Raw genomic sequence first — 288,358 nt, 5'->3', positions numbered from 1 at the left:
CCAGCCCCCAACTTTAAGATATCAGAAAACGCCCAACGCCATTCGAAGGAGAATCGTTTGTACCCGTTTGTACCTCCGTTTAAATCGTTTGTTTCTAAAGGGTTAAGGAATTAGAGGGGGTAAAAAAACGCCAGCCCCCAACTTTAAGATATCAGAAAACGCCCAACGCCATTCGAAGGAGAATCGTTTGTACCCGTTTGTACCTCCGTTTAAATCGTTTGTTCCTAAAGGGTTAAGGAATTAGAGGGGGTAAAAAAACGCCAGCCCCCAACTTTAAGATATCAGAAAACGCCCAACGCCATTCGAAGGAGAATCGTTTGTACCCGTTTGTACCTCCGTTTAAATCGTTTGTATCTCAAAGGAACCGGAAATTACAACCTCTTCAAAAAACGTCCAAGAGGTAAATTCGTTAATTTTTGAGATATCAGAAAACGCCCAACGCCATTCGAAGGAGAATCGTATGTACCCGTTTGTACCTCCGTTTAAATCGTTTGTTTCTAAAGGGTTAAGGAGTTAGAGGGGGAGAAAAAAACGACAGCCCCCAACTTTAAGATATCAGAAAACGCCCAACGCCATTCGAAGGAGAATCGTTTGTACCCGTTTGTACCTCCGTTTAAATCGTTTGTTCCTAAAGGGTTAAGGAATTAGAGGGGGTAAAAAAACGCCAGCCCCCAACTTTAAGATATCAGAAACGCCCAACGCCATTCGAAGGAGAATCGTTTGTACCCGTTTGTACCTCCGTTTAAATCGTTTGTTCCTAAAGGGTTAAGGAATTAGAGGGGTAAAAAACGCCAGCCCCCAACTTTAAGATATCAGAAAACGCCCAACGCCATTCGAAGGAGAATCGTTTGTACCCGTTTGTACCTCCGTTAAATCGTTTGTTTCCTAAAGGGTTAAGGAATTAGAGGGGGTAAAAAAACGCCAGCCCCCAACTTTAAGATATCAGAAAACGCCCAACGCCATTCGAAGGAGAATCGTTGTAACCCGTTTGTACCTCCGTTTAAATCGTTTGTTCCTAAAGGTTAAGGAATTAGAGGGGTAAAAAAACGCCAGCCCCCAACTTTAGATATCAGAAAACGCCCAACGCCATTCGAAGGAGATCGTTTGTACCCGTTTGTACCTCCGTTTAAATCGTTTGTTCTAAAGGTTAAGGAATTAGAGGGGGTAAAAAACGCCAGCCCCCAACTTTAATATATCAGAAAACGCCCAACGCCATTCGAAGGAGAATCGTTGTACCCGTTTGTACCTCCGTTTAAATCGTTTGTTTCTAAAGGTTAAGGAATTAGAGGGGGTAAAAAAACGCCAGCCCCCAACTTTAAGATATCAGAAAACGCCCAACGCCATTCGAAGGAGAATCGTTTGTACCCGTTTGTACCTCCGTTTAAATCGTTTGTTCCTAAAGGGTTAAGGAATTAGAGGGGGTAAAAAAACGCCAGCCCCCAACTTTAAGATATCAGAAAACGCCCAACGCCATTCGAAGGAGAATCGTTTGTACCCGTTTGTACCTCCGTTTAAATCGTTTGTTCCTAAAGGGTTAAGGAATTAGAGGGGATAAAAAACGCAGCCCCCAACTTTAAGATATCAGAAAACGCCCAACGCCATTCGAAGGAGAATCGTTTGTACCCGTTTGTACCTCCGTTTAAATCGTTTGTTTCCTAAAGGGTTAAGGAATTAGAGGGGGTAAAAAAACGCCAGCCCCCAACTTTAAGATATCAGAAAACGCCCAACGCCATTCGAAGGAGAATCGTTGTACCCGTTTGTACCTCCGTTTAAATCGTTTGTTCCTAAAGGGTTAAGGAATTAGAGGGGGTAAAAAAACGCCAGCCCCCAACTTTAAGATATCAGAAAACGCCCAACGCCATTCGAAGGAGAATCGTTTGTACCCGTTTGTACCTCCGTTTAAATCGTTTGTTCCTAAAGGGTTAAGGAATTAGAGGGGGTAAAAAAACGCCAGCCCCCAACTTTAAGATATCAGAAACGCCCAACGCCATTCGAAGGAGAATCGTTTGTACCCGTTTGTACCTCCGTTTAAATCGTTTGTTCCTAAAGGGTTAAGGAATTAGAGGGGGTAAAAAACGCCAGCCCCCAACTTTAAGATATCAGAAAACGCCCAACGCCATTCGAAGGAGAATCGTTTGTACCCGTTTGTACCTCCGTTTAAATCGTTTGTTCCTAAAGGTTTAAGGAATTAGAGGGGGTAAAAAAACGCCAGCCCCCAACTTTAAGATATCAGAAAACGGCCAACGCCATTCGAAGGAGAATCGTTTGTACCCGTTTGTACCTCCGTTTAAATCGTTTGTTCCTAAAGGTTTAAGGAATTAGAGGGGGTAAAAAAACGCCAGCCCCCAACTTTAAGATATCAGAAAACGCCCAACGCCATTCGAAGGAGAATCGTTTGTACCCGTTTGTACCTCCGTTTAAATCGTTTGTTTCTAAAGGGTTAAGGAATTAGAGGGGGTAAAAAACGCCAGCCCCCAACTTTAAGATATCAGAAACGCCCAACGCCATTCGAAGGAGAATCGTTTGTACCCGTTTGTACCTCCGTTTAAATCGTTTGTTTCCTAAAGGGTTAAGGAATTAGAGGGGGTAAAAAAACGCCTAGCCCCCAACTTTAAGATATCAGAAAACGCCCAACGCCATTCGAAGGAGAATCGTTTGTACCCGTTTGTACCTCCGTTTAAATCGTTTGTTCCTAAAGGGTTAAGGAATTAGAGGGGGTAAAAAAACGCCAGCCCCCAACTTTAAGATATCGGAAAACGCCCAACGGCCATTCGAAGGAGAATCGTTTGTACCCGTTTGTACCTCCGTTTAAATCGTTTGTATCTCAAAGGTAACCGGAAATTACAACCTCTTTCAAAAAACGTCCAAGAGGTAAATTCGTTAATTTTGAGATATCAGAAAACGCCCAACGCCATTCGAAGGAGAATCGTATGTACCCGTTTGTACCTCCGTTTAAATCGTTTAGTTCTAAAGGGTTAAGGAATTAGAGGGGGTAAAAAAACGCCAGCCCCCAACTTTAAGATATCAGAAAACGCCCAACGCCATTCGAAGGAGAATCGTTTGTACCCGTTTGTACCTCCGTTTAAATCGTTTGTTCCTAAAGGGTTAAGGAATTAGAGGGGGTAAAAAAACGCCAGCCCCCAACTTTAAGATATCAGAAAACGCCCAACGCCATTCGAAGGAGAATCGTTTGTACCCGTTTGTACCTCCGTTTAATCGTTTGTTTCTAAAGGGTTAAGGAATTAGAGGGGGTAAAAAAACGGCCAGCCCCCAACTTTAAGATATCAGAAAACGCCCAACGCCATTCGAAGGAGAATCGTTTGTACCCGTTTGTACCTCCGTTTAAATCGTTTGTTCCTAAAGGGTTAAGGAATTAGAGGGGTAAAAAAACGCCAGCCCCAACTTTAAGATATCAGAAACGCCCAACGCCATTCGAAGGAGAATCGTTTGTACCCGTTTGTACCTCCGTTTAAATCGTTTGTTTCTAAAGGGTTAAGGAATTAGAGGGGTTAAAAAACGCAGCCCCAACTTAAGATATCAGAAAACGCCCAACGCCATTCGAAGGAGAATCGTTTGTACCGTTTGTACCTCGTTTAAATCGTTTGTTCTAAAGGGTTAAGGAATTAGAGGGGTGAAAAAAACGCCAGCGCCCGACTTTATATATCAGAAAACGCCCCAACGCCATTCGAAGGAGAATCGTATGTACCCGTTTGTACCTCCGTTTAAATCGTTTGTTCTAAAGGGTTAAGGAATTAGAGGGGGTAAAAAAACGCCAGCCCCCAACTTTAAGATATCAGAAAACGCCCAACGCCATTCGAAGGAGAATCGTTTGTACCCGTTTGTACCTCCGTTTAAATCGTTTGTTCCTAAAGGGTTAAGGAATTAGAGGGGGTAAAAAACGCCAGCCCCCAACTTTAAGATATCAGAAAACGCCCAACGCCATTCGAAGGAGAATCGTTTGTACCCGTTTGTACCTCCGTTTAAATCGTTTGTTCCTAAAGGGTTAAGGAATTAGAGGGGGTAAAAAAACGCCAGCCCCCAACTTTAAGATATCAGAAAACGCCCAACGCCATTCGAAGGAGAATCGTTTGTACCCGTTTGTACCTCCGTTTAAATCGTTTGTTCTAAAGGGTTAAGGAATTAGAGGGGGTGAAAAAAACGCCAGCCCCCAACTTTAAGATATCAGAAAACGCCCAACGCCATTCGAAGGAGAATCGTTTGTACCCGTTTGTACCTCCGTTTAAATCGTTTGTTCCTAAAGGGTTAAGGAATTAGAGGGGGTAAAAAAACGCCAGCCCCCAACTTTAAGATATCAGAAAACGCCCAACGCCATTCGAAGGAGAATCGTTTGTACCCGTTTGTACCTCCGTTTAAATCGTTTGTTCCTAAAGGGTTAAGGAATTAGAGGGGGTAAAAAAACGCCAGCCCCCAACTTTAAGATATCGGAAAACGCCCAACGGCATTCGAAGGAGAATCGTTTGTACCCGTTTGTACCTCCGTTTAAATCGTTTGTATCTCAAAGGAACCGGAAATTACAACCTCTTCAAAAAACGTCCAAGAGGTAAATTCGTTAATTTTTGAGATATCAGAAAACGCCCAACGCCATTCGAAGGAGAATCGTATGTACCCGTTTGTACCTCCGTTTAAATCGTTTGTTTCTAAAGGGTTAAGGAGTTAGAGGGGAGTAAAAAAACGACAGCCCCCAACTTTAAGATATCAGAAAACGCCCAACGCCATTCGAAGGAGAATCGTTTGTACCCGTTTGTACCTCCGTTTAAATCGTTTGTTCCTAAAGGGTTAAGGAATTAGAGGGGGTAAAAAAACGCCAGCCCCCAACTTTAAGATATCAGAAAACGCCCAACGCCATTCGAAGGAGAATCGTTTGTACCCGTTTGTACCTCCGTTTAAATCGTTTGTTTCTAAAGGGTTAAGGAATTAGAGGGGGTAAAAAAACGCCAGCCCCCAACTTTAAGATATCAGAAAACGCCCAACGCCATTCGAAGGAGAATCGTTTGTACCCGTTTGTACCTCCGTTTAAATCGTTTGTTCCTAAAGGGTTAAGGAATTAGAGGGGGTAAAAAAACGCCAGCCCCCCAACTTTAAGATATCAGAAAACGCCCAACGCCATTCGAAGGAGAATCGTTTGTACCCGTTTGTACCTCCGTTTAAATCGTTTGTTTCTAAAGGGTTAAGGAGTTAGAGGGGGTAAAAAAAACGCCAGCCCCCAACTTTAAGATATCAGAAAACGCCCAACGGCCATTCGAAGGAGAATCGTTTGTACCCGTTTGTACCTCCGTTTAAATCGTTTGTATCTCAAAGGTAACCGGAAATTACAACCTCTTCAAAAAACGTCCAAGAGGTAAATTCGTTAATTTGAGATATCAGAAAACGCCCAACGCCATTCGAAGGAGAATCGTATGTACCCGTTTTGTACCTCCGTTTAAATCGTTTATTTCTAAAGGGTTAAGGAATTAGAGGGGGTAAAAAACGCCAGCCCCCAACTTTAAGATATCAGAAAACGCCCAACGCCATTCGAAGGAGAATCGTTTGTACCCGTTTGTACCTCCGTTTAAATCGTTTGTTCCTAAAGGGTTAAGGAATTAGAGGGGGTAAAAAAACGCCAGCCCCCAACTTTAAGATATCAGAAAACGCCCAACGCCATTCGAAGGAGAATCGTTTGTACCCGTTTGTACCTCCGTTTAAATCGTTTGTTCCTAAAGGGTTAAGGAATTAGAGGGGGTGAAAAAAACGCCAGCCCCCAACTTTAAGATATCAGAAAACGCCCAACGCCATTCGAAGGAGAATCGTTTGTACCCGTTTGTACCTCCGTTTAAATCGTTTGTTCCTAAAGGGTTAAGGAATTAGAGGGGGTAAAAAAACGCCAGCCCCCAACTTTAAGATATCAGAAAACGCCCAACGCCATTCGAAGGAGAATCGTTTGTACCCGTTTGTACCTCCGTTTAAATCGTTTGTTCCTAAAGGGTTAAGGAATTAGAGGGGGTGAAAAAAACGCCAGCCCCCAACTTTAAGATATCAGAAAACGCCCAACGCCATTCGAAGGAGAATCGTTTGTACCCGTTTGTACCTCCGTTTAAATCGTTTGTTCCTAAAGGGTTAAGGAATTAGAGGGGGTAAAAAAACGCCAGCCCCCAACTTTAAGATATCAGAAAACGCCCAACGCCATTCGAAGGAGAATCGTTTGTACCCGTTTGTACCTCCGTTTAAATCGTTTGTTCCTAAAGGGTTAAGGAATTAGAGGGGGTGAAAAAAACGCCAGCCCCCAACTTTAAGATATCAGAAAACGCCCAACGCCATTCGAAGGAGAATCGTTTGTACCCGTTTGTACCTCCGTTTAAATCGTTTGTTTCTAAAGGGTTAAGGAATTAGAGGGGGTAAAAAAACGCCAGCCCCCAACTTTAAGATATCAGAAAACGCCCAACGCCATTCGAAGGAGAATCGTTTGTACCCGTTTGTACCTCCGTTTAAATCGTTTGTTTCTAAAGGGTTAAGGAATTAGAGGGGGTAAAAAAACGCCAGCCCCAACTTTAAGATATCAGAAAACGCCCAACGCCATTCGAAGGAGAATCGTTTGTACCCGTTTGTACCTCCGTTTAAATCGTTTGTTCCTAAAGGGTTAAGGAATTAGAGGGGGTAAAAAAAACGCCAGCCCCCAACTTTAAGATATCAGAAAACGCCCAACGCCATTCGAAGGAGAATCGTTTGTACCCGTTTGTACCTCCGTTTAAATCGTTTGTTTCTAAAGGGTTAAGGAATTAGAGGGGGTAAAAAAACGCCAGCCCCAACTTTAAGATATCAGAAAAACGCCCAACGCCATTCGAAGGAGAATCGTTTGTACCCGTTTGTACCTCCGTTTAAATCGTTTGTTTCTAAAGGGTTAAGGAATTAGAGGGGTAAAAAAACGCCAGCCCCAACTTTAAGATATCAGAAAACGCCCAACGCATTCGAAGGAGAATCGTTTGTACCCGTTTGTACCTCCGTTTAAATCGTTTGTTCTAAAGGGTTAAGGAATTAGAGGGGGTAAAAAAACGCCAGCCCCCAACTTTAAGATATCAGAAAACGCCCAACGCCATTCGAAGGAGAATCGTATGTACCCGTTTGTACCTCCGTTTAAATCGTTTGTTCTAAAGGGTTAAGGAATTAGAGGGGGTAAAAAACGCCAGCCCCCAACTTTAAGATATCAGAAAACGCCCAACGCCATTCGAAGGAGAATCGTTGTACCCGTTTGTACCTCCGTTTAAATCGTTGTTTCTAAAGGGTTAAGGAATTAGAGGGGGTAAAAAAACGCCAGCCCCCAACTTTAAGATATCGGAAAACGCCCAACGGCCATTCGAAGGAGAATCGTTTGTACCCGTTTGTACCTCCGTTTAAATCGTTTGTTCTAAAGGGTTAAGGAATTAGAGGGGGTAAAAAACGCCAGCCCCCAACTTTAAGATATCAGAAAACGCCCAACGCCATTCGAAGGAGAATCGTTTGTACCCGTTTGTACCTCCGTTTAAATCGTTTTGTTTCTAAAGGGTTAAGGAGTTAGAGGGGGTTAAAAAAACGCCAGCCCCCAACTTTAAGATATCAGAAAACGCCCAACGCCATTCGAAGGAGAATCGTTTGTACCCGTTTGTACCTCCGTTTAAATCGTTTGTTCCTAAAGGGTTAAGGAATTAGAGGGGAAAAAAACGCCAGCCCCCAACTTTAAGATATCAGAAAACGCCCAACGCCATTCGAAGGAGAATCGTTTGTACCCGTTTGTACCTCCGTTTAAATCGTTTGTTCCTAAAGGGTTAAGGAATTAGAGGGGGTAAAAAAACGCCAGCCCCCAACTTTAATATATCAGAAAACGCCCAACGCCATTCGAAGGAGAATCGTTTGTACCCGTTTGTACCTCCGTTTAAATCGTTTGTTCCTAAAGGGTTAAGGAATTAGAGGGGGTAAAAAAACGCCAGCCCCCAACTTTAAGATATCGGAAAACGCCCAACGGCATTCGAAGGAGAATCGTTTGTACCCGTTTGTACCTCCGTTTAAATCGTTTGTATCTCAAAGGAACCGGAAATTACAACCTCTTCAAAAAACGTCCAAGAGGTAAATTCGTTAATTTTTGAGATATCAGAAAACGCCCAACGCCATTCGAAGGAGAATCGTATGTACCCGTTTGTACCTCCGTTTAAATCGTTTGTTTCTAAAGGGTTAAGGAGTTAGAGGGGGTGAAAAAAACGCCAGCCCCCAACTTTAAGATATCAGAAAACGCCCAACGCCATTCGAAGGAGAATCGTTTGTACCCGTTTGTACCTCCGTTTAAATCGTTTGTTTCTAAAGGGTTAAGGAATTAGAGGGGGTAAAAAAACGCCAGCCCCCAACTTTAAGATATCAGAAAACGCCCAACGCCATTCGAAGGAGAATCGTTTGTACCCGTTTGTACCTCCGTTTAAATCGTTTGTTCCTAAAGGGTTAAGGAATTAGAGGGGGTAAAAAAACGCCAGCCCCCAACTTTAAGATATCAGAAAACGCCCAACGCCATTCGAAGGAGAATCGTTTGTACCCGTTTGTACCTCCGTTTAAATCGTTTGTTTCTAAAGGGTTAAGGAATTAGAGGGGGTAAAAAAACGCCAGCCCCCAACTTTAAGATATCAGAAAACGCCCAACGCCATTCGAAGGAGAATCGTTTGTACCCGTTTGTACCTCCGTTTAAATCGTTTGTATCTAAAGGGTAACCGGAATTAGAGGGGTCAAAAAACGCCAGGCCCCCAACTTTAATTGATATCAGAAAACGCCCACGCCATTCGAAGGAGAATCGTATGTACCCGTTTGTACCTCCGTTTAAATCGTTTGTTCTAAAGGGTTAAGGAATTAGAGGGGGTAAAAAAAACGCCAGCCCCCAACTTTAAGATATCAGAAAACGCCCAACGCCATTCGAAGGAGAATCGTTTGTACCCGTTTGTACCTCCGTTTAAATCGTTTGTTCCTAAAGGGTTAAGGAATTAGAGGGGTAAAAAAACGCCAGCCCCCAACTTTAAGATATCAGAAAACGCCCAACGCCATTCGAAGGAGAATCGTTTGTACCCGTTTGTACCTCCGTTTAAATCGTTTGTTTCCTAAAGGGTTAAGGAATTAGAGGGGGTAAAAAAACGCCAGCCCCCAACTTTAAGATATCAGGAAAACGCCCAACGCCATTCGAAGGAGAATCGTTTGTACCCGTTTGTACCTCCGTTTAAATCGTTTGTTTCTAAAGGGTTAAGGAGTTAGAGGGGGTGAAAAAAACGCCAGCCCCCAACTTTAAGATATCAGAAAACGCCCAACGCCATTCGAAGGAGAATCGTTTGTACCCGTTTGTACCTCCGTTTAAATCGTTTGTTCCTAAAGGGTTAAGGAATTAGAGGGGGTAAAAAAACGCCAGCCCCCAACTTTAAGATATCAGAAAACGCCCAACGCCATTCGAAGGAGAATCGTTTGTACCCGTTTGTACCTCCGTTTAAATCGTTTGTTCCTAAAGGGTTAAGGAATTAGAGGGGGTAAAAAACGCCAGCCCCCAACTTTAAGATATCAGGAAAACGCCCAACGCCATTCGAAGGAGAATCGTTTGTACCCGTTTGTACCTCCGTTTAAATCGTTTGTTTCTAAAGGGTTAAGGAATTAGAGGGGGTAAAAAACGCCAGCCCCCAACTTTAAGATATCAGAAAACGCCCAACGCCATTCGAAGGAGAATCGTTTGTACCCGTTTGTACCTCCGTTTAAATCGTTTGTTTCCTAAAGGGTTAAGGAATTAGAGGGGGTAAAAAAACGCCAGCCCCCAACTTTAAGATATCAGAAAACGCCCAACGCCATTCGAAGGAGAATCGTTTGTACCCGTTTGTACCTCCGTTTAAATCGTTTGTTCTAAAGGGTTAAGGAATTAGAGGGGGTAAAAAACGCCAGCCCCCAACTTTAAGATATCAGGAAAACGCCCAACGCCATTCGAAGGAGAATCGTTTGTACCCGTTTGTACCTCCGTTTAAATCGTTTGTTTCCTAAAGGGTTAAGGAATTAGAGGGGGTAAAAAAACGCCAGCCCCCAACTTTAAGATATCAGAAAACGCCCAACGCCATTCGAAGGAGAATCGTTTGTACCCGTTTGTACCTCCGTTTAAATCGTTTGTTTCTAAAGGGTTAAGGAATTAGAGGGGGTAAAAAAACGCCAGCCCCCAACTTTAAGATATCAGAAAACGCCCAACGCCATTCGAAGGAGAATCGTTTGTACCCGTTGTACCTCCGTTTAAATCGTTTGTTCCTAAAGGGTTAAGGAATTAGAGGGGGTAAAAAAACGCCAGCCCCCAACTTTAAGATATCAGAAAACGCCCAACGCCATTCGAAGGAGAATCGTTTGTACCCGTTTGTACCTCCGTTTAAATCGTTTGTTCTAAAGGGTTAAGGATTAGAGGGGTAAAAAAACGCCAGCCCCCAACTTTAAGATATCAGAAAACGCCCAACGCCATTCGAAGGAGAATCGTTTGTACCCGTTTGTACCTCCGTTTAAATCGTTTGTTCTAAAGGGTTAAGGAATTAGAGGGGGTAAAAAAACGCCAGCCCCCAACTTTAAGATATCAGAAACGCCCAACGCCATTCGAAGGAGAATCGTTTGTACCCGTTTGTACCTCCGTTTAAATCGTTTGTATCTCAAAGGGTAACGGAAATTAGAGGGGGTAAAAAAACGCCAAGAGGTAAATTCCCCAACTTTAAGATATCAGAAAACGCCCAACGCCATTCGAAGGAGAATCGTTTGTACCCGTTTGTACCTCCGTTTAAATCGTTTGTTCCTAAAGGGTTAAGGAATTAGAGGGGGTAAAAAAACGCCAGCCCCCAACTTTAAGATATCAGAAAACGCCCAACGCCATTCGAAGGAGAATCGTTTGTACCCGTTTGTACCTCCGTTTAAATCGTTTGTTCCTAAAGGGTTAAGGAATTAGAGGGGGTAAAAAAAACGCCAGCCCCCAACCTTAAGATATCGGAAAACGCCCAACGGCATTCGAAGGAGAATCGTTTGTACCCGTTTGTACCTCCGTTTAAATCGTTTGTATCTCAAAGGAACCGGAAATTACAACTTCTTCAAAAAACGTCCAAGAGGTAAATTCGTTAATTTTTGAGATATCAGAAAACGCCCAACGCCATTCGAAGGAAAATCGTATGTACCCGTTTGTACCTCCGTTTAAATCGTTTGTTTCTAAAGGGTTAAGGAGTTAGAGGGGGAGAAAAAAACGACAGCCCCCAACTTTAAGATATCAGAAAACGCCCAACGCCATTCGAAGGAGAATCGTTTGTACCCGTTTGTACCTCCGTTTAAATCGTTTGTTCCTAAAGGGTTAAGGAATTAGAGGGGAAAAAAACGCCTGCCCCCAACTTTAAGATATTAGAAAACGCCCAACGCCATTCGAAGGAGAATCGTTTGTACCCGTTTGTACCTCCGTTTAAATCGTTTGTTTCTAAAGGGTTAAGGAATTAGAGGGGGTAAAAAAACGCCAGCCCCCAACTTTAAGATATCAGAAAACGCACAACGCCATTCGAAGGAGAATCGTTTGTACCCGTTTGTACCTCCGTTTAAATCGTTTGTTCCTAAAGGGTTAAGGAATTAGAGGGGGTAAAAAAACGCCAGCCCCCAACTTTAATATATCAGAAAACGCCCAACGCCATTCGAAGGAGAATCGTTTGTACCCGTTTGTACCTCCGTTTAAATCGTTTGTTCCTAAAGGGTTAAGGAATTAGAGGGGGTAAAAAAACGCCAGCCCCAACTTTAAGATATCGGAAAACGCCCACGGCAATTCGAAGGAGAATCGTTTGTACCCGTTTGTACCTCCGTTTAAATCGTTTGTATCTCAAGAAACCGGGTAAGAATTACAACCTCTGGTCAAAAAAACGTCCAAGAGGTAAATTCGTTAATTTTTGAGATATCAGAAAACGCCCAACGCCATTCGAAGGAGAATCGTATGTACCCGTTTGTACCTCCGTTTAAATCGTTTGTTTCTAAAGGGTTAAGGAGTTAGAGGGGGAGAAAAAAACGACAGCCCCCAACTTTAAGATATCAGAAAACGCCCAACGCCATTCGAAGGAGAATCGTTTGTACCCGTTTGTACCTCCGTTTAAATCGTTTGTTCCTAAAAGGTTAAGGAATTAGAGGGGGTAAAAAAACGCCAGCCCCAACTTTAAGATATCAGAAAACGCCCAACGCCATTCGAAGGAGAATCGTTTGTACCCGTTTGTACCTCCGTTTAAATCGTTTGTTTCTAAAGGGTTAAGGAATTAGAGGGGGTAAAAAAACGCCAGCCCCCAACTTTAAGATATCAGAAAACGCCCAACGCCATTCGAAGGAGAATCGTTTGTACCCGTTTGTACCTCCGTTTAAATCGTTTGTTCCTAAAGGGTTAAGGAATTAGAGGGGAAAAAAACGCCTGCCCCCAACTTTAAGATATCAGAAAACGCCCAACGCCATTCGAAGGAGAATCGTTTGTACCCGTTTGTACCTCCGTTTAAATCGTTTGTTTCTAAAAAGTTAAGGAATTAGAGGGGGTAAAAAAACGCCAGCCCCCAACTTTAAGATATCAGAAAACGCACAACGCCATTCGAAGGAGAATCGTTTGTACCCGTTTGTACCTCCGTTTAAATCGTTTGTTCCTAAAGGGTTAAGGAATTAGAGGGGGTGAAAAAAACGCCAGCCCCCAACTTTAAGATATCAGAAAACGCCCAACGCCATTCGAAGGAGAATCGTTTGTACCCGTTTGTACCTCCGTTTAAATCGTTTGTTCCTAAAGGGTTAAGGATTTAGAGGGGGTAAAAAAACGCCAGCCCCCAACCTTAAGATATCGGAAAACGCCCAACGGCATTCGAAGGAGAATCGTTTGTACCCGTTTGTACCTCCGTTTAAATCGTTTGTATCTCAAAGGAACCGGAAATTACAACTTCTTCAAAAAACGTCCAAGAGGTAAATTCGTTAATTTTTGAGATATCAGAAAACGCCCAACGCCATTCGAAGGAGAATCGTATGTACCCGTTTGTACCTCCGTTTAAATCGTTTGTTTCTAAAGGGTTAAGGAATTAGAGGGGGTAAAAAACGCCAGCCCCCAACTTTAAGATATCAGAAAACGCCCAACGCCATTCGAAGGAGAATCGTTTGTACCCGTTTGTACCTCCGTTTAAATCGTTTGTTCCTAAAAGGTTAAGGAATTAGAGGGGGTAAAAAACGCCAGCCCCCAACTTTAAGATATCAGAAAACGCCCAACGCCATTCGAAGGAGAATCGTTTGTACCCGTTTGTACCTCCGCTTAAATCGTTTGTTTCTAAAGGGTTAAGGAGTTAGAGGGGGTGAAAAAACGACAGCCCCCAACTTTAAGATATCAGAAAACGCCCAACGCCATTCGAAGGAGAATCGTTTGTACCCGTTTGTACCTCCGTTTAAATCGTTTGTTTCTAAAGGGTTAAGGAATTAGAGGGGGTAAAAAACGCCAGCCCCCAACTTTAAGATATCAGAAAACGCCCAACGCCATTCGAAGGAGAATCGTTTGTACCCGTTTGTACCTCCGTTTAAATCGTTTGTTCCTAAAGGGTTAAGGAATTAGAGGGGGTAAAAAAACGCCAGCCCCCAACTTTAAGATATCGGAAAACGCCCAACGGCATTCGAAGGAGAATCGTTTGTACCCGTTTGTACCTCCGTTTAAATCGTTTGTTTCTAAAGGGTTAAGGAGTTAGAGGGGGAGAAAAAAACGACAGCCCCCAACTTTAAGATATCAGAAAACGCCCAACGCCATTCGAAGGAGAATCGTTTGTACCCGTTTGTACCTCCGTTTAAATCGTTTGTTCCTAAAGGGTTAAGGAATTAGAGGGGGTAAAAAAACGTAAGCCCCCAACTTTAAGATATCAGAAAACGCCCAACGCCATTCGAAGGAGAATCGTATGTACCCGTTTGAACCTCCGTTTAAATCGTTTGTTTCTAAAGGGTTAAGGAATTAGAGGGGGTAAAAAAACGCCAGCCCCCAACTTTAATATATCAGAAAACGCCCAACGCCATTCGAAGGAGAATCGTTTGTACCCGTTTGTACCTCCGTTTAAATCGTTTGTATCTCAAAGGAACCGGAAATTACAACCTCTTCAAAAAACGTCCAAGAGGTAAATTCGTTAATTTTTGAGATATCAGAAAACGCCCAACGCCATTCGAAGGAGAATCGTATGTACCCGTTTGTACCTCCGTTTAAATCGTTTGTTTCTAAAGGGTTAAGGAGTTAGAGGGGGAGAAAAAAACGACAGCCCCCAACTTTAAGATATCAGAAAACGCCCAACGCCATTCGAAGGAGAATCGTTTGTACCCGTTTGTACCTCCGTTTAAATCGTTTGTTCCTAAAGGGTTAAGGAATTAGAGGGGGTAAAAAAACGCCAGCCCCCAACTTTAAGATATCAGAAAACGCCCAACGCCATTCGAAGGAGAATCGTTTGTACCCGTTTGTACCTCCCTTTAAATCGTTTGTTCCTAAAGGGTTAAGGAATTAGAGGGGGTAAAAAAACGCCAGCCCCCAACTTTAAGATATCAGAAAACGCCCAACGCCATTCGAAGGAGAATCGTTTGTACCCGTTTGTACCTCCGTTTAAATCGTTTGTTTCTAAAGGGTTAAGGAATTAGAGGGGGTAAAAAAACGCCAGCCCCCAACTTTAAGATATCAGAAAACGCCCAACGCCATTCGAAGGAGAATCGTTTGTACCCGTTTGTACCTCCGTTTAAATCGTTTGTTCCTAAAGGGTTAAGGAATTAGAGGGGGTAAAAAAACGCCAGCCCCCAACTTTAAGATATCGGAAAACGCCCAACGGCATTCGAAGGAGAATCGTTTGTACCCGTTTGTACCTCCGTTTAAATCGTTTGTTTCTAAAGGGTTAAGGAGTTAGAGGGGGAGAAAAAACGACAGCCCCCAACTTTAAGATATCAGAAAACGCCCAACGCCATTCGAAGGAGAATCGTTTGTACCCGTTTGTACCTCCGTTTAAATCGTTTGTTCCTAAAAGGTTAAGGAATTAGAGGGGGTAAAAAACGCCATCCCCCAACTTTAAGATATCAGAAAACGCCCAACGCCATTCGAAGGAGAATCGTTTGTACCCGTTTGTACCTCCGTTTAAATCGTTTGTTTCTAAAGGGTTAAGGAATTAGAGGGGGTAAAAAAACGCCAGCCCCCAACTTTAATATATCAGAAAACGCCCAACGCCATTCGAAGGAGAATCGTTTGTACCCGTTTGTACCTCCGTTTAAATCGTTTGTATCTCAAAGGAACCGGAAATTACAACCTCTTCAAAAAACGTCCAAGAGGTAAATTCGTTAATTTTTGAGATATCAGAAAACGCCCAACGCCATTCGAAGGAGAATCGTATGTACCCGTTTGTACCTCCGTTTAAATCGTTTGTTTCTAAAGGGTTAAGGAGTTAGAGGGGGAGAAAAAAACGACAGCCCCCAACTTTAAGATATCAGAAAACGCCCAACGCCATTCGAAGGAGAATCGTTTGTACCCGTTTGTACCTCCGTTTAAATCGTTTGTTCCTAAAGGGTTAAGGAATTAGAGGGGGTAAAAAAACGCCAGCCCCCAACTTTAAGATATCAGAAAACGCCCAACGCCATTCGAAGGAGAATCGTTTGTACCCGTTTGTACCTCCATTTAAATCGTTTGTTCCTAAAGGGTTAAGGAATTAGAGGGGGTAAAAAAACGCCAGCCCCCAACTTTAAGATATCAGAAAACGCCCAACGCCATTCGAAGGAGAATCGTTTGTACCCGTTTGTACCTCCGTTTAAATCGTTTGTTTCTAAAGGGTTAAGGAATTAGAGGGGGTAAAAAAACGCCAGCCCCCAACTTTAAGATATCAGAAAACGCCCAACGCCATTCGAAGGAGAATCGTTTGTACCCGTTTGTACCTCCGTTTAAATCGTTTGTTCCTAAAGAGTTAAGGAATTAGAGGGGGTAAAAAACGCCAGCCCCCAACTTTAAGATATCAGAAAACGCCCAACGCCATTCGAAGGAGAATCGTTTGTACCCGTTTGTACCTCCGTTTAAATCGTTTGTTTCTAAAGGTTTAAGGAATTAGAGGGGGTAAAAAAACGCCAGCCCCCAACTTTAAGATATCAGAAAACGCCCAACGCCATTCGAAGGAGAATCGTTTGTACCCGTTTGTACCTCCGTTTAAATCGTTTGTTCCTAAAGGGTTAAGGAATTAGAGGGGGTAAAAAAACGCCAGCCCCCAACTTTAAGATATCAGAAAACGCCCAACGCCATTCGAAGGAGAATCGTTTGTACCCGTTTGTACCTCCGTTTAAATCGTTTGTTCCTAAAGGGTTAAGGAATTAGAGGGGGTAAAAAAACGCCAGCCCCCAACTTTAAGATATCAGAAAACGCCCAACGCCATTCGAAGGAGAATCGTTTGTACCCGTTTGTACCTCCGTTTAAATCGTTTGTTCCTAAAGGGTTAAGGAATTAGAGGGGGTAAAAAAACGCCAGCCCCCAACTTTAAGATATCAGAAAACGCCCAACGCCATTCGAAGGAGAATCGTTTGTACCCGTTTGTACCTCCGTTTGAATCGTTTGTTTCTAAAGGGTTAAGGAATTAGAGGGGGTAAAAAAACGCCAGCCCCCAACTTTAAGATATCAGAAAACGCCCAACGCCATTCGAAGGAGAATCGTTTGTACCCGTTTGTACCTCCGTTTAAATCGTTTGTTTCTAAAGGGTTAAGGAATTAGAGGGGGTAAAAAAACGCCAGCCCCCAACTTTAAGATATCAGAAAACGCCCAACGCCATTCGAAGGAGAATCGTTTGTACCCGTTTGTACCTCCGTTTAAATCGTTCCCGAGCAGCACATATTGGTTGACCAACGGTTGGCTTTTAATCGGAAACATCGGCGTTGGGGAAACAATGTCGGACCGACATTGTTAAAATGCTACAATCCGATGAATCGTTAGACACTTTCTTTTTTATTTTTTTGATACGAATTAAAAGGCATTGTTGTGTTTTTTTTGTAAATTTTAACTGTTTTGAAATAGCCTACAGTATTTTTAACTATTTTTAGTGTATATTATTAATCGATTGACAACGCAATACCAACCGTTTGTTGAACGATATTTAGCCGACATTGGACCATCGTTTGATAATCGATGTGTAACGAAGACAGAATGATATGCTTACAGCGGCGCTGTGAGCGGACCGCAGGGCGGGCGCGCCGGGCGCGCAGTCAAGAAACGAAGATCGCGTGTTTTATGTTTTATTGGTGCTCGTGCTCGATCGTGTCAGTGCGTTGTATTGCGTTTTAGATAAACGTGCCGTATTGCACTGTGTCAAGAGGTATATAAGAGCCAACTGAAGAAGAAGAAGAAGCGTTTTAGATCATTTAGATCATTGGACACAGACGTTTAATAATTAAAATAAGAAAAAGAAGAGTCGTGTTCTTGCTTAATTGGATTGCAGGTGAGTAACTTTTTTATTTGTTTATATAAAGATATTTATGATATTTACTGACAGTTAACAACGGAAATAAGTCATTCTTAACCTAAAATAATCGTATTTGCTTGGCAGAATAAATTATATTAAAAAGTTAAACGTAGCGTCAAAAGCATAGCCAGTATAAAATCGTTCAATAATTTCTTTGACTTTTCTGAAGTACTTTATACGGCAAAATTATGATAATCCTTAATTGTAAGGTAAGACATGATATATTTGCACAGTTCACGCGATAAATATATATTGCCTATATCATTGCATGGTTAATGTAATCAAATTCTGGTAATTAAATTATAAAAAAGGATAAAATTGGAAACACTTTCATATAGTACCTCTTTTCTCCAGACTGATATACATTGGCTTCACATTTTTTATTAATATTATTTCTATGTTCTTTTCTATGTTCTAATCTTTTTTTTGGCAATTTCTGATATATGTGTCATTGTCTTATGTATTATCCTATGTATCATCATGTGAATATTTATTAATATTATTTCTATGTTCTTTTCTATGTTCTAATCTTTTCTTTGACAATTTCTAATATATGTGTCATTGTTATAGTCCTATGTATTATATCCTATGTATCATTATGTGAATATGATGCATATTCATAATTAATATCACGTAATTTTTAAATAATTACGTATTTTTATTGTAGATAAAAATGGCACAGAGAGCCCGGAAGTATAGAGAAGTTAGGAAAAGGGTAAAAGCCCATATGAAAGAATTTTTGAAGGAATTGACTGATAATAATAATGAAAATATAAATGACAATAATTGTCATTTATATGAAGATAGTTTGAATGATTCAAAAAGTAGTGATTGTGATGATATTAATGACTATTGTGAAGATTGTAATAGTAATTTTAATAATGAGTCTGTATCATCTTCAGATGACAATATGTCACAAAGTAATAGTAATTTTGATAATGAGTCTGTATCATCTTCAGATGACAATATGTCACAAAGTAGCAGTGATACACCTGTAAATAGTAAAATACAAAAATGGTGTATAGAAGAAAATATTAAGCATTCATCGATAAATAAGTTATTAAAAATTCTGAAAGGGTACACAAATATTGAAAACCTTCCCAGAGATGCACGTACTCTATTAAAAACAAGTAGACAAGCACTTGTAAAAAAATTAGGTAGTAGTGGTCTTTTGCATTATATCGGCATCACTCCCAATTTACAAATGAAGCATAAATATTATGGCGACACTATTCAATTGACTTTCAATGTTGATGGAATACCTATATATAAAAGTTCCTCAAAGCAATTTTGGCCAATACTTTGCTATGTTATTGATAAACGATATCAGTATGAGCCATTTTTAGTTTCTTTGTTTCTTGGTGAAAGTAAACCAGAACCAATTACTGGTTATTTTGAAGATTTTGTACCAGAACTCAAAGAACTATGCGAAAATGGATTTTTCCATGACAGAAGTCAAATGCAATTTAAAGTTGTAATCAGAGCTTTTATCTGTGACACTCCAGCACGTTGTATGATCAAATGTTGCAAGTTATTTAATGCATATTCAGGATGTGACCGATGTGAACAAGAAGGTGTATATATAAATCATAGAATGACATTTCCATTACAAGATGCACCATTACGTACTGATGAAAGTTTTGCTTCAATGTCAGATCCAGATCACCATAAGTCAATATCTCCTCTGTCAGAATTAAATATGGGGTTAATTTCCCAAATTCCTTTGGATTACATGCATTTGCTACCACTTGGATGCATGCGTAAGATTCTAATGATGTTATTAAAAGGAGATCTACGTGTTAGATTATCAGCTTATTCTATTGAGTGCATTTCCAATGAATTAATTGCTCAGAGAAAACATTTTCCAATTGAGTTTCAAAGGAAACCACGTAGCTTAAAGGAAATTGCACATTGGAAAGCTTCAGAATTTCGGCAGTTCCTCTTGTATTCCGGGATAGTTGTTTTAAATAACAATGTTCCTTCCGCAATTTATAAACATTTCTTGTTACTACATGTAGCTTCTACTATTTTATGTAGTACAAGTCTAATTGTAAATTATCTTGATTTTGCTTCTGATTTAATAAGATCCTTTGTTAATCACTGGTCTAAATTATATGGTGCTGACACAGTTGTTTATAATATTCATTGTTTAACTCATTTAACAGCTGATGCAAAGAAATATGGCATTCTTGACACATTTAGTGCTTTCCCTTTTGAGTCTTTTCTTTTTAAGTTAAAAAGACTTTTGAGAACTTCTACTCAACCATTACAGCAAATAGTGAAAAGGCTGTCAGAAAGTTCACATGTATTAGCTACAGAAAACAAAAAACTATTAAATGATTATACAACAGATAAAAAATTTCGCTATCATGTTGTATTAAATTCAAGTCATTCCGATGGACCTCTAATTAATTTTCCTTGTCATGTACAACAATTCAAGAAGGTAAAAAGCACTGCCTTCATTTTATCAACGTTTTCCGGGAATAACTGTGTCACCATGAAAGACAATAACATTGTAGTAATTTACAATTTTGTGACATTGAATAAGGATATATATATTATTGGATTAAAATATCTGCAAATAGAAGATATGTACAGTTATCCGTGTCCTTCGTCACTTTTGAAAATATTTAAAGTTTCATCTCTATCCAAAAACTATGAAGCTTGGAATATCAGTTCTGTTTTCTGTAAAAATGTTCTTTTGAAACAGTCTCTTTTTTCGGTATGTCTTCCTCTTCTGCATACACCGTGATAGAAGAAAGGTATATACTAAGATTAGAGATTGTTTTTATTATAATATCTACAATTATGTAATATTTTATGTTTTCTTTTTATTTATAGATAAGAATGTTTTCTGTAGTGGATTTTCCTGAAGAAGAAACTTGTGAAGTGATACCAACTTCCTGGTTGACTGATGGAAATCATAAAACTTTTTATCCTCAATATAAAGGAACTCGATTTTGGAAAGCAGTTACAACTTTCGAAACACCAAAATCATATTGGAAGACACATTCAAGGCGAGTTTTGTATCAAACAGGTAAATATATTTTTGAATAGATTTATAATATTAACTGTTAACATAATTTTCAAAATTAAAATTTGATTTTTATTTTATTATCTCTTTTCTCACAAAAACTGAAAATTCTGTTTGATACGAAATTAATTAGTATAATTTGCAGATCTGTTAACAAAAGCTAAATCAAAAAGAGATGGATATCAGTATTTAGATACTGATGAAATTCAAACAGGCACGGATCAGGTGCCTGATGAGGTAATCGCCGAGAACCAATTAAAGAAAAGAAAACGCTTTCCAAATCAGCGTTATGCTGATGTATCTGCATCTGAAAGGTCATCTAATGAAGCATCTTCAGCATCTTCATCTAGTGAAACTGATATGACTATTTCAAAGAACAAAAAGAAAGGCAAACTTTTACCAGAACCGGAACCTATTCGGTTACCGGCTAATAAAAATATCCAAAGTAAGTTAAAATATTTTTATGTTTTTAGTAAATTATAGAATTTTTTGATAGCTTTTTTTGACTTATGTTTATAGATAAAGAAATGAGTTCGCATTATTCTTCTGTACTTACTAATTGTAAGACCCCGGCAAGAGTACAATCGCGAGCAAGTACAAGTTCATCTGAAGGTAAAATAAGCTTTTATACTATCATGAAAAAATCAATACTGACTATTACAAACATTAAATTGCTGATAATTAAACATGCTTTTAGGTCAATTCAAGAACTTAGTTACTACATTTGAAGATATTAAATTTGACATAAGCAGCATAAAAAAGGACATCAAATGTATAAAAAATAAACTGTTCAGTGACAACATTGCAGAGGAAAAGTTACCTGAGGAAACAGAGACTCTTATACCTGCCTTGTCATTGAGGAATCTGTCAATTTTCAATGAATTTTTGAAACAAAAATCTATTTTTGAACTTTACGTAAGCAATTATACATATATGTTGATTTATGTTTTCTTTTAAAATTGTAAAAACTTTGTTTTGTTTTTCCAAAACTGTTCGTATTTTGTTATAAAGAAATTCTTGTTATTCATGGAATATGTCTTCAAAAAAATTATCCAAAAAATTAAGGTTATTTTATTTTTGTTCTCAGGTTAATCATTTTCGCCGCCTTGGAGGAACTTCGCAAGCGGATCACACGCGGAGGATTCTCAGACGGATTATCCATAATGAATTAGCACAAAAATTAAACTGGGCAGGAAGAGGAGCCAAAACAAGTCTTCAATCTTTTGATGCCATATGCAAACTCATCCTTAGTAAGTCTACAATTGCAAGTGATTCTTGAAAATAAATTGTAATGCAATTTTCATATTGTAAAATTGAGTTTTCTTATACTTTATAGGATCAGCAAGCACTAATCAAGAAACATCTTATAAGATATCCGAAGAAACAATTAAATCTTGGTTACGTTATGCAATGGATCGAGATGGTGGTCGAAACAGAAGGAATAAGGAAACTATAAATAATAACCAGACTGATGAAGCACAAAATTATTCGAGTTAAGAATTAAATATTTTAATGTTTTATTCTCTTTCTATAAAAAAATTACTTTTTTTTATTTGTTTTTCAATACAAATTATATTATTTTGTTCATATTTATTTTAAATTGTGTACTATTCAGTCTTAGAATTAAAATATTTAATTGTGTAACTGTTTATTTTATTGCGTGTACTATATATTATATAATAAAGATAATTCTATATCCGAATTTTAGACATGTTAATTTTATTATAGAAATTTATTTACTTTTATACATTCGCTGCTTATAATCTTTACATTTTTGAGGTTTAATTAATATCGACAATTTTTAATTAATAAATATACGATGTTTAACTAATATTATTTTTAATAATATTAGTAAATCTAAAAAATAAAATGAACGTCAATACATATATATTTTATACTTATATCTGTTGTATTTACTAATTACATGTTATTTATACATTATAATTTTATTAAATTATAAATTATATAATTAATTATATATATATATATAATTACATAAATTTTAACTCATTCCTACAAGAATACCTAGAACTGTATAAATAACATGTAATTAGTAAATACAACAGATATAAGTATAAAATGTATTGACGTCCATTTTATTTTTTAGATTTACTAATATTATTAAAAATAATATTAGTTAAACACCGTATACTTATTTTAATGCACCGGATGCACCCAATGTTGGTCCATTATCATTTAGGAACGTTGGGCCAATATCTAGAATTTAAATAGTCGACATATGTTCAATATTGGGCCAATGTTTTTGTGCGATTGAATCATTTTTAAATCGTTGGTACAATGTTGGCTAAATGTAACATCCAATATTTCACCAATCATTGGCCGTCGGTAAACCAGCGTGACGCCACCAACATCGGTCCATTGATAATTTGGAACGTCGGGCCGACATAATATAAGTTGGGCAATCAACATAGATCCAATATCAGACCAATGTTTATGTGCTGCTCGGGTTTGTTCCTAAAGGGTTAAGGAATTAGAGGGGGTAAAAAAACGCCAACCCCCAACTTTAAGATATCAGAAAACGCCCAACGCCATTCGAAGGAGAATCGTTTGTACCCGTTTGTACCTCCGTTTAAATCGTTTGTTCCTAAAGGGTTAAGGAATTAGAGGGGGTAAAAAAAAGCCAGCCCCCAACTTTAAGATATCAGAAAACGCCCAACGCCATTCGAAGGAGAATCGTTTGTACCCGTTTGTACCTCCGTTTAAATCGTTTGTTTCTAAAGGGTTAAGGAATTAGAGGGGGTAAAAAAACGCCAGCCCCCAACTTTAAGATATCAGAAAACGCCCAACGCCATTCGAAGGAGAATCGTTTGTACCCGTTTGTACCTCCGTTTAAATCGTTTGTTTCTAAAGGGTTAAGGAATTAGAGGGGGTAAAAAAACGCCAGCCCCCAACTTTAAGATATCGGAAAACGCCCAACGCCATTCGAAGCAGAATCGTTTGTACCCGTTTGTACCTCCGTTTAAATCGTTTGTTCCTAAAGGGTTAAGGAATTAGAGGGGGTAAAAAAACGCCAGCCCCCAACTTTAAGATATCAGAAAACGCCCAACGCCATTCGAAGGAGAATCGTTTGTACCCGTTTGTACCTCCGTTTAAATCGTTTGTTCCTAAAGGGTTAAGGAATTAGAGGGGGTAAAAAAACGCCAGCCCCCAACTTTAAGATATCAGAAAACGCCCAACGCCATTCGAAGGAGAATCGTTTGTACCCGTTTGTACCTCCGTTTAAATCGTTTGTTTCTAAAGGGTTAAGGAGTTAGAGGGGGTGAAAAAAACGCCAGCGCCCAACTTTAAGATATCAGAAAACGCCCAACGCCATTCGAAGGAGAATCGTTTGTACCCGTTTGTACCTCCGTTTAAATCGTTTGTATCTCAAAGGAACCGGAAATTACAACCTCTTCAAAAAACGTCCAAGAGGTAAATTCGTTAATTTTTGAGATATCAGAAAACGCCCAACGTCATTCGAAGGAGAATCGTATGTACCCGTTTGTACCTCCGTTTAAATCGTTTGTTTCTAAAGGGTTAAGGAGTTAGAGGGGGAGAAAAAACGACAGCCCCCAACTTTAAGATATCAGAAAACGCACAACGCCATTCGAAGGAGAATCGTTTGTACCCGTTTGTACCTCCGTTTAAATCGTTTGTTCCTAAAGGGTTAAGGAATTAGAGGGGGTAAAAAAACGCCAGCCCCCAACTTTAAGATATCAGAAAACGCCCAACGCCATTCGAAGGAGAATCGTTTGTACCCGTTTGTACCTCCCTTTAAATCGTTTGTTCCTAAAGGGTTAAGGAATTAGAGGGGGTAAAAAAACGCCAGCCCCCAACTTTAAGATATCAGAAAACGCCCAACGCCATTCGAAGGAGAATCGTTTGTACCCGTTTGTACCTCCGTTTAAATCGTTTGTTTCTAAAGGGTTAAGGAATTAGAGGGGGTAAAAAAACGCCAGCCCCCAACTTTAAGATATCAGAAAACGCCCAACGCCATTCGAAGGAGAATCGTTTGTACCCGTTTGTACCTCCGTTTAAATCGTTTGTTCCTAAAGAGTTAAGGAATTAGAGGGAGTAAAAAAACGCCAGCCCCCAACTTTAAGATATCAGAAAACGCCCAACGCCATTCGAAGGAGAATCGTTTGTACCCGTTTGTACCTCCGTTTAAATCGTTTGTTTCTAAAGGGTTAAGGAATTAGAAGGGGTAAAAAAACGCCAGCCCCCAACTTTAAGATATCAGAAAACGCCCAACGCCATTCGAAGGAGAATCGTATGTACCCGTTTGTACCTCCGTTTAAATCGTTTGTTTCTAAAGGGTTAAGGAATTAGAGGGGGTAAAAAAACGCCGGTCCCCAACTTTAAGATATTGGAAAACGCCCAACGCCATTCGAAGGAGAATCGTTTGTACCCGTTTGTACCTCCGTTTAAATCGTTTGTTTCTAAAGGGTTAAGGAATTAGAGGGGGTAAAAAACGCCAGCCCCCAACTTTAAGATATCAGAAAACGCCCAACGCCATTCGAAGGAGAATCGTTTGTACCCGTTTGTACCTCCGTTTAAATCGTTTGTTTCTAAAGGGTTAAGGAATTAGAGGGGGTAAAAAAACGCCAGCCCCCAACTTTAAGATATCGGAAAATGCCCAACGGCATTCGAAGGAGAATCGTTTGTACCCGTTTGTACCTCCGTTTAAATCGTTTGTATCTCAAAGGAACCGGAAATTACAACCTCTTCAAAAAACGTCCAAGAGGTAAATTCGTTAATTTTTGAGATATCAGAAAACGCCCAACGCCATTCGAAGGAGAATCGTATGTACCCGTTTGTACCTCCGTTTAAATCGTTTGTTTCTAAAGGGTTAAGGAATTAGAGGGGGTAAAAAAACGCCAGCCCCCAACTTTAAGATATCGGAAAACGCCCAACGGCATTCGAAGGAGAATCGTTTGTACCCGTTTGTACCTCCGTTTAAATCGTTTGTATCTAAAGGGTTAAGGAGTTAGAGGGGGAGAAAAAAACGACAGCCCCCAACTTTAAGATATCAGAAAACGCCCAACGCCATTCGAAGGAGAATCGTATGTACCCGTTTGTACCTCCGTTTAAATCGTTTGTTTCTAAAGGGTTAAGGAATTAGAGGGGGTAAAAAAACGTCAGCCCCCAACTTTAAGATATCAGAAAACGCCCAACGCCATTCGAAGGAGAATCGTTTGTACCCGTTTGTACCTCCGTTTAAATCGTTTGTTTCTAAAGGGTTAAGGAATTAGAGGGGGTAAAAAAACGCCAGCCCCCAACTTTAAGATATCGGAAAACGCCCAACGCCATTCGAAGGAGAATCGTTTGTACCCGTTTGTACCTCCGTTTAAATCGTTTGTTTCTAAAGGGTTAAGGAATTAGAGGGGGTAAAAAAACGCCAGCCCCCAACTTTAAGATATCGGAAAACGCCCAACGGCATTCGAAGGAGAATCGTTTGTACCCGTTTGTACCTCCGTTTAAATCGTTTGTTTCTAAAGGGTTAAGGAATTAGAGGGGGTAAAAAAACGCCAGCCCCCAACTTTAAGATATCGGAAAACGCCCAACGGCATTCGAAGGAGAATCGTTTGTACCCGTTTGTACCTCCGTTTAAATCGTTTGTTTCTAAAGGGTTAAGGAATTAGAGGGGGTAAAAAAACGCCAGCCCCCAACTTTAAGATATCGGAAAACGCCCAACGGCATTCGAAGGAGAATCGTTTGTACCCGTTTGTACCACCGTTTAAATCGTTTGTTCCTAAAGGGTTAAGGAATTAGAGGGGGTAAAAAAACGCCAGCCCCCAACCACAGTATATACAGTAGCGCAACTCTCTGTCGGCACTTTTGATGTTAGCGTGGATGAAAATGAACTGCACATGCGCGTGCGAGGTATGTAACCAATCAGAGCACCGATAATCTGTCTCACTTCCTCTCACTGTTATAAGTCTCTCTCTCTTTTTAATTTATCGTTGCGTGTCAGACGCGCGCGTTTTGATTGGGATAATGTATGGAGACGCATGTTTGACGTGCGTTATAACGCGCAGAAACCCATGCATAAACAACGAGGGTTACATTTGAGATAGAAATAAAACATGATGTACAACCAGTCGCGCGCTATATATTTATTTATTGGCACTATATATTTTTTAATTATATATATATATAGGTATATACAAAATACAGATAAATTTTAATAATTTGTATAGCAATTGTACAAATGTGCCATATTACTTCTTCGTGTTATACACGAGTTGTATAACACAAATCAATAAATTATTTATGCTATCAATATTTAAACGGTCACAAAAGGAAATATCAAGGAAATATTAAGAAAATTATATAATACAACTTGTAACTTAATTTTATCTAATTATTTTTATTCACAATGACAATTATGTATATATAATATATCTAGGTATATGTATATGTGACAAATGTATAAACTGTCAAGTTACATGATTTCTGCAATGATAATTGCAATGACAAAGTAAACGAAATGAAAGAACTAATAAAAGTTAAATCTGTTACATGCCTTTTTAAAAAGCGGATAAAAAGTATGTAAATAAGTTGATGACTCGTGTTGGCAATATTCTGTAAAAAGAAGAAAAAAAATATAAAAATTATGAAATAATAAAAAAATAAACAAACATACAAAAACTTAATTATATAAATAATACAATAATATATATGTAAATATCATGCAAATTAAAGAATAGTAAAACAAAATAAAAAATAATAAGAAGTGCACAAGATGTAAAAAGAATGTTAAATATAGTTTAAGTAAAAGATAGTGTGTATAGAAATGCAAATAGTATATTGAGGTCATGTTTCTTTGAAAAAATTTTATTCTAGTGTACAATTTCACAAAATATATAAAACAAGTACAATATGCAAATAGTGAAAAAAAGTAGCTAAAAGAGAATCATAGATAGCTTACACCAACCAAATACATAGTAAATCTTCTTCTTCCTTTATAATGGCACCTAGCCTCATCGGGGCTAATGCGGCCAGATAGAAAACACATATTAATATATTAATGTAAGTTAACAAAGTTAGTTCCAAGCATACATATATAAAATAGAAATTTTATTGACAAATATTAATACATGAAAATAAAAGAACGTCATACTAAAGTTATACTAAAGTTAAAAGTATACAATAATAAAAATATGCAATTTGTGTAAAACATAACAAAATGTCTTGACTCCTAATATTCCTATACCTAAAATATATTTATTAATTTCTTGTGTCCAACTCAATCATTAGTCCGTACTTCAGTTACTCGATCCACCTCAGTACGAACCAAAGAAAGAGTGGTAAAGAAAGTAACTTAATATTTACAGTTAAAACTTTAATATTTAATACTTATAACACTGTATGTAACTATGAAATCTATTTATTATAAACATAGCATGCAAACAGAAAATAAAGATTAAGAAAATTATAAGTTGTTATTACCATGACCATAAACTGTTATAACATAAACACGTGAAAGTATATGCTCGCAAATACAATGTCACAATCAGTCATACACTTAAGAAATATAAATTAGTAATGGTATATAAAAACAAAACTGTCTATATATATATATATATATATATATACAGGGTGTCCCATTTTAACTTGGACAGCAAAATATCTCAAAAACTAAGCTCCACATACAAAAATGTTTCAGACAAAAGTTGTATGGTTTCAAGGGGGACATAAGATGGTACCATTGGTTTGACCTTGGATGGTCGTTTAAAGCTCACATAAACGACACCTTTAATTTCTTAAATGGAAACCCCTATTTTTCAATGCATATTCTTGTAGCTAATCTCGAGAGCTTTTCAAAACACTATAATAAAGTATTTTTTCGTTAAGAACTTTTGGAATTATGAGGCTTGAAAGTTCTAGTATTTTGACATAAATTACAAAATATCTTGTAAAACATTAAGTTTTCGGTAATGTTACCTTAATACTTTTATGCACAGAATAATGAGACGAATCAATTGGTATAAAAAAAGGCACAGTTCCTTTAAGAAAAAATATGTAATTTGCAACACGCATCTGCATACTTTTTCTTAAAAGCAACTATGTCTTTTTTTCATACCAATTGATTCGTCTCATTATTCTGTGCATAAAAGTATTAAGGTAACATTACCGAAAACTTAATGTTTTACAAGATATTTTGTAATTTATGTCAAAATACTAGAACTTTCAAGCCTCATAATTCCAAAAGTTCTTAACGAAAAAATACTTTATTATAGTGTTTTGAAAAGCTCTCGAGATTAGCTACAAGAATATGCATTGAAAAATAGGGGTTTCCATTTAAGAAATTAAAGGTGTCGTTTATGTGAGCTTTAAACGACCATCCAAGGTCAAACCAATGGTACCATCTTATGTCCCCCTTGAAACCATACAACTTTTGTCTGAAACATTTTTGTATGTGGAGCTTAGTTTTTGAGATATTTTGCTGTCCAAGTTAAAATGGGACACCCTGTATATGTGTGTGTGTGTGTGTGTGTGAAGTGAAATAAAGAAATCAATATATATTATATATGAAAGAAAAGACTTATAAATGTAAAATATTCAACATTTTTCTGTTTCTTTTACCAATACGTTTACATGCCTTATTATGTTGTTTTAAAGTATAATAAATGCGCATACGGAAAAATAATTTTATTAAATAAATTGTTGGGAAATGTGGACACGGCGCTTCAAAAGTTACATTCTGTGCAAGTTGAAATAAATAGATACCAATGTTTTTTTTAAAGCAATTACTTTCAAACGTTTTCACAAATATTTCCTCTAATTGATGTATATAGCACAAAAATTATTACTTGGTAAATTTAATTTTCCAAAAGGATTTTCCTCTGTATTGTAAGCTCGGAAAGAACAATACAAAGCAGTATCATCTAAGACAGTCATATTTTCATTTACATAATCTGTACACGCTTCACACGTATGCATTTCTGTACATTTTTTTATTAAATATCCGCAAACATATTTAAAGGCATTTTCTTCTGGTAGTTCCATGTTATGATAATCGTGATTGGGAATATCTAAAATTACACGTGCCGTAGATGGAATAAATTCTGAGGAAGTAGACGGATTCGAACATGACACACCAACTAAACTTAACATGCGATCAGTATCTGCAGCACAATTTTGCGCATCTGAATGTTGTAACATCTTCATACTAAATAATTTTTTAAAGGCACGACTAAATTGTATCGGTGTCGGATTTACAGAATTACCGCCTTGTTGTCTAACACAGCCAAAGAAATTTTCTAAACAATCTTGATTGATTCTTCGTGTCCGAATATGTGGAAAATTATGACATTTTAATTTTTCCCAAAGTTGCATCATGCTATTAATAGTTATTTGCCAACATTCGAAGCAATTAACTTTTACACGAGATCCTTTCTCATTAATTACATTAATAGTTTTTAACAAACATAACATTTCTTCTAAAAATTTAATTTGTTTTTCGCTTCCTGTAAATACTTGCCCATATTCCTTTGGACTATTTAAACTGGAAGAATTTAAAATATCGAATAATTTATCAAAATGGTCGATATAATCTATTGTTCCAACTGCTGCGCTTGGAAGAAGGCCCAAGGGCAAGTAAGTGCACATGCCTGCACACATACGATTACTGAGAACTTGAACAGCGTATGATACTCTCATTTTATCTAAATTATTTGGCTCGATATGCTTTTTAGTTAACTTTGGGACCAATTTTATCCACTGTTTACTGTCTCTGTTATAAAATTCAATAATATAATCCCATGAAGCAACTTTGTTATTTCCAAATTGTATATTATGTTTCAACAAATTATCACGAGTTCTTTTCATTAAATGCGGAGTATCGAATATATATAGTACCTCATGTTCGTCAACTAAAAAGATTGAATTTTGTACAGAAATACCTAATTCTCGGGATAGTTGTGTAAAGTTAGATCCCATGTCCGAAATTAAAGCATGCACAGTAGCACCGCAATGTTGTAATTTACGTATAACATCAAATAGAATAGGTTTCAATACATTAGATTTACATGCATTCTCGACAAAACAAAAGCAAAGGGGAAGTTTCCAATTACCTGCAATGCTACGTGCCATAATAACTAAAACACTTTTTGCAGGTAACGGTTCTTTCTGATCATTACCGGTATCTTGAAAACCAATTATTTCATCTTGTGAAACATTGTAAAATAAATGAGCTTGTAGACTCATTTCATCTATGCACAAAATGCAATGACGTTCTAATAGTGGCAATGAATTTAACTTTACAGCTAACACATCAAAAATTTTATCATTTATACCGGGTTTAATTTGCCACGTTTGTGTAAACTTGTGTAGACTGCGTATGGCAGGTAATGCTAATTCTTTTTGAAGTTCTTTATAACATCGCGGACTTAGAAAGTATATACTTAAAGCGAATTGTTTAAATTCGGAACTATACCGTCTTCCACGTTTGCTTTTAATTTGCGCATCAATTTGGGCAGATAACAATCGTGCGAAAGTTGGAGAAAAAAACTTACAGCCTAATTGACGTAAAATCTCATGGTCCTTAAGCTTCTCTTTTTCTGATTTCTTCTTCCTTATAGTTAAAATCTTCACTTTCTTCTGAAGCCGTCTGTTTCTTTCGTCCAGTGTTTTTACTCTCCCTTGTAATCGTACAATGCGTTGTTGCAATTTTTTCTTCCGCGGACTTTCTTCTCTTCTTATTGAGCGTGTGCTGCTGGACGTGCTCCTATACATAATATATACATATATTATAGCAAAAAAAACAGATAGTAAAACTCTAGAAAGAAAGTTGAAGTATTAATTACAATTTTAGAAATGTCAATAACGAAAAAATATAAAAATAAAATAAACCAAATATTTATTATAAAATCTTGAAAAACTTATATTTGAATATTATAATTAAATAGAGATGGTATTGATAACCTTATTTATTTAAAATTATCTTATATATGCATATATTTCTTATATGTATATGCAGACATGTTAAAATAAGACAAATGTTTATAAAAACAATTACTCTCACGTAATATTATTTATATCTTGTTATATTAAATGCAGAACGCAATTTTTAAAAGAAAAGAAACATAAAATGGAATGTAATAAGTTGTAAGTTTAAATCAAAATCTACAGACTGATTATAAAAAACTGTATAAAAGAAATAATATTATAAAAATACATATGTATGTATATAATGTAAATACAAATACGTACGGCTTAGCAATATGGACATCTTTATCACATTTTGGCATCTGCTCTGTAGGCGGGAATGATTTCGACTGTAAGTCACTGAAACATATCATTTTAGTGTAATATTACTTTTCATTGTAAAATAAAAAGTGTCTAAAAAAGTTAATTATAAGAACAAAATGTATAAAAAAGTTAATTATAAGAAGAAAATACTATCTATAATAGAAAGATAAATACATTTTCAGATATTTAAGTACCTATTTGTTTCCTCTTGTTGTAAAATATAAATATTTTCTTCTTCAGGTAGCTCTTCATCCATCTTTTCATTTGCTGATGTTGTAATACATGCATTGCTATAAATTATATGCAATATCATTAATTAATGTGTATATTATAAAAATATTGTTTGATATTGTTTAATATACAATATACTATTGAATATAAAAAGAAAAGATTATACATTATAAGATGTGTATATGGGCTTACTTTCTTCCAAAAAATATTGTTGGTACAGCATCTGGTTGAAGATGAGCTCTACTCTTACTTATCTTGTACCACTTTTCTTCAAAATGTAAGTGGCACAATCGGTAATTGCGATGGCCATATTCTGCACCCATTGCTTCCAAATCTAATCTTTCACAAGCACGTATCCATTGCAACCATCTGTAAATATTATTCAAATTTGTAAATGTAAAGAATATTGCAATAATATATACATATGCATGCACATAATAATATACATACATTTAGAAATATCAAAATAGTATTTTATAATATGTAAATTTATACTTGTTTTAAAAAATAATAATTAATAAATAAAATCATTATACCTTTCATGTTCCTTTGGAAACCGAAAAAAATGTCGTTTTTCTACAATATTTTTATTGCATTCCCGAACAACACACCACGCGCTTGATTGATGGGCCATCTTTTTCTTCCAGATTATCCCTCAAGATTTCTTCACAAATACCTGCAACAAAGCTAAGACCAAAGTGCTTTTCCTTTATAAGAGAATCGAGAATCTGTACAATTTTTGTACAGATTAACTATTCTCCGTAAAGAAAATAATTTGTTCTCGGTTTTCTTGCACCGTTTACTAAACACCTGTACACTATTCACTGAGGACTTATCACTTCACCACTTTATCACTTTATTATTTCTCGCATCAGATCACATCAATGTCCGTTGCCGCCACTTTCTACTGAACGGCCATTTAAGGCTGCGGTCCACTTGACGCTACAAATGCTTCGAAGCATTCCTTTTCTCCTTTCTTTCAATGAAGAAAGAAGGAGAAGAAGAACGCTTCGAAACATTTGTAGCATCAAATGGACCGCAGCCTAAATGTCCTGCATGGAGCATCTCAACGGTGCTGACAGAGAGCGAAAATACAGAGAAGAAGTGAGCAGAAGTGAGACAGAATATCAGTGCTCTGATTGGTTACATACCTCACACGCGCATGTGCAGTTCATTTTCATCCACGCTGAAATCGGGAGAGTTGCGCTACTGTATGGCTGCGTTCGGAAACGTCACCCGGGTACACACGGGTATACTCCCTTCTCCTTCTAACTCGCTGAGATAGAAAGAGAAGGAAGTATACTCGTGTGCACTCGGGTGACGTTTCCGAACGCAGCCTATATACTGTGCCAATGCCCAATTCTTCAGTTTACAATTTCAGCTGGAGCGTGTTGATTTGTGTTACGTGATTCTGACAATTACTTAATTGCGATTGATTGCGATTCACGTTCGTTTTTCCCTTCTTATGCCCGCGTAGCCAAGATGTTCCCGTATAGCTCGCAAAAGAAATACTGGATGTTTAGCGATGAGAGCGATTTGACCGCTTTGAGGGAGAAAACAAATGCTGATTTTATTGCAAAGCATGGCGCTAATATGACTGTGAGTCTACTTTTTCGTAACTATTTATTTAGAACTGTTGCTTTTTTAAATAACGTTTCTGTACGTCTATTTCTGTGTGTACTTATGACTTCCGGGATCAAGTACCGTCGATGAAAATCTAGGTTATGTGTACATTAAATATATATATATATATGTATAATTAAATATACTTGTGTGTACAAAATACTACTAATTATCAATACTGCTATTATATTGTGAATTTGTTACATTTTTTCTGTATTTATCTCGAATAGCAAATGTAATTAACCAATACATTGTAGTATAATTACAAATGTTTGATTATAATGCAGATGGAGGAAAGGGAGGAACATTTTCTCTCGCACACAGATGAGCGCACATTGCTTCGTTTCTATGAATTACAATTAAGGGATTTCTGTCGTCGATTCAATCCACCGATGCCTCGAGCTACTGTAGCCACTGCCTTACATTACTTCAAAAGGTTTTATCTCAGAAACAGTGTGATGGATTATCATCCGAAAGAGATTTTGGTCACCTGCGTTTATCTAGCGTGTAAAGTAATTATTTTCCTTGATATATAATTTTTTTTATAGTCATTTGTAATTTCAATCTTTTCACACAAAAACTCTTCTATTTTAGGTTGAAGAATTTAATGTCTCTATATCTCAATTTGTAGCAAATATTAAGGGGGATAGAGAAAAAGCATCTGACATAATTCTTAATAATGAATTACTTCTCATGCAACAGTTGAATTACAATCTTACTGTTCATAATCCATTTAGACCTGTGGAAGGGTTGATGATTGATATAAAGGTACATAGTCTTCTGTTGACGTTGTCTTATCTGTGACAGAAGTAAATATCTTGTGCATGCTTTTATAGACAAGGTACACGTCTTTGGAAAATCCTGAAAAATTAAGACAACATATAGATGAGTTCTTAGAAAGGGTTTTCCTGACAGACAGCGTTCTTCTTTATGCTCCAAGCCAAGTTGCGTTGGCTGCAACTTTGCATGCGGCATCCAGAGCTTCCGCAAATTTAGACAATTATGTCACTGACATACTATTCTCGAGGGAGCAATTGGGTGGAATTATAGAAGCTGTGCGAAGTAATGACGTTTTACGTACTGCACGATATTTGCATATATTCTCATTGCATAAGTTATTCATATTTACAAATTAATTTTTATAGAAATACGTTCAATGGCTAAATGTGTAGAACCACCTTCACGAGAAGTAGTAAAAGCTTTAGAGAAGAAATTAGATAAATGCAGAAATCAGGAAAATAATCCTGATAGTGAAATGTAAGTATATTTATATGTAAGTTCAACATTTTTTTTTACGAAGACCACTCGTACAAGTTTGGAGAATTTCTAGATACAAACAGAGAATGCAGGAAATGCTGGATGAAGAGGATTTACAAGATAATGAAAAATATGCAAAGATTATTCAGGATCAAGCGGCCCACGACGATAAGATTTTGGGAGTTAATAAAATTTTATCTCCCTCTGCTTTGTGATAATAAATGTAAGTTTTGTATGATAATAAAATTTCTCATATAATCTCTATAATCTCATATAAATTAAATTATTAAATTATAAAAATCCTGTACACATTCCTACAAAAATTCATTTTTAACTTTATTTTTTTCACTCTTATGATATACATCGAATTTTACAGCGACATTTTCACATTTATCACTAATTTAAATATGTAAATACTTTTATTTTGTTCATTTTCTTTGAAAGTAGTTGCGTCACAAATATTGTATTAAATTTACATATACATATGGTAATATTAAGAAATTATTTTGTATATGTACTATGTACTCTTATAAATGCATGTATAAAAAGATAGTCATACAAATCTAGTAACATTTACCTTTTACCTTATCTTATCCTCTAAACAAATTTCGTACATTGTTGAATTTCACGGCAAATAGGTATATTTGCTTTATCAGAAAATCTTGCGCTAAAAGCAGTTCATTTATATGAGCGTATTTATATTATGTTTCTTATCCGAGTACTTATTACATTTTTAAATTAAATTATTCTCTAATGTTTTTGATTTAATTTATTTCAATATTGCACTATGAAATAATTTAATCCTCTGGGGATGATGAATCCACATATGCGTTCGGCGATAGTTATCTCTTCGTGGAATTTATTATACATATATTTAACGAAAACAATCGGCGTGGCCAATGGAATCATGTATGACTTTGGTAAACATTTTTATTTTACGCTCTCGACACAAGCACCAAATTATCAGTATTGCAATGTATACAAACACGTGTTCCGAGAGTTATTGTGGTAACCAATTAATAAACTTGACTTTATTTGTTTCGGTAATGTATCTCGATTACTCAGAACGCGTCATCTTTTTCATCTATTTTTCAATACGAACATTCACTGATTTCAAAATCTATTTTAAAGTTAAGTCAAATAAAATATTCATAAATAAATAATATATGTTTTATAAAAATAGAGATATTTTATGTAATTTAACTTGAATAACAAATTAAAATAGTGACAGTTATACATTTCGTAATCGATCGGTATCTCGATGTAGTACGCGGTACTAAAAAAAGCTATATAGTTATAAATAACGATTGTTATCGCTGGCAAATAAGTCCGATTTCATAGCCTCATATTGCTCTGTAAGCAAAAAATGATTAATTATTTTTATATGACTGATTACAGATTTAATTTAATGGATCATGAAAATTATGGATCATGATGCCTGAAGTCCAATCTCTGAGTTAGATGATGCGCGATATGACTGGTCGGTATGTTTTGAAAGATGGATGTTTGTTGCCTCATCGATATATTACTAGGCAGTGGTTGAGCAATAGGTAATGCAGGGGGTAACGGTAACGGTGTTAAATGCTGCGGGAGCAATGTTCCTGGTTGCGGTTGTCCTGGGTAATTGAAGAACCTACAAAGAGACATACGTTAATGTACCACAAAATTCTAATCTATATTTGACTGATTAAGGACAGTGCAATATCATAAGACAAAATGCTCTATCTTTGTTTCTTTTTTACATTATGGGATTAACGTGTTTAAATCACCTTTTTTATTCTTTTTCATATATGATTGATTTCGATCAATGCTTTTTCTAAATAAGTGCTTTCTGAATTTTAATTGTGGTTTGGAATAAGTCAGATCTTTTTCTGCAACTTTAATTTCTCGTAACTTTTGATAAAAATTATAATTTTTCAAAATTAATCGATCAAATCATATATCCATTTCTGAAAAGATTAAAAAGATTATAAAAGTTCGTCAGTATTTTCCACGAAAAAGGTACATAAAGATAAAAAACATGATTTTATAAAAGATCACTTCAAAGATTTTGTCATCGCAATCTGACATTCTTTACAATGATTTGCAATTCTCTTTTTCATGGTTTATTTCAAATCAAAGCTAGTAGAGGATTTGGCATTATTATATCGATATGGAAGATTGTAGAGAGAGAGAGAGAGAGAGAGAAAATTATTTTGAAAAATAAAATAAACAAAGTATTGTTTTTGTTCGTGTTTTGTTGATTTTTATTGAAATTTCATTTGTATGGACTTTCTATTGTTTTTACTTTATCATTTTTATTAACATTTTATATATTTATATAGTTGCAGATATATTGTTTATTATGATCCACGCAAGAACTATATATTTAATTTTTTTTTAAATACAATTAAGCATATCTAAAAATTATTTTTAATTGCTCAAAATTGCATCTTATTCTTTAATTAAGAGATACGGTAGCGTTTATATAAATATCTAATTAGCAATAAAATCTTGTGAGACAAACAGTATATTTTTTACAGGGAGAGAAAAGCTTTCGTTGGAAATGATTGTATTTTTTATTAGATCTATACCATAAACGATCACCGACAAAAATGGGTCGTGGTGCTGGAATTCCTAAGCTCGAATAGTATTGCTGCGCCAATAGTTCGACGTCATTAGTGTACTTTCTTTTCCATTTAGTCCGTCTATTTTGGAACCATATCTTTATCTGTAAAAGATAAAATTAATAAAGATTTACGTGTGATGCACAAAACATAGAAGTCAGTTAATTAGAGTATTTAGACTAACTGAGATTAAGTATTAATTGCGGATTTGTTTTTAAAAGTTGCAGCTTCCAAACCTTCGAAAGTTTTTGACAATTCAATACATATGTGCCACAATTAAATATAAATAAGGAAAGAAATAGCAATTTAAAATAACATATTGTTTGTAAATGAGTACGAGGTTTATAAACGATACGGATAAATACATTTTAAATCTTTATTTTATGTATTAAATTTTATATGTTAAATCTCATAAAATTGTTAAAACATATTGTCTTTTTTGTAACGTCCAATTTTAATAAATAGTAGCATATTGTAGACCGTAGAAAAATCATGTCATCTCTTATACAGATCAAAATTTCTCAAAGAGTCTCTAGCAGCCAGTTCGCGAACATAAGGGGCCGACGACGTATTCTAATTAAAAAATCGACGCCTCTCCGGTTCGTCGCCTCGACGGCGCGCAGCAGCCGTCGCTCGGTACATTTCGTTCCGCGGCGGATGCAAGCCTCGCGACGACGGAACGTACGAGATGGGCTTGCGAGAAGGGGAAAATAGGGGTTCTCCCGAACTGGCTCGTTAACTCCGAGAAATATTGTGACAGTTATGTCTGCGGCACGACGCGTCTCTTTCTTGCCTCTGATCCGTCGTCCGATCGTTCTTCCTTTCGACCGCGATTGCGAGAGATAATTATCCGGCTCGTTCGCGATATTTCGACCGGCGCTGGCAATTATTGCCGGCAAGCAACTGGTCGGCGATGACGGCGTGGCGCAATCTCGGCGATGGCGAATATTCTGGGGGTGCGGGTCGTAAATTAATTAGTTTAAAGCGCGGGCGAGTATCACGCTACAAAGTACATTGCCGAGACTTAGGCAACCATTGCACTCTGCGAGCAATCGTCATGTCGGGAAATTATAGAGTGCTCTTTCGGGACCGGTTAATATTAGAAGATAATATCGCCACGGAAAGCCCGTGGCGTGATTACATATTTCCTGCCGATGCAGGAATTGGAGCGAGATTTCAACGCAGAAGGAAAATTATCAAATCATGCGTTTTAGACTAACGTTATAAAACTATTAAATTATCACATTTATATGAATATGATTATGCGATCATTTTTAATATGCTGCTTCTTCCATTCCGTGAAATACTTTTGCCTAAATCTTTCTTTACATTATATTTTAAACACTATATAGCATATCGAGTTCCGGTTATGTAGAATAAAAAAACTTTCGGAAAGGTTAAATACGTAATAAAAAGTTTCCTTCCATAACAGTTCGCGGGAAAGAAGGGTAGAAGTGCTAATTGGTTTTAAAGGACGATCCTCCCCCATGGCGCCGTGACCTGGCGCCTGCACATATGGTGCTTCATAGGCTCATAATTTAGAGTCAGTTGATTTTAAAGAACTCCAAGTACAAGAGACTTAAACTCTTTCAGGTGCTGAGGAAAGTCTACGGAAGTCAAAGGCATTATCGCAATTTATTGAGTACAATATCCTGTTTTGGGACAACCGCATCGATCTTCCGTGTTCTGATCCAATTAAACGCAACATAAAAATATACTGGAATAGTTGGCAGCAGAATTAGAATTAACAGCTATTATTATTATTTATTATTATTAGAATTAATAGAGTGTTTGTAAGAGCATTAGGATAAAAGGGATTTATGGGACTTATTGTTAGTTTTAAATTAAAATTGTGAATAAATAGCTTCTTCTAAAAAGCAGTTAAGAAGGATGTATTGAACATAAGTATTAATATAAGATAAGTAATAAATATTTACTTGTGTTTCCGTGAGCTTTAAATTTTTGCTCAGCTGCAGCCGTTTTGCCACACTCAAGTACTTGTTCCTTTCGAATTCCGCCTCCAAGGATTTAATTTGCGTGGCGGTGAACGCCGTGCGTGGCCTCTTCTTCCTTTCATCGTCGCTAATAGCGGCGGTCTTCTCCTGCGTGTCCCTGTCCGCGCTCGTGGTTGAGTTCGCACCACTGCTGCTGGTGCATGCTTCTGTAAAAATATTCCGCCCCTTTTTAAATCGAGATAAGAGTAACGTGAACAAAACAGCTCCGCTGAGATACGAGCTTTTTACTCTTAAAGCTATTTTGCAAGCAATTAACAACGGCATGTATCAACGATGACACTTATGACAGGCGAAAGGCGCAATCGGGCCTTAATACTTGAGTCGTGTAAACGCCTCTTTGATGATCAGATGCATATATCGGTATCGAAAGTAAGCCATCTCAAATACGGACCGATTAAGTAACTGCAAATTACAACGCGTAAGTTCTTCAATATGGAAACGAGAAAGTATCGCAGCGGAATGCGAGTAATTGATGCGAGCATCGAAATCGCGTCATCATTCACTTGAAACCCGTTGTATACACGTCGCGGACACTATATCTTTATTCTTTTAATCGCTTTTGAATGAAGTAAATAACACGCGCGAACCCATGCCGTTGAATGTGAGCGGACTGCAATTACCCTCGTGGAATTTTCTTTCTCATCAATCTCGGGACTTTTTGTACGTCGAAGTTGTTTATATTTATATTTATCCCGGCTTACAAGACTTGCCGTACACGATGTCGCGCCGCGTGTCGCGAAGAATGTCTTCGGGCTCGCTTTTAGACAGTTGGTAACAAGACCGCGCTCTTTTAAGCGTCGGAGAATCATCTTCTAATTATCTGCCCATTCGTCATCCGACGAAAAAGTGTGGCATCGCAACGGCCGACTAAGCTTGCGATAAACACTGAGAATATTATGCTACTAATTCTACTGATTATCACTGAAATAATCTCGATACTTCGACAATAGTTTTTTAAGTTTTTTTTTTCTAAACAGCAATACTAATTAATTTCATAAAATATTAAATCTAAAAAATATTAAAATCTATAATGCGCTGTGAAGATTAAAAATAAGCAGTCAATAATTAAATACGCTGGAAAAGTTGTACTAATTTAAGATTAAAACTAGAATAAAATTAAGAATAAAAACTGGCAATTATGAAAAATTTTGAAATAGAAAGACAACGTCTGCCCCATAATCATTTAAACCTATTGGCATAAGTTATTTCGATAGAGTCGAAAACTATTAAACTTCTACTCAGAAGAACGGGAAGGAGCCGTTCAACTTACGGTTCAGGTGGTTTCTCGTGTGCCACACGACAATAAATATTCCGAAAAAGCTATTCGCGGCGACATTATGCCAAGAAGCGCCGTTTACTAGCTACTAATTGTCAGATGGCGACGTAATTGTCGCGTTTCTCGCGCCTTTTTCGTGGCTTTCTCGCCTATAGCCGTACCGCAGAATTGTCGGCTAAAACTGTACCGCCTCTAATTCACTTCGCGCGAAACGCACTACCGACGTGCACACTCGATGCAGTTATCCATGTCTTAAAAGAGAATCATGTCCGCCGTTGCAGCAGTGGTAATATTTCGTTTCTGGATTACCGTATAGCGCTTTTAAGTACGCTTGCAAATTATGGTATTGAAACTCCATTTATTACGAAAACGTGCAAATTTTTTTGTTCTAATAAATATTAGCATTACTTTTTACACATCAGTGCACAGTAATGAACAATAAAAAAACAAGTTGATCAAAATTATTTAACCTGTGTAAAGTTAGCCCCTCCAACATTAAAAAAAAAATAATTTTCTTATAGCTCATTCGATTGCTGATCGTTTGCACAGCTATACATATTTCGAATTTAAATATTAAATAACATTCTGGAAGATTATTATGATATACCATTAAGATGTGATGCATATAAAATTATCACAATCTGCTCTCGCAACCGGAAGGATGCGGAAAAAAGAGGAAGAAAAGAGTCTGCAAGGGGCGAGTCTCGCACGGCTCATTTGTCGTCGAGTTTCTGACTCGGTTGCATTGACGAACGAGCTCTGGAAAGGCGGTAGGAAAGGATTGGTGCGGAGGAAGCGGCCGCAAAAAGGAGTCGACGACACGGAGGGCAAAGAGGAGCGAAGCTCGAGGGACAGGAACACGTTGGACGTCGCGGAAATAGAATACCACGCCTTCTAGTTTACCTAATTGCCGCGAGCCACAGCGAACTTGTCCCCTAATTATTCGGTGATGAATGGCACGAGGACACGCAGAAGTGCGCGATAAAGCGCGGCCAAATCTCATTCGTCTGACGTTGCTAGCCATTTTATACTCGCAATCGACCCCGGAGTATAATTAATTCGCACGCGAGCCGCGACGATTGGCAAATCTGCCTCGAAAATGACTTTACGACTGGGTTTTTTGTTACCACTCAAGATCTTAATATCCAAACAGTAAAATCACTTAAATCAACGAACTTATTAATAATTTAGGCAAGAAAATATATTCGAAAATTCAATCTGACATTTAAAGATGTCAGATTAATACTTAAATTTCTACGACACACCCTTCTATTTTAACATCATTCATTAATATTTTGATAGATATAATATTCGAGAATAAAAAATTAAAATTATACTGATATAGGTGTTATGTACATATATGAATGCAAAATTATCGCTCGATATCATAATGGGCTCATTTAAGAAGCGCTTCTCTGGTATCACCCCTTGCCTTTATGCTGTTCTTTCACGAAGATTTACGTGCTGCGTTGACGGCTTTGTAGTTGAACGCGACATCCCACATATCTCAGTCCCAACACACGGCGCAAACGGAGAATTGTCCTTTCCTTAGATCTCGAATTTATCGCGTCGGCCATTACGGCGTGTAAATCACGATGCAGTTACGTGCCCTCGGATGGAAATTAGTCGTTAAGGTCCTCGAGGGCGTGTGAGATGTCGCGGAATTGAGTCGCTCGATTCTCATATTAATTATCCGTAAAACGTAAGCCGGTTTTCCATTATGCCGCGTCGAATAACGATTGAAATATATTAAAAGCAATACTGTCTCTAGCCTTCTAGCAATCGTATGTTGGTATAGTAATTATTCTCGGAAATAATTTTATCTGAAAAATTTGCTGAGCAAATTATAGTAGTGTATAAAATGAACTGCATGTAATAATAATAAATTAATCGTTACGTTTTAAGAGAAGCTTTCCCGAACTTTCAAGTTTACAGAGTTGCGATTGAAATTTCAAACAATTCCAGTGATTTAGCACATTTTAAAAGTAACATCTCGAAAGAATTTCGAAGAAATCTTATTAGCACCGTTCTTTTACTGTAAGTAAGAGAGTTGCCGCATTTCCATGGTAGAATTAGCAGGGGAGACAGATAAATAGTGGACGAAGAGCAGAAACATTGAGTAGGCGTGGAGCCTGCAGGAAGTAATGGATCAAACTCACAGGCGACGGTCCTCTTCGTGCGATCGTACAGATTCGTTACCGCAAGAGGAGTCTCGTGTGGATTTTATAACAATTAGTTCCTCTAGGATCCGTAATAATGTTTCCAGCTAACCGATCCAGGAACCGAAAATCGGTTCCGGCGGATGGCGATATAATTCTTGGCGAGCTCAAAAAGCTTGAAGAATCTTTGAAGATTTTACATGCATGTGCAAGCATATACTTATCATTTTTTCTATTAACATCATCAAGAATCTACGCGGATAATATATTGCGAATAAAAATTCGAAAACTCTTTTCACCGAAAACATATAGGCAACTGTTAACGTCAAATATCAATATAAAAGTTTGCTTTTTGAAGACAATCTATTCACTACCTGTTAAATGTGTAATATCATTTCCTTTGAAGTCGTAACTTCAGAGAAACATCGCTCAACAGTATCTCTTCTACAATCAACGTGAAAAGATTATAATGTTTAGAGATTTGATTATCTTTAGTAGAATTGTTAAAATATCAGAATCTTTTTGAGTTAAATTTGCGTAACTACGATACTACGCAGATATCATTAACATTTGATTAAATGACTTTGACATATCACACATGGGAGTAATATTTGACGGTTAAAAAACACAGTATAGCGAATATCAATGAACATGACTTTATCTGATTTGAGAGAATAAATACATGAATTAAATTTTTCTCAACGAAATGTACCTATATGTGGCGTTATTGGCTGTAATAATTTCAATGACTATTATCGACAAATTCAAATATTAGGCCAAATTTTTATGTCTGCTTTCGCTCGAATCTTCTTTTGGGAATTTAACAAAATAAATACAAGTGTTTTACACCTGTGTAAATTTTGGCATTGGCGTTCACATAAATGAAATTATTTTCGCACATATCTAATAAAATGCTGTTGAACATTTAAGACATTGTTTATTTAATATAGTTGTATTTAAAAAATAAAATGTATCCGTTATTTCTTTGGATACTTCTTTAAATATTAAATCTATCTTATTATAATAAATGAGCCGAGAAAGTAGTTCTAAATAAATGTTGATCTTAATCTGCTTAATCAATTTTGAGATATTAAATATAGTAATTTAAACATCTAAAAAATGCGATTAAAAGTGAGATACAGTTATATTAATGTCAATTTTTGATGTCTTCTTTCATAATATTTGCTTCTTGCAGGGAAAATATTCTTTATCGTTGCTTTAATTCAAATTAAAGCAATAAGAAAAAGAGAATGTTCTTTCAAGTAAGACATTATAGATATTTATGCGATTGTCTGAAAATGTAGTAGAGCGTAATGATACTAATGAAACTCACCATAATACATCTCTGGCTCAGGAGATGTCGAGCATACCATGTCAGTATCGTCGAGCTCAATTTCCTCCGCCATTGACATGGATGAATCGGGTGCAACAACCATTCTCGTCTCCAATTCATTATCTGGCAAATGTAATTAATTTATTTAATCCTCGCCATGGATTGTGTTACATCGAGATTGCTTACAAAATCTATTACAGTCAAAAAAGAATGCACGTTTTTAGAAAAATTATCTTTTGTTATGTAAGAATGAAATATATCATTGCATTAATCAAAAATTTATTTTAAAAATGGTATCATGTGCTTTATATCACATTATGTAGTACAATACTTATTAGAGATTATTGTTAATCATATCATACGAAGAGACGAAAGTAACAATTTTTAACAATAATAGAATAATTCAAGAATTTGTTGAATAAAAGGAAAGCGGAAACAAACTACTCATTAGTTTCTCTAAAGACGATTAACAACCGACTGTAATAGGAATTAGAAAATTTTTTATCACTCACCTTCTTGGCAAAGCAAAGACAAGTCGGTGTGTTGTGAGAACTTATTTTGTTCTTCATCTATCTTGCTCGGTGCCAGTAGTCTCTCGATGCTGAAAGAGCACAATTTCGGATTTTCCGCAGAGTCGTTCGTTCCCTTTGACGAATCTGATTTTTTCATCTCTTCATCAGACATCTTAAACATATTTTGTCAAGACAATACTCAGAATATTCTGCTATATATAATAGCATCTATAAAATTTTCTCCGATATATTCTCGGGTGAATACCCCGCGTTCGAAATTAATTCTTCAACTGATATTAGTTCTTCAAGGATCAGATTTTTAAGTTCTTTTTATTAATCTTGAATAGCACTCACTTTTTTTCTTTAAAAAAACGCGGCTTATGTTATTCAATCGGCGTCCCAAGAATCAGTCAATTTACGATAGAACTTCACCAAAGCTTGATTGCACGATTTTGATATTTCACTATAGCATCCCCTTTTACTAATTAATATGTTACTTTTACATTTTAATTAAATGAAACATGAGAAAACGATGATACCGGCAACAATAACCGAAAGAATCGACAACAAAGCTCTCTGGTTACATTGGTACCCCCTTGATCTGTTCGGAAGATTAGAGCCGAAACCAGTCGGTGACTGTTTTGTCGGGGTTACTCACGGTGTCCAACAATATTTTTTTGGCACTCAAGTCAAATTCTTCGTTCCTTGAGGCGGTATCCTAAAGCCACGTGCTCACAACGTCATCGCGAGGTCAACCAATCGCACAAACCTCTGGGCGGGTCTTGGCAAGCACGTGCGTTTCTGGAAGGAGCTTTTAATGATCTCGTATCGCGAGACGGTAGCGACCACTAAACGGTGGTAATGAGGGTACTATAAATTTCTGTCACTGCCACGGAACGCCGTTTAATAATCATGATAGGCAACAGATGTGATGCGAAATTGATTCAGTTATAAAGCCTGACATAATTTAATAGAAAGAAGAGAGAAAAAGAAAGCTGTCATAGATTTCGGCTGAATCTATCCGGTTGAAAGGCATAAAAATACTTACATAAATAGTATGTTTAAATAATAATGACTGAATCAGACAAATTTAAAAAAATACTTTTATACATTATTACTATATCATGTTAAAAATGAGTTTAATTAGTTATTTAGTTGATTTAAAGCGCAACAGAAGTAATGTTCACAAAAATATATGATTATATCATATGGAAAATGTGTAACATTTAATTTAATAACTATACGTTATTGTCTACAATTAATTCGATAATATGACACTGCTTAATGCATTCGACAAATGCATTCATGCTATTAAACCGCTATTTCGGTGACTATTTGACGCTGGTAGTTATTGCGAAGAAGATCATCTTTCTTATGTGCGGTGCACATATTTACGGATTATCGTATATAATAATGAGATCGTTTTGAGTGCGTTGCCCAAAACAAAAACTAGGTCTTCGGTATATTATTAGACACCGCTAAGAAGCGGCGTCCCGCGAATATCCGCGAATTTACATCATACTGCCATTTCGGTGCGTACTTGCTCCTTCGTTTGATATAAACTATGATTTTAATGAGATTATATTCCTGATCATGTACATCTTAATGCACACGATATATATGAAGATAACGAAATAAATTACACAAATTTCTCTCTTAAACTTTAAACTTATAATCTACTCGTAATTCCATCGCGCAAATCGGTTTTTTAAATAATTTTTGAGCTAATAAAATATATATGATTTAAAATCTTTAATTATAATAATAAATAATTTTTTTATATAGAATTGCTCCTTAAAATGTTTGCCTCGATCAGAGATCAAGTGCCATTTTATTTGATTTATACGAAGGATTTTGTGAAGCGCAGACAGAGTTCCCTAGAAACTGTCAGTGGGTGTGACTGCGTGATCATGTTACCGATGTATAGTACCGCTCTGATAGACTTTTGCCGCCTCACATTCAGAAAATTGAAACCTTTGCGGTGGCTGGTAAGCCAAAATGTTTGTTAATTTCACGCTTAATTGGCGAGTGGCAAGTGCAACAGTTAAGATATATCATCATTCCTCTTAAACATGTCCGCCGCAACATGGAACGACAGGTTCCTGGCGTTTGTTTTCTCTCGCCTTGAACATATTTTTGGAGTCGTGTTTCAACACATGAAAAATCTTCTGTAAACGCACTATCGTACATATATTGAGCTGATATTGTATCATGTTTGATATACAAAATTTTGAGAAGCTATTAAATTAAGGTATAATTTAATATCAATAACAGTCATTAATGCTTTACGATAAACATAATATATAATATGCATATTTCATGTTAAGCATGTACGGAAAAGGATTTAATTCAATCAAAACGAGATCATGAACCTTTGTATTTATTTCTTTAGGACAGGCCTACATCTCATTCGTATCCTGTGCTCATTTGCTATCTTCAGAAAATAACCACCCCTAATTATATTATTTCGCATAAAGACATTTACATGTATGGATTCCGATATCTAGTTATTTCGACTATGTAATTGTATTAACTCATAATTACATTCTTATTATACTACAAAATATAATGAAAAACAATGAATATTAGTAACATTATCAACAAAAAGTATATTCATCGAATCTTAATATAATTAATTGTCGCAATCTTTAACCGCACTCAGATAACATCCCATTGCTTTCCGAAATTAAAAGGAAAAATTTAATCAGATAAAAGAAGAAAAAAAACTTACATTCATCGAACTTGCTCTCAATAAATCTATATAAATATTAAAATTTCAACAATCTAAAATCAAGACATTCGCGAAACTTTTGTAGAGCACACGATGTTTTTTTAACGAGCCTTTTCGCATTTGGTCCATGTATCACTTGTAGCTCAATATATTTCCACGATCTTTTTCTCAAAATGTATTTTACCATTTATTATAATGCATTAATGTTACACACTTCAGCATTATAACAAATGTTATATTATGATAACAATCCAGATACAATGTTCACATTATTGCTAATTGTGATATCAATTGTAATATCAATTGTAATATCAATTAACAAATACTCGTTCTTGTAATGCTACATTACGAACATTTAAACATTTATGACAGAACTCGCTTGTTAAAACTTAATGCTTGTGCATTAATAAAATATGTTGCAGATAAGTTTTGTACAATAGAGAGTGAAAAGTCGAATATATTAATTAATAATTAGAACATAACGATTTATATAACGGGAATAGTAATTGCATGATTGAATAGCGATTGCTTCCAATGTGACTGGAGCGAGATTTACATTACTTTACATTTGCTGTGTGGAGTTACCGTTCCAAGTGTTATTCTCATCACTATCATCCCCACCTGAATGTAATCTGTGTATATTCCCTTGCGCTCTGATTGTAGTTCCTCCTTGATTACCCAAGTATCTTCTAAACAAACTGCATCATGAATAGAAATGTTTATTTAATATATTAAAAATTATATATTTCGTACAATTTTGTTAAATATATTTAAACACCATGTAAATACATGTACATATAGCTCTATAATCACGCCTGTGTATGTAAGAGAGAGATTGTTTAATATATTTATTGGGAAACCTACCCCGATTGAACTACATTTTGCTGATTCGGTGAAATAGCTCTATCAGGATTATTCGTCGTTTCTACAGAATCATTGCTGGAATCGCCACGTTGTTGATTCGCGTCTCCATTAGTGCCAGAAAAGTAACCTACTATATAATTGTAAATACGAATAACGGGTGTGAAAAAGGACCATATGAAGCGAGAGAAGAACCCAACGTCTTGTGTTGAACGGTGAAGAACCACCTTTGTGACATTAGACTGGAAGCATATAAAAAGATATAAAGTGAATATAATTAAAAGTGTAATATTTTACAAAAAATCTCATTTTACTTACATTTTTCAAAGGAAGAATTAGAATAACGGCGGTTGGAACTAATTCAAGTTCCAGAAGGGTTTTGTCATTTTCCTCATTAGTCAATTCTCTTCTGGGAAATGATGTCGACATGGCGAAATGTCGGAAAGGTAAATCGATGTTTTCGGCAACGTAGGTGCGTAAGGTGCGCAAAGTGTTGGATGGTTCAAATTGTCCTGTATGGGAATTGCCGGACGGTAGTCTAAATTGAATTCTGGTCACAGTCACGTTACTAGGTGTCGGATTATATTTGGGTTGCTCTTGACATTGCGGCTGTTGCATTTGTTGCTGTTAAAGAAAATGAAAGGAATACTTTTAAGTTATTCTAATATAATATAAAATAAAAATCATTAATGATTAAAACAATGCCAACCTGCAGCGCAAGCTCTTTTTGTTTTCGTTCTAGTTTATCTTGAGCGATTTGTTGCCTAACTTTCTCGCGAGCTGCAGTCTCTGCAGCCTTTTCTCGCATCCTTTCCTCTTGAGCTTGTTTTATCTCTAAGTTTTGCTGCGTTTGCCGGATTTTTTGCACGTCGCGCCCCATCTTGCGTCGTTCAATCTCGCGTTCTCGTTCTTTTTTCTGCTCCTCGTCTAGTCGTTGTTTTCGTTGGAGCTCAATTAACTGTCGTGCCCTTTCGAGCTTTTCCTAAAAATGTGACAAATATTACTTGTTGTTCAAAAATTATACTGATATCGTTAATGATCTACATACCTCAGTTGTCAATTCCTCATTTTGATTAGCTTGGTTAGCTTCAGCATTTATCTGTGCTGATGCCTCATTATTGTCTCGATCCCCTGTGTTTAATGAAGTTACAGCCTTTGCTGCATCTTCTGTGACATTGTTTTCATTTGAGATATCTGATGTAACCGATTCTGTTATGTCAGAAGTTAAATCTGTATTTGGATTGGAATTGTTATCATTTATGTTAGTAGTCTCAACGGCATTATTATTACTGCTGCTACTGGCAGCTTTTTGTTCCGCATCAATTAAGTTTAATGAAGATTGTTTATTACTCTTCCCTGCCTTTGCCAGCACATCATCAATTTTGGATTCTAATTCAGCTGCAGTTGCACTGCCAGCAACAATTTCCAGTGGCGTGCCATTTTCCCCAATGAAAAATAAGGATGGTACTGGTACCAATTGATCTGATGGTTTAATTTAAGGAAAATTCTTAAAAATATGGATTAATTAAACTAAATAATATTAACCCTCCATGTACACACGTGAGTCTACAGTGTCCGAGCCAAAGTGACATCCGCTTGTAACTATATAGATGGCAAGCAAAACAAAACCAATGTTTAAACGTTTATAAAAATAACTATGAAATCATCAACTACAATGTAGATAGATGTTGCATGAATTTTCAGATTTTTTAAAATACTTTAAAGTAGGAAAAGTAATGTCAAACATGACAGACCACGCGTTCATATGGAAAGATACTAGAAAAACATATGCACTCAGCAGTAAGATAAATATTATATAAAAGGATACAGATCTGCGCAAAGAATCTGTAGGCCTCGGACCCACTTTCTAATCTTATAGCTACAAAATGCTCTCCCTCCAGACGGGAAGAGACTTCTGTAGCATCAATTGCCTGGGCAAGTTGCACCGATGTGTCATCTTTGCCTAAAAGAACATTATACCAATATCTGTGTGACTGTTTAAATTTATATGGCTGATCTGATAAAGAATACATTTTGTGTACTTCACATATTGTATCTGTCACGTATCTGTACGTCGTATCAGGTTTAGAAAGATGATTTGAGTCCGACTAAACTGGACTCAATTCTAACCTAGAAATCTGATTACACACACCTTCGATAAACACGACGAAAACTGCCTTCCTCGACTTCGACGTCGCAACCGCCTCGTTAATACTTCCCGCAAACCACTTCATTATATGACAATATACGTATATTTCGTTTCCTTATGTTCTTTAACAATATTGATGACGTAATGAAGAAAACTGCAGAGTGAAATACTAGAAATTTTGCGATGGACCTGGCCACGACAGCTACGACACTTCAAATTCTGAGTAACGTTCAGATAGGTGTATGATGAGTCGTCACTCTCTACTGTTTTCTGATGACGACTCACGACAATGATTTTACCCCCACCTATCTCTAAGCTGAGACTTGAAATCTTCGTTTGTTGTATATGTGTAGAATATTTACTTGCCAACTGCCACTTTAATATCTGCAGTAATTACATATATAAATATATAATTAATTGATATATATATGTATATCAGTATTCAAAACGGAGTGCTCTACTTTTGGATGATCGAATTTATAATGCTATTGGTGGCATATCTGGACTATTTTTTTAATAGAATCTTTGTTATAAGCCAAACCTAATATAGAGATATATAAACATCTTTGTTTCAATTAAATCATTCTGAAATTCTGATTTATTCGACTTTTCTCATATCATTATTGAAAATTGCGATTTATTTGCTGTTGCTACATGCGTTCCTTTTGTCGCTTTCAGCGCTGAAAGCATCGCTCCATCTCTGTTTAATATTCAATGTTCTGTGTGCAACGAAGACAGAACGATGTTTAAGCGGGGAGCACACATTCTGCACAACGCATAATACGTAAGCATAAGAAAACTGATTGGTCTATTTCCTTATGCACATGTGTATGGACCAATCAATTTTCTTATGCTTACGCATTATGCGTTGTGCAGAAGTGTGTGCTCCCCGCTTTCAAGCGGGGAACACACACTTCTGCACAACGCATAAGGGCTCAGTCACAATGAGAAAAATAAGGAATAAGATAAAGGAATATAAGGAATAAGGGAATGTCGCATCTCACTTCAGTACATGTACATACATTAAAGTGAGATGCAACATGCCTTATTCCTTATTCCTTTATCTTATTCCTTATTTTTCTCATTGTGACTGAGTCTTAATGCGTAACCATAAGAAAATTGATTGGTCTATTTCCTTATGCACATGTGTATGAACCAATCAATTTTCTTATGCTTACGCATTATGCGTTGTGCAGAAGTGTGTGCTCCCCGCTTAAAGCGCTGAAAGCGTTAAAAGGAACATATAGCCAAAGATGCATGTCCAATGTATTAAATGGACAAAATCGGAGTAATCGCTCATTGTGAACGCGTCTATACCGTCTATAGTTGGTTATATCCGGAACAAGAAACGGCGGACTGGAACCATTTCTGCGTAGTCTGTGCTATGTAAATGATGTTGCGGTAACTTGCGGGGAAACGAGTTTCTCATTGTTTTTATTAATATTACGACTGAGTGAACGTATTCCTCGAGAATGGCGCAGTGTCTGAAAAAAGGTACGTATAACCTATATCGATCTTCAACGAGCACGATCACGTGTCACTCGAGAATCGAGGAACCGTTCGGCACGTTTCTGAGGTTTCCGTGGGTGGGTGATGGTCTGGTGGTGGTGGTAGTGGTGATGGTGGTCCGTGTGCGCCGCCATCTCATCCGATTCCGTCGTTTCGGGCGTGCGAGCACGACACGGGGGAACGGCGGAATGAAATGTTGTAATGGCGAGTGCGTCTGTTCCGCATATTTGATGTCGCGATAAAGTTGGGGCGTAACGCCGTCCGCCGTTATCGGTTGTCCCGACGTGATTCCAACGCTCGCGGGAGTACTCAGCGGGCCGTCGTGTCGCCGGCTCGGCCCACGGATCCGTATTCGTTCCGTCGCTCAAAGAGGTGCCGAGACGCGACGCGTACGTACATACGTGAATCATACTCCGAGATATGGAGAGGTGCGACTCGAATAACACGCGATAATCGCATTACTCACGTCGATTACCCGCGACACGCTACATTCCGCGACACGTGCGACCGACGTATCCGCGAGCTCCCGCGACGGGCGGACGGACAAAAACTCTCTCGCGCGATCTCGCCATTGTCTCGCGTAAATCTTTGGTACACATCTGCGTGCTTATCTCTTCATATAATATGAAATCGGAGCGAGCATGAAGGTAACCGTGTGCTTCGACAACGTCAGGGTGGTGGTCCCATGCGGAGATGGCACTCTGCTGGTCAAGGATCTGATGCACGAGGCGATCCTGAGATACAAAAAGGCCACTGGCAAGAATGATAACACCTTGACGATCAACAGCCTGTCCTCCTTGACCGGGGGCGGCTTATTGGATCCGGACGACAGATTGTGCGACGTAGCCGACGACAGGGAGCAGATAGTGGCTCATTTCACTAGCTCCGACATCAGTCACGTTGGTGGAGATGGCGCGAGCTCGGTTGGCACCAACAGCCCTGACTTTTTCCACCGAGACGTCAAGGAGCAAGCATATCCAATCGATATCCATTCCTCTATGTCTAATAGTATTAAGAGAGAAAGTGCCAAGCGCTTGTCGATGCACGCATTGTCAACGAGGGAGCCTTCTCTCACAACGTATTCTGCTCAATCCCTACCTAGAGAGTCTCGACGTAGGGAACCTTTAGGTCAAGATTCTAAAGCTTCGTACGAGTTTGGTAACAACGTTGAGTCTGGGAATCAAGAGGTGCGAGAGATAGTTATAAAAAATGAAGCAGGGCCACTGGGGCTCCACGTGGTGCCATGTTACGACTTATTAGGCAACGATCAGGGACTCAGAGTCGAAGGTATCGAACCAAATGGCCGCATCGCCAGGGACGGACAAATTGATTTGCATGATAATATTATAAAGATAAATGGTCATAACTTGTTGCGCATACCGTTTTCAAAAGTACAAGAGATTTTTAGAACATGCATGAATGATCCTTGTTTACAAATTTCAGTTGTTAAACATAAGAAGAAGATGAGGAACGAAAAATCTTTGCATAAGAATCACGGGAACACCAGTGGAGGATCGGAGAAGACCGAAGGTGATGAGAACGTCAAGAGACTTCAATGCAGCAACTATAATCTTCTGCAGACTGCGAACACTAGGAAAATTGGACGGATGATAGAAATAGAATTAGTTAAAGGAAGTAACGGTTTAGGATTTAGCGTTACCACACGTGATAATCCTGCTGGAGGACATTGTCCCATATACATTAAGAATATTTTACCAAAAGGCGCTGCGGTAGAAGATGGCAGATTGAGACCTGGTGATAGGTTGCTAGAAGTAAATAATAAGGAGATGACTGGCAAAAGCCAAGCGGAAGTCGTGTCGCTGCTCAGAAGTATTCCTCCTGGTGGTAAAGTAAGGATGGTAGTATCACGTCAAGAGGAGATTTCTTCAAACATTCCAGATTCTCAGGGTGTTGCGACGTCTGCTGCTGCCCCGACTACCGAAATAATGGATAATTCAAAGTATTGGAATGCATTAAATAGATCACCAGCGAAAAAGAATGATGTACACGATAAAGTAAGCGCTCAAATTTACGAGAAGTGCACTTATAAACCAGTTCCGAGTAAGTCTTCCGAGGATATCGTCTTATCTCCACGGAAGAATCGCGTGATAATGAATTTAGATATACCAGTACACGATTCTGAGAAGGCTGGTTTAGGTGTTAGTGTTAAAGGCAAAACCAACAGTTCTGACGATAACACCAATATGGACTTAGGTATTTTTATAAAAAGTGTTATCCACGGAGGTGCAGCGTCGAGGGACGGCCGCCTGCGGACCAATGATCAATTGCTCAGAGTTAACGGCGTATCTTTGCTGGGATTATCTAATTCTGAAGCGATGGAGACTTTAAGAAGAGCAATGCTTAACACAGACAGCTCAGTAACCGGTGTGATTAATCTTATAATAGCTAGAAGGGTATCATCGTATGACACAAGTGAGAAGAATACTGTAGATAATTTACAACCTCACCGTAAGCCGGAATCTGTTAGCAGTATATACATATCGGATTCTACTAAGATGAATGATGGCATAGTCAAGGAGAAAAACACTTTAAATTCACAAACCGATGTATTGGATAATGGAGGACTATTGTCTTGCGTAACAGCTTCGCCATGGAACCCTGTCATTGATAGACTAACGGAGCAGTATAGCAAGAACAGCCTAAGAAACGAAAGTTACTGTCTTGCTACTAATAAGACATGGATCGAGCCTATTAATAATGTAAAGAAAATTATAGGGCCACGCGACGATCGAGTTGAAGCGGTATTGCTCGAAGAATCTAACAACGACAGCTCTCAAGGAAGTGACGCCAAACGAAATACCGAGGATAAAGACAGCCAGTATTCCGGAGATCCTACGTATGACAGTCAGTTATCGTTGGAAGAATTAAACTCTTCTTCAAATAAGTTTTCTCGTGATGCTCTTGGTAGACAGAGCATGTCTGAGAAACGACACGCCGCGCTTGACGCCAAAAACACAGATACTTACAAGAGGAACAAAAAGTTGCGTGAAGAGAAGAATAAAAATGCGGAACAAATCAATCAGAAGTCGACCAGCCAAACAAGTAATCACTCAAGCGACTTAGGAGATTATTCGAAGAGGAGCGGCAAGTCAAACAATTTCGAGAAACATACGAGTAAAGGGGCCTTAGCTGGAAATACAAGTGCCGACAATAATGTGAAACACTACGAAAAGTCTGTTGATGTTGCTCAATCGGAATACATGTACACTATACCCGGATGTAATAATAAGTTTCTCTCGCCGAAGAAACATTGGCTTGTGGACGATGGACATGGTGAAGTTACGAGTAGCAATAATATCAAAGATGAGAGAGAAGGTTTTTCGAACAGTCGCGGAGATGTAAAACAGGCTTCTCTTAATTCAGCATTAGATGACCGATATAAGCGGAAGAAGAACGGCCTTCGGTCAATACTCCGATTGAATAGGAATAGGAAATCACTTAATTTTGGAGATAGCATAGAAGCGAGGCACGAAACTAGTAATTACTGCAGCGGACGAATCAGTTATATCGCATAAATGCAAAGACAGTATGCAAAATCAATGCAGAAATTCTGCATAAGTAAATAATATATGTATACACATTATCGCGCATCTGCAAATATACACACTTTGCATAAATATAAATATATATTTTATCTATATATATATACGATCTGTTCCAAAGTGCCTTATATCATTAAAAGAAAGTAATTAATTCTGTATATATGATTTTGTACTTGTCTTTAATTGATACGGATCATGTACTTATACGATATAAACATTACATATGTAGTTTATACAACACCGAAATTAAATAATTAATAGTTCCAAAGGAGGAATTATATTCCGCTGCAAAGTTGATTCAAACTTTTATCGTTCTCATCGATTTAACATGTACCTATAGAATCTTGAATTTATAATAAAAATGTCAATTGACATCGAGGATAAACATTGTAAAAAGGTCACAACAGTCACGGTGGAAGGTATAAATTTTTAACTGACCGACTTTTTTTCTAATTAACTTTTTAGTATATTAATGATGTTACTTTATTATGTGTTTCAGCTTTTCAGATTACTCCAAGCACAATTCTTTATCAACAGAAGCGTTTTCGTGGCAAAATTAATATACAAAAACCCAGAAAGCCACATTACCTGAGAGCATTGGTAAACGAATTTCTGAAGCCTTTTTACCCACTCCCAAATCAAGGCAAGAAATTAGAGGAATTATGCAACAACACAAGAAAACCTATGGCAAGGAAGGAAGAAGAGGAATATAATCCTTACCAAAGAATAATAGCACGTGAGGTCCGCAATTGGTTTGACACTTCCAAAATGGTTGCCATTTGTCATCAGAATTCTATGACATCAGAGGACCAGTTTGAATTCGAAGTTCCATTGAGGAGGGCAAATATGTACTACAAACGTTATGGCGCTAAGATTATGAAATTAGCACTGACAGATTCACCTTACGCGGCAACAATGCCGTTGTATTCGTCACACTATTCCATTGTATTTGGTTCTGACGCGAACGTCGCTGCCTTCGAAAAAATTGTTAAAAAGTTTCCACAAGTTATTTTAATGGGTAAGTAACTTCAAAATGTACTAAAATAGTGAAATAGGGTAAGAGAGAAATGATAATAAATCTATCTGTTTTTTTTTTACAGCGGGTATACTAGAGGGACGTGTGTTCAATAAGGACGATTTTTTGAGATACGGCAAAATGGATCTTACATCATCCCGGGTTCATCTTGTTCAGGTGTTACAGAACGCAGGCGGTAACAACTTAAATCAGCAGCTCACGCATCATCAGTCCACATTAGTTACTCGATTAAAACAGATCGGTAAAAATGAAACAACTTCCGGCGAGAACGAAGAATCGGTGCCTGTATAATTGCAAAAATTGCTTGTATCGATAATTTATTATACATCTTAGATTTATCGAAAGCTTTAAGTAAAGTATGATTTATTTCCTTACACTTTGTATTTGCGGTAAAAATAAGAAGAAGCATTGGTACAAAGTTAAGTGTGTTCCTCTTTTTATTAGAATCTCACTTTCGATCCTGTCAAGGACAGTGCCGCGATAAGATTATAATCATTGAGCAAACAGCGTATAATTCCTATTGCATACTGATTTATCGGGGTTCGAGCTTACACTAAACGCACGTATAAAAGATCGTCGTACGTCGCATCGAGTTTGTAAATTATTATATGTGTCAATATGAATAATAATATAAAAGCATTTCTAGGACACCTTATTATCATCGTAAACTTCGCGTTTGCTCGATTGCCGTGGTAGTTGTAATTCTTTAGTGGCAGTAATTGCAACGGGGATGACACTTGACTCCGTTCTCACCACATCTACAGCCGCCGGATGTGTCCCCTTTACCCTGCGACAAGCAACAACCACGATCAATAAGGTCGTAGAATCATAACGATGACGTTAATTGTTAACAAGTATACGCTCGTTAAAACCCATGTAAGTAGACATCGGATTTTTTATATGCAAATTGGTGGGAAGAAGCAATTAATAACTAAGATTATGTTATTTATAATATCCAAAATCTTTATGCTGCAACATATGTTAGGTATAAATATGTTGGACATTATAAATAACAATCTTAGTTATTAATTGATCTTTTTCCACTAATCTGCATATAAAAAATCCGATGTCTACGTATAAGCTTTCAGAAATCCTAATACATTAAAATAAATTAATATTTACTCCTGGGCCCCAGCGCGGTCCTCTGGTCACCCAACATATTTCCGTTTTGCACATGGAGCAAACCAGCCAGTCGCAACCCCATTTCTTCATAAGGACGACGGCACACGTGGGACACGCAAGTGCTTCTCCTCTATCGACCATCTCTTTGAGCATTGCTGCTGTCCTTCTAGATTCTTGGTCGGTCTCTTTAGAAAGTTGCAATTCTTGCTGATATTGTTTGCAGTTCTTTCCGGTATGAACGACCTTTGAAACCAAAGTTTATACACTCTTCATCACTTTGCAGTTCTTTGGTTATATTATAAGTTAATCTCATTTGATGCTTAACCGTATGCACTGCTAAATAAATAATTCGTGCTGCAATATACTACGAGAGAGAAAAAGAGAAATAGAATTTTTAAACATTTCCATTCTCAATTAAATATGAAATTGAATAAAAGTGTTGGCAATATTTTATTTATGCAACGAAAACCAGTAAATGTATCTATGGAAATAAAACAACGAAGAAAGAATTCTCGCCGCAAATTGAGCGCAAACATATATATAGTTTGATTTATATAAAATAGCTTTTAATTTTCAAATATATTTTTATTGTTGGAAATAAAGCGTGGAATTTTATTATGCATTGTTTTGTTAATACCGCATGTTGATTTCACGCACATAAACTAATAGTGATATTTTTATTTCTTTATTACATTTCATATTTTAGTCTTTCTAAATTCATTTTCTCATTTTTCGATAGACATATGCCTCGATAGAGCAACGCTCACCTGACAGGTGAGACAATTATTGGCTCCGCATACAGGACACAAGAAATTGTTCACGTCGTCGTCGTAAATGCACCAACCAGGACAGTCCGGTGTCTTGCAATGGAAGGCCTTGTTTCCGGCGTTGTTCTCCGCTTGCGCGATCGATTTCGCGAGGTGCTGCTGATAAACTTCCGGCTCGACGAGCTAAGCGTAAACAATAATAGGATCATCGCAAACTTTATTAAAACTTGGGTCGGGTAATCTTAAACAGAAGCTCACCGCCTTGATCTCACGTTCTTGAAGGGTCGATTCACACGTATAATCGGGGTCTCTGTATGGGCATTTCACCTCCGCTTCTTCGCAATACGCGATCGTATTGACGATGCATGGTCTGTGGAACCAGTGTATACGAGAAAAATTCATTATACGCGGAAATTAAATGCGCACATTTGTCTTGGTTAGTAGGTAGACAAGTAAAAAATGTAATTGGGCCATTGCGCAATTCTTTTTTCCTTTTTGCGGAATTCACTGCACGAGAAAAACAGAAACTGGAATGGAATATTCGTGCGCACGATTGTGGCGTGTTTCGCAGTAGCGCTAGCGTAATTGTCGCATTAGCAATGTACATGAATCAGCGTATTATAGAGCAGATAAATATATCTGTGATGCATCGTGGCTTAATGTGTAACGCATACATATCTAGACGCTCGAGCCAGCTAAATGCATCTCGCTAGGATAAATTAGAATCGACATGGGCGATTGTAGGGAACAGCTATAATGAGCGAAAGCGATCTATTGTAGATTATCTCTGTACAGGGAAAACACCTATGTTGAAGCACGATACGGCCACTGAAATTGGACCGTGTACTTAACGGATTAAACAGTAATTAAAGCTGGGGATGTGAGGCAGATTAAAGGGTTCTACCTGCAGAACATGTGTAAACAATCCCTCAGAATTACACCTTCGCGCGGACCATATGTAACGAAGCATATTGGGCACTCGATTGATTCGGAATTCGGAATGACGTCCCAGTTCTCCAACGATATCAATTCCTCGTATCGTCCTATCTTGGCGTCTTCCGACATGTCTGTCTCCGCTGTTTCTTGCTATTGTTGCGCAAACATATCAAAACGTGTATTACATATCTCCCATTTTGATTAACATGCAGCTAGTCAATAAACAAATGAAAATTAACAAAAAACCGCAAAAATAACGCTTATTTAATAAATAAAAGTCTCATTTCGTTGAGACAGTCTGAAGAACACGTACGTAGTACACGATAGATTTTCACTTACTGGCAGCGAACATCGGAATGCAGCCAGTATATCGATGCGTATTTGTTACCTGATGCTCATTTGTTGTCAATATTATTTCATCTGTCTCCTTAGTTTCTTGCTTTTCTTCGATTGTTTGCAAGGCTTCCACTAGTTCCACTGTGTGTGGTGGATCTTGTGGCAATTCCTCGGGGATTTCCTCTGCTGGCTGTGGCTTGTTCGCTTGTGCTGCATTGTCGACATGTAATTCTATAAAATTCCATAGTATATTAAAATTGATAATTAAGAAAAAACCATAAAAAAAGTATTTCGTATAATTAATTCTAAATATATGATATAATATATTTAAAATAAATTTCCAATGATCTTCAGAATAAAGGATAAACTTTGAAATAAAGAAATGTGGGAATAGGTTTTTGTTTAATCTGAGTAGGAATCACATTCAATAGAATGAATCAGATTACCGGGTGCTACGAGATAGAGAAACACCGGCGAACCATCCACTGCGTGTAACTCGTCGAGAGTGGCCCCGTCGCGATCGGCCAAGTTTTTCCCAATGATCCATCGCTGCACGTTCGTGGGTATCTCAAACTCCGTATGTATCTTTGTCTTCAGCTCAGCCACCGTCATTCTCGTCGGCAGCTGTTATCACAGCCCGGTCCATGAAACGTTTTGTTTGCATATCGAGCAACCGTCAGTATCGGTTACTTACCTGAAGTGGTATGGGCCCTTGGTGAGCGAGTTTGTCTTCGATATACATATTGACTTTAATCGACTGATCCTTCAAACATGCCGCCGAACGCTGTCGTATCACGGAACAATGGATCTTGAGTCTTGCCAATTCCTTCGCTAATCCCGCCGCTTGCTGATGATGGCCTGACGCTATGGCCCCTTCCAGATTTCTTAATAATCGATTTATAGCCAGAGTATTCATGTTCCTCGCTGTTGAATTATCATCTGTAACAATAATCGTATCGCCAAGTTATTTTTATAATTAAAAATAAATTTAAAAAAATCTAAATCAAGACAAATTAATTGAAAGATTAATTTTTTTTTTATTTTTTAAAGATTATTTGCTTATTTATTAATTTTATTTATTTTTTCTTTATTTAAAACGAATAATTGAAACAGAAACTTTATTCCAATTTTGTCAAATCATCATTTTAGTGAATGCAATTTGCGATATTACCTTCATTTGTAAGCTGATCATTGTTCAACATGATTTTACTCTCGTTTGTAATATTGGACCGCTCTTCAGGCTGATTACTTTGCAAAATATCCTTAGATGTCGTCGGATCCGATCGTTGTTTCGGCGATTTGGGAGGGACGTGAGTATTGGCGTACAGCGACGGTTCTATCACATTGGCATAAGTGTTTTCCTTGGATATCTCCTTCGTGGTCTTCGAAGCTTCTATCTCGGCGAAATCGCGCGGTCGTATCAGTTGGAAAGTATTTTTCACAAGGACCGAACCTTTGCCAGAAGTTCTGTAGAGCACGTTCTCGTGTTTCCATCCCGACGTGGACGGCCGCGCGGCGGAAGTCGAAGGCTGATTTAATCTACGAATGTTTCCGCTGGTTTGCGCTGACGAGGATACCTTTTGCTTATCTGTCTCGTAATCGTTCGACGACGTCGTCGCCGCCGTCGTCTTCGTTGCCGTGACCGAGGCGATGTAGGAGGTCTTGTTTGCAGGTACAGGTGAGTGCTTCTCAACTTTTTCGAGAACATCGCCGTCGTTTGACACAGTCTTCTTCGACTTGGGCCGTTTCGGTAACGAGTGCTTCATCTCCTTCAGCATCTCCTTCAAATCCACGGTAATTGGGTCCTCGACGGTATTGAGAGCGGTTAATTTTGTCTTGCTGGACTTCGCTTTCCGGTCTGAATCAATCAAACGCGACGTTCCCTTGTCTCGCATCGATCTTTCCGGCTGTATCACCGTTCTCGTTTTACCATCCTTCTCGGCTTCCACCAGGATATCAAGCACTTTAGCCACTTTGTTCGATACGGCTTCATCCTCCGGAACTTTGCCTCCGACACCGTCAGATTCGGCTGCCGGTCTCCGTTCGATGAGTTTGAACTCTCTAGAGCGCAACTGTCGGTCGATCTCGTCGAAAATGTCCGAAAATTCCTCCTGCACCCCTTCCGCCTTTTCTCTGAAGGGATCTAACGCGCTTTCCGCGCCCTCAGCTAAGTTACGAGCACGGGAAAGTAGAAATCTTCTTCTTGTTTCATTGTTCAATCTCGGCGATTCTTTGCCCTTCATTTCTTTGGTGATTTCTTGACGCGATCTAATCTTTTCTTCTGGAAACGCGATATCCTTTTGAGCAGTTACAGACTCATTCGTGCGATTTGCAGCGAGCTGACTTTGTAAATACGATATTCTACTAGACGCGTCCTTCATCAGCTGATCATTCTGCTCTTTGCCAGAGGTAATTTTGACGTCAACCGACTTTACGTCCGTATGAATCGGTTCGGTTCTATTCCTCGATGATCTCTGCTGCGGCAAAAAGTACCTGGAGATATCTTTATCAACGCGGACGCTTTGGCCGAGATCTTGCTGGACCGAGAATCTCTGATTCCTCCAATCTCCGATCTCTTCGAATTTGCTGTTTCTCGTTGCATCGCGATCAAGCTTATAACCCGGCTGATCCTTTTTAGCGTTGAAGAAATTAGCGTTGACCGTGACCTTAGTGATGTTACTGATGGCATTGAATTTTGATATCAACGCGCGCGTGCCCCGTCTAGGCGACGAGCTCTCAATCGCCGAGGTGACCATGTCCTGAACAAGTTCTTCGTTGACGTCGTTCCTCCTTTCGAACTCGTCGGCAAATTTTGAGGTCCTCAACAACATCGACGCCCGCGTTCGCGCCTGCTCTTCCTGCACGATCGCCGCCGCTTCTTTATCCAGCTCGCTGATGTTCGTCAGGATGGACAAGCCGGACTTTCGTTTGGCCTCCTGTCGTTTTCTGTCATCGCTCTGCCGCTCACCGCGATGGAAGAAACTTAGTCTCGATAGAGAAGCATCAATGGAATAGCTCGGAGAAGAATTTACATTCGTCCCGATACACTCCTCCTTCATTTCGGCAGACGTCATTGGGCTGCGAAAGACGGCGCCTCTCTTGGACGATCCGGAGTGCTCGCGAGAGTGCTCGAAAACGCTGCGCTTGTACCAAGGTCGAGGCATGTTCAGGGTACCAACGGGGCTCTGCGCTTTTTCCTGAAGGACCGTCACGCTGGACGCTCCCGCGTCGCTCTCGTTGTTCTTCGCGGCCTTTGGACTGCCGCAAACTTCCTTCTTTGACAGCAACATCCCACCCTGAAGGATCAACGTGTCGTTGCTGATCGACTGTCCTTCGTCGGCATCTTGCCGCTCCTCTATCTCCATGCCGCCGCCATCGGTGACGGGCTTTGACCGTTCCACCGACGCTGTTTCAGGAGGTCGTGGCGCCCGTCGTTTGCGTCTATTGCTGCTTCTCGCCGGCGTTTCGCGTGCATCGACCTCCACGACCTTCACCGCGCCGGGGGGGTTGGGCGCTCTCCGTTTTCCCTTCACGTGGACCCGTCGCCGTGCGGATCCATCGAGTCTCGCGCTCCCATCGAGTCCTCTCGACGAGTCCTTTTCGGTCGGCAGAAAGTTTCCGCACGAGCTGAAGGTCGTAGGTTGCAACGAGTACCTGGCGGTGATGTCTCGTCGCCGAGAGTGTACATTAATCGGTAACGTGCAGGCGTTGTTCTCTTTGTTACCCGGGTACACCTTCGAGGCTCCCGCGGCGAACGGGCCGACCTCGGCCGCCTGCTTGAGTATATCCAAGGACAGCACGTTGCAACGGCCGAGAGTTCCCGTGTGAAACGCGAAACTACGGACCGTGGTGGTGCTGTAAAAGGTGTCTACGCTCTCCACGCTGGAGTAGATGCTGCTACGTCGTCGGACGACGCCATCGTCGTCCGGCCTCGCGCTCGTTCTCCGTCGTTTCTCCACGGTTGAATCGCGATTTCGCTTGAACCACCTGAACAGGGAAAACCTGCCGCTACCACTCCCGCCGCCGCCGCCGCCGCCACCGCGTGTTAGGGAGGCTGTTTCACCGTCAGCACCACGCGCTACCACCGCGTCCGTCGCGACAACGATACCGGACGTTCCTCCTCTGCGGTCGCCGTTCGGTACGCCATTGAGGGATGCGCTCGTCTCGTTGCTACATGCGGTTGCTTGCTGTACCATTCTTACTCACTCTCTCAAACATATCCCGAGGCACCGCGCCCCGCCTCAGCCGTCTCGTTGCATAGTTCTTTATTTAGATTCACTCGAAACGCGCGGTTTTAAGTTCCCTCCAGTTTCTGCTGTGCGCGAACGCCAAAAATCTCGTCGTGCGTCGGAGCAATCGGAGAGTTTCTCTCGCGACGACGGTTACGTCCGCCGAATAGACATCTCTTCGTGGGATCCTCTTTTCCCCTCGCTCGTCTTCTCTTTCGGGTCTTCGTTCTCCCGTGCTTAACTGGCAGCTCCTAATTCATCCGCGTCGGGAGACTTCATCCGCGGACGGAGGTGTCAGTTGCATCGCGGCGACGACGTCTTCGGGCGACGACACGCGTGCACGCACGCGGACTGTATCGGCGGATTTTGCGGCCGAATCGCGCGTATAGTCGATGCTGAACCGGCGACAAAGATACTTACGTCGGTAAACTATTAATAGATTTGGGTGGTCTCCTCTCGTGGCGGGGTTATTTTCAAGTCCACTTTGCACACCGCGCGCCACCGGTCGAAATCAAAACAGAGAAATACGGGGCTAACGTGCGCGCTTTTTTAATGCACGGTGAAAAAAATACCATTGCTTGCCTCCGGGCTCTAGTCGACGTTGAAATGTTTTCGATTGAAAGTGATATGCGATTCCGCACGCAGCACGTAGTTTCCGTTCCTGTATTTTAACAACGCCTGCATCTGAAATATTTGAACTAATGGAAATATGGGAACGATGAATATTTTGCAGAGAACGTATACGCCCTGGTTTGTCTTGGAACCATAGTAATATGTTCACAGTACCATATTGATCATTAGTAATCAATAAAAGCTATTGATGAAAGCTATGTTTCACTTATTTGTTATTTCATTCATTGTTCATCGATTTAATGAACGACCTACGAATTCGTGGCGTTACGAAATTATTTTTATATCATTCAGAAGTCTCACAGCTTGTTATAGATTGCCACATATTTATTTTTTTTTATTTTCACAATGGAACGTATTAATAGTTGGTCGATACACGAGATCTTCAAGGCGTTGACTAAACATCGTCCCCTGAAAGATCGCTATATTTGTACACGGTATTCTCCAATTGTATTTATTTCCGTAATAATTCTAGGCGTTATCTGCGTTCGGTAGCAACTCATGGGTTACAGACACTGGATCTTAAATTCGGAGGATCTTAAAATGTTTGATTTACGTCGCCGTGGCGATTTGCATCGCGATGCATGCGCGGTATTATTTTTGGATTTGACTAATCCCGTGAGAGGGCATGGACTAGCGAAGCAATGACCAGGCGCTGCCTCTGTGATGGCGCGTGACTCTTCGTCGTCGAGTGAATCAGCGCGCGAGTTTTGACAAAATTCCGAAAACGCGGCACGATACAATGGCCCCAGAAAGTTTTCTCTATGGCCTTGAAAAACCCACGCAACACAGACACGCGCTTTTTTTAAGCTGATCGGATGTTGCCTCGCACCATGTAGGATTTTGCACCGAAAATAAACTCGCGGTTTGCACATCATGCTCGCGCATTTCGGACTGCGTCCTCTAAAAATACGCGGAACTTCTTGTAGAAGTAGCGGGCACAGTAATACTGTCGTCAAGCATAAAGAAATCTGTGGCAATTTCACGCATATTAAATTTATTAACTTAATAAAGTGTAAATTTTAATTATTTGAAAATGTGCCATGTGTACGATAAATAATATTTAGCAAAGTCATGTATTTCTTTAAAATTTAGCCTGTATATAAACAAAATAAAAATTAGTGAGTACGATATTTAAAACACATGTAGTAATGTAATAACGATCATAAATTATAATCTTTTTTGTATCTGTGAATGTAGAACAAAAAATTAGACCTGTATGTTATACTTGTATGAAATATTTTAAAATTATTAATCGTTATTTATAGTAGTAAAATTTTGGATATCATATTTTAAAAGCTTATAATTTCGTGTATTTTTTAGTTTTTTTGTCGATTTTTTTTTGGTAAAATATTTGGTAAAATAATGGCAGAATTTTGTGCGTAAACGTCTAACAGTCGTTGTTGGTCGTTATCGTTGACGATCAATCTATTCTTTAATTTACGACTATCGAATAAGTTCTTAGTGAAATATGGTATTCTCCATCGTAAAGTTCTCAGCATAATTATTCTAACGAGGCAGTAACCGTAGCAATAAAATGTAAATAATTTTGCTGTGCAGAATTTTACATTTGAACGGTACTAATTTTTAATGGTTTTAGCTCTTCTATTATTGCACATATTATAACAATACGTCGTATTTCTTAAACGCATCGGCTATCGATTATTGTATTTTTCTTGTTTCCTTGATTTGGATTTATATGCTCAATTTCACCGTTCACATTTAACATGTTGACGTATTGACTAAAAAAAATATCTCTCTCTCTTTCTCTCTCTCACTCTCTGTCATTAAATTTCTTCTATTTGCGAATATATAAAATATATTAATACAATTTTACAAGCAATCATTAATTTATTTTATAAACTAAAGTATATTTTTAATTGTTTTTGGATTTCGAAGAATGTTCTAATAAAATAAAAGATTGCTTTCAACAAAAGATTATTATATATTATATATTTAAAACATATACTTGATTCTCGTAAAAACTAAAGCGATTTTGTAAATACAAGCACACAAACAGGCATACACATTTTCGTGCAAAACGCAAATGCAGAGATGCAGACGACTATCTCGCAATAACTCGGGAACATGATCTATTGAGAGAGCATGCATAAGCAATTAGGACGACAAAAGGAAGAAGCGTGTTAAGTATTCGAGCAATTTGCAGTTGCGCAACCGACGATCGTGTGCCATTAAAATTAATTAAATTCTGTTATTGGACGAATGATTTGCTCGGATTACATCGGTTCATCCACGTTTTGCCAAATAGCAAGAAGATACTATCTAGCGGTTTGTTCTGCTTGGTAGAACACAGTGTTATAGAAATAATCATTTCCCAATCTTCCTTGATTATACGAAGCGACGGAACAGATCGACTTCCTCGAGGCTCATCGGAAATTCAGGGGGATTCGGGGGTATAGAACAGAGACACAAGCTAAATCTGCTTGGCGAGTAAACGAGAAATTTATTCTACCTAAATCACAATAATAATTTGTGGAAGATTTCACACACAATTAACTCAAAATGTTTTCGCGGAATCGAATAGCGCGGCTATTATTTTTTCGTGGCGAGCATAATGAATGGCCCCCCTTGATGTTTATTAACGAATGTACGTTGAAGTATAGATTATATCATAGGGTTGTTACGAGGGTACTTAGCGCGATGATTGGCGTGATGATTTCGTAATGAGGCAATAACGAGACTAGCTCTTTGCATATAGAGATTCGATGTATCGACTATACGCCGTGAGGAGTATAATTTCCTTTTATATGTAACAACCTATTTATGGATAGTAATGGCGAGACTCGTCGAACGATGCTTTCGCATTTGCAATGCTGGGATTCGTAACGACGGTAACGCTATTACTGCTTGATTATTTTGATCTGGCATTGGTCAGATCGTGTGCGTTTGGCCGAAAACACTTGGCGGAGAACACTCCACCATCTGATTCCATTGACTCTCGGTGGAATCAGTTTCCAGGTATCGAATTGCGAGAACAGTGCTTGGACCAGTTCGATGCACTGGCTCACGATGCATGGTCTTAACTCTCTTTTATTATCGGAAGTCGAACTGGAGCGCGGGGTTGCGCGCCTCCCCTTTCCCCTCGCGTCGCCACCCTACGAGGGAGTTTATTTCGCGATTCCACCGGTCTGCCCCCTGCCCCTGGGTTCTTGGCTTTCGCCGTGTCCCGCGTTCTGAATACAAATCGCGACGTTCTCTTTCCCGTGGACCGTCAGGGCGCTGCGCGATCATTACCATTAATGAAGAAACCGGTAGGGATGCTTCATCGGTTATACCCCCGCCCATTCCCCCGGCTATATCCTAGACGCATAACTCACGATGACCGAGACGGAAGTTCCGAGGCCGAATGCGGATAGTAATGCGGGATTATTCCCGCCGGATACACAAGTCCGTCCATATTCAGCGATTTACAATTTTTATATTCGTACGTCCTCGGGGAACGTCGATGTCATTGAACCCTGGTTGGAAAAGGTCGACGGCGAGAAGAACGCCGGAGTTTCGGCGAAGGATATTTTATTTAGACAATCTCAGTCCTCTCTCTCCCGTGGCGTTTGACTATGCGAAATCGGATGTAAATTAGTTATCGAGCAAAGAATTCTTATGCGGCGAGAACGAAGAAACGGCGAGAGAGAGAGAGAGAGGAGGTTCAAATGAGGAGACGAATGATTTTGGATCCGAACGCCGGAGGATGACGAGCTGAATTATGAATCGTTCGTTCCTCAAGATTTTTTAGTTATGAATGGGACATGTAAATACGCGCGAATGCATAATAAAACAGCCGCGCGAGGGTCCGCCGCAAGTACGACGGTCGTGTTATTTATTTTATAGAAACGTTTGCGTCGCGTAATCAAACCGCGAGATTAAAACGTCGTGCTTCAAGTCAAGTCGAAGCACCGCCTTTAATTACGTTCAAATTAAAATTGAAATAGTTCAACGACAAGATTGCGAAATGTATTTCATATAAATTATTTTTATCATTTCTCTGATTTCTCTTGCATATGATATCTGACGAGTTTATTCTCATAAAAGCTTTTCCTGTAGCACGTAACTTTATTAACCTGTAAAGGACGGGAAACCTATTTTTAGGCTCCATGGGGATCGCTTATTTTTCGTATAACACTTTAACTCATATATGTAAGTTATAAATGAAAATCATAAAAAGTCATGAAAAAACTTGCCCGTCCTCTAAAAGTTGACGGAATTAAATAATGTAGATATGTCAATAACTCAGTTGCGATATGAGTTTTATCTGCAGACGATAGACGAATGGTAAAGCGAAGTTCAATTCAGTCTTTCTCTCGGAAGGTTGAACAAATAACAAACATTTTGTATCAATAAGTCGATATCTAGGTTACCTTCTGCTCGTTTTAACTTATAATAAAGTCGAACTTTATTATTACGAGATGAGAGACATTTTGGAATTGCATGCGTCGCTAGTAAATATATGTTACTTAGAAATGTATAGCATTACTGCTACGCGCACCTTTTGCACCAAGAGAAATGCAAACGAACGCGGTCGACGATAATCCTGGATTCTCAGCAGTCTGATAAGGAATTGCGATGCCTTCAGTATGCAAATTTTACGATGTTCGACACCTATCGGACCTGCTCTTCGACGGACACCGAAGAAGAAATAGCCATTCCATTCGACAAGAGAAACAGCTAGAGATACATCCATACACTTGCAAATACACTTGCGTTATCCTACATATAATATTTAATTTGTCCTAACATATACATTTATATTTGCAACATTATCTTATTATTGTTTAGATTATAAGGTTCACAGAATGCTGCAAAAATGTCAAGAGATTATTCTTTATATGAATTGATATTTTTATCGGTGCAACATTTGAAATATTTGTTGACACATAATTAGGCACATCTAAGAAGTTCGTTAAGAAATTGGCGTTAATTTATATCACACGAATGCATGTATTAAATAGTGTCTTTAACTTGTCAACGTTGATATTAGTACGCGAGTACAAATATGGATTATACAAATACTTCGCCGCGACGCAGGGAGACAGATATGTATCCCGGCTATACAGTGAGGAAAGTATTTCTCAAGCAGACTTCAGTACATGTTGGAAACGCTAACTACGTACTTCAGTTACACCGCCGTACGTGCGCGAGATAGTTAGATTGCCTTCCCCAAGTTATCCTTCTACATGATGTTAAACTTCTCTCTAGTTTCCATTGACCATACGTATGTTACCGTACTTCCACAATATCCGCGGTGTTCGCTGATGAATATGAGACCGTGGACAGAGATTAGATTACGTGAATTTGTGAACCTGTCAACAGTACTGACAGCAAGTAGTCTTTAGCGAATTAAAAGCATGTAAATCTCTTTGTAAATAGAGGTTTAAGAGATATTTCGATATAATTATAATGAAAACTCGATAGTCGCGAAAAGAGACGCTATTGTCAACAGCATTATCATACAATGTATAACGACTATTATAAAGCTAATGATCTCATTTTTATTTTTCAATGGCATCGATAGACGAAAGACGACTTTTCGATATAATTGGATACATTAAACGAATTAGATACACTATACTCATTTACAAAAGAATATCTTGACACGATAGATAATATCGTCTACCCATCGGGTGATGTTACACGAAATTCTCTCGAGATGCGAAATAAATTATGAGATACGCGCTTGCTTCCTTCGCATCGCCTTCCCCACGTAAATTCGATTTCCTACGCGTTGTCATCGTGAGTTTCCAACGTGGAGCGTACTCGTTTAATAATCGTATTACGTGAGGCTTAGCAATATCCGCGGCGTCAATCAGTACGGACCCATCGACGTAATCTGAAATATCAAATCCGATCTGGCGTTCCATTAAACTGAAAGCTGAAGAACTTAATCTGTACCCGCCAATCAACCCTCCGCGATTTGCGAGGTGCTGATCCTTTTTCCTGCAAGAATCTTCCGTATATAGTATTTTACGTCAGTGTGCGGTACTTTTTTATATATATTATATCCGTTTTTTTTTTCAGGCATTAAATAAAGTAACGGGAAATAGACATAACTGTTCGTTAGAAAGAAAGAAAAGTCAGATCGATTACGATAACGGTAAGTAATTCTCCATCCGCGTAAAAGCGAATTCACAAGTTTCTACATTTCATAATAACTAAAAGAATGCTCTTAATCCTGTGAAAAGGGAGAAAATTCATTCTTCTAAATATTTTTGTTGAATACCTCTCTTCTTCGCGAGATATTTTACGTTGAATATACCTCTATTGTATGTAATACTCTCTCTTCTCTCTCTCTCTCTCTCTCTCTCTCTCTCTCTCTCTCTCTCTCTCTCTCTCTCTCTCTCTCTCTCTTTCAATTATTGTATGGCGTACTAACTTTGATGAATTTAATTAAGTGTGCAATAATATCTACAACTTTTGTACTATAATTTTATTGATTCTAAATCATAATTTACGTTTATGTTCGTTTTAATTTAGTTTTCTTGGTTCCAGCTCGAAAGAGAGAAGTTCGCGAAAATTGAAAATTCAAAAATGCATATCGCTGTTTCGCCTGGCATATTTTATCGTCGTCCGGGAAATTCGTTACCATCAGGCGACGCGTCATTTGAACACCACGCGGCGCCGCGACGCCTAACGACCTAGATTTTTCTCGAGACTATTTTACCACGACCAATCCTCTTCTCCTTGCGTAAGCTTCAACCGCAATTTATCGTCTGTATGTGCAAGATGACGTCGACGTTATTTCGGCGATTCATGAGTGAAAATACGAAATATGTTACACGTTGATAACTCTGCAATTTTTTCTTTAAATAAACGCGCGCATCGTGGCAGCTTTGTTGATATATAGTAATTTATATATATTTTTTGTTGCAATTTTTCCTGTCAGATAACATCGGCGATACTTTCTAAATTTATTACGAATGAAAATATCGTTCGCGATTACAATATATTTTTTGCATATATATGAAGTGCCAATTCTTGCAATCGATGAGAATGCAAATTCTTGAAGAAGATTAATCATCTGTGTAGTTGAAGCTAGAATTGAACAGTTGCATTTCTTTTACTTTGCGACCGGTCAGCGTAAAGCTCATTGCGATGAGCTAATTTCTGTTTCCTATCAATGTTTCAATCCTGCTCGTATCTGTTATAAATATTCCGTTCATTAAGCACAGATGCAGTATGAAAGCTCGTTTGAATATATAATCACCTCCTATGCATTAAATTCAACAAAACTTGTACAAACATTTCTTATTCGATACAAATTCCTCGTAGAATAAACAGCAAGATATTGATGCCGCAGCTGTATTTGAAAGAAAATCAACAGCAAAAGGTACAGACGGTCATATAGCGCAACAATATACCATCGCACGGCGCAGCACGGTATTGTTTGCGCCGTTATTTCGTTTTATTCGACTTCCTGAATATGATAAATTAAATACTATACGTAGCAAAAATAAAAGTTACGTTCTTCTTATTGTGCCTTTTCCACGTACTGTCTACGTACACCTATCGTAAAAGTTAAAGTGGCTAATAAATGACAAAATCAGACGTCCGGAAATTTATTAGAGGATGGGAAGTGTAAAAAGAAAAATCATTAAAACGCACCTGCGTGCGTGCTCGTGTGTATAAAGTTATTTCGTTATTCAACTTTCTAGCCGTGAGATAATGCGTGTATTTATGCGTGCCTGCGTTCACACGCAGTGCGTGCATACACGCGTGCATATTCATCCCGCGTTAAACGCCATTCGGTGCCTCGCGGGGCGGGAAAATCGCGCGGCGGACTGTACGCGAATTTTTATACGACGCGGATTTTACGTCTCGCGGAGCGCTTGTTTGCCCCTACGTTTCTCTCCCCCCGTCAACCCCCGCGCGGCATTTTATGGTCTGCATATCCGCAATCCCCGGTATTATGCAGGTATACTATTCGCTTAGGCGTCGGAATCCGGCCGCCACTGTCGGCTGACGCTTTCCTAGGTCTGGGGGTTCACTGGCGCATATGGTGCTCGCAATACGATATGCCCAACCCGCGCTTCTTACGCTCGTGAACGTTTTACGACATCGTCGAGAACGTATCTGCTTTTTGGCCCCACGTGGCCCCGCGATATTGATTGCGAGACTCGTAATTTCGCCGTAATTAAAACATATATCCCCTGATATCTCTAATCTCCGTGAAAAACGACAAGAATTTATCTTTTGTCGATGTTTCCTGATAAATCAAATCAACCCAAAAAAAAACATACTTAATCAATATTTCTTTTAATCTTACTTTTGCAATTCTTATTATTTTAATAAATTTCTGCAGTTATTTGTTAATTAATTTTAGGTGACAAATAGAATATTGCTAGCAATAAACATTTGATAAAGGTAAGACGTTGAGAATCTCTTCGACGTTGATGATGGAAAGGCTGAAAAATGATTAGAGAAAGTTGTCTCGAAAGAGATTGAGAACGGAATCGAGGAGGGCTCGATAACGACTTAAGGGTTTAAATTGTTGCTCCTACGGCGAGAGATTCACGTATCTAGAGGGGGATAAGAGGAAGGACAAGCAGACGATAAGAAGTATCATCCTGTCTCTCTGCGAGATGCCCGGCTGTCGGCTCCAATAATGCAATCGCGTGGGATCGATTTTCAATCCAATTGTCAGAGAATGCAACGTGTAAACCGCAATGGAAAGTGCAATATATTTTCATGAGTGCACCCACCATCGAGCGGGCGGGAAAAGGTACCGGATAGTGCAGTACGGTTATGCTCGCCCAGGAGGGATGGTTTAAAATCGAATACTCGAACCCGAACAAACTCTTGTACCGGCTCAGGAAATCCGGTATAAACTCGTAATATCGCATTTTCCTTCGCCCTTTTCCTTTTTTGTACCCTCTTGATACCGACCGGATTTTTCCTCTTTCTCCTTATTCTCCCTCTCTCTTCCCTGCACTCGCGGTTGGCATTACGAAAAATCCCGACTTAACTCTCGCACTTATGGAATTATTTGAATCTTTGAACGGTTGCACTACTGCATGCTATACATTCATCTGTCTAATTTGATCTAAATTTTTGGCACGCTTGTGTAGAGCCGAGAACTTAGTTTTGATAACGTGGTCTACACTTTCGAATGCTGAACTGCTGCACTACCTTTTAGATGCATGCGTATCTTCTATACCTTGCAGCGCGCGGCCTTTTTTACTCCTATTCATGTTCAGCGATTTAAAAGCAACCGCTTTTTTCGTTGCGCTCGCTTTGCCCGTGTCCGTCTTCAATATCACCGTGGTTCGGTGTATGCCGAAGCTTCTCAATGACCTCTGTTGGATTTGAGAGCATATTTTTCCTTTTGCTTTTTTGGTATCCTATACGTATCTCCATTTCATGCCTTTCTCGTATCGAACCTATATAGTTGCAGTTCCTTTGATTTACATTTAATCTGTATTACAAAAATTTACCTCTATTAACTTATGAATGCTCCAAGTAAGTTAACGAATTTATCCTGACTCAACACATCTTCTTTAATATTGCACATCAAACATCAGATATATACCTCGCCCATGAACGTCGCAATCATATTTTTCGAAACGTACATGTGCAACGCGCGATGCAATCCTTTTCTTTTGCATTCGTTCGCAACGGCTGGCATGCGTACAGCTTCATAGATCCTCCATCGGATTCACTCTTTTTCAGCTCAATGCAGGATATACACAAAAAGAGCGATGGAACGATCGATACTCATCCCGCCCTTTTCGCATGCAGTCTAACGACGCTAGAAAATTGAATGTTCATTGTGATCCGCGAGTTTGACTTTACAACCAGTTTAGAGAAACAGCTAAAAGAGAACATCAACTTCGAATCCCATCGTTGTAGTTGAACTTTCGATTTGCGCGGGCGATGACGCGTAGGCGAGAGAAGCCGCGAAGAAATCTAAACTTTAAAGTGCGTTTCTTTCTTCCGCCTGCTCCGCAAAATATATAAGACGCGAACGTGACATCTTCGTCGGAAAAGTCCAGCGAGATTGCTCGAAGATTGGGAATCACTTTCACAATCTGAAACGGAAACGAGAAACGAAAGAGTAAGGGGAAAATTAATACTTATAGACGCCAAACATGAGAAACCAGTGATAAGATTTGTGATGTTTGAAATATTCTGGAAAATGAAAATAAATATTGTAACGACAGTTACCACTTGCATTTCATATCGTGATATTTTTCTCGCGACGGAAATAAGAAAGTATTTGAGAAGATTTTAATATTTATTTCATCAAGATTCGAAGAGCTTCGGTCATTTTAGCTTCGTGGAAAAATGGAAATAAACGTAAATAAAGATTTATTTTGCAATTTCCAATGTCCTTCGCTTTAACAAGAATTTAATTGACAACTTGATTGCCAAGATAAAGTCGCGATAAGCTTTCACTCGGAAACAAATTGACTACAAATTTGTCAAAGAATCTGCGGATGATAAATGTCACGGTGACTCTAGGACATCCCATTACGTTACGATCAATACGATCGTTTGTACATGAAAGAAGGTGAATGAAAGAGGGAAACGATTTACCGTCTGCTGGCTACAATTGCGATAAAACATTCACTTCCCGAAAGTGTGCTGTGCCATGAAAATTTCATCCACCATTATGCCGCGCAATCTACGGCTGGATATCGGTTATTGCTACCGTCAGTTATAGTGGTGCCGGCAGATTTACGTATATACAGATACTTATAATACGGATGCCGCGATGTACCATTTAAGCAGTCAGACCCATGCCAACTCGAGGATAATGTATCTGGGACGCTTTTGCCTTGCGTCTCTCCAAACTAATTTCTGGGCGCTTGAATTTGTTGTATTTCTTCACTCTCTATTTCTCCACGCTATACGCGAGCAGTTAATCCGACTTAATTTAAATGTTTAAGCCGCAGAAAACTGTTTTAGTTTATGTTTCGTTTGCAAACGAAAGCGCGCTATGAAGATTACTGAAGATTATTGCCTGAATTACGAGTGGTCAGCCGTGAGCCTTCTCGCAAAAATCTCAAATTCCTTTTTCCGCTCATCTCTCACGTCGTATGTGTACGTTATTTAGAGACCGTGATTTATTTTCAAGGGAAATAAAAAAACTGCGAGAGGTCTCACCGGCGATTATGCGCCAGGGCATAGCGAGGTGACGGTGGAAAAGTATAAGGGTTGCGAGGCATACGCGTTTCACACCGAAACCACGGAGTGTCTGTGATATGTCGTCGTTGCACAACGACGACGACGACGACAACGACGACGACGACAACGTCGGTCAGCCGTAGTACGTTTTTCCGTGGCGTCGGGCGCGCGTCGGGGTTATGATTTTCCGCGAGGTCGACCGGAAAAATGAAAATTCCAGCAGATGCCTCGGTCCATTATGTCGCGGCTACGCGGAAGCGCGATACGAGCCATAGCTGAAGAGAGCGTTAAAGTCCCGCACGCTCGAGGTACCCGGCATATTCTCGCAGCGGCGCTTTTATGAACTTTTTATGGGGTCATTCTTCCCGACGGCGAAGTATGCCGCAGAATCCTGATCCTTGCGACAAGGCGAGATACGACACGCGTGTGCGAACGTCATCGCGACAAATCTCTTCTGCCTTGAGAGAGAGGGAGCGAAGTACGAATTGCCGCGTGTGATCAATATCCGATGATACATGCCATGCGATAATCGATATGTTATGTTACATATATAGCCGTCTATTAAAGCGTGTGTATACATAATTGATGTTTATTATTACCCCTAGTTTCTTTATTTATGGAATTTATGAATCTAAAATTGTTTCGCAATTTAATAATGCAATATATGTTGTAAAATTTATATAAACAATAATTATAAATTAATTTAACTTGTTTTCGAACTTAGTAGTTGACTATTAATCATCTCTTCAGCATTGCCATAATCTTTATAAATCTTTTAAATACTTTATTGTCTCTTAGAGATGCAAATGGGAACGTAGAGTTCCACCAAGCCTCTCTAGAGCTTCAATTATCATCCCTACTTACGGAGAACTTTGTATTTCGAAAGTGACATTTGACTTCTTCATGGACTTCCTGGGGAAAGATTCGCCTGCGCGCCGTTATAACATCGCGGAAAACAATATTTTCCATCCGGCGCTCGAGCATATGGCTAATACGTTTACTCGCTCAGGCGTAAAAGACGCCATCGGGGAGAATGGAATTAAGGGGGTGTCGGGCTCGACGGAGCGGAATGATGTAGGTGATAGTTGCCAGCAAGTTGTATTTTGCCCTCAGGTCGGTATATTTTCGTGTCACTTTGCATGAAGTGGAAGTGCCTCGCGTTTATTCTACCTTCGCGGTTAATCTCATTTTGCGAATCCGACGTTGGAGCTTTGTAAAATTTTGATCCCGTAAAAGCATGGCAGTAGCTAAACAGATTTGGAAACCCACTCATATAATAGCGTGCGAAACTTATATCTTATGATATAGCTATTTTAGTATTGTAAGCCACTCCGTTTTCTATTTTTCGCGTGCTTATCCGAGGTTTATGAAATTTTTAAGTATTTGATTTTATTTTAAAGCTTTTTTGCCGGTGTAAATTCAACAGTCTAAAATTGCACTCAAACCTTGCCAGAGGAAAGTTTCATTTGGATTTATTTTGGGGACGTATATATAAATCCGCACTTCCACTAACAATAAGCAAATCGATATCTGGAATCTGGATATAGCAGCGATTTTTATAAGCTGCTCGCTATGTGTAACGGAAAAACGGTTGTCGCGCGCTGTTATTTATAGGCAGCGTGCATAATGGAGTAAATGAGAAGATCCTGTTTCTGCCGCATTGCTCGTGAACGAAAAAGATATCGGGTCTTGGCCAGAAGCGGCGCGCGTAGTGCGTTTTTGCCGGTGGAAAATCCCGCGCGCGGTGGAGAACGCCGCGAGACGAAATTTGGCCGAACAGTAAATCAGAAAGATATGATTTTTTTTCCCCTCCCACCGGAAGACGAGTATCCGACCGGAAAAGGCGGCAAAGTCGACGCTTACTCAGCGTCGTTCCGCGTCTCTGGTCCGTGTGCCTCCCTAAAAACGTGCCAGGACTGCGCTTTAAAAATTGGGACGAAGAACCTGTTTAATCGCAAGGAAGGAAGATTCGCGCTCTCGTGGCCAGGCCTAAAACATTATCTCGGCCTTGCACACGATTAATCACCTTCTCTAGAATTTATTATTCAGTTAAGTGTCATTTATAAGAGGAAGATAACTCCTTTTTTTTACGTGTTACAATGTAATCATGAGGTATGGCTATCGTTTATCACTGTCGTTTACCCAGGTTGCGACAAGCCTGGCATTCAAATTTTATATAATAGCATTAAATTTTGATCGTTATAGCCTACAAAATTTAGATATATTGAAATAACATTGAGTTGCATTGGACATATTTATTATTGATTAAAGACAAAAAAACAACGGATACCTGTTTGTGTCAAGTTTTAGTATTGAAAGTTATTGTATGAAATATTGTTACATATGTATTTATTGCGCGAAACTTTCCATGGAACGCGTATGACGAAATGGAAATAAATAAAACGATATGGAATTACATTAAAAGTTATTCAAAATTGATAAGTTATTTTATACAACACATTTTATACGACGTACTATATTGAATTGTTCTGATTTAAGATAATAACGAGCATTAAGTCATTATCATTAAACGGTCCTATATATAATTATTAAAATACATATAATTTTAATAAATTCGGGGTAATTTTCATAAATGGTTTCTAGATATTTATTTGACACTTTCCGGCGCCGTAACAAATATTATGCGGTGATATTATATTACATTCGCGGCAAGGGATTAACGGCATTCATATGACGGAATTATATTATTATTTAATGCGATTATTTATATAACATGCACTATGCGTACACCTCTCTTCATTAATTGATAATTTTCGTTAATCAGTGATCCTTTAATCTGCTAAATAAATAATTTCGTTCAAACATTATTCTTACCGTGAAAAATTCTCGTTTTCGTTCAATGTTAAAAATTGAAAGATTAAATCTATATCCCTGTTGCTCCAAATTTGATGCAAATTCACCTGCTCTTTGACTTTCGTAATGTCGGTTTGCAAATATCCGAAATTGATCGACGCAAAATACTAACTAATTAATGTTTCGCGCTGTTGAAAGCGCATATGCAATCAAACGGACCATCCGCATTTCTGCGATGCACCCTTTCACGTATGTACGCTGTTTTCGTCAAAGTGTTGGCTTCAAAAACGGCGACGCATTACCGCAAATCCGGGGTATAGGCAATCCAAGCGCGCGAGAAGGGCAGTTTTATTGCGAACGCGTGAGCAGTTTAACGTCGCGCGCCGACGTGATTCATCCAGGGCCGTTCCTAGTCCGCGTACGCTATTCGAATTAATCCGAAAAGAAATAAATTTCTTTTTAAAACATAAAACTTTCATTACATGAAAAATCCAAGCTGTCAATTTAAACCGCGTCATTTTTAAAACAAAAAGATCGCATTTCGATGCCTCGTTCTTGTACCGCGATTATTACGGTACGATAAATTGGACAATGCGTTTTCATGGCTTTGTGTCGGTTTTAGAATTTATGCGCGTTTGCGTTTGGAATTTATAGAAGTTGGCACAAAAATTTTGTTATAAAACAAACTATTCGTTTTAACCCCTAGCTTATGCCGCGCGCGATGCAAATTTTTTGCCGGGCCTGTCGAATGTGTGGCTCGCAAGGACAAGGACGTCGGAAAGTGCAGGATCGACCCTGATTTTCCCCCCTTCACAGAACGAGTGTTTCACACATGTGTTAAACACGCGCGCGCAAGCATCGACATCGCCGCCGCGCGCCGCCCGCGCCGCTGGAATGAATGACGTTAAATTTAACGCTGCCAATTTATCGAGGCGCACACCCTCGCTCCCGTCGCATATGCGCGCGGACGCATGCTCAAGCTTAATTCACATTTGCGCTTATACGATGACGGTTTTATGGTCGCCGTTTTATGATATCACGGCGTGACACGGTGAAATTTTGATTAAAGGAAAGCTCGGTGTCACGACAGCACGGAGAACGTAATCATGAGTTTGTACAACACGATATGTCATTGCTATTATTTTTTTTCCATTTTGTAATTTATCATATATTAAAACATATTACAGGTATAATAAAAAATATTATGTAACATAATATGAATATTGTATAAAATATTATATGAATCGATCTTCTGTGTTCAAGAAAATTATTCGAAGAATATTCCTCTTCTGTGAAATATCGCTGGTACGGATGAAGCTTCAAATGGTACCAACATTCGCACGAGTAGCACGAAGCCTGATTGCAAATGTATAGGTATTATTTGACAGGACATTCGACGTGCTGCATAATATATGGAGTGTGGCGTGACGCCGTCGTAATTGATTGTAGCGCTATGCGGTTTGGCACCCGCTGGCCGGAAGTGTTCGCAATTACTACAATGGAATCGCGCAAAGTTAATGACAAAATATTCATTTCCGGAATGGTAATTCGCGGCCGGCCGCGCGGCGGGAATTCATTTTCGGTAAGGCACCCGACGGGCGGAAACCACCTAAAAAGTCTGACCGGAAGTGGCCGGACGTGTGCTCCAATTGAGAATTTTGATCGTGCTCAGTTGCGGCACGGTAATCGTTTTTATTACGTCGTAATTTTAGTATAACGGCGATAAATCCGTAACGCGAACGCGGAACCATTTACTAAAATATACATACGCACGTCATGTATACCAATAGGTTCTAATAAATCGTGTATAATATATAACAAGGTTATTTTACATACTTGCGTATATATGGTAGAAATAATAAATACACGAGTATAATATACATATTTTTATCCTGCATTTATCAAACAATTGTGAAGTATTCTACACGTTATCGTGCCATAAAAGACGTTGACGCGTTTCTCCTCGTCTTAGTTGGCTTCATTTACACAATTTTCTTTACACTAGCAAGCGACGTCTCTTTTTCTGACAGCGAGAAATAGTATTCTCTATAATTTCTCTCGAGCGTGAGTCCCGCTTCGCAAACTTTTCTGTCGCTCGACACACTCTAAATAAATTTCTTGAAAATAATTCGTCAACGGTCGACGGGTGAAAATTGTTCCCATAGAGAAAAAAGATTTCCGCGCAACAGATTTAACCGGACAGATTTAACGGACCTACTTTTAATTGTTAATTACTCGTTTACTTTTGGTCCGTCGAAACTTTCCCATCAGCGAACTCGCTTTCGAACCGGGCCGGGATGTGCCACAGCGTTTGACACAGAATTTCAGGTGTAATCGACGTCAGCGGAGCCTCGCGCGATACCGCAAACGAAAATCGGGGACTGGTTGTAATAAATCGCGCTGGGGATTCGCCGCACGAGCAAACACTAAAGAGGACGTGTTTGGTCAGATGTATATTGCCGGAAGCGAAAAAACATTTTTTTTACCGCGTTGCTCTCTCGACTTTAAAGCCGCGCGCGCGGCCGCGCGTGACGAAACCGAAACGCGGATCCAGTTTAAAATTTAAGCCCGGCTTGGATTCCGAGCCGACCAATTAGCGGCGCCGAATTGGCGCTAATACCGGGATTAATGCACTGATCAATTTTCGCGCGACAGTTGTGAAAGCGGAACGAGCACTCTGAAACAACGTATTCCTGTAACCATGCGCACGTAATGTTGATTTTCGATATTGCAAACGAGCCTCTTTCAATGTTATCGATAGGAATGAAAAGGCGTGTGCGTGTGGAGCGTATTCCGCATTTCTCCGGCGCTCATAATAGTATCAGAATAAACAAAAGTCCAGCAAATTAGCGCATCGGCAGCGAGGATAAGCTGTGAAGAGCTATATGAATAAGCTCTTTAGGAAAACGATTTTAATGAATCGAACTACGTTATGGCAAAAATATTATTATCTGTTGCAGCATTATGCGACAAAATTATGCAGCGTTCTTTCTCTCCACAATGATTACAATGAAGATTATTCCGTGCTGTCTGGGATGATTCTCATCTAATAAAACTGTAACACTTTAATGTGAGTTGAAAGCTCACATTTCATATTAAACCCAACGCTAAATAAAAGCTGTTGCAAATATATATCTTCTACTTAGAGGAAAGAATATTTTCTTCTCATTATTAAATAACTTCTCCTCGATGCATGCCTCGTTAAAAATTTTTGCGCTCCGCGCGTTTCTCTCCCTAATGGATGGAGTGTTGCGAGTTTCGCTTGTTGATGCAAGCAGGATTTCATCAATTGAAAAGTCGTTAGGACGAGGGAAGCAAAGACGTATAATACAATTTCTCCGGGGCTCCGCGGTATCTCTCTCGGCGGGGTGAGGGGAAGGAGACGCAACTATTTCGATTCACATTAATCAAGATTCGGAAGGCCCGTTCTCGCGTGCAACCTCGCAGACGCACCACCGTTCGCGCACGTGAGCATAACGCCGACTGGAAACTTCGGTGCCAACTATTCATTCGGCTACGGATTAAAGAGAGAGAGAGAGAGAGAGGGGGGGGGGCGGGAGGGGTTCGCAGAGGCGTTTAAACTTACGTCGGAATCCTTCGCGTTACCTCGTCGGCGCTCATAAATCAGGCAACTTTACAGAACGCCCTTAGCCGACGACATCGTCGCTTTCGTCGGGTACACAGGCTCTCACGGAGGACTAGAGTGTTACGAGCCGACTTTGCAGTTTTCAAGTTTCGCTAATAAGACGAGGGTGGGAGGGGGAGCCTCTTTTGCGCTCGACGCTATCGGCTCTTTACGCCTACGTTTCCCCACCAAATTTATCATCTCGTCTAAGTAGCTCAATACGACGAAAATGTGTACCCGGTAAATTAAGTCAATTAACAATTCCTTCTGTATTTAAAAAAGTAACTTTTTTACCATCATTGTTACATTCATATGCTGACTCTATTATACAAGCATTTCATACGCGACGTCCACGTAACTATAAGAGCGCGTATGATTTCTGTTCTTTTAAAATATTACGTTTTTACGAGCAGGAGATTTCATTCCGGAACGATATTCTGGAATATACAACAGAAACGATCGATAATCGTATTGAAATGTGATTCTAGCTCATTACAACGAACGTTTGCACGTTCAAAGAGATTCAATCATCCAGTACGGTGAGGGGAATCGGAAGGTATTCGAGGGTGCAAATGAAGTTGATACGAGAGAGAGCCGGTAAAAGAAAGCTCGATATATAGGGCGCAGCCATTACATTTATATACCATAATTGCGGATGAAATGGCGAACGTTGTACGATCTCGACGTTACGACTGGCAGTGAGCTATGGGTTTAATGAATACAAGAGTTATTTCAAGCTAGCCAGCAGCTTCCGATCACGTGGCGTTAGCTAAATAAAAGTTTCACGTTTGTATTGCTGGCTAAAAGCTCGGCCTGTCGCAGTTTTGTGTCTCATTTACAATTCTGTTTACCTTTCTTCCCTTGATTTCGCCCGGCCTGTCAAGCGATAACTGAACAGTACGTGCAACGTTCCTCGTACAGGAGATACAATGGAAAATCCATCAAACTGAAATTTGGTATCAGAAACGTTTGGTCGATTGGCATTTCCAATGCATATAATATTCAACTATATAGCATAACTGTATAGCATGACCAGGACAAAAAGAAGAATCGTTATTCAAAGAACTCGCGATATCCCCACGATGTCGTGCGGAAATACGATATTATTCATTTCATAAATTTTATCTTTAATTACTGTAATTCTTTCAGGGTCTACCTCGATATCGAGTGTAATCGCATGCAATCATGAAATAATGTCGTTTATTTTGTATCTTCATTCCCAATGCAAGAGAATAAAGCAAATAATTCAATAATGGTTTCATTGTTCATATTTTAAATATCGATACTCTTTGTAACTACAAAATAGGAAATTTTTAGCGTGCAATATTGTGGAACGTTGAATAAAATGTTTCCACCAGACCATATTTATATATTATTTGAATTCCATATTAGATTCCATAGATATTGACAATAATAATAATATAAAGTATAATCGAGCAATTGGTGTCGTAAATACATTAGATCCATGCCAGGCATCGTTAATAGGGCAGACATCCGGGAATTCAGGTAATTTGGGGATGGGATATGGGAGAAACAGGAGGACTATAGCGTCCCAGCTGCGAATGGATCATCCCCGAAGCAGGTATAATTCAAGCACTCTCGTCCAAGAGAGTAACGGGTGTGTGTGCTCAAGGTATTAGCTTCCGAGCCGGGTATTGACTTGATATCGCTGCACGTTCGCCAATACGCGGCAGTGGAATCAATTTTCTGTTACGGACCAATAGACTGTATGGCGCGCGGTGCATTGTTATTACGGTTGAATTATTGATGCTTAAGTAACACGGGTATCATTAGCTCGCCACCATATATGTCGCAATAGTGGACGGCGTTTGTCATATCCCGACTACTCTTTCGAAGTCGTACTGGAAGCGGCATTCCGATATTTCGCGCCAGTTATTTCTAATATCTTCTGTATTCCGCGCGATACAAGCGCGGAAGTTGAAGCGCGCTGGCTGTCGAAGTGGAAAACAGACGAGTATAGGAACGGCCGAATGTGTCATAGATATTCCATTTCGCGGGAATTCGAGCCGCGCCATATGGCAACGGGTACGGGCGCCCCGCCGGAAGGCATATATCTAATATCCATGAGAGATAATGTCATTTAGCATCGTAAGAGCGAGTCTCGATGAATTAATCGATCGCGGTTTATCGAAGGTGGTGAAACGTCGCGCTTAAAAACCTCTCCCCAAAAAATCGATCGACATTCCCGTTTCAATTCGCGATCGCGCAGAAAAATGTGCCCCATGGCAGCGCGCCGATGAATAGCCGGTCGCAAATAAAGGAAAATAACGGAGGTAAATAAAAAAAAGAGCGCCAGCGACAATTCGTCCGCGACAGAGAGGGGAATGGATCGCGGAACAGCGCGCGCGGCCAATATTGTTTCGCCGTCGAGGAATTTTAACGCACCGCGGAACCCGCATTAACGTTGACATGGATTTCGCCGGACGGGTTGCTCTCTTTGTAACGCAGTGTAACGGGGAACGTGCGCGCTTGTTTTCCCCCTTCCCTACCGTGCCCATTCTCCCGGTTCGGTTTCCCCGGCGTCATCGTTCCGAAGCTGCCCGCTCTTTGTGCCGGGATATTCAACGCCATGCGCGACAGGCGCTAGGCGCTATCGCCCATCGTTCTCTCTGTTTCTCCCTCTCTCACCTTCCGAAATGATGCTCGGCAACGCGATGCCGAAACGTCGAGTCGGGGCGAAAAGCACTATCTGCGTATTTCGTAAAAAAATGTATCATTTTTTAACCGTTTGTATTGCCGCTTCAACATTTCAACATGATTTACAATGCTTTTGAACTGTTAGCAGGGCTAAAAAAATCACGCGCGTCTTGGGACGGAAATTTGTAGAATCTGCCGCTGTGAAAAATTGGCCGCGTGAAAAAGCGGAAATATCAAACTCGCCATTGATGTGAATGGACGACGTGCCAGTGTAAAGAAAGAGTTGTGACAAAGAGGCTCGGCAGGCCTGAGATAAGAGGAAAAGGATGACCGAGTTTGTCACTAAGAGTAATTTGCGGCGAAGCATCTAGGGATAAATCGTATGCGAAGACAGGTGTGAACGCAAGAGCTTCGTGGCACTCGATCATTCGACTGTTCTCTCTTTTCAGATTTGAGAATAGTGAGATCTGTAAGCGCGTCCATGGACGCTGCAAACTGTGGTTGCAAGTGAATACACATTGTTACATTGCCAGACGACGAATATACGATGGCTGTGACGATTGAATAAAAAATCCGTTTTGCACGAAATCGCGCTTATTTGGTTCACAATGATGACTCGATAAAAACCGAGTTTGCATCGAAGTAGAATAAAGGAAGCAAAATAAAATTATAGTAACAATTAAATTATAGAATGGTACATGATTTTGTGTCAGTTGGAGAAAACGAAGTTAGAAATCACATTTCGTAAATAAGATATTTCAGTAAGATATTACAGTTGGAATATTGATGCATTTTTTTATTGCATCAGCGAAACTTTTCGTGACCGATAATCGAGAAAACATGCAAAATTGCAGAGAGTTCGCAAAAACGTATCTTAATTTAATACGATATCGATATGTTAATTTTAAACAGCGTAATGTTCAGCGGAGAGCAAATAGGTCATCCCGACTGATAATACGCTAAACAACCGATAACCGAGGAAATTGACGTGTACAATTTAGCCAACTTTAGTTTCGAATTTGAGGTAACTCGTATATTTGAGATAATTCGTATGTAACGTATATAACGTATACATGTAACACTAACTACTCCTGTAATTCCATCATTTGCTATTTTGTAACTTTATCCTGCACAGAGTTTACGCGACAGAGACAATAAAATACTCTTACGTAGCCCAAAAACAACGTTACGTACGCGAGGGAGAAAACTTAATCGAATATACCGTGCACGCCGAACGGCCAAATTTCGCTCGCATACACGCGCAACACACGCGCGTGCACCCATACCGACGCGCGGAGTTTAGCACCTGATGGCCTACCTGAGCGGCATCCAATGTCGCCTCCGCGCGGGATGAAAGGCGCGCAAGAAGAATAAAATAGGGGGGGGGGGGGTAACATAACTGGGGTAACTCGCGCGGTGTGATGCCGGCATACTCGCTATAAAACTGCCGTTACTCCCCCGTATAAGCCGCGTGCGCGATGAGTTTCCCCGGCGCGGATCGATGAATAGAAATCACCCCCGGGGTCTCCGCGCGCACATGCTGCAAGGACGATAGCGGCCGACACGCGTGCGGAATATGGGGGCTCATAAAGTGTCGCTGCGCACCGGAGTAAGACCTCCGTGCGATATGTGTTCTCGCGTGATAAGTGTGTCGGGCCCGGATATGATTTACCGGGTGTCGTTGTTCGTGAAAAAGGAGCGGCGAACGATAAATGCGCCGTTCTCTCGACGCCCGTCGTTTCAGCAGGACACGCGCGCGGCCTCGAAGTGGATGCGAAGCGCGTGAAACGCGGGTTAGATCGGCCGGTCTCGCGGCACTCATGATCAAGCGGCCATTTGTTACAATGGGGTTTCGTGTCACGGGAAAGCAAGTCTAATAAATCGTTACTGTATACCCTATACATCGTTATGAGCCATCGTTATAAACGGCGCGCTAGCTTTGAAGTTAACGCAAACGCTGGTGCGCCTGCGAATTTTTCAAACTGATGCATAACAAATACTTCTTTTGTACTTTTATTTCAAACTTATATATATTAGGTGTGGCGAATAAAAAATTATACATGTAGAGCTTGAAGATATTAAAGCAATTAGAACTATCATTTTGTCGGGAATTGTACGTTAGATCATTCACAGTAATGTACAGCGTAAAGGAGCGCGGTAACAATAGGTCGACGAATCAGCGAGCAGCTATAGTAAAATGGATAAAGTATCTGCTTTATTATTCCTCTTTGAGGCATAAAGCTGTCCACTTAGGAGCAATAAGCAAGAAATCCCGACGCGGATGAAGAAGAGGAAATGTTCGACTTATAACCAACAGCGTTGAGAATCCTCCTTTCTCTCCGTCCGCTTTTTTGCTCGAGCGCCTTCAGTTTCCTCGTTTCCCCGCGCTTGTTTCGATTCTTCCGTCGTTTCTTCGTTCCTTCAGTGGCAGCTCGTTAACTATCACCAGTTGGTTGCTATTTTCCGGCCATCATCGACGATACTATCTCTTCCTCTTTTACGTAGTCTCGGCAAGAAACTCCGCTATACTTCACTGGAGTACGAAAGAAACATCGTAAACGAAGTGTCGTAAACGCAATCGGAAGAAGCCGTAGTAGATATTTTATGTGCTCGCTGAATGACTTTCCTATGTCTCATAATATAACCGAAGAAAAGCGAGATTAGAAATCATATTAATTAAGAAAGAGAAGATAAACGATTTTACGCGATGAAATTAATTTAGAAACCATTTGACAGCAAATTTGCAGCTGTGAAAGCTGCTGAAAACTAAACAAATATAATACCCAATTTGAGTAATAACCTATATGTAAATTGCATTCCTAAATTAATTTGCTCACATAATATTTGCCCTACATTTGTCCGAAAATTCCGCATATATCGAAAGGGGTTAATATGATTGCCACGACCATTCTATGTAATGTTCTCTACGCGCCCTTTGACATGGGGTACAATCGAGGCTTCATTGGTCATGCCGGAAATGATCGCGCCGGATGAATTTGAGAGAAAATGGTAAACCGCGTAACTACACGCCGCGGAGCTACGACGAATTGCTATTTCAATACCGGCTCGATTACTCTTCTGGATCGAGAGAGCCGCTGGAATTCGATTCTTCGGCGTGTGGTGGTGTACCGCGGCTGTGTGTACCGCCCGTAACATTATTGGGTATGCGGCCGTGGTCGTATGTCTTTTTGCGGCGTACCTCCGTACGCCGACAATAAAAAGCAACCGGAAGACGTGGATGGAGTGCAGAAAGGACGAACGACAATGCATCTAGCCGCGGCGACGGCGACGGCGCGGGTGGCGGTGGCGGTGGCGGTGGCGGCCGGCGCTTCATCTCGTCCTTCTCCGACACTCGGGCGAAGTCATAGAAACTTTTTTCTTGCCACAAGCAACATGGAGGTGATCGAAGCAACAGCGGTCGAAACTTACTTATTTCCTGCAGGCTGCAAGAGCTCCGTAAATAGTTCGTCCTAGCGCCGAGGGAGCAGACTTCTTTTCCTTCGTGAGCGATAAACAAAGTGTCGGTACGAGATAAGTATCTGATATATTGGGTCTCTGTGCGAGTAAATAAATAAAGCGAAGGATAACTTCTTAAGAGTGTTGTATTGTAGATGGATGGGTGACTTTGCGTCGCAATGAATAAAGATTGCGATATTATTTTTAATATCCAAACAAATAATGTCCAACTTCTGAATTCGATTTTGTTATCAATGTTTCCGGTAATTGTATTGATATGCATATTTTATTTTCTTTGCTATCATTGTGTATAATCAACTCAATTTTATGATAATATAAAAATAATTAAATTATATGAATTAATTTTTTACTTGTTAAATCATGTCGTCATCAATTTTGTTGATGTATAATAGCAGGAAAACTGAAACAAATGCGAACAATAGTATAGCCATAAAGCGTGATATAACGTCATAAATTTGTTCCACTTTTCAATGTGATATTTATCGTGTCATATTTTATTCGTTTCTTTGTTCCAAAATTGTGACTGATACGATAAAATATTTATTCCAGTTTATTGACGTAATACCGATATATAGAATCGGCGTGTAATCACACATCGGTGAATGCAAGTACTTTCTCGATAATTTATACGCTCGTTCATGTTCAATGCATCACGTGTTTCATTAGCGCGCGAAGCTGTTATCGGCCGATGAAGTGTCCCGCGATCCGAAACCGGATGACCTTATCGCGGTATCTCAAGGCAGGCAGGCAGGGGGGGTTTTGTTCGATGCGCGAACGGAAGTTACGCACGATATCGACGTGGAACCGCCGCGCCCATCCAACTCGTGTCGTCGCGTTCGGGGGTTTTATCTTGGCGCGAGGGAATGCTGGACGCTCCGGCGATAAATACCCATTTGATATAATGGATGGTGTGTTCGCAACGCAACGCGTGGAACAAATCCTATTCGTTTCGCGAACGATTCCGCGAGTCGGTGCACATGCGTAACATCGATTGCAAATCCGTATCGTCGAAATTGATATTAGCGATAAATTTATACTCTTATTTATGGCGACGTATCGGTGTCGTCTACATGCATACGTAACGCACACCATATTTGCATGCGCATTACGACTTATTAATTTTCCTATTCATAAATACTTGTAATTTTAGTATAATAATTTATTTAACTCGGATGACGGATCAGCCAGATGATTATTATAACTATTACTGTAACTATCATTATAATTATTATTATACATTATTCATTATTATTATATTTATTATTTGCGTTTATGAAACAAATTGATATTTGCCTAATAGGTACGCATTAATGTGTGTGTTCGCCAAATTTATACCTCTCTAATAAAGATTTATTAGTTGGTAGAATTTACTTGCAGCTCTCTCGTTGCAGTTTATTCTTTTTAACTTTATAGGTATTCTATTACCGTGATCGCGGGTACGTCTTTCATTAATGGCGTTCCGGAGCGCGTTGGTATACCGAGCTAAACTCGCAACTTCAATCGTCCGCGATTCCTCCACCAGCCAGCCTCTCTCGGCGGAGTCCTTGCGAAATCGCGCAATAAGTGATCCCCTGATCCAGCCGTCGCGCACCAGACCCATAACTTTCCTGACACGATTTGGCCGGCTTCCATCCGTGGAAATACACCGCTGCCGCGCCGTGGTATAGCGGGGCACGGAGGATTGCGTGGTACCATCGCGGGGGGGTGATGTGGGGTGCGTCACGGGGCACGGCAATGTTATGCCTTGACTAGACGGCGCGCTTATGATTCCTTTCCGCCCCCTCGGTGCGACGTTACGCGTGATATAGCAGCCAGCTTTGCGCTATAAATAGCAATGTAATCGCGATGCGACCTCCGCGATCGTTTAAAGCTGAATCAAAGTCTATTACGGATGTTATCGGTGATTTGATTACCGCGCACAAATGATATTCAGACATTAATTGAAATTAGCTAATTACCCGACTTGGAGGTAGCAAACAACCAATTGACGCTAATCAATTTCGAGTTTTAAAATAGACTGTTACAAACAGCATTTCTATTTTAATTACTGTTTTATTATTAATATTATTACGCGTAATACATTATTTATTTGGTACTGCTTTATCACTAGTATCTTACAATTATATTAAAAAAACAATTTTTATATTACGACCTTTTGTTATTTTTTGCAAATTTGTCTGTTCTTGCTAAGTTAATAAGTTTTATACATATAATATTTTATATCGATCCCGTATTTAAATAAAACAACGGGGCTTCGAGCATAAATACGAACGATGAAACCATAAGTCACAGGGTAGGGTGGGAATTACGGAACTCCGTGCAAAAGGGGTGTGATGCAAGTCTGGGTAACACCTAGCCGTGTTATATCTCGACTAGACATGGCGGCTTATGATTTTGGCCAGCGGCATCGTGCGTCATGCGGTAACCACCCTCGTCCTACTGCAGATTGCATCACGACCACGATATTTCCATTCATCTGATTGCATGACGTCGGTGGAAAATATCGCGGACTAATAACGCTATGCACGGCCGGCATATATTTGCGATGTGAAATACGTGCCGTGCCGTAACATACACATCCACAATCGGTGAGCAAACAAATGCGCTTTACACTGCAAGGTAAATACTTAATGTAAATGGCGGAATTACAACGCTTACTGGCCGGATGTGGCGACGATAATTACATCGATAAAGCGTGTTCTACGAATCGTGAATACGTTTGGCCTTTTCGCACTGACGGCTACTTATTGCCCTCGATAGATTCGATCAATATCACATTGACAATTTATCTTTTCACGACAATCTTTTCGTACTTATTCTGCGAAGCGCGACGACAAGAGTATAAATAAATGATTCGAGTTTCCCTCTGTATAATCTCCGTGTCACTTATCACCTTTACATTTACTTCATTTCAGCCTTGGGTTGCTCTAAAATGGAAATGTATAAACGGCGAAGTGTGGAAATGACTGAGTTATAGACATTCTATTACAACTCGAACATTTGTAGTTATAGACAAGCATGACACGACCGATGGAGGAGGGTGGCGAGCGTCACGTAACCCTGTTTAGCAGCGCAAAGACCGTGTATATTCCAAAGAAAGAGAGAAGTATAGCGTAGCAATTGTGCGCGTCAACAACTCGATACGATTGTTATGTCTGAACTAGACGAGGTAGCTTATGATTCCGATTAGTTACAGCCTGCGAGACGTAACAGCCACATTTGCTCGGCGCGCCATTAAATCCATTGCCGCATCACGCGAATTGCGAATTACAGTATTACGACTTTTCAATCGCGCCGCTATCCATATCGATATGAATTATCTCGCATTTGTAATTCGTGACGTTGCCCAGTGCTAGCTGAATTAATTGTACGCGTCCGAAGGCAATACGCTTAATCCCATTCTCATTATTAAACAAAATCTATCGAGATCTGTTTACTGGGACATGAGAATATGATAATGATATTTGGATCAAGGATTAAAATAAGTACATATCATTATCCAGAATTGTCTTCTTTTTTAGGAAATACATTTATTTATTCAGCCTTTCCAAATTAAATGCAAATCGAGAAAACGATTCAAGTCGACATCTGCTAACGAATTTATTGATTTTGATTTTAATTGCATCTCTAGAAATGAGACACTAATGAATTAATTAAACTTCAGGTCGACAACCTACGCTTCGATTGTACGTAGCTAACAATAAGTGAATTGTAAGTATCACATGCAATATCGTAAAATTAATTTCTGCGGTGTACGGAACTAACTTTATTCGTTTACCAGAGTCTAGAATAATTTTTAAATATTTAATAATATTTGTTGCATATCTCATATTCGCGTTATGAAATTTAATATCGGTAATTCTGGTCTTATTGTAAGGCGCAATATATTTCAAACAATTTCTATCATGTCCTCGTTGTTTTGTTCTAAAAATCGGAAACGCCATTTTTCACGAAGGATAACGTAAAAAGATTTTAAATCTCGCTCGTGTTCAATTCCGATGGCGATAGTAATAATAAATATTTTATTCCCGTTAAGACGTTATTCCTGTACGAGATATTGATTTCGTCGGTATTTCTTTCCGGTTTATGTCAGATCGTAAAATATTACGTTTCAATTTGTGGGACTAAAATCGAAAATCATGGATTACGAATTACGTCACGATAGTAGATAATAAAAAGTTAATTCAAATTTCTATTCGATAGAAATTTAATGGCGATACAAATTATGTGATAATCTAATTATTTGCATGCATTTTTAACTTCTTTATCCGTCATTTTACTGTTTAATTTCACAATTTAATACAATTCAAAATAATTACAGAGAGAGAGAGAGAGAGAGAAGATAGAATGGTAGAGAAAATAAAATGTACATGGATTCATTCATTGGAAATTGCAAAATTGATTTATTATCTTGATACATCCATTACAAAACTATCACATATATGTACACACACGCACGCACACGCACATAGAGTCTCTCTCTTCCTCTCTCTCTCTCTCTCTCTCTCTCTCTCTCTCTCTCTCTCTCTCTCTCTCTCTCTCTCGACAAAAATCATTATTTAAAAATTAATTTTTTCTAAAATATTCATTTAAATTTTATAAAACAAACATATGTCATTTATACGTGATAAAATTCGCTTTAATTAATTTTCAACGCATCCAATTTCTATCAAATATGTATCAAATGCATAATAACGTATTCGTTACGCGGAGATATTCAGGAAAGCCGGTCGGCCACATTGGAATTCGCGGCGATACATTATTAATAATAATTCCGTCCCGTCGCGGTACGAACGCGAATTTCAGGCAGGTGGCGGGCGTCAGGACGACGATCGGGCCGCATTACAATTTGCTCTTTGATGCCGCCGGCGCGGCGGCGGCGGGGAGATCCGGAAAGCGTGTCGGGCGAAATTTTCGAGGTGATGAGAGTGCGACGTAACGTGCGAATAATACGGATGTCGCCCGCGTGTCATGATCGAGCGAGATCGGCGTGTGTCGCGCTTTGATGATGTAAAATCGATACCGCGGACATCATTATCGGGGCTTAACGACGTCGGGCGTCGCGCGTCGCTGTGCAGCGCAGATCAGTTTTATCGGGAGTCGCGTCGTCAGCCAATTAACGTAACGACGGCGCGACGATTAACGCTTGCCGCGTGCAATTTGTATGCACGTGTGTATATGTATCTGTTTACGTGCATACGCCCGTGCATTCGCTTCGAATCCGCGTTATTTCGATCGACACCGATGTTGAAACGATATATATATATTTTACGATGGTACTCGGCTCGCCCTGCTGCCATCTTGCCCGCTCACCCGTCTCTCCGGTTATGCTTTATGGCTATCGTCTTTATGGATCCACCATCTGGACCACCGCGATATTTCGCTGAGTATTAAATCAATGTCTCATATGAGAAATCCTTGCGAGACGCCAATCAAGCGCTCACTCGCGAATATTTCTCCATTTTGTTTCGTACAAGAAAAGCGATGTAATAAAGAGCAATGTTTTGTCATTTCTCATTCATGATTTTTACCATACTTATCTTTTTATTACGACGTAAAATAAAATTAATTTCTTGCGCATAGCCTGATGTAAAATAGGACGGTAATATTAGCCGGCACAGAAAATATTTATAACGCAATATGTTAGGCTTGCAAAGTTAACGTTCGATCGAATTAGTGTGTCAGACCAAGAAATACTTTTACTAATCTATCGCTGAATAACCTCCACAGATTTCGTCGTTTGCATAATAAAAAATACAAAAATTCCGGAAACGTTACCAAGCGCTAAACGTATACATATATTCATATACAGTCATATCTCGCTTAATGTTAGATGTGCGTTCCGCGAAGTCATTACTTTAAGTGTAAGTAAATCAATGTTAAACAGAGTATATTTTAACAAAGATGAAAAGAGATTTCAAAGGCTCTTGAATTAAAAATTAAAAATCTGTAAATTCCATTTTCACACACATACATATTACTCAAAATAAAACCAATTACGGTATAGCGGGCTAACGTAAAGCGAGGTATGATTATATATCTTAAGAATCTTTTGGGATATATTTGTGAAATATTTCAAGGCATGTATACCATACAGACGGGACCCTTTTGTTTAGTCACAAACGACCCTTACTCATCAAAATTCCTCTTACGTGTTTTCTGACTATTCAAAGGTCTCAGTGCCTTAAATAGGAAATAGCTGAGATTCAATGGACCGATCAATTGATATAGGTATACATCATGTTTGTATCAAACAATTCTAACATTATTAGCTGCAATATTGTAAACACAGATGCATGACGCAATCATAAATAATAATGTCCTGCAAGCGCGAGTAATAATTCGAAATTATTTAATTACCTTTAACGAGAATACAAAGGATCGTTTGTTCCTAGCATTGCGTTGCCGAGAAATTTTGCGATTAATCCACCAGTTGGGAATTATTGATCATCCTGCCACGGTAATTATCGGCGTTCTGTACTCGACGTGTCAAAGGGTTAATCACGGTTCGTACCATACACGATGAGACGGTAAAGCGACGATATGAAATTTTGTACTGTTTATGGCCGATTTGCAGAATTCCACCAATTCGATTCGTGTTTCAATAAATGGATCGGTTATAGACGCTTCGACTGCGTGTTACCAACTATATCTCCATCGAATTTAACAAAGTAGAGGATTGGTCGTATATGTAATCCAGCTTTACTGGAATTATTTAGAGAGCTTCAGAATAGAGTTATTTAATATCAAATCCTGGATTATCCAATGTATGTATTATTAACTATGTATTATTAACATCATAATTTCTTAATATGATTCTCTTTTTCTACTCTCTGGGATTAAGAGAGATATACACACTGAATGTGATGCTATGTATGACGAACTCATTCATATTTTGTTATTATAATGTGAGCGCTAATTAAATCATTATAATTAAATACTTGAATGATATTTGATATGACAATGTACCATTACAAATTCTTATTCACGATATAATCATTCACGAAATGGCAAACTAACTTCATAATAGAATTAAATGCATAATAGTTATCATTTTAATGTTATTATAATTATTTGATAATTATATAATATAATATGGTAAAATGTATTCTTTTCAGTTTGGAGATTACAACCAGCAAGTTTCTAGAAATTGATATATCGCGATAAAACGCGCATTGTTACAGTACATACAGTACATAGTTTCACATCTTTCCATATGCGCCTACCGCGTGGCAATCCCCGTTCTTCTTCCAGAACAATCGATCCATCGTACCAGGAAGCAGAGGGTACTTTACGGTAACTACAGGGTGACAAATTATTCAGTACACGGCGATGTCTCCGCGTTAACGATGAATGCCAACCGTTAGATATTCGCGTGATAGGACGACTCGACGAGCCGAGACAACCGTAAGAATTTTCGATGAGGGCCGTAATCGCCATCCGTGATTTTCGTCACTCGATAAGCGGCGAATCTGATAACAGCGTTCCAGAAATTGCTGATGTTATTTATATCTGGGAATCTGTTATAAATTTACGCTGTTGACTTTCAAACGAGATAATTTATTCTAGTATGTGCACAAATCGCGCAATTAGAAATTTCATATCGAAAATCAATTGTGCAGCTTGATAAAGATCATAATTGCAAATCCACAAATAACTCGAAGTTACGTTAATTACTTCATACTTCATATGTTAAATTATACTTCATTAATTTTTCATTTTATTTCAGTTATATTATCATACCGTGAAAATATTCAGCATGTACGTTTTATTTACAAAAATGATTTTACTACAACATTTTCTGCATTTATTTCTTATAACTCCGTAAATTGGATCAAGTATTGAGATTTTTATAAAATTCCTAGAAGAGAAAAGCACGGCGATGTGGAAATAGTTACGCGATCGAAGACTTCACAGAAAGAGCTCTACTTTTCAGTAGTTACGATGCGACTTTAGTCAGCCGCTCGCGGCGAGGGACTCGGCGATGACCGCGATGACGTCTAGACTGCGAACTCGCTCGCGGCGATCTTGACGACCGAAATCGATCTCACTGGCGAAATTCACGAGCGAAAGATTCTTACTTAGAGCTGCTCATCGAGTATCCTCAAAAGGATAGCGGTTCGCCGTTCGAAAACGGATGAAAGCGGTCGGCCCGCTAGATTTCCCGTCTCGACAACGACGCTCCCTTTTTTTTCATCGTTCCTACCTTGCTGCCTCCCGCACTCCAAAGTTGAGCCCGTGGGAATTGGGGATTTGCGGTTTACCGAGAGTGCCAGACGCAAAAAACAAATGAACGGACCGCCGCCGGATGAGTAGGACATGGAATCCGGCGGCTCTACCACCGTCTCCCTTTTACAACCTCCATTTCTTCCTCGCTGCCTCTGGTTCACCTTTTTCAAAGCTTGATACGTGACAGCACACACGTCACTCAGTTATTTCTTCCTATACCTTCCTATACTATTCTATTCTTTGGATACACGCAGCACGATGAATTTCAAGTAAATGAAAAGAAAACAATTGCGTTAAAGATATATCTAACTCTTTGTCTTTTTACGGTGTTCCGTTAATCTTTCTGCTTTGTATGGAGAAGCACATGCTGCGCTTCAGCGTCGCTGGCAGCTGTTCTTTATTTCATCCGCTTGCTTCGTAATTTAGCGATCAACAAGGGAAAAGACAATAAATATTCCTCAGGAACTTTTATTTTGCAATTCCTAAATTATGAAATTGAATTGAGTACGAACAAATATATGAACCGTTGTATTTTTCATTACTAACAATAAGATGTAAAAAGTTCATGGAAGCGAAGAATACGCAGTCATCAATCGTGCATGCACGTACCACGCTCTCATAAGTGAATCCCACGTGCGTACGACGCATCTACCGCGGAAGATATAGAAAGGCCCATCAAGACCGCGATAAACGAACGGGAAAGGGATATTGCCGGCACGCATTTATGCGCAGCCAGGTAACTTGCCGCCCGAGGGAAGGAATCGCTCACAGTTTTCTTAAAGCACATCGTAAAACGGTGCCGCTCGTAAAATCGACCGGCCGTATCGCCGCGGCTCCCTTGACTGCGGTCGCCCGCGCGGAAGGGCCGGCCCCGAGCATCGGGAATAAGGACGAATTCGTTTACCGATGCGGTAGACTAGACGCGGTGGAGAGAGGAGTCGCGTCCCGAATGATCGCGGACTGAATTCGTAAGATTACAGGCGGGCCATCAAGCGGATTGAAGTGTTGCGGGCTCTAATTCGGAGTATCTCCATTGTGCTACGGTGGTACGTGATTTGCTAAAGTGCACAATAAGATCTCGGCAGTTCCGCGATAAATATACAATGCGATAAAAGTAACACATATGTGTACTTTATCCTATTCGGCAAATGGTAGAGGCCTGATAATTATCGACGATCGACGACACCTTCGTTCATCAGTGGCGATTGGACCTCGTTACGCGTGGAACGGACGAGTTGAAGCCAACGTGAGTTTTCACGTCATTAAGCACGTCGATGTAATTATGCAATTCAAATTTGAATCAATGTGCGCGTGGGTCGAGCCGGAAGCGGACCGTGTGTAAGGTTGAAAGGCAGGTGAAAGCACTCGCGGCGAGACTGGTCGGTAATGGTAATGACGGCTGTTACACGACGGTGGAATGAGATCCCACGACATAATTCTGCACACACACACTTATATATCTGACAGCTGGGGAAATTATATTTCTCAACTGGCGTTTAAGTTTGCGCGTTGTTCCCCCGTTTATCAGAACAGGAAACCTACCCCTGTTTTCATCCCGATGAACCCTACCGCGGTGGTGTCTTCCGCTCTCGCCGAGCCTGATCCTCGCTTCTTCCCGGTTGGCCGTCTAAGCTCGAATCTCAAGAGGAACAGAAGGAAGGGGGCGAGAATCACTCGCCCGTCCTTCTCTTATCCTTCGGTGATCCCTTGCAATTCCAGTCTGGCTTAATCCCTTGATGGTAACACGATCCCGATCTCATGTACGAAATGCTTGCTGACACTCGACCACGGCACCGCTGACAATGGCAAGACGTGCTATGATATTACTTCGGCGAAGGGATGATACGCCTGTCGGGAGGGTTCTTCTTGCCGGCGTTCAAAGATCTTAATAAGATTACTCTTGCTAACGTCGTTACATTGTATTTTTCAGCGCATATGACAGCAAAATATTCATTTAAATCTTGTGGAAGTGGTACGTTCTATTAGCTATGCGTTTCATAATTGACGCGATGAATAACGTGAAAATATACAATGTCCACGAAATCTGTAATAGTATAGCCGAAAGCTAATAATTTATTAGCTTTATTACGTAATTAACACGTGCTGTGTAATACAATAGTAATACAATGTCTATCGATCATGAACACAACGCGTAACCAGAAGAGGATACGTGAGCTAATGATACGCCTACTTGCCACTCGATCACATTACAGTCGAGAGTTTAATAGAGCCACTCGACATGATGATCCATACGCCAGGGGTTGAAGTGTATCGCGGCGACCCGATTCTGACGCCGAGCTTGAAATGCTACGGTCGTAATCTCATCTCTTAAGGGGAATAAAACGAATTGGCATTTGAAGTGTCGCCGGGTTTAAACGCGGTCACCATCGACGAAAATATGCCGTCGCCGTTCCCGTATTGCATGAACGCGGGTCGGGGACGTTAAAACAACCGAGAACCGACGCAATGAAGGAGTTTAACGAACTTACTGAAGCACATCGTAAAGCTTTGCTTTTCCGCGATTGTCCCTAGCTCGTTTTCCGCGAATCGGAATGCGAGGGAGGTAGTTCTGAAAGAGAAGCAAAGGGCGGAACAGCGATGAAGAAGTAAAGAGAGGTACAAGCTAGTTTCTACTGATCGTAATTGGATTGAGGAACACCGGAGTTCAACATTCTCTGATTTTCGTTTTATGACGATATCCTGTAGTCGAGCTTCGCAAGAGTACAGAAATTAAGAGTTTCTTCCAAGTTTAGCACAGACTACACACGTATATATTAATTAAGTAATAAAATAGACCTAATAATATTGTGAAATAAATTACAGTAAAAGGTATTTATTAAAACATATACATAACATGACTCTAATTACAATTTTGGGTTAAATTAAAGTATTAATGCACGACCTGGTATTAATATTATCGCGTGAAATAAAGATATCGCCAGACATAGTCAGACATTCAACCTGCTATCAAATGTGGCATCAACGATTAGCATAAAAATATACTAATGAACGATCGTAAGAAAACTTTAGATAGTTGATAGTTAAAAATAATCGGGAGAATTAAACGTACGTATTAAACCGCGTTAAACCAGGCGATAGTTAATTTCACGGGGATTACACGCGTAGCGCCACAGGCAACGTGAACCAGAAATTTTGGCCGTCGCTGTACGCGGAATAGACGCGTGTTCGTCCGTGAAATGACCATTAGATACAGCTGGACCGATACATCTACGCAGAATTCCGGAACAGGAGTCGCGGTAGACGGCAAGCTAAGCCCCCGTCACACATGTGCCGGGCAGGCACGTGTGTATACCGCGCGTATATGTATCGCTTTCAAACGAACCGGCACCACGCCGTCGGTGTAAATAACTTTTCGCCTACCTGGGATATGCGACAAATACCGTGTTACGTGAGCACGATATAGAATGAGTAATGAATATGGATCTAACGGGCCAATAGGGTGTGAGTAAGCCGTTGATGATTTAATGTTGGCAAGAGCCAATGACCGATTAGTTAATAAGGATCAAGTAATAGAAGCGATTAATTTTAATTATGTTAACAAAATATATCAATCGCTTGCAATAAAACGAAAGTGTTTTATCAATAATAGGATTACATAGTATCTAGGAAATAATATTATATTTGCATGCTGCTAAAATAATTCATGGAGATGAAAATCAATCCCTAATTAAGTGAAAATAGAAGCTGTCAGTGGCTATCAAGCCATTTTCAATTTTATCGATTATTTGATTAGATAAGATTCCTATCTCTATAATAAGTTAAATATATTTTTTTAATAACTTCATGTATTATAATATATTTTTATTATTACATATAGATGTGTTTTCTTATGTAAATTATACCTTTTTATGGAGCAATGAGAGAGAAATGATGTAATAAAATTTGAGAAATAATGAAATATATATTATTTCTTTTATAGCTGTCTAGACATTAAATTGATTGGAATTCATAAATATTAAACTTGGTTTATAGATTAGAATAATTAGATACAAATCATTGGGGGATTAGTTATTTGGTAACAACATTCATATTTTGTAGCTAATAAACTTGCTGGATTTGCTATAAAATGTATATGCAAATTTGTGTGCGCCATTAAATTATTCCTCTTCAAAATTCTATCAACGTTTATTCACGGTAAAGTGGCAGGTATAATTGGGCTAACCGACGATAGTTTATTTCTCGTCTGACTGTATGGCTCGAACATGTCCGCAATGTAATTTCAGATAACCGACACGCGCGCGCGCGCGCGCGCGCGTACGATCTGAACCGCGGCTGTTCCAGAAATACATAATTTACTAGCCGACGATGCATTCTGCGCGACCAGATTCGTTACGGACGCATCCGTCATCGTTCGTTTAACCGATCGACCGACGCCGGCACGCGACGCACGGTGATTAATCATGTAAATTCGCCGGCGCACAATTGGTGCGCCGGACAGGGACACCGATAAAACCCGGCTCTGGCGACTGTAAAAAATTCATAAAAATACTCTTCCGTACCAAGTAGCGCGACGCCGACGGGTTTCGTCGATCGATATCGAAATGTCGCACGCGGGTCTATTTCGACGGGAGAGAGAGGGGTCGCGGTATATGCCGGGCGTCCCGACGCTCACGCGACACAAACCGTCGACCGCCCTTGTGTACGCGTCTCTGTCACGGGGTGTCTCCGCCATTTCCATGCGCCGCTTCAATTTCGTCGGTTTCGTATGCCCGGGCTTGCTTAAATTTCAGAGCACTATCCGGGTGCCGGCGTGTACGTCTCTCGCACCTCTTTCGCGCCGCACACAAAATCGGCGCGACATCCGATATACATCGCGTACGCGGGAAATACGTCATCCGTCTTTCCAGACACGTTGCGACATAAGAGAAACTGGGATGAGTACGCGAGTATCAAAGCGACGATGTTAAACTAATGATCGCTTCGTATTTCCAAAACAAAATGTGGTAGAATGCTTCTAACTCAAAATTAGTTAGCAAATAAAATGAAAAAGTAACTTAGGACTCTCGATAATAAATCAGCAAATTGTGGTAACAAAAGGGCTATGAGAGAGTACAACGCGGTTGTTCATGTGTAATTTTACAGATTAGAAATGATTTATTTTAATTTTCACGATATAATATTCCGAACGTTTCGGCTTCACATTGAGCCATCCTCAATGGTGTAAAAAAAATTAGTAATATCTATTTCTCACGTTCTCCGTTGTGCCAAAGGTCTTAGGAAATGCCTTGTGAAATAACATTTTTAAATCGATGGCTAATTAACAATATCGAGAAACGAGGATGTTGGAAAATATACAAATAAAAGATACATAAATGTTAGATATAGTTTTCCGGTAATACACCGATATATTGTGAGCTACAAGCTCCCTTTAAGCGTCCAGGAAGTAGCGGAAGTGGGGCTCGAAAGTTCCACGACGCCGGATTCGCCGTCGGTAAGAAGCCGGAGAATCGCGAGGCTTTTCACAACGAAAGATTTCTACTCGCTGGCCGGTGTAATAGCTTTTTAGTTACCTCGCGCACACAGCGAGTATTCGAGTTCTGACGGTACGGAGTAGCAATTACTCCGCGAACTTGCGCCGCGCCGGTGCGGTGGGGTGGGATGGGCGAACAAGTGGGCATTCAACCGCGGGTGCGCAGCCAAAACAATTCCCGCGTTCTTGAAAACGCTTTTCGCAATGTGCCGCGGGAAGAGTTATGGGAAAATTTTCTGTATCCCGACTCGGTCGCGCGCTTACCTCCGCTAACTTCCGGCGTGGAGTTTTGATTCATTTCCGCGCTTCCTGGCGGTGAAATGTATCAGACACACAGAACGAGAAATATATCAGACGCGGAACGAATTCTCCCTCGGTGTGATTGCGCAATTAATAGAATGAAACGTTTGTAAATTATTTTACCGAGTAGCGATCGAGATTGGTTGATTGGGATTTGTTAGGTATCAGAAAAATCTCGAGCCTCTCTTCCAATTCTCGCGTTTATTCCGCAGGGTCTCGCCGTTAGCCGACGTAACACGTCGGAGATCTCGTGCGACCTCGACGAAGCGCTTGTATTACCCTCCAGCACGTGAAACCGTGAACAAGATATTACTGGCGGGAAAGTAGCATGCCAGACACGTTACATTTCCGGCGCATTATCGCCGACAAGGAATTCAGAGTTTAATGCGTTTTGCGACTTCTGCCGTCTGCTAACGCGCTTTCTGTCGCGAGTCTCGCGCCTTACCCCGAGACGTCTAATTATGAGTCGCATTTTTCAACGAGACCTATTTCAAGAGACCTTATCTAATCGCGTAAGTACCTGCCAAGGGTGTACGAAGAGGAGTCGGTGTAATGCGGTTTGTAGCCTGGCAAGTTAATTTCGCCCGACAATTCCACACGCGCGCACACGTTATATTTTAACAGGACGACGATGCAACGTAAACAAGTTTTCCAGCGTTAAAACTGCCCCGCGGGCACTGACCGACTTCGGGTACCTCGAATGTAGTAAGAGCATCACACTGGGATCGTCGACTTAACGACCAGTCGTTAAAAAGCTTATTGCAACTGTCCCGTGAGAAATGAATACCATGAAAATTATTAACTTTGGCATGGGCTAAATATGTGTCCTAACATCGCGGGATGATTAAATTTTTATCATTTCAACTGGACATTTACGTGACGTTAGCAGTGACTCTGAAAAATTATAATATTCGTCGAGGACGTTTTTCATATTAAAATTTTGGATTCTACTCAATCTTCAGAATACATAATTAAACCATTGTATGATAATCTGTGTGACATACTCTATATTCACGGCGAAAAAGGATAAACTATAAACTATTAACACGGAGAACTTGAACTGCGCTCGAATTGGAAACGCCAGAATAATATATACTGTTTATTGATAAAACATGCTGCCCGCGAATGTCGTTTTTCTTCATGGCATTCACTGCAGTTTGATAGAATTGAATATGGAATGTTTTGTTTAATTGAGTAAAAGCTTTTGTAATTTAATATTTAATGCACTAAGTCACAGTTAAACAGACTGATTCATATGTTGAAACATGAAATTCATCTCTATAGAAGTTATAAAACATATTTCGCGAGCTTATTATATTGTGAACAAATACATATTCTCTCTCTAGTAAAAATTATATTATGCACAATTATAAAAATACTTTTAAGTTTAACCAAATATCTTCTTCTTTTTTGAATATCTGTCAAATAAACTGCAAATTTATTATTGCAATTTTATTGTACAATCGGATTTTTCTTTATTAATTTCCACATAAAGAGAGAGAGAGAGAGAGAGAGAGAGAGAGAGAGAGAGAGAGCTCATACGTTTGTATCTACATATATCGAACAGTTTTAGAACAAAATAAAAATTATCTCGACACAGACTGTAAGCTGGGCATTAAAATAAAAATACTTGAAGAAGTTACTGATACCAACACTGCTAAGACTGTATATATGTAGGAGTATTAAGTTTAGTATATTGATTTCACGTTGCATCCATTGGTTCTTTATAAAATTAAAAACTGTTCCAATTTGATTAAATCCAGGTTTTCAATGCCTTGCTGGAAATGTCGGCTTAACAAACTTCGTTAAAAAGCTGTAATCCGTATTCATCATACTTTCATATGTAAGGTCTTATTTCACAATTATCTATTACCGCATTAAAAATATAAGTAAGTGCGCATGTTTTATTTTACACTACTTATTTATTATTAAATTACCCTTGTACTTTATAGAAAAAATATGTATACTTATATAAAAAATATAATACCTATTACAGTTCCTTTGTTGAAAAGGAACTGACTCTAAACAATTGATGAAATAGAATAAAATACTCTCTAATATATTATTTGTTGAAGAAAATATAAGTCACATTTATAATAATTTATAATTCGTATTCATATATTATTGCTATTTAAATAAAATATTTGTTTCTGTCTGTGCAACTCGTTTCGCTTAAAATCCTACTTTTTGAGCGTATTGTAAATTAAACTTAAAACTTGCTATCTTATAAAAAAGTAATGGTGTTTTATACACGATCCAAATCAGTACAGAATATATGCCTACATATACAAATTTCAAGCGTATAATCGGGACGTAGATGCGTGTATATACGTATGTGTGTGTGCGTACGATAAATTTTTTCTTGATGAAAATGTGTTTTGCAATATAAAGATAAATCTATGGCGATATACGTCCATGATTCACGTCTTTTATGGTTTATTAGCTTACTAACCGTCGCTAGTTGGTCTGCGTTGTAACCCTGTCCGTGGTAATCTGGATGGCTCTTTTTACGGCTTTTCGTAATATCGTCACGCGAGGATACTAGAGGCCTCGTGATTTCTACTTTTCTCATTTACGGTTTATCTCTGGATTTCCGTAAGACTCTACTGCCGTTACGGCCGCTCTATAAAGCGCGCTACTCTCGCGGACACATTCGACCATTTTGATAGCCCATACAAGTTATGGATCGTACAACTTTTCCTATGTCAAACTGTCGGAAATTATATCGCAAGACATAACATGTCTTCGAATGTCCGATATACTTTTTATTTTTGAAAAGAGCACGTTAAAATTTTATTCTCTATAAATTTATCATATTATCACATGCAAATCGCAATGCGATATTTATGGGAAATTATTTTTAAAATAACATGGTCGTTTCTCACTAATTCGCGATATACATTTTTTAATTTTCACGAATACAATTATGTAATTAGTCAATATCATACGATCGACGCCTGAGACATATAATTATCCGTTGTTAATTGTTAATAAATACCATTATGTATAATGAACTATAGCAAATCTAGTGTATTACAGAATAGAGCAAGATTTATATAGAATATGTACTCCTGAATTGTTTACGCAATACAGTGTAAAGTGTAGCAATGTGCAAAGTGTAAGTAAATGCACGAAGCACCAAAGGAAAAATTCCAGATTGACGAAAACGCGCCGGTGCACAATGAAAGTCACAAAATATTCCACCGCTGCGGCAGAACGTTGACTCTCCCGATGTAGTAACATATTTCCCGCGTTTGATCGATAAGGGAAACTATACGGGAGGTAACGTGGTTACAAAGGTTTATAAAGTAGCTGCAGCCGAGAGACTGAATGATTGCCTATCAAGCATTGAGAACGTTTCTTTTACGCGGAATAAATCTTCGAATACACGTCGCGAACATGGTGCAACTGCAGCTCGTGTTTTGAAAATGGTAATGCCACCGGTGCTGAATTTCAACTAAGGTATACTGTAACGATGCATCGAATTTCTTAAATAACAACGAGCGTATTGTCTCAATATTATTGTAAACCTAGGAAAACTTCTGGAGACGCGAATTAAATCATAACGAAAAATATCAAGCTGGCAGAGAATGCAGACAGTCAATTCATATGAATACATGTAGAAAAAATTATTTGCTAAATACATTTCAATTCGATAACGTGTTAAATTATAGATGAAACCGCTAATTTCTGTAATGTATTAATCGTTAATAAAGCTGATAAATCTTCCGATAGCGATCACTCTGGTTATAATATCATTAATATCGTTCAATTAATACCGTTACAAATGAACGTAACATGGCAAAAGTGGCGATGCTCCAAAAACGCGTGTCAATATTTAATTCATTGGCGTTTTAACGCAAAATTCTCGCTAGAGCTTTGTTTGCGGCAGATTTTATCGACCAGTGCTGGTTACGCGCGATTATTAAATTAAATCGACTTGGCTCTCTGATGCACAACGGCGCATTGTTATCGCCGCAATCAACGGTGGAGAAAGTTTTATCGGTTACCGTATTTATATACACACTAAAGCATCTCGCGCAAGCAAGCACTCCGGTATTTATGCCAATACAGCGGTACGGATGAATTTACCGTTGGATTCACGAGCGATTGTGAAAAGGGTATATGGTGATGCACGCGTCGCGCCGCGCGCGATGCACCGACGTTATTTCACGGTGGGACGCGCTGGAAGGCTATGAAACATTCGAGATGTTAAAAAACGCGGTTGCGTTCGACGCGCGTCGACATATTTTGGCCCGGCTTGATCGATCGCGGTTTATCGGGCGACACGGTTACGTGTTATACGGTTATAGCGCAACAAGAATGCGCGGATAGGTCGAATGAAGCTCGCGGGGACACGCGGGGGTTGCTATGACACTGGATATACGGCGGTGGATGTACTGAGTAGTTTTCGCCGTGCCGATCGAGCGTGAAAAACGCATCGGCGCGCAATAAAAGCCGCGATACATCCGTAAGCGCGATGCGCTAAAAGGCGAGACCAGCGCGCGCGGCTTGTATTCCGCGGCGGCTTTTATCGCCCAGCCGGGCGTGAGAGCTGCATTGATCGCATATCAGTTGGTATCACGTTCGACATTTTTATGGAAAGTAATGCGCGGCTTGAAAAAAAAAAAAAAAATAGAGACGCGACGTCGAATTTTTCTTCACGGTATTTATCCGCTAAACGATTGGGATTCTTTCTTTTGCCAGGAAACACCGGCTCTGAAAATGGCACAGGTGCCGGCAAAAATTTCCATCACCCATAACAAATTTTGCTGGGTTTTTTTTAGAACAGAATAGCTGCAAGCGAGAAAAATATTACGCTGATAGGATATAATGTTAAGGTTTTATTAATAAACCAAATAAAAAAGTAATGTACGTACCTCATTTTGCTGGGACGTCAGACACGGATTTGCTGGAATATCGATTACTCGCCGATATTACCTTAATGCTTTCGATTCTATTAGATTCACGTTTAGTGCCTGCACTTATGAGATTGAAGCAGTAATAAAACAGGCATTATATTATGTGACATTTTTATTCGAACATGGTTTATCATGTTAAGTACATAGTTCCAAGCTTATTGTGTTTGACCATCTCGCACGATTTCACAATTCGCCCCGCCCAAGACAAGTCGATCCACTGTATCCACGTAGGCGAACGTATCTCGGAGAAAAAATTCCCCACGAAATAGGTAGTTGATGCGTCACGATCGCTGGTGCTTATATAGGAGCGAGCAAAGAACGGCGGACATGCAGTGCAAATTCGACAATATAATTCATAATTTTAAGCTATATCTTGATTTTTAAAAGAAATCTGTTTCGCGCTTTACGTTGAACGATCCCCGTTCGACATAAATATAATCGTAAATAAGATCGATCGTTAATTCTTATTATACGGAAGACCGTAAGTAATATATAAATCACAGAGCAATTGCAATAATAGTCGGATAAAAACAATTAAATTAGCCATCGGAAATAGAATTCCCCCCTAAACGAAAACTTTCGACGAGTCGCTCGAAAAACACTCCGCGATAGCCAGTTTCCACCGAAGAGTAGCGTCGAAGGAACCCCCGAACTTTCGACTTTACGTTCGTTCACGCCGCTCGCGCGGAGAAGGGAGGAGAGTCCGAGAAGGCGAGGGTGTAACAGGTGGCACGTTCTCCCCCATGCCCTCCGCAGTTTGCCTCGCGCGCTCTTCTTCTCGACGACGACGCGCGATTCAGCTACGAGCCGAGTCGAGGCTGCCACGTCGTGTCATTATTGACCCGCTCCTCCTCTACGGCGAAGGGGGGTTTACTAACCCCGGTCGTCTCTTGGTGCCGAATGAATTCCCGTTCACGGTCGATCAAAGAACCGCCCGCGAGGTCTCGGAGACCTCTGCTCGAGTGCTCGCGCGCCGCTCCTTCGTAATAAAGTTCGACCGGCCTCTTGTATACACGCTGCGCCCGCGGAATAGAGATTGTCCGGTCGACGGATGACATAGCTCCGTATTGGTTTTCTCGCATTCGCAAACCTTTGCACAATTGAGACCGTACAAGCCGTTCTCGCAGGCTCGTTGATTGCACGTTTTACCAATCCAACCTGGACCGCATGCACAGGTACCGTTACTAGGATCGCACGTAGCATCATTTTCACAGGTGCATTCTTCCGGAACCGAGAGCTCCGAAAGCTCCGAGAGCGCCGGGCGAAAATTCAAAGATTCGACATCGTGAAACACTTTTATACTTCAAAATGTAATACGCCGTGCGTCGGTACGGTAAACGCTCCGAACGTTCCATTATACTTCGAAATGTAATATGCGCTGTAATCCCGCAATGGATATGATCATTTCCCGGATCGTACGTTTGCAAAAGAAGCGGGTTTTAGGAATTCGCCTCGGGAATAATATTACCGTGTTACTTGAACGAACAGAAAACTCCGGGAACGTTAACGGATACGCAATTTCTCACAATGGATACGAATGAATATTCCTCGTCGACTCGTTCGAAATGTGTAAAGAGTCACCTACACAGCCCTAGTAATTTCTACAGTTTCAACATTTATATCCGCCGTCGGAGAGTTTCAAGACAACGTTCTCAGGTAAATTTCTCTCCTATCGTTCACCATCCCGACGCGCTGTCCCCATAATATTCTTCGCAGGAAACCTCTTGTCGCGAGGAACGGCGTATTTGGGTCGACTGGCTCGCAGAACATAATTTCACGACGCTCGGTATTTACCGTCGTCGACGGATGTTGAAATATTCATGAAACGCGAACATCCGCCGCGTCCCGCGCCATCGCTCTCGCTCGCTCCTAGTAGCAGTCTCCCTCTCGATGGTCCCTATTGTCTACCCTGTGTTACACGCGCACATCTTCTCTTACCTCTTCATCATCTACGTCATCACGCACGCCTGGACGCTAGCCCGGAAAAGTACTCCCCGCGATCGCGAGTGCTCCTCGTTTTCTTCCTGGACATTATGCTTGATCATCTGCAGTCTAATCCCCCTCTCTCGACGAGTCTTTACCACACATGCACGTAAAACGGAGGCGCACACACGCACACATACGTACACACGCGAGAAGAAGCTAAGCTCACGCGACCTTCGTCGTCCCTCCGCGGAAGAGATTGGCAGCACAATTATCGCGCGCGGCGTTTCTTCGTTGCCACATTTCCTTCGCGGGAAAATGGGAAAGAATAGAGCAAAGGATCGTAGTCGTTTTTCTTTTTCACCTCGAATCGACACCATCCTCGCTGCACTTACACGTATTTACAAAAAATTACATATGCTGCGTCGCGCTCGTGAATGTGGAATGGTGTATTCACGGTGTCTGCCTTAAACGAATAGATTCGGCGCGCATCTCGCTCTCGCGTGCCACCTCCTTTCTATCTTAAGAATTAAGTGTCTCGTTTATCTATCGCGTAAATCTAAACTGCAAAACACCGTGTGTTTCTCTCTCTCTCTAGCCGCGTATCTTCTGTGTCTTCGAGCGCTTATCGAACGTCACGTACATGCACATCTTCGAGAATTCGCTTGCCGGCTGAGGAGGAAAGCGTTTTTTTGTACATATCGATGAAAAACTCGCGGCATCTTACGTAATACTACAATTAGCGCTCTTGTACAAATTTTTGTTAAATGTAACCGGTTACTAGTAAAAAGTAACAGTGAACGCAATCACACCTATCCACAAGTATATACACACATAAAAAGCGTTGCACCGCTCCCTACTTAGGCCAACGATATTTGTTTATGTCGTTTACCGACAAGCACTATTAATTTATAAAATGCTATTTCGGGTCTTAATAAAATGGCTTATTTCGATTAATATCTAGTGCACTTTCACATTTGTCGCTCACTTCGCTATATTTTTATACAAAAGCTCCATGATAAGACTGATGCAACGTTTTCCCTGGTGTGTATAATAACATGAAATGCATGCGACCAGTTTCAATCCTGCTCATCATGTAACGCGGCCATATGAAACAGATCGTATATCCATTAAACGAACTCTACATTGTTTAAATAGTTTAGTAAATCGAACATTCGTGCATCCGTGAATGTAGTCTTGTGAAAGATTAAATCTCAATGTAATTGTTTTTGATCTGCAAATTTCATTCGATTAATCGCCCCGGCGATATTCAAGATTTGAAACGAATTCAGTAAATAATGTAAGACAAATTAACAGCGGAACAATGATTTAAAAATACACATTAGTTGAGCATCTCATTGGCGTTTAATAAAACTGGAGTAATAAACTTGTTTAAATAATGGCTAAGTTATATATTAATGGATCGAGGGAATCTGTGCGCGTCAAACAAATGAATATTTTCAGAAAAACGAGGAATTCAATTTCTGCCATGGCTCCGCGATTTCTCGATCCTAAATTGGAATCCACTCGATCATCGGGCGAGCGCCTAATTGGTGCGTCCACTCGCTTGATGATTAGGCGGTTTATCTGGGGCGGTAATTAACGTTGCCATTATTAGCGTGTTAGTCTCGTTAACCTCCGCCCACATTATGCTCCAGTTAAAAGCGGCGCGTACGGATATCCGATAAAAATAGCAATCGCGGAATCTCACGCGACGGAAATAACAATTAATGAATCAAGAATAATTAAATCGGGATTTGGTGAAATTAATTTCGAGGTAATCAAGATAATCAATAAGTACCGCATCGATAGCTTCACTCGAGGCTCCCATAAATTTAAATTAGCGCAGAGAGTCACCGTCCGAAGTTACTTTCTATTAACGCTCGGGGAGAATTGATTAAAGCACTTCCGTTTGCGAAACTTTTACGTGCTGTACCCGGCGATTTTTGCACATATTCAATTCTCTCGGTCCACGTGCCCGACGAGGACGGAGATAATTCGTCGGACGATGCATACCACGACGAATAAATCAGCCATAGCGGGGAGTCAGGGATCGCTAATTTGTTTGGAACACGCGATGACGCGTGTCCGAATCGTCGTGGAATCGACTTTTTCTACTTTGTTGGACGGCTTCCCTCTGGCTCCGTTTTTTCTTCTCTCCCGTTAGCATTTCTGTCATATCTCCGACATCCAATAAACTTATTGTACACGCTTGCTTTGTTCCCGCTTCAGAAACAAAGAGTCCAGTAATCAGGAAATGACATTTGGCTTGTGAAATATTTATAAGCGATCGCGTATTACATGATTATCGTTAAGATTATGTTGTAATGAAGTAATTTTTTTTTATTTGAATCGTTACATTCAGCAATATGATGAAATAAAAGCATATCATATTTTTTGCGATGTCAAAATGTTACAAACAGCAAAGTGAGATATAACTTGATATACATATCTATATCAAGTATATCTGCATATCCTTTTTACGTGAATATTATCTTGATTAAAAATGTAAAATATGGAAATATAAAATATGTTTCTAATTAGGATTTATTTACGAGAGAGACCGGGAGCTCGTAATTTACGTAAATTAATGCATGTGGCTGGAGTGAGGACGAGGACGCAGTGAACATCTCCACGCGTTCTTTTCACCGAATGTTATGTCCGCTGTTTCCCGAAATTGCTTGAATAGTCGCCATTATGCGGCGTAGAATAGATTCGCATTCGGAGGGAATTGCGATAATTTGTGTGATTTGTGTGATGATCGCGGAAACAAAACGTCAAGAGAGACAAATATAAATACGTAAGAATATCTTCGTAATTTGTTCGGGGCACGCGAAAATACGTGCGTGACCAACGGGAGTTCGGCGAAGTTCTATTTTTCTCGTTTGCTCCGTCTGTAGTTTTCCTTAATTTCGTACGTTTCGCCGTGTTCATTCGTCGCAACGCGTGTACTAGCTCGGTTCGGTTTTCAAGGGAAAGGTTCGCTTTCGAAAATACTTCGTGTTCTCCCGCGTAATTGTATCGTAGTTTCTTCGTAGACATCCGTAAGAAATTCTTTGAAGAAGATGTAAGCGAGGAAAAGTTAATTTCCTGAACATGACGTGAAATATACTCTACGTCATACGTAACAAGAGCTACAATGTAAATAAAGAAATTTTGATGAAGTTAGAATTCCTTCTTTTATATAAAATGATTCTTTGTGCTTCCCAAAGTGCGATAGTGTAACGTGATTTGTTTATAGAAAAACCTTTAAAATTATACAATGAGAATATGAAATCTCTCTGTGAAATATAAATCATGAAACTAAAGGCAAAGAATAAAACCAAGTTTTGCCGCTGTAGGATTTTTCGATACTTTTAGATAAGCGCATCATAAACGATCCAATCTAATTTTTCAAAACGCAACGCACATGTAAAGTCTTGACTTAGCCTTCTCTCGACCCACAATACGAGTTGCCCTCGCTACACCGCTCGTCATTTGTCGCAGCATTTCGAATCGAAGTCACACAGCACTACCCTTCGTATGATTACTTATAAAAAATTTAGTGCCGAATTCGCCACCCTTAACGGACGCATTTTATCATTCGATCGCGGCCGCAGGCACTCAACATGCTCTCAGTATCGTCACTCCACCCTTGTTCTCCAACACGACACTGTCGAGCGACGACGAGTCGCGCCATCGGACGCACCTGAGCGTGATGTTTCGACGTCTTGAAGTGGTTTCGGGACCGTCTGAATAATTCCCATCGAGATCGTTGTTCGGCCAGCTGCTTCCGCGTCGGCACGTTGTGGATTTCTTGTTCGGACGATTCTTCATCGCTGCCACCGTTGTCACTGACAACGCTGTCATCGTCGCCGTCAACGTCACTATCGGTCCCCGGAAAATGATGGGCCGCAACGGCTAGGTCGCCAGACTCTGCAACACACAAGAAACAATTAGAACAATTAGTGGTGTCTCTCGTTAAAATGTTTGATGGGGGCAGCAAAAAGATTCCACTTGGCCATATTGTACGCGAATTAAAAGACAACAAATTCAACGGCTAATTCGTCTAAGAGACAATGAACGTTAACGAGAGAAGGTCGTCGTTAGCGTCCTTCGGACGGCGCAATACCACTTTCGGCATTTTAACCGTCCCCTCCTCCTTCACTGGACCATTAGTCCATTTTTCTGCTTGATGTGACTAACGGCGCGCCGTCCCATTCGAATGTTATGCGCAAAGTGCCGACGCTGAGTCGTCGCGACGCGGCTATTAGGGCCACTTCTCCACCCTCTCTTCCTCCAATATCGCAAATGCGTAAACTTCCACGCGCGTGAAGCAATTATTGGCGTTTACCGTATCTGCATAATATCGAAACTTGCTATTGCGAGATCCATAAAAATATGTATTATATTTTTAGAGAGAATATAAATCATAAAATATTATACCCAGAGAGATATATTCTTGGAAAGTGTAGACAATTTAATGCGTCGATGGATCGAAATTGTTATATAAATGGTACGCTTTCTATCTCTTCTTGTTATCTCACTGTGATACAGTGAATTAATTGAGTTTTTCTATTCCTCCATTTTCTGCTATTTTTTAAGCAACGTGTATTTTTGACAAAATTTGCAATTCTGTCTGGCCTCGATGAAAAAAAAAAAAGATTAAATCAACGAGATCGCCGCTAACAAGAGATTCAAGATTAATCAAATCGTCGAAACTGATGTTTGCAGAGACTCTCGTCATTTATTTTTCTAACACGATAGCATTTGTCTCCATGTGGAAGGATTCAGGCTTGTTTAATTAAATTTGCTAGAAATGAAAACAGTTTTCGATAACCATAACTGTATGAAGTGCGCTGGAACGTGACTACGATACGTCCAACTCACGAACGAAAAGCACACGTAAATGATAGCTATAAAAAAATAATGTATCATCGCGATATTATATCTTTCAGATAGTTCTGTTCTATTGCACTTGTTATCCCAGCACTGCTAATATTAATTACAATGAATAATTTCTGAAGCTGATAAACGATCTTTGATTTAAAAGAGACAAGAATAAAAACGATTTTAATTATTGCAAACTGGTAATAGATTGATAACATTTCTTTCTTTCTCTTTCGCTAAAAATCTTTCGAATTCAAACAACTCGAATTCAAATAGTCAGTTATATCTGCAAAAATGAAAATTTCCACGGAATCCATCATCTACCGCTATATAAAGGCAGAGATCAAGCGGCTATAAAAATGAGACTTAAGCCCCGAAGGACGGCGGCGCCGGACGATTTTCCAATAACAATACGACCGTGGAATGGCGGCGCTATCTTTAATGACACCATTATATTATCCCTCACACGAGTCCGTGTATAAAGATCGCCATTGCTGATCGCAATTTGCGCGATCACCGATATTGCGCCCGAGCCGTTTCGCATCGTTGGATATTAACGTTGCAAATCGTCCCCTCCTCTACCCGTCGTCTACTCATACTTCCAACCCTATCTTCCTTTCCACCCTATATGTATAGAGCTCTAGCTCCCTCCCCCCCCTCTCTCTCACTCTCTTCTCAGGGTGCTGTTAATAGCTGTTCGAAGTTCTATCGGGGACTGTACGCAATCAGCTGCTAATTGGGGAATGATTGGAGGCGCCTCCGCTGATAGTATCGCACCCCTAACTACCCCTGCTGTACCGTTATATAACCACCAGTCAGTATAAATGCCCCCATAAATGCCAAAGCAGGCACATACGCAATTCTAACAGTTTTGCGGCATTGTGCGAAATAAGCAGCAACCACTTCGTTTATTTGCTGCTGTCTTATGCTCGATATTAAATATATACAATATCTGCGTATTTTAGGAAATCAGCAAATGGTGTTGATAATAATAGGTCTCACTATAAATAATTTTAGACATTATAAAAAAATTCTTAAAATGTGTGTGTGTGTGTGTGTGTGTGTGTGTGTGCGTGTTCTGTATTCGAGTAAAACTAGTAACTTTCTTCCATTGTTACATATAGAAAAGTGTATTGTATATGACAATATATTTTATATTATATATACTATAACAAAACAATAATTCAGTTTTATTATAAATAACTTAAGTCTACATTTTTTTGATAGTTTATATATTTACATGCGTCCAATAATAATAATTTAAAAAATATTAATATTTGCTTTACATTTCATGATGAAATCAAGTTTTTTCAACAGCTTTAGAGAGTCGATCTCTGAATGGAGTAGACGATGAAAGCGAATGGACGTGTCGGCGTTATTGGTAAATCATTTATGATGTCTATCGGGTCGCGCTGTTTTATCTATTTATGAGGCTCCTCTTTCGTGCTAGAGTTATGATGCTCTTATTTCAGTGAAATGCAGGTCAGCCGACGATCATGAGTTTTTGCGTTGCGCCGCGTGGGAGAAAAGTCCAATTATACGTTTCCGCATACGAGCTGGTTATTAAAGGAATACGTACACGTTTAAAACGTCTAAAAAGTGAATTATTATCAAAACGAGAAACCAAAGTGCAAATAATGGTAATATAATTTTAGTACTTTGTATCGCAACAATTTGAAACGTGGATCAAAGGGAAAAATGTTACCTTTACTACCTTTTTATGTTTCCGTATGAATATTAATAGGTGAGAATTGCAAATTCATTCTAAAAACATTTAGATAGATTAGGATATATGTCCTTTCGGCTTTAAATTCTCGAATATCGGTACTGTTTGCGATGAGTAATTAATATTTACAAATCGATAGTAGAAGTCTTTTCGAAAATAATACGTGTTCAACTGTTAATGATCGTAATTTTATTCGTGTAAAATATTTCATATCTTTAAGACAATTTTCACGTGAAGAGACTTTTGTGCGTGTTATTTCGCAATTTGTAGAATCTTCAAACAAAATTTCCTTTATTGCGGAAAGACGTACAAAGATGAGGGAAAACGAAGGCGACATCACATTAACCCTCGTTACGCGTGTTCGAACTCCGACACGCTATTGTCAGAAACACATGGAGGGTTAATAATTGGTCTGTCTCACTTTCTGGAAACGAGGGGCTCGTAAAACTAATTTCCGCATTTTCGCGAATACACCTGCGAACGAGCATCAACGATGATTACTACGGAGGATCGACGAAGGGATTATTCGCAACCTTGACAAAGTCGCTTTGTTTGTTATAATCTAGTGCTTAAGGCCAGAATATTAAGTTAATAGCCTACTTCGAGTTTGCTGTCTCCTAACGGACATAATGCCTATCTTAAAAGATATATGTTGACGGTAATAATGATTACTTTATAACTGTACATTACATACATAATGTAGAGTGTAATCATCATTAAACGGAATCAACAGAATCCATTAAAACTACCGCTATGCGTGTTTAATTAATTAGAAATGGTATTTCCATTAACTTTTACAGTTAGCACATCTTTAAATGTAAAAAATATTTATGTAAATACATATATATACGTATATGCAAAAAATATATATGTGTGTATAGTAATTTTAGCAAATGTAAAAAGTATAAACTTCGTCTAAGATATACAAAAAAGGTTTTCTTCCTGTTGGCTGTGGTAGAAAGAAAGAGCGGGAGAAATACAATGAAAAACTATTCGTGAGTCTAGTAACCCCTTGCAATTTTTTTTGTAGTACAATTTCCTAACAAAACAGGTAGCTATAGTAGCGAGAACACGCAACAGTGGCTAGCGAAGTTATTTCTTCTCGTCATTCTTTCAGCAATGCCGTTTTTAGAGTGCACTCGCGTTATGAATAGACACATTCTTCTCTCGGGATTCGCACTTTTCCGACAGAAATTTTGCAACTCGCCGGTGGAACTTCTGCTCTCGGACAGTGACTTCGGTGGCTCGATCGTGAAAAAAATCATGAATTTCTTCATAATAGAGGGTCGAAGAACGTTCCAGATTTTTAAACGAGCATAACTTTGGTGATTTCAACTGTGATATTAAAATGCAACAGTTACTTCAAGGAATTGTAATTTTCTCGTGGCATTAGTTTTTTACGCCTTCGCTGCCTGGTTAAGAAATGACAGAATGGTAAATCCATCGAGATATATTTTAAAAAAAGTATTATTTAAAAAAGTATATTTTTGTGTCATTACATCTAGTTATTATGAGAGAAGATAGTTGACTCTATATTAAATATAAAATTATTTAAATAAAATGTTTATTTATCTATTTTGTTTAATTATTATTATTCAACACTTCTTTACAATTATTACGATATTTACGAAATAGATATCCATAATATTTGCAAATGACTGTACGTTTAATGCTCAGAAAAAAAGTAAAATTCTCAATACAGAAAACAGTATATGCGATACACACACACACACACATCGTGACCGATGGATTGAAAGTTGTTCAACTTTACTAAGTCGAAACTGGATACGAAAGTTCAAAGGAAAAGGAGGACTGTCCTTCAGCGAGGACTGTCATCTGCATCTTTCGTGGTCACACAGAATGTCGAATACCCAGTTAAAATTTGTTCGAATTCGTTAGGCAAAGTTGTAAGTTCCTACGGTGACTTGGTAAATTACAACGCTAGAACGAGTTCCGATTCCGGTTTCGTCTGCTTCGTGAGATATGTAAGTATTTCCTGTGAGTTTCTCGCGATCCTTCATAACGTTATACATCAGAAGAACAATCAATAGATACCATTGTCATCAAAATAAGCTTTAATTAATATACATTTTATAAATCGTAAATGATAAAGACATAAAAAATCGCAATGAATACAGAAAAGATTAACAAAGTTATAAAAATTTAAGGGATCAATATAAAAATTGATCGTTGTTTTATTATACAAAATATTGCGGTGGTTACTTCAAAATTCATTTAGAATTATTGCAATCTAAATTGCATAATAAAATTGACCCCTTATTGCGCGCACGGATTCTCGAACGACATTTGCGGAAACGTTTTGAGGTCTCATTCGATGGAAGATGTCCTCAGGAATACTACCGAAACATCGCCAGGGAAGATCACGGTGGCGACGATATGAGAATACGGCGCCAACTGCGAGTACGTGTAACAAGGTTTCACAAGCCCGATACACACAGTGTCGTGACGCCATTCCCCCCAGGATTTCGGCGGGGTAGAGTCGTGGCAGGATGGCGAGAGGGTAAGAGGACAGCACGATACGACGAGGAGGCTGCGGCTAACGGATATAACCGAGCAGATAACACGTTTAGCCCCCTGCAGATGGGAATCGTTTAATTGCCCAAATTGGTATCGCGTCGCCCTTACAGTCGCCCCACTCTCAACTCGAAACCTCGTGCACGGGGTGCCGACCCCTTTAAGGCGTGTAGTAATTTCTCGCCATGCAGCGAGACAAGCCACAAAATTTGCAATCTCCAATATGCTATCTCCTTCTAAAGAAAAAAATGTTGAAAGAATTAGAAAAGAGATATCTGACCTAAATTCATTACATGTACATAATTGCGCGAGTTATATTTTGATTATAATTTGCGCGTGCCAACCGTAATATAATTCAGCTGAGAAATCGAATTGTAAATTAAATTGCATCCAGAGACTCTTCGCGGGAGCTTTCATTCCTAAGCACTTCGTGAAATATTCTCTCGCCTCTTCGGAGCGCCGAGTCACCGTGAAAGTGCCAAGCAGCGAAGCAAAAAATCGCGCAAAGTATGCAAAAACGGTAACCTGTCCTTTGACACTTTTCTTTTTTAGAGGAGCGGAGATCTCCGGGCACCATTTGTTATTCTAATATCTATGTATCAGAGACTGGACCAAGCCGGAGCTACGTGGGTTGGTTTAAGGTCCGATTTCGCATCCATCAATGTCGGCGGCGATTTTATACCACGTACTTCGCGCGGCATGGCTCGCGTGTCAAGGCTTTACGTGTGCACGTCTCGCGCGCAGGACATTCCGCGCTCGTTTTGTGGTTTTACCGGACTCCACACGCGGAACAATAATTAGCAATAAATCGTTGACGGTTGACGTGCCGTCGGCTTTTCTTGCCGCTTTCGCAGAGAAAGAAAGCGCCAACGTTCACGACCGGTAGTTTCGTTCGCCATTTGACGAAAAAACGATGTGCATATCGCACAGCCTAACTAGGTCGTGCATGAACGCGAAAATAGTATTTGTGCGGATCTACTTGCATCTATGATGCGTCTGTACGTTCTCCCTATAGTAACATATTTAATCGAATGCTATATTATATTATTGTTAGTAATATGACATAATTGAGCGTGACGATAATAACAATAATTGCAATTACATTGTTGCATTGAAATAGTAACACGATCGTGCCAACGTTATCGCGATTGAAGCTATTAAATATAAAATAATTATTGCATCGGAATTATTATTAAAAATTAGATCATTTATTTTATTACTCTAAAATATCTGTCTTCAATATTTGCCCAGCCATTTTTCATTATTATATAATAGCTTTATATTTTCTTAATATCGTTTTTTTTTTTTCATTTTACCCGTAACAAAAAAAAGCTGCGCATATTCTAAAAGAACCTGAGGAAACCTTCCATCAAATTAAAATATTGACATTGCCATATATCTCGATTGTAATTTCATCGATGCAATCGCCTTCTGTTTACTAGCGAACAGTTTACAGTCCGTTATAGTACACCGTAGCCATAGTTTGGAAAACCCAGAGATTAAACCACAAACAAATATTTGCAACTCTCGTTTTAGGACTATTAAAAGGTTTCATCGCTGCAAATTGTACTATACGCAATCCGTCCTTTCCGATTTCATATCTCGCAACTTATTCATAACATTTGTTTATTTTAATACAACAAGACCTTTCGCGATGCTGCGCATCGATAAACCCGACGGAACAATAAATAAAACTGTCCGTTTATTTAATAATAAAAATCAACATGCCTCTCTAAATTATTTTACGTGTCAGTTTATTAACGTCAGGGGGAAACAAACAGATCAACCTGTAAATTTCCATGTTTGCAGACTGAAACAACAATAGGAACAATTCGGAGCAACGCGATTTATCACAGTTGTAACACACCTCTTCGAACCCGGTTTGATAAATGGGCGAATGTACCATTTATTTCTCGCAAGAAGTAAAATTCTATCTATCAATAACAAACGACCGAGATTAACAGTACGTTTAGATTAAATGTCACGTCTGCAAATATTTTTATCGGCAAATTAAAATGCAGAATTGTGCGTGTTACAATATCGACGGTACACGACGATAAAAAAAATAATTAATATGCGAGAGCGCTACATAATGTAGTTCCACATGGGCGGAGTTCGTAAAAAAAGTACATAACGCCACGTGACATTTTAATCTAGGCGTTGTAGAGGGAACATCGCAAAAAAGATTTAATAATAAACTAGCCTACCGATCCCGGAAGCAGAATTCCTGTGTTATGCTTCGTGACGCGTGCTTCGATATCTTTGGACTGACCGCTCGGACGCTTTGATCGGGGCTCTCGAGTAAACGACATTGTATGTTACGGGAGCCTTTGTGCCGTGGTGTTCACCGGCGCGAGTTTACCAACTATACGCGATCTCGCATCGATGTCGCCCATCCTCGTGCCTACAAACCCTGGCCTCTCCCATCCCCGAATGTCGAACGCAACGAAATAAATTGCACGCGCAATCTGCGTTTCGGTTTCGCTACTATCAAACATTCATGTTATAATGCTTGCGGGGAAACACTCGCAATCCTAATTACTTATTCATATGACCACCATAATGGACTTGCGAACTATCACTTAAAATCGAATAAATTAGAGATATTGAAATAGAAACAGGATTTCCGGAATATAAATCACAATATATAAAAACAAAATTTTCCAATTGTAAAATGTACACGCTATCTTTTTTCATTATAAAAATGTATAAATAATCGAGTAAGTAATCTAACAATAAAATGTTACGCGTCGCAAGATTTAAAACATTGTTTCAAAAATAATTTTAATATTTGTTTTGCATTCCGTAAAAAAAAAAGATATTTTTACATTCTACGAAGCATTCTACGAAGTCTCATGCATTAGCCAAGTCGCGCAAACCGATAAAATATGATCCACGAAAGGGCGAAAGGTAATGCGTTTCGATCTAACAAGCCTTTTACGACGTTTCGCCTCACGTGCACGAAATGCTACCGCGCGCGGCAACGTGATGTCTCTCCCTTGAAGATCAAAGCATTCAAAGCAACAGCTTCAGCGAAGCGTCCGTGGGGTAGTATCGAGGCACACGAGGCACACTGAACGTAATTTCGCTTCCGGCTAAAGGCGTGCGTGGAACGCGGCGACGACGTGCAAAAAAAGCCGCGCCATTGCCGGCATTGGTCGCGCGCTGGAATTGTCATCAAGGGATTCGCCCCGGGGCGCTAAAATATTTCCGTCGGCTGATTCTTACCCCGCAGCATTATCTATTTCGCGCTCTACCCTCCCTCTCTCGTTCTCGCTCTCTCTCTGTCTCTCTCTCTCTCTGATACAGCCCTTCCTTTATCTTCGTAGCCATGGATTGTTGCCATAACCATTCCTCTCAACGGGGACTCTCTCTTTCTCTCTCCTTCTCCCTCTCTCATCTCTGCAACCCCAGGACACGTTTCCTCCGAGCGGACACTGACTCTGCGGCTGCAACCTTTCGTGTCGTATTTCCCGATCGTGCCGGGCATCCACGTGGGCGTCTTCAAGTTATTACCTAAGGTTGCCATTTACTTCCAAGCATCGCCCGCAGCGCTTCGAGCCGAGTTCGCTACTTTCTTTGTATTATTTTTAGTCTGATTTAATCCCTTACCGATATCGGTCTTTTTGAAGATGCACGGTGACAAAATTCATAACGTTTCGGATCTTATTATATTTCTGTATCATTCTATTTTTCTCTTTATATATCGATGTTAATAAACATTATTTAATATAAACGATATCGTATAATAATTGTATCTAACAAATTACCGGCCTTGCTCCTATGAAGATTTCCATAGAAACAGTTTCGACATCCAAATTTTAATTGTTAATTTTAATTTTAATTAGGAAATTTGACGCAACGAGGACTAAACGTATCTTCACGTCAGATTAAATTCAATAAATAACGCATGTAATTAAATTAATTACAGGTTAATTTTTAGTGAGAGGCACGGGCAAGAATATTTAATGGAAATCAAACGCTGTATCCAATTAACGCTTTCAACTATCGATGTAATCTACAAACGCAACTTCAGTAAATTCACGTGCCAATTTCCATGCATACTAAATCGCGCGTTTCGAAGTTTATATGGATAAGTTCGTCGCCTCGCCTCCGACATTCCGTCCTAGATCTGCCGAATTATCGGTCGCGTAACATATAACACGTTTATGAGCGCACTCTCGTTTCGATATATGTAACGACGTGCCGCGAATTTTCGGCCGATTACACACGCCGAAACAAACATTACCCTCGCGTTTGTGTGAGGGACAGACGCGGAAGAGGAGAAAACGGAAGGGGCGATGTCGCACTCGTAATTACACTTTGTTCAACTAGTTTCACAGTCCGTCGCAATTTCGTCGATCGGCTGTCGTATTCCGTGCAAACAACAGACATTCACGACGCGTAGGCCCGGCTCGCGCGATATTCGCTTCTCGATTTTCGTGTTCAAATCAAGGATGGATGGGAGCATTCATCGGTTCATCCATGGGAGAAAGTATCGGTTTTGAAAGGGTCGAGTCTCTAAATTGGTCGAAAAATCGAAAGAATGGAGCGGTGATCCGGCAATACTTTCGTTTGCCAAGGAAAAATGCTGAACCACCCCAGATGTTCGGTTGCGTGATAAAGCAAATTGAAACCTCACGTGTTCAAGAATTACGGAATTAGATTTAGGCGGGTGTAGCACGTACGCGAAGGTAGGCGGTGCCTCTCTTTTCTGACTATATTTCTTTCGGTCTGCCCATGCCTGTTATTTTGCAATACGTGCACGGCCCTCTATGTCAGCACTCGCACCCCACCGGAAGCGCGGACCCGATTGCCCTCTCCCTCTCTCATCGTCTCCCAATACTGCTGCAGTCATCGTCGGGGTAGAGAATCGCTGCCAGGAACGCCGGGGTAGGTTTTGTTGCTGCCGTTTGAAACACTCGTCAGGCGAGAACGAAATTGTCCGCATGGCCCCAATCTCGTCATTTTATCGTTTACGCTCGCAAAGGGCATCCTCGGTCCTAGCCGAGGACATTAAAGGCATGATAGCTGCAACTACAGTTTTATGTGATCTTTAAACGCCGGGGTAGAGAATCGTCACATCCTAGTGTTCTATTAAACGATAGATCTTTTTGTATATATTTTCAATATCTCATTCATTTCTCAATATAATAAAATTTCAAAATGTAAATGTAAAATTCATTGTGCATGCTATTGTGAATTGCAATCAATGTTCGAGCACTTCGCAATTAGCTTGCGCATCGAATCTCGCTCGATTGCGATTTGACGAATCGGCAATAACGAGATTAGCAAGCAGTAACGATCGGCGATAATTCGCGCGGAATTTTTACGAGCGCGAAAGGACGCTTAACGAGGAATTTCTTGCGCGGCGGCAATTAACGAATGGATGTGCCACGCGGATCAACAGATTTCTTGTCGCACGTGTCGAGGCGTGCAATTTTCGCGAGCGAACGTCGGCCGTCCAACTTCGGTCGTATCCACTTAAATCCGAGGTGCCAGAACAGAAATCCGCGGCGTTACAAATTCGGGCTGGAATGCGATTTTAATGAGACACCATGTGTTTTACAAAGCAATGAACGTCGCTGACGAGAATGCCGCACACCTGATACGTCCTTCCCCCCCCCCTTCCCCTGTGCAAGTAGCGTCAATCACGAAAGTTAATTATATATTTAACATGTTGACATTAAAATGAAATTATAAATAAAAAGGGAGATAAATTAATATTTGTCGTCCTTTAATGAAAGAGCGATTACGAATGATTGAAAATCCGAAATGTTAAAGCTCTCGTAACGTGGCACTGCTCGTCAACCGACGTTATTTAAGCATTCTTATCTTGACGTAGAAAATGAAGCTGTTATCACGATGAACAGAAACGATGTTACCACTACACGTACCATGTTATTTGTGATATTACTCTAAGAGAGCGTAAATAACACGCGATTTTCACGTAACGATAGTCACGGTAGGGTGTGGTCGAACACGGTCAAACGCGTATCAAAGTAATTAGTCGAGCCCGGGTCGATACTAACTTCATCTCGAGCGGTATTTTCTCCAGCAGCCCGGGGCAAGAAAATTCGGCGAAGATCGAGGGAGATCGACGAGACTTTCGCGGAGAACACACGGTTAATTCGCCGCGGTGTTTTCGACGTAGGTCCGTCGTCTAATCGAGGTCACTGCGATTTCTGGGATACGGAAAGGACATCGCGCCGATGCGCGAAAGCTGGCGGATGCTGGAAAACATGCCCAGCCGTCGCACCCGTGCCGCTGCATCTCGTCTGTTTGCAAATTTCGTAATTTCGTTGGTACGTGTCTAGGATGCGGGATGGTCGCAATATTGGGCCGAGCATGACGCACAACGTAGGCGCGTCTAAATATCGCACGCAACGCGTTTGCCGCCGTAATTTATTATAAACCGTCGTATTGGAATATCGTGACGTCGTCGGCGTGGCGGTGCATCCAGCGCGGCGTCCAGCGAGCGGCACGCGCGCTGGATATTTCGTCGCGTATCGAGCACTTCGTGTCGCAATTGTTCCTCATGCCTTGTACATACGTGGACAATTGAACAAAAGGTAGTTTGAGTGTCGACATTGCGCTAAAATCTCTGCAGGATTGTGACATCGCGGGTAATCCCTTTTATTAGTAAAAAGTCAATGAATGCAATCGCTCATTCAGATTTATGACACTATTATGATAAAAATGTTTACGTTGAACGTGAATTCGCATTAAACGCGAAGAATTTGTTTGACAATTCAATAGTAAATCCGTCTCCCAGAGCGTGGAAAGTGAAAAAAGAAAATCTTCGGATACTAGAATCTAATCAAGTTCAAGGCCATTTCCCGCAAGGCGCATTCTCGAGGAGTTTCCTGAAGGATCTCGGTCAATGGGGTGGCTTCCGTTTTCGGGAATGCACGTGGCGCGACGCGGGGCTAATGGAGTTCTCGAGTTCTCGCAAACGACGGGACAAAGCCGTCTCGGAAACTTTGGTGAACGCGAATCGCGTCAAAGCCGCCGTTACGACGCGACGGGGGGAAAGTAAGAACTACCGCTATGAACCGAACCGCCCGCTAATTGGCTCTTACGTCTTACATATTAATGTTACCGAGATGCGATCTGTTCCGATACGAATGTCGAACTTGCACAGGCTTTAAGTTTAATGCTACCGTTGTCGAATCGAATTCCAACTTTGACGCTTGCCTCGCCGATCATTATAACATCGTGAAGTTAGGATCACGTACGTGCTCTGACTCAGCATTCTCGCACGTTTCTCGGAAGACGTTACGCAATCTTTTATTTGTTTTATTGAATTTTAATGTACGATTCTGTCGAAAATTACGACATTAAGAAATTGACAAATGCTTTCTCCTCGCACCTAAATTTTATTCTTGGAATCTAGATAAAATGGGAATTGTTCCGATAGAAATTTCAAGCTACAGGAACATAGCACGCATCGAACAACTTCTCATCTCGGAAGCGTTTCGGACGCCTTCATGCGCGCGGGACAAAAATTGAAGTTAAAATGCACAAACATCGACCTCGCGTTATCGAGTCGGCCGGGAAAAGGGATCTCTTTCCTTCTAGTTTTCCTGCTGACATCGGTCTCGAATCGGGCAGACCCTCGGTGCCCGTCTCCGTCTAAGCTCAAGGTCGCTGCACCAAGACCGTCTCTCCGAGGAATATCGAGCAGTTGGCCCCTATCAGTGCCAGCGACAGTGTAACAGCTGCAGTATTCCAAGATCGCGGAATAAAACGCTGAAGGCGCGTGAAAGGAGGAGCGCGATATGCGGGAAACGGGACACGCGGGGATAGAGGGCAGGGGTGGGAAGGGACCGGGCATGCGGAGGATGCCATCGAGAGGCCTCGTCGCTGAGAAAACATCGATGCTGCATTTACGTGGAGAATATTCCTGGGTAACCCTGCATCCGTAGCGAACGAACGAGAGAGAGTTGACGGGCCAGCGAGGGTGGCGCGCCAGGGGATGGGATAGCGGAGGAAACGGAAGGTGGGAAAAGGGGGACGCGATACCGGCAGCTTGCTGGCAGCTATATCGAGTTACGCTCCGGCGCCTATCTATCCACCAGCCTTTCGAATCTCTCACCACGGGCTCTCTCCACTCTCCAGCTTTCTCGTCCGTCCACCCTTCGCCCTCCTTTTCCCCCCCGCTAACCCCCCCCCCCCGCGTATTTTACATCGAACGAGCGACAACGCGTTTTCGAAATATACCGACAACAGCCACTGATGTCACCCTGCCGCTCGTATGTCCTGGCTGATACAAACGCAAGGCATTTGCACTCGATCATGTTGAAAGTAAAATAGGTGATTTAAAGGAGAACTTGTTTTCCGAAAGTATGATATACGTGAAATGTTCGTGTAATATTGTTATGGAAACAATAGCGAGATTTGAAAGTAATATTTCGTGTATTATCAGCGTAGAATTGATAAATCACTTTTTTGTTGTAAAATATTAATTGTACATAGATAATGAGATATGAAGTGAAAATAAACTTTTACTCTATTGTAGTTTGACAAAATCTGAAGCAATCCAGATGCGTTCGATAACACGATAAAAAATCAGAGAAATATCTTTTCAACGACGAATGGAACCCCCTTTCGTCGAGTTGACTGTCGGATGATCGCGGGAAGAATGCTCAAATGGAAAATCCGGGAAATTCCCTCACGGTGGCTATCGATGTAAGTCAGGACGGCACGTAGCCGTAAATGTAGGGAATTCAGCATCGGCGGCCGAAATTGACATTCGGAAGCCGACTTTCTGGAAAGGGATCTGATCTAAAACGCCCGCCAGCTGCCGCAGATTCGTGCATTCCCTTCAATACCTCTACCTCTACCTCTTCTCTCCCTCGTCTCCATCTCCGTTTCCGCCGCGGTAATCACGGAAACGGGATTTGAAATTCGAGGCCTCGTTAATAGCCGGTGACACTCATTCGTCGTTCGTGCGGTAATCGGATCGGCATTCGACGGCAACCTACCATTTGCGCTCATTTTTCTTACAAGAGACGAAAAACATCGTTCCGTCAACGTCATTGGTTTCATCCATATCTCGACGTATCTCATCCATATCTCAGAAATAACGACTCTTCTTTTGCGCGGGGCAAAATGTCTTAGGATGTCTCGCGTTTAATCCGAGGTATCCACTGTATCACGAAAAAGCACAAAAAGCAGAACTTTTATCGATAATATATCGCTCTACTTATGTTTCATTTATGAAATAAGAAAAAGCATCGAGGATATATGCCCAGGGTATTAAAATCGTCTAGAAAAATTACAGTTCATTGACGTATCTAGCGGGATACTCCACAGGGGCAAACAAGCGGCAAACAGGACCTTGATGACACGAGTCAATATCGATCAGTGTTCGGTTTACATCCTGTTTACCCTTGTTGCACGCTCCGCGAAGCGCGCCGGACGCCGGCGCCGGCGTTTCACCCGAACGTAGAACGAAAGCTGATAAATTAACGCATTAATTAATCGCAAACCGGGGGGGGGGGAGAGGGTTAGGGGAAGGGGACGCGACACTCAATGCGACGCGAAGCGATGGAGATAGTACCCCTGATACGGCCGACGGGCATCATACGCAGCTGTCCCGAGTTATCCCGGAATTATGCTGGCCTGCGTGAACCTGTCCGCGTATAACGGCCTCCAGTCGGTTCGCGTGCGTGGCACGTCGGCGTAGATAGCAACTGTCTCGCGTCGCCGACGTGTCCCGCTCACTGACACGTGGGTAGCCGTCGCACACGTGCGCCGGTGCGTGCTATTCCGAACAAATATGTATTCGCCCGCCGCCGGCGATGAGCAACGGGCGGAATTATGAATGCCCGATTCGTGCGCTCGTAATGACGTGGCCGGTAAAACGCCTGCTCAAATATACCACTCGGAAATTGGAAAGATGCTCCTCGTGAAGGAAAATCTCCGAATCATTGGATATATATATATATATATAGGCTAAAAAAATACGTAGAAAATACGATTGACTCATATTACTGTGACATAAAATAATAAAGTTTAGTAACGTGAATTCAGAATCCAAAAATGATTCGATGAATCACACGAATCCTACTATCAGACAGTGAACGTTTCTGTTTGCAGTAGCGACACAATTCAAAGACAAACGAAATTTTAACGTTAATTTATCAAAGGAGTGCTACATCGACAATATTTCACCATTGCTTCTCTACCGTCGCTTTTGCCTTGTGAATTCGTTGCAAAGGGACTTTCTATATTCGAGACCGAGCTGATTTTATTGGATAAACATGGCGTATCCTATCGACGTAATCCTATAACGGTTGCTATCGTTTATCCGCGCTACTCTAACAGAATTTGTAAATTTTACTCGTAAAAATGCTCGGTATTCAGCGACAGTAGTCAATCTCGTCCCGTCGAGTAAACATTATTCCTGTCGGTTTCGCCGCGCTGTCAGATACGGCCTCATTCGGGAAGCGAATGTGTTCCCAAGCGAATTATTTTTTTTAGTTGCCGCAGCATTAAGAATGTAAATGGAATTTGAATTCCTGGTCGATCCGCGCGAACATGTGCTCGTCGATAACGTATATCTATACGCGTCGCGTACGCGCGTATCCCCGTCGCACAGGTGGCTGTCACGCATCTTGCGTGCTACCCTCCTGGTCGCATATTGCGTGCAACCGGACTCGGGTGCGTTTGGACGGACGCATGAATGTCCGATACGCGCTTTGAGGGTCCGCCGCGACCACGGCAGGAACGCGTTTCGCAAGAAGGTAATCGCAGGTTGACGTGTCCCAGCGGTAAATAGAGTGTAGCGGCGGTGGCAACAGCGGCGGTGGAGGCCGACGGCGAAATTCGCAATCCCGTCCGTGATGGGATTTGACGGTGTTGCCGTAGATTTTGCACGTCGCGGCTTGCCGCCTCGGATAAACAGTGACGCGACGGTATTCAGCGCCGGTCGCCTTTTTCAACGCATAAAGCCGTCGCGCCAACGGATTTTATCTTGACGGACGCCAACATTTTCGTCCGCGATTGCGATGTAATTTAACGTCGAGAGGCGCTCTTGAAACTTAGCGAGAAAGAGACGGTATATCTAATTGTAAGAGTGTCCAAGTAATAGGATAAAATGTACGTTCTATCGTTAAGGTGTTTAGTGTAAAATAAAATGTTCGTGTCGTGCGAAGAGAAATGTAGTTTCCTTTTTAATATTACAGATTTTACTATTTCCACGTTTCCGTCTTATTCGTCAACGGTGGTTGCTTGAAATATTCCTTTTGGCTTTCGCCGTAATTGTTTTCATGTAATCGACGGTACCCAGTTCTGGTTAGGTAAGATAGTGTTAACAAGCTTTACATAAGCAACGACGCAAGCAACTACCAACCACGGCGACATCAAAGAGAATCCGTGTTCTCCATTCTGATCCATCGTTGGTAGAACCACCCGCGTATCGAACTAGACCAATAAAGCAACATCGAAGCAAGTCGAAGGACTACGCTAACACGTCGTGTGTCGACGTGAATAAATGATTTTCGCGAATCGTAGGAACAAGGTAATTAAAAGCGTTAGGGACGTTTCGCAAAATCATGCTATGAAAAGAATTCTCGACAAAATACCTCTGACAATAATAGACAAAGATAAAATTTGTATTATTATTTTGAAAATCCCTGAATGTAATATTTGTGTAATATTGATAGGGCTTTGATATATTTCTATTAAAATGTATTCTTCTTGCAGTTAATTTACAATGATTAATTAATCATTGTGTAATAATACCGTAAAAATGTGCTCTTTTTTCAACGAATACCTTGTTTGTTTATAATAAGACTATACATAAATAGCTTACAAACAGTTAAGTAAACATACTGCCGCTTCTATGTTTCGTCAGGTGCGTCATACGATCGTCCTGCACTAAGCATAACCGAACATATACCTAAAGGGCGATCGTACATGATGCACCTGACGACATCGTTCCAGCGATTCTCATTAGCAAACATTGCATAAGCAATTCGCAACCAATTGACGGTGGCATCAAAGAGAATTCGTGATTTTCCAACGGACCCATGGCAATGACCCTCTCGAGTATTTCACTTAACATCTACTAAGCAATGCCCGAGGGACCATGCTCTCTCTCTCCCTTTTATCCTCTCGGCCATAAGGCAACACTAGTTTCGCGAGAGCTCGGGAGATGTTTCTGACCGCCAATCAGCCGGCGGGCGATAATCGCGGCTCGGTCACGTCAATTAAAATCGCTGTCAATCCCGGCGGGTGACTCAAAGGCGAACTTTCTGCGTTGCGGTTGCTGCGTTCGATGTAATAGCAGCAGGGTGCGCGCGCGGGGGGTGAATAGCCGCCAATCCTATGCGCGTCTATGCCGTGCCGCTTTGCTTGGGGGTACAATGAAGCAGCGCGCCTGTTTCCCGGGGGGAATATCAGAGAAGAGGAGCGTGTGCGGCTCCTCTACCGCCCGGTCGACGTAACCCACCGCTCTGCCCATTGGCCGCCGCCGGTGAGAGAGCACTTCCTGGTAGCCTCGGCCATCGTTCGCAACCAGCCGCAGGCCACAAGCCTCGGTTTCTGCAAGCCGTAGCCTCTAACGTCACGCTACTCCAGGTTTGACCTCCCGCCGACAGCGTAATTGTTTAGAAACCCCTTGATCTGTAATTTCAGCGCACCCAACCATCCTGCATCCTCCCTGTGCGCGTGAAACATCGTTAACACGATCTCGCTGCCTTGCCACCGCCGCCGCCGCCGCATAACGGTGTCTTCTCTCGCTGTCTCTCCCTTCTCGCCCGGCGCGCACGCTACTCGATAGCTCTCGCGCGTGCATAACGCGTGCTTCGCACGCTCCGCTCTGCAGCGGTTATTTGTTTCGCGAGATTGAAGGAGGTATGCGAGGAATTGATTGCGCTGTATCCGGAGAAGCATCCATGGTTGGAAATCTTGGATGAGTGACAACGGAAGCGAAAAACGGAGAGTATGGCAAAGCGGATTTCTTGTTAATTATTATGCTCTATTGCGATTAGATATAAATTTTAATGTGTGCAATTAACATATTGCTGACTCTTTTCCTAATAATTTTGCATATTTTTTTAGAAATTTTAAAAATAGAAAATACAAAAGTACATTTGTATGTACAAAAGTACATACAGAACCTGAAAATATCTACATTGCATGAAATAAAAACTTTAAAACGTTGTGAAAACGTTATGAGAAATAATTTTTTGTACTTTTTGTACTATCACGGTGGCAACAATGACGGTTGTTAAAAAAAATGAATATATCGCACAATAGTGCAGAATATCAAACTTTTACACTTAAAAATGAAATAAAATATGTACATAAATTACAAAAATTTTCCATTATCACACGTTCTTTCTACTCTCTCTTTCTCCCTCTTCCTCTCTCTTTCTCTTGATTTTTTAAAAATAAAACAGTGAAACCAACGAGAGTACATTTCTAGCAACGACAGATTTATTCTACAGGTGGTCTAAAATTTAGGCGAATTTTGGTGAAATATATTTTCCGAGGGAAGATCTGACGCGAGAGAAAGAGAGAAAGGAGAGTTTCTGTCCGACCAGAGCGCGACATCAAATTCTTTCTGACGGAAATAGTTTCTCGGAGTACACGAGAAACTTCACCCTCGTCCCTTTCATTGGAAAATGTGTACGACGTGTGACTTTTACTCAAGTCAACCGCATGTTACATACGATATATACTTCACATCCACCGCTCTCTCAAGTTCATGAAATTCTTTAGAAAGTCACGTATGCGCGGTCGTCGGAGCGAATTCACAGGAATGCGTCTGTTTAACTTAACTTCTAAATTGTTGATAATTTAAGATTATGCTTTCCATGCAAATTGTGACTTTAAATGTTGCAATAGCTATATAAAGTAATGTACTGAATTACCTTGTATTGTATAAAAATCTTATATATAATATTAAAAGTTACTTGTATCAAAATATTGTATATATCATAATATTAAAAGTTACTCTTAAATTTGATTGAATTTTCGTCCACCGTTATTTCATCCTATCCGCTATTTCTAAACGCGTTATTTCGAAATTTAAATATAATATTCTTAAAATAAAGATACGCAGAGATAAAAATCGACTTACGATATCCTCCAGTTTTGAGCATCCTTTCCTGGCGGTGCAGACCAAGGCGACGATGACTCCACCGCCAAACATGAGCAGGAGAAACACCGCTAATTTCCAACCGTGATCTCTTTGCGGGATAAGTTTCTTGGCCGCCGGTAACCTGGCGACTTCTGCCGTGGAGACGCCGACGCGAGACGCCCTCACGAGGATCGTCCTAAGGCGTCTCGACGCCTTCTCACAGGCCATCTTCGTCGGGTTGCTCTTCGAAGCCGATCTCGACTTCACGTGCACGTGATCCATATCTCTGGGATTTTCACAGCGTTTTTCGAGACAAATTACACGTGCGAACTCGCCCGATTCTTTTGCGAAGGAGAGATCCTAAAGCTCTCCAGCTGCTTACAGCCTGTCCAAGTTCCGAGCGGTGCACGAACAGACATCGGACGAAGTATCGGCGTATCGGCGATGTCCGGAAATGGACTCTGTCCGCGCGCGCGACGATCACAATATCTACCAGGAGATACAGGATTCACTGAACTTAACCGATGCTACAATCTACGCGAGTATTCAAATATCGCGCGGTCCATTTCGTGATTGAATTCCTTCGTGTCGAACACGTCGTGCAACGTCTCTTCGGAATTCTGCCGGACCACGGACTTTACGATTCACCGCACTGCGTTTTATCACTCTCGCGTTACGCTCATTTTGAGTATATAAAGATCGTAGAGTTACACAAGGGAATATGATTTATCATTATCTGCCCGTCTCTTGTCGATCTGATTTTTCAGTCAACTTGATTTAATGTTTCATCCTTCTGTTTCAATTTTGGAAATTGCGATTTTTTTGTCCGAGAACGGCGACGGTATTCACCGGCATTTTCCTGACTATCAGACTATTCGGCAATTCGGAACGCCACCGCCGTCGTCGTCGGTTTCGCCGCTCTTACGTGAACTCTTCCACGAGTTTTACGATGTTATACCGGACGATTCCGTGCTATCGCGGTGGCACTACGTGCACCCTCACCCTGTAAACCACGGATGTAACGCGTCCCAAAAGTCGTTATACTTTTATGTCCGCGACGTGGGAAGACGCGGAACGATGGTTGAGGCTCGAATGAAAAGAGAGCGATAAGAATCGCCAGCCAAATAGAGAGGATTGCCACCGAAAGGTGTTATATCACCCCGGATCTTACTATTTGCCGAATGACACTCGCGACTTACCCTTCGTTGATCTGCCCCAGCTTTCGACCACCGTCGATTTCTCGCGCGTCAGAATTTTACGTTATTTGGAGGGCCACTTTTGTTAGAACTGAGCGGGTAATATTTCAAACGGGGGATTTCGGGAAGATTGACACGAAGATTTCAAAATTAGATGGCTCAGTACTATCTGCTTGTCTTCGTCTTCGCCTTTTGCGTCAACGTGAGGAGAATTTCACCCGATACGGCTTGCCTTCTTGCGTTGGTGAATCTTCCGCACCCGTTCATGGATCGAGGAGGGACCGCTCGTTGTTCGTTGATCGAGCGACTAACGTGAGATCCGAGTTCTCATGAAGACACGATTAATCTCGGCAGCATGATCATTTTGCCGCGACCCGATGACCAGAAGGGAAATTAATTCACCTCGATCGAACGAACGCTCACACGGCCTCATATTCTTCCGGGGAGATGCTTCGTGGCGCCGTCAATTTTGCTTCGATTTTACCGTTCGACGCGCGCCAGCCCATCCGTTTCTGTATAGCGTAGCGTATGGCCGACGGTGCCTTTTATTCGCGAGATATTGGCACTTTCACGGTTTATCCAGCAGACTCCTTTTATGACCAAAGATGAGTCCTCAATGGCCGAAAGACGCTGCACCTTTTCCAATTGCCCGTCGTTCCCTCGTGTGTGATATCTGCGAATCAACAGATGCAATTTTTTATTACCGTTCCGCGCCTTTCACCCCTCTACGTGCGAGACTTGCGAATCGCGCTCCGTAAAATTTATTATTTCGATCAGCATCGAAGCACTGAATTATCGAATCCACAAAATTATCGAAATCAAGTGAGTTTTCTGCTCGGAAATACCTAAAAGTTGTTTATCTTTTTCTCATTACTTTATAGCAAAGAATCACTTTTCAATCTACGAAATCGCGCGAGTACCAAAACAACTGACAGCGCAATAAATACAGCACGGAGCGCGACTCCATCGCCGTAAAATTCAGTTTGGAAAACAGGCGAAAGTGGCCCAGCCAAGTTCGGCAAATTTCGCTGAACTGCGATCGACGATCTCGTTTCTCGATTTCGGTGCCTGCCCGATCGACGTATAATGTGTCTCGAAGTGGATGGATTTCGAGTGCATTAAAGATGGAAGCAATATCGGAGATGGGATTATCCGCGCGCGGCCGGTTATACCACGACGAAAATACTCGTCGCCGTCTCGCGGGGCGTAACGAATGGTTCGTCACAAGGACTGTGTCCGGGGATTAAGTGAGAATTATCTTGGATTCCGCTTCTCGAATTCCATCCGCTTCATCCCGTTTCCGTCAGCCCGCGCGTATACACGCATATAACGGCCGACCGGCTCCTTCTTTCCCGTAACTTTTTTCCCGCTTAATCTCCTCCCGCTGGTAATTGCGTTATTATACGTCTGACGAAAGTACGCTCCTTTTCACAGCAGTCACGTACGAATATATCGTTTCCCGCGGATACGATCTCATTGTTTCCCCCCGATGCTTCTAAGCGCCGCTATGGGTGGAAAATCGTTTTCTTAAGAGTTACGAGGATGGAAAAATGTTATAAGTCTCTGTATATTGTCTTTATGTTGTATTTATACATTTTACGAGTGCGCGTGCCAGGAAGATAAATAAGTCTTAATTGAACGGTATCTCTTTGTTAAGTGACACTTCTTACACGGGTTTAGAAACATGAACTAATTTTAAAACATCTAACAGCAGTGTTTCTTACCTGATGGCATTTTCGTTTACATTAAATGCAATTGAGAAAATAGTCAGTTTTATCGTAACTGAGATTAATATTAGCACCGAAAGATGAAGCAATTATTGCAAAATATTATTGCATTTTATATATTCAAGAAAAAGCAAACGCGTAATATCACTTCGTGGTCTCAAAGCAAATCTGGCCGTGACGGGTACGCCATTTATAAGATAACAGAATGGCACGGAGAGCGATTCCGAAATGTTCCCGAGTACCGGGGGTGCCGTATCTATTGAAAATCCCAGCAGTGGATACAAACGAGCAGAATGGAGTCCAGCCGACGGAAATTACGTCGCGCGTGGTCCGCGGGCGTTTCTGGCTTACATCAGCGGTGATTAATTTCGGGAGATTAGCGGGGTGCCGGTCGTTAGAATTAAATCGAGGAATATACCGGTCGAAATCGCCTTGTCGGCTCTGCATTAGACCGTCTAGCTAATCAGCTCGTCGCAATGGCCGATGGATGTAACTGCCGGATCTAGACCGCATTAGAACTTAACGGATCGTACACGATCTTAACGTGGCGCGTTCGTGTGCGCGTTACGTAAGTTCACAATTAAAAGCTACGTACTCTTAAGCTGGCTGGAAGCACACCGAGGGGGGGCAGAAGGGAGGGAGGCAAGGGACCGAGAACGAGACCTCAAAATGGTGAGGTTCCTTGGCACGTTCTCATACGCGGGCTCTCATGCGAATGTTACGACTATTGCAGTCTGGAGAGTTTCGAGTGGAAATTAGCGCGGCGCGATTAAGCTTATGCCCTCTAAGGCCGAGATTATCGTTAGCGAGAAGTGATTTAGATACAGGCCGGGCTCCCGTGGAAAAGTTGCTAAGTGTTGGGGCGCAACACAGCGGTGGCGCGCGGCCGTTCGGAGCAAGTTTCGCGGAATGGCTCGTGTGACGAACTCCCACGGACTTGTTCCGCAAAGTCGTTCGCGATAGTATCGCGAATATATACGGTGCGTGTATGTGTCGCGTGAAGCATTGCCGTCTGAGTTTGCACACGAAAATTACTCTCCACGGCCGAGGAGATTCGATGAATCTAGAAATCCGTATATAACGCGACACGCGTTAAATGGCAAATAAAAAGTAAAAGTCCAAAACCCTTTTTAAATTCCAACTGTTTTTTTTTATCATGCAAAAACAATTATCTCACATTTTCACGCGATTTTATACATTTATAATTGCTAATCAAGTTATAACTTCGCAGGGAGTGTTTTTGGAATTGCGTCAATTAGTTCCGTTTATTTGATAGATCAAATTTAACTATATAAATATTAAATATATCAAGAAAATGTCTACGGCAATATCTAATCTCACGATGATTGTTCGCTTAAAAACAATCTTCTCCCACAGTCGCTTCGATTAATTTCGTGCCGTGTTAGTTCTTGCGATTGACTTAAACGAGAAAATATAGGCGACTGCATTGTTATTAACGTTGTCGGGATCCAAACTTCGACGTCCACGTTATTCTTTCAAACTCGTAGTTGGAGGCGCGTCGCGGGAGCGAACAAAGTTGCGAGTTTGTGCTCGGTAGACCCCTTCAGGAGAGGGGAGTTAAATAAACCCGGAAAAGACGATGGCGTTTCTCTTTTTTTCTTTTTTTTTTCCGTTCCCGCGCGGTAAGCGTCGACGTTGACCATCGAGCTTCCAGCCCTCCGTCGAGCTTCCATCCTGCATCGCTCGCTCACTATTCCGAAGTCCAACCCCTTCCACCCCATCCACCACGTACTTCCCGGCTCGTAGATCGCGCCGTCCTTTATCGGATAAAACTCAAGGAAGAAGCACGGCCGGCGAAGCCATCGAGCGGCCTGCTGCTCGCCGAAGAAAATGAGATAGCTTAATAAGGCGGCGCGCGTCCTCCGGTGTAATTACGCGCCCCAAGTTCCTCGCTATTTTCGCGCTGCGAGTAATTAGAATACCGATAGCTTCAGCGAGAGAGAGCCGAGAGCTCGCGCCACCGTCTCAATGCGACGCTTAAGGTCCCCATTTATTTCCGGCGAGAGATGTTACACAGGATTCGTGCCGCGCGCGTTTTCACCCCCGGAATTCCACCCAGATAAACGTCGCAGACTCGGATTCGCTACGGTAATCGACACCGTCGTCGACATTCGTCCGCGGCGTCGCGTCGAAACATTAAATGCCGAGCATTATTTGTTCTGATCCGATTACAAGGCGTACCAAGCTGCTGCAGATGTCTAAACAATTGTGATGTTCAAAGAGACCTCACCTATGTTGATAATTACAACACAAAGTGCTGAGAAACAATGCAGACGCTATATATGACGCCATATGAGATTCAACTAATATGTATATACATATATGAACATTTTATTTTTATAGTGTCTACACGTTTCTTATTTGAGAATAAATTGACAAATAGATATATCAGTTAGAAATTGAATAAAATTAAAAATAACATGCATCGTTATTCATACAATCTGTTACTAAAATATCTGAATATATTTTGGCCCATACATACATAATTTATTGACTCACTCTATGTTGGTGCTCTTTACTTAATTCGCATCTTAAATCTAAAGTTAAATTATAATTTTGGCAACTCGAAATAGCACTGAAAATCTTATTTTGATAATATTACCAATTTATAATCAGCCGGTACATTTAATATCTTCAAAGTGATACTGTTAAAGCGATTATATCCTCCGCGCCGGGTCGACCTATTCCGAGTTACGCGTCTCGAAGGTAAGGCTTCAGGATCGCTCGGATGAATAAATAAAGCCTCGATGCTCTCTCTCAGTAATTTATCGGCGTGCTATCGAGCGTTCGATCTGAGACGCAGCGGTGGAGGCAAAATGGAAGATGCTGTATTGGGTCGTACTGAGAACGGTAATTTAAATGGCATCGGCAGGAGCGAACGCGCGCGATGGAAATATTTTCGGCTGGAATATCACGTTGCGGCGTTGAATGATAAAACGCGTAGAAATTGAGTTAAGCGTATTAACGAAGCGTGGGTACGTTAATGTAGTTAAAAAAGAAAAACCGATGATTTTAATTTGCAATTTGCCAGCGAGAACGAATGGAAACATAACGGCGGCCGCCGTTATTAATTATGAAATCGATGGAGCTTTGCCGCGATTTTTCTAATTTATTATTAGCGGGCTTAACTTCATCAAATTTATAGCGAGCTTCCGACTGCGCTCTCCCGATTCTACGTGTTTTACGATCGAAGATTTATGCTCGTTTCTGTCGGAGGCCGAACTCGTGCCCGTTTAAGTATCGGCGATCAATCTTTTCATATCGCGAAAATTTTCGACGCGAAATTAAGCATATTCGACGGGCAGGAAGGGGGAAGAGGAGAGAGACGAAAACACGTCGAATCTCGCTCGGCTCGGTTATAGCTTGATATATCGTCCAGTTACACGCACTCGGTGGACTTGCCGGGCTTAATGTGATTTACAGGAGGGACAGAAGTTTCGAGCGATGGACCGTATGTTTCGAAAGCCTCGGGAAATTATTGGATACGTGACAACTCGGGTTACTTTGGGCACGTCCAGAAGCGAAATTGACATCGGCGAGGACGGGCAAAGATAAAGTCGTAAAACGATATGACTCGTTACCATCGCGTCTCTCCACTCCGTACTTACGCGACGCGTAACAACTTACAAGCAATAAACTTCTTCATCAATAAAATACTACCACAAATACTTTTTTGTGTCCGATGTCATATATTTTTATATACGTTCCAAATTGTTTTCAACAGATACGGATCTTTTAAATTGCGCAAGAGAAGGAATTTAATTTTAGACAAATTTTGAATATTGCGATACATTATATGTGCGGAACTATATTTCTGTATCATAAAGAAATAAATAAATTTTATATATACACGTATATATAAACTTTGTATAAATTTCTAGTTTTTCCAGAAATCTATAGACTGAAAATCGCTGAAAATAGTATCTAATATTATCAAGATCAAAAGATCAAACGTGTCTGGCCCTTCGTTGATCATCGTACGTGATCATCCGTAGAGTGTTCTTTTTCACTCTCCCACATTTCCCTCGAAAAGCTTTCGATGTAGAGCGCGAAATTACGTTCCCTACACCACGTCAAGCGTTAGAAATTTGCCGGTGACACTGCTCGTTTATCGCATGAAATTACGTTTTCAACAAAAAGTAATAAAACAAACTCGCGGCATGCAGATGTATTGCAAAACAAAGATCGGAGAAGCCCAGCTGTTACGCGTATTTGCATTTTTCGGAGATTTGTTTCCAAGAATTAAAATAAACTGATATTACAACAATCTTCCAGATATTTTCTTTTTTAAATCCCGTCAGAAATGTAATTTAAAATGCGGGCTGCGACATTCCACATCGTCATCTGTTTTCATCGTTGTTTATAATCGCGAGTATTTTCTCGTGAGAATTAAGCCAGACATGAATCGCGATTTTCCTCGCTGTAAATAATACAAACGTTTGTTATCCGCGAATCTGAAATATGCAGGCAAACTTTACTAATTCGAATGCGTGCCGTGAATAAAGATTAATGTATTCACGTTGCACGCAGGAAGAGTACATGAATAAATATCAGTTGGAGAGGATAAATGAAAATCGATCGGTCGAATTTAAAAATCTCCCCCAGCAAGGAAATCGCGTCTGTTGACCTGCTAAAAAAGCTTTGTTATTTTCTCGACTCATCAAATAGCAACGTTTGCATCTTCGAGATGCGTTCAAAAAGAGATCTGAAAGTTTTAGATCCATCTTGAATACAAGTTTGGCAATTGTTCGTATTGTTACTGAAATCGGTAAGGATTTGTCGTCGATGTTAACGAGAACTTTATGTAAATGCCGCGCCTTTCGTTTGCGGACGAAATTGCAAGATCTCTCGGTAAATCGCGAAATTATCCTCGAAATTTTCAACGATATCAGCGATCCCCAATCGGCTCTTCCCTATGGCAGCTTCAAAAATAGTGAAAGGCTTTAGATATTCAAGGTTTACTATTTTAATTATCAAATACGGCTAACAAAGAGAATTGATACAAAGATAACATGTTTTAGTTCAGTTAAAAATTGGAGAATGTTCTGGACAGCACTTCTGTTATTTTACTCAAATTTAAACTTCTACATCTCCGCTCGCTATATCTCATTAATCTCCAGTATTCTCTTGTTAACCCAGCCTCAAATTAAATTCGCGCCGAGAAGAGTTCATTGTCAAAAGCGCACGGTACTACTATTTTCACAAACAACTTTCTCGGCTCTCTTGTCGCTCGTATTACATTCAACGTGCGGATATTATTCTAAATAATTTTTACATATTCGATAGGAAAGTTTCCGTAATAAACGCCGCAAAATATCGGAGCACATCGGTTACATCATAACTCGTGAAGAAATGCGAAAGTGGCAAGGCGTAATTATATGTATATCGACGACAAACGTGAAGGAATGAGGGAAGAAACGAGAAAAAGCGATAGCAAGAACAAGGAGCAAAAGCAAGAGCAAGAACGAGAGCGAGAGCGAGAAAGCGAGCGAGAGGACGAGAGAGATCGGGGGTATCCCTCAGAGGGTGAGAGAGCGTGCTCAACACGTGTTTCCCTTATCGCATTCATTTCGAACCGCAGAGTGCAGTCGCTCTAATGCCGGCGTGACGTTCGTCGTTACTACACGCTCGTCCTTTACCGCGTCGCCGAGCGTCCCGGGGGCGAAAGCGCAGAGAGGAGGGGGCGTTGATTTATTTCATTCCTCAATAATTCTCTTTTATTTTCCTCGTCGCTCTCAAACGTGGCTACCTTTTGATCTATCGCCCTCGACGTGTCGGCGACGATTCATTTTTATTTACGATCCGACGCCGCCGGGCGATGAGATTCATCGCCTTTCCATCGCCCTCTTCTCCCTACCGTTCTCTTGTCCACCTCTTGATTCGTCCAGCTGTTTGCGATTTTATTTCCCCTCGTCGAAATCATTGCCGGCACCTCGCGTTGACGGTCGGTGTATGCCGAGTGGCCGAGCCTCTCTGATAAAAACTCTCTGGCGAAGCTATTTGACGAGCTTAAAGGGAGGATACGGGAATTCACACATAACAACGGCGGCGTCGCGTTGATTTCGTGATTAAAATTTTATTACATTTAGTTGATTTTATGTTTGGGCGTTACAACGCGAGTTTGTTTTAACAGTACACAAAAAATATTTGTGCGCTGAAAATTAAAGCGATGAGAGATGAAATTTTTCTGCAAAACGATAATAAAACGTGAACAGAGACGTAATAAATGAACGATGGCGCGAAATAATATAACAAAGCCTTAGGGCGACTCAGGAAATTTCTTTTTACAATAAAGGAGGACAATTAGAAAAATCAATCATTGTTTTCCTTCGTAAACACCCACAATGTGTGCAATAAGGTAAAGTTGTACATGCTGAAAAGATATCGCGGATTGATCTCTGCGCTTCAAAATGTTAGACATCCTTCGTTCATCTCACAACTCGGTGGTAAAACGCGATAAAGGAAACACGTATTGAGCACGCTCTCACTTCTCGCAGCCACTCACTTCTAGCCTTCATCATTATCTCTATCTTCTCTCGATATAAGCTCACGCCCGTTCATATCGCTTTTTCACACCCTGCTCGCTTCCTCAATCTCATATCTCAAGCTCGTTCGACTTCCCCTTTCTAGAAATTTTCGACAACGCCTAAAAGTCACGAGGAAAAACGATAATTGAAAATGTCGCTCTTAAAAAAATTGAATGCTTCCACAAATAAAATTCGTTTTCAATACAAAACTTTGATAGGGAAATAATTATTTTAAGTTTTGCTTCTTAATATGTGTGTAACTGAGAAACAAGAAAATAATTAATATTTTGTGATATAAAACATAATGTAAGAGAATAAATAATGTTAAAAAATTGTGTAATTTAACAATGTCCGATTAATTAGGACAGGTCAATAAATGAGAATATAGATTATTAAAATCGAGATGAGGTAAAACTTTATATTACATCGAATTTCTAAATTGTTATAAGTATATTTCCAGTTCCCTAACTTAATTAATTGGTTTTTGTATTATAAAACTGAATAATTAAATAATGGGATATAAAAAAATTTATAATAGAAATTTTAAACCTACAAGACCTATTCAGCAAAAAAATTCATATTATTAAACGTAAAATTAAATATTTTATTCTCCTGCTTTTTTAATTAAAAGTGATCATATTTTTTAATAAAAAAAAAATGAAAAGTTTTGAATCGAAATTGCCTTTTCATTTATTCTTTATGTATAAAAGCCATGATAGTCAATAAAATATATGCTAATTAATAAGTTTTATTTATTATTCGTTTACATATATTTTTAAAATTATTTTTAAAAGAAAAAGCTTTTACAATATACACAAATTTTTACACATTATCTGAATTTCTAAGCATTATCGCATTGATAGGATTTTCAAGTAAAGTATTAAAATTAGAAGTGCAATCGTTATGTCTTACCGAAACTTCCTGAAACATTTCGCGTGATCAGTTTTTGTTTCGTAAGCCGAGCAATGCCGAGTTTGATGAGCCACTATTAACGAAACTCTCTATACGTCGGATAATCCTGAATCGGTAACGACCGCCGGGAATTGGGTCAAAAGCCTGGTCAAGCGATCATTCGGCAATCGAACGGGAAATAACTATTCCCACTTGCACTCGTGCAACGCCGATTTTGTAATGATTCCGCGCACGGAAATGCAATCCACCGCACGCGCTCCTACGCGTGAAATCGATCTTTATTTTCGCGTGTACATCACGGAGGCCGAAAGTTATGGCTGTGTTAAACGTGCCAGCATGACGCACGTTCTACTTCATCGATTCTACGATAGATAACAGAGGATTGCACGAGAGCCGATTAAAAAAAAAACCGACAATAGCTCGAGCTTTCAAAAATTTACTTGCATTGCGATAGGCACTCCGAAATATGTAGATATAATAGCACAACGGCTGTCAACATTAGGAGAAGTAAGGCAAATTATACTTGTTATCCTAGTCGACTCACGAATAACGAAACGACAGTGTTCACGGAACACTGGAGAATGGGTTAATCGATTGAAATTTTGCATAATCTGACCCGTCATGACGTAGATGGTTTCAGGGCATTCACCGACCCCATATAACCGAAGTTGCTTGCATTATAATCTCAAGGGACATTGCGAAGAAACTAACGTGAAGATATCGAATTTCTGGTTTGCGCGGTATTTTCCTCAATAAAGATTAAATGAAACTCTTCAATCTTGTGATATAAATAATCTTTTCACGAACATGCATATATATATATATATATATATATGTATGTTAACTTAATATAAAACTAAGAAAAAATCCATAATCTGGATAATTCAAGCACTACACATCAACCTTGTCCAATTAGTTTTTATATCGCTGAGTCAAATAAAGCTATACATTTTACAATAGTCATTGCTACAAGGATTTTATCTAAGAAAAATAATCGATTCATCCTCATCTATCTCGTTTATCTCTTCTTCTGCGGAAATCGTCGCGTCACGTTCACCAAAGTACCATCGATCGCCGGGCGATAATTCGGCCGATGATGATCGCTTCAATTTTCCATGTGTCGATTGCGAATGTGAACATCGTCGTCGGACGAGCGGATACCATTTTTCTCGCACGTGAGATTGCTGCGCGTGGCTCTTAACAAACGTCAAGTCATTGTTATCGGACGTTCGAAGGGGACGGGTTTCCGGCGCGAGAAAGAAACGGCAGAAGGAAAACCGATGAGTCGAGGCAACACTGATCGATCTTGGACTATTCTCGACGGGGTTTATAAACGAAGCGCATTAAGGCGGACTAACCGCCGCTATTTAGTACTGAAGGTAAACTCAAGCGCTAAGTAATTAATTTTTAAGTGAACCTTGCGTAGATTCTTCCCTAGAAAATTTTCCGAAAAGGAATTTCAGCGCAGCTATTAATAGCGGATTGCATATTGGCGCTCGAATGGAAGCGCATGAATAAACAAGAGACATTAGACGCGCGCGAGATTGACGTGAAACCATTATATGATCTCTATTTATATCATCTAAATGGAAGATTCCTGAAAATTTCGTAGAAATATTTCTACCTCGAAACATGATATGCGGGATAAAATTTTCGATTGTGTATTTATGAAAAATTCACTGGATTCAACTTACTCACATCTCACGTCTATAAAACGGCTGCAATACTATAACTGCAAGTCTTCAGATCATATATTAAGCAGACCATGGTAAATGAAATACTGAGCAACCGAATTAATTCTCTGCATTTAAAACTTATGGGGCAACTAGTATAAAAAGCGTGCAAAATGTACAGCGTGAAAAGGATAAAACTCGCGACGGTGTAACGCAACGCGGATAGCTCAATGCGCATTTAATTAGCGGTGAATTTTTCTCTTGCGTACCTCTAACGAGCGTACCGCGACGTTGCATCGCGGCAATTGAAAACGGAAGAGAAATGCGAGATAACGTCGTGTCTAAGAGTGGAAGAAAAAAAAAAAAGAATCTATATGTACCTACATATATATTATACGTTCGCTTACATACGTTCGAGGACGGACGCGAATATCCGGCTTTCGTTAACCGTTCGCGACTCGATTTGCTCGGATGCATGTCATTCGTACCGTGTAAATATCGCGGGGAAATCGAATTTACCCGTCCAGTGGCGTATGTTCATGGTAAACGAGGACATTGCGAATTTCCGCATTCATTAGGCAACCGTTCAGCCTTATCTCCCGCTTACGTATTATCATAGTTATTGAATATTTCAATCCCATAAGCCGCATTCGCTCCTCATTAATTCATACTCCTAATGAAAAAATTCAATTATAACAATTGTAATCCTACATTCATAATTACGTCTTCTCGTCTGGTACTGATATATAAATGACTTCATTTGGATATTGAAATATCACAAAACTAAAAGATCAAGAGATAAAATAGAAAAATCATTATTGCATAATGTCGTGAAGCAATCACAGAAGAAAGATTTGTCGTAACATTTTTCAAGAACAAGAAAATACGTGTCTCGAATGATTATTATTACAACTATACGAATCTTCGTTCCTTTGCTTTTGCCTATCTCACTCCCATTTACAGTGCCGCATCTAGATTGAATGGAATGTAAATTACACTTATCGCATTCATGCCGGCAATTATTCAGCGCGGCGCTGCAAAATTTCCTAGCGGGACGTGTGTACCGGTTTTTTAAAGGGCAGACTCGTTCCTTTCGCAGAACGCAACCTGGCTCTAAAAGCACCGTGTGTCCCTGCATTTCTCCCGTGTCTCCCGGAATCCGGTAAAAACCAACCTGGTTGCTCCAGCGCCGGAGTCCGTCTGGGTCATCCAGAGAGAGAGAGAGAAAGCTCTTCCGGGCGGATCGAAACGCAGCTGCAGCTTCTCTACGGTACGGGATACCGCCGCCGCGCCGCCCTTCTTCTCTTCGGGCTGGCTCGCGGCTCGATAGAAGCGAAACAACTCCTTCGGCACTGCACACCGCCGGGGTAATACGCGACGAGAGCGGGACGCCTCGTGTACCGGCGATCACCGGTTGTGCGATCCATGCGACACTCTCCGCGGAGGCGTCGCGACGCTCACTGCGGAGACTCCGCCGCGTACCCGCCCTTATAGCATCGTGTTGCGCTCGCACTGCCCCCCCTGTGCCCCCTGACCACCCTTCCACCTTCCTAGTCCGCCGCACCACCGCCGCCACCCTTTCCCACGTTCCCCCCTCCCCACCGACGCCTCTCGCGCGCAACCCCAACCCTCTCGCGGCCCACCTTACGGGATAACGCGAGCGCTCGTTCGAGGGACCGACCGGTGCATTCTTCGGAGATACTTCGTCTGCCGGTGCAGCCGGAGCTTCAGGTAGGAGCGAGGGAATGGGCACCTTCGTGCTCCTTCGGTTACTCAATCCTTTGTTTGCGATTGCATTAAAGCGGAAAAATACGCTTCGCCGTATCCTGAGCTCGCGACGTGCCACTTTATCGTCGTCCCGTCGCTGCGCGGACGATACGTCTCGAGGATCTGCGTATCAAAGGTCTGACGGGACGCGGATGACCGCTTCTGCGTAAACTTTACGTCGACTTTACGTCGACATTAGCAAACAGATCAGTAAACCATTCTAAAAAAATTAATGTGACGAAAAGCTTTACAAACTTTACAACAAGATGCTCAACGCGACGTTTTCTTTTATTATTATTTTACTTACGACATTCGATACTAAATTAACATTAACATAGCAATTCCGGTACTTGTAAATTTCGTGCTTCGTAAATAGCCGAGTCGTTCGTCATAAAGCCCCTTCCGGAAATATTGTAACGCGGTACACGTCAGCCACGTGCTTCAGAAATGGCCGAGATATTTGGTCGAGCATTTTTTCAGCATTTTTATATGGGATCAATTTAAGAGCGTGCAACGCATTCCCGGCCCGTCGAGGCAATTAAATTAAAAGTCGCACGTATCAAGAGAAGTAATTTCTGCTTTTACGGCACGTTCAGGTGGACTCGCGTATCAGTTTACGGAACAATGCAGCTGCTCAAGGGATAAAAGTGCCTCTACCTCAGAGTTTCGGCGCTAACAAAGTTATTTACCGCGTCAGGCGCAAATGCCAATTTAAGAGGTAACCGCTATAATGACGCTAAAGTCAAACCGACGAGCTGATAAGATTTAACTTGTTGAGCGTCGCGACAGACATTGAGCGTCGCTAGCGAGAAAATACATCTCCGTGCAACAAGAAACTTTAACTCTGGAAATGGTTCGGAGCATTTCTAGATGTCAGCGAGTTAATTCCGACATTTACATTCGCGTCGCTCTCGATCGATAAAACGCTGATTTCCCGACAGTGACAGGTTTGATAACGGAGATATATTCTTTACTGCGCGAATAAATAATATAAATTTTTATTCTCGCGAATTGAAAATTGCGAAATGGAGTATAAAGACAATTGAATTATGTCAATGTCGCAAAATTTTCCGCTGTCAGGAACTGTCATTTCTTTCAATAGCTCTGCGATTCTCAATTAAATATGTAACAGGTAACGACAGTATCAGTGCGCAATAATAAAAAATTGAATTATTTCATCAAGTGTGCATAAATCAACAGAAGTAACAATATTATGCTCGCGTGTTTGCTAAATTTTGATTATTTTAAGTTTTCTATTATTATATCTATTTAAAATTTTTTTATTTCCCATAAAAATGGAAATAATATTGACTATTCATTCAGAAAAGGTTGATACAGCATATCATTTATTGATTATTTTTTAAGAAAAATAAACTCATAAAAAAAAACGTCTTTTTTTTAAAAACCTCTTATATTTCTTTAGACTCTAACATATCTAATGTTTCCGTGACGAATGAACAATAACGTATAATAACATTATAAGACTGATGTTACATTCAACTTTCTTTTACGACGAAACATATACTTGTACGACACGTGTTGTCGCTCTAGAAAATTGCGATCCTGAGTAAGATCGACACGCATCGCATTCAGCAGGGTGCTCATAAAATCCTTATCTAGTTAATATCTAAGAGATGAAGATATGTATCACGACGTAATGTTAAAAATAACAAAAAAAAACATTCTTTGTGACGTAGTTATTCGTTGAGATAATGTACCACCATTTAGACTTATCCAAATATGTTTGAATTATACGTATTTGTTAGAAATATATATTAATTAGATAAAGAGCAGAATTCTGTCGCTCATTTACGCTATTTTTAGATATTACATCTATCATTCTGACCGTATTTTCGACCACCAAGTCTTCAGCATCAGTAATTCATCCATCGTAGGGACACACACGTATCACGGTATCCAAACTCATCAGCGGGGAAGAAAAACCCAAGGGTCAGAGCTCAAAGAAGTGCTTCTTTCGAGGGTTAGACTCCTTCGTTCGTGACATGACCCTAACTACTTCTGTCAGGCGACCAATTGGTTATCCAGCTATGTTTCACATGAATATTTTTTTTATGCTTTCTTTCATCAATGGATTATACAATATTTAATGTAAGATCCTTAAATAAAAAGAAAAGATTTGTTATTCAAGAAAATTACATTACGATTACATTACAATCAGTATATAATATAATATTCAGTGGCGTGGAAGCAAGTTATTAAGTGAAACATTTCTTGAAATGTACAATTTAAAAAATTACAAGGGAATTCAAAAAATATATAATGCTTATAAAAAATTGTTCAAATAATTCTTCCTAACTTGATATCCTAAAATAAAATTTGTCAAAAGTTTTACTCAATAACTCGCTTAATATTTTATTCAGTATTGTTTCCGCGGATTTTGCAAGGGTATTACATTTCAGTGATACACAAAGTGATATGTGTATCAAGAAAGAATAAACCCCAACATATGATTTCCGCCTCACTGAGGAGGAAAAAGAATGTGCGGGTCATGCCCTTAAAAAAGCTGTCTTTTCGACGATCCACGGGACAGCCCTTCAGTTTTCCAGCTGAGAGGATAATACTGGAGCCTGCGGCCATTCCTGAGGATGCGGGACAAAATTAAACAAGACTAATGTGAAATATCTTGTTTATTTGACAACAGTTTTGCCTTCTCCGGCGTGGAAGCGCCGCAAAGTTATTGTACAAAAATTATTGACTCCCGCTGTACACACCTAATCGCTGGCGACTATTTACAGCTTTTTCAATTATTATGTAGAAAATATTCTTATAAAACAAAATAGTATCTTCAAATAATGCCCGAACAATCTCGCTTTCGCTTCAACGTTCATTCGCGAAGATACGTATAAGGCACATGTATTATCAAATTTTCAGACGGACGTAAATCATCGCATTGTAATTAAATGACGAGACGATGATTCGAGGAATTTTCCCCCCACCCGAAATACAAACCGGAAGTTACGTAAATCCGCGATCGGTGAAAACGACAGTTTCACGGGGAAGCGACAGGTCGATCGCGAGTTTCTCGTGGAGGACTTCCTCCTTCACTTCTACGTCTTCATCCTTTTTAGCGCACCCTTACACCACGGAATAGTCCTCGATCAGAGTCTCGCCAAAATGAGTTACAACGTAATCGTGATAATACATCATTATACAAAGTGGTTGCCCGATGATGAGGCTCGCCCATACGACGATGTTGCCCCATCTGGCGCCGCAGTATCGTTCCGCCATCTTGCTCAACACCGACAGTGGTATCTAGAATGAACAATTAGCGTTGCACGACCGGAATTTCCGTACTTAGGGACGGACAGGGTAGATCTTGTATGTGCACACAAGATGTAGTGCGCCACGTAATTTCATGTAAAGCATAGCAAATGATGTTGTAACGTTTAAAATCCCGGAATATGACAAAATGTACATAATGATTAAAGGCACATTAACCAATATCTATTAAGAGTAGTTTAACTCTAGCTCTTTACACGCATTCTTTTTCCGATTGTGTTTAATTTATTTGGAATTTTAAGGCTTGATCGCGAACTCTTTATTTTATTTTACAAGATCAATAATGATCATCACCAGTCCAGAATATTATTGAAACTGTCTAAAGCCGTATAGTCTTTGAAGGATCAACAAGAATTTCTTGATATTACAGTCAATATTTGCACATTCAACAATACACGCGAAGGAAACGCGGGCAACTCTTACCTGTCCCATCATACCCATAAACGCCCATATCTTGAACGTCTTCAAGGGTACACTGACAAGATACTCGTGGAAGAAAGCGCTAATAAAAAAGACAGTTACCGACGCCGTGGTTTTACCATAGCCCATTTCTACTACTGGAATATAGAGATGTCTGTAACATAAATGTATCGTCAATAAAATACATTGTATTCGAATGCAACATAATCAATTTTCATTTGTGTGTATGTGAATTCTGTTCAAAAAATAAAATGCAAGAAATATATTTTTTTATATTAAAATCATATAAATTTCTTTCTTTGCTTCTATCCTATGATGCTTTTATAAAAAAATTGCTCACGTTTCGGCAGAATTGCACATTCGACCTAATAGAATAACGCTCTAAACGACTCAATCGATTAAAGATTCTGATTCTAATCGTGGAAGGAGTATATTTAGAACACGTTCGCCTATTACGCAGACAATATCATTATCGGTGTCACAAAGGAATACGCATTTCTACGGTATCCATTCTCAGATGACGGTTAAGCTACGAAATACACGCGAAAGCCGTTAGGCCGATAAGGCAAACAAAAAGTACGATGGCACGAAGTCGCTCCAAAAAATTAAAGCAATATTCAAGAAAGTTTCACAACATCCCGGTTTGGTAACACTCTGCCATTATCGTTTTCGTTTGTATGGCCGAATAAGCAGAACCGGGCAACTCGGGAAAGAGTCGTTAGCCGCTTGGCTATCGGTGGAGATGCATCGAAAAGAGAGCAAGACGCGGAAGAACATTTTAAGAGAGAAAGAAAGAGAAGGAATGGAAATAAGGAATATAAGAAGAAAACAGCGGGAAGAAGAGAACATTCAAAGGTGGGACGACGACAGTTCTAAGGATTTCGGACCATGCACGTTTTGCCAGATCCTCCTGCGCGTCCCATCGTGCTTTCTTTTCCTGCAATCAAAGCGTCTCCCTCGCGCAAGACGTTCGGAAATATCTCCAGTTATAGGGGTATTATAAGTGCCGCGGGGAATAAACAGCCTTAAGTGCGTATCGCGATGCGTATCGGCTTTTCCCATTACAAACCTGAAAAGGCGCCGACGGTGGTCTCAACGTCCTCGTCAACAACGACACACCTCCATGCGTCTACGCCGCCCCTCTCGTCGTCTAGGGAGCATTTCCATTTTCACCTCGACCACCCCCGCGCATCGCCGCGGATACTATGGCTGCGTGCCAGTCGCAGCTTGCAAATGCTGCAGCTACGTATCTCGGTCGTAGCAAAAAAACAAAAAAGGAACGAGCAACCGTAAGCGGGCAGGTGCGTCGCCGAGGTAAAAAGAAGCGCGAACGCCGGGGTGAGACTTTGAAATTCGCGTCGCGGAAACTCACGCGCGGCGGCGTCTCTTTAGCGAGCCTTATTTTTCTCCATTTTTGTGTCATTTAAAAAGGGAGCATGGCCAGTCATTCTCACGGTACGTGTCGCGTTTTATAAGGGTATGTCATAAGAAGACAATCCCGCTCTGGTTATGCAGCGGTGGCTACTATTCTACGTTACGTCACGTCTGTCGGAACTAACTCGAGTAACGCGGTTCTCTTTAGCGCAATAAAATTAAGTTTCTTCATAGCGGTAATATTATTCGGGCTTAATGCCAATGCCCCCGAGAAGAAAAATGCGTGGAACACTTGATAAGCGTCTCAACGTATCCTGTCGCAAAATATCTAATATCCCACACGCGAAAAGCAGTAGATTGACTCTTTATACGACATTCATGGTAAACCTCGTGCAGTTTGTACATGGCAATTCCGACGGCTCCCCTTTCTCTCGGTCACATAATAAGAACTTCGTACGGCCACTTTTACAGGGATTTAAACTTTCTTTTGGGCTACTTTCGAAGTACAAAGAACCGGCGCGAGCTCTTGAAAGGAGGTCGTCACTATGGGCTCGAGTTGTTAGGTGCACGTGCGATGGGTAACCGTGGAAGATGGAAGGCCCGCCGGAAAAGTCTTTCGGAAGTTCGCTGATTGTATTGAGCGGGGGATGTATAATCTAATGTGGCGGCGACAGCCCCGAGACGTATGGGTTGAGGGAGACATTTTAGGCGAAATAAAAGGTTTTCACAAGAAAGCTCATTCTTATAAGACGAAAGACTGTCTCTCGTATATAACGTCTCACATAATATATGTACTCCATATATATAACTGTTCGAAAAATTTGTACACATATAAACTCGAGCTGCTCTCACAATGTCGACAAGTTTATTAAGTTAAGTTGCACGAAAGTTAGAGACAACCAGTACCGTGACATTATTTTTCTTGTCTTGTCTGATGTTTGTACGTAATTGATAAGGCGTGTCTTACGTTAAAATGACGGTCATAGTTGCGAAATAACCTCAGCGAGGCGCGTATTGCATTATTATATAATCATGTTATCTCTACAAGTCAAAGGTGCAAAGTAAAGCGCTGGAAGAGTTTTTCCTTCTATAGCGCGGAAGGTACGCGAGCAGCTGAGTATTATGGAACGGAGAGATGGCGAGGGTAAATAGCATAAGGGAGCGGTGTGTAAAAAAAGAGAAAGAGAGAGAAAAAGAGGTAAAAGCGAGCAAAGAAGCGGAAGAGATGAGGCCGTTACTACAAGCCGGACCTTTGATCGACTTTCTCTGTTCAATCTAACCGAGGTTAAACTTCGTTAACAAGTATGCTTCTCTTTAAGAAGATTCAATTACATCTTTCGCGAATAATGATAATGTGATCTAACGTTCTATCTGCGCAAAAAGAGGAGTTTCCATGCATCAGAAACACCTGACCACGTGCATTTTTTGAGCAACTGATCACTTCACGATTAATTGTGTTAAACTTTGATAACTAACAAACGACGCGACGTTCTATATATATATTGTTCGATCATAGCTACTATTTTATTATATCCCTTCTTAATAAACTTTTTAATAACTCGTATCAAGTTATCGTAGCAACAAATCACTAAATTATATGTAAAAAATCACGTATAATATAATCACGTTTACGTTTCTAAAATGGCAATAATGAATATTTCCCAGCTAATAATAATTAACAATGCTTTGAATAAAGAACATATTTGTCAGTCGATTATCAAAATTTTAAGAATAGCCAACTCAAAATATAATTAAATAAAGTTTAAGAACTTCATTCTTATCGCTTAATTTTCTCGAAAAGCTGAATTCGTAATAATATTAGCGTAATTAGACGATTATTTTTAACCAATTTTATAAAAATCAAAATGAAAAAGTTCCTGTTACCAAGTATTACCATAAACAGAAATTGATTTACTCACCGCACAGCCCAGCGATGCACTGGCATATTCCAGGTTCTCCAGAACGTATCGATATTGTTGGCGTTCCACCAATCGTTGTAAAAATTTCGATCTGCAAAGTGTAGTAACTCACCCAACAGATTCAAAAAGGAGTGAAATATCAAGTAGAAGAAGCAAAGCCATATTAAATGATTTGGTATCTAAAACAGTAAAAATTTAACATGTAAATATAAGTGGTTAGAATCATTAAAGTCGTACGATGTCATTTATAACAGGCTTAAGAGGAAAAAACTTGCTACGAAGAAATAATCCACGTCAAGAATAGAAATGTATTAGTCCGTCTAACATAAGGAAATTATTTCGTCAATATTTTAAAAGCTCGGAATTTCGATTATTCCTTTTCGATAAGAAAGTTTCAGACGTGTAATATTAGAAAATATAAATTTTTTAATATAATTGTATATTAACCTCTCCGGGACCGGAAGCCTAATATTAGGCGCTGGAGTGGCGCCGTCTTTTTCGTAGTTCTATACCCACTGACAAGGACAAAAATGTTCTAAATAGTTCTAAAACTAAAAAGGTCATCCAAAAAAGGAGCCGGTCCTGTAGAGGTTAAGAACGCGATTTTATTTCAGTATTAGATTAATAAATATATTCACACTTTTATTTCCAGAGCACACTATCAGTTCCTCAATGTCACTGACAGAAGATTGATTTAATCTGGACACTGTTTATTCCTATTTTCTACAGCATGGAGAGATAATAACTAAATATACAATATATTATTATTGTACTGTAGGTCTATTTTAAATAATACATTTTCAATATTCCTTATAATCATAAATTTTTCTAATTTGACATTACAAAATGAGACAAATTCTTTCTTAAAGTATTTCAATACTGAAAATTACTCAAAAATAGAAGATATATTTATTAAGAAAATAACACAGTATAGTATACAATTTTATATTTCTGTATACTTTGTTACTGTTGTAAAGAATTTACAATTACTATTTCCCATAAAATTTGCGAACGAGAGACACGTGTTCGAGCGGTAAGGTACGTTCGAAATGCAAACGGCAAGGAGAAGAGCTGCGATTATAAAAAAATAAAAAATTTATCAAAGCTTTTTCACACACAAACACACAAACACACACACACACACACATATGCAATGTATCATGTTCTTAACGGACTGAATAAAATGCGAATAAAACGCCCCATAATGACGTAAAAAAAACTAACTAAAACGAGGATAATCAGGGCGCGGAGACAAGCGTATTACAGTAATATTTACGCATCTGCAGATGAAAGTGAGACGACTGCATAACGAACTTATAAATTATCTCGTCTGTTCCTTTAATTACCCTTTAATGGAAGTAACTTAGACCGAGCCTTTGATCATTTATCGCGTACATAATATGCTACGCTAAAAGTCTTTATCTATTTTATTACAGCTATATTTTCTTAATATTCTTCCTTTTTTAATACTGTTAAAAAATTAGAGGGAAAACAATATGTCATAATTTCGTCGCTATATGTGTATAGGTATATTATTATCGTTTCTCTTTCTTTGCGTTCTTTTATCTTTTATCTCAACTTTAAGATTGATTGTTTTACTTTGCCGCAACATTCATATGTCCCTCATGGCACAACGACAGCCGAAATAAATGTTTTCGCATCAAAGAAGTCGCGAAGAGAGAAGAGGAACAAAAAAACAGGACCTCAGTATCAGACAAATACTTTCGTGAAAATTTCTCGACGGACCGCTCGCTTTCATGACGAAGAATTTCCAAGTTATTTCGTTACGGATGCCATTTCGAGGCCGCCGAGTCGCGGTATCATCCGCGTGCTTCCACCGAGCTCTCTCACGCGAGGCAAAGGACTTAATAATGTTGCCAAGCACAAAGGTCAAGTCTCTTGCGCCGCGAGGCATTCGTGGCACTTTCGCGAAAAAAGGACAGAAAGCCCCCTCGGCACTTTCTCCCGGTTCCTAGCAGCCTCTTCCGGCGTCCACATAGTCCGGGAAAACTTACCTCGGCGTTTTAATTTCGTTTACTCGGGGATGCTACCGAGGGAGAAAGAAAAAGACGGAGAATCGGGATCTACGAAGAGGGAAGAGAAGATAGTGGGAGTTGGGACTAGAGCAGAAGCCAGTGAATCGTTTAAAACACGTCGACGATTCCACAAAGGGAAAAGCGGTAAACTTTAAGCTGCTTTTTTTGGCCAGAGGCTATCTAAAAAGGAAGGAACCGCTTTTCTCTTTAAGCAGTTATATGAGAAATGTAAAATATTGCCGACCAAAAAGGATACGTATATGCGTTTAGCCGATAGGGAAAAGGTGGTAAAAAGTTGATTCCCCGAGATGTTCAATTTTTAAAATTCTCGTTTATACATTGTATCTATATATCTTCAAATTCCGGGAACTTGATCTTTTCTGTAATCCTTGAATATATATATGTATATCTTAATAAATATTTAGACACATATCAATCTTTGGATTCTTAGATTTTTTGGAATCGAAATTAAGCCATGCATTATTAAAAACGCAAATGGTTAAATAGTCGTCGTAATCTCGTTTTCTTCCTTTAAAGATATAATCTTTCTTGGGTTAATTGGATACAGATTATTGATCAACGTAGATATTCAAGGAAGAAATATAATACTGAAACCAGCAAAGAGCCCTATAAAATATTATCCACAGTCGCGAACAAAAGAGCATTTCATTCATATTGATGCGCGGCTCAAACATTGATCCCCCGTGCAAGAAACCAGCAATACCGTTCGATTCGTGCTTGATCCCATTGCCGGCCGCATAACATTAATGCGTGCTTGGTTTATGTGCACCATCCGGCAGTTGATTTTCATCGATAATGCTGGAATATCGTATTACGAGGCGCGGCGAGTGATCCGCGAGATTTTCCACATCATGCGCGTAGTACGGATCGACGTATTCGCGTCATTAGTAGTCATTGCGGAAAAAAAAAGTAGGAGGGTAAGTCGACCTGCCTAAGCGCGTGCATCGCATTACGTTAGCAATCGATATTTTCCATTTTCTTCCCGATCGCTGACGTTACCCTTTCCCTCAACTGCCATTCTCTCTCTCTCCGTGTCCCGAGGGTGCACGACGTGTACCTGTCTGTCGGAGACGTTTACGCTTACCAGGTCTGGAAGGACATTAACATGTGAAAGGTATAACCCAGTAATAACGGTCGGGATAGAGAATGCAAATGAGGGCGGATTGAATTTTTTAACTTTATCGAGAGTCAGCTATTGGCTTGCGAGTAGGAGAGTGGGGTTATATATTTCACAAAGTATGCAAATGTTGAATATAATCGAAGTTGCTGCTCAAGACTGTTCGGAAAGACTTATCCTGAGGGTAAATATTGATCAATTACGAATATTTGGCTAATTATATCATTGCCAAAAAATATTTTAGGAATTTTAGGAACAACAATATTAGTATTTTTACTTCTCGTTGCCTAACACTTCAATTATCTCAACAGAAATAATACTTTAATAAATGTTATATTGACTGAGGTGCAAACCTCTTTTACATCGTCGAGGATTATGTGTCAGAAATTAGATTGTGTCTATCGCTATATTGCAATGCTCGTGATCGATAGATAAAAGCGGCGGAATAATCGGCAATGACGGTGCCATCATAGTCGTTTTGCACTTCGGGTGATTTTCAAAGTCAAAGAGATTTCGGAACGAGGCACCGACACGCGGGCGTATGCAAGAGGCGAGATCGAGCCGAGAAAGAGACGGGGCGAAAGAGAGAAAGGGCCTCATTGGCGAAGCGGACTGCGGGAAAATTGCGTTTCCCCATTACGGCGAGATTAAAGTCCCGTCCCGCATTGCAGTTCCGCCCTGTTTCTTCCGGTGCCACCCTCGTACATAAGAACCGCAATTAACCCACGACGGTCACACGATCCCGGAGTCCACGGTCCCTCGCGGCTATTTGCGGTGTAAACGAAAAGTAAGGGCGCGCGAAAGATCGAGGGACCGACTCGGTCCGGCGATCGGTAAACAATTATTTTTCCTTCGCGCACGCGAGGGACAAATAGAATGTCGCGGCTGTCGCAAATGAGCAACCCTTTGCCTCGCCTTGGCGGAAAGAAGTCTTACTTCTACACGGCGAAATTTATTTTGCCTTGAGGCCGATGTATATGTCTTGTGTGCGCGCGTTTCCTTTCTCTCTATCGTACGTTATTAAAGAACACGCCGGAGGCTTTTTTCCCCCTTCAATAACCAATGTTAGTATTGTTTCGAGAGACTTTGATCTAATCTAAAAGAGTTCTGGGATAATCTCCTTTTAGATCTTCTTCTTTTGCGCAAAAATTTATTTTAGTATTGTATCTGACCTAGTATCTAATTTCGACGTATTTTATCGACTTTTAATGCTGATGTATCATAGATAAAATGGATGAATAAATGGAACGGATCGGATTTTATACGCTAACTGACTAGGTTATATATATATATATATAATGTAATTTATAATTACGGAAGGCTTAAATATAAATTACATTTATTTCATATCTGTAGTCGCGCGTTTAAGGCGTCTCGATGACGGAAAACTGTCGGTGGCGCGAGTCGACGGGCGGGCCAATAATTAACAGTCGGAGCACAGAGTCGGCTCAATTAACGTGGAGCGAACGAAAGTTCTATAACAAAACTCGGTCATGCATGACCGTCGGTCTGCTGTTTTAATCGCGAGTAATCGACGTCTACCGAACGGCCTGGACGCAACGGGCTAGTTCGCCGCGCGCGCCGTTATACACGCTCCCGAGGACAGTCGCTTTGGGACGAATTTATATAATTGAATTCGGTTCACTGGACTCCGCCCAGCACTCGAAACACCACGGCCGGCTAGTTCCGATGCGGAGCAACCGGGCTAACGAGAGAATAACAAGCAACGGCGAACGAACCGGACGCGGAATCGCTCGAGCCGGTCTGAATGTCGAAGAGTAGCGGAGCGTGTCGGCGCGCGATGCGAGAAGAACACGAAAATAAAAAGACACGATGAGCGCTATGACGCTCGCATGAACAAACTATTGCATCGCGCAAACTAGTTCATTTTTTCTTTCTTCTTTTTACATACGTTTTCGATGTGCGGAGAAAGCAATCGTATGTTCTCTTAATTGCAGAAATTAAAAACACAAAGAATAACTGTATAGTTTGAATATCGAGAGATATTAATCTTTTACAACGTCAAACTAATTTCAGATAAGGTTTATTTCTGATAGAAATTTCTCTCCAAGATTACGATTTTTTAGAAATTATTTAGAAGATTAAAACGGTGAAGAAAAGTTCGATTTGAAGTTCAACAAAGAAGCTACCGTTAAAAGTAATGGTTCCTCTATAGACTCTATAAAAATGCATACCCGGTTATTCCAAAAAGTTTACGTTCTCTTAGATAGATTTACTGTTTCCGATATTCACTTTCCAGCAACTGCTTTTATAGCGGCAGAAAAAAACAGGCGAATCGGACGTATCGAAACAACATCTTCGGCATATCGTTGTGCATCGATCTCCCTGCGGACTTAGCGACAAACGACCTTTTTCCATCGTCGGGCGTGCATATTTCACTCGGAAGCGTCACGGGAATATAGCCGACGCACGACGAAACTTAAATCAGGAATTCATAGATTCCGGCGTACTTTCTGCAAGAGCCCCGAAGCTCTTATAGAATCTTCTCTGTACCCTTCCAGACTCGCTCTTCCTTGAAGAAACACAACATTCCTATTTCACGTTCCCGCGGATAGCTTATTTTATTTTCCGACGTGTAACAGATCCAACTTATCGTAAAGTAAAGATCTCTAACCGGGAACATCGAAGCTATCCGTCTCTCATGCATTTTGTTATTTTAGGTAAAAAAAAACACGTCCACAAAGAACGTGTGAAGAAGAAGAAATGAATAAACTGACCAATAAAATTTGTAGCATTGCATCGACAAGGTATGAACAGTTTAGGATTGCGCTAAATAGTCTTAAGGATTTTGAATATTCTCTACGTTTGGAAATTTTATCTTAAGCATTCCCGATTATGTTCTTGGTGAACGTTCGCACAAGAAAGTTAGCGTCAGCTTGCAAACTTATGCACGGAATAGATTTACAACGCGTTATATTAAGCGCAGCATTTATCGACGACACGTAGTTCGATACAAGTTTTCTCTATCCCGCGTTCTGTCGAACGAGCTCGTAGTCATGGCAAAACTCAGGCGGAAACTGCGTTTTGTTGCGGGAGGGAAGAGATTGAATTCGCAAATATTGCCTCGAGACTTTCCTCGCAAGAGGCGTGCTGGAGAAAAATGGCGAAAATCTAGCACGGAAAGTTGAAAGTATCTATGTACGCTGTTTTTCTCTTTTTCTTGACAAGATATATAAATATGGTATCAATGTGGCGACAAATCTAAATTACCACCAAGAAAAATCTACATATTATTATCTTCATATCTTTTTTAGAAAAAAAAAACATAATATTAAAATAATATAGATGTTTAATAATTTTATGTAACACGCGAATTAAGTATTCACAAACTAATATTTATTCGCAACAGCGTTTATCAACAGTGTTAATCAAAAAATATTTGACACCTTTGAAGATAACTTCCTAGATTTAACTCACGACAAAACTTTGAAATTGTTGATTTACAACGTATTTCGGACACATTCGGTACACCCTTATAAACTTGCACGTGTATACATACATATATGTACATACTCACCGCCAGCTTGAGAAGACGCTCGGAGGCCTTGGCTACGTCCATATTCTGCAACGCAAACGAGAGAGGCACGAGATTATTAATGTAGAAGGTAAATAACGTGGGAAACGTGTGCGGAGAAGGGATGCGTTAAGAGAAAGAGAGGGCAGGAATGAGGCAGATATGCCCTAAAGCTGAACGCAAAACAAATGCGAGTTAGGAGGGCAGGTGTGAGAGGGCGAAACGTGCTACAAACTACAAAACGTAACTTTCTAATTGGATTTAAGATGCGTAAATACGATAAACTGTAAGATCGTCGGGACTGAATTACTTCACATACTTCGCATTCGAATAGCACAATTCGAAATTCGCAAAAAAACATCACGATCGAGCGCAGCGATGGAAATTTTGAGCTGTGCGTCACGGTTAAATCGAATCAATAAATCGTCAATTCTTTTGAATTGAAAGGATGCAGCATTTATACGTATCTCTATACAACGTACTACGCTTTGCTGCAGCACAATTAAAGGTTTACTTACGGATGAACGCCCACGCGAAATTAGATTAACGTCACTATCGAGGAAGCAAACCGCAAAATTTAATCCGCGTGTCGAAATGCGGTTATATGATATCGTTACTATTCTGTTATTATTTGAAAAATATCATAGCACTGATATTTTCGAGAACTCCATCAATCAAGAATGCGAGTAAAATTACGAGCATTAGGTTCTTGAATAAAATGTGTCTTAAATAAAAAAGTTATCAGTTTTTGTAAATATAACTCGATAATTCAATTATTATATTTTAAATGTTTGATCCGATTATTATTCAATACGTTCAATTAAATCTAAAAAATTAATCCTTTTTTTTCACGCGATATGATTCATTTCCATTTTAAAGCATTTCGATTCAATTACATTAACTTATGAAATTAGGAAAGTGCACGAAAAAATTTGAAGTGATGAAAAATTCGTCGAATTCGTTTACGTAAATGATATTCGTCTATCCTTAAGCATATCATCGGTATCCAAATTGGCATATTAATGACATATTTATCGAAAACAGAATTTTGAATGACATAATTAAATTTAATATGCGGATCCAATTGAATACTAGAATTAATCAACAAAGTTTAACGGAGATCCAGATGTTGTTAATTCACTTATGGCATATTATTAAATTAAGCAACAAACTTTTAACTTAATTTAACAATAGCTTCTCCATCGGGCGAAGATACCCGTATGCTTCCTTTCCCCGATATAGATTTGCACTTGGTCTATGTCGAATGAGGAGCTTTGCCTTGATGGAATTGATATTTCGTGCACGGCGCTAATTGAACACGAGGGAAGGAAGCCGTCCCTCCGGCGCGGCGTTTCGCTTAAGTGGCGGTTGTCGAGAGGTCCCTCCGAATGCTACAACAGCCAGCTAGCCGCGCTTGTATACCAGGCTTGCAAATAAATACCTTCAGAGCTTCCTCGCGACTTCAACGCATCATTACTATGCGTATATATGCACGCGCCAATGGCCGCATTCCTCCTTAAACTGCGGCATCTCTTTGTAAAGGGAATGTAAAGGGAAAATGCGAGTCTCGAAATATTTCATTTAGCAAGCTATGCATATATTTTTACGTATAGTTCAATGAACTCTTTTCAATAAACTTGAATTTAAATAAAAATACTTCCGGTTATAATTTTTTTATAAAACACAAATTTATAATAATAATCTCTATTTGCATTTCTAAATACAATCTCATTTTTACTGTAATATGCAAATTATAAACACACATTTGGAAATTAATTATATATTTATATTTATTTAGCAAATTAAAAGTCGTGATAACGCATTTCACCTCCCAATTTGCCAGTAAATAACAGATTCAATATGACAATGAAACATACGCAACTGGATCATGCTAATTGCAATTATCGTGACGTATTGCCGTTATTACAGTTAATATTCTGCAGCACACGTGTCGCGACAGTATCATAATGTTAATTAAATTACTCGCATTTGTCGCTGTTGCGACAACGGGATAAATGGAAAAACGGCGAAGGCGAAATGTAGAATGATACTATTATCTAGTGATCCGCAAGTTAATGTCATATGAAACGACGTAACGTATTGAACGTTTCATCTGCTTGTACACTATCAATAGATGATATATTCAATTATTGCAGTGGTTTCACCGTGATAAGTAGAAGCTTGGAAATTAATTGCGGCGAATTACCGGCTTGAAAGGACGCGATTCAAGCAAGTGATACTAAAATTTAAAGACTATACCATAAACAAACGCTTACGTCATGAAGAAAATAATTTTTTTACGACAGCAACAAGTTGTCCCAACGAGGACGTTTCCTTAGCGCCAACTTTACAGCTCAGTTTAATGAGGCACGATACGTTAGCCGGCCTGATAATTACGAGCTGGGGCAAGTGGCGAGCTCAGCTTGCGCCGCGCATCTGCTATAAAACACGACTTTCCTGCGTGTAATTGAACGATTAAAAGAAGCTTCTTAAAAGAACGACGGTAAGAAGAATTTTTAAGACGCAGAAGCAAGAAAAACAGTCGTTAATGAAAAATCTAAGGCGCCATTATCAATATAAGATCGCTTATATAGGCGGCTCGGAAAAAAAACGAGCTGGTTGAATTTGTATTCTCATGAAATCACGGCATCCCAAATGATTGCATTCCGACCGGAGTTGCGAGGGTACTCGGTGGTTCGAGAGAGCCTTCGCGAATGAATAGCAGCACTCGAGATGCAGACGAAAGAAGGGGAAAGTGAAGGGCATCCGAGGGATCGAAAATAAAAGCGGGGTAGATTTTCCTCCGGGCGATCACGTCCGAAACGTCTCACGTAGATATCCGAGCCACATTTTTCTCTCTTTTCTTTCTCTTATTCCATTTCTTCCTCGTTCTCTTTATCCATCCTGTTTCCGCTGCGTTTGTGTAACGCGAACGATCAAAGCATTGGTCTTTGAATGAATATAGTAAAGGCGCGCGAGAGAAGAAAGCGCTTTTACACCATGCATTGTAATTCTCACACATGTTGTAAGAAACAATACTTTTTTTTTACAGATGTACAGTTAATAATAAAAATTGAATACGTCATGATCGCAAAAATGCCAATAACATATCCGCCAAATGTTAATAAATTGAAATTAAGCACGCGAGTTAAACGCGAGAAAATATCTGCCAATATATTTAAAACTGTGCAAAGTTGAAAAGCTATAACTGTACTGATGCGGTTCAGGAATTTTTCTTTTTCGCAACACTTCCCTCCTTCATCTTTTCTATCCGTCTTTATTCGATACAGTCGATCGATGATATACAGTCGAACGTTGTAATCCTTTTCGCAGCGGTATGAAACCGAACACTGATGCTCGTGGCACTTCAACGAATATATATGTTGCGGAACTCCGGAATGCGAGAGAGAATAAAAAAAACGAAGAAGAAATAAACGCGGGAAGGAAAGGAAAAAGTGAGGAAAAAATTTCCTCGACGTCGTACTGTCGAGGAAACGAAGCGACCTCATCTGATCCTCTCATCGCTGTTGGTCGTTTCCTTCGCGCGTCGTCGTTTCAATTAGCACCGAGAGATTTACGACTTTGCATCCGCGAACATCTTGTCCCGTTGAGAAGAGTCCTCGAGATACTAGAAATTCGCTTCAGACGGATTGAATCCCGGCTGGCCGACAATGGCGTGGCGAACGAGAGGTACTTATGTAGACATCGCGTCACCCTTTGGCCGAAAGGCCGATCCTTTATCACGCACGCAGATGCTTTGGTAGATGCTTTATAGAGATTTTATAGACGAGATAGAACGAAAGGACGAGTAGTCGATAGGAGATTCGTGGGAGTTTTTCTAAAAAACAGCGAGTTTTTCGAATAAAGTTCTTATTGGCTCGGATGTAATTACGATAATTATGTAACAAAAATAATAATGTAACTAAAATGATGATTAAATTGAATCAAGATACTCGACCAAGCTCTTACTTATAAACACCGAAACCTTTTTCTCTTCAAAGAATAAAATTTCATGTTTGTCTTACTGTGTTTAATATTAAATATACACTCAGAATAGAACGAAGATATAAAGATCTTTATTCGAATAGTTTAAACGACGCTTTTAACAGCGTTAAATGAATTTCGGTTGTGTTCCTATACGCCCATTACGCGAGAAGCCTGTTTTTCGGCGAAATAACGTCCGGAGTTATGCCTAGAATTCAACTCAACTCCTTTCCGGAGGCAACCAAAATATTTACTTCGATCTGACAACTTCCAGAGTCGCACTTCTAGACTACGCTACTGGAGCGCAGCGGAAGACAAATAGGATTAAAAGGCACTCGACGTGGTCTTAAGTGTTTCGTGCCGGAGCGCCGGCAAAAAGGGGGTTCCATGGACAACTACCCTCGCTGTTCTCTATTCTCTACTCACTAACGTCTTCTGGTACCAGTTAGCAGTCGAATAAATACCGCCTGCAGTTTTTCGCTTCACTTTCCCTTCCTCGCTTCCCCCTCTTTTTTTTCTGGCGCGACAAACAGGCCGGGAAAAAATAAAACAATAACTAGTTCGTGGGGCCGCAACGATTCTCGCGAAAATCCAAGACGATTGAATCTCTTTCTTACAAAGATCTTAGTTCCTCCGCGTCTTGTTTGATCACGAACGCTGGGAGATTGAAATGTTTCTACAAAATATTCGATGTACAACTCGCGCCCGCTTTTCGCCGTCAGTTAAAAGTCGAAGAAATACCGACATTCTTCTCGACAAAGATACGCTGGCAATAAAACTTTGCCTCGCTTTTCACTTCTTTTAGCGAGTATGTAATACCGCCGTCGTTATACGTTAAGCTGGTTGTAATAACGTCCAGCGAGCGGATTTCCAAACTACTTTGAAATAACACTAAAGTCTGAATCCGACGATGTAGTTAGTCGAAAATGGATTATACAGCATCAAAATTCAAAAGTTTCTACGTAGATATAAATTTTCAGGAAAATGCAAGAAAAACATTAGTCGAAGAAGTATAAAATCCACAGAATTTGATATACTAAAATGTTAATGAAGAAGATTAAATTAAAACGAAACGCGCTCACGCAAATTTATCTCTTCGAAGCTTAAAAGAAGGACTGGCAAAAGCACACGAGATCGATCCCGTGAAAATCCGATTCTTGAGTCACGTACATTGAGTCTCATCAGCGATTTTACTTGTTAGCTATCGAAAGAATTTTTGCAGCGTTATAAACTCGAAGCGGAACTCCCGTCCGGCCGGCGCGGCGAGCGCATATCGGCAACTTCGATACAAGAAGGTGCGATCGGCTTCTGGTATTCCGCGAATTCCGTCTCGACAACGTTGGTCAAGTATCTGGAATCCTGCCGACGGAAGGAAAAACGAGCAATGGGCGAATGTCCTGCATGCCGTGCAACTTTTCCCGATTCGCCGCTCCTTGACCCTCGCGCCTTAGCGAGATTCGATGCACGAAGAAAATATTAGAGAGATAAAAGAACATTAAATTCGTGCATAAATAAAACTTCTCTAAAATTAACCTTTCTATAAAAAGTTTTTTCTCAAAATATTACTTCTCGAAGAACCCCTTTCCCTTCTCTCTTCCTCCCCCTTCTCTATATATATTTTTATAAAATATAATCGATTATGTTACACATAACTAAAATTATATATGTATATATATGTGAAAGCATAGTGCGTATTATATGCGATTAAAAAATCAATACATTTTACATGTTCCATATGTTCCGTCGTAACCACCATAAAGCCGCATGCTTCTCGAAGCAGTAACCATTTGCGACGCACTTCCGAAATCCTTTAAACGCTCATCCCTTTAAGCTGCACTATGCTGTGAGCCGATAAGCCGAAGTACGATGCACCGTCTCTACCACTGCTCGATCACTCAATCGATCCGGGAAACAAAATGCCGCACAATTCTACAGACAAATGTCACAGAAAAAGTTTCTTAGTTTCTTCGTGACATAACAATTATTCGTAATACTTAACATCGTTGAATTGCATGACAGATCGTATTTACGGCATTAAACAAATCTATAAGACGCTAGTACAAAATAAAAAAGACTAAACGAAAGTAAGAAACAATGTAGAAACGAGATAGCAAGCAACGCTAAATAAGAGATGGACAGTTACATTTAGTGTAATTGAAGCGAGCGATATTACTCGGAAAAAATTGTTCGTGCAGAAGCACCGACTGTCACTAAGCAAGCGCAGCACGATGGATATTTCTCAGCGCTGGAGGGGTTAATCGCCCACTTGCCAGAGGAAATCGCGAGGATTTCCGGTCGCGCGCGGCGCGGCGCGGCGCGGCCCGTGCCGACCTTCTTATATCCATTCATTCCACCCTGTAAGAATAACGAGGCTCAGGCTGGAGCAGTAAAAAGTGATTACCCTCCGACAAGCATCATCCGCAGTTATCAATTTTCTCCCTTCGCGACTCCGCGATCCGGCGGAAGCAATATCCACGTAGATTTCTTAATCTCACGATTTCCCTCTCTCGTCTCCTTCCTCACCCCCCCCCCCCTTCGTCAACATCCGCATCGGGCGACAGTGATAGACCACGGCGAGCTAAATCGAGGGAAGCGAACGCGCCCGTTTCTCAGCGCCAGCTGGACGCTCGATCGACGAGACGTGACTGTCGTAATCGCGACTCGCAATTATCAGATCCAATTTGTCGCCGAGCGAAGAAAGAATGGCGCATGGAACGAACGCGGAAGCGATCGAAATGGAAGAGGATTGAAACGGTGGAAGGGATAGTTTGTCGTTCGGCCCCCTATCCCGGCATTAACTTGCCTGCAACTAGCAGCAGTGGCAATTACTTTGCGTTCGTTCGGTCGATACCGCGATCTCGAATGCCACTATCGCGCGGGAATGAGGCGACGGAGGAACGCCGCTATCGTCTCGGTATTTCCACGCGGTATTTCCAGCGTGCGTCTGGGCGAAGCGTTTTCTTCGGGTCTCTTTGGGAAATCGAAGAAGGATGGGGGAGAAGGGGATGGCAGAGGGGGCGTCGAACGATTTGCAGAAGCAATTTGTCCGTGGCGCGAAATCATGCGGCCGGATTCCCAGGGCCGGTGAGTAGCTCGCGTCGATCCCGATTCTCGAGGCGATGGAAACGCTTAATAATCCTGCGTGGGATAGCCTCGAATGCGACAATAAGACGTCAAGGAGAGAACACGTCGTTGGACTAATCGCGAATGCGGAAATTCGATTAACGCCGTTTAGAGCCCGCCATTATGGGAAAGAACAGTTACCACTCTCTGTAATAATACATCTGACTGTAAATAATATATGAACACACAGACCAAATGGACGGTAGGCGCTTCAAAGAGACTACTCTCCGATAGAGCAGGTTTCATTTTAAAAAATGTAAAATGTTATTTACTAATTATATTTGTAACAAACTAACAGATGAAAACATTTTTGACACATCAAATTTGCGTATATTTATTTCATTATAGCTATTTTAATTATACGGAATGTACGTGAAATATCTTAATTAATTTTTAATTATACTGAAAGCTAAAATTGGAATTTCTAGTCTGAATATGCTTTAAGCGTTTACATTTGTTTGCGATTCGTGCTTTGTTAATTTGTTTTGTTGTATTTGTACAAATGATTGCAAATCAGAAAGCACCCTGGATTGATTAAATTTAATCAAAAATTAATTGTCTTTCCATTTGTGCTCCCAGCTTCTATATCAAATAAATCGACTTCCGATAAAAGAAATGCAGTAAATATACAGCAAACATCATCGACTCCGATTTCATCAGACAGATCGCATTGATTTGAGCGCGTGGGAATTTTTTTCGCAATTTTACCGAAACATGGTGCAGTCGGTATTAGTATGAACGGCTGAATTATTAGCAATTCTAGCGGATCGATGGCAAGATCCGGATTTTCGATAGCATTATGTACGAAATATGGGCGTAGCTGGTGAACCGCGGACGCCCGCCACGGATCAGTTGTGGTTAAGCCCAGCCACGTAAAAGGTCCCATTTAGATCCACGGGCCTCTCACGAGCACACAATACAAAATTCCCGTCGTTGCGGCACATATTCACGCACCCCTTGTTACTGTGCGATCAAAGCTGTCCGAACGAGGTTAAAAGTATATGTATATAAATATCAATATTACGCGCTCTTCGTACTCCTCTAATTGGTGCTTTAAATTGCCCCCTTCCTATGATTCCTATTCTATTATCGATACAGCTTATTTAATTAAGCGGTTCATTATTACACCTCATCGGCAACGATTGATGATTGGCTAATTAACTGCCTCTTCGCGCACATGGATTTCTTTTAATTAATTTGATGAATATCACAATTTTATTATCTGTCTTTATTAAAAAATGTAATAAAAATCATGTCAGAAAGAGAGAGAAAGAGAGAAAGTTTCTTGTTCAATATAATATAAATATTATAAATATGTTAAATAATTCATTATGTAATTTTATTGTTTGAAATAACAAAAAAATGTACCTATGGTTCTTTATTTCGTTGCTTGTTGGAAAGAAAGTAATTATTACAGATAAACTCGCGCAGTCGGTCTTGCGCAAGGATATTGGAGAGTTGAAGATTTAATTCGAGATATTTGAACAAAATTAGGACGTCGTTGAAAAGCGACGAAACTCGTAATAAATAACCAGTAATAATTGTAGATTTCGCAAATGTATTTAACCTTTTATCACACCGACGGGACATCGCCCGGTCTGCAAGTGGAAGCATGGGATATTTGCAACGAAAATATCGCTCGCGTCATCCTCCCGAGGCATTAAATATAACTGCCAAATCAAGGCAGAGGATTTAACTCCGTGTGAGATAAAAACTGATGGCGTGCCTCGAGCATTATATTGCGACGTAAACGGATAAAACGACATGTCGCTGACGCGTTCTTCGTTTCTTCTCATTTTCGCTTATTTCTATCGAAACCGTCACCGTACCGTTACGAAAATAAATTGGCTATATACCGTTTCCGCTGTAAATGTTTTGTTGTCGCGACGGACGGAGACACTGCGAGTTCTCGCGACGAAGTTATTAACATCTAAAATATATCTGCGACACCTTCGGGCGAAATGTAAGCGATAAAAAATATACTTTGTACGTGTCGCTGAAACCCTTAGTTTCCCTCCTTTCGCATCTGTTTAACATTTTAAGAAATACAATTTACATCGCGCTCGTGATATTATGCAACGTTATGTCACAGACGGATATATTGCCTACAGGTGTAACTTGCAACAATATTACTGCAACTGTGGCACATGCGACAGCTCCCTTTTTCCTGCGTATTTTATCGCGAGGAAATTCGGTAGCGCGGGGGATACCTGTTTGTTCGGGGTAGTGCAGAATTTGCCGTATATTTGTGTGTATCGAATTTCCTGGCGGGAGTATTACTCAAAAGATTGATCGTACCTATTTGGCGAAACCAAATTACACTTCTGCTCGTCTCTCGGCCCCTATCTTACCAGCTGTTTCGCTCTCGTGGTTAGCCCGATTTATTTATGACCAGCATGATAAATAATTAGCTTTCATAATAAAGCAGGAGATATCGTCCGAAACATCAATAGATCATTACTTACATTGTTCGAGAATAAAGGCTAGTAATAAGGCGAACAATGTGTTGTGCTTTAGACAAAATTGATTTATCGGAAAGGTTTTCTAAATATAAAGTGATATTTTTCCCCGTAGATCTAGCGAATTTAATATTCTAAACTTAAAAGTCGGAGCAAAATGTTGTTTAAAAATATCATAATAATGCAATATATAAAACACTCACGCTAAAAGGGATTAATGAATTCTTCACGGAAGGTATCATCCATTGTTGGAAAAGCGACATCATCATTTGGCATCCTACGACAACTTCCAATATCCGTTTTATAAGAAACCTGTAAGTTATATTGAATAAATTAGATGGATTAATATGCAAAAAAGCTTAGCTTAATATTAGAAAATATGATTTTAAGATTAACACTGCGCGGACACCATGGGCCTTTTAAGACACAGTCGATTTATAATTCCCACGGGAATGGGAAAAAAATTGCAACAGTTCCGGCCTATGTAAATAGAAAAATTACTTTTTGAAGCTTTAAAGATGGTACATGAATTTTTATAAATTTTTGGTAACGCTTTCAAAAACCTTTTGGACTTAAAAGTTCCAGGGTATTCGGGTGAGTGCTCCAAAAACACGGTGTCAGCGCAGTGTTAATATAATTTAGTACGAATAAAATTGTTTAATATTATTTAATTTTAAAGTTTAAGCGCAAAAAGATATGTGTGTGTGTGTGTTTGTGTGTATATAATTTCAAATTGTATATTTTAACAATGCAATATATACAGTTTTGATTAAAAAAAGTAACACTTTTGTCTTTTGACATTTAAATGTATATCTATGTGTAACACTACAGTAAACGAGAAGATATATCTTTTATTGGATTTACGACCGTCCAAACTAATTTGCTTCCATGTGATTCTATTACATTGATCATTATACACATATATTTGCTCCTAGATTTTATCGACAGCGCAAACCGATTTCCGACCAGACCCATGAATTTCCACCCCCGTTCTCGTTACCCTCCCAGTCACTCTCTCGACCATAAACCGCTTCTCGAAAAATCGAAAATACGACTTTTGAGTGCTATCGCGTGAAACGACATTCCCATTCGGCGATATGTCGTCCGCGCGAGTTTCGTTTTCGGCAAACTGCTGGCGACAAGTAAAGTCTGGATGCATTTTTCGACGAACGTGACTGCACGGGAGACGATGCACAGAAGGAGAAAGCGCACAACGAAAACGATTCAAACAGCGATATAGTTAGAACAACAAACTTGAAAAAAGATATACTAAGCGTGTGATAATTCAATTTATGTATTACGTCTGATTCATTCACAAATATGACATATAATCTTTGAAGAGTATTTAGCATGTTGTAATTAATATCGAACGGGTAATCCGGATTAAAATTTAATACGCACACAATAAATCAGTTATTTATGAAAATATTTAATATTAAATTCCTTATTGAAATATCCTATAACAATTCACATTTTATTAATAATTTACATTCACGTTACTTTTTATATTACAACATTATTATTAAACATATTATATGCATTGAAATTAGGAATTAGCAAAGAATCCCTTTCATTGATTCATGAAAATTCCTTGCGTACATTCCTGTGATTAAATTATTATTCACAAATGGCACATCAAAAATAAATTTTAATCAAATTTCTCAAATGAGAGTTCTAAAACATATATCTCACAGAGAGAAAGCTTCCTCCAATTTCGACTTGCACGAATAATTCATGTTCTCGATAAAATCTCGGACAAGGTAAGAGAAAATTCCCTTTCTCCTCAAAATTTTCTTCCCGGAACAGAATTCATTCGTTGGAATCTGAGTTTCGTAAACTGGCGACTTCGACATTTGTTGACATTCTTTACGAAAAGAAAATAAGACGTGAGAGAGAGAATCGCGGGGGATATGCCATGAAATCTATACGAGAAATCTGAGAGCAAACACGGATTTATACACCTCACGCAATGCATGCGCTCGCGCGACCAAACTCAGACAATATCAAGTTTCCACTTGACTCGTTTTCCGATCGAAGTGAACTTGGTAGTATTCTCGAGACATAATATGTAAACCGAAACAAGGATATGTTGCTTCAAAAAAGTCAGATGGAAAAAACCCATTTAACACCATTTAACAGAAATTTATTGCATAATTATTTTAAAAGACACTTAATTAGGACGCTCTCATTTTTCTCGACCGAAATCTATAAATTTTGACATATCGCGGTTGATTTCAACCGAGACGAGAATAAGATCTCATGTATAATGATTAGAGAAGATATTTCTGTTTGCGTTACCATTTCAAAACAGATCTATGATTGCCAAAAACCTACACAATCTTAACGGAAAATATGCCAGTTGGAAACTTCTGTTTTCGATAGAAATCACAAATATAACTTCATGTTGAAATATAAAAATCGCAACTCCAATTCACTCACCTTTTTCGAATCCGCTGTGTTCTGGGAAAATTCAATTCGTAGCACAAAGTAGGCGCCAATATATAGTAATAAAGATCGCCGAAGTTTAGATTGTCAGGATATTGGACCAACGCGTTTCCGCGGTCGTTCATCTCGTGTTCAAATTCGATGACATCATTTGCACTCTGCTGAATGCCGGAAGCTGCAAGAGAAAGATCGTATTTTATTAACTCGCGTCGATTTTGACTGCCATTGTAGTCGTATATTAATGGAAAATTAATTAATCCGCGATATTGTAAAGGAAAAATATATTTTATTACTTTTTATTTTTGCTAACAAGAGAACAATTGTCTTTCCTAAACAGATACGCAGCACAGTCAGCAAAATAATATAAAAAGATGCAAGAGCCAGCAAATAGGCAACATGAAAATTTGTATAGAGAAGCTATTGCTGCCAAAGAATAGATTGAAAATAAAAATCGTGGAAAATACTAAAAAAAAGTACATTTTACAAGAATAAATGTTCGTAATATCAATGTTCTAAATGCTTGCTCGCAATTAGCAAAAGTAAAGTGAAAGTTTCTAGGAGAATTTCTAGGAGTTTCATGATTGTATCTCTTCCTTTGTGCAATCGCTTCTGAAGCCTCTCATCAAGCCCTCTCCTTAAGCAACGAAACTGATTCGCTCGCGCGATCCGTTCGGCCGGAAACCTCGGAATTTCTCGGCGTTGCGCTAGGCGCGCGGATTCCCATCTGCGCGTCTAATCCCACCCCGGCGCCGAACCAGTAACTGATAGAATCCCCTCAATTATCCAAATCCGATGAATAATCCAATCTGGAATTCAAATAAGCCCGGGTTGCGCCGGGTGCCGCGCTGCACTGCCATGCCCCGCTCGAACTCGACAGCGTCCGGGACTGGCGTCGCGACGCGACACCAAAGTTGTGCTAGTCGCGGCACGCTCTCGCGACGCCGATCGACGTCCATGTCGACGAACGACTCTAGACGTCGTTTCTGCGACCCTCGTAATAAATGTAGAAGAATTCGACCAAATTAAATTCCTTGCGCCCCCTTTTTACTTTGTCGCATCCCGTCTTCGCGTCCTTCCCTTCTCTCTTTAAATAGCGAAATAAATGTAGCTTGTTCTTTTCCTTTTCTTTCCCGTTCGGGATCCGTCGTCACGCGGGAAGACGAAGGCAAAACTTACGGCAAAATCGTCGGCAAAACGTCGCGACGCACGTCAGTCGTCCGTGCAATTGTTTACGGGAAGCCGTATAATAAATTCTCCGGACGATTTAAGAGACACTGACACAAGACAGGGAAGAATTGTAATCGCCAATAATTATAATTAACGATATATTCTTATATCTATAGTAATCTTATATTTCTATATAAAGATAATTACGAGAAAATTACAGATAATTACGAGGGGAGAGAGAAAGATCTTGAACGAAGCACATCGGCGACTTACATACGTTCGCCAGTAGAAATAACGAAATTGCGACGTGATTTCGACAAACGGTCAAATACATGAAATTAACGAGTGCACGATCACGCAGAAGCACTCGGAAACGGTTTAATGATTCATTAATACTCCATGTAAATTCGTTTGATCAAGCCTGTGATCTTTGACTGGTAAACCCTCCGCCGGCGGGTTATTAATTAAAAACCATTCCCTGCAATTCGATTTGCACGAACTGCTTGTATTTATCCGAAGCATTTCCAGTTGATCAATTGTACAATTGCTCGAATCTTTTACCAATTTTCATTTACATGCAAAATTAAAAATCATAACTGTTATTATTGCTCGGTTTCTAATTACGCTATATATTAATTATTTTATAAAAAAAAATTATTTCCTATAAAAAACAGATTACAATTTAAAACATTTTTACATTTAATTAAACGTTAATTCAATTAAATTCTAGTTTACATTATAGCCGTATTTTCAAAGTAAAGACATAATCGAGTTTACATTCTTAGCGTCACCTGATTCATTTGGTAGTTCATTTCAGTAATTATGTTAACGAAACAGCTGTCGACAGGATATTTCCGAGGAAATGTTCCTTTGTTTATGGTGAAGCAGACTTTGTCTCGACGTTCGTTGACATATTCTTGACGGAGCATGACGTTCCTTATCTCACAATATGGCTGAGAGGTGACTCAGCTGCATCATGAGACTTTATATATTAAAGTACCATGCCATTAACAACGATGCATAATACACACTATAATTACACGTTGATAAACCGAAATCATCAACCGAGTAATAAAACGTATTTTAAATACTGGCTCACACTTCGGATTACATTGTTTCATTTGCAATCTCTGCAATAAACATATCTTATACCGCAAACTTCAACTAATAATAACATAATAATAAAAATAATAAAATATATAATATTCATATTTTTAAATCTTATTTCAAATATTTTTTTCAAACTGTTTATTATATAATAAAAGATAATATCCAGCAAGAAAGACAAAGAATGTGTAGGAATTTTTTACGTTGACCGGTGGTCAACCTCGCGTTCTGCGATTGCCTAAGACCCGCCTATCTGTGCTCTTAGAATCTCCTTAGTGGCTCCTATCACGTTCGTGGATGGCCGCAAAAGGATGGAAGAAGATCGGGGATCGTAGCCGTCGGAGGGGGTTAAATCTCATGGGGACGCAGGGGATCGAGCTGGCTTCCGTTCGCGACGGGTGTAATTTCTATTTTTTTCAATCTCGGCCCGAGGGCGTCTCGAGGGCCGACGTAATTTCGTCTTTGTGCCAAGGGATGCCTCGCGCTTAAGACCACCCTCGTTCATATATATCTCGAAACGTGCGCGATGGACGAAGAACGGCGAAAAAAGAAATCGATATCGAAGGGCAGAGGTAGTACAGGGACAGAAGAGACAGCATCCTTACGAGAACGCCGCTTGAAGTCTCACAAATTAAGCACCGACGCCATACCGAAGAAGAGGAGGAGGAGGAAGAAGAAGAAGAAGAAGCTTTCGCCAATCAATACGATTGCCTGCGATCTTTGACCACGCAATCCTGCAGACTCGTAAATTGTCTCGCATCCTCGATGGCACGCGGACTTAAGACGACACCGACACCCACTTTTGCTTCAAATCAAGTACACGGTTAAATTAAATGCTGATTCCTTTCCATTTATTTCAGTTTGCTTTACTAACTCACCAAATAGCACTTACTCAGACATCCAATAATCGTTCTAAATGCGCAAGTTTATCTCATTCAGTCACTATATACGTATAAAAGTTACTACCTAATATATTATTATTCAAACAATCCCTCGGCTCAATTTTCTAAAGAAAAATTCTTTATTATTTAAGGTATAAGATGTATTTATGAAAGTATAATACGTGTTAAATAAAATTTGGAGCATAAAGTCTACCTTTATATAGACGCTAGTAAAGAAAGTGTTCCGGCTTCTTCCTGGGGTAAGCGGCCATGAGGAGCTTCATTTCTTGCATGATCGATCGGAGCCGTGACGAACAAAAAACGCGAAGGGTGCACCGCCTTCGCGATACATACACGGGTTACGTTACAGGCTCCGCGGCTGGTTCTACGTCGTCATTACGAGACGTAATAATACGACGTGCCATAGGAGTCCGGGTTAGGCGGATACGGCGAAAATTACACGGCGTCCGTGCGCGCACTAGATTACACGAGCTCGTGGTCGTAATAACGGAGTCCCGAGGCGGGCTTTTGTCGATTGCATTTGTCTATCGATCGATCGGCCGGTCGCCATCACGTCGCGTCGCGATGAGCCGGTGAGCGTCGAGGTGTCGTGCGAACACCGGGTTTCGATAATTATATCAAACTACATCACTTTTTGCACCGTAATTAGGGACGCTCTCCGGGCGAGAGAACGACCGCGGGTCGGTCGAGCGGATAACGGGCTAATTAGCTACGAGCGAAACGAACGCGAATATATATACGCCGATGTCCATATCGGGGAATATCCGTCTTAATTTTCGGTGCGAAACGTAGCGTGGTCCCTGAACGCCGGCGAGCGCCAAATCTACAGGAAAGTTGGAAATTGTTCGTCGCCTCGCAGAAAATTCTCGCTTCGATGAAGCGTGAATACCTTGCTTATCGCGCACTCGTATTTTTGTAATCGGCAGCACGAGCGTATACATGCACACGCAAGGCTACTCAAAATTGCTTTTCCTCATGCTTCAAAGTCGAATAAACAACTTTTTATCTTTCGAAGTCACTTTAGAATGAAGGAAATGAAAAGAAAAAACTCGACAATTTTTCAAATAATCCCCGCTTTAATTATTTGAATGTTCTTGACGATTTTTTTTAGATACGTAAAACGAATTTCGTCGCATAAATCATCGCGCATTCGTCTGAACGCCATCGGAATCCGTGGCGATCGACATACGTACCAATCAACTCTGTCACGTCACGGCGTGTAGAACGATTGCGCAATCATGATTAAAAGTGCAAACGCACCGGTTCGACGTTTTACCGTCGCTACGACTGCGAAGGGAGAACGGGGCAGGAAAAGGGTTAATGCCGCGCGCGGTGAGCGAGTTTGTTGGGAGGAAAGACCGTATAATTTAACTTTGCCGGTCAGAATAATCGATATACCGCGGCGTGTCCGGCACCGGAAACATAGCACGTCCGATCGGCAGAGTTTAAATGGGCTGGAAATTATTTTCCCTTTATCATCATGCGCGTATACACAGTGCGTAGATACAGACGTACTCTTACAGTGAGACGCACACGTAAGTGAATCGCACATACGTGTGCGGTACGCCACGACGCGCCTTCAGGAGTGGGCAAATACCGCGAGTGCAGTGGATTACCGATTCGTAGGACGTGTTTGCACTATTTGGATGTGTGCATTACCTGGATGCGTATATGCACATCGACGTACGTAACGATGAAGATTTACGCCGGTCGGCTTCTATTCGGGGCGGAAATCCGTTACGTATGACTCTAACGGCATCGATGAGACGTATTACAGCGTCGTAATATCGTAAAAAAAGAAAAAAAACGAAAAAACCCACGGCATACAATGTAACCACGTAAAAAATAGTCGCTCATGCGTCGGAAATGATATATTCTCGTGCGTGACTATTTTTAGTTTCGGTGGCGAATCACGCGCGGATGGTACACATATAGTAAATCATAAACTAGATATGCGACGATGAAAATATCTCCCCATTTTCTTCTTTGATTCATTCCGTTTCATGTGCAAATAAAATTGTACAATATGTCGCATCACGTGTTGTGCTACATAGTAAGTATATTGATCATTTATTATGTGACAGACAAAGAAAATGTGGGACGTTATTAATATCGTATTAATAAGAGATACGTGAAGAAATTATATGTACATGGTCTTGTATACTTACACTGAAGATTACTATAAGACAGCTGACGCCTCATTCTGCCTTGCGTGGTTTTCTTTCGGTTGCTCAAGCGGCACCACATGTTCACTTGTACGTACGACCATAACTTCAAAAAGAGAGTGGCGTACAGCATACACACGTACATCGCACCAACTGAAACAATACACCGTAAAAATAGGTAGTGTTAAAAGTAAAATGTTTCAAGAATCGCGAAGTTAATATTTTTTTCCCCCTGTTGCACGCGTGCACGCGCATTCGCTATTCGTTATGAATCTCGCTTAAATTCCAACGGGATATACTCCTCTCTTCTTCTGTACAGTTCAATATCGATCGCCACGAAATCTCTCTCTTTCGCATGCACGACTGCGTACAGCGATCGCAGATCTTTCCGCGAAGTCCGCAAACGGCAGGCCGCGACTTAATTATCGACGAGTATCATCACTACGATCCTGAGAATGCCCCGTTATTATTATGCGGTGCCAGTAACTGCGGCCGTTGAAAAACTGCAGACGCGATGACGAAGGCGTCGCCGCGCCGTCGGCACGATCCTCATATTTTCCAATATTTCCATCGAGCGTGCCGGTAGCCTCCTTCGCGTCCCGGATTGTTCGTATCTTAATTAAATCGCGCCTGCGACCGAGCTATCCCGATCCCGCCGAGGTGGCGAGATTCCGCACGGGCGGAAAGACATAATTTCATCAACGGAACGAAACTGTTCTACCTTTCGCTTTTGCAGCGCCTGTCCTACCTGCATCCCAACTTTCATTTACCTGCGCCAGCGCGCACCGGGTGTCGCTGAAAATTTATATCCGTACTCATGCTATTCATTCTTTAGGAAGGCGGCAAGGTAGATTCGGTAAATATATCGAGAGAAAATAAAGCGTCGGGATGACAGATTGACGAAGAAGGTTCATCGCTGTACGCGCTGGTTCATTCGTTCTGCTGGAATTAGTTTGCGGACTATCGAGCAGGAAAATAACAGATAAACAGATCATTGGCTACGTGCACATATAGTAGTCGGCACAGCGGTGGTGGTACTGGTGGTGACAGGGACGCGATGGCGCAAATCACAATCGTTGAAGCGATCGAAAGCGACAGCCTTTGCCACAACGTCGACGGGCTCGACGGCGATAATGGGGAAACGAGAAAGCCCGAAGCAAATATTACACGGCGATGGTATCGTTCGTTAATGTATACATGCTCGTCGGCAACGCACGAAAGCGCTACAGCATTTCCGCGAAATATGCGCCGATGCGTGTATTTGCCGCCCCCGTAGGGTGATGCAGTGGCATGCTAGCTAAACAGCTCAGGTACACTGCAAGGCAATGAAAAGGGGGATGGAGCTGTCCTCCGGGTACGTTCTGACAACGCGAGAGCTGTCCTCCCTCTTCACGGTTCTTCCCGTTTTTCTCTCTGACGCTTTTCAGAGTGTCGGGCAAAATAAAAAATTGAAAACGGTAGTATATCACGTATTCGATTTATTATTTTAAATAAAATTATATGATGTCAATATTCGTAAGTGGGAAACCCTCTAATACGTTAAAGTGTACATGAACCCTCCGGAGTCCGCCTCGATCCTGTTCGACAGTGCAACTCCCGATGCATTAGGTGTTCAACAGTCGAAACGCGTCTCGGGACGCGTTTTAGTGCACCGCTCGTTGCCGCTTATGCCGTTTATAGCTTGTCCTCCGCACTTGTATTCGCCCGGGCACACCGGCGACGTCATACAGCGCGTATCAAGTGTTCGTACATGCCGAGGTAATTGCCAAATGTCGTGACGCGCATATACGTTGCGTATACGGTCTGTTGCAAAACGACACGACAGCTTCACCACAAGACTACCATCTAGCTTGAACAGCTCGTAAGAAAGCCTATTATTAACGAAATACACCGTATAAAGTATCGCAATAATTCATTGATTTTAAATAAAGATACTGTCCGAATATTCAAAAGCGATGGATCTTCTTAAATTGTGAGAGTTGAAAAGCTAAAAAAAGATATAACTAAATATAGATGTATTTTTAAAGATAATATGTATATGTTACTCCATTAAAAAAAAAACCGATAGATGGTTAAGTGTGTAATTTTTTAAAGATTGCTATCCACTTGTTCTGTTTCGACAGGAGAATGTGTTTCTTCGTTCAAAGTATCGGAATTAAACTCGCCAATTCATCTACGCTACGAGCCTCGTTCCACGAAGTTATTTAGTGCAAACACGACGGATATCCTTCGTACGTCCCAAAGGTCCGATGGAAAATCGACGGAAAATTACTTTTCACTCTCTGCGAAGTCATTAAATTCGCGTATGTCCCACAAAGTATCGAGTCTATATTTCATCTGGTACAAAAAAAAGTCAACGAAATGTCCTGCCGATAGTGGCGAGCGAGGCTATCGCGTCGATACATCCTACTCGGTCGAGACGAATCGACGGAGATGTATTGTGCGCGACGGGCGATAGGGGTGACAGTACCACGCGTGAAAATAGTTCCTCAATTTTCCACGGCAGTTCGCCGAACTGAGAAATTGCCAGTTCTCACCGGTGGACCATTGTCGTACCTCGAAACCCACAATTTTTCGATTCCGCCATCTCATCTTTAATCTTTTTACTCTTCATGAGCATCGTCTCGAGAAGAAGAGCGGTATAAAATGTCCAAGCAAATTCGAGGAATTGTAGAATCTAACATCATTGAAAATTTTTGGGAAACCTTGAGAACTCTGTTACGCTCTAAATCTCTAAAAGATAGCTTTAAAACTTGATAATACTAAAATTATAAATCAGAATTTTCTTGTTATTTTAGAGAAAAAAATATGTGTGAGCTTGCATATTTCCCTTTTATTGATTTATAATATTTAAATAAATAACACGAAATTCGTAAAATTGTTTTGAGAATCCGCATACATATTTATGAGATCTAAATTCGCTCGATATTCATCCGCGACGCAAAGGAATATTTTTATTTGACACTTCATATTATTTTTCTTTCCAAGTACCACATGCTATGAAATGTTACAGCGAGGTAAGAATTCAGTTCTGCAAACGTCATCTGTCTTTGTTTCGCGCTCGCGTTGGCGAACTTTTTAGACATACCTCGTACGAGGTTAAATTAATGTCAGCTCCCGAACGGACGGAAGAACAAACAGCGAAACACAATTTCCAGCGAGACCGCGCTTGGTATAACATTCCCCGGCGAATTTCATCGTGCACGCTTCCGTGCGCTATCCCGGGCAAGTATAAAAGAAGGAGCCAGATCAATGATCAAGACTTCCCCTTACAGAGGAAACACTCGACGACACATTTTCTCGTCTGCCAAGTTCAAGTATCTCGGACTCCTTCGTCCCGAAGTGCACGTGAAAATAGTTTCTAATCAAAATGCATCGATTCACATCAGATGTGTCAAGAGATAGAGTAGAAAAATAACAGAAAATATACTGAACAAATTTTTAGCAGGGAGACAGAAAAGATATTTAAAAGTAAAAATTATTTGCTATTTTATTATTATCTTAATCGCAAACTTATCATTTCAATGTGAAATTATTATAACGGTTAAAAATATGTAAAAAAAAGAGAGATATTAGAAATATTCTTAAAGGAATGAAAGTCATTCGAATATTGGAATGCGAATCGTACCACATTCTTAACACAAAGCAGAAAATGTAAAAATTCCAGATACAAGAATTCTCCATAAAAGATTTTTACAAATAAAAACCTTTGAAGTATTCAAAGTGAATATATTTCAGTTGCTCAGATATAAAATAAAATAAGTTGAAATTTTACAATGTAATTTAAGATTGTAAAATTTAAAAACTATGCATCCAATTATCAAACAAATATCTAATTAAAATTGCTAGCAGAGATATTAATATTAACACAAATCAATACAAGTATTAATTATAAGATTTAAATCGCGTAGTATTCTCTCTCTCTCCATTCCTCTCACACATTACTTTTCTTTAACGCATTCGATGCACGCTACTATACATGCAAATATATTCTGATATGTAAAAGAGGAATCATTCGATTAAAATCCATCTTCACACGTCAGTTAAAACGAAGCAATCTGTTAGGTTGTTTGATGGCAAGCATGAAAGCGTGTCATAGATTATATTCTTCTTAAAGTGTGTTCGTGATCGTCGATCTAGCTTTCATTCTTTATAGCACCGTGCGTATATTTTGTGAGCGAGCACAATGGAACCACGCATGAATTTATAGATGCGCGCGCGCAGTACCAATCTACAGTGAAACACGCTGAAGAATCTTATCGGACCAAGTAAAAAACTCGTTCTTACCGAGAAGCTGTATTTCGTTCTTCGTTTTTCCACGTACCTAATACATTGATTCCCAATTTGGCCACTATTGCTCCCTAGAGAAGCTCTTTTACTTTCCTCTGCCCTACCCTTCACTTTTTCTCTTCTTCTTTTCTCCTGTATAAATGGATGGATAAAAACCAGAATGGTGTAAATCAAATTTTTTTAAATATTTTCTCGTGTACATAGATGCAATTTGTACAACATATAAATTGCATCCATGCACACGAGAAAATATTTTAAAAAATTATACTTACACCACTCTGGTTTTTACCCCTCCAAATGTAGGAAACTAGGAAGTGCATAGAAACTAAGAATAGTTATAAAACAAAAAAAATATGCATATATATTCCGACTATCGTATAATATACGAAAGTCGCAAGAGTAAATTGTGGTCATCGAATCTTTTTTGTAAGATGTCTGGAGACTGATCCGATATTTCAGCAAAATTAATTTTCGCACCCACTGCGCGCTGTTAAATAATATAGCTCCCGACTGTTCCTATGTATAATAAAAAAAAAATGCCTGTCGCAATTTGTAGTATTTGATAAGCGATGGGAAACGGCAGATGAACGAAGACTAGAATTCATTTCCGTACGACTGCGTATTTTGTGTCGCGGCGCGGAAACCGTACCTGCGCGCGCGCGCATCCCATTTCAGAAGCCGATATTCTTTCTCCCGTCGATGTAATTCGATTAATTCCTTTGTCAGACGGTATCGAAGCCCGCGTTGAGGCGAACAATGTTACGGCTGCCGTGCGTTTCTGAATCGCGTGCGCATTGCACTTGGCGTGACAACACGTGGATGCGGAACTGCAGTGCCTGATACATTTCCGTGCCGACGCCGGCGTATAAATCGATGCTCTCGGAAAAAAGGAAGCGGGAAAGGGGGATGTAAAAAGAGGATCGAGTCGTCTGTCATGGCGAAACGGTATATTTCTGACGCGATCGTAATCGGAGAGTGCCGCGCTGCATTTTCGATTCTGCGCGTTTGTCGTACGTCGGCGCGTGAAAATTTCAGAGCCGGCAAAAAGCTTTGCGTTTCGAATTATGCGATCCGGTATTAGGTTCGATTTCACACGTAAAAATGTTAAATTTTACATTAACAAATTCCTGGCGATGTTTAGGAAACGTTAAAAGAGATTACGATTATTGCAACAAAAAGATGCATACCAATGCAAATATATGCGTAACTTGGGTAATTATTAAACGAGTAACTCAAACAACAATGCCGTACAACTCCGCTACGAGTTTCTACGTTTTCCGTCGATTTACCAAACGATATTGTCGCGTATCGACACATGTTCTCTGCACTGATTGTCACCCGTATGCCGCTGCTTTTTCCACGCTGTCTGATAATTACCAGGCTCGAGCCATTGTCGAAGGAGTCTAATTTAATGCGGTAACGTGTGTTATCTCGTGCATTAATTTAATAAAACAAAACGCAATTAACGTAGGCGCTCAACTTCCGTAAATGAAGGCCGAAATCAGTTTGCCGAGTGAAGTTACGTGTTACAAAATTTCGGCACGTCGAAACTTCACGATGTTTGGCAGGCGTATAATTATACCGGTAAACGACGGAGCGTATAATTTCGCGCAATGCGTTACCGGGAGCGAGATGTGTCACGGGCATGGCTCGAAGCCATCTCGATGGAAACCGGAAAGCAACATGATAACAGTACTTACAGCTATATCTTGCACTGCGCGCAACTATTTCGTACACACCTCGCGCAATTTCGATTCTCGATTATCGCAACTAACATGCTGTTGGGAAACTGAACGTAAGGCCGAGAGACTTGTGTGAATATATATTCTAATACCTTATCTATATAAATATTGTTCTGCAGAATTGCTACATTTTCTAAATGTCAATAATCTTAAATGGTCCTTTAGATCCATTCTGAACGGATAATAAATTTTGTAATATGTTCATACATGCAGCTTGTTATCGACATTTAAATAATAAATTGATACACATTAGTGAGTAATTGCCGATAAATATCTCAAAGAGAAAGATTTCATACACAATTGATTACAAATAATCGATTACCTTTTTTTTTTGCTAGACTTAATCAACGACTGCAACCGCGCATTTTCGGCAAATTTAACCAACATGCCAAAATTAATCCTAAAATGCATTACGCATAAAATCCACGTTTACAGTAATTTGCAAACGTAACTACTAGAAACTGAAAATATGATATCGCATCGGTCAAATATTCCTTTGCGTTTGAAATATTAATTCTCCATGATTTATTTCAACCGATTTTTCGGATTTAACTAAAACCCCGACGACAAATTATCCAGTCGAATGTTTATACGCGGCAATTTGGAAGAGTTCCCATCCGCAACTGCTTCGATCCCGAAGAAAATTACTCTCAGAGGAAACTTTGGTTGTCAAATAAATACCTTCCCATCTTTCCCTTTTTACTCGCATTATAAGTTACGTAAGTTATAATGGATAGCGCTTCTATTGTCACTTAAAAATATTATTCCAAGTGCATATCGATTATAAGACGATCTATCATCGGCACGAGCAGCGTTCTGCGTTACGTTCCCGCGAAGAAGTCACAAACAATTCGCGACGCAACGTAAGTTTCTCACCCGAGCCGTGCCATGCGGGTGGCAAAGCGCGAACTCTTTATTTTCGACCGATATCCGGCCGGATGCGAGCGATAAATTCCGTTCCCCGATTTGCCGTCTCGGGGGCCTTACCTTTTACATTGGTAACATATATATTTCAGAATCGATCGTCGCTCGTAATTCACCCTACACGCGTAATTCCCTACTTATGTCCTGACGATTTCTTCGCCCGCTCCATCGTTACCTCCCGATCCTTCAGAGCCGTTTCTGATTCTGGCACGATATCCAGTTGGCACGGGGGTGTAATCATCCCGCCGGGCCGTCGTGCGTGAAGAAGAATCTTGGCAGACGGCACGCATTCGTTTCACGCACGTCTACACACGCGTGCGCGCGCGAAGCTTTTGCCATCGATACTTTCAATTGGTTACTCCACCAGACTTTCTGACAGAATAACGTTTCAATATCTCAAATAATTGGGGATAAAAATCGTCGAGTATCAACGATCGAGACACGATTAATTGTAATTATTAATTCTATTTCAAATCATTATCCAATCAATTCTCATTATTCATTCCTAATAAGTTTAATTTGAACATCTAAAAAGAATAACGTATGTATTGTTATTCCACTCTTACGCAATTCACACTGTAGCATTTCGAACTATGGTACTGAAATAATGGGGAATTGATACTTTCTGTATCGACTCTCAGTATCACAACGTGATACCAAGTTCTGATATATTGATAAGAACACGCTCTTCTCTTAACAATCGTTGTGCGTTTGTTTCATCAGCGAACGCATACGTGCATTGTCGAGAAAAAGCACAATATCTTTTGCCGGGAAGTCAATAAATAATTGCAGGATACCAGGCCGAGTATGTATCCTTTAGTAATGGAAGGATGCTTCTCCTTTGGCAGAGTTGGCGTAAAAGAAAGTCTCCTTGAACAACTAACGCGAGCGCAACGAATTCGTTTTCATCCTCTTCCCCCCCGTTCCACATCCCGTATTTTCAATCTCCGGTCGAAATGTTATTTTTCTGTGACTCCTCGGCACGCTACAACGCGCTTTTAGTCTCGCACAAGCAAAATATATAATATAATATGAAATGCCATCCATTTTACGTGCTCACAAGTGTAATGCTATTTCCACTTCCAAGGAAATAATGCTCGAATATTATAATGATCGATTAAAAGTACCATAAAATGCATTGCTATTATAACATATTGCTCAAATTAATCTCAATAAGTCTTATAAGTCGAACTAATACCGACTTATAAAAATAAATGCTAATAAACTAAACACGTACGAAATTTTGATGATTATTTTATAAAATTGCGCTTGTCATTATTACAAAGTTCTTGACATAATACAATACAACATTTACGGCTGAAGTGTTAATTGGAATGAACAGAATGAAAAGACAAGAATGTACATCCGAATCGTTGGAGTGACCGCACTTGTGCATTGTTCACGCGACAAATCGTGTCACGGCTTGGCTGCTATCCACAGGATCAGAGACACCATTCGATTCCGCAGCGCGAAACACTCACGGTACGACGTTCTTGGCCTGACCCGAAACCTTGCGGAAATGCGGGCTATTCTCGCGCGAGACGCTCTCGAGACATCCTCACTATGCTACTGCCCGCCTGAATGTTTGCGGCGGAAAAGAATCCTGTAGAATTCGCGAGGACAGATGAACGGCATCCGGCCGCAACTCGCGGGGCACGCCGATGCAACGTCGAAACAATCCGCATGAGATTCTAATTCAACTCCTGATTCGAAGTTTCGAAGGGGACGAACTTCGAAGTAAAAGTAAGGAATACAGAACTTAATAGTTTAGATGTAACCTGGTATTTCATACAAATAGATTCACACACACACACACTGTGCTCATCCTCTAAATTATCCTTCCGGTAGTTCTATCGGATTTCGAATCCGCGCGTTTTTCCCATGTTTGTAATATTATGCAAACGAGTTACGTAACGTGACCTATCAAATAACGGAGCAACCTAAGAATATCAAGTTCTGTCAACGTTAACATCCCGGAGAAAAGATCCACGAATTAAAATTCTCTACTTCCGTAAGGTAATAATGTGATATCAAACAATGTAATTCGAAAATACGCAGTGCCGTATAGCTGTCGGTATTAATATTCTAGGATTATCGCGGGCTACGTGTACTGAAATTTCGACGTGCCTCTCCACGACATTGCGTCGCAAAAGCGGGTTCCCCTCGGCAAACTCGAACCCACGAAATCCGCCAGCGACTCGTTCATTTCCGCAGAATTCCCCACGACATCGAAGTCTCCGTTGTAACGTGCGCAAGCACGCTGTTCTCTCCGTTCGCATTATCCGCGCGAGAACCAATTTCGTAGCCTAATTTTAGCCGGATTATCCCACGATAGCATCAGTACATTACATTCTGTATTCATTGTAATTTTTGTACTGACGTAATTCGAAGTAAAGCTTAACCCTTGAAAAGAACGTTCGAATCCTTTTTCTACTGTGTGAGACAGCAAAAAACTTTTAATTTATATATTAAATTATATTATTAAATTTGTATTATCTATAGGTACAATATCAACTGCGTGAGTAAAATTATTTTGCAACTTTCGTCATTACTAATAATCAAAATTAAAGAATAATAGCAGACGAACAGAATTTCGGTTGATCTTCTTCCAAATTAGTTAGAGATTGTCATTTTGATTTACGATAGGTGTTATACGCGTGTGACATCACATGTGCGTAGATATCTTCTTCGCACCATCCAGCGACATTTCACGCTACGTCGAGCCTGCTGCTCGTTTGAAGTCTACAAAATTGGCTGCGCATCTCCGTTAACAGGCTCCGTCGTGAGAGACGACGGGATGAATTCTTGTCCCCCCTCCCCCCCAGTTTGCTGCTTTTTTTCTTCTCCCATTTATCTGTATGTACGTAATGTATACGTGTGCACAAGACCTTCTTTTTTTTAATTTTCTTGTCAAAGACGATCCCGCGATTCGATATACCCGAATCAATATCCGAAATGCGGATTCCTCATTCTTTGTCGAAGTAGTTTCGACGACTTGTCTGATCGTTCGCCCTAGAAGTTCTAGAACGAGCTTCTCGAGTTTAACAGTGGCGTTCGAACAAATTAACGGGCGTAACGAATGGACTTCATGGTTCCTTTGAAGCCGGCGAATACGACTACGTGCCCATACCGCGTGATAAAATAGAAGGAGGCTTGAATTAATGCACCCTCGTTTACCGCTTTTATGTCGTATCTTACTTTTTACCCCTTTTGCTTTTATATCCATGTAACCGTTGTCTTCGATAATTTTCAATAAGGTCGAAAATTAAAAAGGCTCGACTTTTTTTACCTTTTTAATGTAACTATTGATTTCAATCTTCAATAGCTAAGAGAGTTCTATCTGATAGGTAAAAGAAAGACTCTCTCTAATTTGAGTGACCATAAATTATTCAAAGCTGCTCTTTATACTAAATTACAATTTATTAACAAAACGCTTGTATTGTATTGATTTTTTCTAAAAATTACTACAGCATCAATTTAAGACTATATACAACAAATTGCATTTAGAATATCGCTTTAAAAAATCACAGTTAATTACAATTAATGTTTTTAGTAGTAATTCGATAATGCTGTTTTTAATGCAAATATGTAATTAAAGAAATTGCAAAGTAATTATTACGTTATATTAATTATCTTAATAAAAAAAATCTGTCTTCTATAATTAGCATTTGTTTAATTAACTGCAGGTCAATTAAGCAAAAATACTAAAAGTTTCAGAGAGTCATTATATTATTCATGAAACAAACGTGAGGAAAGTAAGAGAAGCTGTTTGAAGTATCGCTGATTTCAGCGATTCTCTCATCAACTTGTAACTACTATGGGTTGAAAGGACACTCCCCAAAGTGCTCTTGAAGATAAGAATCTACATTATTTATCTACGCAGCATTCTCTCCCTTTCTTTCCCCACAATGGCAATGCCCTGATTGCGGCCTCTTCAGCATCACGCTGATTATCGCAGACGACAATCTCGAGTCGAGCAACCTCTATGAAAATTTGCCGGAAACAAAAGACGCCGTTTGTCGACTGCGAAATTTCGTTAACGTCCGTTTTCGAAGCAGCGTGAGATTTTTCGAAAAATCACCCGTTCTCCCGCTCCCTCAATTGTATTTACGTACCAGCCCTTCGCAACTTCGCGTAGATGTATACAAACATTCTGATGAGCAATCTTCCACGTCAAGCTTACCACGTCGATCGCACGAACGATGGAGACGCTGGGAGAAACCCGAATCTGATTCACTCTCGCGCTCCTTTGTCCCAACCTGCCCCATTCGTCCCTGCCTAAACCAACAGTATCCTTCAGCGCCTCCGCGCGACCCTTCTGTACACAGAGCCGAGTGTCTGGACGTGCAATTTGTAATTCCGGTGGAACTCATCGGAGGAGAACTGGCTCGCCGAAGAACTGCCGCTGCATAATTTGTAATTCCAAAGAGCACCGGAATCTACGAAGCGCTCGTGGGTGATGCGGTAAGAAAGGGTAAGCCGACGATGAGATCGGAGAGGATTATTGATAGAAGAGACTGTAAATTCGCACTCTTCAAAATTTCGAGTAATTGTACTTTTAAATGCTTTCAATGTTGACCCGTGAATGTATTAAAAAATAATTATTAATAATTATCGCCGAACAATATTCTCCTTAATACCGGGAAAAAATGGCGAGCGATGAGAAGCGTGAAATATTTACTGCATGCACGACAGAAATTAATCTCAAACAGACTCCTCGCGTTATTCACCGGCGGAAGTTCTCATTTACTGAAGTAGACGCCGGTAGATTAAAGCATAATAACGAAGTAGTTATTCCGCGCGACCCGTCCTCTCTGGGGAGCCGGACGGAGAAGACGAAGGGGAGGTCTCGTCGAATTAGGTAGCGGACCCAGATTTGTTATTCAAAATTCGCGGAAAGGCGTCCGCCAGCTCGCGCTTCCGGCTACGTTCGAACGTAATTTCCGTTTCACGTAAAGCTTTATATACCTTCGCGTAGCCTTCGTCGTGTTTGTCAGGAAAGCGCGACGAACCTCATCTATCCCCCCCCCCCCCCAGAAACGCACTGCGCATGCATATAAGATGACTCTCGCAAAAATATGTTGTATGTATTTATGTAGCATCCTCACAGTAAATTTAACAAGCTAAAAAATCGAACTGGTATATTGCATTACTGTTACATGGAGAGAAAATGGGAACCGTGAAACTTTATTCGCCTTGTGTGGAAAGCACGAATCGCTCATCTCTATTTCACGCCGCCTGCGTTAAGTTTATAATTCGTTTAATAAACATTTCTAACATATGTAAAATATATAATCGTCCAATCGTGGAAACTTAAACAAAACGTCCAGATTTTATTTATTCTTGCCGTCTAGGCGCAATCTCTATATTTCTTATTCCGCAACAGAATCTTCCTCGCCTAATTACTTATTCATGTTAGGATTAACGTTGGCAACGGATGCCGCAGCGACTGTGGAAAGTGCGCGCGGGGAAATATCGTGGCATTTGCGTCACGAGACCGTAATAATATACGGCGAAGACATTTCCGTTTCGCGGACGTTAACGCGAGTATCGCGCCCGCGTAAACAAGAAGCGTGGAGAATATACGCCCGCCTGCTTTAATTCGCGAAAGAGTTTCAACCGCGGGCCTTTGTTTCGCGAGATGCGATATTGCATTTCCATCTGGTGGCTGCCACCACGCTGAGATTCTACGGGCTTGTCGTGCGCTCGTTACAGCCTGCTTACAGTCCCGCGTTAGCGGCATATCCGGAAAGATAGCTCTCCTCGGTAAACGCAAACTTTTAAGGTTTACAAATGCACACTCACCTGTCACCGACATGTGCTGAGACTGACGTCGAGCAACGCTTATGATGTAAGAACGAGGCTGCGGCTTCTCGGCAACATGAGCGATTGAGCATTAAACACGTCGCGGCGTCACTCGATTTAGAATCCTTTATCCGTGTTCCGAAAACGATGGGTTTACGAATTTGTAAATTCTTGTTGCACACTCTTCGCAGCGACCTGTCATGAGCAAGCAGACATATTCGAGCGCACATATAATCCGCGAGTTCTAATAATTCTCCGTCTCCGGCGTCTCCGCGCTTTCAATTTCGCAGCCGATCCATAAATTCGTTCCCGAAGTACGCACTTCGCAGCCACGTATAAAGATCAATTTATACACGACAATACAGATTAATGAGATGCGAGAGGATTAATATTTATCATTGTGATTAACACAGACGAAGAAAGAAGGAATGGAGCCGAGCCTCCATTCAGGGGCCTGTTGCATAATGATTTACAAGTTAATAACATTAGTGAAATAATATGTAAAAGAACTTGTATTATTACCTTGTAAATCATTATGCAACACAGGCCCCAGGTATCACTATTACTAATGAGCGCCCATTCATAACATTATGTAATATAAAGTCGGCAGAGGATTGTAAATTATAAAAATATTTTCTAGGCTCTAGTCTATCCATTTCAAGGCAACAGATTCTATAATATATTATTTCTTTTTATTATATTTGTATATTCTTAATCCTTTATATGTTTCAATTTTTTCTCTAATAACTGTAGAAATAAATAATATATTCAGATATGAGATTAAGTAATACAGAATACAAAACACTTTACTGCTACATTAATTATCATTTTAAATAAAAATTTTTTATAATGTCTAATAATAATTGTTAAAAAAAACTGTTCGTGATTCTTTTATAATATCCCATACATACATTTTATTTATATTTGTAAAATAATTTTTACAAATCCATTGCCTTGAAAGTGAATTTAAAAAATCACTCACCGGCCGATGCGCAACAGCGGAGTAATAACACTGCGTTGATCTGTAACAGAGAAATATTCTTACATTAAAGTAGGTAGGATAATTAATATTTGAAGTGAATAATTATCGCGCCCGTTAAATTTCTAAAACGTCATTTTAAGAAATACCTTATTTTAAAATACTTTAATTCAAGAAACAATCGCGGCCGCCGCAGGCGGCTGTATTATTTCCGCATTAACTCGTTCATAATTAAGCCACGGAAAATCATGCAAGTAATATTATGACCGTACGAATAAGAGAGACGCAACATGGCATTCGCGACGTAATAACGATTCTCGCGTATGCCGGAGATCGAACTTCGGTGAAATTACGGAGTTAAACCTCGAGCGGTATTATACGAGTATAACGATTCGCGTATCATGTAATGGGCGAATCGAGTCGCGCTTGAGAAAGTGGCGGAATCCGTTACGGAACAGCAAAATAATAAACGCATAATAATTACTCACCCCACGGTTGCTCCGCCGTCGCCCGATGCCTCCCAGGCCGCCTCCTCCTCTCCTCGATCCTCCTTCGTTGTCGCATCTCCGTCGGCGCAAACACTCACTCGTTCACGCACGAAAATATCACCGCTCATGATCGCGCGACACTTTCGACACTTTGCACGGCACTCCCGATATTAATTTCGCGACGCGGCACGTACTTTATTATACGGCGATGGAAGAATTACGGCGGAGAAGCTACGAACGAAACTATACGATCCGCTCGACGCCCGTGACGTCCCGCACGTCCCGCAGGTAGACACTAACATGGCGGAGAGAATTTCGAAATCGCACGACGCACGGCCAACTTCACTCGTCAGGAGCAACCGTCGCGAGAACGCCACACTTGCTGCTGCCACACATCTGTATTTTTCGCACTTCGACCAACGAATGTAACGTCGAGGTTACTTTCACGTATCGCAATATAAGCGACGTAAAAGAGGAGAGAGAGAAGAGAAATATCCGCGGAACATGTCGACCGAAAATAATACGATCACTGCTTTGCCGATTGCGAGGCGATTTTGGTTAACTGCAATTAAATCCTCGATTTACGAACGTTGTGTCTATCTCCCACGATCGCCAAATATGTAACGCGATTAAATACGAGGTTAAAAACGTACGACGTTTAATTGAGACTGCGATCGCTAATTAAACATGTCACGGCGTTACTCGATTTACTTTAGGCTGATATTTCATGTGTCGTGCGACAAATGTTTTAAGCATGTTAATTGGCTGCAGGGTAGGAAAATTCGAGTTTCTAGAAATCCTCTATCTTGTAGCCAATCAGCACGCTTGTCGTACAACGCATGAAATATCAACCTTAGGGTCCACTCGTAATCTGTGTTCCGAAAACGACGGAAATAACTTCATTCTGAAGCCGTGCGACGCGACGCGAGACGCGAGTCAAGTTGAGAAATTGATTGGTTGAGAAAAGCGAGGCCGATCATTCGAATGAATGTAATCTCAGGTCAGTATTATCGAATGCGATATATCCGTATAAATTCCGCGAAGCACATGTACTAAATGAACACTCGATATATCACAGTTTCCCGTAAATCTGAACCGTCGTCGGAGCCCGACGATATACTTATTTATTACTCCGCGCCGCGATCCGAAAACACTAGAACAATGAGCGAGGTCGCGGTGGCGCGGCAACACGGGCAGGGGGGATAGAGTAGGGGGAAAGATGACGTAGGCACGCCGAGCGCGCACTGGCGAGTCACCTCACCCCCACTACTCGAGTGTCGAGAAGCCGTTATACGCGGTGTCCGCGTCGCCCCGCGTCGCCCGCGCCGCTCGCGTCTCTATTCCAACGTCCTACTCTTCGGATCGTAGGTTCGGAGCAACGCACGATCGCCGAGTCCGACGTTTCAGATTGCGGAAAACTGTGGTATATCGAATGATTAGCTAATGCATGTGCCTCACGGAATTTATATGGATATCGAGATATATCGCATTCGATAATACTGACTTTATATTACGTTCTTTCGAACAATCGGCCTCACTTTTCTCAACTGTCAACTTGACTCGCGTCTCGCGTCGCGTCGCACGGCTTCAGAATGAAGTTGCTGTCGTTTTCGGAGCATTGCTATAAAGGATACTTTTTGCGGACCCTAAATCGAGTGACGCCGCGACGTGTTTAGCGATCGCAGTCTCTATTAACGTCGTACGTTTAATCGTGTTTTGATATTTCGCGATCGTGGGGGACAGACACAACCGTCCGTAAATCGACGATTTAATTGCAGTTGATCAAAATCGCCTGACAATCAGTAAAGCAGCGATCGTATTATTTTCGGTCGGCATGTTCCGCGGATATTTCTCTTTGTTCCTCTTACGTCGCTTATATTGCGATACGTAAAAGTAATCTCGTTAAGTTATATTCGTTGTTCGAAGTGCGAAAAATACAGGTGTGGCAGCAGCAAGTGTGGCGTTCTCGCGACGGTTGCTCCTGGCGAGTGAAGTTGGCCGTGCGTCGTGCGATTTACGAAATTCTCTCCGCCATTAGCGTCTACCTGCGGGACGTGCGGGACGTCACGGGCGTCGAGCGGATCGTACAGTTTCGTTCGTAGCTTCTCCGCCGTATATATATAATTCTTCCATCGCCGTATAATAAAGTATGCGCCGCGTCGCGGAATTAATACGGGAGTGCCGTGCAAAGCGTCGAAAGTGTCGCGCGATCATAAGCGGTGATATTTTCGTGCGTGAACTTGCAGTGAGTGAGTGCGCCGACGGAGATGCGACAACGAAGGAGGATCGAGGAGAGGAGGAGGAGGCGGCCTGGGAGGCATCGGGCGACGGCGGAGCAGCCGTGGGGTGAGTAACTGTTATTTGTATTATTTTGCTGTCCCGTGACGGATTCCGCCACTTTCTGAAGTGCGCGACTCGATTCACCCATTACGTGATACGCGAATCGTTACTCGTATTAATACCGTTCGTTTAACTCCGGCGCAATTTCGTAATTTCGGAGTTCGATCTCCGACATACATATGCGAGAAGAGATATTAACGTCGCGAACGTCGCGTCTCTCTTATTCGCCCGGTCGTAATATTACTGATTTTTCGTGGATTAACTATGCGGCGGCTGCGATTGTTTCTTGAATTATAACATTTTGAAATATCAGATATCTCTTAAAATAATGTTTTAGAAATTTAACAGGCGCGATAATTATTCACTTCAAATATTAATTATCTTGGACCCTACTTTAATATAAAAATATTTCTATGTTACAGATCAACGCAGAGTTACAACTCCGCTGTTGCGCATCGGCCGGTGAGTGATTTTTTTGTTTCAAAGTCAAGGCAATGGATTTGTAAAAATTATATTACAAATATAAATAAAATGTATGTATGAGATATTATAAAATAATCACGAAACATTTATTAGACATTATATCAATATTTTTATTTAAAATGATAATTAATGTAGTAAAGTGTTCTACTGCATTACTTAATCTCATAAAATATCTAAATATATTATTTATTCTCCTACAGTTATTAGAGAAAAAATTGAAACATAAAAGATTAAGAATATGAAAATATATTTGAATAAACTAATATATTAGAATCTATTGCCTTGAAATGGATAGGCTCGGAAATGGATAGACTAGAGCCTAGACAATATTTTTATAATTCATAATCCTGTGTCGACTTGTTATTACACATCAAGATTACGCACTTAGTGATAGTGATACCTGAATGGAGCCGTGGCCCTATTCTGATATTATTGCGCCTATGTTCCTTCTCTCTTCGTCCGTGATAATAATAACAATGATAAATATTAATCTTCTCGCATCTCGTTAATCTTGATTAGTATTGGCGTCGGCTCGTGTGTAAATTGATCTTTATACGTGGCTGCGAAGTGCGTGTGCGAAGTACGTACTTCGGGAACGAATTTATGGATCGGCTGCGAAATTGAAAGCGCGGAGGCGGAGAATTATTAGAACTCCCGGATTATATGTGCGCTCGAGTATGTCCGCTTGCTCGTGACAGCTCGCCGCGAAGAGTGTGCAGCAAGAATTTGCAAATACCGCGAGGGTGGACCGGTAATTTCGAGTGACTAGATTCACGCTCGCGCCGGGTGTACAGAGATTATTACGCTGAGCCAGATAGTCGTTGACGGTCGAAAGCCGGGAAAAGCAAATATTCCAAACTCGGGAAAATCGCACTTAAAATTATAACGAAAACCAGGAACTTATAATAGATATCACGAATGCAACGAAAAATAGAAAATTTAGATATTAAACGGCATATAATTATGCCGTTTATAATTTGGGTAGAAATCTGAGTAAAATAGAATAAATTAACGTCAGAGCAAAAAGCAGACAGAAGAAAATTCTTAACTAAAATGTGCTCAAAATTTAATTAAAATATATTATATTTTGATGGTGGAGTATGAATTGCAACATGCAAGCGCGAATTTCTCGTTTTCAAGCCAACTTTGGAAATAGTTTTATTTAAGTCAATTTAATAATAATTTTGTTGAATAATTAATAATAATTTTATTGAATTTTATTGTCAACAAATGTGTAAAGAAAAGCATAGGTACTTATTGTATAAATTAAGAGAGATGAGAGACTAATTATAGGTCGATACGACAAAATTCTCGTGTCTCTTCGTGTCTGATCAATGAACGATTTTTCTACTGAACCAATCTCTCCATCGCGTGCATCGGCGAGAGCTCTGTTGGTATTCTAAATGAAAATATTTATCGCGTATGTGTATTATCCGTAAAACATATATGCATTGTCCATGAGAAATACATATATCTTTGGCAAATTGAATAGGGTAATCGCTATTGACAATTGCTGTTATACGATCTTTCATTTTCGGTGCGAGTGGGGCTTTCGAGTGGGCCGTTACACGATTGTATTTACATCGACACGTGCGTCCAATCGTCGAGCCAAAGGCGAGAACCCTCTCTATAGGACAATATGGTACTTAACTGCGGCAAACACTCGACGCCTTTTACTGCGTTTGCGGCTATCTGCTGCATGGGATAGTGCGGGATGGGCGAGTGCGATTGCGAGAGCGACAACGGCGCGCGTACCAAGCAGACCGTAGGAGTGAGAAAGATCGTTAGTCGAAAGGCCATAGGACGTCCATGTCGCGTTTCTATCGGGTGTCACGTTTCGCAGTATCAACAGGAAAAAAAACAGCGCGCTCGTCTGTCGGTGTAGGAGCACTTCCGAATGAGTGAAATTCGACGTCCGATAGTTGACGATGCTTTCGCATCGACCATCGTGATTACGGCGGTCGACGGCAATGTGCTACGTGTCGCGCTGCACCCCTCCACCCCCTCCACTCTCTCACTGTAGTTTTTTGTGTGTTTTAACCCCGTCATTCGACTAAACGAGGAACCCGACCGGGAGAATTAAATCGTTCGGCGCTCGCATTTGAAAAAAAAAAAAGAAAAAAAAACAATTACCGCGTGGACGTGGCAACGACAATTGTTGAGGTGCATACGCGAAACGATATAATTTCGATAGGACAGACAGGCAGAATCAAGAAAATTAAATAATTCTTTTAAAAATTAATTATCGACAACTTGCTGAATGCAGAAAGATTAGTTTTTTGACTGAAATAAAATTCTAATAACAATGATTGTGTATGTGCAAAGGATCGAAGACGACTACAATGGTAGTAATCAATAAAGATAAAAACATTATAGTATACGATCAATTAAAAAGGTTCTTCGATATAAAAAGAACAATGTATACGTCGGGGCGCTTAAGAAAAATTCACCGTAACTAGATCCATTTATACATATAGGCGACGTGAGAGCGTAGGGAGAAGCTGGAAGCCGCAGCGGCGCGAAAAGCAAAGATTCGCACGAGTTTGGACTGCCTAAGCGCTTCTTAAAACTTCTCGTAGTCGTAGCCGAGTGCGCTTTGCGAGCGGGAGTGCAGTGGCTTTGGTTCAAACGTCTGGACGACCCGGGCTCTTTCACAGGAAATCTCTCTCTCTCTCTCGCTCTCTCTCACGCTCTCCTCTCTCTTTGCGCTACTAGTAGTACTCCTCTGTCGCTCCTTTGCCCGAGATGCTCGACCCTTCAACATGCGAGACGACGTATACGAGAGCGTACACTCAAAAGTGTATTCACTCACGTAGACATCGGGATCTTGATGTCTTTACGCGAGCCGGGATGTAAAGATGCATTCACGCCAACGAGGATTCTCTCGGGATACCCGTCCCCGACGATTTACGGACGAAAATAAAAAGAGAGAATAAGGCTCTTAAGGATTTCTTGGACGCTCGTCAAAGATTTCTAGATTTTTGCCGAGAATTGCCTTTCTTTTTAAGTTTTACGTGTCTGATAAAACGTTAATGTCCTCTCCTCCCCCATCTCTCTCTCTTTCTAAGTGCTATCTTTTATATATTTATCTTACTCGTATGCAAACATGTACGCAAATTCGTTTTAGTTAAAACAACAGTTTTAATCAAGATTTATATTCTTTTCTTGATGTAGTTATTTAATATATTATACGATTGATTTTTCTTATGTATCTTATTAACGTAATTCAAATATTTCTTTAGCCTCTTTATATTATTATCTCTTGATAGAAAATATTGTAATATAGTTGTTATACTTCGTAATCAATTTACGAAACCTAACTTGTAACTGTTAGGATAACGAGTTTTCAAATGTTCCAATATCCGCGCGAGAACAGTAACACTTCCAGTTTCGTGGTATAGTGAAGTAAATCTCGGAGTTTGAAGCATGACGATCCTTCACCTTCGACTACACTGCATCCCCGATGATAGGAGGTCATATGTTCTCTTGTCAAAGTTCAAAAGCTTCGATCCAACTTTGAAGTTTCATTGTCATCCATTACCGTTCAATCTGGGAGTTCTCTGGTGTAAAATCGCGACCGCAAAGAATGGCTATAAAAAAACTTTCGATCGCGAACTTACAGTCGCAAACTTCAAATTATTTGCAATGTAATATTTTAATGTTCTCGCGAATGTTATATAATATATAATAACAAATATGAAAATTTGTCTACCTTGCACTATTACAAAAATTTTGGTAACGAGATTAATGATAAAGACATTTTAAAAATATTATTTTTTTCGCACTTTAAAAAAAGATAAGTCTCCGTTTCTAATTTCCGTTCGTTTCCTTTTTGTATATATATCTTTAAAAACTCGCTGCGGGTAATCTATTAAAAGCTGAAGCAAAGCTCCTAATGCGGCCGCGCACGTACACAGGTAACTTTACTACAAGACGAATGTATCTTCCGTAAAGCTAAAGGATCTTTCTTTGTCAATGCTGCGAGGTCTGACAATTCTATTCTCCGCAAGCTCGCGTTTTTCCGTTTTATCCAAACTGCAATCAATCGGCAAATCTTTTCTCTCATCCTGCCGTCGACCGTATTGGAGACAACTGACGGCCGAATATCATGACAGAATCAAAACCTTCCTCAACTTTAGCGAAATGAAGCATCGTAAAAGACGGATGACGGAGATACTGCTCGGTAGCAGTACAGAGTTGGCAATACGCGATTCTTTCGTTCTTCGAGCGTTGTAAGAACTATACCAGAAGAAACGCGCATCAATTTATTTGAGAAATCGACGAAATCATTCACGTGGATTTATCTGTATTTCTATGTCAAATATGTAAATGACGAAGAATATTAAAAAATGCAATGCCGGACGGGATTACCGCAGAAGAACACTGGCTTATTACGCCCAGCGCCTCCCGCTGACTACGATTAAAGATCTTTTAATTAAAGTCCAGACAATTTTCCATAAAGTTCCGACTTTTTCCTCGCGATTATTCGTCATTTAGAATGAAAAACTAAATTAGATCGCCGCGCGCGACAATACACCTATCAAATCGATCGGTCGCTTGCAGAGTGCGTCAGCACCATAAGAATTAATTTAAATTCTTTTAATTAGACAAGAGCGCTGCTTCAGCGCTCGCAAACGTAGTTACGTTTTAATTACTTTTCTTCGAACAAAAAGAAGCTATGACACGCAATCCGAGGAAAAAGAATAAGGTTGCGATTAGATCTCTGATGATTTAATTGATGAGCGCTGTAATGAGATTACACACAATTCGATAGTTCGCGCTTTTAGTTTAAAAATTAAAAGATGAGAATTAAAATGTCTAATACAATCGTCCGTCTTACTAACGCGAGACGAATGGTTCAAGCACTCATGAAGTTGTAGATAAAAGAGAGCGCGAAGTAATTGCATTTGCATATGAACTCTGCGACCCTCCGAGGCGCTCCCCGGTGCATCGATCTACGTGGATGACCATACATATTGCATTTAAATAGAATTTTTGATAGATCTCTCCTCCGAGAATAAATGTAGCACGCCATAATGAACACAGAAATGACAGACAATTATAAATGAATTATTTTATAAGATATATTTGGTAACAGCAGACCAGGGCGTAATGGGCTAATCACCCGTCAGCCTAAAATAAATCCGAATTACGGAAATCCCCTAGAGGGGCACCGGAAGGCGTGTAACGCTATAACTCCGGATTAATTTTTTTAATTTTATAATTTGACAATACGTATCATCTTAAAATTTTTTGCATAATGAAAATGTACATATAATCTATTAAAAATAATGGCACTGATATTTCGGTGCTCCAGCAAGTTGAAGCACTCTATGTAATTTAAAAAAAAAAGAAAAAACTGCACCTATTTGACAAAAGTCTATACACTTTGTTATACAAGACTTTGCTCACGTCAACGCTTTTATAAATGATGATTCTATATATACATGTTCGTAAATGCATAAATGGTGTACGTGCACTACAAGAAACGTAGCGTGCTCAAGCGGGTTAATTGTATGTCACGAAAAAAAAAACGTATTCGCGCGATAAGCGAGGCTCGGGAATACGTAAACGGTTTCGAAAGTCACGGTAGGCGATTGCGTAAATTTACAGCTCTCCACGTGTACCTACATGATTATTTCAATCGTGACGCAAGTAATTCGAGAATATTACTTATAGCGAATTCGATTGGATGCATTCAGTGCACACTGGTGCACATTTAAAGCCGTCGTACACAAATCAATATAAAGTGTATATGTTTAATATAAACGGGTTAAATCACGAAATCCTCAATATTCTCTGTTGTGTTATTTGGTAAAATATGTATTGAGCATTTTATCACAGTCGAGATATTTGCATTTTACTTTAAAGATTAGAGGTTAAATCAGTGTACAAATAAGGCTTTAATATGCACCAGTGCGCACTGAATACATCCAATCGAATTCGCTATATTTTAGTTATTATGTAAATTATTCCAATCAAACCCCAAACGTTGCACGTAAGTAATCATGTAAATAATATCGCGTGGATGCGAATATAATATAAAATTCGCAAGTGAAACGGTACGTAAAATAGCGCTTACCCAAGCTGAATCCGGAATCCTTCACGTGGATGACCACCATCGGCATCAGTACCATCACAACGAGGTTTATGACGTGGAACACCATTCCCGTGCCATGAGCTATGATATCCTGCGACAGAAAATAAAGAGATACAAGTTACAACAGAAACTGGCTTGCACAGCACACAGTGCGTAGCACACAACATCGCTGAGGTGAGATGACGACAAAGGAACTAAAATGACATGGACAATATTTTGAGAGTAAATTCAGTATAAGCACTTTCTGTGTCAAATACAAACTATTTAATGCAGGAACAAGATATTTAATATATGCAAACATATACATATTGAAACAAGTAAATACGAGAAAGAAACATTTCAGTTATACAACAAATTTCACCCATTTAAAAACTCACTAATAATTATTAATTATATGTGATAGTAACAATTTATTCTTATAATGTGTTGATTTTGCCTAATTTTTTATAAATGACATACCTGATTTATAATGACACCTAATTTCTAGAATATATATACGAGGGGCGTTCAATAAGTAGTGCAACACATTTTTTTTTCATTCAAGGTTTGTTTTATTGTAGTTTTAAATACATCATATTTTTTTCAATTATTTGCCGATAAAAACTTATTTTTCAACATAATCTCCATTCAATTCTATGCGGTATCACTCTGCTGGTCTGTTTCTCAATCACTTTCTTACTTTAGCTATGACTTCCTTGTCATTGCTATATCTCTTCCCGCGGATTACGTCTTTCAGAGGATCAAAGAGATGAAAATTAGAAGGCAAGATCCGGGCTGTAGGGTGAATTGTCGTTCCTCACTCAGAATGGTACCGCATAGGTGACCATAGGTCATAGAACTGAACGGAGATTATGTTGAAAATAGGCTTTTGTAGACAAAGAATTGAGGAAAAATATGACGTATTTAAAACTGTAATAAAACAAACCTTGAATGAGAAAAAAATATGTTACATTGCTTATTAAACTCCCCTCGTATATTCATCTATGCCAATTGATAGTTAACTTTATGTCAGTTACAGCAATGACATGGAATCCAATTGATGTTTCGTAAATGCAGAGAATAGTTTTATATCTAGATTCTTTTGATTTCTTTTGATATTGTCAGTTTCAAGGCATACACAGTAGGTATCGTGCAAAGTTCCACAAAAAATTGCAATCTAGATATTTTAGTACTAGAATTTTCGTGTCAATCCCAAAACAAGCTATTAAATTATTGCACAGTAATCATGAGACACATCGTATAACTGCGAAAGATTATTTATTTAATAAGTATTCGTATAAGCCATTCATTCAATACTGCGGAAAATATTGCAAATGTTATGAAACGTACGTGCAAAGATAGCGGAAAATTATTATGGTTATATAAACTGCGCTGACATATTTATAATTTTGTATTTTATTGAGTAAACAATAATTTTTTTTTATTTGAGTTTTTAACGTGCTCAGTTGAAAACATACGGGATTCTGATATGTGTAAATCATTAACTGATACGCTGATATATCTATAGTACATGATATATCGACAGCGGGACGCAATCTGCATTTCTATGGTAAAATTTACAAAAACTTAAATGTTGCAACAGTGATAACGATTTATTTATAAACTCGCGTATCTTATTACAATACGGATGATAGATTGATGGAATCATACTATGTTTTTAATTATTAATAATACATTAGGTTCCCATAATCTTACATATAAAATAAAATTTTATATATATAAATTCTTAGTTCTCCTTGTAAAAATTAAACTTTCATTGAAATGCCATTAGCAGGTAGAAATCTATTTTCATTTAAGATTACTTTTGAATCCAATATTACATATATACATACATACATACATACATACATACATTCATAGGTATATTATGCATACACATAAATATACTATAGATGTATATATGTTTCAAAACGTGTACAGCATTTAGAGAAAAATCACTTTAGCAAAGAGCAAAGTTATAAAGAGCTGGGGCTAAATTACTACAAATTTGCAAAACGTGAGATTACTACGAGATTAATTATCAGGACAAAGTGCATTACAAAGGAGGATATAAATTACAGTCATCGTCACAGCGCTCACAATATTGAATCACGGTATTTCATTCGTACGATATAGCGCAGTTGGCCGCTGTTATAGGATTCAATAAAAAATTACACACCCGTCCCGGACAAAAGGTTAATTATTTAAACGCGCTGTTGGACTCGTTTGACAAAGTATCGCGTGAGCGTGATTTATCGCCGGCTAGTTATTATGGCGCGGAAACAAACGCCGACGCTCGCGGTGAGAAACATTCGCTCGTCCGGAAAATATTTCGCTTCCGCGTCGCGCACTGCAGACCTGGCTGCAAAAACTCCTCGTTTTACACTCTCGCACTTCGCGCGAAGTTTTGTATCTGAAGTAATTACCCTTAAAGACTAAGGGTACATTTCATAAAGAATGCAGTTTTACAGTTTCTTCGTAACTCAGTCGGTGAAGAATGCAGGGGAGATCCTCAGACCGTTAAAAAGAAATTCCTACATCGTATTGTCTGTCGAATCCTGTAGTAATTAATGACTTGTTAGAGAGAGGGAGGGTTAAAGAAAACGGCAATATATAACCGCAGTGTATAATAGTCGAATCGGATACAATATGTAAATCACAATTTTTAGAATAATTTAAAATTGAGGTTTAATAATTCTAAAACTTAAAAATTAAAATTTTAACATTTAATAAAAAACAAAAAGTATAATATACACATATCTAAAATAATGAAACTGGACAAATAAACGGGTAAACGGTATCACGCGGTTGAAAATTAAAATCCACTCGTGAGAGATCATCCAGCATCCTAACGAAAACATGGAAAACAGAAAGCACGTTTTCCGGTCAAATATTTAGGGAACGCTTGACCCAATTATGCTGCACAAAAGAATACCATAAATTTGATACGGAAATAGGCGCATATTGAATGCTTAAAAATTTATCCGATACAAATTGTACGTTCTTGTATAAATACGATAAAATTAATACAATTCTTACATTCCTTTAATCGCCAAAGCGAATTTAATATCGTATAGGCGAAAATTTTAATTAATAACAAAAATTTATTAATGTGTAAATATGATTAGCAAGACTTAAAAAGATGTTGAAAATTTTACTGATATTCGATCTGTTCAATAATAATATTAACATTTTAAGAATGTTTTAATAATTTATGTATTATTTTCTACTCAATATATTAGTTATTAAAATATGTATGTTTACCGTGTTAACGTTATTGATGTAATGTGATTTTGTTAAATTTATAACGGAACATAATCTTTTTATCATGATTATTTAAAATATTTATTTACGTTATTTATGTATATATATTAAAGCTAAGTGCAAAGCGTAAATACTGAATAAAGCCCGGATTCTATGTTCCGAAAATGGATACATTTATCATGAAAGTCGTCATCATAGCTTCACTACTAACGCGCAGCATATCATTGTCGCGGGTGACATGGCGGTTAAAAAATAACTCGCAAACGAATGTGGCTGATAAGTTTCCCATGCCATCAGATAGCCACGCGTTTAAATTATTAAACGGTACGAATTACACGTGCGGGTCGCATAATAATAAAATCCGACAATTTCATTCGAATAAGCGTGATCACGTAAATGGTCGCGAAATACACGCAAAAACGGAAGCATAAGTTATCGTCGCGCGATATGTATGTTAGTTCTGAGTATTAATTTGCTATATATTATTCATACGGAGCTGCGCGCCTCGTACTGACCGAATTATTCATACAACGCTGCAACGTTGCAATCATGCGTTCGTCATTAGTCGAATTATTAGTCGATTAGCGGCCAACGATTAATCAGTGAGTGGTAATTATTGCGTGCGCTAGCGGGGTATCGGCAGCATTTGTATGTCAATGAATTTCAGAAAAGGAGATCGGTAAATCGAGTTCGACGCTTGGACAGACATTGCGAATTGTATCGAGGCTGATTATACATCACGTTAAGTAATTGCGTATGCACGAAGGCATCTGTATTATTGTACTCTACATACAAGAGAATACTAATGCGAATACAAATTGGTACATCCTTGCCGAAATTAATTATTCCTAACTTGACGGCCTGCCGTTTTTCGTGTTGTAATTTTACCGAGTTTCATTACGCGAAACTATCGAAAATTTATGTCTCCATTCGCGTATTACTTATTCGATTGTCACGGAATTGCCATTAGCCGTGCAACGTAATTAGTAGCGCACTATGTGGTTTAAGCGTTTATAATAACATGTAAAGGAATGCATAATGATTGCACGACGGGGGTCTGTTGTTAATTCACGTGATGATTAGGATCGACGACTTCACGCTGCGACGATAATCGGACGCGTTTCTAGGGCCGACGATCACCTTTACGACATGGCGATAAGGGAGCAGTGTGCGAGAAATTCGATGTAAAACCCTTGACGCGGTATTATCGTTGCACGGCAGATAAAGCACTATATATAGTACCCTCTTTCACCGTCGGCACCGGGAAAAATATCGCCGCGTTTATCTATCGGCCATCAAATCGTCAAATCGATCGAATTGATTTGTCCGCAAACTTCAGTCAAGCTACGACCAATGATCTATGCTGACTTCAAGCAAGACATTACACGATGATCATCTAAAGGGATAGTAAAAAACGTTTGTGCCAAAACGCGATGCTTGATGACGTAATTAATTGTGAAAGGGCATCTTTTCAAAATTCCATCTATCTTTATTGAAAAAAGTTGTGATTATAGAATTTTATGATTCCTCGAACAAGCTGGTATTACATATTTTTATCTATAACAATTTATCAGTAATAAATTATTCTATTAACGAGTAAAAAAGAAAAGTGGGCTATGGGAGTTAAACGCGGTTATTTTTGCGTGAGTTTACGTTATGTACTATTCAATTAATAATTTAATACAAACTATAAATCATACGTTTTAGTTCTACTTTGAGTCAGCAATCCGGTGATAAATAAAATTATAAATCATGTCAAGCTCTCCGAAAAGTGTAAGGTGAGTATTTAAAAATTGAATGTTAATTGAATATTTGAATATTACAATACATAACGTAAACTCACGCACAAATAACAGCGTTTGACTCTCATAGCCCACTCTTCCTTTTTCTCCTTGTTAGGTTTTAATATCGAGAATCTTTAGTTAATTAATCATTTATTTAAATTATAATATGTAATCTCTTCATGAGAGAACGTCCAAGCTGAATAAAAAGTATATTTTGAATATATTTTACGATAAAACGTATAGACATAATGCGACGAATATATTCTTCATCGTGGCAGATAGTTTGTGAAACAAAATATACTTTTCTTATTGCCGTGAACAGCAATGTTTCAGAATATTTCACAGAGGTGGACTCGACAGTTCATTGACAGTTCACCAAGCGAGAGCTCGAGGAAAGGTAAAATGCAATAAATATCTCCCCTGATAGTGTTCCAGTACTTTTTCCTGGAAGTTGTAGAAAGTTACTTGTCGCGAGTTCCCCATATCATTATTATTTAGTTTCCTTATAAAAAAAAGAAAAAAATATAGTCAGTCGGAGGTGAAAAGCGTGCAATGTATCTCTCAGTTCCTCGTGTTTATGTCTAGCTCTTTGACTTTGTCTTTCCCTTTATTTTTGGTTGCTCTTCGACGCTCACCATGGGTGGCTGCAAGAAGCGAAAAAGCGCTCGGAAAAGCGCAGATAACTTCTCTTCGAGTCAAGAATTCTCTTTCTCGCTCTTGATTATTTAGGATTTTATTAAACGAAACTTGAACGCGTTTATTTCCGAAGAACGCGAACGAATTCAACAGAGTGCAATTGCTCGCTTATTATACTCGAGTCTCCGCTCTGACTTCATAAATCTATGTTAAACAAAAAATGATTTACATATATAATAACTATAATAGTCATATATTTAAAAATGGCATAAATATAGAAATTTTAGAAATATTTAAAAATGTTTTTTTAATTGTACAATCGGATTTATATTAATAATAAATATGAGAGGAACAAATAATATTTTCTGTTAGGTATAACGTTTTGTTTTTAATATTGTGTTCCTCTATAATCATTTGTAAATATCCTTTAAGATACATGTTCGTAGTTTTGAATAAAACACGATAACAGCACATGCAGATTAAAAAATCTACAAGTGATTACTTATCTCACCGACTACGTAAAGAGAATAAATAAATTAATCACACGCGAAATTTCACAAAGCTGTTACTGATGCAACCTCGCCGATTTTTTTATTTCCAATCGATACAATGCAAAAGCGTCGACGCTATTAGGGGCGATAAATTACAATGTAACGCCTCCCTTGTCGAGCGAGCTGCGGTATCGCGCGACTATCGTTCAGTCGATTACCCGGATATTGGATTTGCTCACTTTCCGCTCGCACGACCCTTATACATATGTATACCAAAATATTTGGAAGAAAAATTCACTCACCACTGACAGTCCTTTCTCGATCAGCAGACAAAGGCCCACCGGCACGGTAGAATCTGCAAAACAAATAAAACGAAAGGGGTCATTTATCGATCATACAGCTTTACGTACGTCGCTTTCCCTTCGCGAATTTGTCGTCCCCTTCTGTTTTCTCGCTCTCATTCTCTTCTTCTCACTTTTTTTCTTCCTCTCCTCACTTTTTTAAAACTGGCCGAACGTCGAAATGTGCAGTCGACCGGTCGTCCTGGCCGAGGGGGTTGAAGAGAGGAAGTGACAAGGGCTTGTCACTCGGAGATATAGAGTGACGATATAGAATGAGAGAAGAGCGGAGAGAAAGAGAAAGAGGTGGAGGCGAGAGAGGAGAGGTGAACATGGCGAAGGCTGCGCAGCGAGGATAAACGCTGCCGGTGATCGAGAGCGTCGCTCTCGATGCGTTCGGTAGGGAGGACATAAAAAAAGGGAGGAAGCGCCGATATCGAGCTAGCAGCGACGAAAGCGTCTCGTCAATAAATCATCCAAAATAGCACTCGATATAAAGCGGAAGTACGATTGGACGCCGCGTACGCCGAGCCCAAGCGCGGACACCCGGAGCTCGTGGAAAACAATATCGTCCTCGGTCCCAATTCTGATGCGGAATGAGAACGAAATGCACATTGCGTAATCATTTATTCGTCTAAATTTTCATCGCGGAATCGTCTGCGTTTTGCTGCTATCTTGCGTTAGTATGCAAAAAATGCGCGTTTCGGACATTTCAAAATGCAAATTATGCTCTGCTACTGTGATTTTAATTAATAAAGCAATGGCAAATTTTAAAAACTTTTTTTATTTACACAACTTTATTAGTAAGTCATTATAAATTAATAATTAAATAACTTCAGGGATAGCTCGATAAAAGAATCTTTAAAAGAAAATTATCATTATATTCTTAATTTCTCTTGAAATCTACTTCGAGTTGTTTTGGAATTTAATTCAATATTAGTTTAACGTTTGATGTGGAATATTGACAAATTTATAAAAAGTTTCTAATATTCAAATATTTTTAAAAAACTCTTAAATATGCTTCTTGATGTCTACAACTTTAAGCAAATTAAAATTGTATTAAACTCAAGAAAACGGAATACCTATTGCAAAGTAAAATAATCTTAAATCTATATATAAAAAAGAATTACGGCAGAAAGAAAAATGGATCATAGTAACTATGGAGACGATATCCGATTATACACTTCGCACTTGTAAGCGAAGAGCTGGCATTCGATATTAAATCCGATTCGCATCGTACACGAAATTACGGTCGAGCGGGATTATTCGGGTATCGATCCTAACAGAGCGAGATTTGACGAAACACAAAATTTTTCTTTTATTTTACGCCGTTCTTCTTATCGTTTCCCGCAATCATTCCCAGAATCGAGAGCGTTCGGACGCTTTCGAAGATTACGTGGGTTTTCTGCGTGGATGGGCCATACGATAGCGGTCGCTGTACCCGGTAAGATTTCACCGCGAGAGTGGTTCGTCGTATTCTTCGAAGTATCGTCCGCTCCGGGATAAAATATGGGCGGAACTTAAATAAGTTTAAGAGATGCAACCGGATGATAGGCAAACTCGCAGAATTGGGAACCGCGAAAGCGTCGCGTCGAGAAGATCCGCGTGAAGAAATCCGGAAATGCATTCGCCTGCGGCATCAAAGATTTTGATAGGACAAGTTATGGCATCTTAATGAAAACATTGGTATTTCCAAGATATCTAATCCTTTCAAGATGTCGAGGAAATACATTAATACATTGTGACTGCAGTTTATTATTTTAAACAATACAATTTTTATTTAAAAGACTGATATACCTCTGTTTTAATAAATCAGATATGTCTTTGTTTTAATAAAAAAGTAGAAATGTATTCTTTCTATTTTTTGAATGTTATGGGATCTGAATGCAAATACTACAATTAATTGTTTCCAGACATTTCTGGATTAAATATCTATATTACAAGAATAATTTATTCAGTTTTATATGATGAACAATATGGGCATTTCATGAAATCTTTATACAAGAAATGTTATTATAAGATATAGGTCAAACATTATATCCTGCATAATTAAGTCGTGTACAACTACACGCATGTTACAATAGTAACTGTACGCGAGTATTTTTGCCTCCTCAGCTGTTATTAAGCACGTGAATGTTGTGCTGAGTTCTAATATGCTAATCCCAAATTAATTTTAATTAATAAAGAAAAAAAGTCACACACTAACGAGTGCAAAATGTAAATCAAGCAATTAAGAACACATTAGTCACAATTAAAGGTTCTACAGTAATTTCTGTATCGTGTAAACTTCACTTCCTCTCTGTCATTCTACTAGAAAGTCAAGTCACTCTCACGATTGATAGAATTCTCAGTTAATGAGACGAACGTTTTGATTATACACAATGTAGGCTTTACCCTAAGATTAGATGCTAAATTAATTGCAAATGCACGATAAATCAACTACTTTTGTATTCTCGCAATCTGGAAGCTCATTCGAGACTTTACTGTTTTGTGATACACTTCGATATGACGCTATTATCACTTTACAGCTCAATAAATGTTTTCACGTTTTTCCAACGAATTTCTACATTAATTTGATTTATGGCAACAAATGTTACGCAAGAGGATTATCGAACCTGTTTACTTGTCCACGCATACGTGCGTTGAAATTTACATCAATGTCAATACATTCCGCTGTTATATTATATCGTGATAACAAATGATGAAAAATGATCGCTTGCGAAAAGTATAATACCGAAGTAAAAAAAAAAAATAGATATGAAACGTTAATACTATTTTCGATACATATATAGTAGACCTCTATATAACATAGAGGATATGTTTTGTGTTTTATAAATTCGTGTTATACACAGAGTCACATAGATTATATATATTCATATATCTGTACCTTAGAGGTAAAAAATTCATGTCCAAATGTATTAACTCCATTTTGGTCAAAATACATTTTCCAATATGTCAGAAACTTGAATTGTATAATGGTAAAAAGTCTTATGTGTGTGTCTATTACTACTAATTCCTACAATGTTTAAAAAAAATCGTATTGAAACTTTTCATAATGCCTTAATTTTAGTCAGATACAGCATGTTATTGGCAATTGGCAAATCATTAAATGTCAGAGTTAATTTACTTTATTAAAAACTCAATAAGTCAAGTTGCTACTTTTATTTTTATCTAAAAAGTACACTATTTCCCTATTTAAAACTTTAAACCTTGTTTTCTCTAAATTCATAATAATGAAAATACGATTCTTTTTACCTCTAAGATACAGATATGGATTATGTCTGCATATGAAAACACATATTTATAAAAGATGTGTAAGGTTTTATTATTTATTATAAAAAATGTAGAATGAATATTAAAAATGTAACAGTAAAATATTTCTTATTTCACTTTAAAACAAATATTGAAATTTTTCGTCGTATTATACAAATCCTTGTTATATGAACCCATGTTATATGAGGTTCTACTGTATAATACACAAACGTACATATATATCATTTGTTCTCGTGTACGCAAATGTTTTTCAGTTTTCTATTATGCCAATTTTCATTCACTTTTCGAATCTCATTGCCGAACGTACGTGGCATAAAAAAGGCATAAAAAGAAATTTAAACAGACGAAAGTTAAACGACGATTGTTAAAAACATGCTCACGTCAACTAATTACAAATCCTTTGAATTCGAATACGCTTCGCGAGTCACCGCTGCTTTTTGACCCCGACAGGGGATTCATAGGACCGCTTTTTCGAGCAAATTACGAGCGCACGGCCGTGCAGGAGAAAAAGCGCGGAGGCGTTTATTCGGTGAATTAAGCGCATCGTTCAAAGTGCATAAAAGCGTCCGGGAAATTGGAAGCACAGTCGCTTTGATAAGAGGATTGAAATAAAGCGACGAAAACAATCCCTTTAGCTCAACCGGTGAATAAGACATGCCAATGAAAATACTTTGATCGCGTCTTTATATTTACGTAACGCTCGAAATACGCGAGATAAAAAAAAGAGAGTTAAATAAGTACAAGTTAAAAATTTGAAACGCTGCGGTAAATACACGAGCTGCTTTAACAAGTTTGTTCAGTAATATTTATAATATCAATAATTTCATTTTGCAATAAATAAAATTTCATATAACGTTATATAATAGGGGAGACCGGGGCTAAACCGCCAGTTTTTTTTCGGTGCCGATTTTTAACAAGAAAATAAATAATTTTAGTTAAATGTGGTATACCACTGTAAAGAGTGAACCTTTAGCTACAAAATTTATATAGGAAATTTTTATCTATGTTGCTTTGTTTAACCGGTATAGAGCAAAAACGACAACGGTGGAAAAATTGAAATCTCAAAAATGCCGGGGTTGAACCGCCACCCCCCCGGGGTAAATCAGTTTCAGGTTTGATCGCCCATGAAATATTAAATATCTACACTGGATTCGTGTTCAGAATGCATTACTCTTTATAATCAGCATGCATTTATAATCATCTACCTCGAGATTTGGAGAGCAAATATTATTGCAGATATTACAAAATTTCCACGCGCAGAAAATTTTACTTTTTACCACGAAAACACGTTTGCCTCGGTAAAAATCATAACACGGCAGGTAACCTGCCGAAACTCCGTTGGTCACATGGGTACCATAAGCAGCGTTTACAATGTTAATAGCGAGTTCGCACAATATACAGGTTCCGAGATATTTGATTTGGCGGTTCAACCCCGTTGGCGGTTTAGCCCCGGTCTCCCCTACATCTGTAAAATTTAAAATAAAATCGCCGTCAGGCTGTCTTCTCTAACTCAAACGTTCTGCGATTTAAAAAGATTTGCCGTCCGCAAAACTTTTGATAAAATTGTCGTTACATCTTTCCCAAGCGTAAGTTGTAAGCCCTTCCAATCGATCTATGCTCAAAAGTCTAGGAATCTGAAAAGCACAACGAGGCACCGAAATTTCTCTCGTCTTTCTTATAATATAGGTGATGGAATATCTACGCAAAAGTGAAAACTGATGGTCAATGCGAGGGATCATGCCGCTGTCAGAATATTGATAAAGCGGAAAATGTATCAGTTTCAGTGTCTGACACTCTAACGTTGACGTTAATTAATGAAAACAAATGATGTCTGTCTTATATTTCAGAATACCTCCTACGATTTTCTCCCTTCGCTTATGTATCTTTTTACTGTTCTTCGACGATATACCGACGAATAGGAGATTCAAAAAGGGAATTGAAGTCAGAGGGAGAATGACGAGAGGAACGACGGGGAATGTATAAATCCAGCTGATGTCGAGCACGGCTCGCTAATAGATATTAATGGAACCCTTTTCGCCGTGGAAATTCGCCCGGTTTTTCACACCAACCGCGGGGCATGATCGCGAAAGCTCTCAGAGCTCGCTTCATCCGAGAGAAATTATACGAGAAAAAAATGGCTTTGACGAGGGGATATGAGAGAGCGGGGAGTTAATGGTCCACGGGCAAATCGCGCCTAGCAAACCGAGCCACAGCGATTGCGTCGCGTAATTTCGTCAGGGACGTATGCATTTTTTCTTTGATCTCCTTAAATTCTATTTGATACTCCGAAAACAATGTTTCACGTGTGACGAGTTTGTTTCACGACGGGTACGGGCTGGATTTACGAATGATGGACGAACGCCATTAAAACGATACGTTGATTCCGATGCTGCAAACGGCGTTACGCGACCGATCTCCGAGTGCATTTTATTGCACAAATGTCAGATGACGTCAGTGTCGAAAAATCGATGAAATATTTCGGTCTGTTTGGCAATGCGCTTATTTATTCTTATAGTGTTTGCCGTGCAGTACGCTATAAGATCCAATGTGAAAGTAAACAAGAGTTATCGACTCAACAAAAGCCTTTTCGGCGAGGCAAAAAAATCATTTTATCATACATCAAAAGAGAAAGAGGGATAAGATATTAGAAAACTAATTTTTATATTTATTATAATCTCTTAACCGCCCTGCTTCCAAAATTGTAATTTGCTTACAATAAAAGTTTTCTTACGATCCAATTTTATACGTACGTATGTGTACTGAAAACAAAGTTGCTTTTTATTTTTCTTTCGCATTTTAACTCTGAGATTGTCTGTAATTTACAGAGTAAATATGAACGTTTCATATTTATGTAAGTGGTAGCTTCTAATGTTTTAACAAGTAAATATTATCCTTGAAAATATTGTGCATTATGTTTGCAAAAATTAAATATTTCGAGTAGCTCAATTATAAATAAAAATCAAAATAATTGTAATACTTGTGATGAATAGTGATAAGTAGAAAATAATAGCAAGAATAGAGAGTGCTACGATATTGACGTTGGTCCAGAGAATCAGTCTTACAAAAAATATATCCCTCCAAAAGATGCATTGAGGTAAATATTTCTCACGTCTGTTAAATCTCACGTCTGTTAAATTCTGCCGTGTCAAAAGCTAAATGTAAACGAAAGAAAGTACCTTTGCGGCACATGTATTTCGCGCGAAGCAAGGGTGGTGCCTTAACGTATTGCGGTAATCTGCCACATAACGGCGAGGCCATCGCGTTAACGGGATGAAATTTTTCCGAGGTCTCATTGGAAGGAAAAAGAGAGTGAGAGTGAGAGTGAGTGAGAGAGAGAGAGAGAGAGAGAGAGAGAGAGAGAGAGAGAGAGAGAGAGAGAGAGAGAGAGAGAGAGAGAGAGAGAGTGAGTGAGAGAGAGAGAGAGAGAGAAGAAGAAGAGAGCGCAGAGTCGAGAATACGAATGTCAGTGCGAAACAGACAATGATAGTGGACGTGCACCGGCTCAAAGGTAATCGACCTTCCACCCCCGAGCCGATCTCCGATCTCAGCTGCTAATTAAGACTTTTACCTTTTTTTCCCTTTTTTTTAGTGAGTCTCTCCTATCTCTCCTGAAGCTCCTCTCGGGCGGCTGCGAGCCGCCGTGTCGGACGAGAAGACGCCCGGTTACACGGCGCAGCTCGCGAAAACTCGTCGCCCGAGCTGGCGAAGGTGTGAGAGAAAGAGAGATCAAATCCCGTCTGGGGAGGATCTTAATTAGATTCTGACATCGAGTTGGCGACATTCTTTCGACGCGTTTCACGAAAGTTTGATAAACGCCTAGGTAGGCGCAGCGGCGCGTCTTATTTTGCAGCGTCTTTCAACTCTCCTCGCTAATACAGTAATTAAAGTTAACGCGAATATTGTCACGAGACGTACTTTTTTTCAATAAGTCGGTATTATTTCCGCTTTATTAATTCAGTTCTTGTCTGCATTTCAACGCTGAAAATTCAAGAGCAAAATAAAAATTCGATCTATAAGGACAATAAATCGATGGATATTATACAAATCGTGTATATTTTAATTACGAAAAACGGTAGTTATTACACACATCGCTTGCAAAGTATTCAATTTGTTTTTAAACGTTTTTTTAGCGAACTTTAAACCGATTATTTTTACGACATCTCGGGCATTAACACAGGTTTTATATTGGGCATAAAAGCGCGCGTGTATCGCACGTTGATGCGTAGCTGTGTGCCATCACGACAAAGGAGGGCCTTAATTAGCACTCATAATTATTCGTAATTAGCACTCTGCGCGCGTAGTTCAGGCTCTCGACGATGCCTCCGGGTGGCGGCGGTGACGGCGCCGCCGCGCCACTGACTGGCAATAAAAAGGCAACGTAAACCGCGGACGGAAAATCGCCTCTTTTCACTACCCCCGTCTTCCGACTTTACTGGGCTCTGTATATAGATATACGTATACACGACGCCACCTTTCTTTCACTCTTTCTTTTCACTCTCCGGTTTCTACTTCCCACCCCCTCCCCTTGCCGACTCCTTTTTCCACTCTATCTTTCTTTATACCTCCTTAATCCAGGAGTGGGCTCGCGTCGCCGCCGCCCGAACGGAGGCTTCCGCGAGCTTTAACCGACGCTACCCTGTTTACGTCTTCAGGCAACACACAGAAGAGATTTATAAACGCAATTCTGAAACGATTGCGGCACAGAATGACATTTTTCGAACCTTTTACCTTTAAATCTTATTATCGTCATGAAAAAAACTCGTAATCTTCTTGATATCTTATGACAGTATTTTATTTTAAACGAGATCTTTAAATAATCTACAATTGTACGTAATCAACGTAATAAATGTGCTAAAATAAAATGGGCAATTCTAATATTTATTTTTATTCCAATCTTTCACATTCTTATTTCATGAAATTTCTGTGGAAGAAAATCTCATTTGGGAGTAGAAATTATAGAATCTTATCTACTTCTCGCTATCCGCAGTCTCTCTGCGAGAGATTTCCAGGAAGCTGAATTTTTTATACTCTATCTACTTCTATCTCCAATGTTCCAAATGGTCTTCCAATAACATCCAAAAATTATTTATTATTTTTTTGATCAATGATACGCTTGTTTGATTCCTTTTCATAAATCAATAAATTAATAAACTTTTTTCTTATAATAATGTACGCAGAATCTATCGTAATTTTCAATCTCAAATAATTCCCAGCAAAATATTTTATGCATACACTAGTGATACGTTCTATGTCGATGCTTCTTTCCTATTCTCGCTGAGTTTTGTAATGAGAAAGACAATCTTGCAGAAAGATAATGATACACGTGAGGTCTCTAATCAAAAGAGCAGAGCAAAGAGGTAAAAAAGAGCCCATAATTGTTCGGTCGATGCGCACTTGTAGTAAATCTACGTTTAGCTAGGCCGAACGCATTGGCAATAAATGGGGGGATGCGCAGATAGCGAATGCGTACGGAGGGATTTCATGAGGGCAATCTCGCATTTGATTCGATTACTTGCACGCCGTGCTGCTCGTGCGCGGATTAAGTAATTCATACGACGACCCGTTCCTCCGTTCCCCATTCTGCGCTTTAATGACCAGCACGAACGGCGAAACGTATAACATCACACCCGGCGTGAAAACTTGGCCCGGAAACTCGCCTTTTGAAATTAACGCAAAAGCGATCTCTATCGCGCGAATTTTCTCATTTCGGCGCCCGGTTCAGCCACGCTTTTCCTTTTAAAATTTCACCTTTTGTGAAATTCATTCGCGACGCTTGTGTAATTTTGATAGCGGTTTGGATAGGCGATGAAGAACAAGTAATAATTGTTTTGAATATTAAAAGCTGAATGCAAACCCGCTTAAAACCGTCTGCGTAAAATGACATGTGAACCAATTATTTTGAGAAAAAACTAAAAGGGGAAGCTAAAGAAGAAAAAAATAAAATATTCATTTCGCGAATATAGCAGTTTCTGAATAACATACTCGAGCGATTTAGTGCGGTTTACAATATGAAAAATATAATGTCTATTATAGCCGTAATTTAAAGAGCGATGAGATCATTACACATATTCTAGCAGTAGACTCTTTCGCGGAATACCATTACAGCAAGCGCCACAGGGGGATTGACAGCTATGGTGGACATCGTTAAATGCTTTACCGCGATGTGGTTGCTCCTAGCGCTCGGCGCGCGAAATCCACAGACACGGCATGCAAATCTCACCGGATTCGGTCTTAACACTCGGCGAACAGAGAGTAAGATACACTAAAGCGGGGCGCCGACGATGTTGCAAACGTTATGAGAACAAGCCCTTTCGCCGGTGAACTATCATAGCGGTTGGCTAGATGGTCGGTGAGGTAGCTGGCCGGCCATACCCTTTCACATTTAGTCCCGGACTCGTTATGCAGCGTGAGGGCTACGAGCATTGAGTTACAGTTAACTTTAAGTTACCCTGGAACTTCCCGTCCCGGAACTTCCGGAAAACCGCCGAACGGACGGCCGCTACACATTCCCCGGAAAGATCCATTTCCTCGCCCTGTAAACCCCACGGGGCGAAAACCCGAAAAGCGAAAACTGAACTGTATATTTATGTATATTTATCCGGTTCTTTCTGATTCTCTATTCTCGTGCTCACCGCGATGTCATTATTAAATCAAGAGGCGTTTCTATATTCGAATAAGTGCAGGTGACCCGCATCCGTCGTCTTGTAATTCGTCACGAAATTGGATCGAGGCTGCATAAATAATCACTGCGGAAGTCCACTTTATATCTTCGATAAAGAAATTCGATTATAATCAAATCGATTCAAATTCTAATAATTATATTAAAGACGAAATGCGAAATAGATAACCGGATGGATTAATAATTCCGATAAAGTAAATAATGCTTTTTATGTTTATCTTTATCTTCATGTTGTATATATTAAATATGTTTTAAATATGTAATATATCGCAAAATATCTATCAAACAAATGAATACTGCATCTGGTAAAGAAATATGTAAACTAATAGAGATACTTCGAGAGATACTCTTTATTGATAAACTGCATGGCTTTATTAATCCGATGGTTCTGTACATTGTCGAGGAATATACGCAACAAAATTTCAATTCGACGTGTTCTCGTGTCCGACATTTTCTGTAGTCATTCACCGAAAACAATTGATCATCATTTCCGTATCGTCATTTCCGTTAACGCGACTTAAGTTTTAATGATGTCAAAGCATAGATCCGTAGAAACGGATACAAATGAAACAAAAATATATTCCTCCGGAATAATTTAACTCACCGAATGTCTGATACGTTAACTATAATTAGTACTCTGATCACTAAACGACCCAAAGTAGCTAGAAATCTTGTGTTAAAAAAATAATTTTTGACTCACTCGCTATGAAAATTATTATACGAGGGATCACGTAGAACAGGGGAAACGAAACACACCCTACTAGGCCCCGTGAAAGGCAGACGGAAGCAAGACCAGGTTAGTAAAAAGGGAACGAGTTTAGCATCCCATTGGAAATAGCGACGGCGCTCGACGCAGATTCTAAAATACGGGAACTATTAGTCGTAGTTTCCCATGAGCATTACGTTCCCTTATGTGTAAATGATGTAACCCTCCATGGCGGCTTAGTCGACGTAAGCCGCCCGCGTTCAATCTGCACAGGGGATTGAAACTGTTAGGAAAATAATTGCGCGAAATTATCCCTGTTAGGCTGATATCAAGAGCAAAAATAATTCCTTCAAATAGAATTGATTTTAACATATCTGAAGATGAATTAAAGGAAGATAATGCTATTTTTATAAGCATTATTTTCTCATAAAAAGGGTATGAATATATAGAAAATCAGGTATTATATTTCTAACGCTGTAATAATATCATGATGAGAGATTATTTGATTTGTAAAATAACTCTTTAACTGCATTAAAAAATGTTAGTTTCGTAAAGGGAAAGACACTTACGTTATTAATTATACAATCTTCCTCTACATTGCATTATTAATATTTCGAAATTTTTCACAGTTTTTCTGTTGCGGCTGCTAATTTGCAACCATTGTGCGTGCAACCCGCATTTAAAATTGCCCACGTACGCGACTGTTGCACGTATGTAAGTTATGGCGTTGCAACCTCGGAGCAACAAGCGAGCGCACTGTGCGGTACTAAGGGGACAATACGCAAGGAATATGTTCGCTATTTAAAGGAACGATGCCTTGCATGCTTTAAAATTTATGTTTCACGCGAGACCCGTTGAATTTCAACCCACTTTAAAAGTCTAGGCTAAAAACATTACATCGCAAAATCTCACAAGCTTGAATTTTACCGGGTGCTGCGCGATATTGCTAATGATCTGAATCGTAAAATTTAAATGTTAGCACAAATGTTAGTTTCTCGGACATTTTTCTTATATATTTATATTTTTTTAACGTTATTAAATAAAAACTATTATTTACTATGTAATAGCATAACATATATACATATATATTTAACAAAATAGAAATATATTAAAATCTTTAAAGTAAAACGATAATTTCAGTAACAAGCATACTACAAATCACGTAGTAAATCATAAATTACGAAAATAATACTAAAGCTCATCCCTGTTAGTTTTTCCAGCATAGACTCATAGAGACACAGAAGCAAACTATATCGTCGCAAAAATGCTCAAATGCTGTTCCTGAAATAAGCAACTGAAATAAATACCTATATAGAGAAACATTCAGAATCGATAAATTCTAGGAAGATAGGAAATTACCCCCGTCAAATTGTTTCCACCTTTTTGCAATTTTGCAATGCGCGATCCATAACGAGATAATTAAAACAAAAGCCGAGTTGCCAGACAGAAGCAGATTTCATTTTTCCTCCCATCTCATATCAGCACCACCGACGTTACTCCGCGCACTCTTCGTTTCATTTCGCCCTGAACGGTTTTAGCGCATTCTCCCCATTCCTTTTTATTATTCTTTTTATACTTCTGCTTAAGCGTTATCTATGGTCGGCTGTCAAGAGAAGATAAAGTTTGACTTTGAATTCTCAAAGCGTTATTCATCGTTTTCTCGATGTTTTTGATAGGCTCGTACTGTTCCAGTCTCAATCCAGTCTCTTTCATCCATTATCTTCAGGGGTAAAGTTATATGCGTCATTGCAGCTGTGCTCAGAAGCGCGGATATCGACGGATATTCACATTACATACAGGTGAATAAAAAAAACATGACAACCGGGAAATGGTGAAACTGAATTACCACGGATACTAGAGAATCAACGTGGACCGACCGCGACCCGCGACAATAAAAGCGGAATTTAGAGTCCGGCATAGCTTTCCTTCTCTCGCCGATGCAGCTCGATTTTATAGATTTCCACAGCGAAAAGTGATTGTGAGCTCGTCGGCTTTTTATTTTAAATGCTCAATGAATAGATATCGTATCGTAAATAATACGAATTTGTCTAACGCAATCTAATCATTTTCCTAATATTTAATCTAAATAACTTTTTGTTTCTGCAACCTTACTGTTGCTTTGTAACTTTGTTAGTAACTATGTTAGTAAAATCGATTTTCTATTTGGTACATTTTTTATGATCCGATAAATAATTTTTGGCGTTAAAATATTCTATGAAAAGCAATAGAATTTAAAAAACTAATTGACAGATAAAAATCACTTTAAATAGTAAGGGATATCCCTTAATATGTCAATATTTTTCCGATTGACATACTTTCGTTGATATTGACATAGACTTATAATAAATGTCGATCACTTTGTAATCGAGGCCATGCATTGACAGCTCTGTTTCCGTTAAACGAATATAAAACGATATATCAGCAGTTTCACTCACAGCAGATCAGCAGCAATGACGGATATTCTTCGCCGCCATTCTCATCTTTGCCGCTAAGGAAGAGAAACCATTGCCAGGGATCCACTCTGATTCCATATCTGTAATATAAAATAAAAAGAAATATTTAATTTTTCTCAATTAATTTCGAATATTTAAATAATTTTCAATAAATATTTCCTTACAAACAGCAATAATTTACAATTAAATAATATGACAAGACTGACATAACATTAATTCTAATAATACAAATGGTATACATGTGAAAAGAAATAAATTATATAAATATATTATAGATATATTATAGAAATATACATATATTAGTATATATTTTATATTATGCGTGCAAAATAAAATCAGAGTTGATAGATTTATTTATATTTAAAAAGATATGCACAGTTATATCTTGTTGCGTTACAAGGGAAATAAAATCAAGAAATAAGAAAGGATAAATAAAAGATAAAACGCGGCACATTTTCTATTATAACCTTTAGTTTTTCATGGTTGGTATACTATAAGCGTAATGCAAACTGAAGAAGCAAATGCTACATTATTATAGTCTGTCTCTGGTAAGATCTTTTCCACAGAGGTGGTTCCAAGCAGGAACAAAAGAAAATAAAGGGAGCAGGTCCGCGTTCTTTGTTCTGAGATAAATAATAACTGTCCCATCGCACCACGCCAGGCAAAGAGGAAGCTCGTGCTGGGAAATAAAACGATTTCCCTAGAAAGTCGACTCAATGAAAATGCAGGAAACGTCTGTCCCATGATTGACTGTGATCTTGATGTGAATCTGTGATTTATTTTGATGGCGCACGTCGGAAAATATTATAAACGATGCCCGCCGACTAAATCGTGCCGGATTATTTATTGGCAATTTCGTAAAATGGCACTTTCTGCGCGCATACGAATCATTAATTTCTGCACGTAAATCAAACGGAGTTATGCAGAAATGGAACGCGTCTGATAACATAATAAACAAATGGGATATGCTAAACTGCGATATTCGATTAAGTTATGTTTGTCCATACTATAAAAAGCTATATTGATTACAAAAGCTGTACAAAATATGCAAATAGGATTTGCATAAATTTAACTCATGTTTTGTTCATAAATACGAATGCGATAAAGTTAAAATTATATAAAGATAAGTTGTGTAACGTACGATAATTTGTAACGTGCGGGCTGAAAATTACTCTCTCATTTATTTCGAAGTAGACAAATTGCATTCAACGACTATTATCAGATTATCACTGTTACATCCATAAAAATACATTGTAATGTGTCTTATCGCTATATTAGCCTGAAAACGCAATTTACGATGGTATCGATCTAAGCCATCGAGAACATTATTTTCTCGCGGGACGCACGAGGTAGGTGTACCGGCCGAAAAAAGGTAGCACTGTACACTAATGGCTTCAGGTCGTACATGCCCGTTAACGATGATAAACGAGGCTTATGTGTCGAGTAATTAAAGAATTCGAAGTCGGCGCGTTGTTTCAAATAGACAATATTTATTGGGACGCAATCACACACACACACATCGACCTAGTTCTCCGCGGAAACGCTATATCGGTCATGTTGACGCAGTTACGGTAATTGGACAATAGCGTGGAAAAAATATGATTCTTGTTCATAATTAATTGGTGCAACGCGCCGTGTGACAGCCGATCGGTGATAATTTATGAAAATATCTTCACATATGTCGATACACACATAAATAATGCAATATACAACATAAATAATGCAAACCCCAGTTTTGATATATAGCAATGTTTAAGTCAATCAAAGACTATCGCTTTGTATATGATCATAAATAATGCACGGAAAAAAATTAATTTAATAATAGAAAATCAATCAATCTAATCAATTATCAAGAGACACGACAGTGTAATCGCGCCAAGTGTAATTTTATTTTACTGTCAAATCAATCTATCCAAAAGTCAAATAGTAGGAAATGCAACATTGTGCCCAAATGTTTAGAAAGATATAACTTTGCATTTTTTATTACATTTTAATAACAAAGTAGCAAATGAAAAGAAGCCAATGTCAAAGAAAGACTATCCAGTAATTCATTCGTGTTCGAAATATTCATTTCAACGACGTAGAAAGATTCATATAGATAAGAAAGGAAACAATCGTTCAATGTCGATGATTAAACCGATCCGGCGTCGATACGCGTGTACACACGGTGGATGAGTCTCATAAAACATTTTTCGAGTGCTCGAAAGTTGAGGGGATATCGCACTTATCGAAACTCATCGCTTCGAGACGTGAGCAGAAACGATATTAAATTTCTTCCCCGGCGGGAATAGCCGTCTTGATCCGCCCGTTAAATCCACGCTCGTTCTTCGTCCGCCGGAGTTCGTTAATACAGCGTCACGATAAAATCCCCAATTTCACGTCGAACGTGGTGAGAGGGAAACGTCGGGGTCCTGGGGGGTGACTCCACGGTGGGTGCGAGAGCGCGCGGAGGTCCAGATTGGAAGAGTTATGGCGCCAATATGGGACGGGCCGGAATGAAAATGTGAACGCGCGAACGATTCGCATTAAATATTAATAACGCGCGAAACGAGACGTCTTCTTCACTTTTATGATTGTAAAGAACGCCGAGGATGATTCTTCTTCTCTGAAATTAATGGCAGGGCCTGAAGGCCTCGTTTTAAATGTCGGATTGGCTCGGTGAGGCGAGATGGATTGTTTTCAAGGCGAATTGGAGGAGTCGTGAACGCGCGTTGGTTAAAATTTATTTTGATATTTATCTAGATAAAATACACCACGGCTTATTAACGATCCCTTCTAAAATTCATTGTATAATGTATAATGTCGATTTATATATTCCGCATAAAATTTTTTGTTGATAGATACTTATATAAAATGTGGCATTTTTAGTGATTTCAATATGGCATACATTTATAATAAATCCATTTTCATTTATATAGCATCTCTATCATTTTCTTACAAATCAATATATCTTTTCACTTTGCATCTTGCTAGTCTCTGCTCAATACCGATCTATCTAAAGAAATGTAAAATACACAATATACAAAGCGATATCCAGTATTGAGACTTATCAAATTTCCAATGACATTAGTTTCTTCCTGCGCTATAATAGATATCGAACTGCAGAATTTATAATCCGGATGAACAATAAACGAGTTTTATGTTCTGACACGATGCAAAAGTCTTTGCGAAAATGGCTGATAAAGTAGGACACGATGGAAATAATCATTACTGAGACAATGTCATATCCATAAGACCAGATCGATTTTTAATGTGTGCTATAAATATGCTATAAATATGACTGAGGTCATGACTAAAATTCAACAATATTATTCTTTATTCTTAGTATTTCGGTAAAATTTGATTACGTGAGAGAATGTACTAATTCATATACTTTTACATTAAATAAATTTGTATTTAAACATAAAAAATTCGTAATTTTAATTTCCGTTCTAAAAATTTCAATTTTTTCTAAAGATTTTTATTTAAAATAGATAATACCTTTTCTAAGAATGTATCTAAAAATACATGATGTCGAAAGTCTGTGACAGGAATAAACTAATTAATTGTCTTACTTTTCTTATTTATCTTATCCAAGGTATTTTTTTACTTGTTGATCCGTTTATAACCGCGAAGAAGCAGTAATTTATCATCAAACTATCATAGATTTAATTGTTTAATCATTTCTGCAGACATTTACACTGAAAATAAATCGTAAAATGAGAAAAAAATAATCGACGAAATCGCGTGTCTTGAAATAAACGCACATTCATATCTCTAAATGCATAAATTATGATTGCATGGCGAATCTCTGAAAAAGTTTTACGAACAATTCACGTGGCTACGAAAGACAAGGAAGGAGAAACTTCAGTAACTTCCTTTACCCACCTCCGCGGACTTTTATCGATAGCGAGGGTCTTTCGTCGAGAGTTCGATTAATTGAGCTCTCTCGCTGCCTTTTTTCACTTCGCAGAGAAGCATCTACCGGTTTTCTTACCGACGTGCTTTTTTTCAGTCGCCAATCTACCCTTTTCTCTTTCCCACCCTCGTCCCATCGATTAATCTCGATCCCAGCAAAATCGTGTCGACAACCTCATCCTCGCGATTCGGCTGCTGGTTGCTCTTGTTCTTCGCGAATCAAGTCTAGAAAAGTTTTTACCGGCTGAAACGAATCAGTCGAGGACGCGGACTGTATTAAATGGTTACGATTTCTTCGAAGTGTTCATTCGGAAGTGCCGATAAGTTAATTAAGCGGTGACGCGATTGTACGCGAAATTATATGGCCGATTGAACGTTACGTCACATAGAGCGCGATGAAACGCGACAGACATATATATCTGTTATAATCGGATATGTATGTCACGCTAATCTGTCCGATATCCGATGTCTAAACTACGCATCTAATAATTTCTATGAACTTAATAATGTTTAATAAACATTTTATTAAACTAATCACTTTAAAAAGTATACATGCTTATCCATTGCGTAAATCGTATTGCATAATATTGTTAAGTATTGCCTATTATGAAATCGGATGTCTGGATAGAAAATTGAAGGCATCAATCGAATGCTAAAATGCTTTTAGTTCGAGCATAATCGCTTAGGACCGTTCATAGCTGCGCCTGTTTCAGGCTTGTATGAAGCGTGTCGGGGCCACCTCGAGCAATTACGTCGCAAAAGTTCGCTCGAAAGTTTTTCCACGCTTAACGAGCGTGATAAATTTCTGTTACGCGCCCCCGGGAGCGACCGGACGCGAGGCCAGGCCGAGAGTTTACAACAGCGATAAAAATCTCGTTGAAATTATTCATGGACAACGCTTACGCTTCTCTCTTGTCTTCAGAAGAAGAAGGCAACTAACTTACTCCTCTGAGGACAATATCCTGCGAGGAGAAAGCGTCGCGCGTCCTAGCAACAGCGTCAATACGCATAAGAAAATGATTAGCTCTGAGAATGCGAGCCTGGTTCAACTTATTTTAATGTGCCCGGATTAATTATTATTTGTATAAAATCTAGATATCTACGTTCATATTCTGTGTCAAGAGATGCAGTTTTACGAATTAAATACAAGAAATGTTTAAGTTTCAGTTGTTTGATTTGGATTCGTGAGTACTAGTTCGTGGCCATCGCTGCAGACGACGACTAATTCGATTGGAAAGGGCAAGGAACGGTCAGTTCCGCTCCATCCTGCTATCCATAAATTAATTTGCTATTACTCGTACTCCTCTTTCTTCCTTTCACCGGCAGCGCATCACGTAACGACCTGCAACGGCTGATAAGTCAATCGAATAATTCGTTATACTAAAAAGTACATAAATTTCCACGAGCGCCGGAATAAATTAAATTATCACAATGATAAGCATAGATTATCTCGCTCGATACAGGCGCGCGTAATAATTTATATTCAATTTAAACTCCAATCACGAGACTGCTATGGCTTGTAGCTCATTTTACAAATGAGTCTTTCAATATTATACATCTTATTCAGTAAAAAATATATAACTTCGAATCTCGTCGCAAGCTTAACAATCCGACAGACAATATTTCGATCTTCTGCTGTGCCATTTCTCTTCTCATTATCTTTCTTCTTATTACGAATCGTACTAAATCCAATATCGAATGACATACTCATACATACACTATCGTAACAATAACAGTGGTCGGTTTATAAAGGTATCATATTTGTTTCCATCTGTAGAGCGTTCGTGATGAAATATGAGTGCACCAAAACATCATGCAACCTTACCGGTTGACAATCTGTCACGGTGTTCCAACAACGTTTGCCGAGCAGGCTCCAAATAACATCCACTTACCCGAGCTATAGCCATCCCTAAAGAACAGCGAGTAATCGCGCTGAAATAGTTACAGCTACAAACTCAATTTTGTCAGCTTGCCTGCTGGCAATCGATTCTTTTTGTCGTACCCTGTCAATCGCTACGATAGCATATCCATCAAACTGATAGAGGCACTTCTGATCGCCTCTTGTTCCCCTATCGTATTCCCATTGATTGCCAACCCACGCAAAGACACCCTCTTCTAATTTCGGTGAGTCAGTAATAACTTGATGACGCTATTGCGTCAAAACTTCCCCTTTTTTATTCTTGAAAATGACTGATCCATACAGTCACTTAAACATAGCGAACTCATAGACTCGAATTCAATACATTATGGACACTCACATATATTTACGTATCATATACTATACATTTCTGTGAGCAATAGTGCAACAAACATTCGAGAGAGAAAAAAAAGGAAAATAAGAATTAGAATCGCGCGTATACACGTTTAATCAATTTTTATTAGAATTGACAGATCCAATTTAATCGGCTCAACGTTTAGTTCCTTATTCAGATTTTCTTTCTCGAAATTCACTCTCGATTTCAAATGCGAGTGATCAAAGATTTTTTTACTGAGGTATCTTCAAAAATTAGAAAAATATCCCATTAGAATTTAAAACGTTTTGTGATATCTTATATTACTAACAAGATAATTTTTTAATTCATCATTGTTTATATATTTTATATAGTTTATATAATATATTTTATATGGTAGAATATATAGTTTATATATTCTTACTGCGTAGAAAATAATTAATTATTAGTTCAGATAATGATTCAATTTTATTATGCTAACAAAAACGATTAGCATAATTTCCGTTGGTTGATTAGTTGATATTATTGTGTACCATAATTTTATAGCAATCAGAGCGTTTATTATTGACAAATTGGACTATGACTCGATGAAATCGGCCACATCCGTTAGATAAGGGAATATTATCGACAATTCAAGATACTCACTTTATGAAATTTTCAAGCAACAACCGGATACCACCGATACCTAGCAGTAAGAAGCCCCAGTTGACAAATCCCGTGAAATTATCGAAGCCCGAACTCCAAGAAAAGAGACTATCTCTTGGACGGTGACATCTGAAAAAGAAATAAGAGAACTTGAATAAACCATTTTTCATTATTTATTCGTTATTATAGGCGATGTCGCCGATAATTTTTCAAGTCACTTTGCAAAATGTGTTACGTAATAATTATTGAGTTCCTCAAAGATTGAATTATGTAAGTAATACCTTCATATGTATATTTTGTATTCGCCTCTTTACGATCTCTTTATGCACAGTGAGCTCGTTATTATACGGAAATTCGATAATAGACCGAGCTCCAAGTAGCTATGAAGGGGAAGAAGGTATTAAGGAGAATGTTCTCATTCTGGTGCCATACTAGCAAAATTCTCCTTGTGCGCGAGCGGTATGAAGAAAGACGTATGAACGTCATAGGGATGAGAATGGGACAATAAAGGGGCTTTCATATCGCACGGTTATACATGTCCTTATATCAATTTACGGACTGACGTATAGTTCACACGTGACGACGTGGTAAATGATATGAGTCAGTTTTATCGCAATAAAAGATGCTCGTTATATGACGGACGTTCAAGCAAGCAATTCAGAGACACCCCATGGGAGCTGCGATTCTCGCGTTTTCCTTGCGGATCTAGGTAGCAAAACGTAGTTTATAACGGACGATCATAGCAAAATTACTATTATCGTGCACAACTCTCTCACTTTGTGCTCTCTCGACGGACATTGCTTTGCGTTCGGCAGGCATTCAGGACATCGCAAATTTCGTTTAGACCGCGCTCCGTTGGGGTATCAAAGTGGGCAGTAATAATGCATCCCGGTCCTGCGAAGATACACAAATTGCGTGTTTCAGTTTCAGAACATTTATCTCTCTCTAAGGCGCTTCTTTTTAAAAAAAGTTTTCGGTGCTCCATTATTTAAAAAAATAATTGCAAAATTAAAGACAAAAAGAACTAATAAGATAAACAATGAAAAAGACAGTCTCAAGATCACGTTTTAAAAAATAATTAAATTTGTTTAAAGTTAACACAATCTCATAATGTAATTTTTTAAAATAAGTGACACTTTAACGAGCATCTTCCACGATTCGTGATAACCAATTCATTTATTTCCTCGCTATTATACTCTCTTTATGATATGACAGTAGTGGCTCATCCGACACGGTATAAACCGTTATCATGAATCGCGCGAGTACGCCTTCTCGGTCAAAGATACAAGAGGCACTCGAATGTTTTGTGCGCCATAAGACAAAACCCTTTCGAAAAGTTTATACGATGGTCCTCGTCGACCCTTGTCGCGAACGCGCAGCCAACGGGGGGATGACAGACGTGTATCGTGGAAGCCGATTATGGAGACGCATCCGGTATATAATCCACCCTAGAGACACCAAAGACAAGAGGGTTTTGTGTTACAATCCCCTATAATATAGATACCATTCAGATTTCATGCACGGAGTATTGTTGACGATGCGCACTTGCCAGTCACGCGAGAGAGAGAGCGGCGCACCATATGGAATCTTCGATATCTAAAGTGCTTATTGGACGTACATGACGACGCGAAAGAAGTACGTACTAAAAGGATCTCAAATAGTACCATGGTGAGTCGATTATTACATAGCAAAGAACAAAGGCACTATACACGACGGGACTTCTATTCTGGCACTTTGTACTGAAAAAGCCTTTTAATACACTTAATATATTCTTAACGTTCTTTTTATTTCTTATTCAAGCTCGCACTTGCGAAACTGAAAAATAATTTTCTTTAAACAGAGTGTATTTTCTAATATGTATTCTAGCATGTATTGCCACATTAAGATCAAAGAGGTTTCTATGCAGTTTAAAGGCATATTCTTAAACAATCATTCTAATAATGTGACGCGTAAATTAATTAATTTATAAAGAATTATATTTTAAGTTCATGTTTTATTTCATATTTCTCTATAATTGATTTTTACATCGGCAATAATAAAATACTGTACTTTAAATAAATTACGAATTACTATACCGCACTGAAAATAACATTAATGATATCCACAATCAATATACAAGAAAAAAATAAATCTCATATTATATTGAATTATAGCGATTCAATTTTGTCGACATTTCGATTGCCTCTTCGTGACCGCTAGTATTATGCCGTTATCGAGATAGGTCTTGTGAAGCTTCTATACCACTTTCATGGAGAGAAGAACCTCTCGTCTTAAGTATTTACATGAAAGATCCTAGCGGAAACCCGGGGCGTGAGCAATAATATGTATTTTTGAGACCGTGTCTCCTTAGAACTTCGAAGAATCACAGACTCGCAACCGAAAGGCCATGAAATTGAATTTATATGTATATATATTCTAGATATTACAATTTAATTTCTAAATCGTATAAATATCTTGAAAAATATGGCAAAAACGCAAATCCCCATTTAAGATCTCTTTAAATCAAAATGCAAATTATGGTTTTAACTGTGAAAATGCAAGTCATTCCAGTAAAGTCATAAAAGTAATATGCTCGTTCATTATCTGAGTTCATAATTATTCAAATTCTAGCGTCAAAGTTTTAACTAACTCAAGCTACTCAAAGGACACATTAAGATAGTGCTCGCATTTCATCGTTACTCATCTTTTGCAATTATAATTGATTCATTTGTTGATACTGTACTTACTTGCAGAGATTGCGTATCTTAACAATACTTGATAATTATGCAAGTATTTTATTTGATAAAAACGAGTACGATAATTGATTTCACAACGTAATAATATGCACAAAATATATTTTTATTATTCCTTTTCTTACACAAATATTCTGCTGTAGCATACTTTATATTTTCTTAAATATAAAATCAAATTTTAAAGTCTTAAATATTTAACAACTATAATAATTAAAATACACAAGTACAATTAAAAAATTTAATCTAATGATAACTAACACATACTTCATACATTATCTATATAAAGTAAACAACTAAAATCACTGTATGTAATAAAATTATCAGTTTATCTAAAAAAATATTCATCAGCTGTGAAAGGTCCGTAATTATTATATCTACACTTGTACATATAATTAGCTGATAAAAACTTACAAATATCTATTATAAAAAATATATGATATCTATCCTATAAAATACGTTACATTTTGTGTATGTACGTAACTCAATGGAAAATCTAGGCGGATTAGAAACGTATAACGTAGAAACGTATATTAATTATATTTTATATATTAATAATTTAATCTTTTAAAAATATATTTACTAAATATATGCTGTATATTTTAAAAATGCATAATACACACGCGAATAAATAGCGCGCGCGTAATGCGCACATCGTTATTTTCTAATTATTATAAATTTTCACAACGGCGACTTCACAGCGATGACGATGCAATTTGCCTGGTGAAGAATTCCGTCGGTTTTGCGTACAAAATGTAACAGGCGAACGTTATATATCGCCCTGTCGTAATTACCCGCAGCTATCCTCAGCGCGGTTTCTGCGTGCATTCAGCAGCATCGTCGCGCGCGTTTCCCCACTGCCCCGCACACAACAGTCCCCCTAATAAACCCTCTCGACCTGTACGCCGTAACTATTACTCAGAATTTATGGCAGATCGCGATAATTAATAGAGCCGCGATAGAAACGGCGGTTTGCGCACGAAGAGCTATCTCTCGCGCTTCTGGTATTGGGGCAGCATGGCGAACAGGACGCAGACGTGTCGCACGGAAATTCCATATGCATGAGAACGATGGACTGGATATGTCCGAAGTGTCACGACCAGCGTCTTCGGGAAACGTGTGAGATACGGCTACGAATACATTTACGATCTTTCGACTTTTGTCATCCGGCTTGCGAAACACAATGAGTCATTTAGTATGAGATAAACGTCGATCCATACGATATCAGACAAGTGACGTTATGATACAACGCTTCATCATACTTCGATCGATGTCCCGCCCTGGAAATACGGGCGTACTTTTGAACTTTACTTATCGACATTATTTTCGACTCCCGTTCCTCCGTTAATAGTAACATTATTATATTTCATATTGATGGATTAGGGCCGACGATGTCGTCTTGTCAGGTTGAGAAAACCGTAACTTGAAACTAGACACGCGCTCTCGGATGATTTATCGGGATTGTTGGCGGTACTTTTTAGACGAAGTCCAAGCGGCATCCGCTCGTGATAAGTTGCAATATCATACTTTAGTCCACTTTCTGACAAACCGCGGCCATAGAGCAGCAAAAAAGGATCAACTAAGTTGTCGTTGCTCTTCCGGGACCCGGAACTGAGAGACGCGCTCTCTGAGCGCGCGCGCGCCACTTTCTTGTCCCTCCAAGGCAAATCGCTTCCGCTTTCTTGCAGTGGACATATTACGGGTCGCGGAAAAAGTTTCTCTTAAGCGAAACTTGCGCTAACGCGACGAGTTTTCGGCACGTAGCCGCCGTGGCGTCCCTTGATCATCGACACCGCGATCGCGCGCGCAACTTTGGCGTCGAGTTTTTGCTCGTAACGTCTGACGAGGACCCGTTTTTCTTCACCGGTGTGGCGGCGAACGTGACTTCGAACCGATCCGCGGATTTAATTGAACTCTGAGTTATGATCGCTGACGCACCCGAATGGCGATTGATTTCGCCATTTTGACGCTGTCTGCATAACGAGGTTCCGTCTCTCTACCGTCTTTGAATCCGCTAATAAGAATAAACGTTTGAATAAATGACCTCTCATCAAAATCATTTTGCTGTTACATTTCTATTCGGAAATGAGTAACATTTCATTTAAAAAAGGAGTAATTTACTTCTCATTTCAAACTTATAAAAATCCCGATTATTATGAGTCTTGTTGAAAAAAATAATAAGCAGCAGTGATTTTGCGTTATTTTTCCACCAAGATAATATCATCCCCATAATATCATATCCCATTGCCATTATTTCCATCCTGCATTATTGCGTCTCAGTTATAAATCTCCGTTAGAAATGGCACTGATGTTTCTTTTTTTATTTATTTTTGTCTAAAGCAAAATCTACCCTTTTAATGAGTACGCATGAGCAAGTGCTATTATAACTGTGCAAATTATTTTGAAAGTTTACTCGCGTCTGAAAATAGCGAGAAAAAAAGTAAACAAACAAACGCGGATCATGACTGATAAAACCGTGACAGTTTTCAAATAAAGTTATTTACAGCTCTTAAAACAAAACTCGTGTTTATTCAAAACTCGCGTTTTATTGAAAAATGCAAACCCACATTTGCGGGTAGATTTTTAAAAAAATAAAAGGGTCCGTGCGCAAAAAAATCCCATCGGCATTGCCGTCACTCTAATTTAAAAATATGACGATTATTATTTCCCTGCATGAAAAAATTAACACCTACGAAGTTGTTGGGTAAAAAAATCCCTTCGCAGTGGACACAAAAAATGAGACCGGAAGGAGAGGAAAGAGGAGTGAGGATAATCGACATATGATGGGCGCGCAAAATGAAATAAAGAGAGAAACGCGCTTTTCACATCGGGAAATGTTCAAAACGCGGGCGATGTTTCCGAATAATTATTCGGGCGTCCTGTAGCGGTCACGAAACATAATTCAATCGAGATAAATTTTCGCACCAATACCCAACTGTCTATCACCGGCATTTTCACAATCCGACCAACGTTTTTCCGAACGATTCTATCTGTCACTTTTCGAGACAACTTTATTGGAAATTATGAACAAAACGCCGAATATCGCAAACGGGTAAATTAAACTGCAAATATTTCTCTTTACTATAGAAAATCATCAACGCTGAATAAATATTAAAAATGTGTATAGAGTTTTAGATAACTAAAAATTCCGCAATAACATTATACTAAATTGTCATTTTCTTCATTTTTACTTTTCATTAACATGTATAGCATAACTCGCACTATAACTTAATATAGTGCCGGTTTATTAAATTACTTGCTCGTTATTGGGGCTGATACGCAAACGACGTATGTACCTCACACTGTATAATAACAATGTATCTGACTGCACATCTATCTATGTAATAATTATTCAGCATATATCACGGATGACTAATGTCCCGTGTCATACTGAGTTGCATGAATTATTCCGAGATTGAGGACTTATTTAACGCCAACGTGATTTTCCTACCGGCGTGGGCGTCGTAGAATAATATCGTGCACTAAGATTAAAAGAGTATTATTTTGGCGTTATCCGAAATAGCTATCGCGTTTGCGTACAAAGTACCATTTTTCTGTCGTGCAACATATTTCGCTGATTTGTTCGGCATTCTCTATTAATAGTGTTCGTATTTTATCTACATATTTTTCTTTATATAGCGTAATAAAATAATCATATTTAAAATTAATATATTTAATTAAGAAACAAAGAACAGTATTATTTTTATTATTATTTATGAATACAAATAAATTTCATGTTATAAAATAATCATAAAGAAACTTTTGCGTATGTGTATGGCGTAAAAGTATGAACAGAATTTTTACAAATAGCAGTGTATCGCTAAAATCGCTAAAACTCGTGATATTCTTCAATAATAATCCAATATTGTTTTCTTTTATCGTGATGTAACACCTGTTTATTTTCTTTACTCCATTCAGACTAAAGGAAATGCGTTGTTCATCTAGTCGTTGTTGGATTTCAACAATCCAATTACGAAACAGCACGAAGCATCTTGCTTCCGCTTAAAATCGCGTACTTCACAAGCCATCCGGTAAATCGACGAAACTGCGAAATATAAAGGTACCATACCTTTTGTTTTTGGCTCAATTTGAGAGCCACCCCGATAAAAACTATTCACGCTACTCTCTTTTCCTCTCTCTTTCTCTCTTTCTTTCTTTCTTTCTTTCTCTCTCGCTTTTTCTTTTTCGCTCCTCTATAGAGAAACGGCGAAGAACTGTTCGCGCAAGGGCAGACGCGCCGAGCTGGAGGATAAGAAGCATCCGATGGAAATGGAAGAATGGCACCCTGTGCATGTGCCTTCTCCGTTGAACGGTTTTCCTCGAGAATCTTCCTGACACCGTAAGGCCTCGTGAATATTTAAACGATAGACGGATATACATATATTACCCGTGTAATGAGGAGGGAATCCTCCTACTACAACGTCCGGTTGGCGAAACGGTGGCGGTGGGCCGAAAGAGAATAAGAAATGACGGTAGAAGAAGAATATTCTAAATGATTCATGAAGGGAAATTAAACGACGCTTTAAGCAGGCTTTCCTTCCCTCACTTTCATTCACCTCGACTCTACACGCCTTCTCTTCCGCACTTTCGACGACCTTAGGATAGGAATCGATTACCTATCGTCTTTTTCTGCCTGATTCCCAATTCATTTCTCGCTACTATTCGCACTGCCTTTATGCTACGAGTTGTCTTTCTCTCTCTTTTTCTATCTATTTTTCTATCTGTCTATTTTATTTCTACCCGTCTATCTTCCATTTTATTTGTCTTGCCATTACTTCTCTTTCTTCGATTTCTTTTACCGACGACATTTTCGATCTTGATAATGCATTCTGAAGATTCATGAAAATTTTCTCACCTGTCTCGTGAACGGCAAACGGAATTCGTGTAAGTCAGATAAGCGTTAAAGAAGTTAATTTAAAGCTGGTCGTAACACGACCACCATACTTTCTTTTTCCCCCTTGACGAAACCACATAGCAGCTTCGTCGTCTCTGACCTGCAGGCGCGGTTAGACTAAATTGCGTTTCTTTTGACTCGGTGATTACTAGCTGCAACCGTATAATTGCAAGTCTCGGCGCTGTGTAGGTTATTACAAACATCCGTCCTTTATTTGAATCATATATTTCTGCGTTATTTGTTTGTCCAACTTTATCCTATCGCAACAGCGTAACAAGAGAAAATGATGTCGGTCTTAACACGCGTATAATTTACGAAAAACATTCGTAACATCAAGATAAATCTTACATGTACGTGCTACTTTTAAAATAAAATAATATAATTAAAATAATATAATAAAATAATATAATTAAAATAAGATAATTAAAATAAAATAATAATAAACAATTATTTATATAATATAACGCACCATACAACGATCTTTTTAATACTTTTTTAATTCTTTTTTCTTTTTTTCTATTCTCGGATATTATTTTGAATTATTCCGAATAGGGTAGCTTTAAAGTTTGTAAAATATAAATCTGGGAAATATCATCCGGCACGTCATCTTCGCGGCGATTCAGTAGAACAAGAGCTCCGGGCCAGCAACGTCGAGTTACCGCAAAAAAACCGCAACCCTTCCTAATCCGGACACTCGTTCCGTCCCTTCCGCCGGCGTAATCGCCACCATTGTTCTTCCGCCTGATTTCGCGCGCGAAATCCGCCACTGCCGCCTACAATCTTACCGTGGAAACGAGGCGGGAGACAGAGAAAAAAGAAAGAGCGATAAAAATTGCGAGGTAGCAGCAGCGCTGGGTGGAAAGGGTTGCGGGATTGACAGCACAATACCGTTAATCCTCATCCGTTTCGAAGGCGCTACGCGAAACGGTTTCTCTGTGCTGGGTTCGCGAGAGATTAAAAGTTTTTGCCGAACTCGACGAAATGCAAAAAAGCAGCGACGGAGAAGAGAGGCGACGGTGGGTGGACGGGGAGCAAAAATTCGCCGCGGCACGCTCAACGTCAGGGCGAAAATTTGCCGCCCGCCACGGGGATAACGCGTGGTTTCAGGGTTTATTAAGGGGCTTTTTGCCAGAGAATGCGCCACCCGGTCGGAATGTGGGGCGCGCATAAAGCTCACTTTGGAGTTAGTATCGGTGCACGCGATAATAACGCAGTCAACAGCCTGACGTAAATTAAAATCTTGGAATGAGATTCGCCTCAACGCCTCGCTAATCGTTATTAAAGAAGAGTTCATCAAAGGGTTTCATCGCAGCTTTGTTATCACAGAGAATTGATATTTAGAAGAGTTTAAACATTTTAATTTGTGATATTATATACATATAGCAAACATTCATTAATTTTCTTAACTGATTAAATAAAATTACATAATAACTTTCTAAAACGTTTCATAAGAGATACACGCTAGTTACATACGAACTAGTTTGTGCAAACTCATTGGATGTAGCATTACTAGCATTTGAGTTGGCTAATCCTCTCTACCAGCAAGGCGGAAGATCCCAATTTGTATCTTGTCTTTGGCGGTAATCGATTGTTGCTCCGCTGAGTGAGCGTTACAATACAGTTAAACAATGCATCAGTGAACTTAGCAATTCTCTTTAACGGCAAGATGCGAAAGGGAGCCGTCGAATCAGGTGGGCAAACACGTCCCGGGTACTCCCGCGCCGAAATCGAGAGCTGGGGGAGATCGGAAACTCCGAAGTCAATCTCGAGCATTCCGGAAATACATTGTAAAGCAACCGGTCCCGTCCTTCTCGCGCTATGCCTCTCCAGTGGCTCTCCTCTATACTCCTCGTCGCTTACGCGCGGAAAGAAGAGGACGAGAATCCGATATTGCCCGGCTGCAGGCTCGTACTCGTACCCATCGCGCGTCTAATTGCAAACTCGTGAAAACAAGAGAAGCACTCGACAAACACGCCGCGAGTAAATATAAGGATCGTTTGTTCGAGGATGGATTCGCCGCTATGAGGAGCGGGCCCGGGAAGAATAAAGGAGGCGCGCGCCAAGATGGAAAAAGAAGCTCTGCGACGCGCGGCAAAGCAAAAGAGACTCGCCATTTTCGAGAACAAGAAACTCTTGTTTGCAAGTCATTATATCGTGTTGGAGGGATAGTTTTTACTCTCTGTCTTTTCCTCTTTTCTCCGTCCTCCTGAAACGGCGCAATGAACGGAATGCACGTGTGAGAGAATACACACACGCGTAAAAAGAGACAGATAAAAGTTGCCGTATAACGTATACATGGCGTAACAAAATACGCGATATTTTTGAAACGTAGAAATAACATTGAATTTGTAATAGCTAATTTTAATATCATACGCTTTCATTTCCACGGGAAATGTTCTTTTCTCATTCATCGAGAGAAAGCTCTCATTAAAGTCAATATTAGAATAATATGTACATTGATTTTATTCATTCATTTTAATTGTTCTGATATTTTATTAGTTAAATCTGTTTGCGATTCTTCAATAATATATTTTTCCCAGTAATTAATTAAACAAAATTACATAATAATAACTTGCGCAAACATATTTTCATCTTTATATCAGAGATATATTCTACTAGAAAATTATTACATCGAATTATCACCGTTTCGCGTGCAACAGAAAAATTACATTTAAAATACGTCAAACGTGACAATTAATTAATCACGCATATAAAAAATGTTTTTGCGATGTTACATGTATTCATTGTTCTACAATACATTGCAAACAAGTTCGATACTTTTCATAGAGCTAGTAATTCAATCATGTAATATTTTATATACTCTCTCAATCGACTTTTATAATATGAGAAATAAATATAGAAAATATGTTATTATTATTATATTATTACAATATACGACATCCTGCCTTTCACTGCATAATAATTTGCGGCAGTATTCTACTAGTGTACATTGAGCAAATGATTTTATGTCAATACAAAATCGGAATACTATGATTAGCAATTTTAATTATCGAAACGGATATATAATATATATATTCTACTTCGAATTGAATCATGTAAATGGACAATCAATTTATTCTGTTGCCAGTGGAATGTTTGAACTAACAGCAAATATAATACTTAATGATGGAACGCGTTCCTGAATCTATGTAAGAAACTTACATACAAAAAAAACATTAGAGAGAGAGAGAGAGAGAGAGAGAGAGAGAGAGAGAGAATATCAAATTAATTAGACCGTTAATTATATTTTGGTAAAACTACAACATTATTAATCGAATAAATGACACATTTTTTTAAAGAAATAACAAAACAGAATTTTATTAACATTAAAATATAAAAGATATAGAAATAAATACAGACGTTGCATATTACTAATAAAATTTAAAAATAAAAATTCGAGAAATAAAATTTTTAAATATTTTTTATTCTTATTTTCATATACGCGTGATTTAAAGAATATTCTACATTCACATTTTACTCAATTTTTAAAAATTATTCTCGTTTTGTGAAGAATCAGTAATCTACAGAAATAACGAATAACAATAAGTGTTCATTAAAAAAGAAATATGTAAAGTAACATAAACTATATTTTTATTACATATAAAAAAAATTGTTGATATATGACACGGAATAAGTCGATAAGAGAAGTCGTAGCGGCAACGTCGCATTAGAATGATTTTGCCGCGTCACTCGTATTAACATTTTAATTAACGACACGGGAAGATGGTGTTCCGGCGCGCATACTTTGCCACGCATTCCACTGTATGGAACGTCAGCGGTTCCGGAAGCCACTGAAGAGTGACGACTATGTTGCGAAGGGGTTGCCGAGAAGTTAAAGCTAAATCTCGGTACAGCCCAGAGCTTAATTACGTGCGCCAAAGCGTGCAGAGGCGTTTAAACCTGTTTGTGCATTTGCGTGATCAAAAGTTCGTTATCCGTAACCTTGACCTACGATGTTGTACCTAATTGATGGAAATAATATTTCCGAATTCGAATACGTAGATATTATTAATCCATAAATTTATAGATATTGCCCTAAGCTTTTTAAGTTTGATATATTCTTTACTGTTAAAAACATATCGTTTATTAAACTCATTTGTGAAATTAATTATCTGAAGTAATGAGCTCTAAATACCATAAAAATATAATGGATATTTGGAGAAACACTTATTATTGTCAGATTGAAAATATAAAACTTTCATGTTGTTCCTTATGACATCGTTGCATGGTCATTTTATCGATATTATTTGAGTAAAATATTTTACTGAACGATAACTCTTTATTTATTTGCGCTTTATCGATATACATTTAAGTTTATTTTGTCTGATTTCAATTTATTGAAAATAAATGTTTCGCTGCAATTTATAAAAATATTTATTTGCTCTCAGGAGAGAAATAGTCATGCTGATATTTCCGTGGTATGATTTAACTATTGAAATATCTTCTCTATATTCATCAGTAACAGACTCGTGATAATTGACGGATGATAATTGACAGATAATGGACCATTAATTATTAGAAAACAATAGAAGAGAATAACACACACATGGGTCCTTTTAAATTATTCAGTTAATATATTATTAGACAATATCTGATCAATCTTAATATATATCAGTTTTAAAGAATATTTAATTCTTCAGTAAAATCCGGCACACATTCGATCGGTATTAAAGTGGATATCCTTCGACTTTGTACATATACGCGTTATTGGGAATTTATATAGATTGGAGATTATCATATAATGTTGAGTATTATATAATGCTAGGAATTATAACAAGTTTTTATCGTGTGTATGTTTTGCCAACGTAAAACACATTTGAGAACTGATTCTTTATTAATTCTGAATCTCCTAGTCACATGTTCAGTTGAATAGTGTAGTATAGTGAGTGATATAAAGATAATTACTATAAAGAGATAACTACTATAAAGCAAATTAAATTGACATATACACATATATATAATAAAGAAATTAAAAAGCCCTTATTTCGATATTCAATTTTAGAAGTAAACCATAGTGTCATGAGAATCTCACACATCGAGAAAAGTATAATCTATGTAGAGCTTTTTCCTCCGCTTTTTCAGTCAAAATGAAATATTCCATATTATAATCTATCTCATATCTTATATAATTCTTCCTTAAAAACGTCATGATAATCAAATTAGGACATTTCATGAGATTGAATTTTATACACGGAAAAAATAACACAGTTCTGCTAAATTCTCTAAAAATTTAACTAGATACAGATTTGAAAATAATTTCGTTGGATCAAAATAATTATGTAGAACGCTCAAACTGGTTGCTATAATGTCATAACTTTTTGCAGTCTTGCATAATTATTTTATGATCCAACAAAATTATTTTCAGAACTGTATTCAGTTAAATTTAGATATTTTATTAAAACCGTTCTTTCCGTACATTTCTCTCTCAAGACTAATCTCCAAGTTCTTCTAATTCGACGGCGCGATCTCGTTAAAGATTGATTTACATTCAAAGTTGCAAGCATAATACAGTCAAAGTCAAACTTGACTTCGTTGATAGACACTTCGACAGAATAGAATAGATGGTTTCGACGTGAAGCTCTGAAATAGCAAGGAGCGCGCATTAATTATACGCAACCGGGAAGAAACTTAGTCCAGGTTGACGAATGAGATTTGTCCAGTCGGACAAGCGTTTAAAACTTTGGAACAATTGCTTATACTACAAATGATCGATATTCCTCGATACAGAGTACAGATGTCTAATTTCACATCCTGTGGATTCAACAAGCTGTCACAACAATTTCAATGTGACGCTATTTCTTGCAGCACCGAGCTCAATTGATTGATGAACAATTACTTGTGAAGTCGCAGTTAACTGACGCTCGCATATACATATATGTATATAAGGATAAAACGATATATACGATGTATTTTGTATTATGTAATTTGCATTTAAAAAAGTTAATGATGTTATTGCAAATTTTAAATTGCAAAAGAGCAGAACGTTGTTGCGCACGTCGGATGCTTTATTTGCTATATTTTATATACATAATTTGTACAAACTCATATTAACATATTTTTTTATTTTGTACGAATTACATTATTTTATAATATTTCTCTATTAAACGAGTTCTAAGTTACTTAAATATTTGTGTCAAAATTATTCGCTCTGAATCTTATACGGAATTAAAATTTGATGTCTGTAATGAGTGATATCGCTGACATTATTTAGAAAATAAAACTCAACTTTTGTATTACGCAAAAATTCATAATATCCATTTTATGCCAACGTTTTTGCATGTCACAAAAGTGTATTAAAATACAATGCTCTCTACTTCCACAAACGTTGCCTCAAGATATCTAAACTCCATGTTAAGCAATATATTTATTGGCGTTACATTAATGTTATAATAAACTTACATCACAAACAATTGCATCAATATTTTTACAATTCTTTATTATGTAACTTCGCTACACCAACTAGCGGATGTAAAAGTATTACGAGAACTTTAAAATGTAGAAAGCATCGTATATCATATTCGACATAGGCCCTGACACAATTCTGAACGATCCACATTGCCAAGGACGTTACGTCACGAACGAAGTCATACTAGTAGCCATGGGAATGCAAAAATCGCCAAAGAGAAAAATAATTTTGCGGCACATAACTGTTCTTTTTTTTCACGATGGGGCGTGCATGTTCGGAGTTCATTATTTCGCGATCTGTACAGCGTGCTTCCAATGCCTGTGAAACGAGCCGTAGGCTCGACCGCACGCAGGACGCCACGCCGGACGGCTGACCTCCGGCATCGATTGCAGATTGCAGCACGCGTCGGAGCGGGATGTAGAATGTGGAACGTGGAACGGAGCAAGACGGAGTGCGTTCGCCAAGAATGGGGATATCCCCTCTCGTAGCATCTCGTACCAGAAACGACACGAACGGGCATGCGCACGTTAAACGAGACGCGTCTGTTACGTCGTGCGTTTCTCTCGAGGCCCGACGAAAAATCTCGCGTCACGTACTTGAACTACTTGAAGCGTTCCCGTTCTCGCCGAACAGTGTACAATCCTCATGAACGTCCACTGCGCGAGCCCGAGCCATGTCTCGTGCCGATAACGACGTATCGTCGTCGAAAACGGGCGGATATATATCGTGATACAACGTAGAATGACGCGGAGAAACGCGGAGCTCGAGGCGCGCGAGCAGGCGGCAGCGGAAGCAGTCGGTGACAGTGCGTACTCACGGCTTGTCAGGCTGCGATCTGCGAACCTTCTGCTCCGCCTTTTGGATCTCCTCCGCCCTTGTGACGCTCTTCGTCCTGCGCGATCGCACCCGAGAGTCACTGTGCTCGTGCTCGGCCGTCATGTCGTCGTGTCGTGCGCGACGACGTAGAACATAGAAGCACGCGTGTTTTTGCGGATCTGATATACGGCGCGCCGAGTCACGTTCGTCGGCGCGGTAAAGAGAGAGAGAGAGAGAGAAAGACAGAGACTCGCGAGCGAGAGCCGGTACACGCTTCGGAGTAGTCGGAGTTAGTGACTGTATACGCGCGGCGACGACGGCGACGACTGATACCGATAACGAGAAATCCTCCTCGCGACGCGTGAGAGACGTGCCCGCCGAATGATGTGCGAGCGGCGTGAAATTATCTCTGCACGGCCTTCGGATTCGTCACACGCCCGTCGCGCTCACGACGTGGTTGCGACGATACTACCGAAAGAGCAACGCGGCTCTCTTTCTCTCTCTCTCTCTCTCCCTCCCTCCCTATAGACGACGACTGTTTATCTATTTTTCGTTTCCCGACGGACAACGCTTGTCGCCGATGGACTGATCGGTCTCTGGGTTCACGTGCCTTAGCAACATGCACGAGTCACGTGTACACATACTTACCCTTTGAAATCACTTTGAATTAGCAAAACCAACGATATTAGCTAACAATGTAGTAAGGAACAACTGGGCAATGTTTTACACACATTTGCCCATTGTAATTATTTCGAGTTGGCAAAACCAGCGATATTAGCTAACATTATCGTAAGGAACAATTAGACAATGTTTTACACACACTTGAAATTACTTCGAGTTAGCAAAACCAGCGATATTAGCTAACATTATCGTAAGGAACAATTAGGCAATGTTTTACACACATTTGCCCTTTGAAATCATTTCGAGTTAGCAAAACTAGCGATATTAGCTAACAATATTGTAAAGAACAACTGGACAATGTTTTACACACACACATTACCCTTTGAAATAATTTAGAGTTAGCAAAACCAACAATATTAGCCAACAATATCATAAGGAACAACTGAACAATATTTTAGGAAAATTATTGTGACTCTATGTAAATAATTATCTTCAATCATCGTTAAAATAATTATTTAATTAAAAATTATTGTCGATTTTTGAACAATAATTGATTGTATATATAATATAATAGATCTCTCCTTTCCCTTCTCTCTGTCCTCCCTTTCTTCTGTTCTTCAAATGTTAAATCAATTCGAGGATTTCCTTTAGTCTTAAGGTCTCTTTTAGATAATATCTACAATTAAAGTAGGTAATTACAGTCTATTGTAGTTTGACTTTACAATCCAACTCCGATTTTACAGTTTAATAGCTCTTGCCCCGGTTTGACATTGATAAAAAGTTGTTACGCGCAACTTTACTAAGGTTGAAGCATGATTCTCGTTTATAATAGAATCGTTTTTTTTTTTCGTAGAAAAACACTGTCTGACATATATACGGACATTAAAGGATTTTTAAATATCTTCTTGAATAAACATGTGCCCCGTTTTTATAATACTTTATATACTTGTTTATAACTTGCCACTCTAAAGAAAAGAAAATAGTAGATAACAATTTATTAATAACTTTTAATTGCAAATCAAACATTCAAGCTCTCTGTATACGCATGAAAATGTTTTCATATCATATACTACGATAAAAACAAGGTAGATTCTAATTTCATCACATCATCTGACGCCTGTTTCATATTACGATCCAATTACGATGAAAGTAGGTAGCGGGTCGTCGGTCATTTCTAAATCAAACATTCGATAGTGACACATCCCAAGCGATAAGGTCCCATCTACGAAGTAATCACCGTGTCGTCACTTCTATTAAGATTTCAGATAGCGTAGCGCTGTCACTTCGCCACGGAACTTCGATTTCGACTAACTTCTGGCTCCGGATCTTCCAAAGTTCGGGGCAAATAAGGCCCGTACCCGGGCACGTGAGACAATTTCGCAAATGTTCGCTAGAATCGGTCGCCGGAATGTTGAAAGGTACCGTCAAGGCAAACGAGACGAGGAACCTCGAGCTAATTAAAGTACACATGGCGCAGGGCGCTGAGACCCGTAAAGATCCTTGGAAAATGTATGAGGGATCTACCCTCGTAGATTGCGGGCTTACCGAGCGGTGACGCGTATGAGTTTCCACGATCCGTTATTATATAGGGATGTGATGCGCTGTGAACTGTTTAGGGTGATTTCCCCCCGAAGCGGATCGAAACCCTTCGCCCCTAAGGGTTGTATACACGCAGGGTGTTCCGCGAATCATTTCTTTCCCGTTCGTCGGGTTTCAACAACTTTGGTGCAAAGTAATTTGAAAAATTCTTTGATTTATTAACGTTATCATAAATCTTTGATAACAATAAGTAATGAGAAAAAAAACGTACAGTTATTAATAATAATATTAACAAAATTATTTATACTCTTACCTTCTAAAAATTTCATTTATCTTTATATAATGTATAAAAATGCTTTAAACGAATTGATCAATTTATTAACTCAAACTCAATTGGCTTTATATATTTTCACGTTTCCTGGCTTGTTAGTTCCAATCCAGTTGCAGAGCAAATACTAATCTTGTAGAGAACTTTAGTATTCCATCGACCGCGGAGTAGCAAGCAAACATTCGCCCAATGGTAAACTACTTGACGTAATCCTCATGTACGGAAAAACAGAATAGTCGCATATTTACCCATACACGCTTGATAAATTTACCCGAAGATTCACAGTTGAAAATCGCATTTGTATGAAACCTTGGAAGAGCGGATTGGCACGTACCGGCAGTATAATCTAGCTTTCCATTTCGTACCACTGACGGTCATCAAAGTTCAAGATTATTGTAAAATGTAAACTATTGTAAATGCGAGAGCCGTATTCCTTCTCGTAACCATTCGCCGCGTTTCAAAGGCCGTTTCCATTTCAGACTGATTCTAAACTTTACCCTCTACTATCAGCACTCTTACTATCAAATTGTCACTTTGTTACAGCCTGACAGAGATAAGGCACGCGTTACGCATTCGATTCATTGAAATGTCCAATTTATTTCATACTTTCGTCGTGACATTAATCTCTTCCGTTTCGAGTAAATATTTTCGTCGAAATTTAATTGTTATTTATATAGAATATACAATATAATATCGCGCATTTCTATTAAAAGATACGCAAAGTGGAATAACAATAAATTACATCGTCCTCTACAGTTGCAGATTTAAGTATTTCTGTCGACTATACTATAATTTTACCGCCCTTTATCCGGATATAACCGTGCTAATCCTTTCGCCAGTAAAATAGCTTCGCGAATTAAATCTCGCGAAATTTGGACGACAATGTATGTTTTGCAACGCGCTCCACAGGAATTTTGCAAACAATCCCACGCGGGGTGGAGGACCGCTCTTGTCCCGAGAAACCGGAAGCGCACGAGAGCGGCACGTAGTAATGCTACACATAGGAGGTCTATACTCGTTCGCCGGCACTTTCTAGCGCGAGCTCGCGCATTTCGCGCTCGCGGTCGTTGGGACCGCGGTAGGGAAAATACGGCGGGAGGAAAAGCGTGCGAGTCTCGTTTGTGAACTCCCTTTACGGCCAACCGCAGGTATTACATAGCGCTATGGCGAGCACGTTATCCCACATACGCAGTTACACGTCGCCTTGTAAACGTCTGCCGCACCAATGGCGGAAGTTTGGACGATTTGGATTTCGGTCTCTCTTTCTCACTTACTGCTGCACCCGTATATACCCTTTTAACGGGCGTTTTAGGACGCCTGTGAGATGAATATTCCCCTTGGTACCCGAGGTCTTATCGGAATTCATCATTTACGGCCAAATTTTCGAGCACCATGATCCTATATGCAGGTTGCTTTACGTGTCGCACGAAACCGCTAAAGGTTTTATTATCCGGCAATGAAACTTCCGGTAACGACTCTTGAATTAGAACTTTCTGTTTTCAGAGAGAACACATCAGAGAGATTAAATTCATTATTAATAGAATCTATTTTATTGACGAAGTAATACTTAAACTGAGCATCATGATTTATGGATTAACTTCAATTTTATTTTGAACTTCTCATTGTTATATTGTTTATATTGCTACAATACGAGTAATATCAAAACGATAACTTCGTAATACTATTTGATGACTCAAATTCCGCGGAATATTATCAGAATCGCAGATCGCACGTAAAATTGCACATAAAAAAATATTATGCGACAAAATATTAAATTTTATATCAACATTTGTGAATTTAGGTTTGCAAGGTCTAGTAAACAGTCAATTTTGATTGACAATATAAGCTGTGGGAGCATTAATAAATATATTGAACTTAAAAAAGAAAAACGCTTAGCGTCCGTATTGTTATGTTTTAATAGCTTATGAAACAAAGACAATACAAAAATAAGTTATTACATTTTTTCATATCATCTAATAATATTATAAAAGTAACAAACTAATTTTGAAAACATATACATCTCTTCCTATTCATTTAATCCTGGATTCATTGATCATTTTGATACCTGTATAAGTAATTTGAAAGAAACTTCAGGTTTTATAACAGTAAAAAGTATAACGGTATAACAGTACATTGTAGACTGTACTGTAAAAAATTCGCGTACAATTTATAGAATTACTTACTTTTAGTTTTATCTGATGATAGATGCAACTTGAACACGGAACATTTAATAATGTACACGATTGTTGTCTGGCGACGGACAAACGCGCGCGGGAAAGGCACTTCGCTCTTAAAATATAACGTAATATATTTTGAGGAAAAAATGGCAAGCATCCATCAATGTCTAGCGACTTTTGCAGAACATCGAGTCGCATTCCTTATTGTCTCGCGGTCGTGTGTCAGTCGCCTCCGGAAGAGACGACCGACTGAACTTTAACAGTCAGCTCCGAGAGCAAGCTCGAAAACTTTCGTAATATTGGTCGAACCGCCGCCACCCGGGATTATTGCCCCCTTGTCCTGTAAACCATCCCCGAAGCGGATTCAGTCACCGGGATCCGCACTTCGTATTCAAGCACCGTACGTACCGAACAACGTGGTATCATCATCGCTTGTCCGCAGTAGAAACCGCATTTTCGCGGTCACGAGCTGCGATTAGTACGTCGACAATTAAACTATCATAATCACGAGCACAGAAAATACCGTGCTTTTTGCTAAATGCTATCCTTTATGGTCTCATTATGGTCTAATTATCTTTCTTTCTCTCCCTATTTTTTCTTTATGGTATATCCGCAATATTTTCTAACCGTTTTTTCCAAATTTGTGATTTAACAAAATTATTGATGAGGAATATTAATTGAAATAATTTAATTTACAAATATATTTATATGCGCAATAATTACGCTTTTCTGACAACGGAATATAGATAACAAAATGCCGAGTAGTACAAAGTAGTAACAGCGGATATTATCGGACTTTAGCACTTCGGAATTATGTGACAAACACGTGCAATACATGCTTCTTCGCGAATGAGACGTGAAAAACCGCTCGATAAACCGATCAGAATTGAGCGTCACACCTGCTGGCTAATTTATTTAGTAGCCCAAAAGGGAAACAAGTTTCAACGTCGCCATTGTATCGGCAGGTTTTCACAGCTTTGAAATATTACTGGCATGTTGGTTGGGTCCGTCCAGCCCCTTTGGGCAAGCTCCCGCGGGCTCGAATTAATTTCGCCGGGATACGAACGGCGCGGCGGCATATACGTTAGGACGGCCCAGACGTCCTAGTTTATCGGGACATGTCGCCGACTGTCCCATTATTTACCGCCGTTTGGATACTTCGCCTACTTAAATGGGGTTTAATTAATGAATGGCACGTCGAGGACCGGCAAACTCGAACTCCCCGTGGATTTGTTTACGTGTGTCCTATCGGCTTTTTGTCGTCGGTCGAAGGGAGCGTCCCATTTTCGTTGATAAAGGTCCGCATAGATGTTGCACACATTGCCGCTATAAATCTCGCGATGCATCGGTTCTTTAGTGCACACCGCGAGATAATGACGTTATATTGCCTCCACCGGGATTTTACAAAACTGTCGCAGTGTCTCGCTGAACTTTTCGCATCGATACGAATTGCGATCGCCAGTGAATAAATTCCGCTCGCCGTGTCGGTTTATTACGCGCCGGGCATCATTCCTGCCCAATGAATTCTTTTGTCGCTTCACGCGGAAATTTCTATAAAGATCCGCCATTGCGAAATTATTGGCGAATTTGATGCATATGCACCCGTGTTATTAACGCTTTAAGAAACTTGCTTTAAACGCCCATGAAGGTTATTGCTTTTAAAATGTCGCATGCGCCGCGCATAAAAGGCGAAAGCAGCGAGAGCCCGCGTGTTGGTGCACACGTATTTTCAAGTGGATCAGTACACGAGCGCATTCTTTATTAATGCTCTACTTCAAACTTTTTGATAGCTGAATTCAGGAAAGACTTCACAAGAATGCTTCAGGTACTTCGAAACAGACTATTACACGATACTTTTTGCAACGCTTTGCTGCCTTCCGAATAATTTTTATCAAATTTCGCGCTTTTTATGACTATAACTTCTAAATAAGCACAAAGTACGAAAAGGGATAGAGACTTGACTTTTATAAATTTTCTAACTATTTAGAAAGCATGTCTCTTTTATTTCATCATTTTTTAAATATTAACACTCACTTTTCTCATTTATTTATTAATGGAATTGGAAAAAAATATTTTATGGCATTGTAAGAACATATGCTTTCAAATACGTCAAATTCAACTTGCAAGCTATCAGGAGATACATGCAGCGTTACTTGAAGTCCGCTCTCAATGTAGTTTGCTGCGATCTATATTCAGGTCAAGACCTAAAAATCAGTCAACGACGCAACCTAATCTATCGTCAGACGGGAGCAGAAGGAAATCGGCCGTTTACAAGGCCGGTGGAAGCTTACGGATTCCATCCAGGGTTAAGGGGCTTGCTCCGGGAGTCTGAGAGCCAAGGAGGGTGCGGTCGCTTGCAGCGTGATCCTCCATAAGCCGAGGCTAAGAGGCTATTAGTTAGCTCTGCTAGCTGCGACATAACCCGTAAGACTAACACGGTACTTACACCTTCCTGCCTCGTCGGGATCGCGGGATATTCAGCCAGCCAGGCTCTTCGCGTATGTTTGCATGGCGGTTGTCTACGCTGATGGTGACTCCTGAACACGATTAATAGTAAGGAATGAATATCAAACAAGCTAACCGCACCTCCATTTTCACGTTCCATCCGGTGCATGAAATTCCATTTAAGCCGGGATAATAAAATGTGCATAGTACAATGTAAATAATAAATATACGCTAAATGCGCGAATTGTATACAGTAGAATATGGTAGATAAAAAGGAAATATGATATATATATTACTAATGTTAAAAAAATAACATGATTAAATTTAACCGCGATTATAACGTCACATAAATGTTACATGTGAAAAAAATCTTGCACAAGCTTTCACTCCAAAATAGAATAATTATTCTAATTTTTTAAACATTAACAATTTTGTTTTACCTCGCGAAGTTATTTAATTTTGTTTATAATTGCTTAAAGAGCGTGTACTCTCGAGAAAAACAGAACAAAAAATACATTATAATGGTACGCTAGAAAATTCTGCATGCATAATTTATCTTACTATATTTAATGAAGAATACATTATTATAGACACCTCCATTAATCTAATGGCAGTCGCCTGCGGTCGAATATTTTATTTCGCCGAGGGTTGATGGAAAATGTGCAATTTTGGTGGGAGCGCAGAGTGTTGCGGAAACGCGCGTGTATGTTTTGCAAATTCGATCCGCCGTTTCAAAGTAAAACTCAAATGACTCGAAATAAAAAACGGAAATGGGTCTGCATGCGCGAATGGTTGCGTAGTAATTAAATTAATGGGTAACCGTAGCCGATGACAATGGCAGGTCATTGGTAGTACGATCGTAACCATAGACCACGCGAAACAGTCGATACAATACATACAGCACTATCCAGAATACGTAGCTTTGTGCCTTTCCATTATTGTATTTTATTGTTTCGATCCTTCCCTTTCGCTCTTTCGAAAGAGAAGTCATGCAACACATCATACGTTCTAACGTGAATCGCATAAATGTACGTCAAGATTCGAAAATTGAAATATATTGAAATATTGAATACCGTCCCATTCGTGTCACACTACTAAAATTACATACTAATAGTAAAAAGAAGGGCGAGAGGAAGAAAAAGATATCACCGTGTGTAGAAAACACAGCAAAATATTTTATTGAAAATTATTTTCATATTTTACATTATATTTCACGTCATATTTTACAGTATTATAAAAAGTCGTCGATACAATAGCCTTATCGTCGCTGCTCCTTTAATCTCGAGGCTCGTCACGTTAACGCGACAAAGCAAACATAATCGACGCGTATCGCATTTGTCGACTGTTCGCACGTGTGGCGATAAATTTTCGTGCAGCGCGTGTTCTAGGAAGTACTTTCCGGGGCACGTTTAACAAGGGTGCAAGCGAATTGTGGTAGGCCCGATAACAGGCAAGCACGGGGTACGTTAAGTTTCGAAACAAGTACGATCGTAAAAGTTTGCCAACTTCGAGCCGGTTTCGACGCGGGTGGTGGTGGTGGTGGTGGTGGCGGCGAAACCGGCATTAAATATGAATCATAAAAGAAGCATAAAGATAATTGTATGCTAATAGAGCAAGTGTATGCGCCGCGTCGTCCACGACGGCTCAGCGTCTCCCGTTATTACCTACATATGTATCTGCTTTACAGTGAATATCTATATGTGCTCGCCTAGCCGCGACGCGATATAACGTCAAGCCAATTTCGTGCGATCAACTTTGCCGAAACTATCTACCGCGCTGTGCCCGGGAAATACATATACTACTTAAATTAAAGATCACTCGATCGTTCTTCGTGGCCGCTGTTCGCCGATGCCCGTCACGTTTAGCAATTATTTGTGATCGCGACACCGTTATCTTTGCAGTTTTACAGCGAGGGGACTTGAACGCTCGGAACGTAAAATAGGGAATACAATTTTAAATAGTTGCATCGTGTTTCACAGAGTGATTTTACTGGCACCTAAAGTTCGCTCGATTATTGCGTACGTTTTTTTTTTAAACCTTGTGGCAGGCTTAAGCTTTTACTGCAAAGGCATAAATGTCGGAATGAAGTCTAACTGAAATTATTTCTTGATATTAAAAAGATTCGTGTAATCTTGTTAGATATTCCAAGGGGCTTCCTTTTCTTTTCTCCCGTTCGCAGTATGCATTTCTCTTTGAGTTTTTGATAGGAAACAGGCAGCGAGGAACTAATATACAGAGGCAATTTTTACGATGTAATATCGCAGACGTTCTGTACGTCATAATAATGCTCCGCCTTGCCTGTAATACTTTAGAGAAGCATGGCACGATCTCTTTGAAGCTCGCAAAACTTTAAATCTTTAAACAGTGTACGCGAACTCATTAAAAGTTCTTTCTCAGAAAGGATAAAACGGGATGTATTGACGAAGTTGGTTTAGAAATACACTGAGTTTGTGAACATCGGCTGCCGGTTTGCGGCCAATTCTCTTTATCTACTGATGCAAGTAAAATAAGAGCTTGACAGGCATTGCGGGAAGATAATCCGTAAAAAGAGGAAAATTTTCTATGTCAAAATTATAACCTTTTTCAAGTTGTCCCAAAAATATGACGATTGCATGTTAAAAAAACCGAGATTTTGATAACAAATGCATTTTGACATTTTTCCAAGATTTTCCACTAGTAAAATGCAATCTCTCCGCTACAAGGAACTTTTCGAATTAAATATCAAAACGCATGTTATTTGCTACACGGGGGGTAAACTTTTTCCCTCTGTCGACCCTAATTCTATACAAACGGAAACGGTCGAGGCACGCGGAAGTGAAGTCTTCGGAACTCTTAAAAACATCAGATGGAAATAAAAAAAGCCAGTCGTGTTAGAACTTTTCAGAGCGTGCTTGACCGACCCGGGTCGATGGTGTATGGACTCGCGGGCCGATCGAATTTATTATTTGGAACAAAATCGACGCCGCGCTTTTGCGGCCATCGGTGCCGAAGGGCGCGGCGCGGCGGAGCAAAGCGAGGAAAATAAGACGAGCGCTGAGACTGCGGCGGATAGCTTTTCACGAGGTCGTGAATCGGTAACGGTGAGGAGTATCTCCTTGACCGCTCGCTAGCTCTCAGAGAGTCGATCGTCCCCGAGAGCTTTTACGGGTTTTGACGAGAGCGCACCGTCACGATGTGTAAACCATGAGACCGTTCGACGATTCTTCGAATCTCATCCTCTCCCGGGAGCGACGGAATCGAAGGGGACGGGGATGGGATTCGACTGAAAGGCGAATCCTTTTTACGAGCTCGAATACATACGCCCGAAGGTCGAAGGAACGAGAGCGACGGCACTCGGGACCGCCCGAGATCCTCTACGCGCCGTTGCAGTCTCATTGCGGAGTCACGAGAATCCGAGGCAAGCATCCGAGACGCTTTCCGATTTTCCGAAAACCGCGCACGGAAGCGACTTCTGCCCCTACCGAGTATTGCCACTTCGCCCGTATCGTCTCTAATGTAAAGCATTGTAATCTAAATATGGATAAGGCGAGACGTGCGGGCTTTATCCGCGATACCGAGGTAAATATGTAATACGCGTATGTAACCAGATTGCGCACGTTCGGTGTCACCGTCCCACCCAGAATCGCCGATGAGATAGAAAATTCGAATCAAATTTGTAAAACATATGAAACGGAGAGAATGCATTTTCTTCTCGATCTTATTTCGATCTTATTCCGTCTTAATTTGTGGAAATTTGCCGTTAATAATATCAGACAAGCAGTCGAAATCGCAATGCAATCTGAAGCTATAGAGAAGCTAAAATATTCAGATAGGACCGCCATTGGACGAACCCTTGATTTAATACCTTTTCCACAGCACCACGTGGAGGACCTTGACACGTCGGTCAAGGTGATCCAATGCTCGCAATACTATCCGCAAAATATCTCAATGTCACTCTCTCTCTACTCCGGGCGTTCGCCCGTCCTAACTACCTTTCGAGGGCACTTGCGCCGAGCCGTAGAGTACTTCCACGTGTGTAGCACACAATATACGCGCGAGAAATCGATTCGCCATTGGAGGATCGGACTCGACATTCCCGACAATCTCTGACCGAGCGAATTGAAGTTTCGACCGAGTCATTATTGCTTTCGGCTGTCGCGCGAGGGACGATTTTCATCCTTCGACCGATCGAGCTACCAGGGCCGCGAGTGAACACGATCAGAGGCGAGGAGGCTAAAGTAGGACGGACAAATTTGACGCGCGACTCGTTTGGTGGTGGTATGTAAGAGATAATTGATGACGTTACGGTTCATTGCTGGTCTCTCTGTTACCCGACGCAGACAAATATTGACAGCTTCCGATCACAAAGCGGTGAGCAGTATCCTTTGTACGCGTCCCACGCACCGCTGCTTGATGTCTGCTCGGTTTTCCTATCGAACCGCTGAACTCGTGGGTAAATCAACGTCCGCGCGCTCGACGTGCATGTCGACTTCCCTAAATTAAAGCATCCCGGTCCGCCCATGTAAAGGCCGTGGTCCATACGTGAATTCATCCCCTTTTCCTGCCTTTTCGCTCGACTTTTTGATACAAAAAATACCACTTTCGTTCAGTGTTTCTTTTATGGCCAACAAAAGCCATAAAAGAAGCACTTTCGTGTCTCGATTGGAATTTAAAAACAATCGGTGAATTTAGATCGACGGATCACATCGACCGAAAACATCCGGAAAACACGAAAAAAGATACGAAAAAAGATCGTGAAAGTTAACATGAGAAAAATCGACATAGCTTGTAAATTTTCGATACGTCGACAAAGCGCCGACAAAGGGGAAACACCACGAAATTAATTAGTCGCGACAACGGTACAATTCTCGGTTGCGGATACGCGTCAAAGGGATCGCGCAGTGATTTCGGAACGCGATGTAAGTTGCCTCCTCGCCGCGATCAAAGAGCTTTGGCTTCTCGCTGAGAAGGAATGAGAGTCCGGCAAACATAGTTCCGGAGAAACATAGTTTCGCGGAGGTCTATGTCTACATTGTTCGTCTTCGGCCAGTCAATGGGACCGTTCGTGTGTTGAGCTTGTAGTAGGTTTTGTAGGACGTGCAACTTACACCACCGAGCAAAAATAATTTGCGATAACAAACATAAAGGCATGTAATAAATAAATAGTAGAAGGTGGAGCGTGTGGAAATGGAGTAAACGAAAAACAATTTGTGGATATTTTAAAGAAATTATGTCTAATACTCAAAAAAATTAAAAGATTTTTTTGTACGAATAAATTAAATATAAATTGCATATAATATTGACATCCGTTCGACAGAACATATGTATTTTTTTTAATTCTCTAAACTGTGGTGAAAGCCCACGTATTTAAATTGGCTAAGTGAAGTTCATGATACATACTCACATCGCGAGTCGGCACTGTGTCGACAAACATATGTGAGTACGGGTTGGAGCATTGGGAATTATTGCCATCCAATCGCTGTGTCAACCGTTGTACTTCTTCGTTTTAAATTAAACCTACATATTTTCATATTTCTATATCAGTCTCGCCCGTCCGTTCGACAGATCCTTGCAGGTCTGGACCCAAGTGTACGGTTGCGGAGGCAATCGCCCTTCAAAGGGAACGTTTTCGTTCCTGCAAACCGGTTAGTAACAAGTTTCGCAAAATTCAATTAGGCGATCTACATGGCCCGCGGCGAATCATCTGCTCGTTTCTGACGAAGCCCGGGACGTTAATGTTCTTCTGATCCGCGTAATCGTTCGATCTAGAAGTTGCCGCTCCCTATCGACGCCGGCGCTCGTGTTGTGCTGATAGCGGCAGTTTAGAAGTTTCGCGACGGCGGCCGGGCCTTTCAGGCAAACTCCTTCATCTCGGATTCGAGCTTGTTGATCACCCATTGCAACCCTTGTCGGCCCTTAACGGAAAAAAAAGATTACGTTTGCGAAAATGTTATTGCAGTCGATGTCGTTCATAAACTTTTATAAAACGTGCAAATGCATCACCGTCTTATGAAACATTTTTTATGACAAATCTTCGATACTATTCTGAATTGAAAAAAGTGACGATAGCAGGACAGAAATTTGCATCTCTCAAGAGAGAGTTTGTGCATCTTCCGGATTTTTTTATTCGATCGTAAAAAACTTTCGTTTCTTGAACATAAGACACGTCGGAATTCGTGTTGTCGGAATTGTATAAAAATAATTTATATAACAACATTCGATTTTGTCAAATTTTTAGAAGATTGCGTATATGTATATAATAAGCGAGATATCTAAACAAGAAGAGATCACTTACTTTACACGCATTGAAGGAGATTTTTGAAGCTAAGAGGTCCTCCATATAGTTGGTCAGTGGTACTCCCCGTACAGTGACCACCGCTTCCTGCGTCAGTAATGTCTTGGTGGGATCATCTGGATGGGGCGTATATCTGACAGCTTCGTCTACAGCGATATAGTTACCGAAGGTTAACTGCAAAAATCAAGAATAATTGGTCTGATTAACGCGAATGTCATGAAACATTCTTACGCGTATTGGTCAAGTAAATACGTATAAATTCCCTCCTTTTTATTTGTTGAAGAAACATACAGCTGATTCGCATCGATTATTACGTGTATCATTGAGAGGTAGTATAGCTGTATAGATTTTCTTACTTTGATAAGACGCGTGACTTGCATTATTAAATCTGTCACACTGTAAGAGATATACATTGCCTACCACATTCACGCCGCCATATATCCGTGTCATGAATTTCGGTCGCTCATATCGATCATTGTGTGCAACTCGCGGGGTTAGCAACCCTCGGGGTAGATGGGTAGTCGGAATTATCGAGATGGAACGTTACCACGAAAAGTAACGTAGACATCCTTGAATAATCAATGCCACTAAACAAGCAAATGAGTCGACAGTGGCTCCCGTCACGCAGAAAAAAAGCGTATTCAGCGCTTCCACTTCCGTGTGTTCCATTATGCTATATTTTTCCCCCCTTTTACATCGGCTACATTATTCGACGTGAATTTCTGGGCTATTTTTAGAATTATTAAACCTCTCTTCTCAAATAACCCGTATGCGACGTTTATTTGAAGCGAATTGCCGAAATTGATTTTTCGATGTTCATTATAATACATAATTTAGTTGACAGGGCCGTACCGATGAAATTATTTTTTAATTTTCTCGAATGTATAGCCCTCTTTCTGTTATAAATATTATATGGTTATCTTGCTTATGCACGAACACCGGAAATTCGAGTGTGTGTTTATACCGCGCGATTCGGAGGCAATATTCGCGCAACGTTCCGCAATATCATGCTGCAGCGAATACTACCGAGTTCACGAAAGGATCGCGCCGATAATGCAACCCCAAATGATCGCGATATACAGAGTGCGATCTCACAATACGCCATAGCGCGTACGCGTTAGAAACCGAACATGCAGTTATGCGGAACCAATGTATATGCCGCGACTAATCGAATACGTGGAGGAGCGTGGAGTGTAACAAAACCGGAGAGTAGCGTTGGAAGACCATCTGAAATTCATTACAGTGCGCTAGTGCGTAAACATGCGACGCGAAAGCGGCAAACAGCACTCTGCGGGGCGATGTGCGGCGTGCTTTTGTTGCCAGCGCGGTATACCGTCGGTACAACGAAGCGCCCGTTAGAGTGCTGCGTGCGTCGCGTTGTCATCGCGCGCGGATTTGTTTCCTGGCGCGAGAGAAACAATCACCCGCGCGCGCTGCTTGCGCGAACGATGGCGAAGGGTGGGTGGTAGCGCGAGAGGGCTGGAAACTATAGTTTCCGCTATAGCGCGGCAACTGGGCGCCTCGAGCCAGTTAGCCCGAGGCCTAAAGTTTAATCTGTGTCGCTGTCATAGAATTTGTACTAGCTGAAACGTATTTGCTGTTGGTATCGTATAGCTTTCACCGCTGTAAATTTGCGGTGGGGAAAATCGACCTCGGTTTCGATCTATCGTATCTATAGTGCTGGCGTATCTTTAGGCGATATCCAATTCGAAAATCGCAGCCGCGGTGTTGATTGTTTACCATTTTTCACGCTACGACAATCCGCGGCCCCTAAAGTCACATCTTGACGCGGCCACGCGGAAGGTGAAACACGAGCAAGTTGCGCAAATGAAATTTAGATATAATCTCTCCTTCGATATAGTTTTAATTAACAAAGTTTGAATCAACACTCCTCTACCTATCATGGGAAAATAAATATGTACGTTATGCATTAAATTGACGTAGTCAAAATCCTTAATTAAGATACGTAAAAAAATTATTATAATTTTTCCGTAGAGCAAAATGAGTACACGTTGCTCTAAAATTCTTTAGGGCCTCAACATTCACCTCTGCGCGCGGCCTCACGACACGCGGACAGCGGGGTCGGCGGAGATGCACGTCATTACGAGCTTCGGACGAGCACCATCGTGGCATAGCGCGCCGTGGGGTGGAACAATTGAATCGCACGGGCGCAATACATTTCACGAGGAAATTAACGCCCGCGGCACATTGTGGGTCCGCGACTATCCCCAGATATAGAATGACGCGGTGTTGTACTCTATGGACTTCGCCATATTGGCAATCAGTGAAGCCGACTGTGTTACACCGCGGTCGACTCCGCCGTCCAACTTCGCTTCGCGGCACGACGGTTTCCAAAGCGCCGTGACCCACGGACATGAAGGAAGAAAGGAAAAATTAACATTACGCCCGCGAGCTGCTGCGTTTCACGGGATTCACGCTCGGCAAGTCAGGGACAAAGACGTCGATTAAATCCGAGAGAAATGAAATTTCCGTTCGCTATATATACTATATAAGCATAGACGTTGCGTGTGTTCGCTACCGTTCATGTGCTATATCACTGTGAAATTCGCGGAATTATATCAACGACAGGAGTCGATCCTGAATGTCGGTGTAATCCTGAGTTTCATATCGCGTATCGTAATATTCGTAACGATCTTGCCATATTATTGCGATCTTACGATACGGAAGATTACACGGAGGAAATGGAGTAATGCTCTAGTTACAATATGCTAAGAGACTTTCTATATTTATGAAATTGTACCATTTGATGAACATTAAAATACACGAAGATAAGACAAAAGTAACCAGCGCAGTAACCAGCGCAGAAAAATGAAAAGGATATTAAATTTCGCTATTTAGTAATGTACCTCTCAAGAGTTTCCGAATATACTTTGAGTGTGCCACGTAATACAGGTCATGGAACACGAAGAAAGGCGAGGCTCGTAGCAATTGAAGAGCTGTTACTAAAGTACATGACTGGTTATCTAAATAAGATACTATTATTGCAGCTCTCGTTGCACCGCGTCGCAACGGCGCAAGCTCGCCAATACGAAATACTCTAGTATTGTTGTTCCAGTATTGTGCTTTGTACTTAATTTTCTCTCGCTGAAAGGACATTACATTCGCGCGTCGGGCACGTTCTATTATTTCTCCACTAATAACCATCCCAATTTAAATATTTCGCTATATTTCAATAATTTAAATGAAACTGTATTCCTCGAAAGTCACATAATTAATCATCGCTCCCGCGAAAACAATACCCTTGTTACTCTCGAAAACAATACGTCTGTTACTCGAAATGCTCCTTCCAGCATCTAAAGCTGCGGAGGTATCGGCCTTGCTTTTTGGAAACTGTCTGATAATACCCAATAGCTTACCGCCGCACAGAGGATTTATGCACGAAAGAAGGATGAGCGTTTCAACGGCGAGAAAAAGATAAATGAAAAGAGGTGTAATTGACGAGACGAGAGATTCCATTGTCATGTCTGTGACGGGATGTAATCGCACTCTTGTTGAAGCGAATTTTTTAACCGCGGCGAGAAAAACGCTTCGCTTAATACCAGGTAGAATTACGACAATCCGGTATTATATCAAAGAGCAGTCGCTTCTCTCTTTTCTTCGGCTCCCGTTCCAATCCAGCCTCTTTCATCCGAATGGTAACTAACTGCACGAAACAGAAATCGCTTTAACTTTTGATTTTCGAAATGTCCCAGCGAGTGACGTATGTAAATAGTTTTTTGCAGCGGATTGAAAATTGTAAGCCTTTAAGCGCGCATTTACATGTTATAGCTGCGAGATTTTTTCACAAATATAAACGGATAATAAAGTAACGGATGATTGAAATACATTGCAAATATGTTCTGTTCACCGATTCTGATTCGTCGCATATTTTTTTTTGTTTTACGAGGATTATCATTTTTCGTAAAAATTCCTGTGTCAGATGCTAATAACGGTCGTGCTACTCCGCGCACGTGAAATCCGACAATCGCGTTTAATTCCTGGCGAACCTCCACGAAACAACCGTGTTTCTCAGTGGTAATATAAATTCTTTTTCCGTGGTGAATATTCGACGTAGTTTTACTCACAGTTCGCGCAGTGTTCTTCGAACAACAAACACGGCACAGTTTCTCTCATCGTCGAGTGCTATCAACGCCTTAGGGCCGTAAACGGAGTGCATAAGCGAAGAGAGAAGCGTTATAACGCCGCAAAGGGGGGGCGTAGAATGAACGGGATTTAATCGTATCAAGCGAACGATCGATCGTCCCGTCAGCTGCGAATCTGTCGTTGACGCCGAAAGTAATTAATTTCGGTCTCCTTTTTTCGGCGCGACCGCGAAGAACGGTGGTGCATTGTCGTGCTGGCGGCGGACGCGAACGACGTTACGCGATGCCGCGGGTGCATCGGCTAATTGAAAATTTTTCTCGTCAGTCGCGCGTCGAAACCGATGTTTGCCAATCGCTCGGCCTCTCTGTGCCAAAACCCCTCGTTTGCTTTCCATTTACCGGCGGGCGTTGCAACGCGGCCGCGCCCGATGACGCATCAGCCGATAGACGAGATATCTCGGACAATTTCTGAATAACTACCTCGAAAGCATCGTATCGATTTGCGGCAGCACTAGCGAAGTGAGCACTTCATACAGTATGTAATACACAATACCTTTCTTTCATAAACTGAATTATAACGATGCAGGAACGAGAACAGGAATAATCGTAAAATGAGTAGAGATTCGGTTTTCTCTTTAAAAATATATGGTATTAAAATACATTACAATCCACTCTGTACATCTTACGCATTCAAGAATATATTGTTGTCATTTTTAATAATGTATATAAAATAATACATGTAATAGAGGAATAAACTAATCTTTTATATCACAAAAATTCATTAATGTATGCATAATGCACATATCCATTTTTTCGCGGTAAGCGAAGAAATGTTGACTTGAACTTTCCTAATTAAAATCTCGTCGAAAGAGAGGTTCCCTGATCGTTGGTAGGCATAGCATGCGTCCCCCTCTACTTCCCGATCAAATACTCATGATTCCGTTTCACCCTTTGGTATTAGCAACGGAGAATGGAAGACTGTAGAGAGAGTAGGGAGAGCCGAGCGGTGAAGTGGAAGCTCTCCTTCAGCATGCACTCGCGAGTAATTAGCATCGCCGCATAATTGAGAGGACTTTGCGGATTTGGCTGCACAGACTGCATTGTTCGGACCTCGGTGTGCTCGCAATTCGCAAACACCCATTCGATGCTTCGAGAGGGTTTCGCGGCCGGAAGCCCAAATCTGCTGGACGGCACACACAAACCCCGGATCGACCTCCCCCCCCCCCCCATGCAGTTCGGACGTTTCCTCTGCGCGCGGTAATCGCCGATTTCAGCAGATTTCGGCGTTGCTGACAAATTGGTATTAGATCGCGTAACCGAAAACTTCTAGCAACCTTGCTCTCACCCTCAAGCTAACGAATACAGACTTTATTCGCTTATTGTATTTTCTAATAAGATGATTCGGCTCAACTTCCGAATAGCCCCTACCTCCGAATTTGATGAAACTTGCAGCAATTGTTGACTATTAGAGGACACGTTTATACTATAAAGGATTTTATACGGAAACAAATAGGACGGAGAAATTGGCGTCAAAAATTCAAAATTTTTATTCTAATTTATAGACCATTTTCCGGATTTTGATATTTTCTATATAGGTTAGTGACGCGCTTTAAACAGTTAAATACTTTTAAAGCGCGTCACTAATCTATACGCCGAAGGCGTGTCCTAAAATCTGTGAGAAGGCCCTCCCCCGCCTATTTGTGTACTGTTTATACACATGTATATAATACATGTGTATATATAATGCATGTGTATAGTACATGTGTATAAATAGTACATACGTAAGCGAGGGAGGGGCTACCGCACCTCCCCCGAAAGCAGGGGGGTGGGGGTGAACCTAGGTTCGCGTGGAAAGTGTATGCGTGAACTATTTCGACATATTTATTAGTCATTTATACCTTTCAATATTCAAAATAGCTGCTATATTTTTCAAACTTTTTTTGTTAATAACTTTTACTGAAACCTTCTGAAGGTCACTCAGGAGGGTGACGTTGTAACGAGCGATGCTTTCAGCGCTGTGAGCGTGAATCGGACCGCAGCCTTAGTATGTACTTTAAATTGTAAAGCGAGGTCCACGCTGCCTACCGGCGGAGGTGGGTGCGGGAGGGGGGGCCGAAGGCCCCCCCTTGCACCCCCCGCGCGCGCGCGCGTGTGTGTGTGTGTGTGTGTGTGTGTGTGTGTGTGTGTGTGTGTGTGTGTGTGTGTGTGTGTGTGTGTGTGCGCGCGCCCCTTTTATGCATAAATACCGTATTTTTTTAATTTCTCCGTTCCTATTTGTTTCCGTACAAAATCCTTGATAGTATAAACGTGTCCTCTAATAGTCAACAATTGCTGCAAGTTTCATCAAATTCGGAGGTAGGGGCTATTCGGAAGTCTTACCACATTTTACCGAGAGTATCGCTCTAAAACCTCCAAATAAAATTAACCGAGCAAATGATTAAATGCATACAAATCCGCGAGACAAACGCGGTCGGCCATCCATCACTCCAAAGCGACGCGCTTATAAAATCCCGCGGTGTCGCCCTGGCGATTCGGAAGAAAATTGGGGCCCATCGAATCCAGATGATTTAAACGCGCATCACCGAAGGGTTAATACGCATCGGTTCCCCGCCAGTCGCGAAGCGAGCTTTCCGGGAATCCCGCAAAAACAGAGACCCAGTAAATCAATCAAGCACGTCTGCGTGTAAGCAGGGATCGCAATACGTTGCCGAGCACGAAGGAAACCGGAACGATATTTTAGCGGCAACGACTCGTGTGTATTCCCCGCTAACGATCCCTCCGCCCGCGCAGCCGCGTGCCGCGCCGCCTTCATCGCCGCATGAATTTCCGTGCGCGAGCGCGAAAACACTGAGACGGGACGAGATGAACGAAGGGAGAAGGGTTAACGCGATGGTGGCGATCGGGATGCTCGACCGCTCGCCATCGAGGACGAAAATTAATAACGGACACGCGCATATCGGCAATGTATCCCCGGCCTCGTGCTCGCGGACTCCCCGCGGGTTTGGTTGATGGAGGACCCTCCGACCGACGCGGCGAGTGCGACGGGGGCGAAAAGGGGCGACAGAGGATAGCAGGCGAGAGAGGGTGCCGCTAGACGCGCCCGGGCGACTGAATTATTGTACGTGCGATCCTCTAAATCATAAAAACAACAAATTGCACGCGGCTCAACGCGCGCCATAGCGCCGCACAGGAGAGACCACCACGTGTCTCGCACGCCTCTCGCGGTCACGTACACACATCCGGAGGTATTTATATGGATGCGGAGCGGGCAGCGCCAGCACTTTTCAAACCGATTGAAATATGGAGTCGGCGGACGGGCGGGTGGGTGGTTTAATGATAACTACACTTTGCATCGTGGAATGAGCTCGCCGGTCTTGTACAGTCGCTGATCCCCTTTAACCCATACGAACTGTCGTCTCAGACGGGCCGCCGAAATGCGCAACCCTTTCCCACAATCCGCTTCTGGCTCGTTTGTCTTTGTTCCGCAGGACCTAATTGATGTACGCTGGGATACAACTTGTCTTCGCCGTATTAGACACTAACAGTTGCACTGTTTACTTTTACACGCAAACTGCAATTACGACGGTCTATACTTTGATGCAACGAATACTGGTGCAGTATCCGCACTACATTCGTGACAAACTAATATTATATCTGATTAGATCAATTATAATTTGATTTCATTAGCAGCTTCTTACATGTAATGAGATTAGGATACAATATTACTAACGTTTGCCGGTATTACTGTCTTCAGTGGTCGTATGTTAAGCCGCGTGGCGATTCAAGATGCCCCATCTGCGCGAGCCGTGCGAGAAAAGGATGAATGGGTTTAAACACGCGCGTATGCGCGATTAACGTTGTGCAAGCGGACATGTGCTACACGCAGTCGGCTCCCAGCGTCCGCCTGTTCGTTCTATAATCTGATAATATCCGGCCGGTAGCAACGGGAAAATATTTCATTGTTTTTACGCCGTCGCTAATATTCACTAGGAAACAATGACACCCGCGAATTCCCGCGAGGCACCGAGGGAGACCCCGTATTGCTGAAAATTAACAATATTGTACAATTTTATAGCAGCGCAATATTTTGCGATAACTGGACAGCGCGGTATTTTCATTAGCGTGAAGTTCAAGCGGACCGGCGCGTAAAACATCTTGCTCGTAACTATCGCCAGCACGATGTAACTCACTAAAAAAAATGTGTGTTTTTTTCAATGTTCTTGTAACAGTGTATCATCGCGATTTCACATCACACGGCACTGTACTGTAATCGAACCGCGAAAACGATGACTTTGATAAGCTGTAAAACAGTTACAATAATATCGCGATTTCTTTACCGTTTACTTGAACTTTTATTGCGATGCAATAATGTTTGTCTATAAGTATCAACTTAGGCATTAATGTAGAAGAATTAAAAATTTCACTTAATTGAATTTCTTACGCAATTGGCTCGATATCAATCAGTTTAGCCTAACAAGATTTGCTCCTCCACAACATGCAATAACTTCATATAAGAAGCTAAATAATAACTGTAAGACTATTTAAAAAATTGCATAAAGAAAAAGAAACAAATTCTAAGCTCATTTATTTACTAACACCATCAAACGCCAATTTGTGCTACCGGTTATTATTGTATATTAAATAATAGCAAGTCGCATGAGTAATTTCAGGAGAAACATCGACGATTGTTACGGAAATCCATCGAACTCGGTGCCCCAATTCAATTATCCCTAACAAGGGACCTGTCACAACTATCCGGAACCGATTTGATTCTCCTTGTGTTAATATGTTGTTAAACATAATTATATTGTTAAACACAAATGTATTGTTAAACACAAAAATCTAAGAGACACGTATTTTTTTATATGTGCCCGTTTTGAGATTTAAGAAATGAAACAATCCCTCAAAAGTAACGCTTACATTTAATTCTAAGCAATTATCGTCGAAACGGTAAGTTATAAAGAACCGTAAAAAACAAAGTTTTAGCTAAAATATTTTTTTATATATCTTATCGTTTCGACGATAAGTACTTAAAATCAAATATAAGAGTTACCTTTGAGAGGTTATTTCACCTCTCAAATCTCAAGATTTCCTTCTAACAACATATTTGAAGGAGAATCAAATCGGTTTCGGGTAGTTATAACGTGTCCCTTGTAAGATGAAAAGAGATAGATTCGTGATCATCTCAACAACTATGTGCGATTTATTTACGCGAATTAATAACCAATTGCGGAAGTAATCTCCTAGAGATAATGCCGACTTGCGGAAATCGACGCGGAAATCCGTCAAATCACTCAAATCCTTCCCCGCGCGCAGCCACTCAATTATTCCGGGACGTGATCGAGATCGTCTTAATATTCGCGTGTATCGAGTATAATCCTCGCGGACGATATCCAGCTATCCCATTATGTTCGGTCCTGTAACACGATGCACATGTACCGCGCGTGTACTTAGGATCAACGACACAACGGCGTATCACAGAGCAACGTATGCGTCAGATATGCGCAACGCTAGCTATCTGGTAAGGGGGTTGAATTGCTAAAAGATACATCCCTTCTCTCCCCGGCAGAGAAAGGATTCGATCGGGACTAGTTGTACTTCAACTGGCCTCGTCGGCTCATATCAAATCGCACATCATCCCTCGCGATCTCCTCGCACGACATATAACGTGCATGTAACATGCGTGCACTCCTGTCTACATGACACGCGTGCATACGCGTTAGGAAACACATCCCGTAAACTCGTCCCGAGAGGATTATTCGATTCCAATTTGAGTTCGTCTCTAATGTGACAAATACATCCTTGTAGATTATCATGATCAACAATCGCTAGAATCTTTAAGATATGACCGTAAGAGGTCGTAAAACGTCTTAAAAAAGCGTGATAGAGAGAATAACTAACCATATGAATAACATGAATGTTATGATGTATGTTGTTATTCTGGTTCATGTTTGTCAAAATCAAGTGAATATCAGTTAATTAATATTTAATTAAATTTATTATCAAAATAAATATCTCCAAGTTATTTTCCATTCATCGGTTAATTGGAAAAATCGCTTCTTATTTAACACAATGTATTAATAATAAATATACGTAATTACAATTTCCAATATAAATACAATGTTTTATGATTAGTAATTAATAATATATTCATACAGAAATTATATATTTATAAAATTTTATTTAAATTTAAAATTTTTTAAATAAAAAATGTTATTAATTTTGGTACGGTATGTGTGTGAACGCGTGCACATGCATACACACATAAATAAATAAATTTAAAATCAATGTTTCAAGCTGTAATCTATAGAAAAATATACGGTGACAGGAAATAAATGGCGTGTACCACGCGCACGCCTGTGGTGTTCTAGTGTGATAAATTTGTAATACGATATCGCACAATGTAAATATCCCATGATACGTGTATCTTGTACTGAGACGCAACTGACGTTCCCCAGGAAAGTTGTAGTAATGTTTATTTTAACGTGAATTTAACTCCTCAAAGCACGCGCGCTGTGTCGCACACAACAGAAATCCTGGAGACATGCTTGGAGAAATGAACACTACATTCCGAGGAATTCGGCCACAGCCTTAATTGCGGAGACGTTCCTCGTTGAGGAGGATAGCACGAATAAGAAAGATGACTCGCCCGCGAGGAAGATGGAGTCGAAACGTAGTGTGAGAGACGGTCTCATTCGAGGGCATCAACTGCATACCGCTCGCAGCATTTCCCCGGTGACGCGACATGCGCGCCGGAATTTTCCTTAAATCACCTTCCTTCCCCATGTTTCGCAGTTGTTGGATACTTGGCATAATGTGTGCACGATAACGTATTTTGCCGTCTTACGCCCCGCAAACCCGTGGGATAGCCGTGCGTATATTATACGTGACGCATCGGCGTGAATAAAGGTGGCAAGATTGCACCCGTAAAACGATCGATGAGCGGATAAAGGCGAATTTATTGCGGTGGCACGATGTCTGCGGTATTCACCTACGGATTCGAAGCGGAATCGATCATGCGCGACTGCATCCCGCGTTGTATACGGCTTTCCGCATTAATACTTCAGATGCTCCGCGATTTGTCTTTGCCCGCCGTATATCGGTTTGCATGCGGCACAATAGCGGTACACTCTGTTTGCTGCTTTTATGCGATTTAATGTATCACCCTTTACATCCCGATATGTGTAGAGAAATAACGCGGTCCGCCGTTCCACTTCGCTACATAAATATCAAAAAATGGCGAATCTATTTAGCCACTTTACGTAAATGATCGTTATCCATTTCTCTTCCATTTCGCTTTGTGTACGACTGAATATAAACTTATAATTCATTGCACTCCTTCGTCAGTAGAGTGTCGATAAACATTATGAACAATGAATTGCCGTTAAAATATCACGCGTAGCTAATGGAATTGCTACATCGACCTTCGCAAGACGGTTTACTATCGCTCGATCATCCCATTCAGTTATCCCATCAGCTATCCGCGCGAGTACATCGCTCAGCACCGATTACCCCTACTTGTAAAAGCATCCTCCTCTCGTACGAATTAGCCAGAATCGGAGCGTGTGAGTACGATCGTCGGCACATAATGTACTCGCGTGGATACATACGGAATCTCGATGGATAGAAAAGGTCGACGTAACAGCTCCTCCGTAGACGCGGCGTGGAAAGGAGCGAGGTTTCTCCTCCTTTTGCTTTAAGCCACCTGCGGATCGTTCATCATACCAGTAATGCATCTACCACCCCGCGTTTCTCTTGGTGGTCTCTTTTCCGTCAACGAAGCGAGAGGGGATGATCTTCGACGCGAACGGGAGAGCCGCGACCAATGCCGCGCCCCCTCTCCTTTATCCCCCTCGGCTTGCCATATCCCACCGTTTCCCTGACACCCCACCTGATATACCCCGCGCCGAGAAGCTCTCCGAGCTATGCAACCCCCCGGTAATGCGCGCATCAATAACCTATCATATCCAACCTTCTGGATGCGGTGGTGGCGTGCATCAGCTCCCCGCCCCCCCCCCCTTCGACACGTTCGCCCTCGTCCCCCTCCCACGCTTTCAGACGCGTCGATCTCTTCGAGCTTGCAGCTAGATACTTTTCCTGAGGGTCTTTACTATGCATACTCCTTGGAACGGATGTTATGTAAATCGGGGCTCGAAAATCGTTTTCTGATAGCGGCTCGGAAAAAATCCGGCGATTTTGCGTCGACGCACTTTCATCTGACAAAACGTGTTGCATGTACGAACCGCGTGAAGGTCGCCAACTTTTTTATTATAATCCGCATACTACACGAGAGAGTATTGAAAAATATTAAATTTTTAAATGACTTTTCCAGTCACGAACGCGACATGAAAGACTTTAACGCAATTTGACAAACTTGCCCGTTACAAAGCGAGCCGAGAATAACAATTCGCCTCTACCAACTTTTAACTATCTACACGATACGAAGAAAAGAAAGAGTAATGAGGAAAGTCGCCCTGATATGATCTATTTTATTTGAATATATTTTATATATTATGTATATACATACATAATATAAAATATATTCAAATGAAATAGATCACAGGACGTTTTTTTAGGTTGGTAGTTAACCGTATTAAACAAAAATTGTATTAACAACAAAAAACGTAATAATATATATATATTATTACGTTTTCCGTTATTAATACAATGTCCAAATTTTTGTTTAATACGGTTAACTACCTACCTAAAAGAACGTTAGTCTAAAATATCTCATACATATTTTCCAGCAAGTTTTCCTTTTTAAAATTTAGAGAAAAAGCTGGAAAATACAATTTTACCGTCAATATATATGAGTGACATAATACATATCATAAAAGTCGTACGGTAAATTCAAATAACGACTCAATAGACGTGAAAACAATAAATCGGCGCAATAACTTTAAACTATTACACAACAAAGTCCATTTATTCATAACATTTGCATCATTTCACTAGCGAAATATGTAAAGAGAAACAACGTTGCGGGAAGAACGCTTTTATTACGCGCTAATGGAGCGGCCGCTCGGCATTCTCTCTTTCTTTCCGGCGACACTCTATTAAAGTGCCATTTCGCAACAGAGACCGCGACGCATTCGCAATTTCGTTATGGTCGAAAAATCGCTCAAAAATGCTCACTTCGTTATCGCAGAAACGAGGAACCGTGCGCGATGCGATCGCCGATGCATTTCGATACAACGCTTCCGTTGATAACCGACCGCCGAGTACGAGATGAATATTATTTCTGATGGTACGCGCATCTACGGTAAAATTGCTTAATGTTGTCACTTACGCGCTCGCTAATCTCGAAATTTAAATTAAAAACTAGAAAAATATTGAAAATAAAAATAATCAATAATATTCAATTCCAGCAACAATAATTATGCATTTATAATACAAGATTCTTGTATCCATCAGGTTCTCAATACTTTTTCGCACATGTTTCTCGTATGTAATAATACAACAGCCTGAATCAGATTGTGAAATCGAACACCAATGCTGCCAAAAGTATTTTCAGCATATAATGCTGTTCCGCATTTAATTTAGGATCGCAATTGAATCCAAACGTCGCGACATATTCATATTAAATATACAATTACGAATAGATCTGTAAGGGAGGGAACCATAAAAGTTCTGTCTTCATTAAAAAAATTCAATCAAAACCGTGTGAGCAGCAGATTTATACAATTCTAATTAAGCGAGGTACGCACACTGCCGATGGATATTTCGGAACCGTGCTAGTCTACACATACCGGAAATATGATCGGAGGTATTGGATTACGTTTAGAGATATCGTTTTTGCGGTCAGCGTGGAAATGGTCTCACATCACACAATACCGTGCTTTTCGTGAGAGACATCAATGGCTTACGCGAAAGAAATTTTTCAGTTTAGGAACCGTTTTTCTAACATAAAATTATTAAAATATAAAATGTCGAAAACTATTTTCACATCAATTATTTACGCTGAGAAACCTTTTAAAATGACAAATCAAACGCCATAACATATCGGCGATATTTATTTCGGATAATATACAGCTACTGCAGCTATTTCATGATGCAAATAAATGTATCGTAAATTGCACGATGCATCACGCTTGTATACCACGGGAAGGGAAAGCACAACGGTTTCTCAGCCCATTTTTAAACAAAGAACAGATACTTACATTATGCGTCCTGAGGATCATTTGTCTATTCACAGGATCGACCTCGCTGCGCTCGCTGGCGTAACACAAGTTCGCGTAGCCGATTAACTGCAAAAATAAAAAAGAAAACGTGCGATCGCATAATAAGCTTCGGCAGCAACGTAAAAGTCTTGTCCGTGAGTAAAAAGAAATCCGAATCATTTAAATGTAGTTCCGGCGAGAATTGGCTGGCAAACTGCTAAAAACCGATTCGGCCACCGATAAAAATCTCGGAAGTGCTATAGACAAGCACTTCCGGTTTCAAACTTTCCGCGCTGAATTCAACGATAAAGCCTTCTAAACTTCAATGGCATGTTTCAGTCTTCGAGAGCTGCTACTTCGGCTCGATTTCACGACTTTTCATGGCGTGCTCAGCGGAGCGAAAAAAGAAATGCGATAAAATTGTGGTAATTCGTCGAATTATTTACCACGCTGTAATATGATAGATTAAATAATATTAGCTTAGAATTAATGTATGACAGTTTTGCATATAGCATTGTTTTCAATAACGCGTCAGCCCACATAATCCAATAATCTATCAAGTGCAAACATCCCTCATTATAATGTATAAATCATAATTATTTAATTATTTCGCTGGCTGTTATTGATACATTACAGATATGCATTAATAAGATATCATTTTCAGATATTACAGTAGCGTTCACGCTCAATATCAGAAAGTCTAACAAGGGACCTTTATGGAAACACACTATGTACTCGTATCAGCATGTTATACGTACACAAGGCAAATTAAACAAACAAAGCAACATTTACACGAATAGCGTTGGACTCTATAGAAAGCGATAAGCGATTATTAATTGATTCTACGTCAGAAGGCGTGCGCGGTAATTAATTCAACCACCTATAGCGAACGGTTGCATTATTCTGCTCTCACAGCTACACGAGAAGCATAACAAATACCCTAAATTTATGATACCGTTTATTTAATCGCTGTAAAAAAACATATCTAAGTTCTCGATCTCGATAAAGCTGCAAGCCTATAAAAAATCATCAATCATAACTGACACTTTTTCATGGAAAGACACTGAGCCGAAAGGGATTAATCATAAAATGTTGTCAAATAAAAATAAGAGTCATCCTAGTGACAAACGATCGATCAACCCAATTTTATCTCGTATCGAAATTTTTTTTTACGCACGTTGGCAGCACAGTTTAACGCATCGCCAGCCACTCTTGTGCATCTACCGGCAATCATTAGAAATGATCAGCGGCGAGAAATATGTATTCGAAAGCGTAAACATACTGACAATCTGAATTGTGAATCGCCTGTTTTGACCGAGAAGAAAATGGAACGCTGTAAGTTTCCGTGGCGGCGCGATATTAACAACAAATTAGCATGAGTAATTAGGTAATTAGAAAGGCGCTAATTAAACTGGCACGCTAAGTACACTTTAATTATTGTTCCTCGCCGATTAATTATGCATATTCTAATTAGTCGCTCGAATAAACCGGCCTGCTTATACGAACCCTCTGCCGCCAATTCGAGCGTTTCGCGCGAACGAGCGCGATAAGTGAACTTTTCTCGCGTACTTTTTTTTCCGGAGCGCGTTGTCGAGTGCATCCGCTAATTACTCGGATAGCGCGATGGTGGGTGCAGCATCGGGGGGCGTAACGTTGAAAATGGTGCCGATGAAAGTGTCCGCGGTCCGAAATGGTCCTTCGCACTTTTTTAATCGTTAAGTATAATTTCAAGCGTGTCTAAATACTGAAGATTCCTACGCAATATTATATACGAAATATCCGACAAAATACAACCTATATATTCGATCCCATTTGTTCGATATATATATATATATATATATATATATATATATTTATATATTTGTGCTACATTAAACTTTTAAACGTCTTGACCGGAATATTGGTGTGCTAGAGAGTGCTCTTTTTCTAATTTTTTAACTTAAATTGTATTAGCTTTTTATATTGTTCAAAAAGTCGACAGCTTTTTCCTACTAATTCTTGTTATCGTTTTTGCGATCTGATTATTTAACAGACACATATTATTTATAGAGATAACGTTAAAATAAAAAGAGTATATAAAGATGAAGTCCGTCATCGATTTCATCAATCATTTCGATAGTTTAAACGATAGACTTTTAGATCTCTTCGTAAAATAAATCTCTCGTGCAAATTCTTATCGTCGGTCATCCACTGGACGATTTCTTTATCTCTATCGTTTCTCAAACATCTTGCGTACGATACATGAGTCGAGCCATTCAAACGAACGGTTGCACAACGAAACGGCCCGGCGAAATGGCCGAGCTTATAGAAAATCTGACGAGAGGAAGCGATTCGCCGGGCCGAAAGGGATTCGACGCCCCGGAATCTCCAGTATTCCGGCGAAGGCACTGTGGGATAGCGAAGGATTGGGAATCCGAGGGAGCTGCCTGAGGAGTATTCCAGAAGGCGGGCGCGCGTCTAGCTGGACGATTGCCAAACGGCGTAACATTGAGCGTGCTCATTATGAAAGTTGATGCCAGTGCGGATGTTGTTTTGCAATTCCCTGGGTCTCCGGCACCTTCTTTTTGCGCACGTTTGTTGAAAGTTTCGAATTTCCGGGTCGCCGCGACGCGCCGGCGGAGATTGCTAGACTAGGGTGAATGGCGCGAGGTTTTTACCGACACGCCACGGGCGATACCAGAAAGAGGTGAATGATTCTGTTAGGTTGCTTCATGGATTGATTTCTTGTCGCCCGCCGGAGATCAGCGCAACGTCAATTTTACTGTGCGAACAACCGTGAAAAAGCTGCGCCAACCGATAAAGTTACGCACCAAGTGCAATATTACTCAATTTTTTTCTTACGAATAACAGAAATAAGAAATCTGTAAATGTAATCGATATCGTTCCTCTAAAAAATTATTATGCAACATTAATACATATCCTATTAATAGATATATAAAAGAAAAAGTAAGATAATAGAAATTTGTTTTCCCAAAAATAACGTCTAAAAGCTGTAAAAAAAAATTAATTTATCGAGTACATTCGGTACATTACTATAATCAAGAGACACGGTAGTGTCTCGCGCCAAGTAAGAATTAACTAGAGGCCAAGTTACATAATTTGAAGGAAAGTAAAACTCGTTAAGGTAAATTCGGTTAAGATGGCCATAGAGGAAAGATGGCCAACCCATGTTCTCTCAATCTAGCTCGCCATGAAACATCGAACAAACATTGGTTGGCCATCTTTCCTCTATGGCCATCTTACCCAAGTTTACCCTATAAATTTCTAAACATTTACACTTCTGCTCTTAACTCTTAAAATACTGCTCTTCACGCAAGATTTCACCGAGAAGTCAAGCGTCAACTAGCATGCTGGTTGCGTAATCATGTCGTAACATCTGCTGCTGCGTCCGAAGTTCACTTTCTCACTAAATTATCAAGAAATTTCAAGATATAAATGTACTGTGCCCCATTCCAAATTGAAATTAAAGCTAATACTAGAAATTCTAAAAATATACAAGATATTAATATTAAATATCGCACTGTCTGAAGCTTATTTCAATTCAAGAGAACGCGCAGAAATAATTTCAAACTTAATGTTTTCTAAAGGTGCGTTCCACTTAACGCTCACAACGCTTGCGAGCATCATTTCGTTCTTGTTTAACATTTGACAAACAACGAGGATGAAATGATTCCACGAGCGTTGCGAGCGTTAAGTGGAACGCACCCTAAGAAATTTATTCTGCAGCTATTCAAATAAGAAAATTAAAAGTTAAAAAGTAATAATGTCATATGTCTATATATGTTAAAAAATATATTGATTTGACAATTGAACATATTTGTACAAAAGATTGGTGACCAATTGGTGAAATTTATAAATATCTATTTTAAGTTATGTTTCTTCTTCATCAAGTATGTAGCAATAGTATAGTTACGTAACTTCGCGCGCGAAGAAGTTTGAAAAATAAATTGTAAAGGTCTTTGAGTAATCGGAGCGAGACGATAACTCGAGGATAACTTATTCAAGAGTTACTGGCGGACGACCCGAGTCGCGAAGGTCTCCGAGAAGGTCATTCCGATAAATTCGTACGTAAATGAAATGGTTTTATCCATCCGCCGCGAGAGTGCGCCGAAAAAATCAATGAACCAAGCTGTAGATAAGTTCCACAGAAATGACTGATCTGCAATCATTGTAACTTAGCGAACTCACCCGAGCAATCACACATACATATCATGCAGACCCATACATACGTTTTCATGAATTTTCATTCAATCTTATAAATACTTGAGAAAAAGTAGAGTCATGGTGCAGTCCAATCAAAGAAGAATAAGAATAAGGACAAAACTCATATGTATATATGTTTGATATATTATAAAAGAACAGCGAAAGCTAAAGCTTATTTTTACACTTTACATTAACTGGAAAAAGCTGTCGATAAGTTCGCGCAGAGTTACCATCAGTCCGGTCTACGCGTCTCAACCAGTAAAGTCGATTTAAATTGAACCGATTGAACGACGACCTTGCGGCAGGTTGATACCCGCGTGATTACGTACTGCAGAACACGATGGAATGTTCTTTACAATAGCATTATGCGGCTGGTACATAGAGTACTTTTCCGTCATAAACAGGAAAAGTCTACCAAGTAGTATAACTAGAGTATAATCTCTCTTGTTAACTGTCAATTAGCGTGGTTAAGTCCGAGTAATTACTAAACGAATTACGAAACGATTTACGATACAAAAATGATTCTTAATAGTATTTGCTGATTTCGAGTTTTAAATATATCTACATCGATAAGGCATGTAAAATATAAATTAAGACTTATTAAGGTCCCGAGCTCGCGATTAAGCCCATTAGAAATTCGATCCGTTTTTATTGGTATATATAATTATTATAAATATTTAAGGTACTTCTAAATGAGTTACTAATTGTAAGAAAATAGTAGCCTCTCGATCATTCGCTCGAGATATAATCGTGTTTTCTAAAGTCGACACTATCTAATCTTCAAATTAAAGAATCTAGGTCGGGGTTTAAAAGACATAATCTTGTACGATAATCGCTTTACGAGATACTATAGCACATTATACATTCTAACATTCTATATTAGTCTTCGGTGCCTATAGAAGACCATACTCTGGCCGTGAAGCAAACTCATTCAAGTGATATCCTTAAAAACTATGCACAAGACTAGAACTACATATATCATATATCAATGTCGATAAGAATAGATAGTGTTTCATAAAAGACACGTGATAGCTACGTATAACGTGTAACAACTGGTGACATCATGTTCGCGTCAGCGTTGTCACGGTCGATAATACTAATTTGGAATGTATCGAAATAATTAACTAGTTAACTGGTTAGTAGCTAATTAACTAATTTAGAATATTACAGTGGTATCGAAAAATGGATCTTCAAATATTATACAACAAAAATATTTCTTATAATTTCATATAAAAAATGTTTTTTACTATATTTAAAGATACATTCTATATTTTCTATATTTTATTACATAAATATCATATATATATTATATATAAAAATATAATTTATTCAAATATTATTTGCAAGGTATCAACAAATTGGCACATTTACAATTCTGATATACCGATCAGAGGTTAGAGTCAGAGGTAAGGTTAGAGCTAGGTATGCTGAAGCGATATCGAACGCGCGCCAATGTGGTAGCACGTGGGAAAGTTAGAAGGCTTACCGCTTGCGTCCATTTAGGAAAGCCCCATTGGGTAGAAACGACGAGTCTGTGAGTGTGGAGAACACCATTGACTACTTCTCTGTCGATGACATCCGCTCCAATAACCGAAGGCACCATAGGATTCGGATACTTTCTCCATGCAGCCTGCGCTACCGTCTCCCAAGGATGACTGCAAATAAATTTATTGCCCCTGTTATCGTTCATGAAGAATCAATGCAATTCTTAAAAATGATTCAGTCAATGAAATTATCCTCGAGGAGGAAACGAAAAGAGAAAATTTCATTTACGAAAATTAGGCTAAGTCAAGCTAGATGAAATAGAAATAGATGGACCCTGTTTTATCCCTTTCCCTTTTGCGCTTGTAAAATACAAAATATTCCGTAGATTTTTGGAAATCAATTCAAAAGGATAAATGAGTACTTTGAGAGTTTTGCATCTTGGACATAACCCACGTTACATTACTCGTTCAACTATCAATAGGAAATTGTCCGTTTTTAGAGATGGAACAAGTATAACGAGGTTATGTAACAAGGGCACACAGCGTAACTGCATTACGGTCCTTAGACGAGACAAACTCCAACATTCGGGATGTCTGACGAATTGTACGAAGGCAATTACGTCAAGTAGCGGAGCACAATAGATAACGAGTATCCGTTTAAAGGCACGTTTCGTACTCACTCGAAGGTATGCTCTGACGTCCAGATTTTCATAGCGTTTTACGGGTAGGGCGAGCAACACTGCATGTAGGATGGGCACCGCAATTTAACGTGTGACACGTGAGCGGAATAGGCTGACGCGACGTCGGGCGTCTGTCGTGCGTCAGGCCGTCTTCGAAGGTGTGTGATGTAAGTAGAAGTAATCGCTACATATCACACACGACTACAGTGACAGTTCCACGTTCCACAGTGTGCACTATATATTTGCCTGACAAAAGGAGCGTCAGCCAATGGTCGGTGGTTTGCATGTAGTACCTAACATCATTGGTCAGTTGCACCAGCGGCGCGCTAATATCAAACCTGTATCCACGACATCGCATTGTAAATTGTGTAACATGCCGGGAGGGATTACAAAGGTTCGCAAATAGGTGAGTGCGAATTGATAGTTAAATAATTTATTAAATATTAATAATTGATAGAATAACAAATAATGAATGTATCGATTAAGCATATGCTCAGCCTGACAATTGCAATCACTCAATCTCAGGTTAGAATAGGGATTGATAATAATTTTTTGGCTTAATTTGCTTAAATGTTGGAGATTGATGGTTTCTTTAACCAACTAGATATAAATGTATAACAAAAGGGCGTACACAATGTAAGTCTTAATTATTTACAAGCTCTGCTTTTCTTGAAAAATATCGGTACACTGCGGTTCTATAAATAAACAGATTCCACACTTTCTTGGTTTGTTAAATTACTAATATTTACAAGAAAAAGATTTGTTATAAAAATTTATTATTACAAAAACGATAAATTAGTAATGATTACGCAAAGAACAATGTAAATTTTATCGAATCTACTCTATTATAGCTTTGTGTGCTGAGTTATGTCTCATATGTAATGGCACGGCAGGTTGAGGACCTTTACATTCCAAAATCATTTTCTCAGCTGCTTTTAACGCATTGTATATCGATCGAGACTTCGGTGCTTTCGCTAAGTAAACCGTGCATTGTCCCAAAAGCACGTCACACTCTGGCATACCAATCATTTGACAGCCATGCATTGTATGAACAGCTACACCTGAATTTTTAAAACACACTTTAGTTACATATACACTATGAAAAATAAATTTCGTTTCTTTACCTAAAGCGTCTGGATCCGCTAGACCAATGTCTTCACTAGATATTCTAACTAGCCGTCTCGCAATGTTTACCGGATCTTCCTTAGCTGCCATAATTCTAGCCATCCAGTACAGGGAAGCACTTGCCTTACCAGCTCTTATTGATTTATGAAGCGCGGAATACATGTGATGGCTCTGATTGGTTTCTTTTTCAGAAAGCACATGCGTTTTTATTAAACCTTCCTTAATATCTTTCAGAGTTATTGTTATATTATTATTGTATGATGCTTTTGATCCATCTGCCTGCTTCGCAAGCGTTGCTAATTCTAAAGCATTCAGAGCTACACGTGCATCGCCATCGCATGCTTCTGCTAGCCACTGTACTGTATTATTATCAACATGAAATTTATGTTTTGTATTGGAGTGAAATTTAATCTGTTTTCTGCTGTTTGTCAGTTCTTTTTCTCGTGCATCGAGCGTGCCACCATTTATGCACTCTATTGCCTTATAAAGAATCTCTGTTACATTGCGTTCCGTTAATTTATTTAACACAAATACGCGACAGCGACTTAACAGAGCTGGATTTAAACTGTAAGACGGATTTTCGGTGGTACACCCAATTAAAGTGAACGTTCCTGCCTCTACGTGTGGCAGGAATATATCTTGCTGAAGCTTATTGAAACAATGAATTTCATCCATGAAGACAATGGTCTTGCATCCGAATTTTGATTTGTTCTTCGCTGCGGTAACAGCTTCCCTTATGCTTTTTACACCGGAATTGGCTGCAGATAGATTCACAATGTGCACGTTGTTACTCGTTAATTCTCTGCTTAAACATGCTATTATATTCGTCAAGGATGTCTGAAACATAAATTGTAGATGGTTATTACAAGGCAGCTGTAAAAATGAAGAGTAAAACTAGCTTTACCTTTCCACATCCAGGTGGGCCCCAGAATATCATGCTAGAAATCTCTCCTTTTTCCAATAAGTAACTCAAAACAGTGCCTGGGCTAATAATTTGTTTCTGCCCCACATAAGCCGCAATACTCGTTGGCCTCATCTTTTCGACAAGTGAAACACGTTTCGATGCCTCTGAGGATTGTACTTTGGAACGTTTTGTAAAATTATGTTCAGACATGTTGTTGATACTGTTCTGCGTTTCATTAATATGTACTTTAAATTTTTTCACTTGATTATTTGTGACAAAATCTTCATCAAAAGGAAATGATCTCTTAGTTTTCACTTCCATGTAACTCTGTTTTTTTGGTTATGTCATTCTCTGTTTATGTACCAAATATATATATATTTGTTTAAATATTTGAACAAACAGCAGGTAACGATAGGTACGCTAATCCCTTTCTATATTAATAAATAAAAAATATGCGTATTATTTTTTCAATACAGCGATATTATCATGTGTCGTTTTTTAACATAATGTAATTAAATTAATTACATTCTATTGCAATAATCATAAGACGACGTTTTGACACAACTTTGACAATTAATGAAAAACCACTGAATTTATTGATATATTCTTTCTCGTCAAATCGCGTACAGTACTACAGTAGAATAATTAAAAAAAAGGCAAAGTGCTGCCATCTACGGCAATATGAACATGTGTCATACAACATTAATATCGAACTTTTCGTGCAGAATTGGCATTTAATGAATATTTATCACACGCGTGACGAAACACGCGAGTAATGAATTAACGGGCAGATCATCCGAGCAACCGTAAGTTCTTTATTTGTCAGGTATACTTTCTTCAACTGCGCAAAATTATAGCTGGGTTGGGCACGCTCGTAGAATGCCTGAAATTCGATTCGGCGATGACGCCGCCGGTGAGCAAGGAACAATACCGACTCGAGCAAGAAGCGTTCGTTTCCAATCACGGGGGCACGACACCGCAAGAGGTGATTTTCACGCTTCTACCATCCGTATGCGGCGTCTTATTGGCAACAACGACTCTGGGAATCCTTAAGAAGTACACCCACGAAAATGTGAGAGTCGTCATAGAGTTCATGCTAACCGTCATCCCGACTATCTTGTGCTGTACGATATTATCGGGACACATCGGTAGCGTATGCGTGATAATGATATCGATCTCTCTGCTAAACATAATGCTGCTGCTAAACAAGGGGATTAATCTCCCGAATTTAACTGTGCGGCCGGTTACCGGCAAAAGGCCCTTCATAACTAATTTTCGCGCATTGACTAACATTATTACTGCGATTTGCATATTAGCCGTCGATTTTCGTATCTTTCCACGCAAGTTCGCCAAGACAGAAATGTTTGGATACAGTCTAATGGATACGGGTGTCGGGTTGTTCATATTGGCAAATGCGTTGGTCGCGCCAGAGGCTCGAGACTTTTCTACCTTCCGTCGAGGAGGATTTCAGGAAACTTTGACGAGAAATATGAAAAATTGCTTCCGAAGTTGCGTGCCCCTCTTGGTGTTGGGCTTCGGACGTATCGCAGTAGTCGAGTACGTAGGATATCAGAAGCACGTTACCGAGTACGGCGTTCATTGGAACTTTTTTATAACTTTAGTTATCGTCAAGTTGTTCACTAGCATGATTATTAGCTTCAGCACTATTAGCTCGAAGTTACTCGTTACTTCGTTACTCTCAGGTATATGGATATTGTGGATGCACGAATACACCATGAGCATCAAAGGTTTAAAGACGTGGGTTTTGGCGTGGGACGGGCCGAGAGACGACTTTTTCTCTGCCAATCGAGAGGGCCTAATTTCCGTACCCGGTTACGTAGGACTGTATTTTGTTGGCGTAGCTATTGGAAGATTGATACATTCGACATATCAAAGTTCGCACACGAGATCGAATATGAATATTTCTGTGAAACTGTATGGTTTTGAATTTGGAGTGCGCTACAATGAGTCTATGTTGCTGTGTATTAAATTGTCTTTGATCTCCGCACAAACTTGCATCACGACATTATTCTGCGATTTTAAGATTTCAAGAAGATTAGCCGATGCCGGGTACTGCATGTGGATAGTAATTCTAACAACTACGCTACTTAGTTTGTTGCTGCTCGTAGAGATTGTGCTAGATATAACTGATTGCGCGATAAACGAGTCTAGCATTGAAAGCAAAACAGAGAAATTGCGTAAAAATTTGCGTTTGAATTTAAAGAAACATGTCGAGAGTGAGAGAGAGCAAAATGATGAATGTGTAATCAGGAGATCTTTAGAGATTTTTGATGCTGTAAATTACAACGGCATGTTCTTTTTTCTTGTTAGTAACGTTATGACTGGTCTTGTCAATATGTCAATGCATACGTTATATGCCAAACAATTGGTAGCTCTATTAATATTAATTATATATATGGCTGTGAGTATACTTTCAACATTGATACTTTATAGGCTCAAGATTCCGATCAAACTGTGAAGTATATGCAAAAATGGTAATGAGTCAATTTTAATAAATTTACAATGTTTGATCGAGATTTTGACGATCTTGCTGATAACAATATTCTTCCATAAGTCTTTGTTGAAGACATTATATGTGATTATATTAAAACGTGTACAGTGAATTTTGTTAATATATTTTTTGTTTTTCCTTATAGAGAAAGATTACGTTATAGTTTTCATGTGGCCAAATATAGATACGTAATTAAATATTATATACAGATATCGTATATGTAAACTTAACTACGAATTAATAATTAAGAGAAAGTACTGCCAAATGCAACACAGACATATCGCGATCTATCGCGCATTTATTTTATTTATCAAAATAAAGTATGTACATTAGTATAAAACTAGTACTAAGTATATACGAAATTCGATCAACAAATGCATTTTAGATCACGTTCTGTTACCATATCTTATCGTCTTAATTTAGTGCCTAAGAGTTCTGTTCATAATTCATCTTTGGATAATATATCAGATTTTTGTAATCGTATCGGTTCTTTAGCATTGGAAGGTTGTACTAAATCTTCATTATCCGTCGTCTTAGTATTATTTTGTATTTTGCCATGAGAATTGTTAAACTTCCTAAATGCATTGTGGTGCTTCACGTGATTTCTTGCAAGCGAAACAATTCTGAGAAATTCTTTAACGTCGAAGCTGTAGTTTGTAAACTTGGCGTGAGCTCCGCCATCAGGATGTGTCCCCTGTAAATTACAAACTGTTTAAGTATGCATGTTTACATTTAATGACAAAACTTTAATCATAGTTTAAATCAGTGAGGAAATAAAATGGAATGAAAAAGACTTACAAAAATGTCACAAATATCTATTGTAGTATCGCTGTTATTTATTACCAAATTTTTCTTTGATTATAATAAAACTAAGTTATCAAATCTTATATTATTTTAGCGAAAAATCTGTACGGACTTACCGGGTCTTGTTGCACTAATTTTGACGTATCTTTCCATGTGAAATATTTTACACCCCTCAACCGTGCAAGATCTTTGTAGCAATTAGGATCTTCGCAGTTATATCTGCGGAAAATAATTGAAATGTATGATTCCACTATTCACAATCATATATTTTTTTATGTTTTATAACGGATCTTACATTTCGAACACTGCTGCCCAATCAGGCAGAAACATTAAGTGCGTTAAGCCAGCGCCATGAATACCAATAAAAATATCAGAATTCCTAGTAATTTCTAACTGCTTTTTGAATGATACATTTTTATTATACACCACCTGAGTGCAAAAAGAACGTGTTGTGACATATAACAGAATGTTAAAGATAATTATATTTTCCTATTGGAATATTACCTTCCTAACTTTATACTCCGGGTTCTCCTTCAAAGCGTTTACCAGTTCATTTTCGTTTAAAATCTTTCTGTACTGTGTATCTCTACTGAGCAATGTCACACGAATCTTCCGATCTTTCCTTTGATGAAGAGGTATTTGAAGTCGATGCAACACATGATCACCAAAAGCTTTGAACAATCCGGATTTTTCACAGCCATAAATCTAAAACAATATTTTCTAATAATTGATATTCTTCTTTGGAGTATAGAGCATCTCGGTGAAATGATATACAATGCTAGTACTAGTGGTGTATTGTAGAATAGGCCGAAAATCATTCGCGGCAGTAAAGGAAACACCAAGTTCCTGAAGCATACTGTTTCGCCTCGAAATGTTTTTAAATCCCATAATGGATTTCTCGTAAATGCTTCGAAGGTATCTTGGAACGCCGATCGATAGCTAAAAACAAAATGTAGTTCAGTATCTAACGGGTCGTAATCTTCATTTTACACGTTTGTTTCAATTTTGTTTTATGATTCGTTTTATCCTTGTTACCTATAACTTTCCCAGATCAATATATGGTTGTCTGTATCGAAGGCAGATGGGTGCGAGAGATTCACGTGCAATGATGCGTACAAGTTGAAAAAGTCGCAAAAGTGATGATACATGTTTACTACTAAAACAAAGCGACTTTAACGAAGTGGCGAATGTGAACCGTAATTTATCTGACATTCTTTTTGCAAATGCCTTCAAACTTACTGGCATCTATCTTCATGATAAAAGTCGGTTTCTCAATGACGACATCACAGTCGCCGTGGACAATCGGCCGGTGATGTAATTTTCGAAAGTTTCGCAATTCTGGTCCCCAAGACTGCAGTGGACTAATGTGATCTGCGTTTTCCTGTAATCTTTTTTCGTTCAGCCTGATCGCAGAAGAGAGAGTTAGACACTTTCCAATTCGTCATATAGATGATCTGTTTTGCTCGCTGATATTCACTCACGTGCAGTAGCCACCAATTTGACCTTCTCTTAGTACATCCATTTTGTATCGTATGGGTTCCTTTCGATTCAGCAAATCTGTGAAATTTAGCATCACGTTTCTCGCTCTGCAGAACCGCATATGCTCCGAACACTCCAAGGACGAATCATCCTGAAAAAAGTAAAATCCGACCAAGATATCAAGTTTATTATCCTTTTGCGTTCCGTGTATGACGTCAGATTCATATCATAAGTAATATATTATAAATAATTATATAGTAAACTCACCACAAATAATGGTTCACATAAAAGCATCATCTCTTTCCTTTGATCGCGCACGTATCCGAAATCGCCTTGTGCGTAATATGTATCTAACTGAGCTCTTTTTGTGGCGACCCATCCCTTGTGATCGCCAGGGCAATGCGGAATGGAAAAAGAATTTTCTGCTTTGCAATCTTCCTCGTAGCCCCAACAGGCTTTAGTACCGAGACTATCCTGAATGTATTATAAATTTGAAACTTTTAATGATTTACATAAATCATGTAAAAAATGTTCAAGAATTTTTTTATTCAGATGAATATGTGAATAATATTATGTAAATGCGAAATCCACAGAAATAAATTTTTAAATAAAATTTTATGTAACATGTTTTAAATATTATACAAAATGAAAAAAAATATGTCAAGAAATTAATATTAAATATAATCTTACCTTATATGGACACGTCGCATCATTGCGGCATTTTTCTGCTACCGTGGGAAAAGAGTTGAAATAATACTTGACATGCTCGTGCGGTAGATTGATATCTGTGTAATTGCCGCCAATGGCAGTGACCGTAAATACAAGCACCAGTGACACCGGATGAACCGCGAACAACGTCCTCATGATCATTGTGTGAAAAGAAACTTTACTAGAACCGCCCGGTTATTCTTAAGACGTTCGTTGCGCGTTCGTCTTACAACGTTCTGCACGGTTTGAATGAAAAACGAACCACCTGTGAAGGTGGGTGTATGACCTCACAACCCGCGCATTAACACACATGCGTGGAACCTGTGCGGAGGTACGGTGAGAGGCGATACTTAACTTACTACGTGCGAGATGTGAGTCAGCTCACATCATAGAAATTACGCACTGGCTCGCCTTGAGCAGCCGCGAAGAAGCGAAGTTTTAATATTTCTTATTTCCTAAATAATACGCCGGCGTTTTTCGACCCCTCGGATCGATAATGCAGGTCTGTCTGAATACGGAGTACGTGGCAGCATTTTCTTTGAAATAATCACAGGGAGTCTTGCTGACTTCAATAATTCTATGTTCCTGATGACAGTATTGAAATGTATTTTTTAAAAACATTGAAATCTCTCATGAATAGACGAAAAAATCCTTCCAGTTATCTTCCACACGGTCAGCTGTTTAATACGTTTGCAACATGGCCGTATACACTGTCACTGTCAAGGATGTTATTTGTGATCACAGTTTGAACGATTCTCTTTTCCGAGTGGAGTAATTAGGCCGAAATGAAGAATTGAAGCACCCTTGAGCAACTCTTATTTGATTCACATGACTTTAGCGTCTGCAAGTTTAAATTTTTGAACCGGAATATTTTGTGGGTCTTGTGGGTTTTATGGGAAAGCATTCTTTTTAACTGATTTGAGTCCCTCTGTGAGTTTCTTCCCATAATATGAATGACAGTATTACCCACAGAGTCTCGGCAAAGTAGAGAAGACGAATAATTTCTTCTATCTACTACCGATATATAACTATCAGCACATATAGTAGAAAAGATGAATATATGATAGTAACGTTTCGGAATAGTCATTACAATATCTATAGCAGATAAATAGTACAACAATATAATAGAAATTAATATAGTACAAAAGAATATAGAGAAGAATATCTATTGTGGATAAAAGTATCTGCTTAGAGATAAGATTTAAGAGTAACGCAGAAAAACGTAAGAGTGCGGTTGCAGTTATTATTGCTAAGAAATTGAAATTGCATTAGGTGGAAGTGTTTGTTTACAATATTTATTTACACATTGTAGAAAAATAGATAATTGAACGTCACAAATATTAATTAAATTAATATTGAACATTTACATTGTATATCTCTTGATATAAAATTAGAATTAATAATTGCGAAAATCTTAGAACGTAAACTTTATGTTATATGTAAATTTATTTTCCGTATTCTCTAGGTCAGGGGTATTCGAATTCCTACCTGGGTAGTAGACTATATTAAAGGTTTGCAAGTTTTTTGCATTACGTGTACGTATGAAAATTACAATATTATTAGAGTATAAGCGTGAAATGAAGCGGGCTCCGATAAGGAATCGTTTGATGCAGACTATTGTCTAACGTTAGTTAGTGTCGAATGATGGCTTCTGTTATTCATCATGCTCTTACGTAAATGAAATGCAAAACCCTGAGACAATAAGCCTGCGAGACGCACCTTATGCTAATCCTCGCGGGATACGTCAAAAACGATTTCGACGTATACGGAAGAGACAGTTCGATCCTTCTCTCGAGGCGTGGTCGAGGTATAGATCTTATCTTCGCGGTTTATACGATTTCGCTCGTCGGAGAAAGAAAGAGGTACGAGTTGAATCTAAGGGTCCCCGCGCGTTTACCGGCTCTAATACACCGAGTCCCACACTTTGTTAGGCATGAATCGTTACGCAATCTGGAAGACTCGGATATCAGCTGCGACTCTCGTTGGTCGCGCAGGTGTCTTTCTCGGTTCACAAGAGATCGTTGCGATACAATTAAAGCTACATGGACCGTAGCCAGCGGCGAAAGGAGAGCGCGGATTCAAATCTACAGAACTTATTTTAACTTTGAGCGACACCCATTGTTCTCTTTTCTTCTCAATGTTGACGCCGCGGCGGATTAGAATTTGCGGACACCCCGTGCGTTACGCAACTAAATCTTAAGTGTTCAGTTGCGATAGTGTAGATATACACTTGACTATTGAGATATCGAGGCATGACGAATCCTATGCGTGAGATCTACGTGGGACCGAGCGATCTCGATCTTGTCTAACCGCGAGCGAATTGACTGATTATCCATGATCGTTCGCAAAACGGAAAATCACCGTAACAACTGTCCATCTACATATCCGAATAAATCGGCATTGGCCGCGCTAGTCCCGCAGGCCAATCACGATGAGCCACAAATCAATGCTAATCGATGCGAGAGGATCGCCGATATCGGGCACGAGAGACAATAGCGTCGATATCTTTGGCGCGTCAACCTGCCGTAGCGTGACCCGGAAACAGATCTCGCTATACAAATGTTTTACATTTATATATGTATGTATAACTTATTCACTTGTATATATACGAAGGTTTCTCGCTATGTGTGTACGTAAAAACGTCGCGTAGTTTACCGGTATATGTAGATTGTTGCCGATCGGCCGGTGGAGACACACCGGCCTGCCTGGGCACGGATTGCCGCAGATAGATCGAAAGAACGATCTACATCGATCACGATCGCATCACCCCGACCCTCAGGTACCGATACGGTCGCAACGGTACCTCGCTATTTATACCGGTATGCCCAACTTTATTTCTTCTTGTAAATCTTTTGTCGTCGTGGATTGTTAAGATGATTTTCTCCGATCGGAGTAGTCACGGCACGATCGCATTATCTTTCTGAGAGATGTCTTTAGTTGCAACGTGATAATTTACGTGACAATTCGTCGTCTTTTGACAAACATCTAAGATATTTCATTGATATTTTATTGATATTTTAACGAGAGGCTACGTAGACAAATAACGCAATGTACACATGTAGACATAAGCGTAGTAGACATGGTTATATATCGATCTTATGTATTACGTTCCATTCCGTTATTGCATAACTTTATTTATAAATATGTTAACGGCAGATATTTATAGCTATTGAGAATTAAATGCTATATTTTCCGGATCGCAGACAGAGAAGGAATGAACAATGAATGCAATTATAAACATATCGCTCATTGTCGCGTCACAGTACCGGAAAACAGGCAATTCACAAGCGAAACCGGTTTACATCCCTGAAAATAAGCGGAGCTATTAAGCTTCACATGTATAGTTATGACCATTGGTACTACTGATTGCTGTCGTTTAAGTCACGGTGATCGTCGTAAAATTTCTTCGGCGTCGCGGCCGCGGTAAGAATCGCGCCGGCGACGTATATCACGCGGCCAGATTGATTTTATGACGCAACGGCGATTTTCGCAACGGGCCGCTGATAAACGGGGGACCCCGGCGTTTCCGCAGAAACGCAACGCGCGGGCAATAATACGAGCACCGTGACATCGGCGTAACGTCCAACCGTCGCCGCCGCCACGTTGGCGCCGCGTGTCACACAGTCGAGAGCCCGGTGTCAACCTACGCGAAAATCAACGCTATAATGTTCCCCGTAGACCTCGCGGTTCCTCCCGTCGGAGAAAATCGCGGGGGCGACGCGTCACATTGCAACCGCAGCGTCTTGCGAAACGGGAACGCTCCGAGTCACCCACACGCGACCGAAAAAGTTCGCCGACGAATACAAGTCCCCGTTCCACGAGCGAGTGCATCCACGAGTGCCGAAAAGAAGCGCGGGCTTTCCCCAACATCCTCGCGGAGATGTTACGGGAGATCTCTCGCGCCGATCTGCGCGAAAACGCAAACCGCCGTACATTCTACCGTGAATCTACCTGCGTCTTTTCTCTGCGCCACCCACGCGCTCATTTCAATGCGTATCCGTAGACATAAAGTATGGCGATTGCCGTCTTTTCCTGCTAGATAGAACCGCGAGTTGAATACAATAATACTCGATCCTCACATTGCAGCCTTGTGACGAGCTGTGCGGAGATGACTTATTATCATCGAGTCATTTCGATAGCACGCTATCGATCGAACCGAATCAATGAAGCGTTCAAACGCTACGTAAACAGATCGTCGCGTCGGTGCGAAGAACGCAAGAAACAGAAAGCGTAGAAAATCGACGGAGAGCGAACATAAATCGAGTAGCGGCCTGAATATATCGTTGACTCTCCGCGACAGATGATAGGAAATAATAAGTTATTTCTCGGGGATCAATAAACCATTGATTATCGGATCTTCCAGCGTTTACAATTATGCACGCTCGAATTCCAGTTCTATTGAGCTACCGACTAGTGCTACAGAAATTGCCCGACGGCGTTCGTGCGAAAAGAATTCCCTTCCACGCACTGACTTTCTCGTTAGCGCGACACCACGGACTAATCGCTTAATTAATAGATGATAAATGTTTGCAATTCCACCAGCGAGTCCCGCAAATCTCCGTACGCAGCTCGTTACCAGACCCAATTAATTACGTAGCGGAACGATTAAATGCGCGGCTCGGCGCCGTCGATATATCCGCCGGCGAGGGCAAGCGGACCCTTCGTGTCATTCTTCCTCGCCTCCAAGAGAGTTCCACCACGAATTTTCTTCGTGACTCTGTGCGCGATTTATTTCCATGTGTCGACAGGGTCACCGGGTTGCGATTCCTGATGTCGCGAGCACGCCAGGAACGCGCGAAGCTTAAATTATTGCATGAGGGCCGGCGAAGTGGGTTTAAAGTTTCGTTCACGGGGGACCTTTAATTCAAGACCGACTGCTTTCGAAAGTGCGCATTGGCATCGAATAACTCGCGCCGAAATCCTCCGTGCGGATATTTAATCGTGAATTGCACATATAAAGAGAAAATGCAGAAACGAATAATTTCTTTGTCACCTTTACGAATTGCGTCAACACCATCTTTGTACTTTTAATTAAAATATTATATATTTTTTAAATTTATTAACTTTTGCAAGCTTTCAAATCAAA

General features: G+C 39.7%; 12 protein-coding genes and 1 long non-coding RNA gene across 27 annotated transcripts; 5 read left to right on the top strand and 8 right to left on the bottom strand.

Moving 5' to 3' along the window:
* Window positions 1-21,230: 21,230 nt before the first annotated feature.
* LOC139768029 (uncharacterized) lies at window positions 21,231-21,975 on the top strand. Its single transcript, XR_011717268.1, has 3 exons — window positions 21,231-21,432; window positions 21,605-21,767; window positions 21,854-21,975. It is a non-coding gene; the product is annotated as an uncharacterized lncRNA (long non-coding RNA).
* Window positions 21,976-33,356: 11,381 nt separating this feature from the next.
* On the top strand, window positions 33,357-39,436 carry Cych (cyclin H). 6 transcript variants are annotated; one of them, XR_011717663.1, is made up of 8 exons: window positions 33,357-33,603; window positions 33,915-34,139; window positions 34,222-34,395; window positions 34,464-34,689; window positions 34,773-34,884; window positions 34,958-35,107; window positions 36,283-36,368; window positions 39,084-39,436. XR_011717663.1 is itself a non-coding variant. In XM_071701611.1 (7 exons), the coding sequence occupies exons 1-6, from the start codon at window positions 33,487-33,489 to the stop codon at window positions 35,097-35,099; spliced, it is 996 nt and encodes a 331-aa protein (XP_071557712.1). In that variant the 5' UTR covers window positions 33,357-33,486; the 3' UTR covers window positions 35,100-35,107; window positions 36,283-39,436. The 6 variants fall into 6 exon arrangements, 2 of the variants coding, with proteins under 2 accessions (XP_071557712.1, XP_071557735.1); XR_011717662.1 differs by having other exon boundaries at window positions 36,283-36,434; XR_011717661.1 differs by having other exon boundaries at window positions 36,283-36,504.
* On the bottom strand, window positions 35,200-47,000 carry LOC139770021 (uncharacterized). 3 transcript variants are annotated; one of them, XM_071701659.1, is made up of 6 exons: window positions 45,140-47,000; window positions 44,786-44,957; window positions 44,274-44,396; window positions 39,428-39,651; window positions 37,458-37,594; window positions 35,200-36,517 (listed from the first exon to the last, which is right to left on the bottom strand). In XM_071701659.1, the coding sequence occupies exons 2-6, from the start codon at window positions 44,955-44,957 to the stop codon at window positions 36,307-36,309; spliced, it is 867 nt and encodes a 288-aa protein (XP_071557760.1). In that variant the 5' UTR covers window positions 45,140-47,000; the 3' UTR covers window positions 35,200-36,306. The 3 variants fall into 3 exon arrangements, with proteins under 3 accessions (XP_071557760.1, XP_071557768.1, XP_071557751.1); XM_071701667.1 differs by having other exon boundaries at window positions 45,444-47,000; XM_071701650.1 differs by having other exon boundaries at window positions 44,786-47,000.
* A 149-nt stretch (window positions 47,001-47,149) lies between these two features.
* On the bottom strand, window positions 47,150-50,907 carry LOC139769992 (UBX domain-containing protein 4). Of its 3 annotated transcripts, XM_071701597.1 has the most exons (8): window positions 50,530-50,906; window positions 50,206-50,340; window positions 49,728-49,859; window positions 49,426-49,607; window positions 49,087-49,359; window positions 48,696-49,001; window positions 48,381-48,619; window positions 47,150-48,214 (listed from the first exon to the last, which is right to left on the bottom strand). In XM_071701597.1, the coding sequence occupies exons 1-8, from the start codon at window positions 50,609-50,611 to the stop codon at window positions 48,079-48,081; spliced, it is 1,485 nt and encodes a 494-aa protein (XP_071557698.1). In that variant the 5' UTR covers window positions 50,612-50,906; the 3' UTR covers window positions 47,150-48,078. The 3 variants fall into 3 exon arrangements, with proteins under 3 accessions (XP_071557698.1, XP_071557690.1, XP_071557681.1); XM_071701589.1 differs by having other exon boundaries at window positions 47,150-48,205; window positions 49,426-49,859; window positions 50,530-50,907; XM_071701580.1 differs by having other exon boundaries at window positions 49,426-49,859.
* A 952-nt stretch (window positions 50,908-51,859) lies between these two features.
* LOC139769985 (large ribosomal subunit protein uL10m-like) lies at window positions 51,860-57,057 on the top strand. Of its 2 annotated transcripts, none has more exons than XM_071701566.1 (3): window positions 51,860-52,020; window positions 56,098-56,616; window positions 56,699-57,057. In XM_071701566.1, exons 1-3 carry the CDS (start codon window positions 51,999-52,001, stop codon window positions 56,923-56,925), a joined length of 768 nt encoding a protein of 255 aa, XP_071557667.1. In that variant the 5' UTR covers window positions 51,860-51,998; the 3' UTR covers window positions 56,926-57,057. The 2 variants fall into 2 exon arrangements, with proteins under 2 accessions (XP_071557667.1, XP_071557657.1); XM_071701556.1 differs by lacking the exon at window positions 51,860-52,020 and adding an exon at window positions 55,745-56,017.
* Window positions 52,235-55,694, top strand: LOC139769973 (partitioning defective 3 homolog). Of its 2 annotated transcripts, XM_071701542.1 has the most exons (2): window positions 52,235-53,322; window positions 53,479-55,694. In XM_071701542.1, exons 1-2 carry the CDS (start codon window positions 52,677-52,679, stop codon window positions 55,569-55,571), a joined length of 2,739 nt encoding a protein of 912 aa, XP_071557643.1. In that variant the 5' UTR covers window positions 52,235-52,676; the 3' UTR covers window positions 55,572-55,694. The 2 variants fall into 2 exon arrangements, with proteins under 2 accessions (XP_071557643.1, XP_071557635.1); XM_071701534.1 differs by having other exon boundaries at window positions 52,235-55,694.
* Window positions 57,054-64,450, bottom strand: LOC139769967 (uncharacterized). Its single transcript, XM_071701521.1, has 9 exons — window positions 60,967-64,450; window positions 60,490-60,734; window positions 60,242-60,419; window positions 59,848-60,026; window positions 59,428-59,609; window positions 58,782-58,893; window positions 58,524-58,706; window positions 57,757-57,999; window positions 57,054-57,421 (listed from the first exon to the last, which is right to left on the bottom strand). The coding sequence occupies exons 1-9, from the start codon at window positions 63,989-63,991 to the stop codon at window positions 57,341-57,343; spliced, it is 4,428 nt and encodes a 1,475-aa protein (XP_071557622.1). The 5' UTR covers window positions 63,992-64,450; the 3' UTR covers window positions 57,054-57,340.
* Window positions 64,451-107,403: 42,953 nt separating this feature from the next.
* LOC139769961 (uncharacterized) lies at window positions 107,404-146,012 on the bottom strand. The gene is made up of 3 exons (XM_071701507.1): window positions 145,688-146,012; window positions 132,458-134,326; window positions 107,404-113,147 (listed from the first exon to the last, which is right to left on the bottom strand). The coding sequence occupies exons 2-3, from the start codon at window positions 132,737-132,739 to the stop codon at window positions 113,133-113,135; spliced, it is 297 nt and encodes a 98-aa protein (XP_071557608.1). The 5' UTR covers window positions 132,740-134,326; window positions 145,688-146,012; the 3' UTR covers window positions 107,404-113,132.
* A 2,898-nt stretch (window positions 146,013-148,910) lies between these two features.
* On the bottom strand, window positions 148,911-244,607 carry Mdy (diacylglycerol O-acyltransferase). 2 transcript variants are annotated; one of them, XM_071701496.1, is made up of 12 exons: window positions 244,549-244,607; window positions 226,882-227,010; window positions 220,091-220,188; window positions 206,962-207,014; window positions 200,488-200,596; window positions 177,358-177,507; window positions 172,008-172,188; window positions 169,772-169,880; window positions 160,006-160,050; window positions 153,294-153,472; window positions 150,004-150,154; window positions 148,911-149,553 (listed from the first exon to the last, which is right to left on the bottom strand). In XM_071701496.1, the coding sequence occupies exons 1-12, from the start codon at window positions 244,590-244,592 to the stop codon at window positions 149,377-149,379; spliced, it is 1,425 nt and encodes a 474-aa protein (XP_071557597.1). In that variant the 5' UTR covers window positions 244,593-244,607; the 3' UTR covers window positions 148,911-149,376. The 2 variants fall into 2 exon arrangements, with proteins under 2 accessions (XP_071557597.1, XP_071557588.1); XM_071701487.1 differs by lacking the exon at window positions 244,549-244,607 and adding an exon at window positions 241,728-242,236.
* Window positions 244,608-249,991: 5,384 nt separating this feature from the next.
* Window positions 249,992-275,955, bottom strand: Slmo (PRELI domain containing slowmo). 2 transcript variants are annotated; one of them, XM_071701470.1, is made up of 5 exons: window positions 275,741-275,948; window positions 275,063-275,231; window positions 269,374-269,460; window positions 255,111-255,284; window positions 249,992-254,730 (listed from the first exon to the last, which is right to left on the bottom strand). In XM_071701470.1, the coding sequence occupies exons 1-5, from the start codon at window positions 275,770-275,772 to the stop codon at window positions 254,668-254,670; spliced, it is 525 nt and encodes a 174-aa protein (XP_071557571.1). In that variant the 5' UTR covers window positions 275,773-275,948; the 3' UTR covers window positions 249,992-254,667. The 2 variants fall into 2 exon arrangements, with proteins under 2 accessions (XP_071557571.1, XP_071557575.1); XM_071701474.1 differs by lacking the exon at window positions 269,374-269,460 and having other exon boundaries at window positions 275,741-275,955.
* Window positions 275,956-276,157: 202 nt separating this feature from the next.
* On the bottom strand, window positions 276,158-278,434 carry LOC139769923 (ATPase WRNIP1). Its single transcript, XM_071701464.1, has 4 exons — window positions 278,295-278,434; window positions 277,770-278,200; window positions 276,865-277,702; window positions 276,158-276,801 (listed from the first exon to the last, which is right to left on the bottom strand). Exons 2-4 carry the CDS (start codon window positions 278,088-278,090, stop codon window positions 276,578-276,580), a joined length of 1,383 nt encoding a protein of 460 aa, XP_071557565.1. The 5' UTR covers window positions 278,091-278,200; window positions 278,295-278,434; the 3' UTR covers window positions 276,158-276,577.
* A 4-nt stretch (window positions 278,435-278,438) lies between these two features.
* LOC139769914 (phosphatidylinositol-glycan biosynthesis class W protein) lies at window positions 278,439-281,095 on the top strand. Its single transcript, XM_071701452.1, has 2 exons — window positions 278,439-278,575; window positions 278,648-281,095. The coding sequence occupies exon 2, from the start codon at window positions 278,671-278,673 to the stop codon at window positions 280,246-280,248; it is 1,578 nt and encodes a 525-aa protein (XP_071557553.1). The 5' UTR covers window positions 278,439-278,575; window positions 278,648-278,670; the 3' UTR covers window positions 280,249-281,095.
* Window positions 280,547-284,190, bottom strand: Eogt (EGF-domain O-GlcNAc transferase). 2 transcript variants are annotated; one of them, XM_071701439.1, is made up of 10 exons: window positions 283,255-284,190; window positions 282,832-283,038; window positions 282,567-282,715; window positions 282,325-282,488; window positions 282,121-282,238; window positions 281,871-282,024; window positions 281,590-281,790; window positions 281,381-281,514; window positions 281,202-281,304; window positions 280,547-280,975 (listed from the first exon to the last, which is right to left on the bottom strand). In XM_071701439.1, exons 1-10 carry the CDS (start codon window positions 283,432-283,434, stop codon window positions 280,721-280,723), a joined length of 1,665 nt encoding a protein of 554 aa, XP_071557540.1. In that variant the 5' UTR covers window positions 283,435-284,190; the 3' UTR covers window positions 280,547-280,720. The 2 variants fall into 2 exon arrangements, with proteins under 2 accessions (XP_071557540.1, XP_071557531.1); XM_071701430.1 differs by having other exon boundaries at window positions 282,121-282,241; window positions 283,255-284,189.
* Between the last annotated feature and the right edge of the window lie 4,168 nt (window positions 284,191-288,358).

This window comes from Temnothorax nylanderi, unplaced genomic scaffold (genome assembly GCF_030848795.1).
Source record: "Temnothorax nylanderi isolate EJ_2023f unplaced genomic scaffold, tnyl_v1.0 TNYL_tig0002_pilon, whole genome shotgun sequence".
Taxonomy (NCBI): domain Eukaryota; kingdom Metazoa; phylum Arthropoda; class Insecta; order Hymenoptera; family Formicidae; genus Temnothorax; species Temnothorax nylanderi.
The sequence above is the reverse complement of the archived record's forward strand: the minus strand, read 5'-3'. Positions and strand labels throughout refer to the sequence as shown.

Bases quoted from the DNA above. Each gene is read 5' to 3' on its own strand.
- Cych (XM_071701611.1), top strand. From the start codon at position 33,487: ATGTTCCCGTATAGCTCGCAAAAGAAATACTGGATGTTTAGCGATGAG. The intron at 33,604-33,914 runs GTGAGTCTACTT...ATTATAATGCAG, and splicing joins AGCATGGCGCTAATATGACT to ATGGAGGAAAGGGAGGAACA. The intron at 34,690-34,772 runs GTAATGACGTTT...TAATTTTTATAG, and splicing joins AATTATAGAAGCTGTGCGAA to AAATACGTTCAATGGCTAAA.
- LOC139770021 (XM_071701650.1), bottom strand. From the start codon at position 44,966: ATGTTTAAGATGTCTGATGAAGAGATGAAAAAATCAGATTCGTCAAAG. The intron at 44,397-44,785 runs GTGAGTGATAAA...TACATTTGCCAG, and splicing joins GTCTTTGCTTTGCCAAGAAG to ATAATGAATTGGAGACGAGA. The intron at 39,652-44,273 runs GTGAGTTTCATT...ATATTTTTACAG, and splicing joins TGAGCCAGAGATGTATTATG to AAGCATGCACCAGCAGCAGT.
- LOC139769992 (XM_071701580.1), bottom strand. From the start codon at position 50,611: ATGAAGTGGTTTGCGGGAAGTATTAACGAGGCGGTTGCGACGTCGAAG. The intron at 50,341-50,529 runs GTGTGTGTAATC...ATGTTCTTTTAG, and splicing joins TTTCGTCGTGTTTATCGAAG to GCAAAGATGACACATCGGTG. The intron at 48,215-48,380 runs GTAGGTTTCCCA...TTCATGATGCAG, and splicing joins CAAAATGTAGTTCAATCGGG to TTTGTTTAGAAGATACTTGG.
- LOC139769973 (XM_071701534.1), top strand. From the start codon at position 52,677: ATGAAGGTAACCGTGTGCTTCGACAACGTCAGGGTGGTGGTCCCATGC.
- LOC139769985 (XM_071701556.1), top strand. From the start codon at position 55,960: ATGTCAATTGACATCGAGGATAAACATTGTAAAAAGGTCACAACAGTC. The intron at 56,018-56,097 runs GTATAAATTTTT...TATGTGTTTCAG, and splicing joins CACAACAGTCACGGTGGAAG to CTTTTCAGATTACTCCAAGC. The intron at 56,617-56,698 runs GTAAGTAACTTC...TTTTTTTTACAG, and splicing joins TCCACAAGTTATTTTAATGG to CGGGTATACTAGAGGGACGT.
- LOC139769967 (XM_071701521.1), bottom strand. From the start codon at position 63,991: ATGGTACAGCAAGCAACCGCATGTAGCAACGAGACGAGCGCATCCCTC. The intron at 60,735-60,966 runs GTAATATCGCAA...TTATTGTTACAG, and splicing joins TGATCAGCTTACAAATGAAG to ATGATAATTCAACAGCGAGG. The intron at 57,422-57,756 runs GTAAATATTAAT...TGCTTGTCGCAG, and splicing joins GACCGCGCTGGGGCCCAGGA to GGTAAAGGGGACACATCCGG.
- LOC139769961 (XM_071701507.1), bottom strand. From the start codon at position 132,739: ATGGATCACGTGCACGTGAAGTCGAGATCGGCTTCGAAGAGCAACCCG.
- Mdy (XM_071701487.1), bottom strand. From the start codon at position 241,849: ATGACGGCCGAGCACGAGCACAGTGACTCTCGGGTGCGATCGCGCAGG. The intron at 169,881-172,007 runs GTGAGTGAATTG...TATAACTTACAG, and splicing joins ACACAGCGGATTCGAAAAAG to GTTTCTTATAAAACGGATAT. The intron at 153,473-160,005 runs GTGAGTATGTAC...TTACTGTTTTAG, and splicing joins AGCGTCTTCTCAAGCTGGCG to ATACCAAATCATTTAATATG.
- Slmo (XM_071701470.1), bottom strand. From the start codon at position 275,772: ATGAAAATCTGGACGTCAGAGCATACCTTCGA. The intron at 275,232-275,740 runs GTGAGTACGAAA...ATTTATTTGCAG, and splicing joins ACGTCAGAGCATACCTTCGA to TCATCCTTGGGAGACGGTAG. The intron at 254,731-255,110 runs GTAAGTGATCTC...TTTTCCGTTAAG, and splicing joins TCTCCTTCAATGCGTGTAAA to GGCCGACAAGGGTTGCAATG.
- LOC139769923 (XM_071701464.1), bottom strand. From the start codon at position 278,090: ATGGAAGTGAAAACTAAGAGATCATTTCCTTTTGATGAAGATTTTGTC. The intron at 277,703-277,769 runs GTAAAGCTAGTT...TTTATGTTTCAG, and splicing joins GCCCACCTGGATGTGGAAAG to ACATCCTTGACGAATATAAT. The intron at 276,802-276,864 runs GTAAAGAAACGA...TTAAAAATTCAG, and splicing joins AGCGGATCCAGACGCTTTAG to GTGTAGCTGTTCATACAATG.
- LOC139769914 (XM_071701452.1), top strand. From the start codon at position 278,671: ATGACGCCGCCGGTGAGCAAGGAACAATACCGACTCGAGCAAGAAGCG.
- Eogt (XM_071701430.1), bottom strand. From the start codon at position 283,434: ATGATCATGAGGACGTTGTTCGCGGTTCATCCGGTGTCACTGGTGCTT. The intron at 282,242-282,324 runs GTAAGTTTGAAG...GCTTTGTTTTAG, and splicing joins TATCATGAAGATAGATGCCA to TAGTAAACATGTATCATCAC. The intron at 281,515-281,589 runs GTAATATTCCAA...TTTTGCACTCAG, and splicing joins CGGAGTATAAAGTTAGGAAG to GTGGTGTATAATAAAAATGT.